At 37.6% G+C, this 210693-nt stretch overlaps 1 long non-coding RNA gene and 1 pseudogene across 1 annotated transcript; both read left to right on the top strand.

Moving 5' to 3' along the window:
* LOC106510042 lies at positions 7842-194532 on the top strand. The gene is made up of 7 exons (XR_002343242.1): positions 7842-8924; positions 21039-21150; positions 56819-56896; positions 176894-176976; positions 185356-185452; positions 188631-188983; positions 190673-194532. It is a non-coding gene; the product is annotated as an uncharacterized LOC106510042 (long non-coding RNA).
* On the top strand, positions 65902-68469 carry LOC100512345 (annotated as a pseudogene).

Here is a 210693-nt window from a genome sequence, read left to right as displayed (position 1 = left end):
AAATTCCTGAGCCGGGGATCGAACCCTCACCAGAGCATACACTGCAGGGACAACACCTGATTCTTAACTTGGTGCACTACAAGAGAACTCCCGAGTTTTAGGTACACGATCCAGTATTAGTTAAAGGCACTATGCAATTTAGATCTCAAGAACCTATCTATCTTACGTAATTGAAATAAAATGAATTCTCTCGTAACCATTACTTAGGTCAAGAAATAGAACTTTAGCAGCCTTCCCAGAAGCCCCTTCATTTTGTTGTTTTTTTGAATTTTATTTTTTATTGGAGTATAAATGACATAACATTGTATTAGTTTTATTTTATTTTATTTTATTATTTTAGGGTCACACCTATAGCACATGGAGGTTCCCACGCTAGGGGTCATATTGGAGCTGTAGCCACCAGCCAATGGCACAGCCACAGTAACGCCAGACATGAGCCACCTCTGTGACTTACACCCATAGCTCACGGCAATGCCGGATCCTTAACCCACTGAGCGAGGCCAGGGATGGAACCTGCCTCTTCATGGATACTAGTCGAGTTTGTTACCACTGAGCCACAGTGGAAATTCCACCATCATATTAGTTTAGGTGTACAACCTAAAGATTTAATATATGCAGCCTTTGTAAAATGACTACCACAGTAAGTTTAGTTAAATTCCATCACCTCGCATAGTTACACTTTTTTATTCTTGTGACGAGCGCTTTTAAGATCTACTCTCCTAGTAACTTTCAGATATATGATACATTATTATTACCTATAGCCACCATCCTGTACATTGCATCCCCAGGACTTACTTGTCTTATTTTCCCATCTTAATCATGGCTCTTCTCCTTCCGAAAGTACCCATTACCCACTACCCTGACTTTGCTTTTTCTATGATTTTATCACCCAAGAGTGCATGCCCACTTTTTAAAACTTTACATGACTTTTTACTGTTTTTAATCTACACGTTCTTTTCCCTTGGCTTTCTTTCCATTATAATAAATATCCCAAAGATCCTGGGGAAATGGACCTATAAAATTTTTTTGCAGATCACCATATTTATTGTCTGCATTTCCTGTAAATTGGCAACTGGATCCAGATGCTTAATCTGTTGTGAGTCCCTTGGCAAGATCATAGCCATAGCGTGTTCATTAGAAATCTTTATTTCTGAATGTTTTGCTCTCTCTACGTGATAGGGGAAAATGCAGCAAACCTCACTAGGAGTGTGTTATGTGAGTTCCACTGCATGTGAATTGCTGGTGACAGGTTGGGGGTGGATTTTGTGTATGTTTTGTGTATGTAAAGGAGGACTTTGATTCTGCATTATTCACCTGCATGCACAAGGCAGGTGTCATAGGCTGAATATTTGCGTTCCCTCAAAATTCGTATGTTGAACTCCCAGTGTGGTGGTAGGTATTTGGAGGTGGTGTTGGGGACGTGATTAGATTTCAATAGAGTCACCAGGATGGAACCCTCATGATGAAATTAGTGGCCTTATGGGAAGAGGAGGAGAAAGCACTCAGATCAAGGAACAGTCCTGTGAGCACAGTGAGAAGGTGAGGTGGGGGAGAACCTTTGTGACACTCACCCTGCCAGCACCCTCATCTTTGATTGCCAGCTTACAGACCATGGGAAAATAAATGCCAGTTGTTTAAGCCACTCAAAATATTGTGTTTTGTCATAGCAGCCCAAGGAAACTAAGACAGAGGTGGGAAGTCAGGTTGGAGATAAGTTACACACCTAAGGACGTTCAGTTTGGTGGGGCCACGTGTTTTGCTTTGTTTTGCTTTTCCCTGTTTCTTGCATCACCACATTTGCAGTCTGTAAAAATTGCTCACCCTTGCTTCCAGAGTCTCTAGGTAATGAGATTACCTTCCTCTCTGCCATGTTAGAGAAATATGTTACTTTAAAGAAGGGTGTTATCATTAAACAAACAGTAATAAAATTCTAAAGCATGGGTATTCATTTTCTGCACTTGCTTAGCCTCGGGCGGCCAAAATCTGTTTCTTGTAAGGCCTCCTCTGCTAACAGTCCTGTTCTCCACTTACTCACTCTTAGTGAGAATTGGCAAAATTGGCTTTAGTTACTTCTCTGGAAACTGCACATTTTCAGGAAGGGAAGTTGTTCATCAACCTTTGATACTTTTCTTCACACTAATTAAGATTTATTGCATTTGGTAGTGGTTTCTGCCAAAGATTTGTGAACTGGCAGTATTTATGAGTTACAGAACTGATAAACATTTTGTTTCTCATTTTTATTTTTTGGTTCTATCCAAAAGGAGGCCTTTATAAAGGATTCTCATAAGGCATCTGGCTATTTTTTTTCTTTCAAATAAAAGTGAGTGAGTAAAACATCAGTAAGACACGAGTATATGAACTATCAGACAGTTAACCCCTTATGCAGTAGTTCTCGAAGTGTGTTCCTCAGAACCCAGATCTACATCATGTTAATAGGAATTACAGGAGGCAGGGTTTTTCATGGGCAAATAAATGTTAATAACGCAAATGAAAGAAAATTATGGAGTTGCCATTGTAGCTCAGCAAGTTAAGAACCCGACCGGTATTCATGAGGATGTAGGTTCGATCCCTGAGTTAGCTCAGTGGGTTAAGGATCTGGTTTGCCACAAGCTGTGGGGTTGCAGATGTGGCTCCAATCCTGCATTGCTGTGGTTGTGGTATAGGCTGGCAGCTGCAGCTCCATTTCGACCCCTAGCCTGGGAAATTCTATACACTGCAGGTGAAGCCCGAATAGAAAAGAAAGAAAGAAAAGAAAATTAAACATGATTCTTTACTGTAGGACTTTTAGCACCTTTACTATGCAAAAAGGGCCTTGCGAGTATCTAAGACAGACATAGTATGCAGTGTTTCCCAGAACTTATTTGAATTCAGTACCTTTTTTTTTTTTCCTATAAAGTATCATGGAGGAAAAATAAATCTGTCGAACAGACTCTGTGAAACACTGTTCTAGCAGCCTCATTTCCTAATTGTAGGCGAAGAAGAAGAAAAGTCTTTTGTATGAAGCCTTGCAAGCTTAATCCTAAAACATCCTTCATTTCCCCTCCCTCTCTCTTCCTTTCTTCCCTCTGTTCATACAGCAAAAGCTTCAATGCCCATGATGTGCAATTTGTAACTGCTTACTTGACTCATGCTCATATATATAAAACTTTTAATATGCGGGAAATAATGTGTTTCTCTCTTACTTCCCAGGAATATTGTGAAAACCGGATGAAGCAACGCATATAAAGTGTTGTAAAAATCCCATTGCCAGACAATGAACCAGCACTATGGACCAGCATTTTTCAAATATGCTCTTGTAATACACTGACGTGTTGAGCTTCATTGTGAAATAGGTTGCCGGTTCTTACTATTTCCTAGGATATGATGTTATATAGTTTTTTCAGGGCAGTTCAGACTGTGTTTCAGGTTATACTTATCAGAACATTGTTGTCATTCACTTGATTTTTGACATGATTTCTTAAGTGGGAGAGAAAGGGGAAGAGCTCTGGCCAATCTCTTGGGCATCGCCCTGGGGATGGATTGTCTGTGTCATTGGTCTGTGGCTTGTGGGGAGAGCATGTAAAGATTGGAGAGCTTAAGTGGAAGACCCCGGGCCTGGGAAGAGTGAACGTTCATCATTTTAGTAAATGAAGAACAGTTTCCAAAGTGTATGATACAGTGGCTTGAAATTTTGCTGAGTCATGGATTTAATCACATGAGGCTGGATAATAGAGAATGAATCATACTTTGTGACTGAATGTAATAGGTCTTGACAGAAACATGATTTAAGAGATAGCTGGAAGCTTATGCAAATATTCTTTTGAATAACACAGGATGAAGGCAACTGCTTGGCTACCATGATTTCGCTGTGAGTGGAATATACATGTTTTAAGGGCAATGTTTATGTGCATAAAAGGATGTTAACTATGGCTTCACTTTGCCACCTTAGATTTTTCTTTTGGTGCTAAAGAATTTCATAGAGGAGAAGAGGCTATAAGCTGGCTGGAACTAATGGTCCAAGCAGATGAAATCAAAACTTCCTGCCAAATAGATATTGAGCACACAGACCCAGGGAAGAGAAGCCAACCTCAGCATTTAAATGCAAAGAGCATAGTGACTTTTCTACATGGTCACAATGCTGCAGATTTTATGATTATACACAGACTGGTTCTGCCTTTCTGGTAACCAAGGGTATCTAAATCAAGAACAAGTGCACTGTGCCTGCATCTTGGTACTTGAGTATATAAAATTGTGACATGGCACAACTTCTTTTGGGGAGATTTCTTCAGGGCATGCTCCCTTGCGGATAGCACCAGAAACACAAAGCCATATAGACTTTTTTTGTTCTCTACACTGAATTCCCCCTTATTTATCCTGGCTGGCTCATATTCTTTTGGATGCAGTAAAAATATAAAATAGATGACCAGGTCTTGTTATTCAAAATGCCTATTGGAAATCATGTTGCCAGCAAAACACATTTTATCTATGTCCACCAAGGGCTGCTGACTTTGTAGTGAAACTAGATATTTGGGGTGCCAAATATGCCAATAGATGCTTTAGAATTCAATGCATGTTGTCTGTTGAAACAACCCTCACCATGGTACTCAGCATCTCAGGAAAACTTACAGATCTTATTTATATATGGTATGTCTGATATCACTACTCTATTAATGGAAATGCAATGCTAATTATTGTTAATACATAATGTGCATGGGATTTTAAAGTTTACAGAATGTTTTTCTTAGACTTGCTCTCAATGTTTTTGTGGTAGAGAGTTTAGTTATACGCTTGGATGCAGGTATCCTAAAAGGCATTAGGCTTGGCTGAGGTTTTGTTGGAAGCTGAAAAGTGAGCCAAAGCTGGGCTGGGGACACTCCTCTTGCTCTTGGGGCTGGCTCAGTGGAGAGAAGTCAGATGGTGTTGATTCTATCTCATTGCTAATCCTGGAGGTGTGCATACCAAACTCTACAGACCTATGGGTAGGGCAGGACTGGTATGATTCCTGTTGTGGATGGAAGCTTGGAGCCCAGGTGACAAGTGCCTTTCCTAGAGAGCCAAGCTTTGGTTCAGACACACAAAGGAAAGGACTGGCAAGAATGACACATGATCCCGGAACTCAGCCACATGACCAAGAGTCCAGAAAAGCCTTCCAGTCCTGGAAGGAAACCAAGAAAATTAGGTAGAACAGGCCAGACTAGGAATGGGAAATCAGCACTTTAGGAGACAGTTGGGTCCTAGGCTTAGAAAGATCAATGACCAAGGCTAAGCCCTGGCAGATGCTTCCTGGCACCACTGTTTAACCCATAATCTCTACATCCAGAAGTCACGGTGGGGCTCCTTTAAGAAATTGTCCTGAAGACTAGACTTGGTCAAATTGAAGAGCAGAGGCTCTATAGGTGTACATTACACTCTTCCCAGGAGATTCAGTAGTTTGTTGTTGTTGTTGTTGTTTGTTTGTTTGTTTTGTTTTATTGGGCATAGCAGGCCAAGAAGCAGAGTTCCAGTGCTTACTATTATACACACACACAGACACACATATATTTATTTCCTGTGTATACACAAATAGTTTTCTCTCTTGGAAGTATTTAAAAAATTGATCAACCTTCAATTTACAAACACATCATTGGGATGCCTTATTCTGCTGACTCTCAAGCCACACATGGGACTCATAGGAGGATTCGCCTGAGGGCTTAGAACCATGGCATGTGGGGAGGGGCCAGTCAAGAAAAGTGGTTGGGTCCCTCCTCTCTCTCTTTGCTTTTATTTCTTTTTGTTACCCCTACTCTTGCCCCTTTGGACAAGCTCTTAGCAAAGGAAAGAAATAATGACATTTCCTCAACCACAACATTGGACAAGAAGAGAAAGGGGGATGGGAAGAAAACCAAGAGGAAAGGAGGTGTCCTTTGGCTGTTTAGGTTGAGTTTGCAACTTGATGATCTTGGTACTTGCAGACATATTAGTGTTTGGGCCTTATCCTGGAACATTATTACCAGAGTCTCTGGGTATAAGATGCAGATTTTTTTCAAAGTTCCTCAGGTGATTGTAATAGGCAACCAGGGTTAAGATATAGTGACTTCTATTACTAGATCCTTTGCAGATGCATGTAAAAATTATATCCAAGAACTTGAATAATAAAACTTTGGGGAAATCTTACACACACACACACACACACACACACACACACAGAGCCTCTTATTTGCTGTTAACTTAGCTATGACATTTAAATGAGGTCATGAAGCTTTCCTAAAGTGGGCTCTGTGGGGCACTAGTTTCACTCAATGTTTCCAGGCTGGTGTGATAGTGGGGAATGCCATGCTTTCATACTGTGGTTATGGTACTTCCTGTGTCTACCCACTGTGTCTACATTCCTATGTAGGAAAATGGGATGTATAGGAATTCTCCAAGCCCCAAATGTCTTCTTTTTTTCTTTCCTTCTCTTTCTCTTTTAAATGCAGTAAAATAAATTATTTCTATATATTTTTCTTACTGAGCATTTCGACCCCCTTCCCCTCCTTCATCCTCATCATCCTCTTCTTCATTCCAATCATATTATACGAAACATTTCCCAACTCATTTGGTTTTGAATGTTTTTTTTTTTCTCCCTTGGAATATTGTTCTACAAGTGTCCAGGGGCATCATACTTGGGAATGTAACACTATAGTTAGAGTCTGAGAAAGGGGATGACAAGATCCATTTGGAAGTGGTACTTGCTACCTGTGGTTGCCTCCTTAAAAGTTTGCCACCTTTCCATCTCAGAGGTGGTTCACAGTCTCAATTTAGCTCTTTTTTTTTTTTTTTTGTCTTTTTGCCTTTCCTAGGGACACTCCCATGGCATATGGAGGTTCCCAGGCTAGGGGTCGAATTGCAGCCTACGCCAGAGTCACAGCAACGTGGGATCCGAGCCTCGTCTGCAACCTACACCACAGCTCATGTCAATGCTGCATCCTTAACCCACTGAGCAAGGGCAGGGATTGAACCCATAACCTCATGGTTCCTAGTCGGATTCATTAACCACTGAGCCACGATGGGAACTCCGCTCTTACATTTTTTTAAAGGCATTTTTTTCTTCTTTTTTTTTTTCTTTTTAGGGCTGCCTCTGCAGCATATAGAAGTTCCCAGGCTAGGGGTTGAATCCAAGCTGCAGCTGCCTGTCTACACCACAGCCACAGTAACACCTGATGTGAGCCACATCTGTGATCTATACCACAGTTTGTGGAAATGCAGGATCCTTAACCCACTGAGCAAGGCCAAGGATTGAACCTGCATCCTCCTGGATACTAGTCAGGTTCTTAACCCACTGAGTCACAATGGGAACTCCATTAACTCTTACATTTTTAAATAGCTCCTAAGATTCTTCTCATATTGTTCATTTAATAGCTCAGTAGATTTCTCCAGAGGAAGGGGAGCCTGAGGTAATGTGACCTGGTGAGACAGATAATTCCTTTTTCCCCCTCTGGCTGTGTTTGCTATAGAAATGACCTGGGCTATATGAAGATGAATGTGTAAACAGATACACCTATGTAAATATAAACAGACTCAGAAGTGGGGGGCAAATATATTTTCCTTACATGAGAGTGTTTGATGATTTCTAAGAATGCTCAAATTTGTAAGGCTTTTTTTTTTTTTTTTTTTTTTTTTTTAAGGGCTGCAACCATGGCATTTGGAGGTTTCCAGGCTAGGGGTCCAATCCGAGCTACAGCTGCTGACCTACACCACAGCCACAGCAACACCAGATCTGAGCCACATCTGTGACCTACATCACAGCTCACGGTAATGCTGGATCCCTGACCCAATGAATGAGGCCAGGGATTGAACCTGCATCCTCATGGATCCTAGTCAGGTTCATGATTTGCTGAGCCACAATGGGAACTCCCAAGGCTAATCTTATAAATCTGAAAAAATAATTTTGTTTTTCTATATTTGAGACCATTTCTCTTTAACATTTTTTTTTTAGTTCGTAAAGTACAATAATTAAAATTCATTTCAATCAGGTACAAAGGAGGAGGAGGTTAATGAGGAGGAGGTTAATGTAACCTGTCCTCTTTATGGTGTCCCTTAGGACATTATTTGAAAAAATAGACATGGAGAATTTGGTGAAGACTGGAATGAGAGGGAGGAGGAAGTGTTCTTTATATTCTTGGAAGATTTTCTAGAAATCGCAACCACCATTTCACTTCTACCTCTACTTCTAGAACATCCTCAGGCCACCATGTTCAGTGGTATTTACATCAAAAACCAAGAAAACGTATTTTGATAAAGAACCCTGACAGTGGCAGGAATCTGATGCTCCCTATAATTTCAGCAGGAGAGAATTTTTAGCTCCACCACCCCATGACCCAGCAAGCGGTTAGGGTGTGCACTCCCCTCTCTAAAAGACACTGATAACCGGAATAATACTCCCTCCATATCAGTGAAAAGGAGAGAGGAGCTAAGAAAAAACTGAAAAACAAATCATCTTCTTTTATCAGAACTATGTAAGAATGAGGGAGAAATAAATCCATCTATCAGACTTTCAAATGATGTCTTTGTTAGCAAAGCAATTCTGTTTTGCTTTGGATGAATAGACAGAAAAAAACTGGGCAAAATAATAAAGTTGTAGAGACAGTGTTTTGGCTCTAACAGTGAAAATGTTACCAGTATCTTCCTTGTTGTTCTGCTGCATTTGTTGATATTTAAGCCCTTCGGAAATTTTAGTGCTGTTTGTGAAACCCAGAACCCCAGAATGTTTTCTCGGTGTCCATATTTCTTTCTAGGATTTTGTTCATTGGTGAACTTTATGCATTTTTAAAAGTTTGTAATTGGCTTTGCCTTTTCTGCTTGTTTTTTGCCAGATTGTTTTTATCTGTGATTTTGACAATCAACCCATGTCAGAGTTGAATAGAATCCTTCATCACCATCACCATCCTCCTCCCCTTCCTCCTCCTCCTCCTCATCCCCATACCCTGGTGGGTGTCATAGCTTAAAAATCAAAGAACTTTCATATATACAAGAAGTTATTTTATGTAGATATGACCTTTTTTCTTTTTGTTTGTTTGTTTAACATTATTAACATAAGAATTATATTTTATTTAACCACCAGAGGGAGTCCCCAAGTCTGTGGATTAGAAGAGGCATGAGAGTAAAATAGATAAGTAGGAAATTTTATGTTTCATGGTTGAAAATCAACAATTCAAACAGCTGTGTATTATGGCATATGAGCTCATATCTTGGCTCTTTTGTACACAAAGAGCCTAAAACCTTGTTCTAATAGAAATGTCACATCATTTTAGTTAACAATTATTAAATAATAGGTCACAGGTGGGATGGACTGGGAGTTTGGGGTTAGTAAATGCAAACTATTACATTTAGAATGGATAAGCAAGGAGGTCCTATTGTATAGCACAGAGAACTATATCCAAGCTATATATAGACTATGATGGAAGAGAAGGTAAGAAAAGTAATGTGTATACATGCATAACAGGGTCACTTTACTGTATGGCAGAAATTGGCACAAAATTGTAAATCAACTATAATAAAAAATTAAAAATAATAGGCTATGGGTTTTTTCCTAGGAGGAAATTTTAAGTATGCTTTTCCACAAATATTATGTGGGTATGAAATTGAAAAGAGAATTATCCACATGTTTCCTGCAGGTAGAGCAGGTCACGGCCAGGCTTGTTCTTTCCAGGAATGAAGAGTCCTGGATCTCCCAGAAACCCTTCCCTTTCAAATGTCAAGCAACTTATAAGCAAGGCTTCAAGTCACATTTCCCTGTCACTTGCCAGGTGTCTTGTAGTGGGACATTTCTTGGGAGGGGCATTTCCTGGGAGCACTCTGGCTTTTACCTATGGTCCCTGTAACTGACTTGAAAGTTTCTCACAGATTGCTCATATGGTAGCGCCATCAGCCCTATTTCATGGTCATGACAATTGTCGTGCACAAAAGTTCAGTAGATTTCCTAAGGCATTGGAGCAGACGAGGGAGAGACCTGGGATTGGATCCGGGACCCTTAGCTGCCTTGGTTGGTATATTGCCTTCCATTGCTTCACAAGGCTATGAGCTAGCCTGCTTCTTCCCATTACATTTAATTTGAATCAGGTATTTTAATTCCATTCCCAAGGTGAAGTCAATGGTATTTCACCATAACTAGAATGTTGTCTTAGTAAAAAACAAAGCAGAAACTCTTGAGTAGTGGTGAAATAAATTCATTCAGAGTCAGCATTGATACATTCTTCCTTCTTTTTTTTTTTTTCTGGTCTTTTTAGGGCTGCACTCACAGCATATGGAAGTTCCCAGGCTAGGGGTCAAATCAGAGCTGTAGCCACAGGCCTACACCACAGCCAACGCCAGATCTGAGCCACGTCTGAGCAACACCCCAGCTCACAGCAACGCTGGATCCTTAACCCACTGAGCAAGGCCAGGGATTGAACCTGCATCCTCATGGATACTAGTCAGATTTGTTTCCACTGAGCTACCAAGGGAACTCCAATTTTTGCTTCGCCACCTCCTTTAACCTCATATTCTCTCCAGACTGCTTATGAATGTATTCCATATATGTATATATACACATACATATATATACCTACACACACACACATATATACATACATACACATATATATGTTGTATCAACAAATTTTAATAAAGACACTGCCTGAATAGTAGCATTATGGACCAAAAAAGGCATTCTATTTGTTGGCATAACTGAATTTTAACTAGGTAATTTAAAAGCCATTTGTAAATGAGGTAAAATATTAAACACCTAAGGTTTCCCACGGAAGTCACAAGCTCTGTAACCCACAGTGATTATTTCCTGCATCAGCGTTTTCACAGCTGTGGTCACAGGTGCCCAGGAAATATGCCACAGTGGGGCCCTGCAATATTCTAGCTCCCTCAGAAGCATGGGACATTCTGAGTGCTGTGTCCCCCTCCCCTAATCCTCTCCTGGCCCTGCCACACCCTAAAAAGCTCCTGAAATTCTAAGGTTCTCAACAAGCACATTCTGTAACCTGAACTGAAAAACACAGAAGACTGCTGACTCCTCAGCTTACCACAGGGGGCAGACACCGACTGATAAAGTGGTTAAAGAAACAAATTCCCAAGGACAAGCAGGGAGCCACAAAAATGGAGAAAAATGAAAAGAATAAATTTAAAGACAAATACCATATGAGATCACTTGTATCTGGAATCTAATATATGGCACAAATGAACCTTTCTAAATAAAAGAAACAAACACATGGACATGGAGAACACACTTGTGGTTGCCAAGGGGAAGGGGAAGGGAATGGGATGGACTGGGAGCTTGGGATTAGTAGATGCAAACTATTGCATTTGGAGTGAGTAAGCAATGAGGTGCTTCTGTATAGCACAGGGAACTATATCTAGTCACTTGTGATGGAACATGATGGAGGATAATGTGAGAAAAAAAATATGCGTGTGTGTGTGTGTGTGTGTGTGACTGGGTCACTTTGCTGTACAGCAGAAAGTGACAGAACGTTGTAAATCAACTATAATAAAAACAAATGCATAAAATACATTTTCTGGTGCCACCTTTAACAGTGCGTCACATGAGATGGAATTTATTTTACTTTTTTCAAAATAAACAACTCTTTATTAGTGTGAAAGAAGTAGTATCTTCAGGTTAGAATTTTGGATGATTTAACATTTTTATGCAGGAAAATACTTCTGGATAGTGTATATCCTGGATACCCTTTGCATTTCAAATTTAATATTTGATGGATGGTGTTCACTCAGATGTTGTCATCCCCCAAATGAATAATACATTTTTCGAAAATATCCTTCCCAAGCAAGAGAGCCCATGGACATTCATTTTAATTTCCCTTGCCAGTCATTGATTCTCATCCTTTACCATACTTTTGAAAAACCTGAGCAGAAGTGCATAGAGCATTGTTATTCTCAATGAGATAAGCTATATGCAAACATCAAAACCCTCAAATCTGCAGAAAGCATTATGAAGCATCGCATTACTTGTTAATGCTCTGTAGAGACTTGTTTCTGCTCTCTTAACCTTGATTTTTAGCATGATGATGATGAGCATGGACACTGAAGCCTGACTGCTGGGATCTGAAATTCTACTTTATCACTCACTGAGTTTACTGGAACATGTTATCGTTTCTCTGTGCCTCAGTTCTCTCATCTGTAAAGTGGAGATAATAATAGTACTTATCTCACCATGTTGTTCTGCAAATTAAATGAGTTGATAATTGTTCATTATGGATATTTACTTACAAATAGAACAGTGCCTGATAGTGGTATTTATTTAAATAAAATAAAACATGCCTATATTTTTTTTCATAGCATCACTATGTGCTAGGCCAATATTTTCGTACTCATGATTGGGTCTCTCTTTCCCGGTCCATCCAGAATGCTTGTAGTAGAAGTTCATTTGACAGTGAGATGAACTTGAGAGCTGTCTGGTCTCAGTTTTTTCATCCATGAAACAATGATAATGATCTTGTCTTGGGGGGCCCTCTCAGATGAAGTGAGGTAGCACACATGAAAATCTTGGGAAAAATTATGGCTGAAATATGCACTCAATAAGGGGATGGACGGGGAGTTTGAGGTTAACTATTGCATTTAGAATGGATAGGTAAGGTGTCGTCCTGTATAGCACAAGGAACTGTATACAGTCTCTTGTGTTAGAACATGACAGAAGATAGTGTGAAAAATTTTATATATATATATATAATATATGTATATATTATATATTTATATATATATATATAATATATATATGCCTGAGTTACTTTGCGGTACAGCAGAAATTGAAGGAACATTGGAAATCAATTATACTTTAATAAAATTTAAAAAACCAAATTCACATTGATAAATAGAAATAACTATGTTCAAAGTCATAAAAAAGCTCAAAAAACCCACATAAAGATTCAAGAAGATAAAATACCACAGAAACAAAACCTTTGTTAAAAGGGTTAAGTTGTCTTGGTTTTTACTGATCAATTCAAAATAGAAATTTTCAATCCATACTTTGAAGAGAAATTATTCAGACAGGATTTTTTTTTCTTTTTTTTTTTAGGGCCACACCCATGGCATGCAATTTCCCAGGCTAGGGTCAAATCAGAGCTGTAGCTGCTGGCCTACACCAAAGCCAGAGCAAAGCAGGATCTTAGCCGTGTCTGTGACCTACACCACAGCTCATGGCAATGCTAGGTCCTTAACCCACTGAGCAAGGCCAGGGATCAAACCTGCATCCTCATGGATGCTAGTCAGATTCATTAACCGCTGAGGCATTACAGGAACTCCCAGAGAGAATTTCTGAAAAATTTCCTTCCTCTGGCTTTTTCTTGAGTTAAACAGAATAAAAATTGCCCATAAATTAATAATGAGTTTTTACTTGTTGGAATGCTTTGTAGAAATACTGTGGAATTTTACTTAGATGCATGTGAAACAAAAGGGAGGTACTTAATGTGTTTCTTTCTTCTTTGTGCTACTCAGTAGTGGAGGAAAAACCATTCATGGTTTCCTTCATGAAGATGATCAGAGAAATAAATGAAAAAAAAAAAGGCAAAGTATACTTGAATTATTTACATGGGAAAAGGAAGTAAATTATGTGGTGTGGAGTAAGCATCATCCTAAACTGAGAGAACTGAATTTCAGTATCAGGGAAAGCGCCCTAAAACCTCGTACCTTATGGCATGATCAGTCAGTCACTCTGCAAATATTTATTGCCTCTACAGAAGACCTTACTCACCTGTAGGCAATTTCAGATAAAGCCTTGAGAATTGCCTTAATTCTGGTGAAAAAGAAGTATGATGTTAGAAGTGGTGGCTTGCTAGGTGGTAGAACAGATTGAATTTAAGAATGTAGGTTCTCAGGGCTGTCTAGGCCCACTGAAATGTGGCAGAGTTTTTTGGAAACCTCTGAAGTGGGCAAATGGAAGGAAATAAGGCTCTGACAAAAAGTACAGTGGGCAAGAGTGACATGTGGACAATGGCCAAGAGTGGCATGGAGAATACTAGGCTGAGAATGACTGTGTAGGAAGAGTTTATTTCAAGGCAGTCCATCAAGCATCAGAGAGCCCTCACTCCATCATAGGGACTCCATCATTTAGGCAGACTGATAAGGACAAAGCAGCACAAATACCTGCTAGAAATGATGTGGCCTTACTAGGGCAGATCTCAGTTACTCAAACTGAGCTACAAGACAATAGCTTAAATTTAGAGATAAGGATGTATTATGTGGACAAGATTAGAAATGTCCATACTTAGGGAATGGGAATGTTTTAAAACCTAGGATGAGGCTGAACTTCCAGATGACAGCCTTACTGTGCAATGTAATTCACACTATTTTACCACTATCTTATGGTGAATACACTTAAGAGTTTCATAAGATGATTTTCCTTAATATCCTTCACAAAGGCACATGGTATAGGAAACCAAGTACAGTTCCTATACACTGTCAACATTCACTTCTGATTAAAAAAACAAACAAACAAAAATTCACCAAATAAGAGATTAATTAAAATAGAGATCACAAAGCAGGGCTCTTTGGTATGTATTCCATGGAGGTATATGATCTACTTTTATGCCAAGGAATTTTTGTTTTGTGTTGATGATATCAAGAGTTAAGGAGCTGGGCCATACACTCTCCTTATGTTAAGAAGCTGGGCCATATACTCTTCTTATGATGCACAATGGTTGGATTCAGAAATATGCACGAGTGGAGTTCCTATTGTGGCGCAGTGGTTAAGGAATCCAACTAGGAACCATGAGGACGCAAGTTCGATCCCTGGTGTCGCTCAGTGGGTTAAGGATCCATCATTGCCGTGAGCTGTGGTATAGGTTGCAGACGCGGCTCGGATCCTGTGTTGCTGTGGCTCTGGCGTAGGCCAGTGGCTGCAGCTCCGATTAGACCCCTAGCCTGGGAACTCCATATGCCGAGGGAACAGCCCCGGAAAAGGCAAAAAGACAAAAAAAAAAAAAAAAAAAAAAAAAAGAAATATGCATGAGTATGGAAAGAGGATAGGAAGTGAAATATTTTTATTACTTAAATCAGGAGTGGAATGATGCAGGCAAAGTAGACTTGTAGGATGACACCTGAATTGCTTTTCTCTTTTTCAGACATGTGGTTTGGGGCTCCACCAATAGATTTAGAAGGTGGCAGGATTTGTTGTGGTCATAGGCAGTTCAAACCAAGTGGAGAGTTGAAAGCATGAAGATTGGCTCCTGATGCAGATAGACCCCAGTGTTGCCATGCCCTCTCTCTGGTATGAGCAGCCAGTTAGCCATAGCCTGTTACTCAGAGACAACAGGGAAGAATTAGTAGAGAGGCAAAGGCACTGCTTGAATTATGCAGGGATCTGATAACCTCACTTTTTTTCTGAGGACAACTGGATCTATGACCTAAAATATGTTTTCAAAAGGTTAATATCATAACCCAGCAGGGCATAAGAATTAACCCTCCATTGCTAGATGCCTGGGAACAAAACAGAAAAATAGTATTTTTGAGAAATAATATTGCCACTGAAAAATCCCATACCAGGCAGATTATTGGTCATGTGATTTGGCAACAGAAATTTCTTTTCTCGTATGCAGACTTTCAGAAAATACACTGTCAACATTCACTTCTGATTAAAAAAACAAACAAACAAAAATTTACCAAATAAGAGATTAATTAAAATAGAGATCACAAAAATGAGGAAGTTGTGGTATAAAATGTCAGCCAGTAAGCCTTGAAACTATTTGAACATTGCTTTATTTGAGCAACAGCTTAAAAATTCATGCAAGTATTTTAAAAAATTTAAGGGAAGCTGCATATCATGCATTAATACCAAATGGGACCTAAGAATGCAGATGATCTTTTATTAAAAAGAGGTGGAATGGGGTTGATGGCAGGAGATGAGGAAGTAAAGCCTGCTAGGTTTCTCATCTTTCATAGAGGTCAATAGATGTTTTCTATCTATCTATCTATCTATCTATCTATCTATCTATCTATCTATCTCTATTTATCTATCTATCTTTCTTAGTACATTTTAAATGTGAATTTTAAGTAATCACTAGAAACATAAAAAGAGGGTGGCAAAAACAGAAACTAAGCAAAAACAGTATCTGTATAGAGAAAGACAAGTGAAAAAGAAACAAAGAAAGCATGAAATAAACAGAGCATGACATGCAGTGATGCTCATATGACTAAATATTTCATATACAACTACAAATAAAAAAAGATTAAATTCACTATTGAAACACAAAGATTAAAATTTGGCCACTCCAAAATATCTAAGTAGGCACCATATGCAAAAGATAACCAAACCAAAATAGCAGAAAAAAGTATACAATAAAAAGGTAGGCAAAGTCATTTTCAGCAAAGAAAATCTGTTTTTAGGAGTGAGACTGTGAATATTCACTGAGACATAATTCCCAAACAAAACAAATAAATGGAAGAAAGATAAACGCTACTATTTACACTGAAGACATAATAGAAACAAAATTGAAGCAGCAAATTACATGGTATTAACATATAAAGAGCAAAATCTACTGCAGGAAATAGGAAGTTAAGACAGTGCAATAGTTTTAGGACATGTCATGACCACTTTCAGTTTTTGACAAGGGATAAGACACAAAATAAGGACATAAAACACTTTAATTAGTAGACTTAATTACTTGACTGATAATTTAAATTTCTTCCTTTAAAAATATTTTATCATTGTAGTTCCCTCTGTGGTGCAGTGGGTGAAGAATCTGACTGCAGTGACTTGGTCCTCTGTGGAGGTCCTGGTTCAATCCCAGGCTTGGTGCAGTGGGTTAAAGGATCTGGTGTTGCTTCAGCTGCAGCATAGGTGCAGCTCAGATTCAATCCCTGGCCTGGGAAATTTCATATGCTGCAGGTGTAGCCACAGACAAACAAACAAAAATCTTCCTTTTCATTTTTGATGAAAATGGATTTATTAAATCCATGATACACTAGACCGCACAAGAAATCCCAGTAAATTCCCCAATTGGGTCATATTTTAGAATAACTTTTCATTATGAATCTCAAAATTAAACAGCAATTGTCACAATTATATGGAAATTAAAAATTATCCTTTAAGGAGCTCTTACATCAAAGATTAAGTTAAAATGAAAATTTTAGGACATGTATTTCTGGCAGTAACGCAGAATACATACTTTTATTTATTTATTTATTTTTATTTTTTATTTATTTATTTTTGTCTTTTTGCTGTTTCTTGGGCCACTCCCATGGCATATGGAGGTTTCCAGGCTAGGGGTCAAATCGGAGCTGTATCCTCTGGCCTACGCCAGAGCCACAAGCCGCGTCTGCAACCTACACCACAGCTCACGGCAACACTGGATCATTAACCCACTGAGCAAGGGCAGGGATCAAACCCTCAACCTCATGGTTCCTAGTTGGATTCGTTAACCACTGAGCCACAACGGGAACTCCTATTTATTTTTTTAATAGTTATTTCCCCAATACATTTTTTCCTACTGTACAGCATGGTGACCCAGTTATACATACATGTACACGTTCTATTTTCGCACATTATCATGCTCCATCATAAGTGACTAGAGATAGTTCCCAGGGCTACACAGCAGGATCTCATTGCTAATCCATTCCAAAGGCAATAGTTTGTATCTATTAACCCAAGCTCCCCAACCACCCCACTCTCTCCCCCTCCCCCATTGGCAGCCACAAGTCTATTCTGTGGAGAGGTTCATTTGTGCCTTATATTAGCAGAATACATAGTATAATTTTATTTATTTATTTATTTTTTTGGGTCTTTCTGCTGTTTCTTGAGCCACTCCCACCGCATATGGAGGTTCCCAGGCTAGGAGTCTAGTCAGAGCTGTAGCTGCCAGCTTACGCCAGAGCCACAGCAACGCGGGATCCGAGCCACGTCTGCGACGCACACCACAGCTCATGGCAATGCCAGATCCTTAACCCACTGAGCAAGGCCAGGGATCGAACCTGCAACCTCATGGTTCCTAGTCAGATTCGTTAACCACTGCACCAAGACGAGAACTCCAGCAGAATACATACTTGTGAAAGTATAGCTTCACTATAATGTACATTTCTATGTGGATGAAATATGACAAATCATTTTTAATGTGTTCACAATTAAACTATTAAGTTCTAGGGAAGGAATCCCTGGAGTTAAAAAAAAAAAAGAGTTAGAAAACTGGTTAGGAAATAAAACTGAAATGCATAACTTCCCTGAGGAAGAGTTCCAAAAATCAAGAAGTTCTCCCAGGAGACCAGGCCTTGGACCTAGACATAGGGAAGGAAGTTAGAAGTGAAAAACTTATGGTTTCCAAAGGAGACAGTCTGGGGGGTGGGGGATGGGCTGGAGGTTTGGGATTAAAATGCCATAAAATTGGGTTGTGATGATCACTGTACAACTATAAATGTAATAAAATTCATTGAGTAATAATTTTTTTTTAAAAAAGAAGCAAACCCCTGAATAAAGTTGACGATCAAAAGAGCTAAAATATTATTAATAAAAGGGTAGATGGAGGAATTCCTCTTGTGGCACAGTGGAAACAAATCTGACTCCAATTCATAACCATGAGGATGCAAGTTCAATCCCCTGGCCTTGCTCAGTGCATTGGGGATCCAGTGTTGCCGTGAGCTATAGTGTAGGTTGCAGACGCGGCTCAGATCCCATGTTGCCGTAGCTGTGGTGTGGGTTGGTAGCTGTAGCTCTGATTCAACCCCTAGCCTGGGAACTTTCATATGTGGTGGGTGTGGCCTTAAAAAGCCAAAAAAAAAAAAAGAAAAGAAAACAAAAGAAAAAAAAAGAGCAGACGGAAAAAAAAAAAAATAAAACAACAACAACAAAAAAACCCACCAAAGAACATTTGTTATGAACAACAGTAGAAGCAAAGCTTGTTTGTTTCTGAGATTAGTTTCAGTGGGTAAACAAGGAACAAAAGTGTCTCCTATGAGAATGTGTAACCACATTGGTTTGGAATTTAAATTTATACCATTCCTGTGCTTTGCGAACCTCAAGCTGAGAACTAAAGTTGATTCAAAGGCAAACAGAATATAACACACATAGCAAAAGACAAGTACAGTGAAACAGAAAAAAAGGACAAAATAAAGAGAGTGAACTAAGGTGCTGAACATTTGTCGTTAAGAAAAATGTGTTCTTTGAAGGAGGATGCCTTCTCATGTCAGGTGAAAATTCCATAGAAAAAGTCCACTGAGTATACATTCACAATTAAAATTAAACACAAGGAAATTAGGCATAATTACCTTTAATGAGAAATGAGTGCAGTGGATGAGAACAACTGCAACATAAAAAATATGAGAAAGAAGAACAAATAATAAAAAAAACAAATATATTTTAGAAAGAAACAAAAAATCCCAAAACTTGTAATGAAAAATATAGTCAAACATACTTGTCATAAAAAATTTAATCAATACAATGGGAATTTTAAGAGAATTGAAAAAATGAAGAAAAAGATTTATTTAAAGAGATAAAGCTTAAGATTTTCAATAATTGTATAAAGACTTGAATCTTTGTATTCAAGAAGCATAAATGAACCTTAAGCAGATAAAAAGAAGATGATATCAATACCCTAAGTCACCAGAGTTTCCTAAAATATCACCAAAGATAAAGGGAGCTCTGTGAATGAGAAAAACAACTAACTGGATGGAAGAAAATAAATGCAAATTGTATTACCAATAAGAGGTTAACATCCAGCATGTATAAACAGCTCATATAACTCAACATTGAAAAAAAACAACCTAATTAAAAAATGGGCAGAAGAATTGAATAGACATTTTTCCAAAGAGGAAATGTAGATGGCCAACAGACACATGAAAAGATGCTCAACATCACTAATCACCAGGGTGATGCAAATCAAAACCACAGTGAGATATAACCTCAAACAAGTCAGAATGGCTATCATCAAAAAACGCAGATAACAAACGTTAGTGAAGATTTGGAGAAAAGGGAACACTTGTATGCCGTTTGATGCAGCCACTGTGAAAACTGTAGGGAGGTTTCTCAAAAAATCTAAAACTAGAACCATTATATAACCCAGTAATTCCATTCCCAAGAATATATCAAAAAACCTCAAAAACACCGTTTTGATAAAGTACATGTACCCCAAAGCTCATAGAAGCATTATTTATAATTGCCAAGATATGGAAGTAATGTAACTTTCCATCCACAGATGAATGGATAAAGAAGATGTGGTATACATATACAATGGAATACTACTCAGCCATAAAAAGAATGAGACATTGTTATTTGCAGCAACATGGCTGGACCTAGAGATTATAATATTAGGTGAAGAAGTCAAAGAAAAATATTGTATGATATCACTTGCATGTGGAATCTAAAAAATTACAACAAACTAGTAAATATAATAAAAAAGAAGCAGACTCACATATATAGAAAACAAATCACTGGTGATCACTGGGGAGAGGAAAGAGTGGAAATGGTCATATATGGGTAGAGATTAAGATACAGAAGCTATTATGTATAACATAAGCTACAAATGCAAGGAATATAGCCAATATTTTATAGAAACTATAAATGAAGAATAACATTTAAAAATTGTGAATCAGTATATTTCATACCTGTGACATATACTATCGTACCATTACTATAATTCAATAAAAAATTTTAAAACCAGAGAGAAATGAACCTACATGTGTATAAAATTGACAGCAGATTTCATAACAATGGAAGCCAGAAGAGAGTAGATGGCTATTTTCTTTTCTTTTCCTTTCTCTCTCTCTCTTTTTTTTTTGGTCTTTTTAGAGCTGCACCATGGCATATGGAGTGTCCCAGACTACGGGTCAAATTGGAGCTGCAGCTGCCAGCCTATACCATAGCCACAGCAATAGCAGATCTGAGCCTCATCCGCAACCTAGGTAGCAGCTTGTGGCAACTCCAGATCCGTTAATCCACTGAGTGAAGTCACATCCTCATGGATATTAGTTGGGTTCTTAACCTGCTAAGCCATAATGGGAACTCCATTGGAAGATATTTTTAAAGTTGTGAGAAAAAATATTCTGAAATTTTTATTCTATTTAAGAATGAGAGTGAGAAAAAAAATAGAGCAAATCATTACTGAGTTTATCCTCAACAGATACTCACGAAAGGAACTTGGAAAGGATGTACTTCAGAAAGAAGGAATATTATCCCAGAAAAAGTGTGAGATGCAACATTAAATGTGTAAGAAAATTCACATGTTAAAAAAGGTGAGTAAATATAAACAAACATTGAATATATAAAACAATAATTTCTTTTTCTTTTTTCCTGTCTTTTCTAGTGCTACACCCGTGGCATATGGAGGTTCCCAAGCTAGGGGTCTAATCGGAGCTGTAGCTGCCAGCCTACTCCACAGCCACAGCAATGCCAAATCCAAGCGGCATCTGTGACCTACACCACAGCTCATGTCAATGCTGCATCCTTAACCCACTGAGGAAGGGCAGGGATTGAACCCACAACCTCATGGTTCCTAGTCAGATTCGTTAACCCCTGAGCCATGATGGGAACTCCTAAAACAATAATGTCTACACTGTGAAATAAACAAATAAGATATAGAAAATTCAACATAATGTTAGGATAAAAGATAGGATGAAACTGGTCAGAAAGTGTTTTAAATTCTCTTATTATTTGAAAAGAGAATAGATATATTAAGTTCAGTATTAAAATTTTCAGAAAAGCCATTGGAAAAATAGAAATAAGATGTATAAATTCTAAAAGAATAGAAGAGATACATAAAATAAGTGTTTAAAAATCAACCTTGAAGCATGAAAAAGAAAAAAAGGCCATAAAAGCAAGGCAAACAGCAAACACAAAATAAAATGGTAGAAATAGTTCCAAATATAGCAATAATCACATAAATGTAAACATAACTTCACCAGTGAAAATAGCTATTTTTAAAATCAGCTGTGTGCAATTGAGACCTAGCAACTTGATGATGCAGAAAAACAGCAAAAAGTTACCCAGAAGACATTAATCAAAAGAAACTGTTACTACTTTATTAACATCACCAAATTAAATTTTAAAACAACAACAAATTAGTAATAAAAAGGACCACTTAAGTACTCAGTTCATCAGGCTACCATGCCTTCACTGGCCATCTCCCTGTGTGCAACTGGCAGTTCGTTTGTCTTGCTTATTTTTTCTTGTTGATTAGTTTTTCTCTTATTATTGCAGAAATTCTTTTTTTATGTTCTAAATATTAATCATTTGTAGCTAAGTCATTGCATTGTATTGTGTTTGGAGAATGGAAGTGGCAGCTACTTCTAACTTTTATGACTTGGATGATGATCAAAACCACGTGGAGTGAGATGCAAGGAGGCACGTTCAGAAAGAAAATAGTTTCTCAGATCCTTAGACTTCCAAGACATGTGACTCTCAGCCAAATCACATTTGGAGAGCCAGAGAATTTCTCTAGTGAATCTAAATAGCATCTCTTGAAATTCCCTTGTGGCTCAGCAGATTAAGGATCATTGCTGTGGCTCTGGTTACAGTTGTGGTGAGGGTTTGATCCCTGCCCTGTGAACTTCTACATGCTGCAGGCATGGCAAAAATATGTATGTAAGTATCATCTTTTATTTCCAAAAGTTTGATGATAATCTCAGAAAAATCAGAAACAAAATTCAGTTGTATGCGCTACAAAAGGTAAATTCACAGCCTCATGAATTCTCTCATGTGAAAGTCGACTGGGGAGAAATAGACCCTGGACGTGGAATAAAATATTTGGGAAGACTTGGATCATGTTAAGAATGTCTACCATCTGAACCACTGAAGTTTCTTTGCTGGTGGAAGCGGCTTTCACTTCTGTGTTTGTGAAGATTAGCCTTCTCTAATAGAAGATTCTCTAATAACTTTTCCTGCTACAGTTATCTTATTAGGAATGCTCTTTTTTTTTCTGTCAGGATTCACCCCAACCACCTTGAAACTAGGGTTGAATCTCAGCATGCTCCAAGGATTATGCTCAAAGGTACCTGGGAGAAAATAGCTTGTACTCCAAAATGAATTGCAAAATGTTTACAAATGGATAATGTCAAGTTTATTGATATGGGTGCATCTACCAGAGAGTCTGAATGTAATGTGTTGGCTGTGGCAGGAGGAAGGGGCTCTAATGTTTTCCCCTGGTTGGTTGAGAAAAAATTTGGCTCAGTGGTCACTCAGTGAGGTTGAGATACCAGAACTTCCTTGGTATTACAGAGAGGAAAGAATCCAAGGGCTTAGGGAAATGAGCAAGTTGGAATGGATTTATGATGCGCAATAAAACCTTCCCAAATCGCTTTTTCTGAAGGACTAAGTCACTGAGAAGTTACATAGGTGAGAGGTACATCCATGTCCTTAAAATATGTGAATGCCTTTAATAGATCAGGTAGTGTTGGGCTCCTCATGAGAGTAATGAAACATTTAACTGACAGAGACCAAGTGGGCATATTAGTGCAACGCACATTTGAACTGCAGTTTTGATTCACAGAAATATTCAGTAGGGGATAATCAATTTAATGTCCCTAAAAATAAAGTAGATGTGCAAACTAACAAAACATTATTTGATGTGGAACAAGAAAAATTCCAGGTAGTGTGCCAGATTTGTAATTTGAGTCACCACAGAGAAAAGCATGTCTTCTCCCTTAATTCCAGCCTGAAAGTAGTTTACAGACCAAGAGCTTTTTTGGGGGGTGGGGGGGCTGGCTACACCTGCGACATATGGAAGTTCCTAGGCTAGGGGTCAAATCAGAGCTGCAGCTGCAGGCTTGGGCCACAGCCAAAGTAACGCTGGATCTGTAACCCACTGATGGAGGCCAGAGGTTGAACCCACATCCTCATGGATGCAATATCAGGTTCTTAACCCAATGAGCCACAATGGGAACTCCCAGACCAAAAGCTTATTGATTGAAGGAGAGTTTGTGTCCCTTGAAACACTATCATAGGAATCTACCATTTATCTTTCCTCCAGTTGTGTTAAAAGAAATTGGAGGCCAATTACTAGAGTAATTATGCACTGGAGAAAATGAAATATATAAACCCTTGGATATTGACACTAATCTTCAGAGACTCAGAGTACCAGTGTGAGCTTTATAATAATCAGGCAGTAATGAAGTTATGTTCCAAGTTTGAATCACCAAGTGCCCAATAGGTCCACAGACTTACCCTGTGATTTTTTTCTCCTGTTCCTAAATGCGTAATTCACCTCTGGCAAACACACTTGGCATCTAGCAGAATCCCTGCAGTGGTCCTCTAATCCAGGATGTTAGGGTTATTGTGGTAGGAAGGGTAAGTGGAAACCTCTAATTTTCCCTCCCTGCCAGGATGTTTAGCTGAAAGCAACATGGCATCCTTGCAGGGAACTGCAAAAGTGAGAGCCACCACCATCAAAGGCTTGAAAGATTCAGGGTGGTGTTGCTGTTCATATTCCCAATTATCTCTTCCTGTTGGCTTGTCCAGAGGTGATGAGTCTTTGATCCAGATTCCATGGTCTTTTTTTCCTGTTTGTTTGTTTTTTGGGCCACAGATGTGGCATATGGAAGTTCCCAGGCTAAGGGCAGATTGGGAGCGCTAAGTGCTGGCCTATGCCACAGCCACAGCAATGTGGGATCTGAGCCCTGTCTGCGACCTACACCACAGCTCATGGCAACGTTGGATCCTTAACCCACTGAGCAGGGCCAGGGATTGAACCCGAATCCCCATGGATACCAGTCGGGTTTGTTTCTGCTGAGCCATGATGAGACCTCCTGGATTCTATGCTCTTAACCATTTTCTATGAATGCTTATATGCTAATGATCTATTTGAAAAGACAATAAAAAATAGGACCAATCACAAACAAGTCATTCTGTCCTCTGAAAGATGCATATCTCTACCAAAAAGGGTGTTTCAAAATTGTTTGGGGCAATGACAACCATGGAGAATATTGTGAATCTGTTCAAAGTGATTATCTTGAGAACCAGCACTCAGTGGAGGCAGGAACAGGATTCAATTGGATTATAGGTCTTTGGTTTATTAAAACCATCTGTCTCATGTGCCAGTTATCTCTATATCTTCAACAGACCTTCTTCTATGATCAGTCCTCAAAATGCATTTTAAAACTGAAATGACAGTTATTCTTTGCACTTCTTCATCTTCTACTTTATCATCTACAGTATTTACTAGCATTGAACAAGATTTATTGATTTATTCTGACTTAGAGCTGTGATTACAGATGTCTTGCTGAAAAATGTCTTTGCTAGTCTCATCCAGATAATGAAGGAGAATCATCATAAAATACTCCCATCTGTTCTGTCATGCTATATGACTCATTGGGACTGTGGGAAATTGAGAGACAGAGAATTATCATGGACATTTGACCTGTACCTAACATTCAGACTGTTCAGTGACAAAATGAAAAAGTGTTGGTCCCAACCTGAGATTAGATTTAGTTATAAAAATTTTAACTTTTTTGATAAGCTTTCAATCACATATCCTAAAAGGCAGCACTGAGACATGCATTATGATTGTAGTTCTATATTATTTTTCTTTTGAAATATTTTAATGAGATATTACTTGTATTTTGGTGACTATTATTTCCTTTAATATACATTTTGTCCTAAATATTAAAAAATTCAATCATCTTTAATTCCATAATTTTTTGAAATCATAATGGAGACATAAACAATTTTAGTTCTATCAATTGATAATAAATATTATACTTACTAATGTACATATTTTTCCTTATGTATGGTATTGCAGTCATTTAAGTTTATTGAGATCAAATGTGTTATCAATATATTTTTATTCCATGTAATTTATGAAAAATAAATAGGAGGCTAATAGGTAATTATTCTATCCTTTCTGAAGGTGATTATCTGTGACTAAGAAGACCAGGGGATAAGCGTTCTATATCTGTTCTCTTCTTCTGGTCATTTTAATCTTAAAGCCAGTTTCACTGAAAAGTGAGAAGAGATGGGGTTAAATACAGCAACGAAAATAAATATGTTTTTTGTTTGGTACAGTGAGAGGATTACCAATGAGAGTGATGATTGTACATGTCTACTGATGAAAAATGGATGACTGGTGGGGAGTGAACACTGTGGCAGGAAACGGAAAGCAGACACATAATTCACAAACCAGACAGTGAGAGAGAAGCTTCAGAATAAAAATAAGTGTAGACATATGTACCAATGGCAGAGTGTTGTCACCCTTGCAGGAAGGGCAGTGGCATTGAGGCTCAGAACACATTTCATCTGCAGGTACTAAAGAGCAACCTAAAATGTGAACAAATGTTTGGTTATACAAAAGTGATGGAACTGTCTCCAGGAAGAATAATTGAGAGGCAGGTTAGAAAAGGGAAATAGTAGCCTCAGTTTCTCCTCATGCATCCTTAATAAAACTTGGACTTACTTTGGCCTTCCATATGAATGAGCTCTGAGGAGCTTATTAAGTCCATGTGCATTAGGCATTAGGCACAGAGGGAAACTGAGGACTGGAGGGGTTATGGAGCTTTCCAAGGTCCTGAAGTGGATGGTGGTAAAGCTGAGACTGATGCCAACACTTTCTAGATGTCACATTATAGACAAGTGCTTGGACTTTGGGTAATAATGTTCCCCATTCACGTGTGTGTGTGTGTGTGTGTGTGTGTGTGTGTGTGTGTGTGTGTGTGTGTGTGTGTGTGTGTTTTAGGGCCTCATCCAGGACATATGGAGGTTCCCAGCTAGGGGTTGAATCAGAGCTATAGCTGCTGACCTACACCACAGCCACTACAATGCAGGATCTGAGCTGCATCAGCGACCTACACCACAGCTGACAGCAACACCGGATTCAGACCCATTGAGCAAGGCCAGGGATTTGCCTCTGCTGCACCACATCTGGAATTCCCACATTCACTTTTTTTTTTTTTTGCCTTTTAGGGCTGCACCCATGTCATATGGAGGTTCCCAGCCTAGGGGTTGAATTGGAGCTGTAGCCTCTGGCTTATGCCACAGCAACAAAAGATGTGAACCCCGTCTGCCACCTACACCACAGCCCACAGCAATGCTGGATCCTTAACCCACTGCAGGGATTGAACCTGCATCCTCATGGATACTAGTCAGATTTGTTTCCACTGAGTCATGATGGGAACTCCCCACATTCACTTTTTAATAAAATTGGAAATGCTTCAATTTGGCCATGGGTTTTCTTTAATGATTTTTATTTTTTTCCATTACAGTTGGTTTACAGTGTTCTATCAATTTTCTACTGTACAGCAAAGTGACCCAGTCACACATACATATATACACATTCTTTTTCTCACTTTATCCTCCACCATGCTCCATCACAAGTTACCTGATATAGTTCCCAGTGCTACACAGAGATGGGTTTTAATAATTACTCTACTCTGATGATTCTTAATTCAGTTCAATTCAGAACATTTATCATATACCCAATATATGTAAGTGCTCTGTTAAGAAACACAAAGTTAAGCAGAAATTATCACAACACTGTAAATCAACTATACTTCAATAAAACCTTAAAAAATGAATAAAAAGAAACACAAAATTAAAAGAGGCATTGTTCTTGCATTGAAAAAGGGCTTATAAATTAAGAGGTTCTAATATATTACATCCAATATACCAATAGCTTGTTTCCATACCTGCCTGATAATGAAATTTACCAATGATACATTAAAAATGTAGATTCCTGTGTCTCTTCCTTGGAGATTCATATTCTTAGGTTTGGAGTGGAGGCTTTTTTAAATTTTTAAATTAATATTCCAGATGATTCTTATGATCAGACAGCTTGGGGAGAAATTATTGCCATATTTCACAAGTTTGTATATTAGAATCACCTAGTGAACTTCAAAAACTAAAAATTAGGAGTTTCCATTGTGACTCACTGGGTTAAGAACTCGACACAGCATCCTTGAGGATGTGGGTTGGATTCCTAGCCTCACTCAGTGGGTTAAGTATCTGGCATTGCCACAAGCTACGATGTAGGTCACAGAAATGGCTCAGATCTGGTGTTGCTGTGGTTATGGTATAGGCTGGCAGCTTCAGCTCCAGTTCAACCCATAGCCCAAGAACTTTCATATGCCACAGATGCACCAGTAAAAATTAAAAAAAAATACTAAAGTTCTCATTTCTCACCCCCCAAAACAGTACTTCGATAAATTGTTCCGGGGTATAGCAAAGGATTTGGATTTTTAAAGATCCCCTGGATGATTCTAAGGAACAAACAATTGTGGGAACTACTTCCTTATGCTCTTGGGAAGTGGTGCTCAAGGAAGATCTCATGAAGAAAAGGCTGACAATAAACTTTTTAAACTAATATCTATTGAAAACCTTCTACATGATAGGTTTTTTTCATATACTAGGTCTTTTCATTTTTAAAATAAAGCTATCAGGTTAAAATGATTATTAGCTAATAATAAAGTTCAAAATAAAGTTCAGAAAAATTTCTCAAGCTCATTGAGTCTAAAAGTGACCAAGCAGGTCTTTAAAACTAGATTTGTCTAAAACTAGATTTGCCTGAGCCTTTGTTACTTTGCCAGACTGACTTTCAGATGCAGCTTGAAGGAGGGAAAAGTTGGCAATGGGCAGAAATTGGGATGGAAAACATTTCAAGGGAGGCACCAATGTCTGCAGAAGAAAGAAGTGTAAGTCAGGAAATTTGTCTCCAGATATTGGAGGGTCTTGAATTCATTGACTGCTCGGCTAATCATCAGGACATTGATTGATTGATTGATTGACTCATTCATTCACTAGGTGACTGCCATTTTTGGAGGACATTTTAAGTGTTAAATTCTAAAATAAAAAAAACCCACTTTTAGATTGAATATTCACATTCACCTGGACTTTGGGGGGTAAACTTGTTTCAATTTTTATTTTGTTTCTGCTAACGTGTTACACCAACTTATAATGAACACATTGAGGACCATGACATCATTGCAGGCAGATTGCTGAAGAGTGCTAAAAATTCACTTTTGCTGGGGCTTTAAGAGACCAGAGAAGCAGGAGTAGGAACAAAAATTGTGGAATTCTTACACAAAAGGATATTGTACTGAAGTTAAAAGAAACCGAGCTACACATATCAATCTGGATCCATTTTAAAAACAACTGAGAAAAAAAACCCCACAGATAGCTTGAATATAGTACTGTTTTTTACATCTGAAAGCCTCTATACTAAAATTTTAAAAATATATGAAAATGGTAAAAAGCAAATTCAGAGTAGTGATACTGTAGCAGATTGTATTTTCCAGTAATGGCCACAGTAATATCCCCATCCAAAATGTTCTTATAATGTGATCTTGTCATCTCTTTCGCTTTGTGTTAGGTTTATGCTTATTCACCATGAACCTGGGTAGACTTGTTTGACTCTCTTAACCAACACAGTACAGTAGAAATGACTCTATATGACTTCCAAGACTAGATTGTAAAAGTGCCATGCATTCTGCATTGAGGATACTTGTTCTTGCAACTCATGCCATCACCTGCTGTAAAGAAGCCTACACAGTTACTTGGAGAAACCTAGATTATAATACAGAGCCCCTGCTGAGGTCTTGGCTGACAACCAGCATGTTCAGATGACTGAACATGCCTTCAAATGATTTCAACCACTCATAGTCAGCCACCCCAGGCTTTGAGTCTTCTCTGCTGGACTCCAGACATCACAAGCCATCCTCACTGAGCCCTTTCCCAATTTCTGATACACAGAATCCACAAACAATATAAAATTAAAAAAAATTCCAGAGGTATATGACTTAAAAATACATGGAAAAATGTTTGTTTTTTCTTAGGAAATAGAACCCAGAGGTTTCTAGACTCTGCAAATGGTATTAGCATATATCCTTAAGGAAAATATTTCTGGAGTTCCCACTATGGTGTAAAAGGATTGGAGGCATCTCTGCAGCACCCCGAAGCAGGTTCAACCCCCAGCTCGGCATTGCTACAACTGCAGTGTAGGTTGCAACTGAGGCTCAGATCTCTGGCCTGGGAACCCCATATGCTTTGGGGTGGCCAAAAAAAGAAAAAAAAACAGATAAAAGAAAATGCTTCCTATATGATACTACTTTCTATTGTTTCCTCTTTTTTTTCAATACAAGTTGAATTCTTCTGATAATCAAGGAGAAAATGTAGTTGGGGGTAGGTTGTCTAAATACAGCCAATCTCTCTTTTTACAGAAAGGGTTTGCCTATAGACAATGGAGAAAATAGAAAAAGTTTGGGAGGAAGAGGAAGGGGATTTTAGAAGCTCTGGATAGTGAAGCTTTTTGGGAGAAGAGTTTCCTGGATACAGAATTGCATTTTCTCTGTTAATTATGAAATTGCTGTTATTTTCATCATTTGTATGCATATGGACGATCACAAGATGTTTAACGTATCGGCATCAACAAACAAGCACTAAACTATATGATACAGCAAAGTGACTCTATAGAGTTATTTTTAGCCATTATCTCTTCCATGTGGAGGAAGGAAATATCAATGGGATGATTCTACTGTTATTGCATTTAGAGTTATATATATTATACAAATGTACAACTGACATATGTTGATGTCATTTATTAAGTTGTATAATAATGGTGCATACATCAAGAAACTCCGAACTTAGTGAGCAGAATATACTGCAATTCAATGGTTTTTTAAAATTGGAACAAGAATATGCAAACTGATGAATGGCTCAGGTTAAAGACACCAAATTAAAACTCAAATCTCTGTGGGAAGCTCCATTAAGATACGGGTAGAGATGCAATCTTGTAGGGAAATATTGGCTTATTTATTAAATATTCTTGACATGTTTCTGTTAAAATTTCATAAAAATATTATAAAACTACTTAGGATAATTTTTTCTTAACCTTTTTGATAGAGAAAAATAAGATAAGAAATGTAGAAACAATGATGGAAAGACTAATTTTATGTGATTTCATACTGTGTCTTTATGACAAAGACGTCATAGGAAAAACAATATTTTTAACTTAAAAAGCAAAGGTTTACTATTCCTGATATGCAGAAAGTTCCTAAAATTGAAGAACACCATCACTCTAGCCCATTATGTTCTAGCGATAGTTTTCTAGGCACAGAGACTACCATGAAGAGAAAAATAAACACGACTCTACCTCTCAGAGAGCTTATGAGTGTCCAGTTTGTAAACTTAACAATGATCAAAAAATTACAGGAATAAATACTTTCAAGTGGAGATAAGTACTCCACAAAGGAAAAATTATAGTCCTATGAAAGTTTTTAACTAGCTTCATCCAGAGTGAAGTAAACGTAAATGGAAGAAAAACTATTATTATGTACTGATTTTCTGAACATCAAATTGGCAATAATTACAAATAATAGCTAATAATTGTGAGGGGTTTGTATGTACCAAGGACAGTTCTAAACATTTTGAAATATTTCACATAACTCTCACGAAAATCTTGAGAAACACAAATTAGCACTATCACAGCATTTCACATCAGAAAGCTGAACCCCCGAGCTAGTAAATGGTGGAAATGAGCTTTGCACAGAGACATTCTAATTCCAGGGCACACATGCTTAGTTCAAAGTTAATAACAGCAAGCTCAGAAAGAATATTGGCTTGGCATGTTCTCATAATTATGGTAGATGTATGTGCTAATATTTTTAAAAGAAAAAAAATTACCAGTATTATTAAAATGAAAAACGTAAGCAAATATGTCAGTGTTTTGACCTAGCAAACCCACATTTAGAAATTTCTGCTAAAGCAGTATAAACATCTCTGCTGAGAATCAATTTACAAGGATGTTTAGGGTAGCATAAGTAGTAATAGCAAAATGCTAGAAATTATTCTAAATGCCCACTGACATGGGAACCACCGAAAAAAATAATAAAATATTCTTGTTTTAAGGAGATCCTGCTGAATAGCATTGAGAACTATGTCTAGATACTCATGTTGCAACAGAAGAAAGGGTGGGGGAGAAATGTAATTGTAATGTATACATATAAGGATAACCTGACCCCCTTGCTGTACAGTGGGAAAATAAAAAAAATATATTAAAAAAAGAAAAAAAATTCTTGTTTTGAAATATTGTGTAGTTAAAATTACTAATTACATCTACTTGTTTTATTTGATCTTGAAAGATGTTTTTGACCTTTAAGTTAAGAAGGGGCAACAAAATATGTAAATAGGCAATTTATAGGAAAAAAAACACAATAGACATAAAGATATATGGAAAGATACTCAAACTCACTAATAATCAGAAAAAAGCAACAAGTTAGGATTTTTCCCTCTAATATTAGCAACACTGTAAAGATTGATCATATCTGAAGGTGAATGTGAACAGAAGTAGATGTTATTGATTATGACATAAATTAATATCATCTTTAAAATTCTGTTTTGTGCCAGTAGGTATAAAAACTAATAGTGCAAAAATCTGCTAATAATAAATGCTCAAAAGGGTGTGGAGAAAAGAGAACGTCCCTATACTGTTGGCGCAGATGTAAATTGGTGTAGCCCGTGGGAAACAGTATGGAGTTGCCTTAAAAAACCAAAATAGAGCTACTATATGATCCAGCAATTCCACTCTGGGGCATACATCCAGAAAAGAAGAAAACTCTAACTTGAAATATGCACCTCAATGTTCACAGCAGCCCCATTTTACAATAGCCAAGACATGGAAGCAATCTAAATGTCCACTGACAGATGAATGGGTAAAGATTAAAGAAGTGATACACACACACACACACACACACAAGCACGCATGCAGTGAAATACTACTCAGCCCCAAGAAAGAATGAAATAATGCCATTCACAGCAATATGGACATAAGATTATCATACTAAGTGAAGTAAGTCAGACAGAAAAAGATAAATCTCATGTGATATTTATATGTGGAATCTAAAATATAATGCAAATGAACTTCTTTACAAAACAGAAACAGATTTACAGACATAGAAAACAAATTTATGGTTACCAAAGGGGAAGATGGGGGGATAAATTAGGCATTTGGGATTAGCAGGAACAAACAACTATATATAAAATAGAAAAACATCAAGTCCTACTGTATAGCACAGGACACTATACTCAATACCTTATAATAAGTTATAATTTAAAGAATATAAAAAAGAATATATATATATATATATACATGCACAACTGAAACACTTCGCTGTGCAACTGAAACCAACAGAACATTGTAAATTAACTATTCTTCAAAAAAATGCAATAGTGTATGTACCCTCTTATGCAGTAATTTCTCTTCTAGGTTTTTAACCTCCAAAATTATTCATCCATGCTTATACAGGCATGTATAGTACTGTTATTTGCAGCATAGTTTGTAATATTGAAAAAAAACAGAATAACTTAAAGGTCTATCAGCAGGGGAATGGGATAATAGATCATATTTTCATTTTAGGAAAATGACTCTTGCAGTTGTATAGAGGTAAGATTAAGTCTGATTGGAAAGATGAATGACAGGATAAGACCAAAGGTAGATATACCCATTAGGCAGTATTGCATTAATCCAGGTGAGAAATAAAGCAGAGGATATTGTGGAAAGGCACTGAGAACAGAAAGGGCAAAGAATTTTTTAAAGTAAAGTAAAAAGAAATTATAAGTTGATTTGAATAGAAGGCAATGAAGAAAGGGAAAGAAAATGATTCTGAACTACCTAATATAAAGAATCAAAGGTAAAATTTGTTATAATTTAGTAAATAGTCTGAAATTTGAGCATGGATATACAAAGATTTGTTAAGTGCTCTTAGAAATGAAACATAAAGGATAAATTAATCTATGTACTCTAGGTAATATGTAAAGCATACATTAAGCTATGCCTTAATATTTTATATTAAATATTGGTAAACCTAAGACTATGTATGAGGGAATATATATATGTATAACATTTCCATGTTGTACAAGGAAACATGAAGGGTTAACTTTTTACCATATTGTCTAGCGTAGCAGTTGTGTAGAGGGTGTTTGAGGATGAGGAAAGCTATGACTAAACAACTGTTCTGTCAAGGGCAGTCAGCATCTATGTTAGATGTTTTCTTATCTAAGAGAGAAGATTAATAAGGAGAAAATACAAGAAAAACTATTTTTGTAATGCTGGATATAGTTCATTTTTAGAATGGCACTAGTGAACTTAGCATGAAATGGATTTATTATTAAAAAAGCTAAAAATAGTTTGATCATTGTAAAGATGTACATTAGATTTGTAGGTTTTTTGTTTGTTTGTTTTTTGTTTTTTGTCTTTTTTAGGGCCACACCTGTGGCATATGGAGGTTCCTAGGCTAGGGATCTAATTGGAGCTGTATCTGCTGGCCTATGCCAGAGCCACAGCAAGGCCAGATCTGAGCCGCATCTGTGACCTACACCACAGCTCATGGCAACACGATCCTTAACCCACTGATCAAGGCCAGGGATTGAACCCTCAACCTCATGGTTCCTAGTCAGATTCGTTAACCACTGAGCCAGGAAGGGAACTCCATGTAGTTTGTTTTTAAATTAATTCAAAAATGAAATGCAACTTATTTCTTTAACATAAAAAGCACAGTGAACATAGTTATAATAAAAACTTCCTCAAAAAAGGCTATATTTATATGGCTGGCCAAAAAACACATGAAAAGATGTTCAACATCACAATTATTAGAGAAATACAAATCAAAACTCCTATGAGGCACCACCTTACACTGGCCAGAATGGCCATCATCAAAAAGCCTACAAACAAATGCGGGAGAAAGTGTGGAGAAAAGGGAACCCTTTTATACTGTTGGTGGGAATGTAAATTGGTGCAACCACTATGGAAAACAGTATAGAAATTCCTCAGAAAACTAAAAATAGAATTGCCATTTGATCCAGCAATCTCACGCCTGGGCGTCTATCCAGAGAAAACCATGACTCAAAAAGACATGTACTCCAATGTTCATTGCAGCACTATTTGCAATAGTCAAGACATGGAAACAACCTAAATGTCCATCAACAGAGAAGTGGATAAAGAAGATGTGGTACATATACATAATGGAATATTACTCAGCCTTATTAAAAGGAAAGAAATAAGGGCATTTGCAGCAACATGGATGGACCTAGAAATTATCATGCCAAGTGAACTAGTCAAACAGTGAGACACTGATGTCATATGATATCACTTATATGTGGAATCTAAAAAAAAATAATACAATGAACTTCTTTGCATAACAGATACTGACTCACAAACTTTGAAAAACTTATGGTTTTCAAAGAATACAGGAATGGGCTGGGGGTTTGGGATGGAAATGCTATAAAACTGCGTTGTGGGAGTTCCCATTGTGGCTCAGCAGTTAACAAAACTGACAAGCATCCATGAGGACACAGGTTCGAACCCTGGCCTTGCTCAGTGGGTTAAGGATCCGGCATTGCCATGAGCTATGGTGTAGGTCACAGATGCAGCTCAGATCTGACATTGCTGTGGCTGCGGGGGTAGGCCAGCAGCTATAGGTCTGATTTGATCCCTAGCCTGGGAACCTCCATATGCCCTGGGTGCTGCCCTAAAGAGACAAAAAAGACAAAATAAGATAAAATAAAATAAAATAAAATAAAAATAAAATAAAATAAAATAAAATAGGGTTGTGATGATCATTGTACAACTATAAATGTAATAAAATTCACTGAGTTTAAAAAGGCCATATTTGGACATTTCTTGGAGTCCTGTTAAGTTCAACTTACTGACCACCAAAACCTCATTTATCTCAGACTTGTAAAGACATAGCAGAAGGCCCCTTTCCAAGCTCAAATTTTACCTTGGATTTTAAGGGAGTTACCACAAAGCAAATTTCACAAAAATCTCTCAGGCCTGTTCCCGAAAGTCAAATGTAACAGACTCAGTAATTGAATCTTTATCCAGCATAGAGATGAGATGGCTTCTGATCTAGTATTACACTAGTAAAACATGTCACTGGTCAGTAAGAGCAGTTAAATTATATCAAGCGCATGACCTGAAAGAGAGCAAGCGTGTCTACATAAATCAGTTTTATGAAGCTGAAATCCTATCTGTGGCATTCATAGTCATTTAAAGTTATCATGAAAAGCTTCAATCTAGAAACATTGTGGAAAGATATTTCGATCTTAAAAGGGTTATAATGTATTTTGATACCAGGTAATGTAACAGGATGATTTCATGTTCTTCTAATGTTAAAAAGATGCTTCTTAAATCACTGGATTATTCAACTTTCACTGGGTAAAATGCAAAAGTTTTCAGATATAAGGGGGACAGTATTCCTAACGGTGCAGAAGAAAAAAACTAAACTTTGAAGCAAGTTGTACCATCAATTTGTAAGTGTGAACTGAAACCATCCTTTTTTCCATCTTTAAATGTACAATTGTGAAAATAATAACACAAAAGGAATCCATCAAGAATTTTCCCATTATCAGATTAATATGGTTGTATTAGACTGCTAGAAGTAAAATAGATGCAATGTTGTCCATTTTTCCATGGCAGAAAAATATATTCTTTTCAGATTGCTTCATATTCTTTAGAGAACTTTCTAATACAATGTCATAATTCATCCTCAAAACTTCACAGCCAATTTGTAGGTAGTTGAGGAACTACCAGCTCCTCTGAAGATGAACAAACTGGTGTCCTGAAAATTGAAGTGGTTTTCTTGAAATTATATAGAAATCAAAGTGACCTGACTCTTTCTGTAGGATGAATTTATGTAACATGCAGAAAGAGAGACTCTCTCTTAAAATGACTCATTTGTTTGCTAGAGCTGCCATAATAAAGTGATACAGTCTGGGTGGCTTGAACAATAGAAGCGAATTGTCTCACTGTTCTGAAGGCAAAAAGTCTAAAGTCAAAGTGTTGGTGAGGTTGGTTCCTCTGAGAGCTGTGAAGAAAAGATCTGTTTTAAACCTCTCCCCTTGGCTTGGAGATGCCTGTCTTCATGTTCACATGGTGATCTCCCTGTATCTTCACATTTTCTCTTTGTGCATATCTGGGTCCAAATTTCTCCTTTTAATTAAAAATCAGTCATATTGAATCAGGGCTTGCCCTATTGTCCTTATTCTAACTTTGTTACCTCTCTAAAGACACTATTTCCAAAGAAGATCACATTCTGAGGTATTGGGGGCTAGGACTTCAACATTCAAATTTTGGTGAGACTCAGTTCAACCCATAACAATGACCTTTAGCTTCATATCCAAGAATGTGATATGGTTTATCTCCTAGTTACTAGCAAGCTAAGTCCTGAAATTTATACCCTCTTTAGGTTAAGAATCCAGCGTTGTCTCTGAGGCAGGGTAAGTTTGATCCCTGGTCTGGTGCATTGCCACAGCTGTGGTATAGGTCACAGCTACAGCTCAGATTTAATCCCTGGCCAAAAAAGAAAAAAAAAAAAAATCCCAGAGCATAATTTCCTCCAAACTCCTTAAGAGACAAATATTTTCATATTCCTAATTTTACTCCTTGTTTTTTTTCCAATTTCCAGGGGATATTCGTCATTTTCAGTAACGTGGAGTTTGATAAATGAAGCAAAGTAGATTCTAATTACAAGTAATTGATCACTATTAAGAGGAACGGATTTTTTAAATATGTGAGAGGAGCTGTTATTAATTGAACAAGATATGTTAATAATGTTAATAGGCATTCCCGTGGCGGCTCAGTGGTTAACCAACCTGACTAGTATACATGAGGACACGGGTTCAATTCCTGGCCTCACTCAGTGGGTGGCATTGCCATGAGCTGTGGTGTAGGTCTCAGACACAGCTTGGATACCACATTTCTGTGGCTGTGGTGTAGGCCTGTGGCTACAGCTCTGATTAGACTGGGAACTTCCATATGCCACAGGTGAGGCCCTAAAAAAAAATTACTAATACATTTATCTTATTTTTGTGAGGAATGCTTTACTGAAGGCTATGCTGAAGCAGTTAGGGCATGCAGGGGATGAAAACAATAAAATGATCTCATTAATGAAGTCTTTTTTTAATTCTAAAATTTTGAATATTTGTATTAAACAAGGGTCTTCTTCCTGAAGGAAATGTGCATGTGGAGCTGTATGTAGAGAGGGGATTAGAGTCTGGATATGGTATAGAGAAGGATAGGTCAGGAGTTCCCAGCTGCAACACAACAGGATTGACATCAGCATCTCTGCAGCGCCAGGGTGCAATTGCCGCAATTCCTGCAGCTGCAGCATAGGTCACAACTGTGCCTCAGATCTGATCCCTTGCCTGGTAATGCCATATGCTGCAGAGTGGCCAAAAAAGACAAAAAAGACAAAAAAAAAAAAAAAAAAGACAAAAAAAAAATAAATAAAGAGAGAGGGAGGGAGAGAAAGAGATTGAGAGAAGGATATAGCAGATGGGATGGGGCATAATCAGCATTTCAGAAGAGCTATCTTCCTGTGGATATTCCTGACTTGCTCTAGGATACTTATTTTCAGTAGGATTTTTGTCAGGATTTTGTCAGGATTTTTCATCTTTAATGGGTTGTTCCTTTTTGAATTATAAAAAAAAATCACTGGGCATGAGTTAGGAGGCCTGAATTGCCTGTGACCATCTAAATGTACCAACAGGGCTTCATAGTCCTTGTCCGTAAAATACAAGGCCTAAACGATATATTTCATATTTCTACTGATTTTGGAAGGCACATGCTGAAAGTCAATTTCTTATCTGTGATGTCACACTGCACAACTCCAGGTGGCACTCCCCACGTAGAATACATGGCAGCCCAGAGCTGATGAGTCAATATTTTAATTAATTCTATCTTGTTCTCATTGCAATTAATTAGTATCATGGCCAGATTTTACTAAGCATACCGAGTTTAATTTACAGACTCATAAATCACTGACAAATTCCTTTGGCATTTCAATATAAGAGATACTAAGCTTGCTCAGTGGCTCTTTTGATATTACTTCTATTTCAAAACTGAATTAATCAGGAATCAAAAGTAAAAGAAAGCCTATGAAATGAGGAAGAAAATGTTATAGCAATAATCAATTTTTAGACTATAAAATATTTGCTCCTTATTTTTATTTATTTTTGGTGTTTTTCTGAAGGTGAACGATAAAGGGCATATCTAGAACTAAATGAAAAATTCTTCCTTCAGTCCTTCTCATGGGTGTGTGTGTGTGTGTGTGTGTGTGTGTGTGTGTGTATTCTTATTATTTGATCTTGTCTTAAATGCCATCATCCCTCGACCAATCTGCAGCAGGCACCAGTTACTTCTAATCTTATGACTCTAGTTTAATTCTCTCCACAGAATTTATCACAAGTCCAAGCTTTTTGGTTATTTATTTATTTATTTATTATCTGTAGCTCTACTAAAATAAGCTTCATGGTTATGGGGACATTGCCTATCTTATTCATCACTATATCCTTAATGTTTAGAATAGTTCCTGTACATAGTGGATAGGCAGTTGCTATTTGTTAAATAAATGCATGAGAAGAGTCTTCTGTCTGTCTCAAGAGAGAGGAAGTAGAGTGTAGTGAATATAGACAAGCTCACAAGGAACCAACAACCCAGTTTCAAATTCAAGCATCAGCTGCATAATTGCAGGGCCCAATACAAAATTAAAAGCAGGGCACCTTATTAAAAATTTATTAGCATTTTGAGATAGTGACAGCAGGGCTTTAAATCAAGTGTGGGCCCTATAGGGAGTCTTTCAATGCAACTACTCAGCATACACACTCATGGAGCTGACCCTGAGTAACCTTAGACAAGATGCTTAACCTATACCTTTTACTCATATCTATTCTATTCCCTTATTAGGTCATCGTGACAATTAAATGAACTAATGTATATAAGATTCTTAGAACACTGTACATAACGAGTGGCGTTAAGCATTAGCTTTTGTTATCATAAATATATATTATCACTCATATAATAGCAATGGTAACATTATTATTGTTATAATTACTCTTTCCTTCTCTATTCCTAGAGCCCTATGCTTCAATACGTTGTGTTGAATAAGAACATGGCAAGAAAGAAAATCCATGTTGTCAAATTGAGACCTATGTGTCTATAAGACATGGCATACAGAAGCATATATGCAAAGAGTTTTCTTCTTAAAAATGTTATTTATCTTTATTGAATTGTCAGTGGGTATCAATGTAATCTATGTCTTTAAATCAGGACATCATAAAAAAATGGAAAGCAGTCAGTTGAGGAGGATGAAATTCATAATTTTATAACATAATTTTACTTTATACAAATAATTTTACTTTTCAAACACATACATAAACATATTATTTAGAATGACACTAGGTAATATGTGATACACTTCTGGTATTAATTTCTAATCACTTCCTAGTAAAGGAATGATGATCTATGCTGTCAGATGAAATTAAAGGAAATAGCTATTTTTACCTGGTCTCTTCCAACCATTTCTCTTATTACCTGACCCTTCTCATGTCCCAAACCTATTCCTTAGAATAGGCATTTTCTTGAATAAGGAGCCTTCATTTTTTAAAATTATAAAATATAACAAATTCCATGATGACAACACATAGATTTGTCAAATTCAAAATTTTGTCATATTTGCTTTAGATTAAAAAAATACTAATTCAGTAAATTCAGCCATTCAATCATTTCTTTTTTGATCTTCAACTATATGACAGTTGCTATTCTTGTTACAAGAGATGTAATGAAACAGTGAAGCAATTCCGCACTCCCAGAAATTTATATTCTAATGGGGAGTGAATGCAGTTAACCAAAACATCACTACAACATATACATATTATATAAGAAACACATAGTATGTCAGGGGTTGAGAAGTGCCATGGAGAAGTTTATGCAGGGAAAAAGAAGAGAGTGATAGGGGAAGCTATTATGGATAAGGAGAATCAGGGAAATCCAGTCTGGTCTAGTGGCTTTGAAGAAGAATCCTAAGTGAGGTGAGAACACAATCCATGTGGAAGGAAAGGTGTTCTGGGGAGATGGGCAGGTCAGCCCCAGACCTGCAGAAGTGGAAATGTGCTTAGATGGTTGAGGAGCTTTAAGGAAGCCAGAGTAACTGGATTTCCCTCTGCATGTCATAGGAAGCTCATGGAGTCCTTTGAGCAGAGTCCTGATGTGATTGAACTAACATTTGGAGGAAAAAAAGTCTGATTGCTGTTTAAAGAACAGAATCCAAGGGGCAAGGGTGGAGGCAGGGAGATGAATAAGAAAACCATGATAGTGGTCCAGGCAAGAAATAGTGGTAAACTTAACTAGAGTGGTGGTGAAATTGGTAAGTAGTGATTCAATTCTATGTATACTTTATACATTTTGATATACGAATCATAAAAATTGTCTGATTGGATGTAAGATGTAAGAGATACAGAGGAATCAGGGATGTCTCCAAGGATTTTCCTCTAAGCACCTGTATAAATGGATTTGTCATTAAAGAATTATAGGAAATTCTGGGAAAGGATGATTTCTTTTTTCATTTAAAAATATTGGGTGATGGAGTTCCTGTTGTGGCTCAGCAAGTTAAGGACCTGACGTTGTCTCTGTGAGGATGCAGATTGGATCCCTGGCCTCACTCAGTGAGTTAAGGATCTAGCGTTGCTGCAAGCTGTGGTATAGGTCATAAATGAAGCTTGGATCTGGTATTGCTGTAGCTGCGGTGTAGGCCTACAGATGCAGCTCCAATTCTACCCTTAGCCTAGGAGCTTCCATGTGCTACAGGTGCAACTGTAGAAAGAAAAAAAACTGGGTTCATTAGGGGTTCTTAAAATCAAGTGGTTAATTTTTTAAGTGTTTACTTTCAAAAAATTGAATTTCAGAAGAATTCAAAAGTAGAGAATTTCAAAAAGTGGAAGTTTTCTGAATGGTCCAGAGGAAACCATTATCCTTAGTTCTGTGTTTGTTACCCTCATGCATCTGCTTTTATTATTAGGATGTGATTATTCATCAAAAAACAATGTACATCTTCCATAATTCTTAATTTTGTATAATGGATATCACACCAGATAGATAGTACGGCAATTTTTTTCTTTCCGTATTATATTGCATATGTTTATCCAGGTTATATATGTATCTATTTCATTGATTTAAACTATGATATTCTATGCCATTAATACAATCTCCTTATGATAGTTATTTAAACAATTTCCTTTATTATAAAAATGCGTTTAGACATTACTGCACAGTATTCTTGTTCACATGTGCTAGAATTTCTTCAGAAATTGTATCTAGCATATAATCTACTGAATTAAAAGATATAGACAGCTTCAGCTAGACATAACTGAATTGCCGTTTTCTGTGTCATGCCAATTTATTCTTCCATTAGCCTCAATGAGAGTTTATAATTTTCTATACCATCAATCATCAATGTGATTTTAATTTTGTCAGACATTCTTTTCTTTTGCTAGTCTAGCGAGTTGGAAATTATACTCATTGTGTTTCACTCTGCATTTCTCTGATTTCCACTGAGTTGGGCATTTATTTATATGTTCATGAATATTCTATTGTTCTTTTTCTGTAATTCCCTCTTCACAACCTTTGTTGATTTTTCCACTTGATTATTTATAGTTCTATTAATTTGTAAGAGCTCTTGCTCCCTCTCTCACTCTCTTTTTCTTTTCTTCAGGATGTTAATTCTTGATGTATTAGGTATATTGCAAATAATATCCCTGATTTGATTGCATCTCTTATTTGTTAAATAGATCAGAAAATAAAGCAAATTTATTTTCTTATACAGCCCAAATTCCATATTAGCTGTCTTAAGACTGGTTAGTTTGGAGACTTCAGCGGTCATCAAGGATAGAGGTTCTTTCCATCTGTTAGCTCCATCATGCATCAATGTCTCTCTTTTTCCTTTGGCATGTTCCCTTCCTTGTCATACTCAAACATGGAAAAAACTACTAGAAAAAAAATTGCTTGTGTAATGTTTTAAGAGCAAAGACCTTTTCTGAGGTTTACCCAGCATCTTTTCTGAGGTGTATCCATACGTCTTTTGTGAGGTGTAACCCAACATCTTCAGAAAAGTATCTTTTCTGAGGCATACCCAGCATATTTCCCATGTACCATTCATTGGTCCAGAGGCTACTCCTAAACCATTCATAAGCAAAGAGAATCTGCATTTTCCAAGCATTTGTCATTGAATTATTATTATACTAATAATTGTATGTTCTTTTTATAAGAAAACTTGTTGAATTTCCTTACCAGCTCAAATAGTGTAATAGTACATTTGCTTGTAATTTTTATGAATACTATCATATTTTAAGGGCAATTTTGTATCTTCCTTTTCATTTCAAGTAACAGCTTGCCAATGTTTTGGTAAGCATACCGTAACAATAATTGAACACTTTCTCAAAAATAGAAACCTGGATTATACTAAAAGCATTAAAAATTCCCTTGGTCTCCCAATAAGAGTAAGCAAATTTACATTTCTTGATAAACTTGTTCATTTATTTTCTTCCGGAAACAAGTATATCTTTTAAATCACTAACTCTGGGCTAAATGTTGGGGGCACATAATATAAAGCGATATGGAACTTACCCCCACCTTTCCAGTATCCAAATTCTATGTCAGAGATAAATATGTACATATAATATTTAGTGACAGAATTACATGGTAAAAGCTATATGAAAAGTGCCATGAAAAGAATGTTCAAAAACTCACCTAGATGTAAACTTTAAGGAGAAAGATGTGAAGCTGTGGATGAATCCATTATAGAAAGCACAAAATGAATCATAGCAGCAGAGTCAAATGCTGCTCGATTGGCCAGGTGTGGAAAAATGGGACTCATGTTCTTTAGTGGACACTGGTTTCCTTATTCCATTCAGGTTCTGAGGAAAACAAAACTACTGACTGTCTTTATTGTCTAATGGCTATTTCTCTGTCTTTTCCTGTTGTTTGGTTACTGTGCTTGCTCTGGAACATTCAAGTTTCCAAGTTGGTTGATGCTTCTGAGACAATGTCTACGACTGTAGGCTGAAAGAAAAGGAAATAGGAATTGGAATGTGGGGAAGGTGAGAAGACGAGATACTGTGTTGTTCTCCTCCTTCTTCTCTTTGGATCCCAGAACCTGGGAGTTTGTTACAGATTGCTTTTTATTAACCTTAAGACATCATGATTCAGTGGTAGAGCAGGTCTTGCTAAGTAACTGGCAAGAAGTGCCCTGGCTATTCTACCTTAGCTTAAAACATTAAATATAGTTTAAAATCCTTTTATTCTGGTAAATTAAAATCAGCACTGAATCCTGCTGAAGTATGTGGCAGCCACTGGTGATCCAGTCTCTTACAATATACACACTATTCACAGTGTGCCCCATTCACAATTGACCACAAAAGGGGAGATAAGATTCAGAATACATATTGTACTTAAAATCAAAACCCAGCAAGGGTGGTTTCTGAAGGTTTTTCTCATCCTGTGAATCCAAATCCATCTGGACTAAAAGATAAAGCTTTATATAGATCATGTAAATTGCACATGGAGACTACAATCTAGACTTGTCATTAAAAAGCTTTAAGCAAGTCGGAGATGTTTGGTGTCATCCAAAGGTTGTCACTACCCTGTGGCTTCCTTGAGAATTAAATTACAATCTGAGAACTTAAATAAGCTAGTGTTAAGTTAGTATCTTTGTTTTTCCTTAGTCTTGTCAAAAGGAAGATTAATGCGCAGGGTTTTTTTTTTTTTTTTCCTGCACTCAATGCAGCTTTTCTTATCGGAATGTGGCGTCTAAATGAAAACTTGCTAGTGTGTGATGGTCTTTTCACCTTTCCTCCCGTTTCCCTTTCTCTTAATTTTTTCCCAAGTAAGCAACCATTTACTCCTGTTTAACCCACCCTTCGTGCTCTCTCCAGTCCTGGGATGCTGAATATTATAATTTTGAGTCTCATTTCATAGGTGGGAAAAAAAAAAGAGTTCTGCAAAGGTAGAAGCTAAGAGAAAACACCTGTAGGGTCATTTTACAAATGGAATCACTGAAAAGTAGTGCTTTTTTCTGGGTAATAGCACAGAACCTTTAAATCATAGAAATTAGAGATAGGAAACTCAACAGGTCACCTTGTCCACCTCTACAGCAGCTTTATGCATTTCATGTGAAATGACATGAGCAATGAAGCATCTCCAACAGCCCTGAGGAGAATCTACTTTCTGGTAATATGTCTTCCTGTTCAGAAAAATATCGCTGAAAGCAGCCCACCTTTTCTTTTGCCTAATTTCACATTTTCCCTGCTCTAATATATCCTCTTAAAATGCAACCACACTTTCTTTTTCTCCCTCATCTTTAAAACATAAAACCTTACAATACCACAACGTTGTTATTCTCTTCCTTTGTAATTATTTGAGCCAAGCTATGCAAATTCGCCTCTTAAAATACCACCTTATGAAATAGTCCTTACTGCAAAAATCCATCTAAACCCACTGCTTTTCTAAGGGGTTATTCACTACACTCACATGTACCCTAATCCAGGAACTATGTTTCATATAATTTGTGTGCATGCATGTGTGTGTGTTTATAAAATTAAGGAGTTTTGCTCAATTCTTATAGAAAATGATAGTGCTCAAGCCAGTGACTGGACTTCACAATTCCACCAAGATTTAGAGACATTTGCTGTCAGCTCCTAAAGTCTGATTTATTTTTCTCCAAGATAGCATTAAGTTTAGTATCTAACAAATCTAAATACTTCCTGTAGTATCAGGCTGTCCAAATATATATCTGAATAAATATATTGTCATTTATAAATACCTTTTCTTATGGGGCAAAATCCAAGGATGGTATGTGACTGACTTTTGAATAAGTTATTCCATCTATACTTATTTAAAACTGCCAAGTACTATACTACCTTCTATAAGATAAAACTTCACATTATGCAGTTATAAAACTCCCATTTCTTCTGGTTTGGAAGTGGAGGGATAAAAATTGTGTTGAGGGTAGGCAAAAACTCAGCTGAAAAATTTTTTTTTCATTTTTGAGAGTTTTATTGATGTATAGTTGATTTATAATATTGTGAGAATTTCTGCTGCACAACAAAGTGATTTGCTTATACATATATACATATCCATTCTTTTTAAAAAAATATTCTTTTCCCATATAGATTATCACAGAATATTGAGTAGAGTTTGCAGTGCTATACAGCAAATTCCTGTTGGCCAATCCAAAAATGGCAAACCCCCAGTCCATTCCATACCCCTAGTTCATCCCTACCCACCTCTCAACCTATCTCCTTTGGTAACCATAAGTTTGTTTTCAAATTCTGTGAGCCTGTTTCTGTTCTGCAATAAGTTCATTTGTATCCTTTTTTTAGACTCCATGTATAAGCGATACCATATGATGTTTCTTTTTCACTGTCTAACTTCACTTAGTATGATAATCTCCAAGTCCATCCATGTTGCTGCAAATGGCCTTGCTTCATTCTTTTTTATGGCTGAGTAATATTCCATTGTGTTTATGTACCACATCTTCTTTATACAGCATATATATGGGGTCTTGTTTTGTAACCATTCAGCCAGTGTATTTCTTTTGGTTGAGACAGTACATTTACATTTAAAGTAATTATTGAGGAGTTCCTGTCGTGGCTCAGTGGTTAACGAATCTGGCTAGGAACCATGAGGTTGCGGGTTTGGTTCCTGCCCTTGCTCAGTGGGTTAACGATCTGGCGTTGCCGTGAGCTGTGGTGTAGTTTGCAGACGCAGCTTGGATCCCGCGTTGCTGTGGCTCTGGCGTAGGCCGGTGGCTACAGCTCCGATTCAACCCCTAGCCTGGGAATCTCCATATGCCGCGGGAGCGGCCCAAGAAATAGCAACAACAACAACAAAAGACAAAAGACAAAAAAAAAAAAATAAAAATAAAGTAATTATTGATATGCATGTTCTTATTGCCATAAAGAGTAAACCCAAAGAGGAACACCCAGAGGCATATCTTAATCAAACTGATCAAAAGTAAAGACAAAGAGAAAATACTGAAAACATCCAGGGAAAAGTAATAAGCAAAAAACAACAGAACCCTGACATTGTTATCAGTTGATTTTTCAGCAGAAACTCTATAGGCCAGCAGGGAGTGGCACAACATACTTAAAGTAATGGAAGGAAAACACCACAACCAAGAATCCTCTACCCAGCAAGGCTCTCATTCAGATTTAAAGGAGAAATCAAAAGCTTTATAGACAAGCAAAAGCTAAGAGAATTCAGCACCACCAAACCAGCTTTACAACAAATACCAAAGGAACTTCTCTAGGTGAAAAAAGAAAATACCACAACTAGAAATAAGAAAATTATGAATGAGAAGGCTCATCGGTAAGGAAATCATTCACACACAAATATGATCTTAAAACCAGCAATTGTGAGAAGAGGAGAGTACAAATGCAAGATCCTGGAAATGCATTTGCAATTAAGAGACCCTCAACTGAATCTTAAAAATCTGAGTTTCATTCCAAGACACTCTGCCATGGATGGTGGAGGGGCTTTTTTCATTATTTCTATTTCTTCCACATCACACCACCAGCACTACCACCAACCATGCTGACCTCAAATTGTGAAATGCTTACTGTTTAACATCCTGTCCTAAGCATGGACATGAAGGCTTTCCCATAATGCCTAAGGGCAAGGATACAAGATTCAAATAGACTGTGATGAAGGGTTTTGGGCAACCATAGTGACAAACATTCAGAGAATCTTGCATGAAGATTTTAACTTGAATTCTAGGAATTACAGGTCTCATTCCATGTTCATTTGGGGGGGGGCTAACTACAGTTAGATATTTTTTGTTTCATTAGGTGCCCCAAATGTAGGCATTATGATGCCTCAAACTTAAGACTCTCCTGAATGTAAGAATGATTCTGAGAAAGAAGTTTATTTATCCTTCCCTCTGGAGACTTGATTAAATGTAGGGTCTGGACTCTATTGCCCATACAAGACAGTTGAAAAATGACAATAAACTTTCATGACTTGTCTTGCAGGCAATCAGAATAATTTGGGGTCAATAAAACAGAGTAAAAATGAAACCCCTAATGAAATTGTCTCAGCTTACATTCCTATACAAGGAAAGAAGGGACAGAAAAGGGGGTTGCTGGTAAGGGAGAGATCAGAGAGAGATGGCTGGTGGGTCTGTCCAGGCAGAGGAGGGAAGGAGAATTATGTGTTGAGTGTTGCCATGCAGGCACATACGTGATGTCCATTATCTCATTTACTCATTGCTTAAATTATTTGCAGGTAGGTAAATGGAAAACAGGCCTGTTTGAATCCCTGGCTCATACTCTTCTATCCACACAATACTGCGCCATTTTTCAAAGACATGAGATTAATGAGACAATAATGTTGGTAAAGTGTTCCAATTTCCTTTGAGAAAAGGAGCCATAAAATTTTATTGTTATTGTTACTCTTATTGTTGAAGCTCAATGAATGCCTTAGGAGTGCCATTGATGTAACTAATATTACTCTCATTTATTTCATTTAGAGAAATAAAGTCTAAAAATAAGAACAAGCATATTTATTAGGTTTTAGATTGAGCCAGTTAGTTAACTGCAAATTTTTGCAGATCAGGCTCTTGAAGACTAAATCTATAAGCAAGGTCATAGATGGTCTCAGGGGCAAATATGAGAACTGTTATTACCCAATAGGTGCTCTTCCCAAATGCTTGGATCTCCCAAGAAATAAGAAAGAAGTGGATTAATGTGAAAGGCCTGAAATAGACTCCTCAGTCTAAAATTGTTCAAAGAAAAAATGTAGCTATAATTCCTCTACTTTCGTATGGAAATAACAATGGGCTCAATTCAGGTAATTTGCTTCTCCAAGAGGGTAGACATTTTTTGCCTTTTCCATGAAAGTTACTTGTGTTAATTATGAAAAACATGGTTATGTAAAGGACAGAAGGGCATTGTAAGGGGACTTGGAGTTATGCACATATTCAAGTACAAACAAGAACACTGGCATGATTTATTTTAGTTTTGCCATTTTTAAAAAAAATTTTATTTTTATTTTTTATTTTTTTATTACTCAAATGAATTTATCACATCTGTAGTTGTATAATGATCATAACAATCCATTTTCACAGGATTTCCATCCCACAGCCCAAGCATATCCCCCTCCCCCCAAACTGTCTCCTCTGGAGACCATGAGTTTTGCAAGGTCTGTGAGTCAGCATCTGTTCTGCAAAGAAGTTCAGACTGTCCTTTTTTCAGATTCCACATGTCAGTGAAAGCATTTGATGTTGGTGTCTCATTGTATGGCTGACTTCACTTAGCATGACTATTTCTAGGTCCATCCATGTTGCTAAAAATGCTGGTATTTTGTTCATTTTAATGGCTGAGTAATATTCCATTGTGTATATATGTACCACATCTTCTTGATCCACTCCTCTGTTGATGGACATTTAGGTTGTTTCCATGTCTTGGCTATGGTAAATAGTGTTTCAAGGAACATTGGAGTACATGTGTCTTTGCGAGTCATGGTTTTCTCTGGATAGATGCCCAGGAGTGGGATTGCTGGATCAAATGGTAGTTCTATGTTTAGTATTCTGAGGAATCTCTGCACTGTTTTCCACAGTGGTTGCACCAAAATACATTCCCACCAACAGTGTACTAGTGTTCCTTTTTCTCCACACCCTCTCCAGCACTTCTTTATTATTATTATTTTTTTTTCCTCCAGCACTTCTTGTTTATAGACTTTTTGATGATGACCATTCTGGCTGGTGTAAGGTGGTACCTCATAGTGGTTTTGATTTGCATTTCTCTAATAATGAGTGATGCTGAACATCTTTTCATGTGTTTCTTGGCCATCTGTATGTCTTCTTTGGAGAATTGTCTGTTTCTAAACAGGTGAATTCTATCAAACATTTAGAGAAGAGCTATCACCTCTCCTTCTGAAACTTTTTCAAAAAATTGCAGAAGAAGGGAAACTCCCAAACTCATTCTATGAGGCCACCATCACCCTGGTACCAAAACCAGACAAAGACTCCACAAAAAAAGAAAACTACAGGCCAATATCACTGATGAACATAGATGCAAAAATCCTCAACAAAATACTAGCAAACTGCATCCAACAATACATTAAAAGGATTGTATATCATGATCAAGTGGGATTTATCCCAGGGAGGCAAGGGTTCTTCAATATCCGCAAATCCATCAGTGTGATACACCACATTAACAAACTGAAGAAAAAAACCATATGATCCTCTCAATAGACACGGAAAAAGCCTTTGACAAAATCCAACACCCATTTCTGATCAAAACCATTCAGAAAGTGGGCATAACGGGAACCTACCTCAACATGATAAAGGCCATATACAACAAACCCACAGCGAACATCATTCTCAATGGTGAAAAGCTGAAAGAATTCCCACTGAGATCAGGAACAAGACAAGGATGTCTGCTCTCGCCACTACTCTTCAACATAGTTCTGGAAGTCCTAGCCACAGCAATCAGAGAAGTAAAAGAAATAAAAGGAATCCAAATTGGAAAGGAAGGAGTAAAACTATCACTGTTTGCAGATGACATGATACTATGCCTAGAGAATCCTAAAGACTCTACCAGAAAACTGTAAGAGCTCATCCACGAATTTGGCAAAGTCGCAGGATACAAAATCAATACACAGAAATCAACAGTGTTTCTATATACTAACAATGAAAATGCAGAAAAGGAAATTAGGGAAGCAATCCCGTTTACCATCGCATCCAAAAGAATAAAATACCTAGGAGTAAACCTACCTAAAGAAACAAAAGACCTACACTCTGAAAACTACAAGCCACTGATGAAAGAAATCAAAGATGACACAAATAGATGGAAAGATGTACCATGCTCGTGGATTGGAAGAGTTAATATTATCAAAATGACTATAATACGTACAGCAATCTACAGATTCAATGCAATCCCTATCAAATTACCAAGGACATTTTTCACAGAACTTGAACAAAATATTTTAAAGTTTGTTTGGATGCACAAAAACCCAGAATAGCCAAAGACATCCTGAAAAAGAAAAATGGAGCTGGAGGAATCAGGCTCCTGGACTTCAGACTATACTACAAAGCTACAGTCATAAAAACCATATGGTCCTGGCACAAAGACAGACATATAGATCAGTGGAACAGGATAGAAAACCCAGAATTAAACCCACGTGCCTATAGCCAACTCATCTACGCCAAAGGAGGCAAGAATATGCAATGGAGAAAGGACAGCTTGTTCAATAAGTGGTGCTGGGAAAACTGGACAGCCACATGGAAAAGAATGAAATTAGACCACTCCCTAACACCATACACAAAAATAAACTCAAAATGGATTAAAGACCTAGATATAAGACCAGACACTATCAAACTCCTAGAGGAAAACATAGGCCAAACACTCTCTGACATAAACGACAGCAACATCTTCTCAGATCCACCTATCAGAGTATTGACAATAAAAACAAAAATAAACAAATGGGACCTAATCAAACTTCAAAGTTTCTGCACAGCAAAGGAAACCCTAAACAAAACGAAAAGTCAACCCACAGAATGGGAGAAAATCTTTACAAGTGAATCGACTGACAAGGGATTAATCTCCAAAATTTATAAACAACTTCTGCAGCTCCATACCAAAAAAACAAACAACCCCATCCAAAAATGGGCAGAAGATCCTTGGGTTTATTTTACATGGTACTTGTGCTTCCTGGATTTGAGTGAGTGGTTCTTTCCCATGTTAGGGAAGTTTTTGGCTATTACCTCGTGGAATATTTTTTCTGTCCCCTCTCTCTCTCTTCTCCTTCTGGCACCCCTATAATATGGATGTTGGTGCATTTCACGTTGTCCCAGAGTTCTCTGAGACTCTCTTCATTTGTTTTCAATCTTTTTTCTCCTTTTTGTACTGCATCAGTGATTTCCTTTAATCTGTCCTCCACCTCACTTATTTGTTCTTCTGCCTCCTGCATTCTGCTGTTGGCTGCTTCTAGTGAATTTTTTTATTTCAGTTATTGTATTTTGCATCTCTTCTTGTTTAAGTTTTATATCTTGCATCTCTTTGCTCAGTGTTTCCTGTAAGTTATCCATTTTTGCCTCCAGTTTATTTCCAATGTCTTGCATCATCTTTAGCATCAATAGTCTAAAGCTTTGTCCTGGAGGCTGAGAATCTCCTCCTCACTTAGCTGATTTTCTGGGGCTTTTCCTTTCTCCCTCATCTGAGTTATAGTTCTCTGTCTTTTCATTTGTATAGATTTTTGGTGTGGTGACCTTTTTATAGATAATAGGGTTGTAGCCTCTCTTACTTCTGGTGTCTGCCCCCCTTGTGGCTGAAGTGGGTATGGGTCTTGCTGTAGGCTTGCTGATGGGAGGGGCTGATGCCTGCCCACTGGTAGGTGGAGCTGATTCTAAACCCTCTGGTGGGTGGGACTTAGTCTCTGGACGGGATTAGAGGCAGCTGTGTGCCTGAGGGGTCTTTAGGTAGCCTGTTTACTGAGGGGCAGGCTGTGATCCTGCTTGGATTGTTGTCTGCCCTGGGGCTTCTCAGAGCTGATTTACTGATGGGTGGGGCCAGATTTTCCCAAAATGTCCACCTCCAGAGAAAGGCACAGCTGCTGAATATTCCCAAGAGCTTTACTTTCAATGTTCTTCTCTCACAATGAGCCACATTCACCCCTGGTTTCCCAGGATGTCCTCCAAGAACTGCAGTCAGGTTTGACTCAGATTTCTATGGAGACTTTGCTTTGCCCTGGGACCCAGTGCATGTCAATGTCTGTGCACCATTTAAGAATGGGGTCTCTGTTTCCCCCAGTCCTGTGGAGCTCCTATGCACAAGCACCACTGGCCTTCAATGCCAGATGCTCCAGGGGCTCTTTCTCCCAGTGCCAGATTCCAACACGTGAGAGTTTGATGTGTAGCTCAGAACTCTCACTCCTGTAGGTTAGTCTCTGTGAACCAGTTAGTTTCCAGTCTGTGGGGCTTCCCACCTGGGAGGTATGGGGTTGTTTATATTGTGAAATTGCCCCTCCTACCTCTTGAAGTGGTCTCCTCTTTTTCTTCTGGAGTAGGATATCTTTTTTAAGATTTCTGGTCCCTTTGGGTGAAGAATGCTCAGCCTTTAGTTGTGAATTTTGTTGCTTTTAGGAGAGAAGTTGAGCTCCAGTTCTTCTATTCCACCATCTTAATCCCATCTCTAGTTTTGACATTTTAAAAAGTCTTTTTTTTTCTTTATTCTCCCCTAGGGCCAGACTTGTGGCATATGGAGGTATCCAAGGTAGGGATTGAATCAGAGCTACACCTGCTAGCCTACACCACAGCCAGAGCAATGCTAGATTTGAGCCAAGTCTGTGATCTACCCTTCAGCTTACAACAATGCCAGATCCTTAATCTACTGAGCAAGGCCAGGGATCAAACCCATGTCCTTGGGGATACTAATTGTGTTCGTTGCAGCTAAACCACAATGTGGACTCCTATAGAGTCTTTATATTGGCAAATATTTTGGTTTCCTCAATATCACCAGATTGAACTGTAATTTCAGAATGCAAGAATGAGAATTTAACCTGAGTTTTTGGTGTGGTTATTATGTGTTTAATTATCATTTGCCTAAGCTCATACTTTATTATATTCAGATTTTTTCAATATGCTCTACATTTTTTTAATTAGTAGAATTCTGGTCTTTGTTTAGTCTTATTCCTGACTGGACCTTAAGTAGAAAGAAATGTTCATATGATCATGCTCCTGTTTTATTTTATTTTATTCTATTTTTTATTATAGTTAATTTACAATGTCCTGTCAATTTCTATTGTATAGCAAAGTGACCCACTTATATATACATTCTTATTCTCACATTATCCTCTACCATGTTCCATCACAAGTGATTAGCTATAGTTCCCTATGCTACACAGCAGGATCTCATTGTTTATTCACTCCAAATGCAATAGTTTGCATCTACTATCCCCAAACTCCTAGTCCATCTGCCTCGCTCCTCCTCCCCCTTTGCAAACACAAGTCTGTATTCCATGTCCAAAAGTTTTTTTTCTTTTCTGCAGACAGGTTCATTTGTGCCATATATTAGATTCTGGATTAAGTGATATATATGGTGTTTGCCTTTCTCTTCCCGACTTACTCTACTTAGTATGAGAATCTCTTGTTGCATTCATGTTGCTTCAAATGGCATTTTTTTTTTTAATGGCTGAGTAGTATCCCATTGTGTATATATATGTACCACATCTTCTTAATGCATTCATCTGTTTATGGACATTTAAGTTGTTTCTATGTCTTGGTTATTGTGAATAGTTGCAATGAACATAGGGGTGTGGAATCTTTTTCAATGAAAGTTTTGTCTGGATATATGCCCAGGAGTGGGATTGCTGGATCATATGGTAGTCCTACATTTAGTTTTCTGAGGTACTTCCATACTGTTTTCCATAGTGGTTGTACCAGTTTACATTCCCACCAACAGTGTAGGAGGGTTCCCTTTTCTCCACACCGTCTCCAGTATTTGTTATTTGTAGACTTACTAATGATGGCCATTATGACTGGTGTGAAGTGGTAACTTATTGTAGTTTTGATTTGCCTTTCTCTAATAATTAGTGATGTTTAGCATTTTTTTTTTCATGTGCTTGTTGGCCATCTGTATATCTTCTTTGGAGAAATGTCTATTCAGGTCTTCCCCATTTTTCAATTGGGTTGTTTGTTTTTTTGCTGTTGAGTTGTATGAGTTGTTTATATATTTTGAAGATTAAGAACTTGTCCTTTGCATCATTTAAAACTCTTTTTCTCCCATTCCATAGGTTGTCTTTTTTTATGGTTTCCTTTGCTTTCCAAAATCTTGTTGGTTTGATTAGGTCTCAGTTTAATTTTGTTTTTATTTCTATTGCTTTGGGAGACTCACTTAAGAAAACATTTGTGTGGTTGATGTCAGAGAATGTCTTTCCTATGTTCTCGTCTAGGAATTTGATGGTGTCTTATCTTACATTTAAGTCTTTAAGACCTTATGAGTTTATTTTTGTGCATGTGTGAGCGTGTGTTCTAATTTCATTGATTTACATGAGGCTGTCCAGTTTTCCCAGCACCACTTGCTGAAGGGACTGTATTTTCCCATTTTATCTTCTTGCCTTCTTTGTTGAACATTAATTGACCATAGATGTCTGTGTTTGTTTCTGGGTTCTCTATTCTGTTCCATTGGTCTGTATGTCTGTTTTGGTTCCAGTACCATACTGTCTTGATAACTGCAGCTTTGTAATATTGCCTGAGGCCTGGGAGAGTTATGCCTCCTACTTAGTTTTTGTTCCTCAGGATTGTTTTGGCAATTCTGGGTCTTTTTTTGGTCCCTATAAATTTTTGGATTTTTTTTTTTTTTCAGTTATTTCTTGGGCCGCTCCCGCGGCATATGGAGGTTCCCAGGCTAGGGGTCAAATCGGAGCTGCAGCCACTGGCCTACACCAGAGCCACAGCAATGCGGGATCCGAGCCGCGTCTGCAACCTACACCACAGCTCACGGCAACGCTGGATCGTTAACCCACTGAGCAAGGGCAGGGACAGAACCCGCGACCTCATGGTTCCTAGTCGGATTCATTAACCACTGCCCCACGACGGGAACTCCTGGATTTTTTTTTTGTAGTTCTGTGAAAAATCTCATGGGTATTTTGATAGGGATTGCATTGAATCTGTAGATCACTTTGGGTAGTATGGCCATTTAAACAATATTAATTTTTCTAACCCAGGAGCATGGAATATCTTTCCATTTCTTTGAATCCTGTTTAGTGTCCCTGATTAATGGTATATAGTTGTCAGTATTTAAGTCTTTCACCTCCTTGGTCAGGTTTATTCCTAGGTAGTTAAATTTTGGGGTGCAGTTTTACAAGGTATTGTATTTTTATATTCCTTTTCTAATGTTTCATTGTTAATATACAGAAATGCAACTAACTTCTGAATGTTAATCTTGTATCCTGCTTCTCTGCTGAATTCATTGATCAGTTTGAGTAGTTTTTGTGTGGAGTCCTTAGGGTTTTCTATGTATAGTATCATGTCATCTGCACACAGTGACAATTTTACCTCTTCTCTTCCATTTTGGATGCCTTTTATTTCTTTTGTTTGTCTGATTGTTGTGGCTAGGACTTCCAATACTATGTTGAATAAAAGTGGTGAGAGTTGGCATCCTTGTTTAGTTCCAGATTTTCTCCTGTTCTAAAGGGAAGAAAACTGCGGCCTTGAGAAAGCAATTGCCTCAACCAATTAGCAGTGCTTGGAATTTAATCTAGGTTCCCTTTCATAGCAACATTCTTCCATTTCATTAACTGTAAATTTGTATAGACAAGCCTCTTAATTTATTTGACCTTGAATTTCTTATAATCTTTGTCCTAAAAGGAAATGAAAAAAGGAGAGAGGAAATTCTCTGCTGTCTGTTGCTAAGGATAGGGAAGGTGGAAGGCACCCAGTAGCCTTTGCTGTTTTTTCCTGTGTTCTCTGTGTGCTACTGCTGCAGGATAGTAAAATGAAGCCTCTGTGTTTCACTGATGCCAGTGAGTATTATGTAGCCATACATATTTCTGGGGATAAAACTCATTGATAGATGCAAAATCTTCAAGAGCAAATTATTCCGTTGTTGTAAGCCAGTAGGCATTTCCCTACCTTCCAGTTTCCTCTGTTTTCCTTCTCATTCTTGCTAGAGAAAGTATCCAGCACTGAGAATTGGGGAAAGAAGGGGTGTTATAGGAAGAGTCTAGGAGGAAGGGAAAAGAGAGCTAGTGAATGGCTTTAAGCATGTATGGACACCCATTTGGTATCTTGGGCTATACATAAATCCATTGTCTTCAACTCACAGCACATGCCTGTTATTTTTTGGTAATCTCACCTTCTCACTTGAAAGATAATATCCCCATATAGCCTCCTTTCTCCTATTTGCCTTTCCAGGAATCTTATTTGTTTTAACCAACTTACTTCCTGTAATTGAAAGAAAGGGAAAGGAAATCTTTTTGTTTTATAGTTGAGCAGCTTATATTTACTTTGCATAGGGTAACATCTTAATGATTCCAGCTAAAACTTGAATACAGTATCGAATAAAGATTAGGTGATAAGAAAATATCTGTTGGTTGGGTTGATTGGATTTGGTGATGAGTTTAATGGTCATTTTTTTGAATTATCTCCTACTGGTCAGGTTTTGTGGAAGGGGAGACAGTTCCTGTGATTCAAGAACTTACTGTATCTAATGGAAGTGATACATCTACCTGAACAGGTAAAGAGTAAAAACAGTGCTACCTGATAAATGTCATTAAAAGATAGGAACAAAGTTCAGTGTAATCATTAAAGGGAGAATGACAAATTCCCTAGGGCAGTTGGGAAAGGCCTACAGAAGTATGAGCACTTGAGTTGACTCTCTCAGAATCATGTGTGGAAAATCTATCAGGCTATTTAAAAACATGGACATTACAGGAACTTGGCATGTTTGCTGGTTATTACAAGTTCAGTATGGCAGTGGCACTGAGGGAAGTGACAGGGGATGGTATAGGAGGGGATCAGAATTTGAAAAATCTTGTGGGTCATAGTGGGGAGTTTGGGTTTTATCTCTGGGCAGATAAAATTTGGATTTATTTGTGGGCAGCAGATAACAAAGAAGCTTTCAACCTGAGAAGTAATATGATCAACTTTTTTTTTCCTTTTGAAAGAAGCCAATCTAGAGGTGATGTGCATAAAAGTCTTGACAAAGAAACTGCTTGGAGAGCTATGTCAATAATCCCAGTTAGATATGAACATTCTCATTGACAGTGGAGACAAGAGATAAAAACCTTTGCACACACAGACTTTGGGGACTGGTTAAGAAGCTGACACAGGACTGGGGTTCCTATGGTGGTTCAGGGATGGAGAAATTTCCCCCATCCCTTTGAGTTTTGGAGGCTGGTCTAATAATTAAATTGACACAAGACAGATTAACAGGAGAAAAAAAGAAACTATTTGTATGCACTGAAGTCTCAGAAATAGGAGTTCCTGTTGTGGCTCAGTGGGTTATGAACCTGACTAGAATCCATGAGAATGTGGGTTTGATCCCTGGCCTCGTTCAGTGGGTTAAGGTTCTGGTGTTGCTGTGTCTGCGGTGTAGGCTGGCAGCTGTAGCTCCAATTCAACCCCTAGCCTAGGAACTTCTATATGCTGTGGGTGCAGCCCTAAAAAGCAAAAAAAAAAAAAAAAAAAAAAAAAGAAAAAGAAAGTCTCAGAAATGGGATCCTTGAAGCAGGCTATTTATTTATCATTTTCAGACAAAGAAATAGTTATTTGTGAAGGTTTAATAAAGCAAAAGGGCTTGTGCTTGGGGTAGCAGAGAAATGAAGAATTAACAGTTTGTTTATATAGGTTTCTTAGCTTTGAATTCCCCAGTGTGGTGATAAGGATGCTTTCTCTCCTCCTTCACATTGAAGAATTATTTTCTGCTTTTAAGGGGGTAAAACAGGGTCAGAGTGGTATTGTTGTTATTGTTTTAATCATTTTACCCCACTGGCTATTTCTCAGGAAACCTTAACTCAAAGTAGTCCATATCCACTAAGGCATATTTGTGGGCAGGCTGCCCTGAGCACCAGTAGTAGTATGTCATTCATTTGAGAACTCAGATAGAGGTAAGGTTTTCATTTATTCAACACACCTTTCACTAATTTTCTTCCACGTACTGGGCATTGCTTAAGAACCTGGCCCAAGATGACTGAGAAATGATTCCAGCCATCAGGGATCTTGGGAGTTCCCATCATGGCTCAGCTGAAATGAAATTGATTAGCATGCATGAGGACGCAGGTTCGATCCCTGGCCTCACTCAGTGGGTTAAGTGTCCAGCATTGTTATGAACTGTGGTGTAGGTTGCAGACGTGGCTTGTATCCCAAGTTGCTGTGGCTCTTGGGTAGGCTGGCAGCCTGGGAACCTCCATAGGCCATGGGTGCATCCCTAAAAAAAGGGGGGGATCTCAGTGTTTGGGGTGGGGGAAATATAGGATTAAAAATTTAATTGTATTGTGGTAAATGCAACAATGATTGAGCTAACTTTTAAAGTGATGACTATGTACTAAACAACTGTCTTTGTCCCTGCAGGCTGCTATAACAGAGTAATAGACCAGGTAGCTCAAAGAACAGAATTTTATTTCATACAGTTCTGAAGGGTGGGTAGTCCAAGATCGAGGTCCTGGCAGATCCTATATTTGGTGAAGTTGTGCTTTTTGGTTTGCAGACAGCTATCTCCTTGTTGTATCCTCACAGGGTAGAGCAGAGAGAGAGAGAGAGTAAGCACCCTTAATGTCTTTTTAAAGGGATATTATAGTCAAACCCAAGTTCCTGTGTCAGATACACAGTGAGGCCAAACGAACCAAAATGTTGGAGTTTGGAGTGGTAAATATTTTATTGTAAGGACCAACCAAGGAAAATGGGTGGCTCATGCTCAAAAAATCTGAACTCCCTGATGGTTTTTGGGGAAGAGTTTTTAAAGGCAAAATTTGAGGGAAAGGATGCAGGGTGTGTGACTTGGTGGTGAGGTAATTAAACTGATAACACTTATGACTTGACCTAGCCGGCACCCAGAATAGGACTTGAACCCACATGTTAGGACTTGAACCTACTGTAAACCCACACTGGGACTTGAACCCATGGTTTTTAAATTAGACTTACTCACCTGGTGTCTGTACTTGCTGAGGTTCAGGTTCTCTGTTCTCTGTGAGAGACGAAGTGATAGATAAGAAAAAGATTTATTAAGACAGGACACTTGTGAGAGATGCAAGCAGGCAGGCAAGGAGGCTCTGCCCCGAGGATTAGGTGGGCTATAGTTTTACAATCCAAAGGAAGTGGGGAGGGGATAAAAACTGTCCTTTCTTTGAGTAGACATCAGGCTTACATCATTAGCTCCTCCTTTGTATCCAGTAAGTGAGTGTTTGATCCTATGAGATCAAACTAGAACTTTCATGGTGCATATTAAATCAGTAGAAGGGAGGTAACATATGCTAAAATACATTGAATCATCTCAGGTTTCTGTATAATGAGGGTCTCCTACTTTGGAACGTCGTCTTTCCCTTAAAATCCTGCCCTTGGTCCTAAGAGTTATTGCCATTCTGAACTTGAATGCAGGTCTCATTTTACCTTTCACTAAGTGACCTGAGGTATACCTCGTTAAGAAAGCCTGCCTCCTTCTGATGGCTTTCTTGAGTGATTATTAACTTACAGTGATCTCCCAAAGTTCCTTAGGTTTCCCCCTCTACCTATGGCCCCTATTGGGACTTCTACAACTACCCATGTAACTATCCTACTCCATCCCTATCAGTAACAGAGTGATGTCCCCAGAATCTCAAACATTTGATTTTAACCAGTCTGAGGTCTCGTGCTTGTGGTCAGTACGTAGTCACCATCCTCCATCTGGAGGAGAGATGGGGAAGAATCTTGTTTTCCGTAGAAGAACTCAGAGATGTGTATCAGATTATTATCTAAATCCCTTCAGGAGAAACTAGGAGTCTTATGACTCTCCTGTTCTGTTAACTGAGATATAGGCCTAGGAGACTTAAGTCTTTTTTTTTTTTTTTTTTTTTTTCTTTCCAACAAATAAGAAACAGAGGACATGGAGTGTCTTTTGCCCCTGGAGGCCCCTATAGCATCCTGATCATTTTCAGCACTAACCTACTTTACAACAGCTCCACTCTCATAACCTAATTATCTCCCAAAGGTTTAGGAATAAAAGGTTAGGTTCTCAACATATAAATTTGGGGGTGGGGCACAAACATTTAGTTAACAGGAACTCTTTTAAATATTTTTCATGAACAACCTCTTTATATCTTTATAACAATCTTTAAAAGGAAGTGCTGTTGTTATCCCCACTTTACATGTGAGAAGTGGAAGCAGAGAAAGATTGGGCAACTTGTGCATAATCATAGACCTGAGAGCTAGAGTCAATATTTAAGCCTAAGGAGTGCGGCCCCACAGAATCCGTGCTATTAAACATTAAATACACTTCCTCTCCAATGGAAGTGTGTCCATGATATTCTGTATGTAAAGAAAGCTGTGTTAAGAATTTTGTTCAGAGAGTTCCCATTGTGGTTCAGGGGGGTAAGAACCCAACTAGAATCCATGAGGATGAGGGTTTGATCCCTGGCGTCGCTCAGTGGATTAAGGATCCAGCATTTCCACAAGCTGTGGCGTAGGTCACAGATATGGCTTGGATTTTGCATTGCTGTGGCTGAGGTTTAGGCCAGCAGGTGCAGCTCCAATTCACTCCCCCATGCCAAAACTGTGGCTCTAAAAAGAAAAAAAATTTTGTTCTGGGTGTTAAGTTAGAGCTTTACAGTATCAAAGTTTATTTTCCCAGGAGACAATTGGAAATTTGGATTTAAGGACTGGAAAATAGATGAACTTAAAGACATAATTGAAATGAGCATATAGTAAAAGCCACTGGATTGTACTTCCAGGAGAGAGTATTTGGTCCAAATTTTGAAGTCCCTAGTCTGGGAGTACTTTGAATGGATAAAGTGCTTTTTTTCAGAAGAAAGAGCAGGAATGGCCACAGGATCACTAGGCAACAGAGAGAGTGGAATACAGATATCAGGATAAAGTTTCTAGAAAGAGGGAGTGAGAGTGAACAATGCCAAGTGCTACAGGGAAGTTAGGTAGGACTGAAAACAGGTGGTTGAATTTAGCCAATGGAAGGTTATTATTGATTTGGGCGAATGCAATCTTTATTGTCAGATAGTAACGATAGCCACCCTGTGAAAGGTTGAGAACAAAAGGTCACTGATAATTTCTGTTTGAAGGAGGTAATTTATAGAAGAATGCCATAGTCTGTTAATGCCAGATATCAGACAGAACTTGGGGAACTGTTGTTAAAAGGGAAGGAATAGAAGAGATCATGGCGCTACCATTCTTCCAAAGGAGCAAGTGAGACCAGGAATTGGGGGTGGTCAACCACAGTGCCTATTACTTCTACTTTGACTCCATCAGAGAGCCACTTAGCACTGACTCTATAACACGCTTTCATTCATTAACTCATCCATTCTCATTTAATCAATAGCCATCATTAAGTGCTTGCTAAGTGCTATGTGGGCAGACTGTGTGTATGTGCAGGTGTCAGTAAGTGTTCAGGGGGATGGAGGAGGAAGTGGGTGTTACAAGGGAAGGCTGACATGGGAAGTCTGCCAGGAATATAATGTTGACCACATTAAAAAGCCAGAGAGAGCAACAGCACATTGCCTGAACCATGTGTCACATCCAGTAGGACTAGAGTGTGTAAGAATTGGTGGGATTCAGCATTAGTTTGGCAGAAGATAGGAAAGCCTAAATCAAGACTTGTTAATAGGGGGCCAGCTTGATCAGACTTTATTTTTTGAAAATTGAAATCTTGGGAGCTCACATTGTGGTTCAACTGGTTTAGGACTTTACATAGTCTCTGTTAGGATGTGGGATCTATTCCTGGCCTCACTCAGTGGGTTAAGGAGTAAGGCATAGTTAGGTTGCAGATGCAGCTTAGATCCCGTGTTATGATGGCTGTGGCTCCAATTTGATTCCTAATATGAGAACTTCCATGTGCTGCAGGTGTGGCCATAAAAAGAAAAAAAAATTGAAACCTCTATATCCACATTACTGTATTTTAGGATAAGTGCTATCCATAACTAAAAGCCCATGTTACATGTTTTTCTGTGAAAATCCACATAACCTCATATTTATGAATGTGGGTGCATATTCCATATGAAAGTAATTTTATGAGCAAGTTTATTGTTCTCAGGTTAATATTTCAATGTTTTGTACACTTTATGCTTTCTTATTGGGAGCAACTATCCATTGTATGTGAAGATGACATGGTTTCCCAAGAAAAGCTGCTGATTGAGATGGAAGGAATAGCACATTTCTCCTTGGATTTTGAGCCAATTCAGATGATGTAACTACCTGTGAAACAAATGCGCTGCCATGTATTGGGGAAACAGTTTAAACTGCAGTGACCGCAGCTCTGTGAACCCTCTAGAGCAATCACTTTTCAGGAAGGAGGGTGGAAAAAATATGGGAAAAGTTGTCATAAAAAGGAAAAGCGGACTGAATGGAAGTCAGAGAAAGGCTAGGGATGGTGGAAGAGGGAGAGGGTGCCAAGAGGAAGTTCTGGATGAGGAAGTGCAGGATGAAACTGCTGTTTGCTCTGGTTGGCCCCAAGATAACCTATTTGGATAAACATGAAGTGCCTATTTGGTTTCTATTTTCCTAGTAAATGGTATGTGAAGGGTTAATTTGTTGTAGATTAAAACATGAGACACCAAACAGCATGTATTATTTTCTTTTCCTCTGATGCCCCTCACCCCTAAAGACAGAGAACTGGGCTGTTCATCACCCCTTGGAGAATTGGCACCAAACAACAGAAAACTAATACAGAATTTTCAGCTTTCAGTGTAAAATGTGTATGCATTTTTGTGACTGAGACACTAGAAGGACCCCCGAGAAACTGGAGAGGGGAAGCTGACATGTTCTTTAATGGGGTTCTTCTTAGAAGCCACATACCACAGCCCCCAGCCCCACTGGAAGAGTGGAAAGGTGTTTCAGGGTGTACCCCAAGCTTCATGAGAACCTCTCCCAGAGCATAGCATGTACCACTGTGATGTGGGAGACAGGTACCTGATTTCCAGGCTGATTGGTTTATGGATAGCTAAAAGGCAACATTGGGAGCCAAGATCAATTGCACCAGAGGTGGAATGATGCAAGGGGAAGATATCTTGGGATGACCCCACTCAAGAGTATTTCCTACCAGGAATGAGGGGAATGCTTCAGAAAGAATGGGAGTGGATTTTCAAGTGAAGATGAAGGTTCTTTACTTTGTAAGCTGCCCAGCAGGTAAAAGGAGGCATTTCCAACTCCATGATACTGTAATCAGAAGTTCCTATTAAGGAGTTCTTGCTGTAGCTGAGTGGGTTAAGGACCCGACTAGTATCCATGAGGATGTGGTTTTGATCCCCGGCCTCACTCAGTAGGTTAAGGATCCTGCAAGCATAGGTCACAGATGTGGCTTGGATCTGGCATTGTGGCTGTGGCGTAGGTGGGAAGCTGCAGTTCGGATCTGACTCCTGGCCTGGGAACTTCCATATGCTACAGGTGCGGCTGTAAAAAGGAAAAAAAAAATAAAGAAAAAAGAAGTTCCCATTAAGATATTTCTGAGAAATTTATAAATGCATCTTAAGAGAGGAAAAACCAGAAGACCAGATTAAAATCCTTAGGGCATCTTTGCTGATCCCTAACCTCTCTATTGAACTTGCATTTCCACATTCTGATGAGGCCAGAGACTAGAGCCCATAGGAGAGAAAAAATAAACCAGCATATTTCACTTAAGATAGATCCCATCTGAGAGGTAAAGATGTCTTTAATTTGCAGAAAGTTGAAAATGTTAATATCGAACTTTGCTGGTCATGTCATTAATAGCTAGCATTGACGGAATGGTAAGAGAAAATAGAATTGCTTTCTGTTAGTATCACTCTTTCACTTCATCCAGTAAGTGGCCATTCTCTTATCACTGGTCAGTAAGTATCTTACTTTACATCTATAAGATAAAGATACAAGGAAAAGATCCCTCAAATTATAAGAAAGGAGATTGGAGTTTGAGTGTGAGTTCTCTTTATTAGCTATGGTGCCTCTCTGAGCCTCATTTTCTCATATTTAAAACAAAATTATCCTTTCCCTGTCTGTTTCACAGTGTTTTTCTAATTTCTAGCTTTAGATTGTTTTATTTTTAATGTATTGAAATCTGCTAGAAAAAAATCCTGTCTGTGATACCATTTTAGATTGTAGGAGTCTTCAGTGTAATTATTATCTTATCCTTAACTCTCGCCTTCTATTTCCTGTATGTGCTCTTCATCCATGAATCCGCTATATTTGGTTTTGTGTGTGTGTGTGAAATTGGAGCATATTTCTTCTTCATGTCCTGTTTCTGCATTCTGCATGTATTATCTTTGATTTCTTTGAGTTTTGTTCCTAAATGTTAAAAACTATAGCAACTTAACTATTTTCCAGTACACACCACACCACACCACACACACACACACACACACACACACACACACACAATAATTAATCACGGATTAATCCCTAAACTGGCATTCATCTCTTCCTTCCCCTAACCCCCACCCTCACCTACTTCACACTCTCCTTCCTTTCTTCTCTCTGTCTCTTTCTCTCAGTTCCTCTCGGTAACTCCTTTAAGGGTCACCCCAACAGATAATGGAAGTGTTGTTTGGAAAGATTAACTTCCTTCCATCTCTTCCTTGCCTACTTCTTTTTATGAAATTGTCCTTTAAAGTGATTTCATCATCTATTTATCTATCTTCTCACCTTCCTATGCTACTTCTTTGTATCTTACCTAAATTATTACCACAGATGGTAATGGACATTTATATCTTCAGGTTTTCATAATCCAATCTGTACTGTGGTGATGCTTCTAAACTGCACTTCTAGTCCTGTCATCCTCTTGTTTGAAACCCTCATATTTTCCCACATTGTATTTAGGATCATTTTCAACTTCTTACTTAGCATGTATGACATTTGAGGATGTTTACAATATGACCACATTTTGCCAGTTTCGTCTCTTGTCAATCTCTATCCTCTGGTCAGATCCTTTTGTTCCTTTTCCCACAAGATGCCAAGCACCGTCACTTCTCTTGGCTGTTCTTCATGCTGTTCCTTCCACCCAGATCCCAGTTGTCCTTTCTTTTCTTATCCATTTGTTAAATTCTTCTTCTTCATATTCTTATCAAATATAAAATACCTAATGCCCTCCTCTGCGAAGCTTTTCATATAACGTCAAGAAAATTAATCACTTACATTTGTGTTTATATAAACCTTCCAAATCCCCCATTTCTCTTTTGTCAGTAACCTCTGTGTTTGCCTAGAGTTTATCTGGGCCTGTTGACTGAAAATTAGTTTGCTCATTCTTTTCAACCCTTATAGGCAAAAGAAATGCTCTGGGTTATTTATTAAAATAGCTGGTGTATTTTTAGGGTTTACTATGCACCAGGCACTGGTGTACTCATGTACAACTGAGTTACTTTGCTGTACATGTGAAATTAACACATTATAAATCAACAATACTTCAACTTTTTTTTGTCTTTTTAGGGCAGTCCCCATGGCATGTGGAGGTTCCCAGGCTAGGAGTCAAATCAGGGCTGTAGCCGCTGGCCTAGCCACAGCCTCAGCAAAGCCACATTTGAGCCATCTTCAACCTACACCACAGCTCATGGCAATGCAGTATCCTTAACTCACTGAGTGAGGCCAGGGATCCAACCAGAGTCCTCATGGATACTAGTCAGATTCATTTCTGCTGAGTCATAATGGGAACTCCCCATACGCTGATTAAAAAAAAAATGAAAGTTAAGTGCTGTAAGGATTTTCAATTGAATTTAATTAATGTCCATTGAAATTCAAAATTAGAAAAAGGAGTGGGATTTCAGATACCTCTGTATCACCAAGGGAAGGTGATTGTAACCCAGAGCACGCTGATCAGGGTCTGTGCATCAAGTCAGGGCTTGGCTTTATGATAAAAATAGGCACTGTCCTTTCCATTGCAATAAAAAATATTTAACTGCACTTTAGCCATATACAATGAATACATAAATAAATATATCTAATTATGTCTTCAAATATTTTACTCTTTTATATTCCTTTATACTAGTATTTCCAAGGGAATGGGTCAAATTATTGCTTAAATATGTTATCTTTAAAAGGAAGATGTTCTCTCACATTATCAGAGGTATCTAAATTTTCAGAGAAAGGAGGAGGGCACTCCAGGTGAAAGTACCACAGACGCCGTTATCCTCTGTTTCTTCACTGCACCAACCTTGACGTCTTGCCTACGTCCCACTTATTGCAGCCTAGAGGCAAATGCAGCACTAGAGTGTCAGTTGGTCTTGCCCAGAACCCTTCAGTTCTGCTCTGCAAGGATATGTAACTGATTGGTGTGTCTGTTTAATACAAGAAAATGGAAACTGAACAACCAGAGGAAACCTTTCCCAACACTGAAACCAATGGCAAATTTGGTAAACTCCTTGCTAAAGATACGGAAGAGGAACAAGCTTTTAAAAGATCTAAAAACACTGATGAGATGTTTGAATTATGTATCCTGCTTCAGAGCAAGACTGCTGGGGTAGTGTTTAGGATATGAGGCGAGAATATTAAGGCCCTCCTACAGGCTACAATGCCAGTGTTTCAGCCCCAGACAGCAGGCCACCGAGTGCATATTGAGTATCATTGCTGATATTGAAACAACTGGAGAAATTCTGAAGAAAATCATCCCTACCTTAGAAGAGGGCCTGCAGTTGCCATCACTCACTGCAACCAGCCAGCTTCTGCTTGAGTCTGATGCTATGGAATGCTAAAATTGCCGACTCTATAAAGGAAGTGACTTTGACTGTGAGTTGAGATTGTTGATTCATCAGAGTCCGGAAGGAGGAATCATTGGGGTCGAAGGTGATAAAATCAAAGAACTTCGAGAGAACACTGAGACAACAATCAAGCTTTTCCAGGAATGTTGACATTCCTGACAGAGTAGTTCTCATTGGAGCAAAACCTGATAGGGTTGTAGAGGGTATAAAGATCATCCTTAATCTCATGTCAGAGCCACCCATCAAAGGATGCGCTCAGCCTCACCATCCCCATTTGTATGATGAAACCTATGATTATGGTGGCTTTACAATGATGTTTGATGATCGCCATGGATGTCCCATGGGATTTCCCAAGCAGGAAAAAGACGGTTTTGACAAAACGCCTCCTGGTTGAGGAGGGCGTCTCATGCCTCCATCTAGAAGGGATTATAATAATTTGAGCCCTTGTCTAGGACTTCCTCCACCTCTTCCTGGAGAAGATGGCTGGGGTGGTAGCAGTGCTCAGAATATTCCTCTTCTACCACCACCACCACCACCTAGAGGAGGAGATCTAATGGCCTATGACAGAAGAAGACCTGGAGACTGCTGTGGTGTCATGGTTGGTTTAAGTGCTGATGAAACCTGGGATTCTTCAGTGGATACATGGAGCCCGCCAGAGTGGCAAATGGCTTATGAACCACAGGGTAGCTCTGGAGATGATTATTCCTATGCGGGGTGTCATGGCTCATATGGTGATCTTGGTGGACCTATTATTATTACACCAGTAAATATGCCCAAGGATTTGGCTGGATGTGTTATTGGCAAAGGTGGTCAGTGGATTAAACAAATCCTTCATGAATCAGGAATTTCAGTCAAAAATTGATGAGTCTTTAGAAGGGTCCAAAGCTTGGATCATTACCATTACAAGAACACAGGACCAGATACAGAATACACAATATTTGCTGCAGAACAGCATGAAGCAGTATTCTGGAAGTTTTTCTAAGGCTAGGGAAGAACTGAAGGAGTCCTACAGTTTTTTTGTTTGTTTGTTTGTTTTATATGCTTCTGTTTAAAAAGTCAGCATTCCTCTGCTTCATAGGTATTCTGCATTTGAAGTGTAGTGAAGTCTTTGCTGTTCACCAGATGTAATGTTTTAGTTCTTACAAACAGGGTTGGGGTATGTGGGAGGGTGTGCAAAAACTAATGTTGGAATTTTGGAACAGCAGCAGATGAGTGAATTTTAATTTTTGTTCATTGTTGGTGGTTTAACAAAATTGCCCCCAAGTAATTATTGTGAACATTTTGCTTTATAGTCACTGTAACATTTGGTGGTGGTAGGGCATGGAAAAATATAACAATAGTCCATATATCCCTGGCATCTATTCAGAGCAGTGTGCAGAATGTAATGCTTTTTCGTAAGAAAAGTTCTACAATTTTTAAAATAAACTAAGTAAACCTAAAAAAAAAAAAAAAAGCCAGCTGAATCCAACAACATATAAAAAAGATCATACACTATGACCAAGTGGGATTCATCCCAGGTTCACAAGGATAGTTCACCATATGCAAATCAATCAAATTACACCAAATTAAAAAAGGAAATACAGGAGTTCCCGTCGTGGCACAGTGGTTAACGAATCCGACTAGGAACCATGAGGTTGCCGGTTCGATCCCTGGCCTTGCTCAGTGGGTTAACGATCCGGCGTTGCCGTGAGCTGTGGTGTAGGTTGCAGACGCGGCTCGGATCCTGCGTTGCTGTGGCTCTGGCATAGGCCGGTGGCCACAGCTCCGATTCGACCCCTAGCCTGAGAACCTCCATATGCCGCGGGAGCGGCCCAAAGAAATAGCAAAAAGACAAAAAAAAAAAAAAAAAAAAAAAAAAAAAAAAAAAAAAAAAAAAAAAATAAATAAATAAATAAAAATAAAAAAGGAAATACACCAAATTAAAAAAAGGAAAGTCAAAAACTACATCTCAAATAGATGCAGAAAAAGCATCTGACAAAGTCTAACATCCATTCATGACAAAAACTCTTACCAAAGTGGGTATTAAAGGAATATACTTTAACATAATAAAAGCCATTTATGACAAACCCACAGCCAACATAATACTCAACAGAGAAAAGCTGAAAGCCTTCCTGCTAAATCTGGAACAAGACAAAATGCCCACTCTCACCACTTTAATTCAACATAGTATTGGAAGTCCTAGCCACAACAATCAGACAAACAAAAGAAATAAAAAGCATCCAAAATGGAAGAGAAGAGGTAAAATTGTCACTGTGTGCAGATGACATGATACTATACATAGAAAACCCTAAGGACTCCACACAAAAACTACTCAAACCGATCAATGAATTCAGCAGAGAAGCAGGATTTAATATTAATATTCAGAAGTTAGTTGCATTTCTGTATATTAACAATGAAACATTAGAAAAGGAATATAAAAATACAATACCTTGTAAAACTGCACCCCAAAATTTAAATACCTAGGAATAAACCTGACCAAGGAGGTGAAAGACTTAAATACTGAGAACTATATACCATTAATCAGGGACACTAAACAGGATTCAAAGAAATGGAAAGATATTCCATGTTCCTGGGTTGGAAAAATTAATATTGTTTAAATGGCCATACTACCCAAAGCAATCTATAGATTCAGTTCAATCCCTACCAAATTACCCATGACATTTTTCATAGAACTAGAACAAACAATTCAAAAATTTATAGGGACCAAAAAAAGACCCAGAATTGCCAAAACAATCCTGAGGAACAAAAACAGTGTGGTATTGGTACCAAAAGAGACATACAGACCAATGGAACAGAATAGAGAACCCAGAAACAAACCCAGACACCTATGGTCAATTAAAGTTCAACAAAGGAGGCAAGAAGATAAAATGGGGAAAATACAGTCCCTTCAGCAAGTGGTGCTGGGAAAACTGGACAGCTACATGTAAATCAATGAAATTGGAACACACCCTCACCCATGCACAAAAATAAACTCAAAATGGCTTAAAGACTTAAACGCAAGAGAAGACACCATCATACTCCTAGAAGAGAACATAGGAAAAACATTCTCTGACATCAGCCATACAAATGGTTCTTAGGTGAGTCTCCCAAGGCAACAGAAATAAAAGCAAAAATAAACCAATAGGATCTAATCAAACTGACAAGGTTTTGCACAGCAAAGGAAAGCATAAAAAAAGAAGAAAAAAAAAAAAAAAAGACAACCTACGGAATGGGAGAAAGTAGTTTCAAATGATGCAACTGACAAAGGTTTAATCTCCAAAATATACAAACAATTTATACATCTCAACAGCAAAAAAAAAAAAAAAAAAAAAAAATCAGTTTAAAAATTGGCAAAAGACGTGCATAGACATTTCTTCAAAGAAGATATACAGATGGCTAACAAGCATATGAAAAACGTTCAACATTACTAATTATTAGAGAAATACAAATCAAAACTACTATGAGGTACCACCTCACAACAGTCAGAATGGTCATTATTAACAAGTCAACAAATAAAAAATGCTGGAGATGGTGTGGAGAAAAGGGCACCCTTATACTGTTGGTGGAAATGTAAATTGATACAACCACTATGGAAAACAGCATGGAGGTGCCTCAGAAAACTAAATATAGAACTACCATATGACCCAGAAATCCTACTCTTGGGCATATATCCAGACAAAACTTTCATTGAAAAAGATACACACACCCCTATGTTCATCACAGCACTGTTCACAATAGCCAAGACAAGAAAACAACCTAAATGTCCATCAACATATGAACTGATTAAGAAAATGTGGTATACATACACAATGGGATACTACTTAGCCCTTAAAAAAGAACAAAATAATGCCATTTGCAGCAACATGGATGGAACTAAAAACTCATACTAAGTGAAATAAATCAGAAAGAGAAAGACAAATACCATATGAGATTATTTATATCTGGCATCTAATATACAGCACAAATGAAACTTTCCACGGAAAAGAAACTCATGGACTTGCTGAACAGACTCATGGTTGCCAAGAGGGAGGAGGAGGGGAAGGTAGTGGGATTGACTGGGAGTTTGGGGTTAATAGGTGCAAACTATTGCATTTGAAGTGGATAAGCCATGAGACCCTGCTCTATAGCACAAGGGACTATATCTAGTCACTTGTGATGGAACATGATGGAGGATAATGCAAGAAAAAGAATATATATATATATATATGATTGGGGGTCACTTTTCTGTACAGTAGAAATTTATGCAGCACTGTAAATCAACTATAATGGAAAAAATAAAAATCATATAAAAATAAAGTTTTCAGATTTGAATGCTATAAGAAAGAGATTTATTTTAAATTTATTTGAAAAAGCATGGAAATCCAATTGCTCATAAAGAAAGTGGATCCCAGTGAAAAGCATTATTAATCAAGAGATAAATAAAGCTGCTTAGATACAGAAAGTGCCAAAAAACTTTTTGAGACACGCCATGTTTATTATTCCCCTTTAAACTCATTTTTGCCTTCAACAGCACGATGGAGTAATTATGAACACAGCTCCAGACCCAGAGCTGCATTAGTTTACATCTCAGCTCAGTCATTCCATAGCTGTACTATCTCTGACAGGTTGCTCAACTTTCCTGGACCTTCGTTTACTCACTTGTGTGAAGGTTATTGTTGACCTCTTATGGTTACTGTGAGAATTCAATAAATTAAAATGCAAATCACTTACAGTAGTGTCTGTCATATGAAATCAGCTAATAAATTTGATTGTTGTTAGGAAAGCAGAGGGGAAATGAAGACAGAGAAAATACTGTGAATCTTACAGCAACCCAAAGTTCAGTGTTTGCTTTACCTCTTCAGATTTGTTTGTGCATTAATAAGTGAGATAATTTTCTAAGAAAGCCACCGTGAAAGGCAGTGGGCATGCAGAAAAGAATACGAAATAGATCTCATTCTCAAATGACAAGCTGTACAGATTCAACAATCTGTAATAGCATCACCACTCAAAGCGGTTTGGGATTATTTATAAAACCTCCATGAAATTCTATCTGCTGACACGAAAATAGCATTCTGTTAATTTTGATAGTATTCTAATCGCTTTCTTCCCCTATTTATGGCAGTCAGTGCAATGGAAAAAACATGCATTTACTGCCTGCTATCAGCATTGTTTCTTATTTAATTCACATCTCCAGACTGAAGGGGCAGTTAGCCAGGTCTCTGAGTAATGACTCTGAAAGTACCTATGAAATAGCCTTGTGCTAAAATCAGAAGTTCCATTACTTCAGAGCAAAAGATGGTTATCTCTGCAAACTTCCAGCAATACAGGTTGGAAAGCAGATCATATATTCTATGTAATGCCAGTGATCTTGCAGTTTAAACTTGGAAAGATCAATGTGTATCACACATTTTCATTTGGCCATTCTATAACTTACTCTTCTACATTTTGCCATCTTGGTAAAAAATACCATTATTATTGCCTCAATAGTCTTGAATCACTTTGGCCTTTTTGGTCATAGCTCTTGTCAAAAGGGTGGCTTTCTCTTACTCGATAACACAGAGGTAGAACTTGGCGCCTCAAGTCCAAGTCCGGGGGTTTCAGTGTTGTGGTGTGCTCTTCTGTTTTGGGCCAGATCTTGAGGACATTCTGTTTGAGCACGAACGAGCCAACAGGAACTGTGATCCTGGCCAGAGACATATTATTCACAGATCATACCAGCTACATTGTCCACATCATATTTAAGATACCGTAAGTTAGATCTGCTTTTACCGGAATGTCATTTTCTACTCTTGGCATCACCAGAATTATATTGTTTCAGTACTCTCTCTATGACATTGGGATTTTATACAGTATCATAATTGTGCATTCTGTGAATATTAAACTTGGTTATTTGTAGACTAAGGGCATAGGGAACACAGAAGCAAAATACACTAAGGACATCCTAAATTCTCCTCACCCCTCAAAATGATATAATCACACATGAGGACTCTATAAAAATTCATTCTGCAGAACAGGGAGAGGTCTTGCATTTCACATTTAGCTACCGCTGAGAATATGCTAAAAGCTTTTTCTGAGACAGACTGTCATTTCTACAAATGTCAGGCTTACAGACATGCCATGCTCCACAAACTCACTTTAATTTGGACAATAACTAAGAGCTTGTCACATGCTAAATCATTGGAACTATTTCCTACTTAATTCGCAGTAAAGAAAACAGAAAGCTCTCCTCAGGCCTCTTCTATTTTCCTTCCCATGTCCCACCATCAAAATACACTATTTTATATCACACACAAAAAAGTTTTGAGTATTTTGGATCTCCTATGACATATTATTTTGTGTCGTCTTATTCCCATTATTAGAGGCTTCTTCTGCCTTGTTATTTAATAGCAGCTTCTTATTAGAAACATAATTCTGTCTCTCTCCTGAGAAAGCCTAAAATTGCTGTGTTAATATTTATTTCACAAAGGAAAACAAGATATCAAAAAGAGACTATGCCAACATTATATGAAGACCACGTGAAGAATCTTCTAAATGAATCATCACTTTCCATGTAGATTTGATATTTTTCTTCTTATGATTTCCAGGGAACACTAGCTTAAAAATTAGAAAGCTCCTCTTCCTGGGGATGAAGATTAAATAAGGAGCAATACTAATCAAGGAGCAATAGTTATCCTGTGTTTGTATTTATGAGAATTTTAAGGCTTTATGCCCTTAATTAAACATTGCCACTGGGGGAAGAGATTCTCCTGAATTACCAGCAATTACACAAGAGTGGTTTTATTTATGACAAAGCAATAGGTGGCATATGTTTCAGGAATGTTGCCATGACATTACTTCTTAATCCCTCATTTGAGTCTCTTCAGTATCTTCAGCTATTACCAAGGGAGCATCTGCTAGCCCATTGCCTATAACCAAAGTCTGGCTCTTGGGAAAAGGTGAACTACCACAAATGGGAGATCCATCAGTGGCAGATGGCAGTTATAGACCTTTATAGGTATTTTAAGTAATCATCTGATGAAGGATGTTCATGGATATTCTATCTCAGTGGTATGACCTAAAGTGAGTAGGGCGAAGAGTTGGGATCAGGGACCACAACATTCCAGGGGCAGTGGTGGTGGCAGCAGCATCTTTGTTCAGTGACAGCAGTAGCAGCAATCCCCTGAAGTCCAGTGTCAGATTGCATTGTGACAGTAGGTGGTGGAGACAATGTCAGTGCCATTTCCATTAGACTGTTCTGAGGCCTGAATGTGATGGAATGTTATAATACAAATAGTAATAATGACTGAGAATTTTCTAAAATTAATGGCAGACACCAAACCAGGACGCTCAGAGAACACCAAGAGACTAATACAACAAGCAAAATCATCTGGGTATATTCTATTTACACTTCATAAAATTGTCACAAAGAAAAATCTTAAAAGAAACCAGAGGAAAAGAACATCTCCACATAGGAAAACAAAGGAAAGAATTAGAGTGGACTTATCTTCCTAAAGAACTTCTTTTAATATTTTCTGCAGGGGAGGCCTACTGAATATTTCCTCAGTTTGGTTTGGCTGTGAAATTGTCTTTCTCCTTCCCTATTGAGAGAATATGCTTGTCTTGAAAGACAAAAACTATAAAACCTTACAAAAGGAGGCATAAATAACTTTAATACCCCTATATTTATTAAGGAAATTGAAGTGAGAGTCAAAAATCTTCCAAACCCAAAACACTAGGTTCAGGAGGTTTCACAGGTGAATTTTATCAAATATTTTTTTAACCAGCTTTTTTTTTTCATTTTTATTTATTTGTTTTTCAATTAAAGTATAGTTGATTTTCAATGTTGTATCAATTTCTGCTGCACAGCATAGTGACCCAGTCATACAAATGTATGTATTTAATGTATGTATATGTATACTTATGCAAACTTAATTTAGCTTATTTTGCAATTACTATAGCTTTATAGTATGTCTGAAGTCAGTAATCACATGTTGAGTGGATGAGGGGTTCTGGTTAAACTGACTTAGCAGTGTTCTTGCTAGAACTGGATTTTATTTTGTAAGACTAACCTGACTCTGGTCATTTCTTGCATATATCTATACATTCTATTTTTCATACTATCTTCCTCTGTTATGACTATCCTAAGAGACTGGATATAGATACCAAATATTTAAAGAATAAATTATATCAAATGATACCATTCTGCACAATCTCTTCTAGAAAATAGAACCACAAGGAACATTTTCTAGGTTGGTCTATGAAGCCAGCCATTACATTTGATGAAGATTCTTTGCTTGACACCCAAGAGGAGCCTGAAGAGACATGACAACTAAATGTATTGTGCTATCTTGGGGAAAAAAATAGGATAGTAGGTAAAAAGTAAGAAAATATGAGGAAAGTATAAACTTTAGTTAATAATAGATTAACATTAAGTTATTAATTATGACAAATGTACCGTGCTAATGTTAAATATAAGCAATGGATGAAGCTAGGTCCAAAAATCTTTCTACACAATTTTAAAATCCAAAACTTCTAAAAAAAGTGCTTAAGATTTAAAATCATTTCATTTGGTGGCAAAACATTACCTGTTCACCATCTTCATTTATCCCACTTTAGTGTAAATATCTGTATATTTTGATCTAGAAATATTATTATCTCATTGCAGTGTCCTGCTCTAAATGGGTCTATAGGGATTATAGAATATATGATATATGTATCACATTGCCTTTCTAGAATCCAAAATATTTGGATTCCAGAACTTATTTTCCCCAAACATTTTGGTCAGTAATTATGAATCTTTAGGGTCTAGTCCACTGGGTTATGTGAGGCTTATATGAAATAATTCACATGACAGACTCAATCCAGTACCTGCCATGTAATAGGCTAACTATTACATGGCAGGTACTGGATTAATAATTATTAATATTATCTATTATCCAATAATAATTTATAATTGTTACAGTTGCATTTTCTAATACTCCATGAATTAAACAAATCTTTTTCTCTGTAGCCTGAAATCCTAGAGCTCAGGTCTCTGGAAAGTTTGGAGGGGATTTGGTATCCCCAAACAAGAAACATACTTTTCCAGTGAGGACCCCTTCCCTTCTCACACTTACTTATACCTTCATTATGTGGACATTACTGAGACATTGGCTGGCATGCATTTAATCTTTCCTGCTATTGATTGGATCTGTGTAATAGGGTGATCGATGGGCTGCACTGAGTTGAGCTGAAAGATGTCCTAACATTGTGGCTTAATTTCCAGCTCACAAATTGTGCTTTCTTCACAGATTTGAATGTGCTGTGACATGCCCTTCTCCTAAATCTGTGAGGTAAAAATGCATGTCATCTTGTTTTGGGTGATATAATTGTTTCCTAACAGCTTTTCTTTCCCACAAGAGTTATAAGAAAACAGAAAGTAGACTGAATCCATCTCTAGATCATCACCTTGTTTTAGGGGTGATCCAGGTGGCACCAGATTTGTTTTCATTTAGAGATAACCAAACACAGTGAGGACAAACACATTGTTGTCCTTTTTTGGAACCTGGCTCAGAGGCTTCCTTTGCTTCCTGTTTGTAAGCCCTTGTGGTCAAAGGGACTTGATATTAACCCAATATCCACAGTTATGTTCAGCTGCCAAGAGTGGCCTGACCAGGGGACATATTTTCCACATGTTTTTGACCGAACGTGGCAGTCCTGGTGTGTGATTCTTCCTGCTCTGAAAACAAAATTCCTTTATTATGACGCTCTTTTCTTTCTTCCTTTGTGTGGATTGCCTTTTCACTATTTTCTCTGGTCTTGCTATCTATCCCTTGTTAAGTCATGTTTTGACTTCAGGTCTTCCTCCATTTGGGAGTAAGCCTTGTGTGATAGAAATATTCTGCCACCAGCCAGACATTTTCTTTTGAGAGAGAAGGTCCTTAAGGGTGTTAAGTGTTGGTGTGGAACTTGTTTCTTAAGGGCTAGTGAATTAGAGAAGATCTAATTTGCTGTGTGAGAACCTGAGCCCTTTGGACCATTTTAAAGGAATTATAAAATTTCTGATTGTATTGTCCATCCATGTGAATTACCATGATATAGAGGTTCTTTGCCTGGAAGACCAATAGCATGGCCATATCTGCAATGGTGTTAGCTGTGTGTGGTCACAATGATTTTAGCAAGTTTTGTGTGGACACAGAAGAAGGAGCAACTACATGGATTGCTTTTAGTCCAAAGACTGTAACTCTCTCCTCACACTCCAGGCCTTTTAAGCTCCCCTCTTTTTGATAGTTGGGAGCCTGACATTTTTATTCAGTAGAACTTTTTTTCCCTAATTTATTTATTTATTTTTCCACTGTACTGCATGGGGGCCAAGATATATTCAGTAGAACTTTAAGCTAAGGCTTTGACCCCTGTTATAAGTTATTATTTAGTGTGAACGTGAGATCTGAAAGTAAGATTTAAAAGAGTAGAGGAAAATTTCCCATCAGGTTCAGCAGTAAAAAACTCAGCTAGTATCCACGAGGATGTGGGTTCAATCCCTGGCCTCACTCAGTGGGTTAAGGATCCAGTGTTGCTGTAAGCTGCAGTGTAGATCACAGGTGAGGATCAGATCTGGTGTTGCTGTGGTGTAGGCCAGCAGTTGCAGCTCTAATTCAACCTCTAGCCAGGGAACTTCCATATGTTGCAGGTGTGGCCCTAAAAAAAAAGAAAAAAAAAAGAGTAGAGGATAGAAGGAGTAAGAAGGCATGGGGGCCTGAGGTAAGTAGATGGCCTTGCTGGGAGGGAGGGATGGGGTGATGGAAGGATAGTTGGGCACATAAATACTTTACTGCTTATTTTAAAACAATATATGAGGCTACACTTCTCCTGAAATTACTTTTGTTATCTGGCAAAATTTACTTCTTCCCACTTTCAGTTTCAAAAAAGATATCCATAAGCTATCCCCGCCAGGTCTGTTTCTGGTCTGTTTCTGAAAGCACAGCTTATTTCCTTTAAAGGAGGAAGAAGAAAAAAAAAAAAAAAAAAAAAAAAAAGACCCATTACACTTGTAAGTGTTCTAAAGTCTTAAATGATGTATTCAAAACTGTACCAATAATTAAACTTGGGTCTAGCCTTTGAACTGTTAACTGTCAGCAGTTTGAGAACGTCTAGAGCTATTACAATGATTTGGTATGATTATTCATTATTTTCCCTCTCTTTCCCTTTGGCTACAAAGAGGATCTTAGCTCTTTCCCTGTCTCTGATCTTAGTCTTCTCTGCAAATAAGACTACATGAGAAAAACAAACAAACAAAAAAAACCCAAAAAGGATTTCTGTAAAAGAAAGAGATGTCATCTCTGCTATAATCACATAAATAGTAAAATAAAAATTTTGGTCAATTATCCAGGTAATTCATGCGCAGATGCACCTTAACCTTTGACATTACTAGGATAATGGCTGTGGTTCTTTTCATTTTCCAAGAATAGATAAATTCTTGTGCTTATTATAAAATGCGAACGCTCTTTTTTCAAGTTTAATATTTCCTGTCAGAAGAGTTTAGTTCTGTATATTAAAAAAAAATTCACCAAACCATATGATAAATTAAATTTGGTGATTTAAAAGCTGAAATGTTGCTGTGATGGACAGATTGCTTAACAGGAAGATAAAATTTGGCAATGTAAACGAGATAGGTCCCGTGAGCATCTTTTTGGAAGCAAAGCATCTGTTCAGTTGGTTTATTTTTCTTCTTGTTAGATCCACCAAAAAATAGCTTTTCTTTTTAAGTGAGAGTTCTTAAACCTTGATATCTCTGTCCATTTGCCCTAGGAACATTATTATTTTCGAAAGCTGAATGCTGTATAATGTCATTGCTAAATAGAACCACATACTGAATTTTGGAATTTCTATTAACTTTTGGAAAAGTTGCAGAATGGTCTATAAAAAGCAATTTTCAGTTTATTTAAAAAAATAGAATACCAAGCAAGATAAGACCCCTTTGCTGCCATCTGTTGTTCTCCCAAAGAAACGACTCACTGGTTAATACTTTCCTTTTAAACCAGATAACATGTCAAAATCATTATTTCCAATGTTCAGATGAGATTCCCTTCTTGATACCTTTTTCTACAGGGAATCTCTTCATCTCTAACAGTTGGGTAAACAGGTTTCCAAGTACTCACACATGACCATACAGAGATTTAAATTTTCCTCTTGACGCATGCAGTAGATATTTGAGAAGGTTGAATAGACAAAGACAAAGAAAGCCTCTGATTCCTAAATAAGCTCATCATATCCCCAAAGTGCTTGTAAGCTAATCTTTGCAAAGTAAAAGCTTTTCATTTAACCACAGCACTTTAGCCCTGGATGTAAAATTTAAATTCAAGATCACCCTCCACCCCACAATTGCTTTGTATTGGGCACATGGTTAAAAACTGGAACTATAGACATGAACGTAACAGAGTCCCAGACTTTGAACATTTCAGAATTTAAAAGAGGAGACAGATTATGTTGAGAGAAGGAAGCCCTTGTTCATGTCAATATGGGATGAGGAATCAAGAAATCAAGATAGAAGGTGATGATGGCAATCCTGCTATGATGTGACATCAGTGGAGATAAAAATGGAGAAAACTTAGTGAAAGAGGTAATGTAAAGATTGACACTTCGTGACAAAAAGGGTTTACAAGTTTGAAATAAAGGAGGTTGGAAGAGGGTGTTGACTGGCAGGAAATTCTTTTTTTTTTTAAGCTGTATTTCACTTAATACAGGAGATCACTACAACTACTTCCACTAACTGTAATGTTAGCCCCTCTCCCAAACAAACAGCAGCAATAACAAACAAATAAAAATCATAACAGTTGAGACACTCCAAAATAAGTACAACAAAGATATCTTAAAAAGTTCTTTCATTCCATCCATATTAGGTTATTTTTGTCCCCGGCTAAGATGGTATTAACTTTTATTTTAGAAGCAATTTTAACTTAATGAAAATTTTAATGCTGAGATGAGAAGCAGAAAATTAGAATGAGGAACAAGGCCAGGGAAATCATTTCTGGAGGCAGACATGCTGGGAGCTGTAAGAGTCATGACTGACAGTCCAACTTTCTAAATATTTTAGATTTCAGATTTTCAAAATTTCACCTGACTTCATTTTTAAAAAAAAAAAATTAAAACTTTTTTCGTGTGTCTTTTTTTTTTTTTTTAATCCAGGGCCGCACCCACAGCATATGGAGGCTCCCAGGCTAGGGGTCCAATCAGAGCTATAGCCGCCGGCCAGCACCAGAACCACAGCAACATGGGACCTAAGCCGCATCTGCGACCTACACCACAGCCCCAGGCAATGCCAGATCCTCAACCCACCGAGCGAGGCCAGGGATCAAACCTGCAACCCCATGGTTTCTAGTCAGGTTTGTTAACCACTGAGCCACGATGGGAACTGCGAACATTTTTTAATCTTTTAAAAATAAAGAACACTTCATGAATTTGCATGTAATCTTGTACAAGGGCTATGCTAATCTTCTCTGTATGATGCCAATGTTAGTATATGGGCTGCCCAAGCAAGTACTGGTTTTGTGTCTTTTTTTTTTTTTTTTTTTTTTTGTCTTTTTACCATTTCTTGGGCTGCCTCGCGGCATATGGAGATTCCCAGGCTAGGGGTCTAATCGGAGCTGTAGCCACCAGCCTACACCAGAGTCACAGCAACGCGGGATCCGAGCCGAGATAGCAACCTACACCACAGCCCACGGCAATGCCGGATCCTCAACCCACTGAGCAAGGCCAGGGACCGAACCTGCAACCTCATGGTTCCTAGTCAGATTCGTTAACCACTGAGCCATGACGGGAACTCCTGGTTTTGTGTCTTAATAACACCCTCTTTCTTTTCTCAGAATATTTACCATTCACTTTGTCCTTAGACTGATGCTTCAGCCAGAAGAGTCCAGGTTGTGTGTCTTAATGTGAGTTCACAAGGGGTCTCCTGAAAAGAGTGTTAAATATTCTCTTCCCAAGATGTTTCACTTGCTCTCTCTTCACGCTTCATGCAAAGATGAAACTGTTAGAAAATATTTAGTTTCCTACTTCCTTCCAACCTTACCCCAAATCCTTAGTTAAAACAGTTTATAATTTTTGGTATCATGCTGTTATGAGACTGCCTTTTGAAGTATGTCTTTCTATTTCAACAATTATTTTAAAATACATTTTACAAAGCCACAGTCAGTCTGCCATCATCAGTGTAGACTTAACTCTAGTGAAAGATGATTTGGAAAGTGTATTTCAGTCCTTTGTAATTTTATCTCTGAAAGTTGTAAATATTTCTATTTCTCCTTGCATTTCAGAAATGTTTCTATGATATGTCTTGATATATGTGTGCTATATATATTCCTTCATACTACCTTTGGCATGGTGAATTATTTTGACCTGAAGACTCTACAGTTCAGGTTTTTTTTTTTTTTTTTTTAGTTTGTTTAATAATCCATTTTCCATGTGTACGCCACTGCCCTTCTGGGCACTCTCAAAATATGCTTAATAGATCTCTTGGATCTGTTCTGTATATGTCATGCCATCTCACTCATAAGTTCTAGCTTTGTGGAACTTAACTTTTTGTTATGACATATTGCATTCTTTTAATCCTTGAGAACCCTAAATAGCCAATAGCATATATTATTCTTTCATTTTTTTTAATTTAATGTTTTAAGAAGCAGAAACCAGGAGTTCCCACTGAGGTGCAATTGGACCAGCAGGGTCTCTGCAGCATCAGGACAGGTTCGATCCCTGGCCCAGCACAGTGGGTTAATGGATCCAGCATTGCTGCAGTTGTGGCACAGACTGCAACTGTGGCTAAGATCTGGTCCTTGCTTGGCCCAGGAAATCCATACATCCTAGAGGAGCCAAAAAAAAGAAAAAAAATTAAAAATTAAAAAAGGCAGAATCCACATTCATTAGTTCTAGAAAGTCTTTTTTGGAGTTCCCTTCATGGCTCAGTGGTTAACAAACCTGACTAGGTGACTAGGGTCTATGAGGATTAGGGTTCAATTCCTGGCCTTACTCAGTGGGTTAAGAATCTGGCGTTGCCGTGAGCTGTGGCCTAGGCCAGCAGCTGTAGCTCTCAGATTCAATCCCTACAATGGGAACTTTGTCACCCTAAAAAGCAAAAAAAAAAAAAAAAAAAAAAAAAAAGTCTTTTTCAAGCTCTAATTCTATCTCCTGGAAGTCCAGTATTATTTTTGCCTAAAGAGTTTTTCATCTTTTCTCTTGGATCTGTTTCAATGGAACCAACCATTTTTTGGTTTTTTTTCCAAATTGATTTTCCTTCTTAAGTAAACATTTTATTGTTCTCCCTTAAATAAGTTCTATTTCTTGTCATTGTTTGTCCAAAGATGTCTTTCCCCTTAGTGTTACAGGTCAGGCTGTTGCTACTTTATAGGTCGGGAAAAAAGGGACTCTTTCTTTTCTTGTGACTGATTGTAAGGGATAAAACAGGTACCTGTCTGTTGACTGCTAGGAGGCATCTGTGTGAGCCTCTTAGGGTGTGCTTGCTGCAGTCATTTCCTTCCCAACCTCAAGGTCAAGGCTCTTCCACCCAATAGTATGGAATTCCTCCAGTTCACTGCTTTCCATGGGTTGGTGGTACTCAAAGACCCACAGGCAGCAAGAGGTTAGAAACATCTCTCTGAGGCCCTGAAAAATTCTGAGAGCATGTCACTGAGGAATTCTAGAGAGAGAAAATAAGCCAGTTAAAGAAATGTTTTGAGATGCAGATTCAATCTGGAAACAGATAACTTGCAGCGTTCAATTAGAATTTTTAACCATAAAAGTTGTCGATAGCTCCAAGTTATATAGGTTTATGAAACACATAAAAGTACCAATCTAATATGCTTTAAACAACTTAACCCTCAACTTGTACAAAAATTTGTTTCCTAATTTGCAGAATAAGTCTGAAAAATTCTTAAAAAGAAGGGTTAGGAATTGACCTTCAAAGTAATTGTGTAAGAATATTTATAATTTTAATGTTTTGCTAAGCATGGTTCAGGAGGTCTAGATTCAGGGTACAGCACATGTATTCACCATCTGTAGTCCTTAAGTCATTTAACCTCAACATAACTTGGCATTCCTCATCTAAAATATACAAATTATGAGCAAGATTTTAAGGACTAACTGAGCTTCCTCATGACCAACATAACATACTCTTGCAAAACAGCCTCAGAACTTTTTTTTGGGGGGGGAGTGGCTCGGCTAAATTAAAAATCACAAGATCTCATGGTCGTTTGAGGTTTTGCTCTGTGAATAGTGAAAACCTGGGATGCTAAATCTGTGACTACCATGGGTCCATGCTATGATGATGATCTCAGAATTTTGAGCTCGTGTGTGCATTAGCAATTGTGTGTACAAACATGCATAATACGGGAAGTGTGAAAATGTGATGGTAAGCACTGGTCCTTATTAAGAAAAATTACTGGATGGTCAATAATGAGCCGAGAAAACCCTACAGAATGAAAACTCAAATTTAGGAAAATCCAAATCCAGCTTGCTCCTTTAGAAAAACACTACTATATGGAGGATCCTAAAGAGGGACAGAAATTAAGATAAAGTTTAAAGAATCATAGACTGATACCTATAGTGCTAGAATGTTTTCCACCTGATATTTCTTTTTTTCTTCCCTGAAATTTCTCTTTCTATTAGCAGTGAACTATTCGCCTTCGAGTGATTTATTGGAACTACTTAGATTTCCTACTAGCTGTCACAGCTGAGTAGACTAATAGGCCTCTGGGAGGTTAACTATGTCTCATTACATTGATTGCTTTTGTATCCAATTAGAACACCCTGGTCTGGCAAAGATATTGGCAGAGATTGCAGCAGGTGACAACCATGCACCTAAAAGGAAGGTGTGTGTGTGTGTGTGTGTGTGTGTGTGTGTGTGTGTGTGTGTGAATGAATGGAGTACAAATATTGGACCTTTGCTGAGTATCATGCTATAAATTTAGAAAAGGGTATCCTTTAGCCATTACTGACCTTTACAAGCAAATATTTTCATTTTTCACAGAAAAAATGAGGATGATGCATTGCTCTATGCTCATCTTTGCCTTGCTGCTCTTCCACTGAGGGGGTTGAGACCTTCATTTGCTGGTCCTTGGCTTTTCCATTTTGTGGGTGAATAGCCGCTGCAACTGTTTGTTGTTCTAGCCACGTTGTATATTTTCTGCTCAGCAATACCATTGAGAAAGATGCCTTTCTGGGCTCTTCTAATGATATGCTGTGGCACACACAGAGGAGTCACAATCTGGCCTCTGACCTTTGCAGTTACCATGGGTATTTTTTTCTCATCTCTACAATGCAGTGTTTTGAAAAATAAAAAGGGACTGTTTGCTTTGGGAAAACCAACATTCTTTTTTTTTTTTTTTTTTTTTTTTTTTTTTTGCTATTTCTTGGGCCACTCCCGTGGCATATGGAGGTACCCAGGCTAGGGGTCTAATCGGAGCTGTAGCCACCGGCCTACGCCAGAGCCACAGCAACGCGGGATCCGAGCCGCGTCTGCAACCTACACCACAGCTCACGGCAACGCCGGATCGTTAACCCACTGAGCAAGGGCAGGGATGGAACCCGCAACCTCATGGTTCCTAGTCGGATTCGTTAACCACTGTGCCACGACGGGAACTCCAAAACCAACATTCTTAAAAAACATTTTCATTAACACCTTCCCATTATTATCCTCACCAGCACAAGTCAATCTTTTGCAACCCAACCATTTCTAATCAAGGAGCTTGGCATGTTCTGTCTACCCACCTCTCACATACACACCTTGCATACACTCATTCCTAAGGAATTAGATCTTTGTCTGTTGCCTGACAACTTAATTTCATTCTGAAAGAAGCCCAAGTAATTGGATCAGGATATATTTCAGTGGGGCTGCATTTATATTTCTAAATATAGCATGCTGGCTGACAATTTTTCTATAGATTATCTGCACAGCTATGCTGGAAACGAAGAGAGATTTGGTACTTAATAGAATATTCCCTTATTACTTCCTTATGTGTGACCATATCTCTAACTCCCTTTTTTACCTTGGGATTCATTCAATCCATGTACAAGTGATAAGCAATCATGTGTCAAGAGCCTTCTTTAAGTCCTTCTAACAAAACATGACATATGATAAATGTTTTTCGGTAAATGAGTAAATGTCATGTTGTATATTGATTCTAATCAGTCCCGATTTATACTGAAGTCAGTGCTGACAGCCTCTTGGTTTATAATTTCATTTATCTTTTCCTTTGACTGTCAGCACAGCCTCATGACAACCGGTTGAAAAGTGAAAGTTCTTTTTGTCTGTTAATTATTCTGTGTACATAGGACTAAAATACCAAAAGTATTTGTTTTGTCACAGTTAAATGACACAAATTTTAGCAAGAATAATGCCAGATCTGAGCCACATCTGTAACCTATGCCATAGCTCGTGGCAACGCCGGATCCTTAACCCGTTGAGTGAGGTCAGGGATTGAACTTGAATCCTCATGGAGACCATGTCAGGTTCTTAACCTGCTAGCCACAATGGGACCTCCAAAGATGATAATTTCTTAAAACTCGTGAAAACATGCCATCTTTCTTGCAGTAGAGTCAGCTTAGGATGTCTTGTATTGCAGTGGAAGACCTGACATTGCCGCTTAAACCCTGTTCTGTCATGAGGTCATGTGACTTTGCTGGTTTTTAAATAAGCTGTAGTATTTTTCACTTGTGCGACCAGTTTAAAGAAAATAGATTTCATCAGGGTTCTCTTATACGCATTAATCTGAGTCCATCTCTTATGATGAATAGCTTGAAATTAAAAGGATTTTGTGCCTAGGAAGAAAAAGGACCAGTTATGAAATATATATTAGAGTGAATGTGATCCAATGGACAGATGCTTGTGGAAGTCATGTCTACATCTCATTTTGAGTTTACTGGACAATATACTACCCACGGGCAGGTTGGGGCTGGGGAAGATCCCTCCTTCTCCTGGCTGGAGAGGCTGTACTTGAATTGAACTTGCCATGGGATTGGATTGGAGAAAAGACTCTACTTTCCATGGTTCTAAATTGGCCCACTCCTCTGGCACCAAATCCCAGACTGATTGGAGCTCAATTTTCTGTTCATCCACCATTTTCCATGTAAGAAGGAACAGTAACAAAGTGGATGAGATTCTTTGATGCATGTGCACATACCATGTATCTACCTATCCATGCCTGGATCAAAATCCCTCTCTGTGGGTTATTGCAAGGAATAGGAGGCTGAGGTCTTCATATGCAGACCCTTGGCTTATAAATTTTTCTAATAAAGCCCATCATTTTACCCAAATGGGATTCATTTTCCTTCTCACAATGAGTCATCTCAATATATTTCCTTACTCTCTTCCCCTCCATACCCCACCATTCTATATTTAATACCTGGACACATGAGGACATTTATGATACTGGATAAGAAAATTCCCAGGCTTTACAGGAGGATTTGAAATGGGAGATCGAAACTGATCCATCTGTGTTACTATAGGCTGTCAAGGACAGAGTTTTCCATTTTTTTTTTCCTGAATCACCCTTTTCCAAACTCTACTTTTCTTTCTTTCCATAGGGACAGGTGACAAAAAGGATTCTACATAATGGCAGAAAAATGTAACAGACCTATCTCCTCCTATACCTCCCATTAGGTTCAGCTATAAATCCTGGAAATTATGTGTAAAACAAACTAAAATTTATGAGATCTGGGGAGATAAAGGAAGACCAACTAGAAACCATAGTACCTGGGGAATAGTATGATGGTGAGTTTCCTGGTTTTTCTTTTTGTTGCATATATCCTGGACCGGGTGATGGAAAAGCTAGCAACCCATAAACACTAATGGGAACAAACAAGAATGAAAACTTACTCTCTCTAGCCAAAGGACCAGGAAAGGGGAAAGACAAGAAAATTCTGGAACATAGCTGTATTATTTCAACTGAACATCACAGAAAAATTTATGGTCCCACCCTAAGCAAAGGCTGAGCAGGGAACTTAGACTTCCACTCTTCCCTGTATGACAAGGAACTCCCCTTGCCATGTTGGTGCCAAAAAAGGCCAGGTGAGGAGCTGTACGTTCATCCCCACCAGACAGCACTGAGCTCCTCCATCCCTGCGTCGGTGGAGAAGTTGTGGGGAGTAGGGACATCCATTCCCACTTGGCAATAATGAGATGTTCCTCTCTCTCCTTGCTGGGATAGTGTCAGAGGAATCTTAGTGACTGATCAGGGTTTTCACCAATGTCTAATGATAATAAAACCATATGACACAATATTAGTGAAGGCCACATATGGAACAGTCACAAGGCACCCTACCTTGAAATTAACTGACCTAACCTTAGATTTTTGAGGGAGAAAACATCCCAGAATGCTAATGCATGCAGGAACTTAAGGTTGCTGACTACATCTCTAAAGTCACATAGGTGATATCTGGATTTTCATGAGACAACTGGAGCTGAAGTTTAACCACCAATCCCTTGCTACATTTAGGCTTCCTTCTTTTGCCTTCTTTTTAAAAGCCCTTTGCCTGTGCCAAGATGTTACACTGGTTTTTAAGGACACTAGTCCACCATCTTCTCATTTAGCTGGGTTTCTTGAGTAAGTGAAGCCTTCCTTGCTTCAACATCTTGTCACTTGATTTATTGGCCTTTTGTGCAGCAAGTAGCTGAATCTGGATTCCATAACAAATTTTGGCGAGCCAGCCAGGATATGATGCCTTGGCTCCTAACAAGTGAGGATCTCCAGGGCCTGCCTTGGCTCCTAACAAGTGAAGCAGTAGGTTACAGAGGTTTGCCTAAACAAACTTGCTTATGTTACCAGGGAGGGGTGCCTATGATGGTTTCAGGGCAGCCAGCTATTTGTGATGAGTCATCCCCACGGCTGGGGAATATCAGGACTATCCCTAGCAACTGCCAAAACTACTTTCTTTTTGAGGAGGCTCCCCTACCACAGTGTTGGCTGCTCAAAGTGCTACTGGTTGGAGCAAGGAATGGACATCTGGGTGGAGCCATGGGGCTCAGGGACTGGGTACTCCTGTGTGCATGCCAGGAACTCATTTTCACTAAAATCTGAGGTCAATTATTTGTACAAAGAGTGTGAGGGGTTGCAAGACATTCCTGTCTTCTTGAGCCTTTGGGGCTTGGGAGGGAAACCTGGCCACTAAATATTATTTTGTTGGTACCATTAGGCAGGTGAAATTGTTGTTGGACTGTTATCCAGGGCTGGGAGTACTCTTTCTGGTTTCTCTGTACATTTTTATGTCTTTATATGATATCTACTGTCAAAGCAACTAGATGGAGACACCCCACTCCCCACTACCTTGTGTCATAACTCAGAGATCATTGGGACAGGTCTATTTGCTGCTGTGGCAGCAACAAGTCTGGTATATCTCCATAGTGTGTGTTGAGTGGTACACAACAGAACTGGTTTGCTCTTCTTTGTTTTTTTTTAGGCTGAAGGTATGGCATATGGAAGTTTCTGCTCTAGGGGTTGAATTGGACCTGCAGCTGCCAGCCTAGGCCACAGTCATAGCAATGTGGGATCAGAGCTGTGTCTGCAACCTACACCACAGCTCACTGCAATGCCAGATCCTTTACCCACTGAGTGAGACTAAGGATCAAACCGCATCCTCATGGATACTAGTCAGGTTTATTACTGCTGAGCCACAATGGGAAATCCCAGAATTGATTTGCTCTTGATAGCTCGTCTTTTTCCTCCTTGCTTCTTACTATCAGAGGCTATAGAATCTAAGGACAAGAATAACGAGGTTGGTCAGTTATTGATAGTAGTAGAAAGTTTCTTATTACTTGAACTTAGGAAACTTGCAGCAGCACAAATTGAGACAGTTCCTGCTCCCCATGCCCCCACTTGATCTCACCCTTGAGTCGCTTGGTGTTGATTTCAGGTTATCAAAGTTTATCACTTAACTTAGGTGGAAACGTACAGCCTTTGTGTGCCCACCAACCATAAGAACTTGTCCTTGGGGAGTTGTTGGCAAGTCTGCAATAAATAATCTAAGGTGTAGAAATTCAGAAACAACAAAAGAAATGGGAGGATTGCTTTCAATTCCTCATAATGGCCTTTGAGATACAACCTAGGTAAATGTTCTGGTTTTAGCTATTCATCCATGATAATGAGGGAAAGATATATAGAAATCAAGCAAGGCTTGTGTACCTGGAAGGGCCCCACAGGGTTCTGTTCAGTTTCAGTATCAGTGGAGACCTAGAGAGGAAGCTGAACTTTACCTCTGTCCCACAGTAACAAGGTGTTCCACATCCCAGGTTACTGGAGGCCAAGTGGGGAAACTAGAGTCCAATACCATCTAGCAGAATGCTTGTTTCCCTTTCTTCACTGGTGTGATGTCAGGGAAGGTTTATGGAAACAGCAGACAAAATAAGATCCCGTCTTATAACCTAATACCCCAAATATCTAGGATTCTTGAAAATCAGTCATCGTACCAAGAGCCTGGAAAATATCAACCTGAAGGAGAATAGCTCATCAACAGATGCTGAAACCACGATAAAATAGGTGCTAGTATTATTTGTCAAGGATTTTACATCAGCCATCATGAAAGTGTTTTAGTAAGGAATATGAAAATGCTTGAAGCAAATGAAAAGATTAAAAGTCTCAGCAAAGAAATAGAAGACATAAAGAACCAAATGGTAATTTCAGAATTTAAAAATACAGTAGCCCCAAACAAAGCAAAACACTCACTCCTGGGCTCAATAACATAATGAAGATGACAAGAAAAATAATGAGTGATTATGAAAATAAAGCAATAGAAATTATCCAATTAAACAACAAGAGAGAATATAGACCGAAACAAAAAGTAAACAGAACCTCAGGGACCTATGAGACTATTTTAACATTTATGTCATTAAACTTCCACATGGAGAAGAGAATGAAAGTGGAATTAAAAAATACTTTAAAAAATAATGACTGAAAATCCCCCAAACTTGGCGAAAGTTATAACAGTTTCAAGAAGTGAACAAACCCAAATAGGATAAATCAAAATAAATTCATGCCAACACACATCACAATCAAATTTCTGAAAACTAAAGACAAAGAAATAATCTTGAAAACAGTGAGAAAAAAAATATCAACAGGGGAAATGTTATTTGGATTACAGTAAACTTTTCATCAGAAAAAATTATGATTAAATTTCTGTAACACTCTCAAAATGACAGAATTATAAAAATGAAGAAATTAGTAGTTTCCAGAGGCTAGGAAGGAGGGGGGTGACAATAAAGTGGCAAAATAAGGAATAATTTATGGTGATGGAATAGTTGTATATTTTGATTGTGGTGGTGTTTACACAAATCTTCACAAGTGATGAGATGACACTGATGTACATGCACATTATACCTGTGTCAATTCCCCGGTATGATCACCACTGGGGGAAAACTGGGTGAAGTGTATATGGGACTTCCTGTGCTATCTTTGCAACTTCTTGTGAATATGTAATTATTTTAAAATTAAAAGTCAAAAAATAAATTTAAAAAATGAAATAAAATGAGTAAAAAAGTTACCATGGTTTTCTAGTGGAAGATCTAGGATCATGAATTACATTTAGGGAATAATATGAGTAGTTAAAGGAGTTCCCTGGTAGCCGTGTGGATTCAGCCTTGTCATGCTATGGTTCAGGTTCAATTCCTGGCAGTGGGCATGTCCAAAAAATAAAAGTAGTTAAAATAAAAATAATACTATGTCTATTCACCTTATTTCTTTTCACTTACACTATGTGCTACTCCGAGTGATAATCATGAAAATACAGGAATAAATAAACTGAGTTCTGTTCCAGGTAATGGAAACTGGAGAAGGTGGTGCAAAGAAATAAATAAGTAACTGGAATGCCAGTGAGAATGCCAGGCTAACTACCAAATACTATGGCTATCTTAAAGTTTTTCTCATACAAACATCCAAGTCAGTTATAAAAATATCATATCCTCCCCTGTTAAAAGCACCTCTCAGTCTTTCTCTTTGCTAAGTTAACCTTTATATTCTTTTTAATGTGTTGGGAAGTGTGCTCAAGATCTCACACATATTGGCCCATTCATTTTTTTGTGCTTCTGTAAGGAAAGCATTATTACTGAGATATGGAAGATAAACTCTGAGGACTAAGGAGGCCTTAGCATCATGACTTTGAACCATGCAGTATGATTCCTGAATACATGCTCTTGATCCTTGTCCTTAATTTAGTGGTATGTATGTGCTAAGTTGGGGATAATAGTTTTTATCTTATCTGTTTGTGAGGGCACATAACTTTCAATCTATTCAGACACTTCATATTGTACATTTTATTGAAGTTCACAAGTATGCACTTATTATTGGTCTTCTTAAACTGAAGGGTAGTTCAGGTGCCATCTATTTATACTTCTTTTGTCAGCCCTATTAAAGGAGAATATGTATCAGTCAGCACATCTGTATAATTATTTTTTTATTACTCTTTTATTTCTGGACTTTTAATTTTTTTATTACAGTTTATTTACAATGTTCCTTCGATTTCTGTTGTACAGCAAAGTGACCCAATCATACATATATGCACATTCTTTTTTTTAATACTATCTTATCATGTTCTAACCCAGGAGATTAGACATAGTTGCCTGTGCTGTACAGTAGAACCCCACTGCTTATCCATTCCAAATATAACAATTTGCACCTACTAACCCTGAACTCCCATCCCTGCCACTCCATCCCCCTTCCCATTGGCAACCACAAGTCTGTTTTCTATGTCTGTGATCTACTTCTGCTTTGTAATGATCTTATTACAAATGATTTTATTTGTGCCATAGTTTAGATTCCACATATGAGTGATATCATATGGTATTTGTCTTTCTCTTTCTGACTTACTTCACTTAGTATGATAATCTCTACTTGCATCCATGTTGCCGAAAATGACATTATTTTGATATTTCTTATGGCTAAGTAGTATTCCACCACATATATGTACACATCCTCTTCATTCATTCATCTGTTGATGGTCATTTAGGTTGTTTCCATGTCTTCGCTATTAGAAATAGTGCTGCAATGAACATAGGGATGCACGTATCTTTTATTTATTTATTTATTTATTTATTTATTTATTTTTTATTTTTTATTATTTTTTTATTTTCCCACTGTACAGCAAGGGGGTCAGGTTATCCTTACATGTATACATTACAATTACATTTTTCCCCCACCCTTGCACGTATCTTTTTGAAGGAATGTTTTGTCCAGATATATACTCAGGAGTGGGATTGACCGATCATATGGTAATTTTATATTTAGTTTTCTGAGTACCTCCATACTGTTTTTCCATAGTGGTTGTACCAGTTTATATTCCCATCAACAGTTAAGGAGGGTTACCTTTTCTCCACAACCTCTCCAGCATTTGGTATTTGTTGACTTGTTAACAATGGCTATTCTGACCAGGGTGCAGGGGTACCTCAGAGTTTTGATTGTATTTCTCTAGTAATTAGTAATGTTGAGCATGTTTTTCACGTGTCTTTTAGGCATCTGTGTATCTTCTTTGGAGAATTGTCTATTTAGGTCTTCTGGCCATTTTTCAATTGGGTTGTTTGTTTGTTTTTGTTGTTGTTGAGTTGTATGAGTTTGTATATTTTGGAGATTAGGCCCTTGTATGTTCCATCCATTTGCAAAGATTTTCTCACATTCCATTTGTTGTCTTTTCATTTTTTTTAAATAGTTTCCTTTGCTGCGCAAAAGCTTTTGAGTTTAATTAGGTCCCTTTGGTTTATTTTTGTTTTCATTGACCTTATTCTAGGAGGTGGATCAAACAAGATTTTGCTGTGATTTATGTCAAAGAATGTTCTGCCTATGTTTTCCTCTAGAGGTTTTACAGTATCTGGCCTTATATTTAGGTCTTTAATCCATTTTGAGTTTATTTTTGTGTATTGTATTAGAGAGTGTTCTAATTTCATTCTTTTACATGTAGCTAGCCATTTTTCCCAGCACCACTTATTGAAGAAACCATCTTTCTTCCACTGTATGTTCTTGCCTCCTTTGTCAAAGATTAGTTGACCATAGGGGCTTGGGTTTATTTCTGGGCTCTCTACCCTGTTCCATTGATTTATATTCCTATTTTAGTGTCAGTACCATACCGTTATTGCTTTTCAGTGTCACTTTAAAGAGTAAAGCTTATTGGAAGGGAGAAACCTGGCAACTAAGTCCCCCCTCTCTCATGAATCACTGAGGACCATAATTTGACCACCTTGAATGTTTGTGTATATCTCCAGTTGCTATATTTGGCTTACATTTCTCACCTAAGAAAGAAAATTTAACTGATCCTATTCCATGTGTATAAATCTCAAACATAACTAAATCCCTCTCCCTACTCTTATTTGTATTCTTCCCCCTGAAGAGTCCTTACATAATTTGTAGGTTGTAAAACACCTTTGCCTCCTTGGGCTAAGGAAGAAGAATGACACTTGTTATTTCCCCCAGACTCATTATCTTCCTAAGGATACAGAGAGCTTCTAGTCTTGTTCCTTTATTACCCTACATTCCTTTTCTATTCTTGTTTCTCAAATTTTCTCTCTTGAGTGGAAAAGAAGAAAGGATTTTAAATGAGGGAGTCAGAGAGAGGAAGTAGAGTTGCATACAAACAGGAACAGAGATAAAAGGAATGGGCGGAGATAACAAAGGAAAGGGTGGAGACAAAGCAGGAAGGAGAGGAGAAAAAGAAGGAAGGGGAGTTCCCATTGTGGCACAGCCAGAAACCAATCTGACTAGTATGAAATTGTGGGTTTGATCCGTGGCCTCACTTGGTGGGTCAGGGATCCAGTGTTGCTGTGAGTGGGGGTGGAGCTCACAGATGCAGCTCAGATCCTACGTTGCTGTGGCTGTGGTATAGGCTGGCAGCTATAGCTCCGATGTGACTCCTGGCCTGGGAACTTCCATATGCCTGGAATGCAGTCCTAAAAAAAACAGAAACAAATAAACAAACAAAAAAAAAACCCAAAACAAACCCAAAACATATATGGACAGAGATAAAAAGAAGGGGAGGAGACAAAGAAGGAATGGAGGAGACAAAAAAGGAAGGGGAGGGGATAAAAAGGAAGGGGACAGGGAATGTACCTCCTTCAGGGACACAGAGCCATGGTGACACAGTAGAAACCTCCAGTAAGTTAAATATATTAAGGACCTTAATATCCATGAGGAGTTCACTTTCTAAAAAGGGAGAGGAGAGAGCAAGAGCTGCATGGAGAGCAGTGTGGTCAAGAAAAAAGGAGCAATGATTAATGCTGCTCTCTTTATGTGTTGGTCAGTGTCATCCATACTTAGAATGGTTATGTAACTAATCTTGTATTTCTAAAAAGTTCTATACATTTCTGAAAATGGGCAAGAGAAATTCCCACAGGTACATTTACAAGGTGGAATAGTAAGAAACAAAAAGGAGGAAAAAAATGGCAAGGAAAAGGAAAAGAAGGGGAAAAGCTAATCATTAGTTAAAATACCTGTCCTCTATTAAAATATTGATGAATCATACAAATAATTTTATTCTTCTCTTGAAAAATCAAAACCAGACTACACTGCCTCATGTAATGTATCAGGCTTAAGAATGCATTCTTTTCTGGGGATTTTATTAATTTTGGGGAAAGAAAAAAAATCTGTGTCACACCAAGCAAAAAATAGCCTGTTTTGTTTGCTTTTGAAGAGAATAATACATTGAAATTATTCACCCTAAAAATCAGTCACTAGGACAGTGGCCATTATAGTGAGTTAAAAAAAAGACAATTTCTTCTTGTTTGTAAACTAATCACAGTTACACACAATGGTTAAGAGTATGAGTCCTAGATATGCAGAGCTGAATCTACTACCTATGTGACCTATGGCCAGTTATTTTGCTTCCTTGTGCCCACACTTTTTCATCTGTAAACTGGGAGTAATGACAGAACCTATCTTTAGGGACTAATCTGAGGATTAAAGGACATAATCACTGTAACGGGCAGAATGCCTTGTATATTGTAAACCCTCAATACATGTTGACATAATTATTATTTTAAAGGAAATACAGAAAAATGTATTTTGGTCATCATAAATAAGGTCAACTTTAAAACACTCTTATTTAAATATAAAGTTATTTTTTTAAACCCCAAGAAATAATTGAAACTGTTCCAGAAAGACCTCAAAGATTCATTTCTAAATGTAAAAACCTCAGGTGCAACAGAGAGATTTAATGAAATCCTGATAAATCTCAATAGTGTACTTGGTTTTCCTCCATCACTGACCAAATAAAATGCTTCCTGAAATTTGCCAGATAGAAAATGAATCTAAGCTGAGGTTTATGCCAGACAAGCTTAGTTATCTTAGAAAGGATTTTATATAAAACAAATTCAATAATTAATGCATTCAAAAATGAATAAGGCAATTCGCCATATCTTTGACAGGGATTTGCTTAATTTCCTACAGCTGCAGCTTTTGGAAACTTGCTCTCTGAATAAAATACAGATTTGGCCAAACTTACTAAAGAGTGTATTATCAATAAAATTTTCAATTTTATTTGTATTTTTTCTATTATTATCATTTTAGGTTCAGTCTTAAAATTTTCTCATGCCTATTGGTACAGAGTCTACTGAATTGTAATAACAGCAGACAGGTCTTATTGCCTACATCAGTTAGGGTTCAGTCAGAACCATTAGGAGTTACATACTGAAAAATTAATTCCATAAATTATCTTAAAGAGGATATCTAGGCAATTCCAAAATCCGTAGGATGAGCCATCAAGAGAACAAGCTATTGTCATTCTAGGAGTTGGCAAAGGAAACCATTTAAAAAAAAAAAAAAAAAGGCAACCACAGAATGGGAGAAAATCTTTGCAAACAATGCGACTGACCAGGGCCTAATCTCCAAAATATACCAAAAACTCATACAACTCAACAATGACAACAACAAAAACAAATAACCCAATGAAAAAAATGGACAGAAGACCTAAATAGAAAGTTCTCCAAAGTAGTCTTATGGATGGCCAATAGGCACATGAAAAGATACTCAACATTACTAATTATTTGAGAAATGCAAATCAAAATTACAATGAGATACCACCTTACACTGGTTAGAATGGCCACATTAATAAGTTTATAAATGAAGAATGCTTGAGAGAGTGTGGAGAAAAGGGAATCCTCCTTCACTGTTGGTGGGAATGTAAATTGGTACAACCACTACGGAAAAATAGTATGGAGGGTCCTCAGAAACCGAAATATAGAACTACCATATGATCCAGCCATCCCACTCTTGGGCATCTATCTGGACAAAACTATAATTCTTTTTTTTTTTTTTTGCTATTTTTTGGGCTGCTCCCGTGGCATATGGAGTTTCCCAGGCTAGGGGTCGAATCGGAGCTGTAGCCACCGGCCTACGCCAGAGCCACAGCAACGCGGGATCCGAGCCATGTCTGCAACCTACACCACAGCTCATGGCAACGCTGGATCCTTAACCCACTGAGCAAGGGCAGGGGCTGAACCCGCAACCTCATGGTTCCTAGTCGGATTCGTTAACCACTGCGCCACGATGGGAACTCCCAAAACTATAATTCTAAAAGATACATGCACAACTGTGTTTGTTGTAGCACTATTCCCAATAGCCAAGACATGATAAACAACCTAAACATCCATCAACAGATGAATGGATTAAGAAGATGTGGTACATATACACAATAGAATACTGCTCAGCCATAAAAAAAAAGATCAAAATAATTCCATTTTCAGCAACATGGATGGAACTAGACTCTCATACTAAGTAAGTCAAAAAGAGAAAGACAAATACAGTATGATACCACATACCTAGAATCTAATATACTGCACTAATGAATCTATCTTCAAAACAGAAATAGACTCATAGACATGGAGAACAGACTCATGGTTGTCAAAGGGGAGGTAGAAGGAGTGGGATGGACTGGGAGTTTGGAGTAGGTAAGTGCAAACTATTACATTTAGAATGGATAAGCAATGAGGTCCTACTCTATAGCACAGGGAACTATATCCAGTCTCTTGGGATAGAATATGATGGAAGATAGTATGAAAATATGTATATATATATATATGACTGGGTCACTATGCTATATAGTAGAAATAGACACAATGCTGTAAATCAATTATATTTTTAATTAAAAAAAGGAGAGAGCAAGCTAGAACTCTTGGGCACAGGCTGACGCTATTGCTCACAGGCAGAATTTCTTCTCTCAGGGAAGCCTCTGCCCTGCTTTTAAGGACTTTCTACTGATTGGGTCAGTCCAGCTGGATTATCTAGGATAACCTTCCTAATTTAGAGACAATTGATTACAGACTTTAATTACCTCTATAAAATACCTTCACAATGACACCCAGGTTAGTATTTCAATGACCAAGACCTGACACACAGCCAAGTTGCACATCTAAAACACCATCACAGTTTGACATCTAGACACATCTCCTTGACTCATACTGAGAATTGAAAAAAAGCCAGTAACAAAGTCATGTTTCTACCTGAAATGATTTAACTATTTTGTTTTAAAATAAAAAGCTACTTATCTTTTTTTTTGAGAGAGTACAAATTCCTTTATGTTCACTCTTCTTCTTTGATATTTAATGACATTGCAATATAACATTAACTAAGATTAATACATCTTATGTTGGACAAAAAGAGAATAAAGGGGAGAAGAAAACAAAAATATCTGGCTAATATGTATGCAAATTATTCAAAATAAAACAAGGACAAAATACTTATAACTATTATGATTCTTGTTTCTGCAACTGGTCAAATACTTATAGCTAGTATTTATAACTACTTTCTTCCACTTCCCATTCCACATTCCCTCTGCCCTTAGCAGGCATCTCAGCTGGTCATGGTTCTTTGCCTGGTGGCATGAACCATATCTTCAGGCCTAAAGCGTTGGGTCATAAATAGTACTGTCTGAAATAGATTGTAGTTTTTCACTGACTTGAAATGCAGAGCATAGAAGATATACTAAGATATCTTAAGGGATCTACCTACTAAGATATACTCTAAGGGATCTCCTGAATTCAAGACATCCTTTTTCTTCACTCCATTGTATAGTTGCAACCCAATTCCTCCTTGATAATCAGGATCAGTAACCATAGCCATCAGACTATCCTCTATTTGCCTGTTGATTAAGAAGGATGAGGGGCCAGTTGTAGATGGGTAGCAGTCTCAACATTCAGTACAATGTCATCAATATTGTGCCTCCTGACTGAAATATTTCTCTCTTTGGACTAAGATCTCTAGACCACAAGAATCTACACTTAAGGAAACAGGAAACAAAAATTTTGTTGGTGGGTGATTAGTGATATAATAAGTGGGGTTACTCTCATTTCTGTCCTTTAATTCCTGGACCCATGAGTCTGGTTATGGGATAAATAACACCATATGTTGAACACTGACTCAGGGCACATATACCCTCTGGAGAACCTTGCTCCACCCCTGTAAGACATTGCAACCTCATTGGCACGTAACTGAGTCTTCAAAAGGATACTCAACCATTCTTTCAAGCCAGCCACTTCAATATGATGATGAACATGGTAAGTCTAGTGAATTCAATGAGCATGTGCTCGTTGCCACATTTGATTGTAAATTTCTTGACTAGAAGCAATGCTGTGTGTGGAACATCATAATGGTACTTAAAATATCCTTTAAGTTCACAGATAATAGTTTGAAAATCCATATCCAGAGTAAATGTCTATTCCAGTAAAAACAAAACTCCTTCTTTAATGAAAGCAATCCATTGTAATCAGCCTGTCATCAGGTAGCTCGTTGATCATCTCAGGGAATGATCCATAGTGAGGAGGCAATATTAGCCTCTACTGCAGGCAGAATGGACACTCAGCAGTGGATATAGCCATGTTGGCCCTGGTGAGTACAGATACATGTTGATGAGCCTGTGTATAACCTCCATCCCTGACAGAATAGCCACTTTGCTCATGAGGCCATCAGGCAGTGACAGGAATGGCTGGAGAAGAGGATAATGATACCCACACAGGAGTTCATCCTATATACTAGGTTTATTAAAATTGTCCTCTAATGATGTCATCCTTTTGTAAAGATTCACGTGGGACACAAACTTTCTCACCTACTTTGCCCATTCATGGGAGTCCATGTAAAGTCCATCTACATACCTCTTTCCCAGTCCTCCTCATTTCTGCTTTTTTCCAATTATGTTCCTTCCACAGCCCACGGGTCTCAGACCATTAAACTATAGTGACTCATACCTCTAATCATTTCCACTTCCAAGGAAATTGAACAACCAGGTGAACTGCTCTAAGTTGTGCTCACTGGGAGTATTTCCCTTCACCAGTATCTTTTAGGAATGAACCAGAAAAGAATTGCTACAGGTATGCACTTTATAGTATGCCTGCCTATTGTGTGGAACCATGTGTAATCCAGATTCAAGTTCTCTTCCTCAGTCAGTTGATGTTAGGAAATTCTTCATGAAGGAACAGGCGTATGCAGAGAGAAATAAGGTAATGCAATAGAAGCAGGGCCATAGGCAATTGGGTCACCATCTCATGCAACTGAGCCTGATCAGGCCCAATATTATATATCCCATTCTACTTGGTGATGGAATGCTACTGTGCATACCTAACTCTATGGTTTGGTGGCTCAGATAACACCCGGTTCGTAATGGGTAGCTCGCATTGCCTGGTAACTTGGCAGCCTATGGACAAGTGTTCAGCCTCACTAAGACCTAGTAGCAAGTCAAAATCTATTTCTCAAAAGTAGATCAGTTATCTGCAGAGGAGAGCAGAGCTTTGATCCAGCATCCTAGCAGGCTCTGTTAGTATTCACTTTAAGCAGTCTTCCAAAGACTCCAAATGGCATTCCTATCTGCCACTAACACTGTTAAGCATCATCAGAAATGCTAGATCATATGGTCTAAGTGACAAAGCAGCTTGCACAGCAGTCCACACTGGAGCAAATTTTTAAGTCATTTGGTAAATGGACCAGAGTAGCATACTCAAAAGAGGAATGTGTTGTTTCCAAAATTCAGAGAGGTATACCAGGCATTATGCTACTTTTTTGGTTATAGGAAGGCCAGATACAACAACTTGTTCTTTACCTTAAAAGGGTATTCTTGACATGCCTCTCATTATTGCATCACTAGAAACAGCCATGATGGAAAGCTTCTGAATTTTTGTGGGATATATTTCCTATCCTCTGAAATGCAAATATCTTGAGTAGTTGCTACTTTCTGCTCACAAGATCCAGTCAGCATAATATCATTAATATAAATTATGATATAGGGCTGAAGAATTGATACACCCCTAGGCAAGGCAGTGAAGGTGCGACTGATCTTTACTAACATGTATAGTGAAAAATTATTTTCCAGGTGAGTAACTGCATACCAAATACCAGGGGATGTGTTAATGTGCTCAAGCAATGAAACGACATATGGAATAGCAGCTGCAATTCTAGTCCCCACCTGATTAAGTTTATAATAATCCACTGTCATTCTCCAAGATCCATCTGTTTTGTGCAGGCCAAATAGGTGAGTTGAATGGGGATGTGGTGGGAAGTCACAGTGCCTGCATCTTTCACGTCTTCCAGGATTGTGGTACTGCCTTTGGTTTACTCCTTCCTGGGTAGAGGGAGTTATGATGACTTCCAGTTGTTCTTTCCTTCTGTAACGTCACTGACTCACAGGTTAGGGAACCAATGGGGATTCTGTCAATTTCTAAATATGACTATTTCAATTATTCTGGAATGGAGAATTCAATCAACCAATGATTACAGATTGGTTATGTGAAACAACTTGAGCAAAATCCCATCGATCATCTGACTTTCAATAATATCTATTATGGCTAGTAGAACACACTGACTTTTTTGGGGGTGTTCAGAAATTATTGTCAGTTTAGAGCTAGAGTTTAGGAATACCCTCAAAGTGTGATGATTTCCCCCTCCCCAGTATATGGTTACCTTGGTAAATGACCCCAGGTCCCTTTGGAGAAGGCTGGGAGAGAGATTAACAATATGAATTTTTGACAGTTAACGGGGTTCTTCCTTAAGGGAACATATCTTCACCTTCATCAAAAGGCTCTGTGACTATAAACTATATCAGTATAGAAATTGATTGAGGTGCCATGCCTCAATTACTTGATGTGGTGATTCAAGTTAGATTTCTGTTCATTAAATCTGAATAGCCCATCTATTTTTTTCCCCCTATGGAGACCATGATCTACTAGCTCATGTCATCCATATCTGTGAGTTGAACTATTCTGCTTACTGCTTAGAATCTGCTGTCTATTACAATAACCATAACCACTATTATCCCTATTTCTTGTAGGAATCCCAGTTCAACAGTAGCAATTTCCAATGTCATTTCTACTTACAAAGAGGAGCAAATATAGTGCTCTCAAGGATGTTGGTGCTCCCCTTGCAAATTTATTTCTCCTACTGGTTGTAAAAGGCTTCCTCTGGACTCTCCTAAATGGGTGACCAGGTTTTGCATGATAAATTCATTTTATTGTCTTGACCTCTCTAAGACTTTGGATACCTTCCTCTACGGTCCTGACATTTAACTGAATGTAGTGTAAGCCCCCTTTGTACCTATGGTTCAACAAAGGAACCAACCAAACAAGCTATTAGATTCCATTCTAGCCCATCAAGTTTAGTGATCACCTATCAATAAATTCACTCTGAACTATTTATTTTCTTTCCACCATGACCTACAATTTTAAGACCCATTTCCATACACATATTCCCAGATTTCTGTGTGTGCAAATTGGAAAAAGTCCTGCAGTTCTGGCTGTGGGTCACACTTTTGTGTTTTACTCTTTGGGATCTGCTGGGACTTGTCTATTTGTAGGTCTAGAAGCAGAGAGGGGATTTAGGTCTGGAAGCAGAAAGGGATGATGGAGCTAAATACTAAGAATCAGCAGTGCCTTGCAAGGCAAGTATGAGCTTCTTCAGATAAGACAGGGTTGACTTTCTTAGACAGGGGTAGGATTGCTGTTTCTACTAGCTAAGAAAACATGACAAAGTTCAAGGGCTCAGTGTCCTCAGTTTCACTGGAGTCTATCTATGTATCCTCATTCCAATATGCAGAATCATATTTCTTTCCAACCATTGCCCTTATTTTAACAGTAGACATACTGTGTGGTTGGAAATTCCAATTGTGTTGTAATTCAGTCATTTAAGTGTTGAGGCTCTGGGTTTAATGTCAAAAAAACTCAGCCCTGTAACTATGGAAGATAAAGCTTGCTTTTAGGTCTTATAAAGAGATTTTTCAAGTCATTAATGCAGAACTTGAGCTGGTGAGCTGGGGATTTGAAGCCCTGAGCTAATTCTTTTCTTTCCCTACTTTCTCCAGCATAGTTAGGAGAACTGGCCAATGTCTATAGTCCTTCGTTTGACTGAAGTGTTCTAAGGTGACACACACACACACACACACACACACGCACACGCACACGCACATGTATATTACTCATAACCTCACCCTCTATAGGTATTCGATTAGGAGTATCCAATGGTGATATTTCCCATATCTCTTTTGTATATCACACAATGAATTTTTCATGTTTTTATCACTGAAACTAGAGTCACTAGTGTCTTTAAATCTAGTCAGATGGCAAAACCAATTCCAGAAACCCCAGAAACAATTCAGAAAAATCATCTTTATGATTGTGTTCCTCTAGGAAAACTTCTAGTATCAAAATACGTTTCAATTTGGATTGTCAGATTAATCCAAAGACACAGAAACAGTAGGAGATATATATGAGATTTTTTTTTCCAGGGAATTGATTTACATGATCTTGGGGACTGACTAGTCTAAAGTCATTAGAGCAAGCCATCAGGAAGCATAGACTGGAACGTTTGAGTATGGATGGCCATTACTGGCCCAGCTTAAATTATCTTCTGCCTCAGAGAAGCTTCTGCCTTGCTCTTAAGGCCTTTCCATTGGTTAAAACAGGCCCAGACAAATTATTTATTAATAACCTCCCTTACTTAAAGTGAACTGATTATGGAATTTACTTATATCTACAAAATATCTTCATAACACCTAAATTAGTATTCAATTGAATAAGTTGGAACTATAGCTCAACTTTTTTTTTTTTTTTTTTTTGCTTTTTAGGGCCACAACCAGGGCATATGGAGTTTCCCAAGCCAGAGGTCAAATCAGAGCTGTAGCTGCTGGCCTATGCCACAACCACAGCAATGCAGGATCTGAGCCTAATCTGCCATCTACACCACAGCTCATGACAACACTGGTTCCTTAACCCACTGAGAAAAGCCTGGGATTGAACCTGTGTCCTCATGGATGCTAGTCAGATTCATTAACTGCTGAGCCACGGCAGGAACTCCAACAAGTCAACATCTTAAAAATTCCATCACATGTCACATCAAAAAGCTTCAACTTTACTGAAAAATGGGCTGTATGTGTCTCATAAGTCATCGTCTTCTCTTGTGCTATAAAAATTTCCCTTTAATTTCTTAATAGTGCAAACTATTTTGCATAAAACAAGCTACAAGGATATATTGTACAACACAGAGGGATATAACCAATATTCTACAATAACTATAAATGGAGTATAACCTTTAAAAATTGTGAATCACTATATTGTACACTTGTAACATGTACTATTGTACATCGAATATACTTAAATAAAAATTTCAAAAAATTGTCTTTAATTTCCTAAAGAAATGACCTTGAATCTCCACCTATTAATGCATTTAAATTAAAAGACCACTGTGCCATGGTCAAGTTGAATATTAATAGTAGAATTAATAGACCAACATTTTTATATCTGTTAGGTATGATGCTATATGTAAATTAAAATACTTTATGTATTATGTACCCTTTTAAATTGATTATCATAATTTGTCAAAATATTGAAAATGTTTAGAATATAATGTTATATGAAATAAAGCAGGATACAAAGTAGATTAAATACACTTATCTTTGTGTATGAGGTAGGTGCCTTAAGAAGAAGAATTTAAGATTTTCTGTCAGTATCTTCTGCGGGTAGATAGATTGCTCTGAATAACCCGAGGGCTGATTTTTGATGATTTTTGTTTAATTACTTGAACAATTTCTCTCCACGAAATTGTAAGCCATCCTGGCACCCGATGCTCCAGAGCAGGTTGAAACCGGACATTTTGTGGCCCGAAAAGATGGCAGTAGCGTTTGGTACAAGAGCAGTTTCTGTGGGAAGAAGTGAACCAATTTATGTTTAGACCTCTTTGGAGGAAAAAAATACCAACTTGATATTTCCTTCTGGAAAAACCTTTCTGATAGATTGAGGTGGTCTAGATCAGCTGCCCTGGAAAGAAAGGGAATTTCTGAAGAGAAATTCACCTTCAATGAAGGGAAGGGTGTGTCTGGGCTGGTGATTGAAACTTAACACGAGGACCGATGGGATTTTAGGCAGTGGCTGGTTCTGCCACAACATGAAAGAAACCCCAGTGAATGGAGCTCCCTGGAAGACCCAGGGAATATTTACTGGAGAAGCTGTAGTTTTAGACCCTCAGGGTTTGGCACTAGTGTACCTTTAAAAAATAATCTGAGGCTATGCTCCTGTGCCAAAAGCGCTTTCCTGTTACAGGTAATACTTAGCATTTTAACTGTGACAATTCTCACAAGTGCAACATAATATGAAGCACATATAACTATAGACACATAAGTAACCATGAGAATTTTGTGTTAAGTTAGCCCTCTAGGAAGTTTTGCCTTTGAAATTAGCTTTCAATGTCCACTCAGTTTCTCAGCAGAGTCATCCAAAGTTACAGAAGACTATAATGCCTGTAATAATTTTATTTCATAAAAACCAAATCTAAGCATAGAAAAAAGGAAAGGGCTGTAAGAATACCTACCAAATATTTAATTATATTTGTGTTAGAATAAGTATTTTTTTCCTTTTGTCCTAGTTTCTAATTTTTAAAAAATTTCCTTTATTATTTTAGTATTACATTTAATATTAGTTTTATAGTGAAGAAAAGGAATTTGAAATATATTTTTAACTTTAAATTATTATGTTATGTGCTTTATTTATTTGTATATGCTTAAATTTTCTATTAAATTATTCCATTTTGACACATATTTAGGTTCTTTGGAATTTTACTTTAGACTTTGCTTATAGCGTATAGTAAAATGCAATGTTAAGAATTTTCTGGAGAATTTGGTTAAAGTGACACCCATTTTTTTCTTCCCTAGGAAGTCTTAGTGTGCAGTACCCCTAACTTTACACATCTCTATACTTCTACAAGCAAGTGTTATGAATCATTGCATCCGCATTACTCTTTAGATATATCTTGTATCCTTGTTCATTCTGTTCTGTGTCTTGGAAGGCTGCTCCAGTTGGACTATATCAATGAACTTTTAGATCAACTTTATCTTATTACTTTTAGATCCTTTTGGCCAATGAGACGTTCTGGCAGGAGTTAGAAAGATAGAAAGCAAGTGATATTGGATAATTTTTTATTCCGGCTTTGATCATAGTTCATATAAGGCAATTTGTTTTAAATGGCACTCTCTTTGGGTTGTAATAACTCTTACTTTCCCTTGGACGTGGAGTTTATTGCTAGTAAATGAACTCAGCTTAATTATTGGGCTTAGAGTTCTGCACAATTCCTTGGTATATTCACTGCATCCTCATAATTCTGCACAAAAGATAATTCATGAAATGATGCCTAAAACCAAAGGAACCTTATGTTTTGTGATTTCTGGTGAATAAAATAATTGGTAGCAGATATAGCTCTAGGACACAGATGCTCAAAATAAGATTCTGGATTGCTATTGCTCACATATTTGATGTGTGTGTGGATAAACTTGCTGGGAGTGGGGAAAGTGATAACCTATGTCATGTGATACCATCATAAATATTCAGATTACTCCTGGTGGCAGTAGATGATAATGAGTATGGAAGTTAAGTCATTGAGAGATCAAATAACTGAGTAATTTAGTTTTTTAGAGAAACAGTAGTGATTATTAATATTATATTTATATTTAGCTTCTTATAAATACTCTGCAAAGCTTACACTAAAAAAAGAAGAGGAGATGAAGATTATAAAATTCTAACACTGAATATGAGTGGAAAATGATAAATCCTTGATGGCACCTTAGAACAATTCTCTCATCTCCTAAAGTGCCAGAGCAGATAAGCTGGGGACCAATATTGGGACTGGATTTTGAAAGTTGCAGTTGTAATGCCAATGAGATGGTCAATTCATTAGGTCTCAAGGGATGGGAGATGCACTGCTGGGAAAGAAATGGGATTCCAAGACACAAGATGAGAAGATTGTGGTGTGTATGACAAGACTGAGAACTGCATCTCCAAATTTCCCTAAATCCTTCTTGTTTGTCATCTCACAACTCTGCAACCTTAGTCAGCACAGGGAATTACCCACAGCTTGTTCTTGTCAAGTTGGTCAGTGTTTTCTGTGTCCATCTCAGATGGAACACATTTAATTACTTGATCCTTCCTTTATCTAAGAGTGAGTACATGAGAGCATACAGTAGACTGACCTCTTAACCTCCAAGAACTCCAAAGATGCACAGTCATACAGGTTTCTGTATGTATCTGCAGTAGGCAGAATTCTAAGATGACCTCCAAGGTTCCCACCTGTCCTAGTCTCCTTGGACTGTCATAACAAAATACCGTAGACTGAGTAGTATAAATAACACAAATTTATTGTTCACAGTTGTGGAGTCTGAAGAGTTCAAGATCAGTGTAATAGGTGATTTGGTTTCTGATGAGAGCTTAATTCCTGGCTTGTAGATGGTTACCTTCTTAACTATGTCCTTAATAGCCTTTCCTCCATGTAAGCGCATGGAGAGAGAGGGTAAACTCATTGATCTATCTTCTCATAAAGGCATTAATCCCATCATGAGGGTCCCACTCTTATGACCTCAGTGAACCCCGACAAACTTTTAAGGGACTCACTTCCAAACACTATCACATTGGGAGTGAGTGCTCAATATATGAATTTTGAAGGGGTTCATATAATCAGCCTATAACTCCCTGTGTATTGTAAACATTCTGTAAAATCTACCCCCCTGCCACCTTTCATGTGTGAGTGGAGCAAGTAGATATAATCTATCATTCTCATTATGTTATTAGCAAAAGGGATTTGTTAAATGTAATTAAAATACCCAATTGAATAAATAAAAAGGGAGATTAACTAAGTTGAGTCTGATATACTCAGGTAAACTCTTTAAAGTTTGAAAATGTAAAGAGTCAGGGAGATGCCCTTTCGACAGCTTTGAGGAAGAAAGCAAATCGCCCCTTTCTGAACTGCAATAGAGGGGAGTGGCTTTTAGGATCTTGGTTCCTCAGTCCTATAACTGCAAGTAACTGAATTTTGCCAACAATTGGAATGTGCTTAAAAGAAAACTCCAGTTCTATATGAGAGAGCCTGGCTGATGCCTTGATTTTAACCATGCAAGACTATGTCCAGAGAAGTCAGTTGATTCATGTTTAAACTTCTGATTAGGGAGCTCTGTCATGATAAATGTTTTGTGATACTAAATTTGTGATGATTGCCATGGAGCAATAGACAACTACTGCAGTACCTCTGACAAATTGCCCTAAATTTGTTAAAAATGTGATAGGGCTACCATTCAGTAATCTGCTCTGAGTTTCTATGACTTTTTCACTTTAATTTACTAAGGCTGAATATTCTTAGGCTGAATATTCTAAGGCTGAATTTCATATATATATATGAAATTATATATATATACTTTTGAAATTACATATATACTTGACGTTATATACATATGTATACTTTTAATTATAGTTTTTAGAATTTGAAAATTTCTTAGAGATGAACAAATGCAGCCTCCTTCACTTTATATAAGGAAAAAAGGAGATCAAATGGCTAACAAATCTGTCCAAAATGATACATCTAATCCATAACCATGATAGATAGGACTTAAAGCCAGGATATTAGTCATAAGTTTTATTCTATTTTAATGAAAATAAAGACAATTTTTTTTTAATTTCTGAATTTTATAAAAAATTAAGGGGTTAATAAGAATGTGGACAGTGTCTGTAGGGATGGGATGAGCTGCCCAGATCTCTTTGTAGGAGTAAAGGGCTTATCTCTTTAGCTCCTGAAATACTTACTTCCAGTGGACAGTGATTGGCTATTAGCTCTCTAGAAAATGTCTCAGCTGGAAAGAGTCACAATGTCATGTCCCATGTCATGTCCAATGTCATGTCCCCTTTCTGGGGCAGCTCACATGCAAAGCCTGGGCAAGGAAGGGATATGAATCCTGGCTTTCTTCAGTAAGTTGGGACAATGCTGAAGAGCCATATCAACTTCAGATCTCCCCGTAGGAGGAACTGTACCCTTCGTTGAACTGCACAAAGCCCAACTTCTCTCTCTGTCCAAATCCTTTCCATGTGCTGATACCAAGAACCTTCCCTAATAAACATTTCCACAGATGAATCTCTATTTTAGAGTCAGCTTTCCAGGGGGCCTAATCTGTGACAAGATGTGACTATAACTGCTCTCTGTAAGATTAGAGATGTGATAAATAAATGATAATGCATTTTATACCACTTTACTTTCAAGAAAAATATAGTGTATAAAATTAGATGTTATTAATTTATCCATAATATATTACTATAAATTATAGTGTAAGGGAATAAATATGTGGGTAAATACCATGTACACAAAGTGCAGATTATGATGGTAAGGAATAAAGAAAATTATTTGTTTGTATTAGTGCCTCAAGATAATGCTCCATTACTTTCCCATGCCAAAGTTATTTAAACCATGCTTACTGGGAAAACATTTAAAATCACTCATTCAAAAGATTAGTACTGAGAGCTTATTTGATGCCAGGCATTACCCTAGCCTACTGTCCTCATGAAATATATGTTCTAATATGGGATTAAAGTAGGAGAACCATAATCCTGCTACTTGTCTGGTTTACATTTGTTATTTTGGCATCCCATATAGTTTAGAATTTTTTCTTAGTTTTTCATATTTTAAGGAAATATTTTTACTAAGAGTTTCCATAAAATACACGGGGATGGTTTTGTTAGAATTCTACTTTTTACTTTCCTCATGATCTCAATTAGTAGTGTGTTAGACGTGAAGTGAACAGAATTTTCAAATTAACGTGTGACTAAATCTCAAAAATAGTTAGAAGGAACTATTTACCTTTCTCTCATCCTTTTCTTAGGCATTGTAACTAATTTTCCCCTTTCAATAAGAGTTTTCATCATGTTTTCTGATGAAAAAATCTAAGGTGGTATATCCAGACAATAAAATATTCATCAACAATTAAAAGGAGTAAAGCACAGATTCATCATAGATAAAACTTGAAGTCTGGGGAGTTACCATCGTGGCGCAGTGGTTAACAAATCTGACTAGGAACCATGAGGTTGAGGGTTTGAGCCTGGTGTAGCTCAGTGGGTTAAGGATCCAGCGTTGCCGTGAGCTGTGGTGTAGGTCCCAGACATGGCTCAGATCCCAAGTTGCTGTGGCTGTGGCATAGGCTGGCAGCTGAAACTCTGATTTGGACCCCTAGCCTGGGAACAACTGACATGAATGTTTTAGAGGCAGCCAACTTCTTATGGATCCTGGTGTTGGTAGGAGAAATACAGGGGGCTGTTTCTCCTTGGTCATTTAGTATGCTATCCAGTATACCATGACTGTGTGGAAATAACTGGACAAGGTCAGGGGGAAAAATGCAAAACTATAACTTAGCTGTGTATAACTGAGTAGGCCTACCATGGAATATACAGAGGTTGTCTTCAAAATACTTTAAAAATTTACTGTATTATTTAATTCAACAATTATTTACTCCTTCAGCCTCAGTAAGTTTTCTTTTTTCTTTTTTTTTTTTTTTAAGAAGTGCATGTTTAATTAAAATGTAAGAACTGTATTTCCATTTCTCAAGAAAGATGATAATGGTGGCGTTCCCACTGTGGTCCAATGGGTTAAGAATCTGACTGCAGTGGCTCAGGTCACTGCGGGGGTGTGGGTTCAATCCCTGGTCTGCTGCAGTGGGTTAAAGGATACAGAGTTGCTGCAGCTGTTTAGGTCACAGCTACCACTTGGATTCAGCCCCTGGCTAGGGAACTTCCATATGTTGTGGGTATGGCCATTAAAAAAAAAAGTTGATACTGAATGTATAAATTGTACAAAGTATTTGTTGCCATTTACTACCACTACTACTACATTTGTATCTGTAGTGATGTAATTGACTACATGACAACTAGATGATGCATATCAGCTGAAGTATCACTAGCATCTATTTCAAATATTAGCATTTTTTTTTTTCTTTTTTGGCAGGACCTGCAGCATGTAGAAGTTCTCAGGCTAGGGATCAAATCTACACCACAACAGCAACCTGAGCTGCAGTGACAATACCAGATGCTTAACCCAATGAGCCACAAGATAATTCCACAAATATTAGCAGTTATTTTTAAAAGAGTGTTCAAAGATGATGATTTAACAAATGCAACTTCAGAAGATAAGCTTACATATCTTTTTTGGTAGCTTATTTCGCTTAGGTTAAATGATTGCTCTTCTAAAATAATTTCACTAATTATTAAATTCAAGGATTCTTTTGCATGTATAAGACATGAAACAATAGCTATTTACATGTCAGTTCCATTAGCAGATGCACTAGCAATTACATAATGCCATTGTCATTGGATGATTCAAATAGTAAATCAGTTAACTCCAATAATGGGTTGGATTTTCACCTAAGTCATGGACTCAGAGAAAAATTTTGCAAAATTTATTTTTTGAACATCTATCCTTATTGTGAATAATATTGTAAATTAGATTAAAAGTTCAATATTGAAGATTTTTTTCTGTAATAGTATGAATACAAAATTTGGCAAAACAAAGTGTGCATGGCAAAAACAATGATATTATTAAGAAATTTTTGAGTAGAAATGTACTTGGAGTTGGTTGTGTCACACATATTATTAATAATTAATGTCCTGCCTATTAAAATAGAAACTATAGTTGTCAGAGTAATTAACCATGGCATTTTTTTCTGATGAGACTGATTTTCAAAACAAATATATTCTTTTTTTTTTTTTTTGTCTTTTTAGGGCCACACCCATGGCATATGGAGGTTCCCAGGCTAGGGGTTGAATCGGAGCTATAGCTGCAGGCCTATGCCAGACCTACAGCAAATATATTCTTAATCATGGAGGCTACATAGTTGATCTCTCCGTTGGCCATTGTAAATTAGATTTAGACCTGTTTGAGCATTTTAAGAATGACTATATAACTCAACCTAAAAGTATTTAACAATTATGATGCTAAAAACTTAAACTTGTGAAGTTTTACTGATTTGCAAGTCTTAAAATCAAAACCTGCAATGAAATTTGATCCCTCTAGAAGTAAAATAAGAAATGAACCAATTAAACAATGGTTTGATTATGTTTAATCAAAAAATATTTAATTTTGATATTCTATTATTGGACATCAGAATAGTTCAACTTGGAGTTCCTGTTGTGGCTCAGTGGAAATGAATTTGACTAGTATCCATGAGGATGCAGGTTTTATTCCTGGCCTCACTCAGTGGGTTAAGGATCCACCATTGCTGTGAGCTATGGTGTAGGTAGCAGATGCTGCTTGGGTCTGGCATTGTTATGGTTGTGGCATATGCTGGCAGCTACAGCTCCAATTTGACCCCTAGCCTGGGAACCTCCGTATGCCCTAAAAAAAAAAAAAAAAAAAAAAAGGAAAAAGGAAAAAAAAGGGGATATTTCAACTTGTAGGATGTATCTTTTTTTTTAATGAAGTATCTCAACAAAATTCCCTTTTTTTTTTTTTGGCCATACCCATGACATATGGAAGTTCTTGGGCCAGGGATAGCACCTGGGCTGCAGCTGTGACCTATGTTCCAGCTTTGGCAATGCCAGATCCTTAACCCACTGTGCCACAATAGGAACGCCAATGAAATTCCTATTTTTAATCAGATAAATTTACATACATAAAATTAAGAATGAATTTTACATAATCTGAATAATTATAAACTGAGACACATTCTGTGATGACTTTTGTCTAATAAAAGCATCTGTTGAAGAAAAGTACTCTAAATAAAAGTAAAAAGATAGGACTTTTAAAACATTTGGACTAAAATATTAAACATTTCAACGTCAAAGGAAGCATTTAAATTGAGAATATGCAAACATTTCTTAAGACTGCCAGGCTTTTTGGTAAGGGGAGAGTATTTTCTCAACAAAAAATACCATGTTTTATAGAGTCAGGTCAGTTAAAAACTTCGACAATTTCAAATTTGTTAACATAAAATACAGTTTTGAAGACTGCAGGCAACTTTATGAAAAAAACTGAAAACAACACAACTATATTTCAAAAATACATTCTCCACAAGTAAAACAACATGACGTAGCGTGACATATACAACTAAGAAGCTGTTTGGAATACATGAACATATAACAAGAATAATCATTCTACATTTGAGTGTTAAGATAATTAATACAGTTTTTTTTGCTTTAATGAATATAAATATGTTGTTTTTTAATTTATTTTTAATTTTTATTTATTTATTTTTTTTAGGGGCACACCCTGGCAGCACATGGAGGTTTCCAGGCTAGAGGTAGAATCGGAGCTGTAGCTGCTGGCCTACACCACAGCCACAGCAATGTGGGATCTGAGCTGTGTCTGCAACCTACACCACGGCTCACAGCAATGCTGGATCCTTAACCATTTGAGCAAGGCCAGGGATCAAACCCATGTTCTCATGAATACTAGTTGGGTTAGTTAACCACTGAGCCATGATGGAAACTCCTGCTACTTTTTTAAAGAAATATTTTGCTTTTGCTTTTAAAATACTTTTATAGGATTTGTATCCATTTGTCAGCTAGTAAGTACTTAATTTTGAAATACATAGAGTTGTAGTTATTTTTAACCCTATTTTTATTTCAATAGTGTTCTGGTTTAGACAATAAATTATAAGGACCTCCTACTATATACACATCAGAAGGCAATTATTAGAGTGTGATGCTAGGGTGGAAGGAATACAGAATTCTTTAGCAACAGAGAAAGAAAGGTGTCTAACCCATTCTCTGGTGGGGAAGGGATCATGGAGTGTTTTCTAGAAGAAATGACTCCTCTAAGTCCTGAAGTTGAGAAGGAATTACCCAAGTTAGGAGACTAGGAAGAAAATTTCAGGACGCGTGAACACTGTAAAACTGGCACAGAGATGAAAATCAAGGCTGCCCATGAGATAAGCTGAGTCTTTAGAGTTACATAAAGGAATGTGGAGTTAAACCAAAGGTCAGGAGGAAATCAATTCAGTGCTTTAAACAGAATAGTATCTTGAGGAAGCTTTTCTGAGCAGCATGTAGAAGATTGCCTCTAAAATACATAAGTTCCCTCTCATTCTTCTATTGATGGATTTTCTCACCCTGACCTTGTGTTCTTTCTTTTCAGGTATCACTTCCCTGGGTTCAGAAGTCCCACAGTAAAACCATCTGAAATTAGGGATCAAGGCTCTATTAATATTCATGTCTTTTCCTCATGCGGGCTATAGAAATATGAACTAATTACTGCATCTGTACAGATGTAGTCAGAAACTGTGAGGCTGAACTAAACTAAACAGCCTAAATGATAAGCCCATAATTGGCAAGGTGGCAGGAGTATTTTGAGACACATGCAGGCTGAATGTTTTCATAGGCTCTAAGTTGTTAGTTCCGGGAAGAGAGCATTGTTCACTAACAAAGGCTGACATGGTATGCGGTATACAACAAGCACTCAATAAATATTTGTTAGGTGAACAAAACCAAGAATCTTGAACATGTTTCAGGCCTATCACTAGCAAAGACATTTTAGAGTGCCATTGTTTTATTTACGTATTTTTTGTTCTTGTTGTCTTTTTTATTATTTGTCTTGGTGGATGATGAAAATAATACTTCCCTTAGTTGAGAGGCTTAGGAAAAAGGCTTCATGAATATGTATGTAGGATGCTTTTAGTCACTCATCATTGACAGATGTATGGAGCAGTGGTAAACACCATGATTTTCAGCGACAATGGAATAATTATTGTCTTGTACTCATGGAATAGTCCTTGATCACCACAGTTTCTGGTTCTCAGTCATTGTTTGGCATCACGTGAGTCCCAGTGGCCTGACAAATCAATTTTGCTAACTTAACTAAGCTACCACTTATATCAACTCAAGAATCTTGGATAGGAGTTCCCTTTGGGGCTCAGCAGTTAACAAACCCGACTAGGATCCATGAGGATGTGGGTTTGATCCCTGGCCTTGCTCAGTGGTTGAGGATCCAGTATTGCTTTGCGCTGTGGTGTAGGTTGCAGACACAGCTCAGATCCTGCATTACTGTGGCTGTGGCATAGGCTGGCAGCTGTAGCTCTAATTGGACCCCTAGCCTGGGAAATTCCGTTTGCCACAATTGTGGCCCTAAAAAAAAAAAAAAAAAAAGAATCTTGGATAAATTCATGTAGGTCTGATTATTCTTAATTCAACTATAAAAAGATCCATTTATACAAGTGAAAATGAACCAAGTTCTGTCTAGTCAAGTGACAAACTTGAGTTAGGGAAATATGCTGTTCAAAGTAAAAGGTATCAGAAAACAAAATTGCTGAGCACGGTTGTGGTTGTGTTAGCAGAAAATAGACTAGCAATGAAAATCAGCCTTACAAAATTTTATATGTGACAGAGAAGTATTAGATTATATTCTCAAACACTTCTCTAAATCAAAAAGAGTCTTGCCGTTCCTACTGTGGCACAGTGGGTTGGGAAACTGACCTAGTATCTGTGAGGATGCAGATTTGATCCCTGGCTTCTTGCTCAGTGGGTTAAGCTGTGGTGCAGGCTGTAGCTGCAGCTCCAATTTCCCCCTAGCCCAGAAACTTCGATATGCTGCAGGCCATAAAAAAAAAAAAAAAAGAATCTCAGTACTTTGAGTAAGACCACTCAACAGCAGATACTAAAAAATGTGTTCACCAGCTGAAGTGGAAAGATAATGATCAGTAGCAGTCAGGTGGGATCCCAGAAACCTGTGTGTGTTTCTTGGGAGACCTCCCACCTCCCTCCTGCACCAGCCACAACCTCATCCTTCTCATCTGATTTGGGACCATTTATGCTCAGCTTGCAAGGCCTTTTATTCTTGTTCTTATCTCTCTCTATACAAGATGTTTGCATCTTCCATGTCAGTCCTCATTCCCTGGACTTCAATGCCCAAACTGTTTAAAAGAGGGGTTCATAAATATATATGTAAAACAGGAGTTCCCACGGTGGCTCAGTGGTAACAAAACCAACAAGTATCCATGAGGTTGCAGGTTTGATCCAAGGCCTCACTCAGGGGGTTAGGGATCTGGTGTTGCCATGAGCTGTGTGTAGGTCACAGACTCAGCTCCAGTGATCCCAAGTTGCTGTGGCTGTGGTGTAGGCTGGTAACTGTAGCTCTGATTCGACCCCTAGCCTGGGAACTTCCATATGCCACATGTGCAGCCCTAAAAAAGAAAAGCAAAAACCAAATATATATATAAGTATGTATGTATGTGTGTGTGTGTGTGTGTGTGTGTGTGTCTGTGTCTGTGTGCAAAACATACATTGTCTGAAGACTTGCACAATGCTCCCTGGCAATCAAGTTTCTTCCTTTTGTCCTTAACCCTCCTATGAATGTTTCCTTCACCTTCTAAGATGATCACAAATGGATGATGTTGCAGTAAACCATAAATTTATGATGGACTAGAGAGTTCTGACCCTGAGAAGGTAGGTCTGGGCTGACTAAGCAGATTTAACAATCGTTGAGACAAAAGAGGAAGTGACGGAACTTCGTTGTAGTGAGATGGTCTGTTTTCCTTCATTCTATCTTCCCAGGGCTGCTATTTAAGGTCTGTGGTTTTTGAAACCTAGTTTACCCTAGCTATTTTGAGGCCAAAAAGAAATTCAGAGTGGAAATATATTACTTTGATGCAATGATTAAGAGGTTAGAAAAGTGATGGCCTTCTCTAGTTGGTACCTCTATTTCCTTTTTTTTTTTTTCTTTGTTTATCCTACCCTCAAATAGGCAAGGAGTTAATAAGGCTCAATTTGTTTGGTCCATGTGAATGAGTTAGAAAAGTTTGCTTCAAATTAATCTAAGACAATGTTCCACAGGTACATTTATTCACTATATTCCATGCAGAATTCACTGTTAGTCCTTCCAAAACTTTACAGCTTGCTACCCTCTCCCTCTTTCCATATTCTCCCTCATGGCTATTGACACCAAAGTTCTGTTTGGTGAGCAAATCCAGAAGTTTAAGGGTAATATTTAAGCTTGCCCTCCACGTTAACCATCTCCTCCTACAAACTCCACTCCATACACCACATTTGAATGACTGTCATTTTAGTTTCCTAAATTTGTCCCCAAACGCTTCTTTTGTCCATCAACATTGCTTCAATTTCAAGATCTCCTTGGTCTTCTCCCCCACCCCCAAAAAACTATTGTAATATTGCTCTAATTAGTTTCTCAGCTTAGTCTTGCTTTTAGCTAACCCATCCTCCAATGACTGTCAAAATAATATTTTAAGTCACATATATATCATCATTATGTTATTCCTTAGACTCCTTCAGTGAATCCCTATATTAAAGGAGGAAAAAAAAACAAACTTCTTGGAATGACATATAAATCCAAATTTATGTGAAGATTTACTTTTAAGAGTTTGAGTAAAAAACAAAACTCAAGCAGAACAGCTCAATTATGAATAATAAGCTTTTCCACTTAAAAATTCCAGCCCTTATTTCTTCCTTCAGATTTATATTTTACTGTATTTCCCTTAAAACTTGCACTCTATACTAGCCTACACTAGAATCCTCATGCATGGGAACTTTTATGTTTCCATACATTTATATCTGCTATTTCTTCTCCAGAGTGTGCCTTTCCTTCCACTTCCTGTGATGACATCAAATTATTCTTTAGGTTCAGATAAAATGTCAGCTCTATCATAACGTCTTCCTTAGTATCTTTAAGAAAAGTTTATCCCTATCTTCCTGAACCACAAGAATAATGGATTTGACTTTATTAGCTCACTTTACTCTTTTATTTGAATTTTATATTTCATGGCTATTGCCAATGCAGAAAAGTGAAGTTGTTGCTCTCTTTTTTATTGAAGTATAGTTGATTTGCAATGCCGTGCCAATTTCTACTGTACAGCAAAGTGACCCACGTATACATATATATATATATATATACACACATACACAAAAAAGTGACCCAGATACATATATATAGTACATATATATTGTGTATGTGTACAAATATATATGTGTACATATATATTTGTGTGTATATATATATATATACACACACACACACACATACATACATTCTTTAATATTCCATCATGGTTTACCCCAAGAGACTGGCTATAGTTCCCTGTGCTATACAATAAGACCTAATTGCTTATCCATTCTAAAGTTAATATTTAGTAGATTGCATATACTAATCCCAAACTCCCTGTCCATCCCACTCCCTCCCCTCTCCCCCTTGGCAACCACAGGTCTGTTCTCTGTGTCTGTGAGTCTGTTTCTGTTAAATAAGTTCATTTGTACCATATTCTAGATTCCATGTGATATCATGTGGTATTTGTCTTTCTCTTTCTGACTTCATCTAGTATGATCATCTCTAGTTGCTTCCATGCTGCTGCAAATGACATTATTTTGTTCTTTTTTATGGCTCTTTATTGTTATGTCCTCAAAACCTAACATGGTGCCTGACTTATAGGTGCTCCATATATGTTTGTTGATTGAGCAAATGATTGAATGGATCAATGAATGAATGAAGTCCAATAAAATGGCAATAAATATTATGTACATCAAGCATCTGATAATAGGGATTCAGCATTGTATTTGAAGACCAAGGACTATATTGTCTGTTTCTATAAAAAACAACAACAAAAAAAGGACAAAGTAGCACAATAATTCCAGGAACTGAGATTATAATTACTAGAAACAAAGAACTGTTTAGAGATAAACTTTGGGCAAGACAGATTGAAACAAAGGAGGAAAGTGAATTTCTTTGTAGTTACACTAAGACCAGAATGAAGAGCTGTGTTTAAAGATGTGACTTTGGTTTTAATAATTATTTGTGTATAATTAGAACATGAGACGTTGTAATCAATATGTGATTTTTCTCTTCTTCATCTTGGTTCTTTTTTTTCAAACAAAAAACAAAAAGCTTCTAATTGTTAGCAGCCACTGGGAAACATATTTGTGAAACTGAATAAATCTTATTGAGATGGTAAGACTACTGTGCATATTTTAAAAAAATTATTTATGTATTTATTTATTTATTTTATGACCACATCTGAAGCATATGGAAGTTCCCAGGCCAGGGGCCTGAGCTGCAGCTGCAACTGCAACCTATCTGAATCTGAGCTGCAGCTGCAACTATGCTGCAGCTTACAGCAATGCCAGATCCTTAACCCAAACTATGCTGCAGCTTACAGCAATGCCAGATCCTTAACCCACTGAGAGAGGCCAGGGATCAAACCCATATCGTCATGGAGACAATGTTGGGTTGGTCCTTAACCCACTGAGCCACAATAGGAACTTGGCACATTTTTTTAATCTTTTGGCTTATTAACATGGGTGTAAGGTGAACACATATTTATATGTGTGATTATACATGTATGTGGATGTACACATATATAACTTTATTCAATAAAAAGTGTGATTGCAAGTATTTTAGTCACGTTGCATTAACGTATGGTTATGGATCTGAATTTTAAAATTTGGAAATTGAACTATAAACTCCATATCCCATATAATATTATTGATACAATAAACATAATCAATATTTAAACTTGATAAATGAGTAGATAAGAAGGGTGAATAAATTCCTTCTTTGATTGAATCCATTACTTTATAGAAAGGAAAATCTGCTTTTAATCAAATAGTTAAGTACTAAATTATAATCTGATAGTTTAAAACTAATGTTTTATAAAATAATTCAGTGTTTTAAGACAGAGGATGCTGCTTGTAAACACCTCTACTTCTTGATCCAATCATGTGATTATTTCAATTTTTAAATTCTTACTTTACTATTTTTAGATGTGACGTATGATAAAGGTAATACATATGTTGAGTGTGAAGCATCGTCATAACATGGATACCTCTGAACCTACAACACAGCATTGGAACCTCAATACAATAAAAAATTTTGTTTAAGTATATTTTTTTAATCTTTAGGAAGCATAAAACTTTTCTGGGTTATACATTACATTACTCCATTTCCTCACACTTTAAATGTAGGTGTGGCTATGTCATTAATTTTGCCCGGTGAAATGTGAACGAACAGAAATGAAGAAAGAATCAATGCATGATTCCTCTTGTTTCCTTCTTCCTTGCTATGGTGCTCAGAGCATAATCTGTTTGTTGAGATGGATCCTCTGTCATTCCAGGTTTATGAGTGACCACCATGAGTGGATGCCCCTGGCTGACTCATTTCATACATGAAAACCAATAAGTTCTTGTTTAAGAAATTTGGGGGTATTTTTGTTAACCACATTTTAACCTAGCCCATCCTCATTAATAATACATGGACACAACTGAGATTTTTTTTCATCTGCATTACACCGGAAAGCCTCCATCCACGTTGTTGAAAGTTCTGCAGAAGTACTATTTTAATAGTCTTCTATTGATATGGCATTATTTTCAAAAAGTCCCCTAATTGTGGTATACTTAGATGTTTTTATGTTTTGATATTTTGTTAGTCTGCATGCAACAAACCTTCTTAAACTTATATCTGTGCATCTCCATTTCTTTAAGATAAAGGGACAGAAGTGGACTAGTCAAACTTACAAGCCTGTTAAACCTTTGACAGAGTTTGCTATTTTTTTTCCAGAAAATAATGATAAACTTATCATGTAACCATGGGTACAGAAGCATGCTAATTTCAATGTACCCTTACCAACACTAGAAATTATAGAAATAATCTTTGACAATTTAAGAAATGAAAATGTTATCTTGGTATTATAATGTGAACGTTTGAGTTACTAAAGAGAGCTTTTCCATTTACTTGGTGATTCTATTTTTATAAATTTGATCATTCACACACATTTAACCTATTTTTATTTTAGACTTATAAGACTTTTATATATTAATCATATTAAATATTTTGTCACAAATTTGAAAGATATGTTTCACACCCACATTTGCTTTTAAATAGGTTTATATTATTATTATTATTATTATTATTAATTTGCATTTTAGGGCTGCATGTGCGGCATATGGAAGCTCTCAGACTAGGGATCAAATCGGAGTTGCAGCTGCCAGCCTATACCACAGCAACACGGATCTGAGATGCATCTGCAGCCTATATCACAGCTCACAGAAACGCTGAGTCTTTAACCCACTGAGCGAGGCCAGGGATCAAACTCGCATCCTCATGGATACTAGCCAGGTTCATTACCACTGAGCCAAAATGGGAACTCCCTATAATATTATTTTTAATTAACAGAAATTTCAGTTTTAGGTGAACAGATTCAACAGTCTTATACTTTGTGACTTTTATTATTTTTTGCATGCTTAGAAATTTTCCCTCATCTTGAGATACAAAAATCCTGTCGCATTTCTTCCTATTGTCTTGAGGTTTCTCTATCCATTGAAGAGATAAATTTTATCATGTCTTTGAATTTTAAACACCCCCCAAGGTAAATAAACTCTGAAGAAACTGGGAAAAAAAGGAGCTATTTGGAAAGTGGGCTAATAAAAAAACCCTTAAATATTTTCCACAAATACCTTACTCACGGTTAAAACTTTAAAACTACGAGGTCTCTGTTTATGTCTGTCTTTGTGTCTATATGTGTCTATATATGTATTTTGTAGATGTGTGGCATTTTCTACCTCTAAATGTTATAGCTAGAATTAATTTGTAAAATATGGCTTAAAATAAGAAAGCACTTATATAAATTAAAGATTATGTATTCTAAAACTCTCAGAAATATAGAAACTCAAATGCTTTTTAATTCATGTGATCTGGGAAAATATTTGATATTAAAACTAAATTGTTGATTTAATTAAAAATAAACATTTTTTGAGTTATTGACATTGGATATAAGGCAGACATACAACTTTTTTTCAGTCTAGCTTTATTTAAAGTCAACTCATTATCTACATTACAATTTGTCAGTAAAAAATACCTTATGATGATAACTGATTTTGTTTAATGTCTAATAAAGGTTTGTAGGTAATCTAAACATGATCAATGAGAATAGGTGATTTGAATGGGTATAAATGGGATAGGAGTTCTTGGATGAATTTTTTTTCAATGATTGCTTTATGGTAGATCTATTTAAAAGTTTCCCAAACCTTTAGTAACTTCCACCCTTAGAATTTTGCTAAATTATATTGTGATGGGAACTCATTGAATTTCTGGATCATTTTCAAGTAGGATTAAATACTGAAACATTAATTGCTAGGTAATTCTAAGTTTACTTACTTTTGACCACTTTTTTTTTTTTTTTTTTTTTTTTTTGTCTTTTTAGGGCTGTACCCACGGCATATGGAAGTTCCTAGGCTAGGGGTTGAATCAGAGCTGTAGCTGCTGGCCTAGGGAACAGCCACAACAACTCAGGATCCGAGCCGCATCTGCGAGCTACACCACAGCTCACAGCAACCCTTGATCCTTAACCCACTGAGCAAGGCCAGGGATCGAACCCACGTCCTCATGGATACTAGTCCGGTTTGTTAACCACTGAGCCATGACGGGAACTCCTGCTTATTAGAGAGAGACTAAAGATGTTTGGTTCTTTTTAGTAAACATGGCTTGTGCAATATTTAAAAATTGTGCTTTGAGGAAATGCATGTTTCTAGAAATTGTGAAGTGTCTTTTGAGATTTGCCAGTCTAAAGAACATTCATATAACAATTTGTGGTTACCTGCTTCCTGGTTCTCTTTGGAAGATAAAAACTGCAGATGGTTGAAGGGAGAGCTGAAGGAAAAGCTGAGGGCAGAGTAGGCCAGGGGAATGTGACAGAACATTTGGAATGATAAGTGTGGACTGATTCTATGTAGGCTACATGCATTGCTGTTGATAGGGTGCAAATGGGGCAGCAGGTGCCCCTTTTGGAGGGTGGGCAATGGTAGGACTCCAGTGGGAGCTTTGTCCTGCTGTGAAATGATCTAATGTTTGAAAGCCATTATGAATTATATCATAGTAAATTGAGCAACAAAAGATTTTGTGTGCCCAGCTGAAAAGGCCAATAGAAGAATACCACCCTTTTTGCCACACACAGACACAGTGATAATTGCCCAAAGCCAGGCAGTAATTACTCTTTGAGAGGCTCATTACTTCATTGCCTTGTCTTTTCAGATGTCCAGACAGGCAACCATCTTTGTTTAAAAGAATTTCCCCCATTTCTTATAAATATATGCAGGTTTGGCAATTCTGGTGGTGGCTTCAGATACGTATAGTTCTGCCATCGGTTTAGAAGTTGTTGTCCCATCTTTCTTTTTCTTTTTTGCTTTTTAGGGTCACACCTGTGGCATATGGAAGTTCCCAGTCTAGGGGCAGAATGGGAGCTACAGCTGCCAGCCTACAATATAGCTCTCACAGCAACATGGGATTCAAGCCTCATCTGTGACCTACACCACAGCTCATGGCAACGCCAAATCCCCAACCCACTGAGTGAGGCCAGGGAGCAAAACCACATCCTCGTGGATACTAGTCGGAATAGCTTCCGTTGAGCCACAATGGGAACTCCCTGTTGTCTCATCTTTCAAACCTTCATTCTGCCTACTAAACTTAGAGCAACTCTCTTTATCATAATGTGGGGATCCTGTCACTCCTGCCTGTTTTATCATCTCCAGTCTAGCAGAGTGACATTAGGATAAACCTACAGACATGTGTGAATCTCATACCATAATTTCCCAAACTCTCACCCTTTAACTGTATTATGTGGAGGAACTTATATTTATTGAATGTAGTGCATAGGCAATTACGCTATCCTCTAAGATGTAAATCTGTAAGGATTCTATAACCATTGCCTTGCATCATTTCTTTTCTAAGTTTTTGAAATTGAGAAAATAGCATTTGAACTAATAAAGTTAAAATTATCCCAGGAAAAAAGAAAAGGGTTTTTTTTTAGTATAAACATGATTTAAAAAATTAAGATGTTTTTGTTTTCACAAAACTACTGGAAACTATGATGAGAGAAAATGACTATCTAGGAAAAGTAGGATATGTGTTTTTGTGAAAAGAAGGTATGAAGAATTTAGATCTGTTTTTGGTAAGGGGAAAAAGTAATGTTGTCCTAAATTAAAATGATTGTTACAGAAAAGGAAAGGAAACGAGCTAGAATAAACCTGAAATGGATATAAAGAATTCTGGAAAGCTTATGGAAAAGGAATCTTGGGAAAGCAATTTTATGTTTGATTAAGCTGGATATGATTGAATTAATTTTTATAAGGGTTTTAAAATTGAGCTTTAATAGTAATAATGTACTTAGGCAAAACTAGAATTTAATTTTTTTTCATGTATTAAAAGAATACAAAGTTCACTTGAATAATGGGTGTGCTCTTGATAAGAGAATGTGAAAGGTTTTTTTCCTTACCTTTTAAGTAATCTGCATGAAAGGAAAGATTTTATGTTTTACCAATTGTGCTTCTCACTGTCCACACAGGTCTTGGATTTCATAAGGAAACCTAGTCCTTTTAGTATTAAAAGAGCTAAGTTTTGCTCAGAATTATGCAGTTATCTATGTTTGTCTATGAGATCTTTAATTGCTATTTTGTATTTAAATATTAATAATTAAGTATTATTTCACAGTGACCTAATGATCTTATTTGACCAAGTGTCTTGAAACCTTTTGATATTTTTGACAAAATTTCCAAAAATAGAGCCCCGAAACATCTTCAAAGGTTTGTTGGCTTCTTTGCTATAATCTCAATAAGAATCTACTCTCCTTGGAGTTACTGCTGTGGCTCAGCAGGTTAAGAACCCGACAGAGTCCCTGAGGATGCAGGTTGGATCCCTGGCCTCGCTCAGTGGTTAAGCATCTGGCATTGCCACAAACTGCGGCAGCATAGGTTGCAGATGCGGCTCAGATCCCATGTTACAGTAGCTGTGGCTTAGGCAGAAGCTATAGCTTTGATTTAACCCCTTGCCTGGGAACTTCCATATGCCACAGGTGCAGGAAAAAAAAAGGAAAAAAAAAAAAAAAGAAGTTGTTCTCTGGGAATTAGGACAAAATTGTAAACAAAGGCCATGTTGCCAAGGCTTTGACTTCAATGTCATATTTGAGAAAAATATGCATAGATTCAGTCATGATCAAACAGCTTTAAGGAACTAAGATCTACTTAAGGAATCGATAGAGCCCCTTGAAAAAAACAGTCTTGTAACTTACTAACAGGCAAGCATCCTTATCAAGTGACTAAGGTTCCTTCCTGGCAGATGCAGAACCCTCAGGATATTTTGGGAACCTTGAAAAAAGTGGAATTTACCAAACTCTATAGACATTGCAGGCGAAGTCTGAGGATAAATTCTCAGCTTAGCTGTATAGCCTCAAGAGGATTTTTAAAAGTCTAATCTAAGATTTCTTATGAAAAATTGTAACAAAGCAGATCAAAAGATTCTATTTGGTCAATTGCTGTTCTTACTGTACTTATCTAAATAATCATCCAAGTTTATTGAAACTACACTTAATTTGCAAACAAATTAATCTTACTAGGGTTATCTTCAATAGAAATGACCTTGTTAGGAGTTCTCACTGTGGCTCAAGGGTAGCAAAACCTACCAGTATCCAGAGAATGCAGGTTCAATCCCTGGCCTTGTTCAGTGGGTTAAGGATCTGGTATTGCTGTGAGCTGTGGTATAGGCTACAGATGCGGCTTGCTCTGGCTGTGGTGTAGACCAGCAGCTGCAGCTCTGGTTTGATGAAGGTGTACCCCCCAAAAAAAAGTCCTTGATAAAAATAGTGATCATAGTGAAAAAAATTATATTTTGATATTATACCTTTCGGTTTTGAATTCTGCTGCTATTAACTATCTTTGGGGTTTTGTTTTCCACCTACAAACTAGGCTAGTTCCTTAAATATTTGGCTACAACTCTCCAAACTAACGTTTCTAATTTTTCATCCATTCTTCTGACTTCATTAAGAACTAAAACTATCCCCATCCCCCGTTTTTTTCTTTTTTTTTTTATGGCTGCACTTGTGGCATATGGAAGTTCCCAGGCCATGGGTCAAATCAGAGCTACAGCTGTGGCCCATGCTTCAGCTTACAGCTGTGCCAGATCCTTAACCCACTGAGCATCAAACCCACATCCTCACAGAGACAACATCAGGTCCTTAACCTGCTGGGACACAATGGAAACTCCCCAAACTTCCCTTTTTCTAAAGCCAGGCCAACTAAATTTGTATACTTGATGTAAACTTCCAAGAAATCACTTCAACAGCTCATATGAAACAATCATTGTGCCTGTTGCTCTGTGAACCACTCAGAGATTACTGGAGACATTCAAACCACAAACCAGGAAAATCTATCAAATTGCCACTGCCTGCCCCTCACTCTATCTAAGGAATGTGTATATATATTTGTCTTTTTCTTTTTAGGGCCTCACCCGTCGCATATGGAGGTTCCCAGGCTAGGGGTCTAATTGGAACTGTAGCTGCTGGCCTATGCCACAGCCACAGCAATGCCAGATCTGAGCCTCATCTGCGACCTACACCACAGCTCACAGTAGTGTCTGATCCTTGACCCGCTGTGTGAGGCCAGGGATCTAACCCACAACCTCATGGTTCCTAGTTGTATTTGTTTCTGCTGCGCCACGATGGGAACTCTGTATCTAAGGAACATTTTGAATCTGATACTAGAAATCTTCTTGACTGACCTCCTTCAGAACTTAGAACTCAAAACTCAGAAACCTATTTATAATTTGCTTTGATCATTAACCATCTGTTTTTGTTTGTTTGTTTCCAAGAAATGCCTTTTGCGTTACCCAATTTCTCACAAGAAATAGACCTAACCTTGGGGGCTCATTTACATCATCACCTCCTCAAATGAGGCATGAATGTTAAACTGAACTGGCCTATTTCTAAGACTAAGATGAATTTCATTAAATTATGGGGCAATCTACCAGCTCAGATTTTAATATATGAAACATCTAGGCAAATTTCAGAGGGGAAACTGATGGAGCTCAGGGCATGCTACCCTAAAATATGCCACGTTGGCAGGTTGATTATTTGGAATTAGAGTTTTTAAACAATTGGTTCAAGAAGAACACTCTGCCCCTCCCTTGTTTCCCTGAAAGCAAGGAACAAAACTCCCATGAGAAGGTATCCATCCTCCCTATGCTGGAAAGATGGAAGGCATCCATCCTTATCACTGGTGATGGGGCACTGGGGGCAGAGGAAGCTGTAAAAAAAACAAATTCTTTTTACTTCTTCATTAATTTGCTACTCGAAGTTCAAGCCTTTGTTTGGTTGAATATTCACAATTGATTCTTTGCCTAAAAAAGGTTATAAACAGCCTGTTTCAGTCACTTTTTAGGTCCTATACCTATGAGACCTCTCTATGTACAAAATTACATCTGTTTGATTTTCTCCTATTAATCTATCTTATGTCAGTGTGAATATTAGACCAACAGGAAGAACCTAGAAGAGTAGGGGGGAACTTTCCCCTCCCCTCAACTAGGCAGAAAATGGCTAGCTGTAGGCAATAGAATAATTGAAGCAATATCAAATTCCAAAAGAAGATGAAGATGGAATGAAAACATACAACAGAGTTAGACCTAGCAGAAAAGGAAAACATGTCTCCCAAATAATGGTGTGAAAGAAGAAAGAGAGAATGAAGGTAAAGAAATGGTAAGAAGAATTGAAGAAATACATTTGACAACCTCTAACAATGATCACTGGGGTTAATATGAGTAAACGATAGTATATTTCAAGATCATCCTCCAATCTAGGTTCCCTGGTTTTATGTTAAAGAGAGGCAATAATAAAAGTCCAAGTGATAAACAAAAGCTAAGTTTAATTAGCATCTACCTAAGACCTTGGGATCACGAAATGTCCCTTTTGGGTTTGGCAGAGACCCAACAGATTTTAGCACAAGATTTACACTTGTCTAAAGTGGCAAGGGGACAAACACATGGGAAATGAATTTTTTTCATATGAAAACATTCAATTTCAATCTTTTAAAAATATGTGTATCAGAAACAATAGAAACAAAATAATACCGCTACTAACATGTTTTTGGCCTGGATTTAAACCATAAGCAACCAATTTGCAGCCATGCTTTGGGGGAGGAAGGTAACTATGGCTCAGCCTGGGAGACATAGCAACAGCATTCACAGCTTTGGCTTCACGGACCTGTAGCTTTATATGGAACTCTCTCCCTACCATCCCCCTGTCCCTTGTTCTCACCAACCAAAGATTGCACAAGCAGGAGACAGCATGATGGATTTAGTGAAAGTTTGCTTTTGTATTCTCAGGGCCAGGCTACATGTGGAGAAGAGTGAGTCTCGTCAGAAGATGGCAGTAGGTCAAAACAAGGATTCCTCCAGGGCAGCATCCAAGGACCAAAGAGAAAACAATATCAGACTATCCATATTAAACAGTTAGGGAGAGCCGAATAATATTTATGCAGCAGTGGTTGGAAATTGTGGGAAGCAGATAGGGGAACAGTACAGAGCTTGGGATAGGAGGTGCTCTACAAGGAATTCTGAGCATTGCTAGAACCTACCTAAGGCACTTTAGAGGACACCTATTCACTTTGTACATCTTTATGGTGGAGCTATTAGAGGAAAACAATCTCAGCATCTCAGATCAAGATCACCCCTGTCTTTGAGCAGGCTCCAGAGGTTGATAACTGTGTATCTGCTGACCACTTATCAGAAAGGAAGGGAAATGCTGTGGAACAGGTGGCAGTAGGGTGTAACCTCTTGAGGGATTCCCAGATGCAGTTAAGAAGAAATTTGAGAAGGCTGTAGACTCCATAAAGGAGTGGGAACAGATGGAGAAGAGTGCTATTATATTTCCTGTTTAACTCCAAGAAACTGTACTCTAGAGAAGTATGGTCACATTTCAACAAGGATTATAAAATGCAAGTTTAGAAGGTGGCCTTGAATGAATGATTTGTTACAGTAGGAGGAAATTGTGAAGTAGGTAGAATTTCATGAATGGGGAAAGTTGAACTAATCCTTCCCAAAAAGCAAGTATAGTATGAGTAGCAGGTCTCACTTATGAAAATTGATCTTGTTGGCTAATTCACAGATTGGAAAATGAGAGATATCTTTTTTTTTCTTTACATTATATTAGGGAAGGAGGTAGCTTATATCACTGAACTAATAGTTTTCATTGAGCAATCTGGTAAAGTTATTTAATTTGAAATTTCTAAGTTATAGAATAAATATTGACATTGAAATATTAATTATATTGGTCAAATCCTTCTATTTGGCCAAACAACCATAGGACATGCCCCCTGACTATTTTGGCTTTCAATACAGACAGGTGATTAAATGTATTGGCTTTGGAATCAGCCAGATTTGGTTAGCATAACTCTGGAAGTTATTAGCTGTATGACTTTGAGCTAGTGGGTTATTTAACCTCTTGGAACTTTAATTTCATTTTTGGCCAAAGGATGGTAATAATACCTATAAGAGTGACTGCTGACATATCATTATTATTACTATTTTGTTTTTTAGGGCTGCACCTGTGGCATATGCAGATTCCCAGGCTAGGGGTCTAATTGGAGCTATAGCCACCTGCCTACGCCACAGCCACGGCAATGCCAGATCCAAGCCTCATCTGCGACTTGGCAGAGCTCATGACAACACGGGATCCTTAACCCACTGAGCCAGGCCAGGGATCGAATCCACAACCTCATGGTTCCTATCCAGATTCGTTTCCTCTGCGCCACGATGGGAATGCCATTGCTGACATAATATTAAATGAGATGATGTAAACCTACAGTGATTGTAGCTATTCAATTGTTAATGCATATTAATATTGTTATTGCCATTTGCTGTTTTCCCCAAATGTTTAACATGTATGATGCTTAAAGTCAAATATAAAGAATATCAAGGCCTACACCATTTTTGTGACATTGGTTAATTGATCACATGCTCACTGTATATTTTGAGTTATTCTGTGAGGACACAGACAAAAAACATAATTTTTAAAGCAAATTATATACTAGAAGTGGAACATTCTAATTATATATTAGAAAGTGAACATTGCCAAGAAGATGCCTAAAGATGGGCAAGGGTAATAGCGAATGCTGGGGGAAGTGAGGGTGAGAATGTACAGAGTAACATCAACATGATGATGCGTGACAAAAGATCAAGGGAAAAGAAGGAGGTGCAGCTGCAAAAAGACACCTTGGAGGAGATGATTGCACTAATTCCATCAGGAGAAAATAGAGGCTCTGATTAGGAATTAGGGAGATGGCAGTGGAGATGGTAAGAGGCAGTTGGATTCTGGATATACTCTGATGATCATTTTTATATAAATGGCTTATAAGGCCAAGAGACTAAGATCACCAAGAGAAAGAGATTAGACAAAGACAATTCAAGGACAGAGCCCTGGGCTTTTCTGTGTTAAGAAGGGGAGCAGCCACAAAGGAATAGGAAGACACTGTTAGGGAAGAGAAAGGTACAAGTAGATGGTGAGCTTGAACCAAAGTGAAGAAAGTTTTTCTGGGGGGAAAGAAAGTGATTTATTATGTCGCATGCTTTGGAAAAATAAGGTATGAAGGGATTAGAAATCAACCATTGAATTTAACATCATGAGAGAATAGGTGGATTGACAAAAGTAGTTTTAGGGGTAGGAAGCAACTGGAGAGAGTACAAACAAAGAAAATTCTTTGAAGGAGAACAGAGACATGGGCCATGGCAGCTTGGGATTTAAAGAAGGAAGAAGTTATATATTTAAAAGGCAAGAAGAGTGGAAATGAACGGATGGAAATGATTCAGTATAGGAGATAAAATTAGAACAATATAGGAAGAGCTCCCATTGTGGCTCAGCAGGCTAAGAATCCCACTAGTTTCCATAAGGATGCAGGTTCAATCCCTGGCCTTGCTCAGTGGGTTAAGGATCTGGTTTTGCCATGAGCTGAGGTGTAGGTCACAGGTGTGGCTCAGATCCCATATTGCTGTGGCTGTGGGGTAGGCCAGCAGCTACAGCTCCAAATGGACCCCTAGCCTAGGAAATTCCATACGCCTCAGGTGTGGCCCTAAAAAAAGAGAAAGAGGGGAAAAAAAAAAAGAACAATATAGGAGAAAAGGCAGAGAATTTCTAGAGCCACATTTTTCAGAGACAGGAGGGTTGGGTTCTAGTCCTGGTGTAAAGAGATATTAACCTTAGGAGTACTGACCATTGATTTATGATAAGAAGGAGGGAAAAGTATATGGATACAGTCACTCATAAACTGATGGAGAAACTCCTTATTGGTTTGGAGAATCTTCATTTTATGAGTATTCGCCTAATGTTCTTTTAAAAAATGAGCTTTCGTGGTATTTTAAAAATGAAATGTGATTTATGCAAAAGATGAATTTTAGATATAATGAAATTAGCTACCTTAGCTAAGGTGTCTTAATACCAAATATCATGAAATTTTATTTTATTTATTTGTTTATTTATTTATTTTTTTGTCTTTTTGCTATTTCTTTGGGCCGCTCCTGCGGCATATGGAGGTTCCCAGGCTAGGGGTCTAATCAGAGCTGTAGCCGCCAGCCTACGCCAGAGCCACAGCCAGAGCCACAGCAACACGGGATCCGAGCCGCGTCTGCAACCTACACCACAGCTCACGGCAACGCCGGATCGTCAACCCACTGAGCAAGGGCAGGGACCGAACCGCAACCTCATGGTTCCTAGTCGGATTCGTTAACCACTGAGCCATGACGGGAACTCCCAAATATCATGAAATTTTAGAGGGCAACATTAGAGTGTTGTCTTCCCTTAAGAAAGGAAAAAAATCAATGGGACTAACATTATTAGTAATATTTTCTTTCATGGGTAGTTGTGTAGATCAGAGCTTAGCAAACTATAGCCTGCTAGTCAAATCAGCCTGCTGTCCCTTTATTTAAATACGTGTTTAGGGGAGCACAGCCATGCCCATTCATTTACCGTTGCCCATGGATGCTTTCATCCTGCAAAGACAAAATCGACTGTGACAGAGATATTACTGCCTGCAAAGCAAAGAATATTAAGTATTGGTTATTTACGAAACAAGTTTTCTGATGCCTAATTAAAAACTACTGACTCAGAATTCCCTGGTGGCTCCGTGGATTAAGGACCCAGTGTTGTCACTGCTGTGGATCCTGTTACAGCTGTGGTGCAGGTTTGATTCCCAGCCCAGGAACTTCCACGTTCTGCAGGTGTGGCCAAAGAAACCAAAAACAAAACCCTAAAAAACAATGAAACCTCCTCTATTGACTCAATTGAGGCTGACCCCCTGAAATTTTAGATGGAAATAGTAATTTGATACACAAATATAATTTTTAACTAAAAGTAACTTTTTAAATTTTTAGCCTCCTTTTTTTTTTTTTTTTTTCTTTTTAGCCATACCAGTGGCATGTGGAAGTTCCCTGGGCCAGGGATTGAACCCATGCCACTGCAGTGACCCAAGCCACAGCAGTGACACCAGGTCTTCAAATTGCTGAGCCACAGAGGAACTCCCTAGTATTTCTTAAAGCAAAACATTATAGTAATGTCATGAATATCTTTTGTTGTTTCAAACAATTACACTTCTCAAATTTTCCACTTAATGATTGTACCTTTTTGTTATTTTGTTACATGTGGTAACAGTGGTGATGATAGAGTAGGCTGTGTATGTGTGCACCCGAGGGAATGTGTGTTTACTTTAAAATTATTTTTGTTTTGCTTTGTTTGTTTTGGTGATTTGGCACTGAGATGCCATAGCTGGAATGAAAAATGCTGGGTGTAAAATTAAAATGTTATCCAGATGGTATTGTAGCAAGGAAAATTACACATTATCCTTTCTTTAGTTTTCTTCTCTTAAAAAAATTAATAGACCTTATTTTTTGGAGAAGTTTTAGGTTCACAGAAAAGTTGAAAAAAAAATGCAGTGTTCTCATATAACTACTGCCCCTACACATGCCCAACTCACTCCACTAACAACATTTCTCCACCAGAATGGTACATTTATTACACTAGTTATACTACACTAGCTACTAGTGGTACACTAGTTAATATGGATAACTCTATATTGACACATAATTTTCACCCAAAGTCCATGGTTTACAGGAGGATACACTCTTGATGTCGTACATTCTATGAGATGTTTTGTTTTGTTTTGTTTTAGGGCTGCACCCAAGGCATATGGAGGTTCCCAGGCCAGGGGTCCAATCGGAGCTGTAGCTGCCGGCCTATGCCAGAGCCACAGCATCTCGGGATTCGAGCCACGTCTGCAACCTACACCATGGCTCACGGAAAAGCTGGATCCTTAACCCACTGAGTGAGACCAGGGATCAAACCTGCATCCTCATGGATGCTAGTCTGGTCCGCTAACCTCGGAGCCATGATGGGAACTCCTACGTTCTATGACTTTTACCTAATGTATAATGACATGTCTCCACCAGTGTAGTATTATAAAGAAAAGTTCACTAAAAATTCTCTGTGATCTGCCTAATTATTCTTTGTAATCCTTGTATTCTGGCCAACACAGTTCTTTTTACAATATCCATAAGGCACCTTGGTTGCCTCCAAGTTTTGGCAATAATAAATAAAGCAGCTATAAACATTCATGTGAAGGTTTCTGTGTGGACATCCGTTCTCAACTTCTTTGAATAAATATCAACAGAATCTTTTGCCTCTCCATATAAACTTTAGACTCAACTTGATATCCACAACATAACCTGAATTTTGATTGGGATTATGTCAAATTTGTAGATCAAGTTGAGGAGAATTGACATGATAATTTTGAGTCTTTCTACCCATGAACATGGAATATCTTTCCATTTAATTAGCTGTTTGATTTTTTTTCAGCAGAGTTGTCTTCATGTATATCTTGTACATACTTTGTTATATTTATCCCTAAGTATTTCATTTTTGATGCCAATAGAGTTGGTAATATGTTTAACCTCAAATTCTACTTATTCATTACCATAATATAAAACATCATTGACTTTTTAATGTTAAACTTATATCCTGGAATCTTGTTATGATTACTTACTGGTTCCAGAATTTTTTTTCTTCCCAATATGCATGATTTTTACTTAATTTTCTTATCTCATTGCATTAGCTAAAACTTTCAGCAGTGATAAGAGAGGACATTTTTGCCTTGTTCCTAATCTGGGTGGGATAGCTTTGAGTCTAATATTATCTGTGGGGTTTTTGTACATGTTAATTATCAAATTAAGGAAGTTTCTTTCTATCCCTAGCTTGTTGAAAATTTGTTTAAACAGGGGTTAGATTTTTTCCAAATGCTTTTTCTGCATCTATTCATATAATCAAGTGTTTTTTTTTTTTTTTTTTTTGGTCTGTAATCTTTTTTTATCCTTTTACTGACTCTGTAATCTGTAGTGGCTTGCCCTCATTCATTTCCGGTATTAATCATTTGAGTTACTCTTGCTTATTTTCTTAAGCTGGCTAGAGCCTTAGTGATTTTATTGACCTTTTTGTAGAACTAGCTTCTGGCTTCATTGACAGTCTCCATTCATTCTCGTTTGCAGTTTCATTGATTTTGTCCCATTTCTTATTTTTTCTTTTTTCCTTCCTCCCTGCCTTCCTGACTTCCTTCCTTCTTTTTTAGTTTCCAAAGTTGAAAGCTTTAGATTACTGACTTTAGATCTTTCTTCCTTTCTTTCTTTCTTTTTCTTTCTTTCTTTCTTTCTTTCTTTCTTTCTTTCTTTCTTTCTTTCTTTCTTTCTTTCTTTCTTTCTTTCTTTCTCTTTCTTTCTTCCTTTCTCCCTCCCTTCCTTCCCTCCCTCCTTCTTTCTTCCTTCCTTCCTTCCCTTCCTCCCTCTCCTTCCTTCCTCCCTCCCTTCTTTCTTCCTTTCTTTCTTTCTTTCTTTCTTTCTTTCTTTCTTTCTTTCTTTCTTTCTTTCTTTCTTTCTTTCTTTCTTTCTTTCCCTCTTTCCCTCTTTCTCTCTCTCTCTCTCTCTCTCTCTCTCTCTCTTTCTTCACCTGAGACTTATGGAAGTTCCCAGGCTAGGGCTTGAATTGGAGCTGCAGCTGAGGCCTATGGACACACTGAATCTGAGCCACATCTGTGACCCACGCTGCAGCTTTTAGAAATGATGGATCTTTAAGCCACTGAGCAAGGCCAGGGATCAAACCTACATTCTCACAGAGTTAATGTCAGGGTCCTAACCCATTTAGCCACAGTGGGAACTCCCTCTTTCTGTTTTTGATATATCCAAATAATACCATAAATTTTCCTCTTAAGCACTGCTTTTATGGATACCATTAACTTTTATGTTTTATTTTTATTTTCATATTGTTTAGACTATTTTTAAATTTGCTTGAGAGTTCTATTTTGACCCACATGTTATTTAGAAATGTAATAATTAATCTCCAAGTGTTTTGAGATTTGCCAACTGCCATCCTGTTATTGAGTTCTTATTTAATGTCACAGTGGTCTGAGAGTGAGAGTAGATATTATATGATTTCTATTCTTTTAAATTTGTTAAAATATGTTTTAGTCTATCTTGGTGAATATTTCATGTGAGTTTGGGAAGAATATTATTTTGCTGCTGTTGGATGTCTAAAGATATCAATTATATTAATTGCTGTCATTGAGTTGAACTGTGCCCTTACTGATTTTCTTTCCTTTTCTTTTCTTTTTTTTTTTTTTTTGTCTTTTCTAGGGCCGCATCCACGGCGTATGGAGCTTCCCAAGCTAGGGGTCTAATTGGAGCTGTAGCCACTGGCCTATGCCAGAGCCATGGCAACATGGGATCCAAGCCACGTCTGCAACCTGCACCATAGCAACGCCGGATCCTTAACCCACTGAGCAAGGCCAGGGATCGAACCTGCAACCTCATGGTTCCTAGTCAGATTCATTAAGCACTGAGCCATGACGGGAACTCCTTTACTGATTTTCTGCTTGCAGGATTTGTCCATTTCTGATACAGAGTTTTTACTTTAAAAAAATTCTATTTTTTTTCATTTGAGGAAAGTATGATATGCTCATTTTTCTGATATTCAGCTAATGTTTATTGGACACATTACATTCTAGAAAGAAGGGATAAATTCATGAGAAAAAATAGAAAAGAGTTCCTTGCCTTTGATGAGGTATATATGATCAAATATGCATACAACATTAAACGTAGAATTAGAATACACATCTTTCTACATGCAGAGAATCCAGGGTCCTTTGGATTACAAGCTTTCATAGACAAGCTGATTTTCTGAAAATCAGGTAAATAATACTAATTCTGAAATATATGGGATGTTGGCTAGATAGGACATTTTCTCAATGAATCCTTTTCTAGATACTGGATCTTTCTAAGAGGAAATATATATATATATATATATATATATATATATATATTTTTTTTTTTTTGTCTTTTTGCTATTTCTTGGGCCGCTCCCGCGGCATATGGAGGTTCCCAGGCTAGGGGTCCAATTGGAGCTGTAGCACCGGCCTACGCCACAGCCACAGCAACACGGGATCCGAGCCGCGTCTGCAACCTACACCACAGCTCACGGCAACACCGGATCCTTAACCCACTGAGCAAGGGCAGGGACTGAACCCGCAACCTCATGGTTCCTAGTCGGATTCGTTAACCACTGTGCCACGACGGGAACTCCAGGAAATATATTTTTTCTAAGGCGTCACTCTCCTCCCTCTCAGACTCACTCTGTTTATGGTCATTTCAGCATGGAAGTTTCTGGAATGTCAGTTCAATAAATTTTTATGCAGCACAAAACACATTGTAACACGGAAGTCTCCCTTCATCTCCCTACCCCCACATTATCAAGAGTAATGTGACTTGCTAGATGGGGCAAAAAGAACCTGTTCTTTCTTCATCTCATATATGTGAATTTTTTGGATTGAAAAAGTTACTCTCCTCCACAGTTAAGTGCTGGACTGCCAAGTAGGAAGAAAATGAATGAGTTCTTTACACACTCTCTAAGATAAGTACAACAGAGCCAGCCTGGAAAGTCAGTCACCATTTTCAAGGAGATGCCAGCTCTTCCTTCTTTTTTCATCCCCTTCTTTGGTATTATAAGATCTGACTGTGGAGACTGTTCACTGCCTGATTAGCAGTACTAGCTTTTCAATCCTAAGTAAAAGTATATTTTGGCTCTAAAGTTACTCTTGTATATATCTTTGAAGACCCTAATCATTCCATCCTAGAGGGAAAGGGGACCCAGGGATCTGAGGCTAAGTAGACAAAATTTGTTTTAACAAGTTAGCCTAATTGGATTCCAGAAAATGAAGTCCACACATTAATGAGATTTAGGTCTAAGAGAAGAATTTTGAGAAAGGTAATCTTCGATGAATCATCAGCCATGGCAACAGCTATGGAAAGTGGAATTCCTCAGTCCTAGAACCAACATATTTGTTTGGGAAAAAACAAACAAAAGTGAAGGATTGGGGATAAACAAGCGAGTAAAGTACAAGTTTTAAAGATATTTTCCATATACCAGTCATGTCGACAGTATGAATTTTAATGTTGTGGTTTTATATTATTTTACTTATTTGGACAAACTAAAAATCATTTAGTGTCCTGGTGTGTTGCATAATTAACCTTTCAGTGCACCAAAGATCTAAAAATAATGTCAGGCATATACGGATGTGTGGAAGGATAGACTAAGAAATGTCCATATTGTCTTCCAGGATCCATCCTAAAGAGAGATTGGATGGAACTCAGTTTCCCTCACAAGCTATTTAAGAAAGTTATTCATACTTTTTTCTCAAATACATTTTGAATTAGTTTATTGCTCCTGACAGTGCTAACTTTTTATGGCCACAGCTGCAACGAATAAAAGTTCCCAGGCTAGAGGCAGAATTGAAGCTGCAGCTGAAGAACTACACCACAGCCATAGCAACACTGGGCTCAAGCCACATCTAGGACCTACATTGCAGCTTGTGGCAAGGATAGAACCTGCATCCTGATGGACAGTGTGTCGGGTTCTTAACCCACAGAACTACAGTGAGAATTCCTGACAATGCTACCTTTTAAAGATAAAAAGTATCTCCAATTTTGTTATCGAAGCAGAATGTATTTTTACTGTTCCAAATCTTTGTCATTCAGTTCTCAAAGCTAAATCTTATTTAAATATTTAAGAGTTTGGTAGAGCAGTCTGTGTTCCCTTTACAAGACATTCAGAGTGTTATATATTTAGATGGTTTCCCCTTCCTATTAAACTGAGTTTCAAGGCTTTCAATGGCAGAGGGAAACTGGAACACTCCTATAAATACTGAGTAAAATGTAAAATAATTGCTCTTTGGAGGGAGTCAGTTTAGCATTATCTGTTAATATTTAGCATATTTATCTTACATGAATAGTCAGACATGTTTGCCAGGAGACATAAATATTCACAAAAACATGCCCATTCCAACATTTCGGTAGGAATATAGATAAATGGCTGTGGAAAGAGTTCAAATATCTGGTTAGGTAAAAACAAGGCAAGTTATATAAGAAGAGCACAAATATATGTTTCTAAGAACATGTAAAACAAAGGAAATATAGTTATATATTTATATTTATAATTTATGAAATTATTGGGGTGTTGATGCTGGCAGTCAGGGAGACATTTTAAATATTAAAGTCTTATTTTTATTTTTTTCAATATGCATGTATTATTTTTAATGTAAGCTACTGCATTTCCTTAAATTTAAGACGCTGGTACACCTTGATCCTTCTAGAGAATATCAAGAGAACGTTTTTAATAATCACTGTCAGGACTGCCACTGCCCAACTGCACTTAGCATGCTCCATTGTGTGGTGCACCCCAAGTTACTTTAATTAAAAATAATTTGTTGGAGTTTCCCTCGTGGGTCAGCAGAAATGAGCCCAACTAGTATCCATGAGGATGCAAGTTCCATCCCAGGCCTTGCTCAGTGGGTTAAAGATCTGGCGTTGTCAAAACCTGAGGTACAGGTCACAGACACAGCTAGGTTCAGGAGCAGTTGTGGTTGTGGTGTAGCCTAGCAGCTGTAGTAGCTCTGATTCAACCTGTAGCCTGGGAACTTCCATATGCCTCACCTGTGGCCCTAAAAATAAAATAAAATAATAAATAAATAAATGATTGTTAAGGAGTTCCTGTTGTGGTGCATTGTATTAGGGGCATCTCTGCCTTGCCACGACGCATGTTCAATTCCCCAGCTTGGCATAGTGGGTTAAAGGATCCGGCATTGCTACAGCTGCAGCTTACGTCAAAACTGTGTCCTGCGTGTGATCCCTGGGCTGGGAACTTGATATACCATGGGGCAGCCAAAAAAGGAAAAAATAAATAAATAAAAAATAAATTGTTAAAGCATTTACATAAATTGTCAAGAACATAAAGACATTTTAAATTAAAACCATGCCAAGAAATTTTCAAAACAAATATGAATCACAAATAATTATGAAAAATACCCAACCTCATTTAAAATTAAAATCAGTGGGAGATTTTACTTTTGACCCATAAAATTGATAGCTGAAAAAGATATGTTAAATATTACACTGTCTTAATGCTTATGTAAATTGTCACTCCTTTCTGGACAACCATTTGATGAGATTGTAAACACCATTAACTGAGTGTATGCAGGAAAAACTAAAGAGGAACACAAAATTTATGTACAAGAATATTGGCCGCATTTTCATTTAAAAGAAATAATCAAATTTTAATATATTCATAATAGAATTAATAGTGAGCTGAAGAAAAAGCTTGTCTTCAAGAAGAATTTAATGGCTTAGGGAAATATTCATGATAAAATACTAAATGAAAATCAGGGGAGTTCCTATTATGGCTCAGAGGATTAAGAACCTGATTTAGTCTTTGTGAGGGTGCAAGTTTGATCCCTGGCTTCACTCAGTGGGGTTAAGGATCCGGCATTGCCATAAGCTGCAATGTAGTTCACAGATGCAGCTCGGATCCCACTTGCTGTGGCTCTGATATAGGCAGTAGCTACAGCCCTGATTTGACCCCTAGCCTGGGAACTTCCATACGCTGTAAGTGCAGCTATAAAAAGAAAAGAAAATCAGAAGACAAAGTGGAATCTACACTGCAATTTCAAGTTTGAAAAAAAAATCAAATGTAAGCATTATGTGTACATATACATATATACATGTATATATATCCTGTCAATGAAATATAAATGGTATATTCTGTGTTTTTATAATTGAGAGATAACTGACATATAACATTATATTATTTTCAGGTATACAACATAATTATTCAATATTTGTATATATTGAGCTATGAGCAGCACAGTAAGTCTAATTAGTATCCGTCACCACACATAGCTACAAATTATTTTTTCTTTTTTTTTTTTTTTTTTTTGTCTTTTTGTCTCTTTGTTGTTGTTGTTGTTGCTATTTCTTGGGCCACTGCCGCGGCATATGGAGGTTCCCAGGCTAGGGGTCCAATTGGAGCTGTAGCCACCGGCCTACGCCAGAGCCACAGCAACGCGGGATCCGAGCCACGTCTGCAACCTACACCACAGCTCACAGCAACGCCGGATCGTCAACCCACTGAGCAAGGGCAGGGACCGAACCCGCAACCTCATGGTTCCTAGTCGAATTCGTTAACCACTGCGCCACGACGGGAACTCCTATTTTTTCTTTTGACAGGAACTTTTAAAATACTCTTAGTAACTTTTAAAAATGCAATGAGAAATTAGTAACTATAGTCACCCAGCTGTATATTACATCTCCACATGTTATTTATGTATTTATTTATTTAGGGCCGCACCTGCAGCATATGGAGGTGTCCAGTCTAGGGGTCGAATCAGAGCTGTAGGCTCTGGCCTGTTCCACAGCCACAGCAATGCCAGATCTGTGCCATGTCTGTGCCCTACACCACAGCTCGCTCCGGATCCTTAACCCATTGAGCGAGGCCAGGGATCCAACCTGAATCCTCCTGGATGCTAGTCAGATACTTTTCCACCCAGCCACGATGGGAACTCCCCCATGTGTTATTTATTTTATAATTGCAATGTAAAAGAGTAAAAAGAAAAGAAACCAATTATTTCTGAGTAGTGGAAGTGGATTTTTTTTCTTTGTAATTATCCGTATATTGTAAATGAATAGCAAAGGAAACCATTTATAAAATGAAGAGTCAACATGCTGAATGTGAGAAAATATTTTCAAATTATGTATCTGATAGGGGGTTAATATTTAACATCTATAAGGAAATCATACAACTAAATAGCAAAAAAAAAAAAAAAACAAAAACCACAACCAAATAATTTGATTAAAAAATGGGCAGAACACCTGAATAGACATTTTTCCAAAAAAGATATTGAAATGGCCAAAGGTATAAGAAAAGGTGCTCAATATCACTAACCCTCCGGGAAATAGAAATTGAAACCACAATGAGATATTACTCACACCTGTTAGAATGGCTATTATCAAAAAGGCAAGAAATAACAAGTGTTGATGAGAATGTGAAGAAAAGAAACATTTGTGCACTGTTGGTGGGAAAGTCAATTGCTACATCCATTCCAGAATGGAGGTTCCCTGAAAAATTAAAAATAGAACTACCAGGTAATCCAGCAATTCCACTTCTGAGTATTTATCTGAAGAAAATGAAAACACTAATTAAAAAAGATATATGCCCCCTCACATTCAGTGCGACATTATTTGCAATAGTCAAGGCATAGAAACAACATAAGTATCCACCAATGGATAAATAGACAAATGGTGTATGACTGGTATATTATTCGGTCATAATAGCGGAATATATTCAACCACATAAAATGAAGTCTTGTGACAACACGGATAAAACTTGAGAGTATTATGTTAAGTGAAATAAGCCAGAAAAAAAAAAGAGCAGTACTGTATGATATATGGGATCTTAAATGAAAACCCCAAAAAAAAAAAAAGATAAAAATGAACTCATGGACATAGAGGACAGATGGGTGGTTGCCTGAGGCAGGGGCTGAGGAGATGGGCAAAATAAGGAAAGAGGGTAAAAAGGTACACATCTTTAGTTATAAAATTAGTAAGACGTGGATGTAATGTAAAGCATGGTGACTGTATTAATAACGGTCATACTTAAAAATTGCAAAGAGTAAATCTTAAAAGTTCTCATCACAAGAAAAAACAAGTTTTGTAGTTGGGTGTGATGATGGATGTTTAACTAGACTTATTGTGGTGATCATTTCAGAATATATACATTATGTTGTATACCTGAAACTAATGTAATGTTATATGCCAATCATACCTCCATAAGAATAATTATTGATTTATCTTAAATTTTAACAGTTTGTTAAGTCAACATTAATTTCTTATGTACAGGTAAGTACCCTGTAGCTGTCTTTATTTCAGTGATTACATTAGTCATATAATGCTCTGTAGCTTTTCTGCTGGATTATATACATCCTTTCTTTCTTTTTTTTCTTTTTGGTCTTTTTGTCTTTTTGCCATTTCTTGGGCCGCTCCCATAGCATATGGAGGTTCCCAGGCTAGGGGTCGAATTGGAGCTGTAACCGCCAGCCTACACCAGAGCTACAGCAACGCAGGATCTGAGCCGCATCTGCAACCTACACCACAACTCATGGCAGCGCCAGATCCTTAACCCACTGAGCAAGGCCAGGGATCAAACCCTCAACCTCATGTTTCCTAGTCGGATTCATTAACCACTGAGCCACAACAGGAACTCCCATCCTACCTTTCTTAAATGGATTTTTTTTTTTTAGGATGGGTTAAATTTATTGGACTATGTTGTTTATCATTATTACAGCAATATATGGCCAAACTGTGTCATAGTGTTGTCAGTCTCATATTGCCTAGTTCTCAAAAACAGACAGACAAACATAAAACAATTCTTAACATATGTTGGCATTCTATTATATTTTTATTGAAATTGTTTTCCTGGAGTCAGTACAGATTTGAGACAGGCTGGAACCTGGAACCTGGGACCTGGGACACTTTACTGCAATATTTGCAGCTGGACAAACATCTCCTTGAGCAACAGAATACAAAGAAACTATAACTAAAAACCACTGTATGCATATCCAGTTGGGGCAAATTATAAATAATAAGATACCAAAAGGGCACAAAGCAACTGCCACTTCTGAGATGCTGAGAGCAAAAGCAGGGTACTGAGCACCATCCTTGAACATAGAATAACCAAGGGGGAGGGCAGAGCACTTAAGCCATCTCTCAGCCTAACCCATGGATCCTTCCTCACCCTTACACCCTTTAAGTGACCAGCCCACCGCCCCCCCCTTTGGGAGCAAGCAAGGTCATTTATTACTTGTTTGAACTTCCTAGTGCTGCAGCATGAATCCCAATAAAGCCTTGCCTGAATTTCTTGTCTGGCCTCTTATCAATTTCTGTTGATTGAAGAGTCCAAGAACCCAAGTCAGTATCATACTGACAGCCAACTCCCAATTTCTCCATGGTCATTTGATTTTAATTCAGCAGAATAAAAGTAGTTTTAGATGTAACAGTAAGATACAAACAAAATGTACTCATCTTACCCATGTCTAGATCCAGAGATCCAAGTGAAATTATAGCACTTGAGTTGGCATGAGTTTTCATTTCATCTAATGCAACCTCTTCTTCTGCAGATGGGAAAAAGAAACTCCCAAAAGGTCAGACCAGAATGAATGCTTATTAACCCCCATTCCACACTCAGCCACCATGTGGTTTGACCCCATGTCCCTAGTCTGACCAGTAAGAAGGTTCAGGCTTCTCCAATACATGTGAGGCTTATGCATATGACACTGAGAGCTCAGGCAATTTTCTGGGCTGCTAAGAGTTATCATGTGTTCAACATTTAGATATAAATATACAAGGAAGAGCCCCACTCATGATCCCACCTAAGATCTGCAAAGCCAACTTTAAAAAATCCAACCTGGGGCAGTCTCTGGGAGGGCAGGTACTTCCTGACCACAGCAAACACCAAACCAAACAAACAGGAGACGTCGAAGTGATTCCACTCATTGTGAACACAGCTCCCAGAAATGAGTAAACAATCCTAAGTGGAAAACAAATGAGAAACTCTCACTTTAAAACCTGTGACAATGAAAAAATACAATTAAAAAAATAACATTCTTCACATGCACACACACACACACACAAAGTGAAAGGAAGAAATCCGTTACTATATTTCAGAGTGAATTATTATTTTTTCCTTTGTAAATGTCTGTTAATGTACATACTAAGCCTATAGCCTATACGTAATTCATAAATACCTCTTTTATAATCTATTATTGTTTTCATGACTTCTATGGATCCCGCTGTTGGATGTTTTCTTGGCTTCTAAAAATTTCTGTTGCTTTGCCCAGTTCTGAGCATTTATTCTCTCCCTTGCGCTGCACTGTGTACTTGCATTCACAGCCATACTTTCTCTTGTTGTATGAGGGCTTCCTAGTCTCAGGAAATGTAGGGTTCAGTGTCAGTAAGCGGAATGGCTACTGGTTGTCCTTATTTTCTACTCCTTTGAACCTCCCTTTCTTTATGAGTTTTACTGATGTGGTGTTTTGAACACTAAGCCACAATGACCTCTCCTGTATCTTTGTGCTATTTTTGTCTGATGGGCTCCAGGGTCTATTCTCCTTCCATCCCAATATCAGTGTACCTTTTGTATCCTAACAGAACTGAAAGTTTGGTATCCTAGTGCACTGAAAAGGAATCTTTATCTTGATACATGATTTAAAGCAGAGAAAATTCACTGTAAGGAAAAAATGAAATTAAGGTAGCTATCTCTTTGTAAATAATGCTCTCCTTTCTTTACCTTCTCTTCTCATGATTTTTTTTAGCCCTTATCATAACAGTATATCAAGAATTAAAGCCAGGAGTTCCTGCCAGTGCAGTGGGTTAAGAATCCAACTGCAGAAGCTTAGGTAACTGTGGAGGTGTGGGTTCTATCCCTGACTTGGTGCAATGGGATCAGGCATTGCCAGAGCTGCTGGCAGCTGTGGCTTGGATTCAGTCCCTGGCCTGGGAACTTCCAAATGCCACTGGTGGTGAACATAAAATTAAAAAAAAAAAAAAAGGAATTAAAGCGAGTAAAAGCAGGCTAAATTTGGAAAACCATTTCTGAGATATTTACTATCTTTTCTGATTATTAAAGTTATCTGTGTATGAAATTCATTAAATAAGGTTAATTAAAAAGAGAAAAGTGTACTCTATTATTCTGCTTCCTAGAGATAACTATAGTTGCTATTTTCATGTTGAAAGGATGAAAATGGCGCCTAACCCTCCAAGACCCCAAGAAGGTAGTAAAGAACCCTAACTCCAGCTTCCTAAAAAGCCCTAGATGCCCCCGAATTCCAGACCCTGCTCCCTGCCAGTAAATAGGTAGAAGGTCACACTTCTTGCTGTTCCAGGGCCTGCTCTCTGTATGAAACTAGGTGAAAGGACGTAAAATAGGCCCTTGAGTGCGTAATCCTGGCCTAAGTAAGATAACAGGAAATGAGTTGACTAATCACTTATCTGGATTCTGTAAAACTGCTTGCGCCATAGAAGAAATGATTACACATTGAAAGCCCTAGTGACCTATCTCAACTGCAATCTGTCACTCCGCCCAGGAGCCCGCGCAAATGCGGACCTCCGAACTGTAGAAAAATGATTGGTCCACGGAGCGCGGGCTCTCGATGTTTTAAATTGATTGGTTTGCGAAGCGGGGGCTTTGTTCTGAACCCCATAAAATCTGTCCCGGTTCCGCACTCGGGGCCCGCAGTCCTCTACCCCTGCGTGGTGTACGACTGTGGGCCCCAGCGCGCTTGGAATAAAAATCCTCTTGCTGTTTGCATCAAGACCGCTTCTCGTGAGTGATTTGGGGTGTCGCCTCTTCCGAGTCCGGATGAGGGGGATTTTCCTTCTACTGGCCTTTTCAATGTCTTTTCAGACTTTTTACATGAATGTGTGTAGGCTTACATGTGTGTATGAAATTTTGAAACTGAGAAGGACCCTGTCAGTCATTCAAAAGCCTTTCTGTGTTCCTTGTTTCTTATTTGTAAGAAAAAGGCTTCCAGCCTCCTAAACCTTCCCTGAGTTCCAAAGTGCAGGTTCAGTTACTAATTAAAGAGTGAAGGAGTGAAGAAACAAAGGAAAGGCAGTCAAGAAACCATAGTGCAGAGGCGGGGCAGAATTTGGGTTCCTCCTCGAGGGATATGCAAAATCTGATAGAGATCTTTTAGCTCTTCTGCAGGAACAAAGGCCTGCATCCAGGTGAGGATGGGACCTTCAGGCTGAGCATAAGCAAGAGAACCCCAGACTGGTTGGAAGCAGAAGGCTGATGATTGAGATTCCTGAAAGGGTACCATTTTCCCTCACCACCAACCAAACAGAAGAGGGTTATACACCCTGCAAACCTTCCCCCAAATTTTACCTATAAAAACTCTTCTCTCAAAACTGTCAAGGAGTTAGGGTTTTTAGAACATGAGTTGCCTGTTCTCCTTGCTTGGCCCTTGCAGTAAGCCTTTCTCTGCTCCAAACTCCAATGATTAAGTTTTTTTTTTTGTTGTTTTTTGTTTGTTTTTGCTTACTGTGTGTCAGGCACAGGTACTTGTGTTTAACAAAAATTTGTTTTACAAACTTAAGACTATGGTGCCAATACTTCTTTAAAATGGTTGTCTAATTCTCTTCTGTAGGTATGAGATATGACTGATAAATGTGTAACCTCATAGGGTTAGCCTTTTTTACCATAGGGCTTTGTTCATGGTGGAACATTTTAGAACTAAAAATCCTGTTTTTCCTTGACATTTTAAAATATACCTAGTGGGTGATATCTCTTTCAATTGATTTTTCAAATCAATATTAACCAATATATTATGTAGGATCCTCAATCTCCTCTTTTTTTTTTTCTTCCCCCAGAAGGAAGCAAAAGAGAATTTATATAGAGTATCTACTGTGAGTCAGGTGTGCTCTAGGGACCTTGTATGCAAATTCTATTTAATTCTCATGGCATTTAAGTCTTTGTGTGGGTATTTCTATCACATATGAGGAATCAAACTCTGCAAAGTGATCACTTTGATACAAAATAGCTAAGCTGATTCAAAATTCAAGTCAGCTTGACTCTGGAGCCCAAGTTACTTCTCCCACCATCTTGCCTCCATACATTGTATCAATACTATATAAGTAAGTGAACCATGATGATGTAGACCTCAACATGACCTGAAGAGTTACACCAGGCTATCAGATACATTCAGTATGATCCTACCTATTTTCATGAATCCTCAAGCAGTGAAGGAGGCAACCTGTTCAAATATTTATAGACTCTCTCTTGTTAGGTTTAAAATAGTTTATAGGAGTTCCCCATGGTGGCACAGTGGAAACAAATCCGACTACAAACCACAAGGTTGCAGGTTTGATCCCTGGCTTCGCTCAGCAGGTCAAGGATCCCTCGTTGCTGTGGCTGTGGTGTAGGCCTGAAGCTACAGCTCCAATTGGACCCCTAGGCTGGGAACCTCCATATGTCTCATGTGCGGCCCTTAAAAAAAAAAAAAGGCAAAAAAATAGTTTATAAAACTTTCCTCAAAATCTTTCTATAATTTTCTTTTTCCTCCATACTCCTTTCCCTCGTGCTCCAGTATGTCCTTAAAGAGCAAATACCTAAGAGAAAACTTTATCATCTCAGCCACCAATGACACCCACAGCCCACAGCAGAATATTTCTAAAATTATCCAGAATCACATGTGCCATTTATTAAATAAGCAAAAAGAAACATCATCCCTAAAGGATTTGCTAACAGAGTTTCACAATGCGGGATTCTGAAAAGTTGCCTGATTAAAAATAAGCAAATATTCCAAGTTAAATTAAAAAAAATGTCAAATTAGAAAATATGTTTTAATCAGTTGAAAACACTTTTTAATAGAAAATTAAAAATATGTCTTTATTTCCTAATCCTTGCTGGTGGAATTTGGAAAACTAAAGAAACTAGCTATTAAGCACATAGTAAATATGTTTTTAAAAATGAGTTTGTAATCATTGATATTTAGAATGGAAGTATGGAATACTCCAATTATGGCATTTACTAGGATAATTAAATTATTCGCCAAAGATCACATGTATTGTGTTATAAATGTGGTTAAATTTGATGGTATAATATTTTATACTTAACACAACTAAAAATAATTTAGTTGAAAAGAACACAAAATATTGTTACTCACATTTTTATGTTGCCTAAAATTTTACTGCGATGTGTCAAACATAGAGAAAAATACACTTTAACTGAAATTTTAGAATTGGAGAACTGATTGAAATAAAAAGGTATTTATTTGGGGTTTGTTAGGACTGCAACCCAGGAGACACAGATTTAAGAAACACTTGAATTGCATTCCACTGGACTATAAAATGGGGGTGGCTTATAAGGCAAAAAAACCACAAGGTTTCATTTAGTTACATGAGTTGTTTATCAAGAATTATAATTGGATCTGGCCAGAAGAAGGGTGCTCGTTAACTAAGGATTGGTCAGCGTCTGAAATGGTTGCATAGTTACAAGGGGAGACCTTGAGACCATAAGGCTGCAGCTGGCAGAATTTGTTCTGAATACAGCTAATGGTGTACTTGGTTCTGGTACAGTTCAAAGAAAGTTCAAGTTCTCAGTGGTGCAGAGACATTTCAGAGATCAGAATCTCAATGACCACCCAACTCCATTTTGCATTCCTGAAGTGTGATTACTACATTATAATTTTAATTTGTCATCAGTACAAATCACAACTACATGGCTCAAATAATTTTCCTAAACATGCACATAAAGTCAGCACCCCTGAAGACATGTATGTTACCCTACCCACTGACCACTATTCTGACTCTAATGGCATTACCTAGTTTTGTATTTGAATAATATGGACAAGAATATGCTTAAGTTCTATTTATCCATCACCTCAGATTTGTCAAATATTAATATTTTGCCTTATTAATTAAAATATTTTAAAATAGTTTATCTTTTCAATTTTTATATAATAACTCCCTTTTGCTTTCTAGCTGTATGAGTTTTGATAAATACATAGAACCTTATCCATAGTGAATATACAGAACATTTCTTTCAGCCCCACAAAAATCTCCTTATGCTGCTCTCTCTTTGTAGAAAACCTTTTCAGCCTTAATCGCTGACAACGACTTATCTATTCTGCTTCCTTAGAAATTTGCCTTTTCTAAAATGTTAAATTAATGAAACTGCACAGTACACACCCATTTTAATCAGGATTTTTCCACCTAGCATAATGGATACATGGTGCATCACGTATCACTAATTCATTTTTATACAAATGACACATACAACCCAATAGCAAAAACACAACAAAACAAAACAAAAACCTCACAATCCATTCAAAAAATGAGTGGAGGATCAAAATAGGCGTTTCTCCAAATAAGATATACAGATGGCTAATAGGCATATGAAAATATACCCAACATCCCTAATTATCATAGAAATGCAAATTAAAACTACAATGAGTTATCACCTCACACCTGTCGGGATGACTATCATTAAAAAAATCTACAAACAATAAATGCTACAGAGGGTGTGGAGAAAAGGGAATCTTCCTACAGTGCCGGTAGGAATGTGAATTGGTGCAGCCACTACGGAAAGTAGTATGGAGGTTCTGTAAAAAACTGAAAATAGAGTTCCCATATGATTCAGCAATCCCACTTCTGGGCATATATCTGGAGAAAACTGTAATTTGAAAAGATGTATGCATCCCAATGTTTATAGCATCACTATTTACAATAGCCAAGACATGGAAGCAACCTAAATGTCCATTGACAGAGGAATGGATAAAAAAGCGGTATATATATGTATCTGTATACATAAATATACCATTCAGCCATAAAAAGAATGAAATAATGCCATTTGCAACAACATGGATAGACCTAGAGGTGATCATACTAAGCAAAGTAAGTCAGAGGAAGACAAGTATCATATAATATCACTTTTATGTGGAATCTAAAAGGTGGACTTATTTATGAAACAGACTCACTGACATAGAAAACGAACTTATGGTTACCAAAGGGGGAAGGAATGTAAGGAATAAATTAGAAGTTTGGAATTAGCAGATGCAAACTACTATATATTAAATTAATTGACAAGAAAGTTCCTATGGTATAGTACAGGGAATTATATTCAATATCAGTATCTTGTAGTAATTTATAATAAAAAATATATACATGCATGTATAACAGAACCACTTTGCTATACATACAGAATCTAACATATACATACAGAATCTAACATAACATTGTAAATCAACTGTACATCAATAAAAAATTTTAATAGTTCATTTTTATTGATGAATATTATTTTACTCAATTAGGATTGAAGGAAAATCTTTGATCTGAATTCTGTACTGGGCTAAACTATTACCTAAGAAAGAAGCAAGAAGAAAAATAGTTTAAGGCAAATGAATGCTGAAGCTGTTTACCATTCACAGACCTTTGCCAAAAGAATTCCTACTAAGTATGATTCAGGAAGAAGGAAATTAAATCCCATGATATAAATGATGAGGGGAAAATGTTAAATGTATTCAATGATCCTTGACTGAATAAAAGACAAAAGCAATGATGATTTACTTAGAAAAGTTTAATTATAGGTTTGATAAGTGTTCTACAATTATTTTAATTATTTGAGCAGTAGAAAAAGATCAAGTTTAGATTTTTCAAGGATGTAAAGTTTTAAAACTAACTGCTAAAAGAATGGATACAGAACCAATAGAATCCCCCAAAAAAATGAAAAAGAAAGAAGGAAAGAAAAAAATAGAAACAAAGAGAAAGAAAGAAAGAAAAAGAAAGAAAGAAAGAAAGAAAGAAAGGGAACTGGATTAAACTAATGGAACAAAGATATGCAAAGTAAAATCTATAAAATGCTTAATAGAAAACACTAAATGTTAAAAAATAAGTCTAAATATATTCATAATGAAGTTAAATAAATATATATCTAGAGAGAGACCCTTTTAAAGAAAACCTAACTGTAGGTTCCACACAAGTGTTGGATTACAATGCTCTATACTGACTCTGGATAAATACTGGGTAGTCTTGATGAATAAAACCAGTTTATTGAGCAGTAGGGTTATGTCAACTAAAAAATATCACACAACTTAAAAGTTGAGTTATGTTTTATTCAGGGGACAAAACTGAGAACTTAAGCCTGGGAAGCAGCATCTCAAATTACCCTGAGGTAGGTGAGGGGGAGAGCTAGGACATATTGGAGTTTTGCAATAGGTAGGTATTCAGAACAAAATATTACTATTATTAAACACAGGATTACTATTAATAAAAGAAAACCAGATAATTCAAGGAATTCAGCACTTTTCTATGTATGGGAATACACCAGATCTGGGCTCACTGAAATTATTCCTTTGATATGTGCCCCAGTATCCTGTGCTTTTCACATCCTGAAGGCTCACCATCAGGAGTGGTTGCAGTCTGATGGCTGCTGGATGGTAGATATTCTTTGTTTTCTTCCTGAGTTCCCTCAGGGCTCATTGGTTTGGAGGTGGGAGGTGGCTGCAGTGGCTGATGACTGTGACATCCTTTATTTACTGATATGGCAGGCAATATTTTATTTTTATTTCCAATCTACTTTTATTGGCTGCTGTAGCAAAACTCCAGGCAAGAAGTATGTTCTGAAATGACAAGAGACATGTAAAACTCCTCCAAAAACTCCCTCATTGTTCAGTGGAGTGCTCACATGAATTTTCATCTAGTAAAATGCTTCTCTCATTCTTGAGGTACCCTCTTTTCTATGTCATTGTCTTAAATAACTCCCCCCTCACTCAGCTTTGAGGGTTTACATTAGACATATCTCTTGAGGCGTTCCCACTGTGGCTCAGCAGGTAACGTACCTGACTAGCATCCATGAGGATGTGGGTTCAATCCCTGGCTTCGCTCAATGGGTTAAGGATCCCGCGTTGCTGTGAGCTGTGGTGTAGGTTGCAGATGCGGCTGGGATCCCACATTGCTGTGGCTGTAGTGTAGGCTGGTGGCTACAGCTCCTGTTGGACCCCTAGCCCTGGGAACCTCCATATGCCATGGGTTCGGACCTAAAAAGACAAAAAGAAAAAAAAAAAAAAAAAAAAAAAAAAAGAAAAGATATGTCTCTTGGCTTTACGCCTATTGCCCGTATTTTCACTGATTTCATTGTTCACGGTGCACATTATGTCCACCATGCAAGATGCTGGGTAATTTAGATGTGAAGATGAGTGAGCCATGGTCTTTCCCATCAAGCAGCTTGTCCTGTAGCCAGTCTCCTGGAAAAATGGGTTTGTGCATTACATCTATGTGTACATAATTCACAAAGACCACAGCACCTTTGAAATATGTTTAGTTTGCTTCACGTCTGGATCGTTTCACTTTTCTCAATTTAAATCGCCAAGTTAAGTTCATAAGAAATGAAAAGCCTCTGTTGCCAAAACTCTGTCGTCTATTCTGGTGCTGAATAGAAATGCGGAGACAAAGAGTTTTGGGTGTATTTGCTTTGCCAGGCAAAGGAGGGTGAGAGCAGATTAACGCTTTAAAGACTTTGGGAGAGATTAGGAAGGTGGTTTTATGGTTTGGGGAGTGGAAAATAGGGCCTCAGATAAAGATCAGGGTAGAGGCAAATTTGCGTTGTTTTTTGAAGCTAGTGTTTAGTGGCCCCAGGACTAGTTCTCCTGGTCTTTCGCTCAGGAGTGAGGAATACTTCATCAAGTAGTTAACAGCTTCCATTTGTTAGGGGTTTTAGTTCTGTAGAAAGGCTCAAAGATACTGTTATGTATGTTCCTTGAAGAGGACCCTGCCCCAAGGCTGCACTATTGTCTCTTGACTGCTCCTCCCTGGTCTCTATATCCCCTCCCTTCCCTGATTAGCAACCTTTTTTTTTTTTTTTTTTTAAAGGGCCGCACCCACAGCATATGGAAGTTCCCAGGCTGGGGGGGAAGGGGTCAAATCAAATCGAAGCTGCAACTGCCTGCCTACACCACAGCCACAGAAACTTGAGATCCAAGTCACATTTGTGACCTATACCGAAGCTCATGGCAAGCGAGATCCTTAACCCACTGATCGAGGCCAGGGATCGAACACTCAACCTCATGGTTACTAGTCAGGTTTGTTGCCACTGAACCACAATGGGAACTCCAATTAGCTACTGTTTGAACTTGCCCTTTGAAACTTTGGGAAGGTCAAGGAGCCTAAAGCTTATTCCCTGATAATAAGAAGTGGGGGACACAGAAAGCCTTGTGTGCCAGGAGCCCCACAGGCCCCTGCTTAATTACAGCTCTAAGCTATTGAATAGGAAGGTGGATTATTATGCTAATTGTTTTCTAACCCCATAATACACTAGATTTTATTTCTTAAGTCAGACTGGGTAATACTATGGTAACAAACTTCAAAACTGCAATTTTTTTAAACAAAAAGTTTATTTCTTGTGCAGGAAAATACTGGTTATTGTCATCAATACTCAAGAGATACTACTCTCCTCAGAGTTCCTGTCATGGTGCAGCAGAAACGAATCCGACTAGGAATGATGAGGTTGAGAGTTTGATCCCTGGCCTCACTCAGTGGGTTAAGGGTCTGCCGTTGCTGTGAGCTGTGGTGTAGTCACAGATGCAGCTTGGATCTGGTGTTGCTGTGGTATAGGCTGGTGGCTAAGTTCTGATTGGACCCCTAGCCTGGGAACCTCCATATGTTGAGGGCACGGTGCTGAAAAGACCAAAAAAAAAAAAAAAAAAAAAAAAAAGAAAGATACTATCCCCCTTGTGGTTATTCAGCAATCTAGATGCTGTCATCTTGTACCATCTCCACAATGACTGAGGAAGGGGAGGAATGGAGTTTAAGAGTTACTGTGTCAGACAGGAATGCATTATTTGAGCATTGTGGAATATGTAAGGGAATGAGTCCTTACATACTGATGGGAAGATATGTGAGGAGCTGGAGAAGGAAATGTCTGAGAAGTAGACTCGGAAAATGAGAGGAAAAAAAAAAAACACAAATAATCCTACTTAGGCATTGACATGTGTGGACAAGTTGGAGCTTGCAACAGAAGACAGCAAGGCAGGGGTATCTATCTGCCAGAGTAGGGCTATGAAGATTTGCTGGTGGAGAGGCAGCAGGCTCCTGTACCTGAAGGTGTGCCTGTACCTGATGATGGACCTGGCTTTTCTAACACCCTTCACAGTTAGGAGGAAGTGATGGACATGGAGGGTGAAGAGCTAAGGACAAGCTAAGGACTAGCCCTTCTTCACCAATCTTTCGCCACCCAATCACAAAGACTCAGTTCCAGCTTCTACATCTTTGTATGAATTTCTCTTTGGGCCAACTCTAACTCCAAATCATATAGGATGGGAGTTCTTGAAAACATTGCTGCAGCTTAGTTAGATGTATGTAGTCAACACAAACCATTACCCCCACCTCCCAGTTCTTACCTGATGTGGCCTGAAATCGACACACATCTTGTCAGAGCCCATTGGATAGAAACAGTTCTATGCCCTCACCTAACTGCAAAGGTCTGGGAAATGTGGGAAAGCGTATGGATATTCATTCATCCACCATTCACTGTTTCTACCACACACACTATGACAGAAAGACGCAAGTATAGATGTCAGTGTACAATAATTTGCATAAGTCATCAACTTGATCTTCAACAAGACATTTTATTTGGGTCTGTGCTTTGGTCTTATTAAATTATGTACATTAATATTAGAGTCACTGTAGCCGGGATTTTATCTGTAAGTCTGAAAATTCTAGTTGTCGCTCAGTTCTTCTCAGGGCAAGCCTCTGTGTAGAGAAATCTTTCGCTTCCGCCATTCTCTCCCTCTTTCTTTTTTTTCCCCTTATGTCTTAAGTATATTAAAGCAGTTTCCAGCACTGAGCTTTTCCAATTTCAATGTTCAGCAGCCCTTGGAGTATAGTTTCAACTATATTTTCTTTGGTGGGAGGAGAGCAGACAAGAGAAATAATAAAATGGAAGATTAAAGAAACCTTACAAATTAGAAAACTAATAGAGCGTTTCTATATGTAATCTTGTGGCAAATTTGATGTTACTTGGAGTGGAACTATGAACATTTAAGGAAGGTATATTTTCACTGTATCTTAGAAATGCGAAAGTTAGCCATGTTGTATTGATGGTATGAGTCATCCTGGACATTATGAAGACTAATATATTTATCAATGTATGATTGCTCTATTTATGACTGTTATGCAATAGCAATAACAGGCAGTCAACACAAAGTGATTGCAGTTACTCACTTTCCAGAGGAAAGGAAGAAAGAATTAAAGTTCTTTTTTTATTAAAAAAAGGAAATAAAAAAGATTTGCTATCATCAGGCAAAGAAAACTTTTATAAATCTGTTGAGCTGGCCGAAACTTACGTAATAACAAATTAGTACAAGACATTATCCAGTTGAAATTAAAATTAAACATAATTACAACACAACATGAATGCTTCTCCTGAGAATTACTCTTTTGATATATAAAAAAATTAAAGATAGAACAACATCATTGGAGAATGCTGAATTTTTAAAATCCACTCAGATCTAAATGGGTAGATTAACATTAGTCAGCTGAACTTCAAGTCTTTTTGTAGGAGATCTGGACTCAAGTCAGAAGGGTTTGAACTCAGTCCTAACTCTGACCAGCTGTATGTTCTAGGTTAAGTCCCTTAACTTCTATGAAGCTTGGTTTTCTCACTAACAAAATTAGCCATTTTGATAATATATCTTCTAAAGCAGTATGTCCAATGAAGTATGTATAACATGAGCAGCATATATAATTTTAATTTTTTTAGTCACTGTATTTAGAAAAGTAAAAAGTAAAAAGTAAAAAGAAGCAAATGAAATAAATTAATAATATATTTTATTTAACCCTTTGTATCCAAAATAACATCATTTCAACATCTAGTTAATACATAGAATTAGTAATGATATATTTTACATTCTTTTTCTTTACAATCTGGTGTGTGTATTACACTTGCAGTGCAACCGATTTTGGAAACTAAATTTCATTGGAAATTGTTGTTTAAGGAAGGTATATTTAGATAAGGAAATTGTTTAAAGAAGGTGTATATAGATGAAAAAGTAGATTCATATGCTCAAGTTGTTCCAAACGTATTTAAAATTTTGTACTAACTGAATCAACTGCCAGTATTTTTTTGTGTGTCTTTTTTTTTTTTTTTTTTTCTTTTTTTAGGGCCCATCCTGTGGCATATGGAAGTTCTCAGGCCAGGGGTCTAATCGGAGCTACAGCTGCCACCCTGTGCCAGAGCCACATAAAGGCGGAGTACAAGCTGAGTCTGGGACCTATACCACAAGGGAACACTGGATCCTCAACCCACTGAGCAGGGCCAGGGATAGAGCCTGTATCCTCATGCATATTAGTTGGGTTCATTATCACTGAGCCACAATGGGAACTCCCACAACTGTCAGTTTTACGATTTCAATTCAATTTGATTCAAAGTTAAATTAAAAATCTAGTTCCATTTGTGGTTGCCAAGGGGGAGAAGTAGGGGAGAGGGATGGATGGGGAGTTTGGGGTTAGTAGATGCAAACTATCACATTTAGAATGGATAAGCAATGACGTCCTACCGTATAGCACAGGGAACTATATCTAATCTCTTGGGATACAACATGATAGAAGACGGTATGACAAAAAGAATGTGTATATATGTATGACTGGATCACTTTGCTGTGCAGCATAAATTGACAAAACATTGTAAATCAACTATACTTTAATAAAAATAAAAAATTCAGTTCATGGGTTACGTTTGCCACATTTCAAAAGCTTAGTATCTTCATGGAGCGTCTGACTACTCTATTGGATGGTGGAGTTCTAAAATCTCTGCTGTCTCTACTTTTACCTCTGTGAAGCTCTCAAGGACTACGTGCTTTCCAAAAAAGGAAGATCAACTGGATTCTCTCCGTAATTTCAGGAATGTACTGATTATCAAAGGAGTATAATCAGTACTTACACTCCACCAAAATGTCTTGTGTATAAGGTTCACAAATTCTCTTGCTTTTCTTTCCTGCTGATGGAAACATTTTCATTTTGGTGGATTTAGTGAAAATGATTAGACAACAATAATGGGAGAAAAAAGAATGTATACATGTGTGTGTATCTGGGTCACCATGCTGTACAGTAGGAAAAAATTTGTATTGGGGAAATAACAGTAAAAGGAAAAGAAAGAAAAAACAAAAAAACAAACAGAAAAAGGCTTTCCATTCTATTTTTGGGAGATACTTTAAGGACTGATTACTTCTCTTACTACTTTACTGTGGCATTTATCAAATAAGACATGTACAGATATATTCATGGCAGTGTTGCATGAAATAAGAAAGGAGAAACATAAATGTCTACCAGTCAGAGAAAGGATATGTAAAATGCAGTGTCTACCTACAGTGGGTTATCATACATAAGTCAAAAGCAATCAATTCAATTTCTGTAAATAAATTAGGATCAAATGATATGTGAACAAACATGAAATCATATTAAAGGCTTAGGAGGATACCATTTTAAAATGCATATGCCAAACAATACTGTATGTTATTAAAAGACACACACACACACACACACATATTTATATAGACAATAGTTTGGAAAGATACACTTTTGATGAAGGAAAATGGGTGCTTACAGGAACGGGAGCTAGATTGGACTGGGGATTGGGGACACAAATAACATGACTACAAAATGAAAAGTATGAGACTGTGCTACATTATAAGAAAGAGGATAATATCAGTATCTTTTAAATTCTGTGTCTTTGTCATCTCCATATAAAATTTAAAATATCTGAAGTGCTCAGTTAGCTGGGTTGATAGAGCATAAGACTCTTAAAATATATGATAAAAACCCTATAATGAAATTATTGTACATTCACAATCCCTCAGAAGTTTATCCTCTAGATAGGAAGAGAGACATATACACAAACAATTATGATTCTGTGTATTAACTGAAAGCTATGGAGTTCCCATCATGGCTCAGAGGAAATGAATCTGACTAGTATCCATGAGGATGCAGGTTCAATCCAGGGCCTCGCTCAGTGGGTTAAGGATCTGGTGTTGCCCTGAGCAGATGAAGCTCGGATCCCACATTGCTGTGGCTGTGGTGTAGGCTGTCAGCTGTAACTCCGATTTGACACCTGCCCCCTCCTTTGCTTCAGCCTCAAGGTCAATCACTGCATTAGTCCAGTTCTTGGTTCCTGAATACCTTAACTATTGATTTACCCTCCTAATTTATTTCCCCCTTCCAGTGACCACCACCCTTTTTTCATTTTTAAAAGTGCTGCTAGAGTGATAAATGTGAAAAGCATATAGTACCATGTCATTCCTCTGCTTAAATCTTCTCAGTAGTTTTCCTTCAGAACAAAATTCAAACTCTGTAGAAAAAAATTAAGTCCTCTATATTTCATTTTCAAAGGACCCTCCATCCTGTCCTCCATCGTGATTGTACAAATTTACATTCCCACCTACCATATGATCCAGCAATCCCACTCCTGGGCATCTATCCAGAGAAAACCATGATTTGAAAAGATACATGCACTCCAACGTTCATTTCAGCACCTTTTACAATAGTCAAGACATGGAAGCAAACTAAATGTCCATTGACAGAGGAATGGCTAAAGAAAATATGGTACATATCCACAGAGGAATATTACTCAGCCATAAAAAAGAATGAATGCCATTTGCAGCAACATGGATGGACCTGATTATTATACTGAGTGAAGTTAAGTCAGACAGAGGAAAACAAATATCATATGATGTCATTTATATGTAAAATATAATACAAATGATACCAAAGAACATATTTTTAAAATAGAAAAAAACTCATAGATTTTAAAACCAATCTTGTGGTTACCATTGGTTAGATTGTTGGGGAGAGAGGAAGTGGGATGTTGGAAATAACATATACACACTACTCTATATAAAATAGGTAAGTAACAAGGACCTACTGTACAATGCATGTAAATCTACTCAATAGTTTGCAATAACCTATATAGGAAAAAAGAATGGCTACATTTCTATGTATGATTGATTCATTTTGCTGTACATCTAAAACTAATGTAACACTGTAAATCAGATATATTCCAATAAAATTTAAAAAATAAAGTCACCTCAACATATAAACTTTCTTCTACCTTTATTTTCTCTTCTGAGAATGGTTATTTCTATACTTTCTGTCTCATATGTCAGCTTTTGCTCTTGAAGGTATATTTGAGTAACACCTCCTCCAGGAAGCCTTCCCTACCCTGACCTGGCAGGACAGGTAGTAGGTCCTTTTCCTCTGTGCTCTCCGTCTCTTGCACAATCCCTTTTACCATGCTGTGTTTTAATTGTTTTACTTATTGCCCATCTTCTTCATTGTCTAATTCCTGTGTTTTTCATTGTCATTTTCAGAAATTAGCACAGTACCTGAGTAAGAGCTCAGTAAATGTGTCTTTAACGGTGAAATTAATTTAGTGTACTATAATCTAGATATAAACTGAGTTTTCTTTCTTTCAGATCCATCATCCTTACTACCTCTCCTTCCAACATATGTTTGGCTTCAGAAAGAGAAGGGAGTTGTATCTCACCACAAAAGACTCTTAGTTTCTCCTTCTCTCCTCTTCTCGATCTTATTAGGATTGTGGCGGTGGTTTGCCAGGGAGGGGCAGAAAAGAGAAATTGGGGTTCTAGTTGGTGATGTCAGTGCCAGTCATGCTGTCTGTTGGGAATTCCTAATGGAAGAGCCATACCCAGTTATTTTTGTAATATGGAATGATTAATGTATCATTTTCTTCAACTGTGTGCAGTGGGGTAAAGCCCACTGTATATACTATTATGCTGCATCCTATATCCGACGATAGCCATTGTCTGTTCTCAAGTGGGAGTTCACTCACTTTGCTTGACGTATCAGTCCCAGGCATTGTGGTTTCTAAATCTGTTCTCCAAGACCGAGGTCTACCCAAGAATATCCTTGCCTCCTAATCTCAGCAAGATCTTTTGATGCACTACAAACTATAAACCAAGTGGAAATTTAACATTGTTGATACACCCAAATAAAATATTATAGGACATTAAAGAGTAGAGGCAAAACTAGTTATATACTAGGAAAAGATAATAAACACAGGCAGAGGCTACATTTTTCATTTCTCCCACTAGTTATTTCTACCACTAGGTATGCTGGTTTATTTATGACTCCCTTCATTAAAATACTCATTCATTTCCCTTTAGCTTTAGGCTACGATCTTGATTGATTAAGCTTCTTTGTACTGTGAGGGGATCCAGCTTTTCATTCCTGAGGAATCTATGTGCTTAGTGCTTCTTCCTGAATAAATTTACAACACTCTTTGGTAAAACTTATTCAGTAATCAAAACAGTATGCTGGGGACACAAGATTCCCTCTTATGCTTTCCTGATCCATCCTTGAAGGTCAGGTTTAACTGCCTCAACCTGGACAATTTATGCCAGTTCTCTTAATAATACATTGGACATAGCAAGTTGGTATATCGGGTTTCAATTCAGTGTGACCAAAACAGAATCAGATATCTTGTAGGAATGGTTCTTCCCTTGGATTCTTAAATCTCTATAATAAAAGAATCAAGCCCAGCATAATAAAGGCCATATATACAAGCCTACTGCTAACGTACTTATTAGGGAAATACTGAAGCTTTTGTCTAAGATCAGGAAAAAGACAAGGGTGCCCACTTTCACCACTTCTATTCAATATGTACTGGAAGTCCTACCAAAAGCAATCAGGCAAGAAAAATAAGTAAATAAAAGGCATTCAAATTGGAAAGCAGTGAAATTATTTTTGTTCATAGGTGTCAAATCTTATAATAGAAAATCCTAAAGATTCCACACACACCAAAAACGTTAGAATTCTTAAACAAACTCAGTAAAGTTTTAGAACACAAAATGAGCAAGAAAAAATAATCAGTTGTGGTTCTACACACTGAGTGAACAATCAGGAAATGAATTACGAGGACAATTCCATTTACAATAACATAAGAAAGAATAAAATTCTTAGGAATAAATTTAACCAAGGAGATAAAAAATTTGTACACTGAGAACTATAAAATACTGTACAGTGAGAATATAAAATATTGCTGAAAGAAATTAAGACAATAATAAATGGACTTTTTGTGTATTCCTGGTGGGACTATAAACTGGTATGGTTGCTATGGAAAACAGTGTAGTGGTTCCTCAAAAATTTAAAGATAGAATTGCCAAATAATGCAGCAATTCCACTTCTGAGTATATAGCCAAATAACTGAAACCAGAGACAAAAAGAGATATTTGTATACCTGTGTTCACCATGTTCACAGCAGCATGAACCCAAAGCTAGAAGCAACCTAGGTGTCCATTGACAGATCAATGAATAAACAAAATGTAGCATACACACACTATGAAATATTATTCAGTCTTAAAAAGGAAGGAAATTGACCTGTGGTACAATGTGGATGAACCTTGAAGATCTGAGCAAATCCTGCATGATTCTATTTCTACGAGGTACCTAGAATAGTCAAATTGATAAAAACAGAATGTAGAATGGTAGTTGCCAGGGGCTTTGGAGAGGAGAAAATAGAGAGTTATTGTTGAATATGCATGGAGTTTCAGTTTGGGAAAATAAAAAAGCACTGGAGATGGATGGCGATAACAGTTACACAGTGGAAATACATTAATGCCACTGAACTGTACACTTAAAATTGGTTAAAATGCTGAATTTTATGTTATATATATTTTACCACAATAAAAAATGAAACAAAAAGTGACTTCTGGAGAATTCGGTCTTAGACGTATGAAATCATTAAACATCATTAAGTGTAATTATCAACATATGATAGATTCTAACAGTTGATATCATATCCTGCAAAAGAACACCAAGTTTTGAAGAATTTTGACTTTCAGTATCCGGAAGCTGGGTCTTCAATCATTATTTTCGTTGTTATCTAAATTAGTACTTTCAGATAACAGGAGGGGGAGGGGAATAAAATAGGATCAGGGAATCCCACTGACATCTTCCTATCACTTTACTTCTTTCAGTGTGAAATGTGTGGATGATAACCTCAAACATCATGTTAAGATATGGCAGTTCTGCTGCAGAATCACAAATGGAGAATGATAATTAAAATTAGATGGGTTAAGGCGTTTATTCTGGGAAGGGCAAATTGCTGCCCAGGCCTCATCTAAAGATGCTTGATTTAATCTGCTTTACACCAGCAGCTGGCACATCCGCTGAAGGCAGATATCACTTTGGGTGGAATTGTTGGCTGCTGTTAACAAATTCAATTCCCAGCAGAGGAAGCAGCCGTACCAAACTCGAGAATGGTTTCATCTGCAGATAGCTTATCTCTAAGCTCAGTGGAACATGTGTTGAAAACCCCTGAAAAAGATAGAAGACCCTCTAGAATAGGATTCATCAGTATTTTAAGCACAGCTCTGCCATTAAAAGCTACTGGGACCATCAGGAAATCACTAGCTCTCTCTGAGTTGAATTTCCTCATCTGCAAATACAGGTTGTTATTGTCCATCCCTATCATTTCTAAAAGCCCATGACCTACTGCTGATCCACTCTCATATGTTAGGAATCTCTAAGTGGTTCATGGAATAACAGCAATGAGTCAGTGAGGAGGATCCATAGTTTGTTGTGGGAACAGGAAAAAATTCAACCAAAACATTTTGCATCTCTTTAAGAGAAAGACACACTTGGTATGGATCATTTAACTTAAAAATCAATGAAGGCTAGTGATGACTGTTTTGCTATAGGAGCTAGAATACATGTATAAAAGCAGGTTTTATTTATGTTATGCTCTGTACTCGATTTTCTTATCACACATAAACAACATTCTTTCTTCCTTTTTGGTGCAATGATTGAACAGACCTCATAAAGAAGCATAAGGATTTATTCTTCCCTTCTGACCAAGTGGGCTCAAGGCTGGTAACCCATCTCTCTCCATCGAAGGCTCTCTTTGACTGATCCTTTTCCATGAAAGACTTCCCATTTCCTTTCTTCTTCAGGGTCTCCTGTCCATTCCAGCTCTGCCTTTCACTCCAAGCTCTGTATTCAGTTCTTCCTTTGGTACCTGCCCATATTTGTGGTCAAATCCCACCTACACCCACATCCAAAAAGCACTTTCAGGAAAACCAGACTGGCTTACAGTTCTCTCTACACCCACGTGCCACAGAGAGAAGGCAGGAAAGCTCTTTATGTACTTTGTTTAGTGGGAATTTCTTCTCCTTTTGGGGATGGTTATAGAACAAGAGAATTTCTCTTTGTTCATCCTCTTTGTTTGGGGAGGGTATAATTTCCGCAACATCATTGATGTCCATATCAATAACAGAGATGATAGCACAATGAAAACTTTTTTTTTCTTTCTGTCCATATGATTTCAAATAATAGTGAATGACATCATTAGTATCATATCTAACAAAATTTGCAATCATAGACCTGGTTTTAAGGTCATTGGCTTTGCTGTTTATTAATTCCAAGCCCTTGGGGAAGTATTTTAACCTTTGTTAGCTTTGATCTCTTTGTCTTTTATTAACTTATCATGACTAGGAAAGAAAATCTATTAAAAGTTTCTGGCATGGTATCTGGACCTGGATAAGCACCCAAGATATCTTAGTTCTTACTATTCTATAGGTAATTGAAATTGCCTTCCTTTGAGTTTGTATCTCACAGTTTTTTTTCCTGAAATTTTTTTAATTAATAGGCTGCTTCAAACCCTGGTATTTATTATAGCTGGTGCATAGGTGGGTAAATTGTTCTTTGCAAAAAACTAGAATCCCTCTTACCATCACAGTCATTGTTATTTTGTACAGTTAGTATGCAGAATTTCTGACAGATGACCATAATGAGTTCTGGACTGCTTTGGGGGGTCATTAGCTTTTTTTTATTTATAAGAAATGGCTTGATTCTATTATCTCCTTTTTAAAAATCCTTTGCAAATTATATCTAGAAGCTGAATTTCATTAAATCAGTGTTTCCATCCATGGATCAAACAAAACAAATATATTTCAGGTTCACACCCTGGGAAAGTCTGATTTAATGGCCTCGGGTTGGGTTTGGTAATACATAATTTGAAAATACTCCAGAAGCTATTATGATGCACATTTCTGATTAATAAAAGCTGAATTAAATCAGTGCAGGAGAGCATGGGCTATTACAAAGCTCAGCAGGTTTCGCAGTATTATTCTTGATTTTTTGGATTCTTGTTCACAGTTTCATAAAGATGAGAATAGAATTTTAATTGAGGTTATATTTCCATGGGAACACGAAACCCAGTGTTTCTTCGTGTTCCTGGCTATATCTGTAAGAAGGTATCCCATTGTTCACTCCAAACTGCTGCAATGCAGTGAACACTAACTTAAACAAATTTTCTGCTTTCCATTGCCCATCATAGAACACAACTTGCTGTTCATAATTGTAGATAATGACATATCTGTGCAAGATTTGCCATATCCTTGGATCATCCTCACAGACAAAGAATTTTAGAGCTGAGGTCCATCACTCTGATTTTACAAATAAAGTAACTGAAACCTAAGGTGAATGATTTTACCTAAAGTCTCACAGCTGGGTGAAGTTTTTTTAAAATCTATTTTTGGTATACTACATGTAATTGGCTCCTATTTTTCCTGAAGGGTGGACAAACAACTACATGACGGGAACTCCCAGATCATTTTAAACCAATTCCCAGCCTTTTTAATTTTCTTTGCTGCAAGCTAGGGAATATGAACCTATGCTTCCAACCTCTGAAAAGGTACCTGTGGTTTCAACATCTCAAAAGGAATTCTTCCCTCCTCTGCATCATGACCAGGCTTGGAGATATGCAAATTTCTTTGCTAAAGATTGAGGTTGGTGATAGATGACTTTATTTCTGGCTCGTCTTTATTCTGATGTGTTCTATCATTTTGGTGATATCTCCAATTAGACTTCCAATCTTGGACTAGCCCTAGGTTTTGTTTTCCATCTTATTATCTCATCAATCCTTAAACAAGTCAACCACAATTCACAGGGATACACTGCATGCCACAGGGCTAAAGACTGCTTCTGCACTATGTCTCCATGAGCCCTAATTTCTAGTCAGCCTATGCATACATTTACATTTAAAAAAACTGTAGCCATCATTTGTACTTGTTTTCGATGGAAAAGAAGGTCTTTGGAAAATTGAATTCAATAATTAATATATAAAAATAAGGTACCTGATATTTTCACTGAAATAAGTAGAAAAAGTACTTCAAAAAAATACTTCTTTGATAGGACTGCACCCATGGCATATGGAAGTTTCCAGGCTGGGAACTGAACCTGAGCCACAGCTGCGACCTATGTAATAGCTGTTAGCTGTGTGAACGCTGATCCTTTAACCTACTGTGCCAAACCCACACCTCTGTGGAGACCTGAACTGTTGCAGTCAGATTCTTAACCCATTGCATCATGGCAGAAACTTTTTCTTTTTTTTTTTTTTTTTTGCTTTTTGGGCCATGTACCTGTGGCATACATAAGTTCCCAGGCTAGGGGTTAAATCGAAGCTATATCTGCCAGTCTACACCACAGCCATAGATAGCAACAACAGTTCCAAGCTGCGTCTGTGACCTACACCATAGCTCATGGCAACACCAGATGTTTAATCCACTGAGTGAGGCCAGGGATCAAACCACATCCTTGCAAATACTAGTCAGGTTCTTAACTGCTGAGCCACAACAGGAATTCCAGGAACTCCCATTGACTGGTTTTTCTCATCAAGATTGTTTCATGTCCCAAATATGTCATATATTGAAACAAAATACAATGTTGTGAAATGAGTATATAAGAAAAGGCCTTGCCTGATTGATTTAGAATAGATAGATAATAGACTTTTGAGATCTAGAAGGGGACTTAGAGAAAGTCCAACCCCCACTCTTTCAGTATACAGGAGAATAAACTGAGGACCAAAGAAGTTAAACAGATGGTCCCATGTTATAGAACTTTAAGACAGACCTGATACCTGAGTCCAGGTTTTCCACTTCTAAATTTGTTACTTGAGAGAATTACTCTATAGTCCTACCATCATGAACTGCAAATTTCTGGGTGGCCTAGATGTTTGCTAAGAAAATTTTCTGCTAATACCATCTCTGAAACTTTGAGATATACACAAATTCCAGTTACCATGTGGAGGAGAAGGCATACTTTTTAACTTTTAAAAGTTCGCTTTACCATCACAAAGCAGATAGTAGGTAGTAGTCATGTATTTAACCAAATACAACTTTTGTTCTGTTTTCAAATATGATTGTATTTTCCCCACATTCACAAGGAAAGTTATGAATCAGAATATGAAAGGAATCAATAGGGTGAGTCTTCTGGAGAGTCAACAGGCGGAGATTTTGGAACTAGATTATTTATTCATCACAAGTCTATTAACTAAAAGGCAGATCTGGAGGCAATATGATGACTAAGTTCATGGTGATTTATGAGGAAAAACTTGATATTCTCCTCTTCTGTAGATCTGATGCCAGGAGAAGGCTCTGGAGATGGAAGAGTTGAGAAGCAGTTCAAAGCTTCCAGAAATCAGAGTGTGTTAATGCACTCATTTATTTGGGACAGGCAGTGGATCTACTTCCATTTGGTCTCTATTTTTTTCTTCAGTAATAATGAATTTCTAAGGGGTATTGACACAGACAAGAGGCATCTAGTGTAGAAAACCTATGCTAGTCAAGCAAGGCCTTCAAGGTCCTGTTTTTGATTGGGAATGAGCTAGCCTAGCCTACACTTTTGTGGATCCAGCAGAGTAGCCAGCAAGGATAGGACTGATTTCTCTGCAAGGATTTTAGTGACTGGTTCATGGAACCATTGATGTTTTAAGAGCTTGAACATGCCGTGTCACATTTAGCGTCAACTCAATTTTTTACTGATTACCTCTATGTACTCTACTGAGTGTTTTGTGTGCTCTGTCTCATTTAATTCTAAAATTTGGCACTGTCTCAACTTAAAAATAAGGAGAACAGAAATGATACATTTTCTCAAGTTCACAGAGCCAATAAAGGGAAGACATGGGATTTGAATAGCGGATTTTTGTTGTTGTTGTTCCAAATTGTGTCTCTAATCTTATGCCAAGCGATCTCTGAAAAACAGGATGTTAATAAGACCAATTATTGAGTTTTGTGACAAAAGTCTCATCTTTTCAAAAATTTTAGAAACAAAGTCTTATCACTACTATAGATGATAGACAAGTTTACATGACAATGCTGACTACCTTGATTGAATGGTTAGAAGGAAAGTAAGGGAATATTTGTGGAACGAATGAACCAATATTATATCATTCTTTGATATACCTGATAATGTTATTTCTCCCTCCTCTTTTCTAGCCAAAATAATATACAATTCATATTTCACATCAATGTGGAGTTTTCCTCAACAGTCCTTTGTCACCCAAGCTTGGATAATTTTGTGTGGGAGAAAGAATGGGGAATTCTTAAATCAAGACATGGACATAAAGTGGAGTTAATCTATGGAAAATGATATATGTGACCTGAGCAGTAACAGATTTTGCATTTCCTTGCTCTGAATTAGAAATTTTAGGAGTTCCCGTTGTGGCTCAGTGGAAACGTATCTGACTAGCATCCATGGGGACACAGATTCGATCCCTGGCCTTGCTCAGTGAGTGAAGGTTACGGCATTGCCGTGAACTGTGGTGTAAGTTGCAGATGTAGCTCAGATCTGGAGTTGCTGTGGCTGTGGCACAGGCCAGCGGCTATAGCTCCGATTGGATCCCCAGCCTGGGAACTTCCATATGCCTCAGGTGCAGCCCTAAAAAGGTAATAAAATAAAATAAAATAAAAAATAAAAAACTTTTAGTCTGTAACTGCCTGGCATTTTTAGCTTTCATGCTTCCATCCTCTTCACTATAAACCTAAGCTTCTTAAGAGCAGATATTAGATCTTATAAGTCCTAGTATTTATTTTGTAATTCTTTACATGCATAAATTGTGGCATTTGTATGGATGAAAATATGTATTAGTTGTCATGTTATTTACAAATGAGAGTTTGCTATATACTACATATAAGTTAATTTTTTGAGATAGAATTCTGACCAGATAATTAAGAAAAGAAATCAAGGCTAAAGTATATCAGTGTGTAAAGGAATAAACCATGAAGCTGAAACAAATAACCTAGTACAAGTAAGTCTATCTTGAATTAATGTCATCTTACGATCATGGAAGATCAAAAATAAATTTTCAAAATGAGAGACTTATGTTTTGATGTGAGAAAATATGAGGGTCAGAGCTGAATCGCATTAACCCAAATGTGTAAAACGTATTGACACTGCCCAGCTGATGGTATTCAGAATGTTAAACTAAGGCATTAAAAAAAAAATGTTGCTTTTCCAAGGCTATTGACCATAATGATTGCAAAACCAAAGGTTTTTTGCTGAAAGTCTGTACAGAACTAAACCTGAGAACTCACTCCTTTTCCCAAATGAGGTTTTTGACAAATGGAAAGTAAGTTGAAAGTAGAGATAAGGAAGAAAAAACAAGTGTAGAAAATTTTCTTTGTTTTTGTCTTGGTTTTTAACTGGTAGGGGTCAAGGAGCCTGAGAACAAAATCACTGACTCTTTCATGTTTTCTCCATTTTATCACAAATGTTAATTTAATATATGAGGTTTTAATGTGCATGATTTTTTTCGATTTGTTCCTTATCTTGTGTTTCCTTCAGCAATGTCTTCTGAAAGTGAAAATATTTAAAGGAAATAGGAGTTTAAAAAAGTATATTTTATGTAATTCATTAAAAGTATTCTTTTGATTCTACAGATTGGGTGCAAAAAGAGAGAAAAACACTGGAACCTTAAGGGATATTAATTCAAGAGCAGACAGTAGCTGATTTATCTTATCTCCTAAGTGATGTGGTTATTTCTACATGAAATCAAGTAACCTTTTGAAAAAGGGAGGAAAATCAGTCAACCACTTTTTTCTTTATAAAAGTGATAAATAAAACATTTCATGTATTTTTGTTTCCTGAAAGATTTATTTTTAGTTGAGTTGTGTGATCAGTTAGTCAGTGTAGCAAAAGTTTAATTTCTTATTCATGTATTTTGCTTCTTTGAAATTACAAATTTCTTATCTTATGGAAGCTTTTCCATGGATGACAGAAGGTTCAATCTGTGACAAATCTGTGGTAGAGCAATGAAAAAAAAATGCTTGCTAAGAAAGTGCTTGCACTTGAGAGTTTAAAAATATCTACAAATTGTATATTCCAAAATTTATTAAGCTGTCAGCAACTCCATGGATACATCTCATTTATCTGTTTGTTTATATCTTTAGGGCATACCTCAGTACTTGGCACATAGTAAGTGCTTAATCTATCCTTGTTGAGAGTAGAAACTTTTTCAAAATATTCAATTTCATTTTATGAATAATAGGCCCTAAGGAAATAACTTCTAGAATATTGTTTTTTTGAGACAGTTTATCAGTTGAAGACATAAGTAGGATTTTGGTTTGGAAGATTACTCTCCCACGGATGCTAATTAACATAGCAATTATATATAACTAAATCCAACATCTTCCTCTGAGGAAACTGATAGGAAAATTAATATTAGTCTTAAATAAAATATTTCTGTCATTTAAATAAAATAATCTTTGCTAGATGAAGGTAGAAGGGAAATGGAGATGGGAAGAGTATGAGATATTTTTTAAATCAAGATTATCTATACTGAAGTAATTTTTTCTAGTGCTTTTAAAGTTGTGAATAAGGAGTTCCAAGTGAAATATATTAAGAAATAAATATATACACTAGAATTTGCTTTCATTACCTTAAAAATAAATTAGTTTGTATACACTAAGAGTTGACAATAAAATGATAAACTGCTAAAAGGTTTTGTGTTCAAGCTAAATTTGGGAACTTGGACTAATAAAAATGTTTAAACTTATTTGTACAGCTACAAATTGCTCATACATGCTTATTTTCTCTCCTAAAATAATTTTATAATTTCTCCCCTGAAACTGCTATCTGTGTTAGTTGTTAAAATTGTTTTGTTTTTTTAGGCAAAAATTAAGTAATTGATACTCAGCTTAAGTAAGAAAAATGTTCCAGTGGATTTAACCTGGTTAAATATATTATTTTCTACATTTCTGTTCATCTTTGAATTCTTAGGGCTTGATTACTTAAATTGTATTTTCAAGTTTTAAGGGGTGAATAAGCTTCTCTTAAAAGGTATATTTTCAAGTTTTAAAACCTTAAAGGAGGCAAAATAAGACTTAGCATTCTAACTGTCATGAGAACTGCCTTTCTGGATATCTAACCCATACCACCAAACCCCTGGAAAAAGCATATCACCTCAGAAAATCATTAAATCACAAAAGAAGACAGTAAGAGAAGGAAAAAGAAACAAAGGAATTACAACTCAAGCAGAAAACAATTTTTTAAATGACAATACTAAGTCCACACCAATCGTTAATAGCTTGAAATGTAATCAGACCAGATTATGCAATTAAAAGACGTAGAGTGTCTTTTAAAATAAAATAAAAATAAAATTAAAAAAAAAACAGGACCAAACTATATGCTTTCTATGAGAGACTCACTTTTGGTTTAAATATACACATAAGCTAAAAGTGAAGGAATAGAAAAATATATTCCATGCAAACAGAAACCAAAAGAAAGCAAGAATAGCTATACTTACATCTGACAAAATGTACTTTAAGCCAACTGATAACAAGAGACAAAGATCATTATATTATGATAAAGTGCTCAATTCATCAAAAGGATATAACATTTGTAAATATCCATGCACTCAACCTAGGAGCACCTCAATATATGAAGCAAATATTAACAGATTTGAGATCTGAAAGGAGAAATAGCAGGGAATTTTAATACCCACTTTCAACATGGATAAGTCATCTAGATGGAAGTCATTAAGAAAACATTGGATTTAAACTCTATGTTAGACCAGATGTCCCTAAAAGACATATACAGAATATTCCATCCAATAACACTCTTCTTAGATGTAAATGGAAGATTCTCTAGAATAGATCATATGTTATATCAAAAAAGCAAATCTTCATAATTTTAGAAAATATTGAAACCATATCAAGTATTTTTTTCTGACCAAAGTGATGTGAAACTAGAACTCAGTTACAAGGAGAAAACTGGAAAATTCACAAATATATGGAAATTAAACAATATGCAGCTGAATAATCAATGGGTCAAAGAAGAAATCAAAATAGAAATACAAAAATATTGTCTTGAGCTGAATGAAAATGGAAATACTCATTCCAAAATTTATCGGATGCAGCAAAATCACCCGATGAGGAAATTTCGTAGTGATAAATACCCACATTAAGAAAAAAGAAAGCTCTCAAATAAACAACCTACCTTTATATATGAAGGAAGTAGGAAAAGAAGGACAACCTATGCCCAAAGAACCAGAGACTGAAAAAAAATGAAAGAAAAATAACAGATCCGTGAAACTAAGAGCTGTGTCTATTTACCAAGAAAGGACTCTAATAAGTAAAATTAGAAATAAAAGTAGAGACATCACAAGTGATTGCACAAGAGTTCCTGTCATGGTTCAGCAGTAATGAGCCCAACTAGTATCCATGAGAACACAGGTTCAATCTCTGGCCTCACTCAGTGGGTTAAGAATCCAGCATTGCCATAAGATGTCATGTAGTTTGCAAACATGGCTTGGATCTGGCATTGCTGTAGCTGTGGTGTAGGCTGGCAGCTGGAGCTTTGATTCAAGCCCTAGCCTGGGAACTTCCATGTGCTGCAGGTGTGGCCCTAAAAAAGAGAGAGAAAAAAAAAAGTGATTCCATAAAAGTACAAAGGATCATAAGGGACTACGATGAACAACTGTATGCCAACAAATTGCATAGTCTAGAAGAAATGGATAAATTTCTAGAAACATATCTTCCAGCACCATTGAATCATGAAGAAATAAAAATTCTAAATAGAATGATTATTGGTAAAGATATTGAATCGGTAATCAAAGACCTCCTAACAAACAAAAGTCCAGGACTAGATGGCTTTACTGAGGGATTCTATCTAACATTTAAAAAAGAACTATTACTAATCATACTCAAACTCCCAGGAAAAACAGAAGAGGAGGGAACACTTCCAAACATATTTTAGAATATCCTTATTTAAAAACAGAACAAAACATTGACAACATAATTCAAATAATTATAGAGTCTCTGAATTAACCACATTAGAAAGAGTAGCATTTATTTCATCTTCTAGTAAGTCGGTTATCTCATTGCCTTTTTCTACTTAAAACTGAAAAAAAAAGAAACAAATTGTACAACACATTAATTATATTTTATATTTTATTGTCTTTTATCCCTCTTTCCTGTGTCTATATGTATGTATATTATATAAATAAATATGTATACATGTCATAATATATGTATTTACTACATATACTAAATTATATATATAATTTGTAAGTATTTTATTGAGATATGATTTGGCATACAAAAATCTGTGCATATTTAATATATACAACTTGGTGAGTTTAGATATAAGCATATATCCATGGGAGTTCCTGTTGTGATGCAGCAGAAATGAATCTGACTAGGAATAATGAGGTTGCGGGTTCGATCCCTGTCCCTGCTCAGTGGGTTAAGGATCTGCATTGCTGGGAGCTGTGATGTAGGTCGCAGACACAGCTCAAATCTGGCGTTGCTGTGGCTGTGGCATAGGCCAGCAGCTATAGCTCCAATTGGACCCCTAGCCTGGGAACCTGCACATGCTGCGGATGCAGCCCTAAAAAGACAAAAAAAAAAAAAAGCATATATCCACGAAATCCTTACCATAATGTATGTCATAAATATATTCATCACCCCCAAAACTTCTTTCATATTTATTATTATTATTATTATCTTTTTTGATTAAAAACATTTAATGTAAGATCTACCTTTGCAGTAAAATTTTAGGTATACAGTGCAGTATTGTTAACCATAAGCATTACGCTATACAGTAGATCTCTAAGACTGTTCATCTGGTATAACTGAAACTTTGTACTGTTAACTAACTGCCCATTTACCCCTTCCCCTGGCCTCTGGCAACCACCATTGTACTCTCTGTTTCTGTGAATTTGACTCTTTTCGATTTCTCACGTAAGTGGTATTGTGTGGCCAACCTACTGCAATCACATGAGGTTGTATTTATTTATTTATTTATTTATTTAAAGTTAACATCTGAATTCCCTTTCTAGATATTATGATGCATTTGATTCAGGAACAAGGTAGACATCAAGTCCTCAGGTGGTCCTAACATGTAGATAAAATTAAAATGCCTTTTTAGAAAAATACTCAGATGCATTTCTTGGCCAAAGATATTATGAATTTGAAATCCAAATGAGTTGCTTGACACTGGTTTTCATATGTTTACACCTGCCCAAGGCAAGGTAATTATGAGTATGAGTAGTCCTTGCCAATTCTTATACTTTTTCCTATAACATAAAATACATGAAGACATTACCCTTGTGCATTAAACAAGGAGAATGTGAGCACATATAAAAATGAGGACAAAGGCCAAAATGTGGACTTGAATAAAAATAGAATTGATTTAATGTTTCAGTTGCACTGAGGAACTCTTCCTCTGGCATGTTTAAAATTACTCAATAAGTGACATAGTATAGTTGTCTCTAATAATCTTTAATAAAGTAGAAATGTTCACTTATGACTGATTCAGTTAGTGTTTGTTCTCATGGATTCTTACCCATTATTTCAAGATATACCAAAATATGCCAAGATAAACTATTCATATATATATTTTCATTAGGAACTCTTTTAGAGTGTAGAAGCAATAGTCAAAGAGATCTCATCATGATTCATCAGTGTGAGAGATTTCTAATTATTTAAAATGTGTGCAATGAAAATATCTGAGCCAAAAGAGAGAATAATAAAATCCTCCTTATCTGATTATAAAATTCGTATTGAAATCCAAAGGACTTAAAATAGCCTAAATAATTCTGAAAAATAACAGATTTGGCAGTCTAACACTAATTTATTTTAAGACTTACTATAAATCTACTAATATAGTCGAGTAATACTAACATACGGATAGATAAGGGATCTACCGAATAGAATTGAAAGTTCAGAAACTGACACATATATAGTTATATATATAACATGCAGTTGATTTTTGACAAAGTTTCAAAGGGAATTTAATGGAGAAAGGATTATCTTTCAACATGTGGTGTGGGATAAATTGGTTATCCATGTGCAGAAATATTAAAGAATTTTATTTATAATTTTTTCCCAGAAGAATTCTGCTAAAAATGGGCCATAAATCTAAATGTAAAATCTAAAAACTTAACATTTCTAAAACAAAACATAAGAGAAAACCTTTATGACTTTGGGTTAGGCAGAGATTTCTTAGTTCTGATATCAAAAATATGAATCAGAAAAGAAAAAATAATAAATGACACTTCATAATTAAGAACTTCTGTTTTTCAAGATTGTTAAGAGAATGAAAGACAAGACATAAACTGGAAGAACAGATTTGCAAATTCATGTCTAAGAAAAGACTTGTATAGTATATTAAACACTCTTCAAAACTCAGACAGCAGAAAACAAAATACGTAAAAGATTTAAATAGACACTTCTTCAGAGAAGATATGCAAATATCAAATAAACTTATGAAAAAAATGCTCAACATCATTAGTTTTAGGGAAATGAAAAATAAAACCACAATGAAATAGCACTATGTACTTATTTAAAAAGTTTAAAATTAAAAAGACTGGGAGAGTTCCCACTGTGGCTCAGAGGATTAAGGACAGAATGTTGTCTCTGTGAGGATGTGGGTTTGATCCCAGGCCTCACTCAGTGAGTTAAGGATCCAGCACCACTGCAAGCTGCCATGTGTGTCACAGGTGGGGCTTGGATCCAGTGTTGGTGAGCTTGTGGTGAAGGCTACAGCTGCATCTCTGATTCAACCCCTGGCCTCGGAACCTCCATATGCTGCAGGTGCTGTTGTAAAAAGAAAAAATAAAAGACTGGGAGGCTCCCAGTTCCCCTGTAGCACAGGGGGTTAAGGATCCAGTGTTGCTGCAGCTGTGGTGCAGGCTGCAACTGTGGCATGGGTTTGATCCCTGGCTGGGGAACTTCCCACATGCTGCAATTGTGGCCAAAAATTAAATTAAATTATTAAATTAAATTAAATTAAAAGACTGACTATATGGAGTGCATGCTAGGAGGTGGAGCAACCAGAACTCATACCCTGCTGATGTAAATGTAAATTGATACAGCTACTTTAAAAAACACTTTGGTAGCTTCATAATGTTAATTATGCCCTTATACCATAAGACTCAGCCATTTCACTCCTAAGTATTTATACAAGTGAAATGAAATTCTGTGCTCTTACAAAAATCACTACACAAATATTTGCAGTGGCTTGATTCATAATTGCTCCAACTGGAATCTCCCCTAAAGTCCTTTAGTTGGAAAATGGATAAACAAATCTGGCACATACATACAGAGGAATAACATGACTACTCATTAATGTATGCACTATTGATATACATGAGAAAATGGATGATTTTTAAATGCCTAATACTAAGCTAAGGAATCCAGAATTGAAAGGCTGCATACTGTGTTTCATTCTTATGATGTTCTTAAAAAGGGAAAAAATAGATCAGTGGTTTAAAGGGACTGGGGCAGCTTACAAAGCATTATAAGGTAATTTTTTGGAGGGAAGGAACTGGTCTACGTTTCGATTGATTGTGGTGGTGGTTATATGATGGTGTGTATATCAAAACCAGCAGAATTATGTGTTACTAAAAAGGGTCAGTTTTACTGCATGTAAATTATACTTTAATTTCTTTAAGGGTGAAAATAAAGATCAAACAAAAAAGTCTGCATATCATGGCCAGTTTCTTCCCTGATGAGTGTAATTCTGAACAGACATGAAAATTACCCCTGCTGAGCCTGCTCTTGTTGGATTCCAACCAGCGTTCAGTAACAGCTCTGCCCTGTGTTGACTCATTTGTATGTACTTGAGTATCTAATTCCTCCATCTCCGCCTGAGACACTTTGAGAATAAACTGAAGGGTGGGTGATACTTAACCTAGAAGTCCAAAGGCCAGAGCAAGAACAAAATGTTCCATCACTGTGGGTGGGGGTGATTCAAGTCAGGCCCAAGGAAGAACTTCCCCGCAGGACAGTACTAGGAGACACTAAAATAGTTGCAGAGGAAACTGTAAGCACTTTCTCAGAACTCAAATGAAAGACCACAGGCATCTGCCTCTCCCGAATTCTCTCATAATCCCACACTTATGAGCACATGGCTCAGGCAGGGCCCCAGGCACACTGAAACAAAAGCAAGGTGAATTTCTGTCCTCCATAAAAAGGGAGGAAATTAGGGTCCACAGTTGTGAAAAGAAATCCACATGCAGATGGCTCAAATGATTGCCGTGGAAGTACCAGTCTGTCATAGCCATGCTTCGCAGAGCTTCATGTCTCCCAGCAGAATAAAATGTAGTGAGTACTTTTAAATAAGTGTGCATTCAGGAAGAAAAGATGTAGCATAACCCCAAACATTAGTGACTCAGGCCTGAGGGATAAGAAGTGTGCTAAGAGTCAGGCTGCCAAACCAATTAGACTGGAAACATGTATTTAGTTCTTTTCAGAAGACCCTCTATTGCTTTGAACTGTCTTTCTAATTAGGGGATTAATACAATCTAGCTGACAGCTACATTACCCTGTCACTTTTCTACAAATTATATCTATAAAAATTCACAGACTTACAAACCCCAGATTTTGAGATTAAAATGCTCTGTGATTTGCTATGTTTCATGCAAAGTTAACTGATTTAATGCATTCTCTTAGAAACTTTTTAACGTCCTGTGCCAATTACACTTTACATAAATATCAGTCCTTTGGTTAAGTCAATTAGTGTAGGGTTATAAAGCAAACAAGAGTCCTAAACTTCTGTTTATGGGCATGGTTTTCTGTGTTTATGACTATAATTCTCAAAGCATAAGCTTGTAGAGTCATCACTTCAGAATCTGGAAATGTTCTGGCACCTGCTGTAAAGAATGCAGTATTTGTGTTTAAGCAAAGGTGTGCACTGAATTCTAACAGATACAAAGCAACCCAGACAATCTAGTCTCATTCAACACACACTTCGTGGCCGCCAGTGGGGACACCATTGCTATTCTCATCTTGGCTTCCTCCTGCAGGCACTCAGGCTTATGCTGATACCTTGGAGGCACAGAGTGATTTATTGATCAGTGTTAATATCCTAAATCTGTAGTTAACAAATAGCCGTAGAACTCCGGGTTCATGGAAGGTCAAGGCAGGCAAGGTGGGGAAAGGGGAAGGGGGATTGTCATATGCTGGGCACGAATCTAAGAAGGTACTTTGTCTCATTTGCATTAATTATTACAATAAACCATAGACATGGCTATAATATCATAATAGACGTAATATTGTAATAGACATAATACCGTCATGTCATATGTGAGCAATCTGATTTAGCTGCAGTGTCTATGGTGTTATTTAAAGAACATCTATAACAACCAGTTAAACTCTTCTCCCCAGTGCCCTTCCAACCCTAATCCATCCTTCCGGCTACTCCCCTAAAGTTCCTGGAGTCTCCATTGAGCAAGGCAATGTTAGCTGTGTGGCCACACAATACATACACATTAGCATGACCTAGGATGCTTGTAAAAAATCCACTTGTTTTTGCAAATTGCTGGGATTCATGATTTGGGAATGGGAAATCGGGATTCCCATAATCATAAATTATTCTGTATTTTTCATAACATCCTATTTATGTGTTTTTAAACAATAATGAGAGACCGTAATAATACAGAATGAATTATTTTCCTGTGATATAGTTATCTGAAAAATTTCAGTGGTTTTCCATGAAAAAGATATAAAATAAATGCATGGCTACTTATTGTTATTAACCAACATACTGGGTTAAGATTATATATTTCAATAACACCCAAAAATATTCTGTACTTGATATAGGCTTTGAAGATAGAAAATATTAAAATATGGAAACATTGATTCAAAATAAATATCCTATAGATGTCATTAAAAATGGAAAGATAGTACCAAGCAGTATTTGCCCTGTCTGATAGTCTTCAATTTTGTTTCTTGAAAGATATTCTGGATGGAGAAAATTTCTTTGATTTTGGTTGAATTGCTAAGAAGTCATCCAAAAACTTCTTCAATTCAGGAAAAAAGGTACATATGCCTTATATAAGTTATTTTCCTTTTTTAAACAGGAAAATGCTTTGTCTGCTTGCCCTGATTTCATTTGTTTGTTTCTGGCTGAAATCTACATCACTTCCATTAATCTATATCCACACATAAATATTCAAAAACTAGAAAATGCCAGGGAATATTATTGAGTAGTATTCAAATGACAAAACATCTGGATCTTCTAGTAAGATTAGTAATACTCTGAGTCGCATAACAGAAAGGGCTAATTTTGCTTCCAAAACTTAGTTTTTGAGATACCACTTATAGAATTTATACAAAGTATCTCATGCATAAACACATTAATATTTATTTTAATTGCAAGAATGACTCACTTTTAGCAGCAGATGGAGCCACTCAAAATATGGCAACAGCTCTAAGCTAGACCAGCTGATGAGATCCTGGACATTGAGCTGGTTCTCTTCTACCTCCTCCTGTCCTTGTTCCCAGAATGGTTGACCTTGACTTTCATTTCTAAATATTTGTATTTCCTACTGTTCCTTGACTTGAGTCAGTGGACTACTTTGAATCAGGATAAATTCTATGTCATTGTTAACCTTTAAACCTACAGGAGAATTAAAATAACTTTTTCTGTGTTCTTTGGTTTTTTAAATGAGTTTTTTCTGTATTAGGAAAAATATACACATTTCCTGAGAAACATTAAGAAGAAATTCCCATATGGAAACATCATGCCTCACATTCAAGATTTCAATGGACCGAGTTTGAAGGAATACCTGATAGTCTGCATTTTTAACAAACACCACAGGTGATTCTTAGGATCACCAAAATTTAAGAATTACTGGATTACCTTTTATAGGTGTTTTTCATTAAAATACAACTATCTCTGTGGGGGTAGTACAATAAATTATTATTAATTTCTATAACCTTAGAAAGAATATACAGTTGATCCTTGTACAATATGGTGGTTAAAGAGCCCAGCACCCCCCTCTACCACCCCCACAGTTGAAAATCTGTGTACGACTTTATATTCAGCCCTTTATATCCAAGGTTCTAAGTCCAAGAATTCACTATGGATTCACCCCATCATGGATGCAACCATTGGTAGATTACGTAGCCCTGCAGTCCCTATTTATTGAAAAAACAATCTGTGTGTTAAGTGGATTTATGCTGTTCAAACTTGTGTTGTTCATGGGTCAACCATATTACATAATAGCTCTAGTTTAGGGCAGAAATATGAAGGATTTTGAAGGAACCGGATTTTTAAAGGAGGTCTTTGGAGTACCCTGATGGCCTAATGGATTAAAGATCCAACATCATCACCACTGTGGCCTGAGTCACTGCTATGGCATGGGTTTGATTCCTGGCCTGGCAACTTCAACATGTCACAGGTGCAGCCAACCAAAAAAAAAAAAAAAAACAAAATAAAAAATTAAATCAAAATAAAGGAGGTCTTGGAGAATAAAAATTCATTATGAGACAAAGTCTAAGTGAGCATTTCTTTGGGGCACTCTGACCACCTATGGAGAGAACAAAGCACAATCTAAAAGAAGGAAGAAGTAGGACTTTGCCTGTGGCTCACATAACTACTCGGCATTGTCTCTGCAGTGTCTCTGGTTTGATCCCTGGCCCAGGAACTTTCATATGCTGTATGTGCAGCCACATATTTAAAAAAAAATAGGTAAGAAGTAGAGAGGAAATTTATATAAAGGAGAAGGAAATAGTAAATTGTAGAAGATCAGCTTAAGCTACCTCACCATTTGCTTAGGCTTTATCCACTAAAACTGAGAGGTTGGAGAGGGACGTTAACAGACTGGGACTGTAATTGTTTGCCGGCATGTGGGGGCAGCAGGGGGCTGCCCATAGGAAAGCTTTAGTAGTTTGGATAAGCAGATGCCTGCTCCATAGGGAAGAACACCAAGATGTGGTCATGACCCTGCAAATTAGGATTCAGAGTTAGGGAATTCCATTGAACAGGTGGCTCCTTAAAGGAAAGCAAAGTAAGCTTTTTTAGTGAAACAGTAGCTGAGAATCTGGAAAAAATTATTGGATTATCCACATTCAGTCAGAATAGCAAGATGGTTTGGATCCCAAAGCTCCTTTAGAAGGTGTTTCAAATCCTCTTTTTTTTTTTTTTTTTTTTTTTTTTTTTTTTTGCTGCAAATGTTCCCAAGAGTATCAAGAGATTACTTATTCTGAGAAAAAGCTAAACATGATAAAATAGATTCTCTTCTGAAAGAGCCCGAAATTTAGACTTGATGTTCAAAGTGTGGCCCATGGACCAGCAGCATCAGCATCATCTGGGAGCTTGCGACACAAGCAGAATCTTGGGGACCATCCCAGATCTGCTGAATCACAACCTGCATTTCAACAAGACACCCAAATGATCATATGCTCATTCAATTTTGGGAAACACTAGAATAGGGCAGGAGTTCTCAACTGTAGGAAGCTTCAAAATCACATGAAAGGCAAATTAAAATACAGACTGCTGGGCCCCATTTCTAGAGTTTCTGATCCAGTTAGTCTATGTGGGGCCCGAGAATGTGCATTTCTAACAGGCTTTCTAGAAATGGATGCTGAGCTGCTAGTCCAGGTGCCAAATTGTAGGAACAAGTAGTCTAAGTGATGTAAACACTGTTATAGCCCTCTTGTTTCCATATTTCTTCATCTTGTTCTTTTATTTTCATTTTTAATTAAAAAAACTCTAGGAGTTCCCATCATGGCTCAGTGGTTAAAGAACCCCACTAGCTTCCATGAGGACTCGGGTTTGATCCCTGGCCTTGTTCAGTGGGTTAAGGATCCAGCATTGTCGTGAGCTGTGGTGTAGGTCACAGATGAGGCTCAGATCTCACGTTGCTGTGGCTCTGATGTAGGGCAGAAACTACAGCTCTAATTCGACCCCTAGCCTGGGAACATCCATATTCCATGGGTGTGGCCTTAAAAAGAGAAAAGACCTAAATAAATAAAAAACTCTATGTTTCTGTTGCCTGGTTCTTGTATTTTATTTAATTTCATGCCAATCGTAACTGGCTTTTGGTAATGTTTCTGTCAGTTCATAACTGATTTTTAGTTATACGTTAGGATGAACCTCAGGATAGCGGCCTTATCCACAGACTCTTACAAAGAGATCACATTTGTCCTTGGTGATTCTTTTTTTTCCTTTTCTTTTCTTTTTACAGCCACACTTGCGGCATATAGAAATTCCTGGGCCAGGGGTCAAATTGGAGCTGCAGCTGCAGCCTACACCACAACCATGGCAACACTAGATCCCAGCTGCATCTGAGAATTACACTTACAGCAAGGCTCAGTCCTTAACCTACTAAGCCACTCCAAGGATCAAAACATCCTCACAGAGACAATATCAGGTCCTTAACTTGCTGAGACACAGTGGGAACTCCCTGTCCTACGTGATTCTTTAACCTCAGAGTTCTATTCCAATTCCATATGGCTGACATAACTGTAACTGAGTAGACTGGGCAGGTCTTGAGGCTCATGGACAGATAGGCCATGAAGTGAAAAGGAGCAAATGGAAGCATATTGTAATAAAATCTCTATCCAAATAATGAAAATGGTGATTAATTTGACTTATTAAATTATTTCACTTGGAAATTTAAATTGGCTATAAAAGGAGAGGATTTTTTAGTTTTCAGAAAGATAAATTAGGAGTTCCTGTCATGGCTCAGTGGTTAACTAGGAACCATGATGTTGCAGGTTTGATCCCTAGCCTTGCTCAATGGGTTAAAGATCTGGCATTGCCGTGAGCTGTGGAGTAGGTCGCTGACACGGCTCGGATCCCATGTTACTGTGGCTCTGGCATAGGCTGGCGGCTACAGCTCTGATTAGACCCGTAGCCTGGGAATCTCCATAGGCCATGGGAGTGGCCCAAGAAATGGCAAAAAAGAAAAAAAAAAAAGATAAATTAAAAGGCATACACTGCAGACGTAGTCAAGCAGACAAAAAGGCATAAGGGGCTGTAGGACAGATGAATTTATGAGGAAAGGGATAAAGATTGGGCTTTGAAGACTTGGTTCATCTTTACAAATGTCAAACCCTGAGATGTAGAGATGACTATCAGTAATAATTATTTTAAAATCTATATAAATATGACCTCTATTCACTATTAAGGACTTGAATTTGAGAATTGTTCTGTCTGCCCTGATTTTACTGCTGTGCATGTTTTGACAAATCTCACTGTGGTAGGGATAGATTCTTAAAGTGATAGAATCATCCTGAATGTAACTGGGGCTTTGGTGAAGAGAACATTCTAGTGGTTATTTGTGCTCTTGATCAAATATTTAGAGATCTTTGCTTTCTGGGCAGTAGGTTGAACTGCACCTCCTGACTCTCCCTTAGTTGAGTGATATATCATTCAGAGTCCTGGAAGAAAAAAAATGGCACAGGATAACAGAATAAGTGAGAAGTTTTAAATAATTTTTTTTTCTAGGTTGAGATGGGATTAATAGAAACCAGTAAGTGACAATACAGAACCCTAGGACTAGCATCAGGAGAAGACTGTTATCTTTAAGCCTGAAGGGGGGAGTGGTTTTGTCATGGAACTCAGGTTCAGCTGCTTGTCACTTAAGAATCCAATACTGAGAGAAAAGTGTTGGGTAAAAGGAAAGGTAGCTTTATTAAAGAAGCTGGTAATCCTGAGGAGAAAGTGGACTCATGTCCAAAGCCAACTCCCCCCATCCCCCACTGAGCTTTTAAAGGGGAGTTTCAGGGACGCACAGTCAGAGGGAGAGGGCTACATGCAGAGCAGCATGGTCAGTTCCAACAGTCATCTTGAAATTGGTCATGAGATGGTCTGATCAGTGCTATCTTGATTGTTTTAAGTAGAGTTTATTTTCAGATCCATATTTGTTTGTTCCCATTTTCTTGATGCTAGTTCTTTAATTATTTAAGATGGGGGAATCTTAATTTCTGGCCACAGTCTTGTCATCATGTAGTTAACATATTCACTTTGGTGGGTGGGAAGGGTTTCACTGTCTGTAAAACAGCTCAAAGGATATGGCTTCAGAATATTACTTATAACACTTGAAGAGGAAAGAAAAGTCCTTGACTTAGTTTAATAGCTAAGCTATTATTATTTTGACTTGTTCACTGTTCTCCTTTGCTTCTGTTTTCTCACTTATCTGATTAATTTCATTATTTTTTATTTTTTTATTTCTAGCTTTGTGTGTGTGTGTGCTGCACCCATGGCATACAGAAATTCTCAGGCTAGGGGTTGAATTGGAGCTACAGCTGTCACAGCCACAGCAAGGTGGGATCCGAGCCTCATCTGCAACCTATACCACAGCTCATGGCAATGATGGATCCTTAACCCACTGAGTAGGGCCAGGGATAAAACCCACATCCTCGTGGATACTAGTCAGGTTTGTAACCCACTGAACCACAACAGGAACTCCTAAATTTATTTATTTATTTATTTAATTTTTAATTTTTTATTTATTTATTTTTTTGTCTTTTGCCATTTGTTGGGCCACTCCCGTGGCATAAGGAGGTTCCCAGGCTAGGGGTCCAATTGGAGCTGTAGCCACCGGCCTACGCCAGAGCCACAGCAATGCGGGATCCGAGCCGCGTCTGCGACCTACACCACAGCTCACGGCAACGCCGGATCGTTAACCCACTGAGCAAGGGCAGGGACGGAACCCGGAACCTCATGGTTCCTAGTCGGATTCGTTAACCACTGAGCCACGACGGGAACTCCCTAAATTTATTTTTGACAAAAGCTCTTCTACAGACAAGAGACAGAGGACCTTGGGAGATCTGTCCTAGGAAAGCAGGGAGGGTCCTGCTCTGTTATAGTTTTAGTTTTTTTGGAACTTGCAGAGAGGACTTCCTGGGTGGAAATGAGGCTTTCAGTAGAAGACCACAGTCTGCACAGCTGACCTTGAATGGAGGGACTTAGGGAACAAAGAATTCAATGCATTCCCATCTTCCAGTCACTTACTGTTGTTTCCCTAATTGGAAGGATAAGAAGGCAACTCTTCGGGCACAGAGCACTGTACAGATGTGTGCAGAATCTGAGTAGAGAAGTAAATTAATATACCTAACACAGGTGTAATAGAGGAGCTGGTTCTCCACAATGACTTATGAGCAAAAGTGATACATATCTCTTCCTTGATAGAGCAATTAATTGTTGGTACAAGACCCTTCAGAGACCAGAGATGGTCTAGAATGTTGCTCCCCTGTCAGTTCAGGTTGTAAAGTAATGAAAAGCAGCACAGAGCTTCTAGTTAACACTTGATGGGCATTTGCTATGAATGAGAAATGAATCGTTGTCTGAAGCCACTAAAATCATGGGATTGTCTGTTATGAGGACATAACCTATATTACTAATACAGAAGTTGTTACCTATATTTGGCATATTATTATAACCAAATAGCCAAACCATCTGTTATTAGTTTAGGAAACATGTAGTGTAAAGTTAGGGAACTGGTATTTGAAACTTGCAGGATGATAATCCATATTATTTGGTGAAAAAATATGTAGAAAAACTGTAATCCACATTCACATGACAGGCAGCCAATGTGCCAAATGAAGTTGTAACTCTAGAGAAAGAAGTTGTGAAACAGAAAAGTGGAAGCATGTGTGGGGTTACTATTGATAGTTGACAGGAAATATGGAGGGGTGGGACGGAAAGGAAAGAGAGGAGACTAAAAAAGGATTAGCCAACTTGCAAGTGGGAATTAATGAGAATAGTTTAGACTTTAGACCCAGAGCCTTATTAGAAACAGCTGATTCTCAGTCAAAATTGGTGAAAAGTAAAACAGACAACTTTTGACAAATAAAAACCAATTCGTATTTATTCTCATGGCAAGTCTCAAATTTAAGGTAAGACTATTACCTCAATTATAAAATCTCTGAATAGACTAAAGAATCTCAAGGCAAAGTTCTAATAAGGCAATAGCATTTGGGAAGCCTATGCATTTGAACAAAACGGCTGAGAGAAAAGAGACTAAGTATATGACTCATCAACCAAAATCAGAAAGGATCAAATGCCTTTTAAGAAAGGCAGGGGGATAATGATAGAGGATGGGATGTGATAAAATAACAAAGACAGATAATACATCTAAAAAAGTGTGACTAGAAGAGAATTGCACATTGGAGCTGGCTTAAATAGATAAAAAGTCTACAAAGTTTTAAAGAGCATTGTATTGCCAAATAAACGATAAGTTTGACTGAAAATTCTGTAACTCTTGGGAGAGTGATTTTAGTTATTCTTTTGTCCTCCCACTGAATATTGGGTGTGAGATTTGCAGGTTTTTCCATTGGTCTTCAGATTGAGAGGATCTAGACATACACTCAGTGTAGAAATTAATGCATATAACCCTCTAGCAAAGAGGATAATAAACAACATCCTGAGACACTGGGCTTGAAGCTTGATGCCAAGGCTGGATGGGGTCTTGGATTTGATTCCTTGTAGAAGAAGATAAATAGCTCTTTTTTTAAAGTTGCACTGAAGTATAGTTGATTTACAAGGTTGTGTTCATTGCTGTACAGCAAAGTGATTCAGTCATACATATAATACAAGTGATATATGTTTGCTTTCACTTTCTGACTAAATTCACTTAGTATGATAGGTCCATCCATGTTACTACAAATGGCATTATTTCAATCCTTTTTTTTTTTTGGTCTTTTTGCCTTTTCTTGAGCCGCTCCCGTGCATATGGAGGTTCCCAGGCCAGGGGTCTAATCGGAGCTGTAGCCATCGGCCTACACCAGAGCCACAGCAATGTGAGATCCGAGCCTCGCCTTCGACCCACACCACAGCTCACGGCAACGCCAGATCCTCAACCCATTGAGCAAGGCCAGGGATCGAACCCGCAACCTCATGGTTCCTAGTCAGATTTGTTAACCACTGTGCCGCAATGGGAACTCCTATTTCATTCTTTTTTATGGATGAGTAAGACAGAGCTCTTTTTTGAAGGAGGGAAATTTATCCTGACTGATATAAAAATAGGTACTGATTCTTGTGGAGAAGTAAGATTGGAGTAGAATATCCTTTGTGGAAAAAAAGATTGCTTTTCATTACCAGATATTTAAGTTGAAGAAGGAATTTACAGATTATGACTCTTTACAGATTATGTAAATTTTTTTTCAGGTTATGACTCAATAGAATTTTAAGCTAAAATTGGCTGTTTCCTTTCCCTAGGTGAGTCAGGTGGAGGAGGTTATATAATTTTGTCAATAAAATTGACTCTATTAAATGCTTACAGATGAAAATGGCTATCTTTTGCTTCGATATTGTGAATAAATAGATCACTAGATGAAATGTAGTTGATGTGGATCTAGAATTTCATTTAAAGATATTTCAAGATACAGTACAATCGATGTGGCTATTTGGGTGGACATCAACCCTGCATGAATATGACTAGGACTGTTTGCTGATTTCTTTTTTAGGTTCTCTATTCAAGAGATGTTCTTCTACATAGAGAAATAAATAAAAGGATGTCTCAAGGTTAAAGCATTCATCCTCTTCAGCTGGAGTATTGATGAAGTAAATTTCTATCCATATACGTGCTCTCTGAAAGCTTTACTGTTGCTTCATCTCTATTCATGAGAACTTTAAGGGAAATATTCTGGAAAAAAAATTCCTTTCTTTATGTTGGCTTCTTTAAGCCTCAAGGACTTGTTGAAATGCAGGACAGAATGAATAGCATTTCAAATACATCATCTGCAGGTGGGGTGGGGAGGAAAAAGGGTATTATTCCACCATGTATTGACATAGGAGGAAATGAAGCTTGCAAAAAACATATCTGCTATGCAACAAAGACAGAAAAGAAAAAAGAGCATCTCCATTTTTCCCAACTTTACCATTGTAATTCTTCCATGAATGCTGTTATACTGAGATTCATGTAGAAATGGCATAATTGGCCAATATGTTCGAGGTTTAGGTGGCATAATTTTATAGAAATTATTGTGGTTAGTGCTGTGGAATAATTTAGTTGTTGCTTTTCTTCTTTCAGTGTGTTTTCTCTCATAACAGACTCTCTAAACTCTATTCAACCAGGGGAAATGAATATAACTAGCAGTTTAGAAATTAAATTTGTAGGCAATGGACATTGATTTACCTAAACACTCATTTCTTTTAATGTTTCCTGGGATATCAATTAAAGATAATAAAAGTTTTAGTGTTGTTTGATAGATACTTGAAGGTTTAGGAGAATAAATATGGTTAAATATTGCAAATAATTACTTGGGAACATTATTTGTGAAGGATTATTATTTTAAATTTCTAAAAGATAACGTAGCAAAAGCACTTTTTGTCTAAAAATCATGTCTCAACATTAGATACTTATGATTTCATAGTTTCACTAAATTAAACAATACTAATTAAAATGAAATAGATCTAAAAAGTTAAATATATCTATATATACTTAACTGGAAGATTATCTATAATATAATCTTAAGTAAAAATTTAAAAGCAAAGTTCAAATTGATATACTGTGATCCCATATTTGTAAAATTAATATATATACTTCTCTTTATAACTATATATGATACATGTTCTTATGTACAGGGATCAAATACAGGTTATTCAGGTGTTTGCACAAAGATCCTTAACCTTTTTTGTATTTTTCTCCCTAAGACTATTTTTATTCTGAAAGTATGTGTTACCTTTGTAATTTAAAAAAATAGTGATGACAATATAAACAACTACAAAACAGAGAGAATAAGTGGAAAGGTGAACTATGCCCTACTATTTGTGTTTGATAAGGTGTGCCTGCTTTTTTTTGTTCTCACTAGATATAATTAAAATCATTACCTATAGGAATTTCCTCTGTGGCACAGTGGGTTAAGAATATGACTGCAGTGGCATAGGTCTTAGCTGTGCCTCAGATTCAATCCCCGGCCCAGAAACTTCTATATGCCATGGGTGTGGCCATTAAAAAAAATTACCTATAATGTAGACTCCGGTAAAATTTTATAAATTACAGTTTTTAATTAATTTTTATTATTAAAAATAAATTTAGTAAATCTCCATGCATGATTTTTTTTTACATTTTAAATCATTTAATATTTGAAATAAGTTTAAACATGCTCAGTTATACAGAGAATATATTACCTTTGCCCCCTTAAGCTTTGCTGAATTTTTGAAATTTAGCTTACATTCTCTGTAAACCAGGAGCAATTTTCATTTTTGCCCTTTAGAAGAGCAATTTGTGTTATGGATATTTTGGAAAGTGGCTCAGCTCTTTAAATAATAATAATGGATTTTCCTCAGCAATTTTGCTTTTTGGAATTTAATCATGCTCTCAAGCACACTTAATTTGTGGATTAGAGCTTTTTGAACAACATAATCTCCAACACAATTAGAGTGTTGTAGAAATTATTTGCAAGGCAAAGAGCAAGGAGGTTAGCACAAATGTTCCAGGCAGTATCAGTGAAGCAGATGTGCAGGATATGTGACCAATAGCCAACAGACTGTTTACAAACTTGTTCGTCTTTGTATTCATTTATTTCAAAAATTCTTGTTGAATACCTGCTATGTTTCATGTACTGACTATGCCAAATCTTGGCTTTATATGAAAGAGTCAATGCAGCAGACATGTTCCTGCCTCATGGAACTTTCAAGAACAAATCAAATAGTGTAGAAGCTTTTTCACCGGACCCTTATTTAACTGACCCTCTTAATTCTGTGGTGCTCTCCATTGCTCTATAACGTCTACTGGCTGAGGCAGCAGCCATGCTGAACGCTGACAAGGAATAGGCTACTCACTAATATGCTCACTTCTTTTTGTTCTCACCCATTTAACTCTGTCCTTATTAACATCAGTTGAGTTTATTCTTAAACGTGATTATGCCAGTTGTACTCGTTGTTTTAATTATGTAATTCAATCAACAATAGCTTGAACAAAGAGCATATGAATGCAAATAGAAAACCATCTCTCTGATCTACTTTCTGCTACCCTCTCACCCAAGCCTCTCCCAACATATTTCCACAGTTCAGGGTTCAGACATTTTGTTTGTCCTTGATGTATTTATTTTACAAGCCATTGTCTCTGCCCAGGGCAACATCTCTGCTAATAGCAGTGTTTCTTTCATGGCTCCAGCTTCTGCTAGAGAAGCCATTGATTCTGACTTCTACTCTGTGTCCCTGGTCTCTAGGCTAAACCACATCCTCTAGCCCAGGAGTGACAATTCTTCCTGCTGTGGCTTATTTCTGGGTTAATGACCCTATAGGTCCTTACATCACCCATGTATCTAGTTTTCTGTATTAAAATCTGTTTATATACTTACAAGGGTTCCTGTTTTCCTATTTAGACCCTGACAAACACAGAGATTAACCACACATGCTAGTGAAGTAATGCTTGTTCTTTGACTTCATCCTTTGCTGACTACGATTTCTTTCTCCTTAGTGGGTTATAATCCACTAAATTGATAATCAGTGGCAACAGGTGTGGGGCAGTAAGTATATTGGTAGTCCAAAATGAGGATTACACTCAGTTTAGAGATTCCACATTAATAGGACTACAACCCAGGAGGAGAGTCATGGATCCTTAGGTTAGTGATCTCAGCAGTCAGTACTGATCTGCTGAATCATCAAGCAAATTTGTTCCTGGTACTGTGGAAACTGAAGAGAAGTGATGCTATGTTGATGGATGTTATCTAGGTGTCTTGCTTATTGTGAGATCTCGATAAGATACTTAATGTATTTTCTTTGTCTTTAATAGGTATTTCCAAAGGAAGTAGCTGTTCTTTTTAGACTTCGAAAGATGCTTTGGAAATGACTAGTGGGAGAAGAGAAGAAACAAATGTGATGGAGTCGTGTATATTGTGCAAGATTAGAACTGTACTAAAGATGAACATGCTTAATCTGCTGGGAGTAGGGAAAGGGATGCTAATAGCATGCAGTTGAGGACCTTTGACTTCAGGTATCACAAATACAATGGGCCCTTGAACACAGCCAAGACTAGGGGTGCCAAGCAAGTGGAACATCTGTGTGTACAGCTTCACAGTCAGTCCTCCTTATCCAAAGTTTCACGTATGCAGATTCAACCAACCATGGACCATAGTACTGTAGTATGTATGTATTTTTTAATTTTTATTTTCTATAGTAAATATTTATTGGAAAAAATAAAAACATTCTATAAGTGAATCCACACAGTTCAAACCCATGATGTTCAAGGGTCGACTTTCCTCTATCATGACCAACAAGAGAGGAAACAACTGGGCTGTATTTCTTTTTCCTTTTTTTTTTTTTTGTCTTTTTTTTTAGGGCCACACCCACCACATATGGAGGTTCCAGGCTAGGGGCCTAATCGGTGCTGTTGCTGCCTGCCTACGTCACAGCCACAGCAATGCCAGATCCGAGACATGTCTGCGACCTACACCACAGCTCATGGCAACACCAGATCCTTAACCCACTGAGCAAGGCCAGGGATCGAACCCGCAACCTCATAGTTCCTAGTCGGATTTGTTTCTACTGCACCACCACCACAGGAACTCCTTCTTTTTCCTTTTTTCTTTAGTATTTGATTGGTATTAACAATACCAGTCACGTGGCTCTGAATATCAGAGGCAAGTGGAGGTGCTAAAAACTACTGTAATGCTACTTTACCCAAATCTCTTTTATCATGTTCTCACCACTAAAAAATGATAAATAGATTTAATTTAACATTATGAAAAAGGAGCTTCAGCTTAAAATCTTTTCCATTTTGAAGTTATATTTGACCATTAAATGCACACAAATAGAAAGAAGAAAAATCATTCCCAGCACCATACTTAAACACAGCCTTTGTTAATAATTTAACAAAGTTTATCTATAAATAGCTCTAATCTTTTAAACATGTAACACAGAGGTCCTTGAGTTTGTATTCATAAATGAAATTGCAACTTTTTTTCTTTAAACTTTTCATTGAAATATATACAAGAAAAATGAAACTAAATGTCCAGATCAATGATTTTTCACAAATTGAACACCATCATCATCAACAACTATATCGGAGTTCCCGACATGGCTCAGTGGTTAACGAACCTGACTAGTATCCAAGAGGATGCCGGTACAATCCCTGACCTTGCTCGGTGGTTTAAGGATATGGTGTTGCCGTGAGCTATGGTATAGGTCACAGACATGGCTCAGATCCTGTGTTGCTGTGACTGTGGCAGAGGCTGGTGGCTGCAGCTCCAAATTGGACCCCTAGCCTGGGAACCTCCATATGCTCCAGGTGTGTCCCTAAAAAGACAAAAAACAAAAACAAAAACAACCTTATAAAAAAGCTGGACACTAAGAGAACCCCAGAAGTCCCTTTTATTTGTAGTACCTGCACCACCTTTCCCTGAAAGGAGAAACACTATTGAGATTTTTTATAGCCTAGATTGTTTTTATCTATTATACCGTATGTCCCTGGAATCACACAGTATGTATTTTTTTGTTTGATTGCTTTCACTCAGCATTGTTTGTCTTGTTAATTAATATTTTTGCAAATAATTGTAGATTGTTCAGTCTCATTGCTGCATTCAGTTGTGTGAACAAACGATAATTATCTATTCTATTGTTCATGTGGATTTGGATATTTGCATATTTGGGCTATTTCACATAATGCTTTTATGAAAATTTTGGTACAAATCTTTTAGTGAATATATGCACACATTTGGATACTGCCAAATATTTTCCCGAAGTAGTATACCAATTTACAACTTTATCAGCAGCATATGAGAGTTTTGGATTTAACATCTTGTCAATATTTGTTTCTTCTGTTTTGTTTCCTTTTAGCCATTCCAGTGGCTGTGTATTGGTATCGCATTGTGGTGACTTCTTTGATGACTAACAGAGGAAAACCTACCACTTTTTCATAATTTATATTGTCCATTTGAATATCGTTTTGTGTATAATCAAAACTTTTGCACATTTTTCTGTTATCTTTTCTTTATTATTGATTCATAATGCTCCTTATATATTTTAGAAATTATTTTTTAGATTGATATCTAATCCTATTGTGAAGTTTGCCTTTTTATTCTCCTAATGATGTTGTTTGATGGACATACATTTTAGTTTTAATATAGTCCAATTTGTCAATATTTTAATAGTGACTTTGTGTCCCATCTTTGTCTACTTCAAGGTCAGAAAGGTGTCCAGCTTACTTTTACACTAAATACTTTAGATATTTTCTTTTTACTTATATATTTAAAATCCATCTTGAATTGAGTTTTGTGTATGGTGGGATATTTTGTGTCCTGTGTGACGCAGGACTCAGCAAACTCTGTGTGAAAATCCAGCTGTCCTTTTGAAAAGTAAAAGCATTAGTGGACTAAGCTGCTGTCTACTTTGCCTGAACTTTGTTCCAAGGGTGTAATTAGCATTAGTTATCTGCCTTCTCTCTCATCCATTCTGTGTCTCCCTCCTTTACCAGCACTTCATTTGTATAGGTTACCTTCATCATTTAGAGTTCTGGGTCTGCTTATCTTGCTTTGGTCAGGTCACAGGTAACACAATGGTCCCTTCCTTTCCTACTATCAATGGACATCAGAACATCAAGAGGAGCCCAGCATGCCTTAGAGTTCCAGTTAAGGTCCTCCCTACTACTGCTTTTTTTTTTTTTTTGGCAGACTTTCAGCTCTTATTTGAAAATTGGAGCTAATTACTCCCACTAGTTCAGTAGCTCCTTTCTTTGCTTGACAAGCTAACATGACCAAGTGGTAGTCATAGCTTTAAGTTAGCAGAGCACTTACTTATTCATAATGGGATCATCAGCCACTTTTTCCACCTCCCACCTACTTCCGGTGTTTCAGAACATCTATTCTCACAAAGGCTAAAGCTGCAAGAATAGAAAGCACAAATTTTCCAACTGAATTCCTGAGAGTGATGGTGAAAAAGAAACCTGCATATTTTAGATATTGGCTATACAGTACCATAAAGAGACCATTGTCATAACACACATACCACATTCTGGAGGGCAGCTCTGTTAACTTGTAGGATATTGTCCTTATACCATAGCTAAACCTCTAAGAGTCTATTACAATGTTCTATTGGGCTGCTATGTAATAGTTATGAGGTGGGCAGAATCAGTGGGTCCTCTGATCAGTACCCATGATTGCCCTTCTTTAGCTATAAAATGGGATCCTAAGTATGATACATTCATATTATTTGGGCATCACATGGTGATCCATCAGACACATCAGGCCCTCTGGAAAACCCTGGGACAGTGGTACTAGCAGAAATAAACCCATATCTAGGATCTCTCTCTCTTCATCCTTTTGGCTCCATTACTAGTTTCCATCTCAAGATATGGTGTATCCAAGAAGAGAGGTGGATGACTTTCACTGAAGGAGACACTTTGTACTTGGTTGCTCATTGTCTCTTCACCAGTAGGTGGTAACTGGTAGGCACTGATGTGAGGCAGAAAAATCTGCACATTTTTACCCACTCTTATGTCTTCATTAACACACATTTTCCCCAGTTATTCATGTCTCTGATCTTCCAACCTTGTTCTTTTGACCCCTTACCAATGAAGACCATCAGTAGGGGGTAAATTTTTATGTAAAGAACCAGATAGTAGATAGGCTTTGCAGGCTGTAATGGTTTCTCCTGCAACTACTTAAATTCTACTACTGTTGCCCAAGAACAGTTAGAGGCAAATGAGTGTGGCCATGTTCCAATAAAACTTTATGTATAAAAATAGATATCAGACTGGATTTGCCTCATAGGCTATAGTTTGCAAATCCCAGAACTCCACCATTTGGTACTGCCCAAGAATCCACATATGTTCCTACCTCAGGGTCCCTTTCTCTTCATGTAAAAAAGAGAACCTAGTACACTGCTCAAAACTCTTGTGTACTTGGAGGATTGCCTCTTGCTAGGGATAATCTTTGAGTGGGAATATAGCATGCATTACATTTTCGGCTTACACCTACACATATGTCTGCCCCATCTGTGAATTATACCCAAAATTGCAGTGCCACATCTGTTGGCTGTAGAAAAATACCCTGAAAGACCATATAGATGAAGCTGATGGAAAAAGTATCAAATGCAAGATATTGGTGACTATGGGGTCTAAGCCACAGATTTGTATAATTTATTTGAGCCATTTGGACCATGTTGGGCCTTATTAAAAATATACCATTACAATGATGTTAGTTGCTACTTTGCTCACCTGGCATTATACTTGGGTAGACCTAACAATATGATCTATTAAGAGGAAGCTCTGGTCATATACTCTCTTGATTCCCATGGTCTGTTAGTTAGTCTTTATTTGATTCTAGTTACACTATTGGATTTGATTTTCACATGACAAGTAATTTTCTGCTCTTGCTCCAAAAACCTAGAGTCTTAGCTTTGACTCTTTTGTTGAGACTTCTCGGACATGTCACCAGTTGTTTTTATCTACCATGGATATTTTCAGTAGTGTTGAACCTGAAGGTAATCTTGCCCATGAATCAGGGCTACTTGTACCATATCCTGGATTTGCAACAGCATCCTTTCTTGCTCTGGATCCCATTCAAACTTGGCATTCCTCAGAGTCACCTAATAAATAGGACTGGGCAATGTGTCAAAATAGTTTGTATTATCTCATGAATTCAAGGATGCCAATTAGAAACTGTTCCTCCTTGCTAGTGGCAGATAGTACAGTATGTAAGGTGTAACATATTTAATCTTAGAAAGAAATTCCTAGATATTCCTGACCACTAGACTTCTAAAAGTGGCTCTGGATTCCTTATAGGATTTATATCTCACTCCCTGCACCTGATATATCACCAGTATATCAGAGTGTTTGCCACTTCTTCATCACCAGGTGTAACTAGCACAACATCATGAATATAGAAGAAGAACATGATATTTTATGAATTTCAAGACGAAGATCCCTTCAGACGATATTATAATAGAAAGCACAGGTTTTCTTTTCTTTTTTTTTTTTTCTTTTTCATTTTCTTTTTTTGGCTACACCTGTGGCATATGGCAGGCAATTCCTGGGCTAAGGGTCACATTGGAGCCACAGTAACACCAGATCCAAGCCACATCTGTAAAACCATATCCTTAATCCACTGAGAGAGGCCAGGGATTGAACCCACATCCTCATGAACACTATATTGGGCTCTTAACCCACTGAGCCGTAACGGGAGCTCCTTTTATTTTAATAATAGAAATTGAAAAGAACACAAATGTGAGATTAACTGTCATATGTTGAGTATAAAAGACTGTTGATCTATTAAAGTAAAGATTATACATCAGTAGTGCCAGTAGGGGCTACCTTCAGTCCAAGTTTTCTTTTAACATTTTTCCCACCCAGTTGTTATTATATAATGATGTCATGTGTTTTTATAAAATTATTTTTTAATGTAACCACATTAGTAAACTTTTTTTTTTTTTTATAAACCTACTGGAGACTTGGAGAACAGATTTACGGTTGCCAGGGTGAGGGGGATGGAGTGGGATGGGCTGGGAATCTGGGGTTAGTAGATGCAAACTATTACATTTGGATAAGCAATGAGATCCTGCAGTATAGCACTGGGAACTATATCTAGTCACTTATGATAGAGCATGATGGAGGATAATGTGAGAAAAAGAATGTATATATGTATGTGTGACTGGGTCACTTTGCTGTACAGCAGAAAATTAACAGAATACTACAAACCAGCTATAATGGAAAAAATAAAAATCATTTTAAAAAATAAACCTATTGGATATTTAGTTAAGTCATTTGTAATTTTCATTATTCCATTTTATCTTTCTCATCTTTTGCAGATAATAATACCTTGTCTCTCCCTTTCATGTGTGTGTATGGGGGGGCGTCCTTTGTCATGTCTGTGTTTGTATGCAGTTTTATGTCTTATTGTTTTTGCAAAGTGAGCAAAACATTGGTGAATAATGGTAATAATAGGTGCTCTTGTATCATTCTACATTTTAAAGGAGGTAGTGTTTCACCAGTAAGTGCAATATTGGCTTTTGATTTGAAATAGATGCTTTATTTTATATTGATATAAAATAATTATATGGATAATTTTGAGGAAGTTTAATAGAAAATATTGAATTTGAGAATCTAATTCACTTTACAGAGATTATTTTTATTTCTTAATTTTCTTATAGCAAAGGTGTATTATAGGAAAAGATTTCACAATATTTAATCAATTTCCCCTTTTGAGGTAAATTATGTATGCAAATGATATATTATTCTTTCAAAACTGCTATTAAACTATGTTCATTAATATTATATTTAGAAATTTGTTAAATATACTTGAACTTTTTGGGTTTTGGCACAGCTTTTTATTTGACTTAAAATGTTCTCAAAACATTTATATAGCATGTATATAATCTATATTTCGAAAGTTTAAAAAAATTTGTAATAAAACTCTTGGGATTTAGAATGTTGAGAATTTATCAAGGGTATATCTTACATACATTACTAATTCCAATACATTAAATGCTCTTTTCAAGAAAATTACACTTTTAAGCCTTAAAATACATTTGTATGTCTTAGAATTTTTAAAAAATTCTTGAAACTTGTTGAAGATAGAAAAAAATCAGAGAATGTAATAGTCAGTATAATTGTTTTGTTGTTGTTTGTTTGTACTTTAATTTCTTCCTTGATAATATTTTCCAGAGAGCTTTTAGTTTTGCTGCTTTCTCAAAGAACCATCTCTTCAATTTATTAATTTGATTAATTTTCCTTGCATTCCTGTGTTCCTTTATTTTTTTATGATTTTCATATGATGTTTGAGTTATTCCTTTTATAAACGCTAGATTTTATTGCTTCTCTCTGTTCAAGTACTGAACATACTTGGAGTAGTGTCCTTTGTCTTCATATCCTATGTGTTTTTTCAAAGGAGGAGAAAGGAAAGCAGAAGAGAAAATCTTCCATCTTTCCACCTGCTAATAAGCAAGATGTTGTCTCTTGTCTAGGATATATGTTTTGGGCTTTCCTCTTTTGGAAATGTCACAGGATATTTCAGTTCCATTTCATCTGTTTAGGTAGCTTGGAGAGCAATGACTGACACCCACTGGGCAGCATGCTTTCCCCCCCAGAGAGATATTTGTGGTTTTTTGGCATGCTCACCAGCTGTGGTCTAAAAGGGCCAATGGGCTGAATGACTGAGGTTGGTGTTCAGGAGCTCTTCAAATGGCTACTTGAAGCAAAAAGGCTGTGCTCTAGTGATGTTAAATATAGGACATATGGGTTTCTATACATTGTATGTGTTAATCTAGCCAAGGGAACTATGTATGAATACATGGCCCTCATCCTGCCTGGTGCCAAGAAAGAATGAGTTAGAGGGAAAAACCCATAGGGCTAAGTTAGAAATATATGCTCATCCCTCTGCTATGCTCTCCATGATTACTTTTGTGGAAAATAGCCAAGGAAATACAAAAGTCGTAACAAATATTTCCCAATCTGAACTCTTCTACCTTCCTCTTAAGTTCTGACCATTGGAGAGAAAAATGTTTATTAGTTTTGTAGAAATTAAATACTTCCTTTTGCAGAAGGCAAGTGACAGGAGGCATAAGATGTAAACTTTTTTTTTTTTTTTGTCTTATTTTGTGATGTCTTGGGCCACTCCCAAGGCGTATGGAGGTTCCCAGGCTAGGGGTTGAATTGGAGCTGTAGCCACCGGCCTACGCCCACAGCCTCAGCAACGCAGGATCTGAGTCACGTCTGCAATCTACACCACAGCTCATGGCAACGCCGAATCGTTAACCCACTGAGCAAGGCCAGGGATCGAAACTGCAACCTCATGGTTCCTAGTCGGATTTGTTAACCACTGCGCCACGACAGGAAATCCTTTTTTTTTTTTTTTTTTTTGTATATAGCATTCAACAGAACTAGGGGAGACCCTATGAATAACTCAACTCTCAATTCCTTAAAACTGGATTCTATGACCTCTTAGCAATTTACAAATTACTTTTCATGATGAGGAAATGAATAATAATTAAGTGATAAACCTGAGAGTCAGAACTAGGCTTTACTTTAACGCTATCACTCATCAGCTTAGAAAATTTATCTAAGCTTCCATTTTTCTGAGTAATAAAATGAAGAAGATAACTGTTATTGTGATGATAACATGAGATTTTATATAAACTTTGTTAAATCATGCATTCAACATTATTTGTATCTTTTAATTAATTAAAGTGTTTGGCCACACCCACTGCATGTGGAAATTCCAGATCCGGAACCCAAATAGTTGCAGAAATAATGCCATGTAGTTATGCTGTAAGCCACAGGGGAAGTCCAACATTTATTTGTTAATAAGTATCAAGAGTTTAGCTCACTGCTGGAGATACCCCAAATCATACTTGCATTAAATTCACAATCTAGCACAGTCTTTGCATAAATTAAGCCCATATTAGTCAAGACTCCTTCAGTTGCAAGTGATAGGCATTCACCTTTAACCAAGTGATGTAAAAATTGGGGAAATTATTAAATCACCATGAAGAGAGAAGCAAGAGTATCTAGTTTATGACCCCAGAAGCTCAAGTTGCCTTTCCAACAGAGGAGGGGCTGTACTCAAATTCAGCTTCTCACTAGGTGCAATTCTGTTTTCCCAAATCCAAATTTCCTACAAAGTTCCTAGATGCTAGCAGCTGGCCTTCCCAGACCCTAGAAAGCTTGCACGTGGGCTCTGAGCACCAGATACCTGAGGCTGTCGTATTTATTCTCTAGACAAAACAATTCCCATGCTTGCAGGTCAGCATTCCTCTCCCAGGGTAGAGATCTTCAGTGTTTAGCAAAACCACAGCCTTTATACACATTTCCAGGTGATAAGAGAACAAGGGATCATGTGCCTCCTCTTGTAAAATATGTGCAAGTTTTTCCTAGTGAAATATCCTCTCCTAAGTCACTTGAAGTTGTACTAGTATGCTTTGTCCAGTTATCACATCACTAGAACCCAGCCACAGAAAGGGCAGGGGTTCATTCAGTCTCTTGTGAGGTACAAGGACTTTATCTTTTCTCACTGCTATATTATTTTCTTATTATCACTTCACTCTGTCTCTTGGTTTCATCTTCTAAGGTTCTTGTGGCCTACCTGAGCCTGAAATCATGGCTGTAAGCAGCACAGATCTTATATTGCTAGAGCTTTATACCAAAGCATGAAGGGAGAATTCTTTCCGATGATTCTCCTTATAATGAAAAAATGTGAAAAGGTACTCAAGCTAAAGCTATGTTCTGCACCCATACCTGGATAAGCTACTCTGTTAAAGGAGCAATCACTGGAGACACTCAGGGTCATGTGCTATCAATTGTACCTTAATATTCATTCAACAAATACAAGTGCCTACCATGAGCCAGGGACTGCTCTAGGACTTGGAGATATAAATGCGAATAATTAATGTTTGTTGTCCTCAAGTAACCCACTGTCTAGCTAGGAAAGACATGGTGCAATTTCTTGAATATTAACACTTTACCAGGCATGAAGGTTAGCATGCATTATCACCAAACTTCAAAAAATTTGGTGGAGGAGTTCTTACCATGACTCAGTGGTAATGAACCTGACTAGGATCCATGAGGATGTGGGTTCAATCCCTGTTCTCGCTCAGTGGTTCAAGGATCTGGCATTGCCATGAGCTGCGGTGAAGGTTACAGACGTGGCTCAGATCTGGCATTGCTGTGGCTGTGGCGTAGGCTGGCAGCTACAGCTCTGATTTAACCCCTAGCCTGGGAACTTCCAAATGCCATAGGTGCAGCCCTAAAAAGACGACAACAACAACAGAAATTGGTGGAATAGTTTTATTGTCACATTTTGATAGACAATAAGGAATAAAGGAACAGTTTATTCCAATAAAGGAATAAACTGAATCTTCAAGTGAATCCATCATTAGAAGCTACTCATTAAATGCAGTACTATGTGCTAGGTATGGTTCTTAGTTGTAGGGCTCAGAGGTGAGCAGAGTGATTAAATAACTTACTTTTGTTGTTATGTTTAGCTCATGTTTCACATAAAGCCCCTTCTCACATTCTGGGTTTTGCATCATTCAGAATTGACTTTTTTTTTTTTTTTTTTTTTTTTTTTTTTGCTTTTTAGGGCCACACCCAAGGGATATGGAGGTTCTCAAGCTAGGGGTCGAATCAGAGCTTCAGCTGCCAGCCTACACCACAGCCACAGCAATGCAAGATCTGAGCCATGTCTGTGACCTATACCACAGCTCACAGGAACGCCAGATCCTTAACCCATTGAGTGAGGCCAGGGATTGAACCCATAACCTCATGGTTCCTAGTAGGATTCATTTCTGTTGTGTGATGACGGGAACTCCAGAAATGACATAATAAACCGTTCTATCCCACATTAAAATGCAGTCTCTGTGGAAATATTAAAGTAGCAGAGCCAGAGCCATGATTTGAACCCCCACTTGTTTGGTTCCACCACACTGTGGGTTTTTGATCACAATCTGCCTTATGGAAGGGGTCTGAGAAGAGTCATTCATAGGATGTCCATGACTGATAACTTGCTGATAACATCTTTTTGGAATGTACCTTTAAGTCAATGGAAAGAATCACGAAAAGAGTTATTTCAACTGAAGAACGGGCTAAGTTTTTTCTTTTTTTTCATGATTAATATCTGTTCAAAGCAGTCACTCTTATTACAATATATGATCTCTTTTGTTTTAACTAATTCAAGGTCAGTTTGAGGCTGAGCTAAGAATTCAGTTCCCTGGGATCCCACCTCCATATCACGGCCACCCCCACAGCTTTGTACACAGGGCCATTTGGTCTTGCTCCTAGGTGTTTAAATAGGTAACTGCTGCAAGAGATCTAAGTGAAACAGTAGGGAGGTTTCCGTCCTCCTTTATCCAGGAAAAAGAAGTAGCAAGATGAAAGACTTAATTAGAAGATTACAAAGAGATTTTTTTTTTTTTTTGCCATTTCTTGGGCCGCTCCTGCGGCATATGGAGGTTCCCAGGCTAGGGGTCAAATCGAAGCTGCAGTCACCAGCCAACATCGCCACAGCAATGCTGAATCCCAGCCGCGTCTGCAACCTACACCACAGCTCACGGCAACGCCAGATCCTTAACCCACTGAGCAAGGCCAGGGATTGAACCCGCAACCTCATGGTTCCTAGTCGGATTCGTTAACCACTGCACCATGACGGGAACTCCCTACAAAGAGATTTTTTTTAAAAGCAGGTTTTACCAGAGGATAGGACACTGGGATAAGAATAAAGAAGCCGTACAGCTATGGCCCCGGCAAAGAAACATCCATTAATCTCAGGTTCAACAAAAAGATACCTTTTTAGAGGATGTGATTAGAAGCAGTGGGAACATGTTGTATGTATTTGTCTAATTGTCTGGTAACAACTTCAAGGACCCAAGCTGTCTAAAGCACTTTTGGGAACAAAGGGGGTGTATAAACAAATGAATTAAATATGGCACAAAGATGAAATGAGAGCTCATTGGCAGGTTTAGTGAAAACATTTAGGTACCTTTTTCTTCCCATGTTCTCTTAAACGTAAAAACAGCACAGAATTGCACATGTTAATATGTCATGCTGTGTACTCTTGTATTGACACTGAGTCTTCTGATACCTTCTGAAAACAAAAATCCCAGAACTCTGCTGTTCCCATGGCAACTGCATTTTAAGAAGGCGAAGTTTCCAGTTTGATAGAGCTGAAAGGCTATTAACATCAGGTCTCAATGATAGAAAACCTGAGTGTCAGGAGGAGTTAATACAAGCCAGGAAGCGTAGCTTGAGCCCGCCCAGCATTCCTTTTACTGCTGGAACAAGGTTGAAAAAAAGCCAATGATATAAATTATTAAAATGGTAATTATTATTCTGTAATCCAATATCGTGTCATATTAACACTGAAAATCTGTAGACTGAAATTCTAATCTAATACCAACCTTGAGGAAACATTAGAATCAGAACCAAAATCCTCTGCCAAAGGAATTTCATTGCATCAGACCTCATAGTGGTTTTATAAAAAGCATAATATATGTGATTAATGCCACCTTCTCCATTGTGCTTCAAGACCCACAAAAACTTTTGATTAAAGCTTGAATATGGAAAGAAAAGCGACCAAAATATTCTCTAAAAGAGAAATTATTTACTGTTATAAGAAAAAAAATTCCAGTTGAGCACAGTGTGTTAGTTGGCTAGGACTTCTAGAACAAAGCACCACTAACTGGGTGGCTTAAAAAACAGAAATCTGTTGTATCAGAGTTTGGGAAGTTCAAGAACAAGGTGTTAGCAGGGTTGGTTTCTCCTGACGGCTGAAATGGAGAATCTGTTTCAAGTCTCTCCTATAGTTTCCAGTGGTGCCCTGCTGGCAATCTTTGATGTTCCCTGGCTTATAGACATATCACCCTAGTCTCTACCTTATGTTCACTTGGCATTCTGTGTGTGTGTTTATGTGTGTGTGTGCCCAAATTTCTCCCTTTTACAAGGACACAAGTCATTTGGGATCAGGGGCCCATGCTACTCCATTAAAACCTCCTCTTAATGAATTACAGATACAATGACATTATTTTCAAAGAAGGTCACATTCTAAAGTGCTGGAGGCTCAAACTTCAACATATACATCTGTCGAGCAAATAATGTGTGTTGCCTATCACCTAGAGTAGAAATCCAAACACTTCTGCCCCCTGCATCTTGGTATCAGAGTGACCAAGGAAAATACAACACAATCAAACACTGGCTAGAACAAAGCTTTGCTCATCACAGAGAAGAGGCAGAGCAAGATCAGCTTCAGTAGTGGGTATCAAACCCCTGGGGGGCCAGTAGGTCCCTCCCAGCAGCTGGCATAGAGAAACCATGTGCTGTTACCAAAGGGCCCCATCACATCCCTGCAGGGGACAGAAGCATTACTGTGGTTGGCCAGGTGCCACATGACACCCATACCTGAGCAGCTAAAAGAAGTACACAACTGAGTCTGAAAGAGGGAAAGACCGTTCTCCACAAGGTGCTTAACTCTGCACAGGCTGTGTGTGCTCTTGTTCTCTTGGTAAGGATGGGTCTGGCCCATGGCCCATTCTATGTGGCTGAGAAGGGAGGGTGGGATCTAAAGATTGCACATGAGGAATTCTTGCTGTGGCTCAACAGGTTAAGAAGCCAACATAGTCTCCATGAGAATGTGGGTTTGATCTCTGGCCTCGCTCATTGGGTTAAGGATCCAATGTAGGTCACAAATGCATCTCAGATCTGGTGTTGCTACGGCTGTGGCATAGGCCTGCAGCTGCAGCTGCAGCTTCAAATCAACTCCTAGGCCAGGAACTTCCATATGCCATAGGTGCAGCTGTAAAATAAACAAATGAACAAACAAAAAACCTGCACCTGAGACTGTCTTTCCTAACAGAGTTCATCACAGAGCACACAAACTATATTTTACCCCAGAGCTATGTACAACTCATGTATTATCTCATTTAACCCTCATAATTAAAACTGTGTTCAGAAATTTAAGTGACATAAATTCTCCTAAAACTTTGCTGTGCTAATGAGTCAGCTGAATATCTTGTTCCAATGAAGAGCCCATTCAGCAGGAGTAGGTTTGTGTCCGGGAGAGTCTGTATTTCCAAATATTCCAAGATCAATCTCATGACTATTTTTTACTACACTTCCAGCAGCAAAGACCAAAGCAGCGGCAATTAAGGACCCTAATTCTGAAACTCATACCATTTCTACTAGAACATTCCAAGTCTTAAGAGAAAAAGAAAGAAGAGAGAAAACAGGAAAAATGGGAAAGGAAGAAGAAGAGATGAAAATGAATAGGGATAGGACATGGGACTTTTGTAAGCATGCTTCTGTCTAGAGTAATTTAAAAAATGTAATTAAATCCATCATTCAAAAAAAAATAGGAATGTCTACATCTTGTTTCAAACTATTTTACATTCTACTTCTACTACACTGTTTAATCTTTGTAATATTTGGGTGATCTGTAGTATGGGGAACTACACGGTACTCAGGAATGTGACTAGATTCTAGAATGTGGTAACCCAGACATTATCTTTTCTATAATTTGCAACAGAAGTCAGCAAACATCTTAAAGAGCCATATAATAAATATTTTTGGGTTTCCAGGCTTAAAGGCCCAATCAAGTCTCTTACGCAGGTACTTCTGTAACTATTTAAAATATAACTGTTTAAAAATGTAAACTCTTCTTGGCTCACAGACTGTTTAGGGAACAAAAAGGACAAAAACACAAGCTGGTTGTTTACAGACCCCTGGTTTGTAATATATCAGTTCATCATGCAAAACCTAATGGAACTTTCTGAGCTAAACTGGCCTATTACAATGGTCAGCACCACATTATAAGGGAATATATAATGGCCCCCAAACTGAACTTCACATCAGAGTTAATACAGTGCCTTACCTATAGTGACTATTAAATAAATGTTAGTTAATACATTTTCTTATCATTATATCAAAAAACTCAGCTTGGATACTGAATTGAAATAGGTATAACTTTAAGATATATATTTTTCAGATATCCAGTAAAAAGAAAAAGCAAAGATGCCACATAGACAGAATGAAAGGCTTTCTTCATAACTAAACTGCCCAAACTGGTTCATAATAATTCTCTGCAGCCCTGTCTCTATAAGACATTATTATGGATTACACATTTGTGTGGCTGCAAAATTCATATGTTGATGCCTTGATACCCAAAGGGATGGTATTAGGATGTGGGACCTTTGGGGAGTAATTAGAATAAAATCTTGGAGTTCCCGTTGTAGCTCAGTGACTAACGAACCTGACTAGGACCCATGAGGACACGGGTTTGATCCCTGGCCTTGCTCAGTGGGTTAAGGATCTGGCGTTGCCCTGAGTTGTGGTGTAGGCCGAAGATGTGGCTTGGATCTGGTGTTGCTGTGGCTGTGGCGTAGTGCAGCAGCTATAGCTCCGATTCAACCCCTAGCCTGGGAACCTCCATATGCTGTGGATGCAGCCCTAAAAAAGACAAAAGACAATAATAATAATAATATTGATGGGATTAGTACACTTACAAAAGAGTTCTCTCCCTCTCTCTCTCTTTCTCTGCTCTTTGCCATGTGAGGATACAAGGAGAAGACAGCGGTTGCAAATAGAAAGGACATCCTAACCAGACACTGTACATCTCATACACTGGCACCTTGATCTTGGACTTCCAGCCTCCAGAACTTTGAGGAAATAGATGTTTTTTTGTTTAAGCCACCTGTCTACGGTGATTTGTTATAGTGGCCTGAGCTGACTCAGACCATCTCTCACTGCTTCTCATCAAATCACTGCCATCCACAGCCATGGTGTAGCAAAGCCAGTGTGTGGTATTTAAAATGTATAGGTCGGAAAATGTTTTCCTGTAGGTGAATAACTACTAAGAGAACTGAGAAGAGTTGAAGGTCACATTTCAAAAGCACTCCAAAGCCCCAGAAAACAGCTGCTAGCTCCCCCTTTGATAACTCTGTGCATGAAGGAAACATAAAAACCTGGAGTAGTAGAGATTTCAGTATCTATTCCTCTTTGGAATATTTGCTGCATAAAGGGTATGTATGCACCCTTTATGTATGTACACAGTCAGTCAGCCTTGCAGATACAGGTGAATAGCTGGATCCAGTAACAGGCATCTGTTTTTCCATGCTGCCTGGTGCCAGCCCAGACACAGCACACTCCTCCCACCCACCACTGCAGCTGGACTCTTTCTCATGGCTCCATGGGAGACTGTCCTTAGAGAAGGAGGTAAAGAAGCAGCATTATTCCAGAGCTTTATACACAAGGGACTATCAGTGTATCTTTCTTTATGATGAAAAAGATCATCAACAGCATCTATACTTCATGGCAATGCTTCCCAAAGTGGGTGTGAAGGAACACACTCCCATTACTTTTCTTTTAATGTTTCTGAAACTTATTTGGCTGCAATTTTTTTCCATCAAGAGTTATCAAGATCCTACAAAAATTCCATAAGAAACAATGCATAATCGAAAAGCATAGCTCACAATTTCCAAGATTTTCCTGTGTTTCTTTAGATAATCAGATAGCATGGCCTTATAAAGCTGAATGGCTGCAGGATTTTACTTAGGGCAGTTGAAAATCTAAGGACAAGAACTTAGATGCTTTCCTGATAAAATCAGGAGCAAGGAAAGGATGCACTTGTCTTGTCTTGTCTTGTCTTGTCTTGTCTTATCTTTTTTTAGTGCTGCACCCATGGAAAATGAAGGTTCCCAGGCTAGGGGTCGAATTAGAGCTGTAGCTGCTGGCCTACACCACAGCCACAGCAATTCGGGATCCAAGCAGCCTCTGCAACCTATATGACAGCTCATGTCAATGATGGATCCTTAACCCACTGAGCGAGGCCGGGGATTGAACCGTGTCTTCGTGTATGCTAGTTGGAATCGCTTCTGGGATGGGAGCTCCCCAGAAGGTTCACTCTCAATCATCCTGTTCAATATAGTACTGGAAGCCATAGCTAATGGAATTTTTTTCCTCACATACCAGGATTAAATAAATTGGAATTCGATATTAAAAACATAATACCATTTATGACAGCAGCAAAAAAAGAGAAATGCTTAGGTGTAAATCTAACAAAATATGTATAACATCTATATGTGGAAAATTACAAAACTTATAAAAGAAATCAAGATTTAAATAAATTGGGATATATTCCATGCGCATGAATAAGAAGACTCAATATTATCAAGACATTAGTTCTTTTCAAGTTGATCTATATATTCAACGTAATCCCATCCAAAATCCCAGGTTATTTTTCTGATATTGACAAATTGATTCTATGTGAAAAGGCAAAAGACCCAAAGTAACCAATGTAATATTGAAAGAGAAGAACAAAGTCAGGATACCGACACTATCTGATTTCAGGACTAACTGCAAAGCAATATAATCAAGACAATGTGGTATTGGTACAAGAATAGACATCTAGATCAATGGAACAGAATAGAGAGCTCAGGAACAGATACAAATATAGTCAAGCTAGCTTTAACCAAGGAGCAAAAGCAATCTCATGGAAAGGAAAGATAGTCTTTTAAACAAATGATCCTGAAACAATTGGACACACACATGCAAAAATAAATAAATGTAGATATAGACCTCATACCTTTAACAAAAATTAACTCAAAATGGATCATGCACCCAAATGTATAATGAAAAGCTATAAGACTCTTAGAAGATAACATAGGCAAAAAAATAGGTGACCTTGCTTTGGCAGTGACTTTTTACATTCAACACCAAAACATGACCCATGAAAGAAAAAACTAGGAATCTGAACTATATTAAAATTAAAAATCCCTGCTCTGCAAAAGGCACTGTTAAGAGAATGAAAAACAAGTCATAGATGTGGAGAAAATATTTGCAAAACAGGTATTTAGTGAAGGACTGGTATCCAAATACACAAAGAACTCTTAAATTTCAACAATAAGAAAATAACCCAATTAAAAACGGAAAAATGATATGAGCCAACATCTCACCAGAGATATGCAGATGGCAATTAAGCATATGAAAAGGTGCTCAACATCTTATATTCTTAGGGAATTGCAAATTAAAACAAAGAAGATATGTATATCTATTAGAATGGACAAAAATCTAAAATACCAACACCAAATGCTGGTGAGAATGTGGAGCAACAGGAACTTCATTCATTGCTAGGGAGAATGCAAAGGCAGTTTGGTGGTTTCTTACAAAACTGAACTTACTCTTACCATATGATACATCAATCACATGGTTTAGTATTTACCCAAAGGATGTGAAGCTTTGTGGCCACACAAAATCTGCACATGATGTTTATAGCAACTTTATTTGTCATTACCAAAACATGGGAGCAACCAAGATATCTTTTGCTAGATGATTGGATAAACAAATTGTGGTACATCCAGACCACAGGATGTTACTCAGAACTAAAAAGAAATAAGCTATAGAGCTACGAAAAAGCATGAAAGAGACTTAAATTCATTTTACTACATGAAAGAAGCCAATATGAAAAAGCTATGTACTCTACGATTTCAATTATATGTCATTCTGGAAATGGAAAAAATATGGAGACAGTAAAGACCTCAGGGGTTTGTGGTTAGGGGCAGGGAGGATGGTAGGATGAATAAAGGAAACACAGGGCAATGAAATTACTCTATTGATACCACAGTGGTGGATACATGTTCTTACAAAATTGCAAAGCCCATAGAGCATAAAACACAAAGATTAAGCTCTCCTGTAAACTGTGAGCTTTAGTTAACAGTAACATATAAATATTGGCTCATGAATTGTAATGAATATACCACACCAATACAAGATGTTAATAGGGAAAACTAGAGAGCGGGAGAAGAGTGAGCAGTCATGTGAGAACTCTTGTACTTTTTGCTCAATTTTTCCTTAAGTCTAAAACCACTCAAAAAAAAAAAAAAAAAAGTCTAAGGGCAAAAAAACAGTGACCAAGAAAGCCCCCTGGCCCCCCTGAACTTTGCAGATAAAGAAACCAACTTTTCCCACAGCATTAAATAATTCTCTCTAATATTTAAAAAAATCATAAACACACACTAATTTTAAGTATAAAGCTGTCTTGCTTCAAGGAAAAGAGCTTACTGTTCATATGCTTAAAATACGCTTAACCCTGAAGAAAAAACACTCTAGTAAAATCAACCAAAAGAAAATAATACTCAGGATAAAATAGGTCCAAGAGAAAAGATGAAAAGGAAAAAAAATTAATTTTCAATATGAAACTGCTCCTGGTACCTTAATTTCTGCTTTAAGGAAGAAAAAATGCTAAAGCTGCAGCAATCACATTTTTGAAATAGCATTCTGATCTGAACTTCAGTACTCATATGATTGATACTTTCTAACTTTGCACACATATTAATACCAAAGACCTCAAGTCTATTCTTAGGGATGGCTGATTTAATGTGGGTAGAAAGTTTCATCTTTAAAACAACGTATTGCTCATCAAATGGTTATAATGACACCAAATTTTCCTAAGAGAGGTATTGCATTGATTCACAAATCTGTATTACACTTCCTGGTAGAAAAATAATTCCAAAGATAACTGAAATGCAACACTCCAAAAACATCCACCCAACGGCTCAATCAGTCTCACTCCTTTCAGGATTTCTGTTTTCCCCACAGCGTCAGCCACCATGTTTTAGGAAACTTAAGAGAAAGAAGACACTCAATGGAGAGAGAAGTAAAGGAAGAATATAGAACTACTTAATACTTGATCAGAACAACCTGTTACCCTGAAAGACATCATTTCATATACTCTATTGGATGCTTATTCATTAAGTGATCTGACCCTGGCCTCTATTTTGCATAAAATAGGCAATTGGTGGGCTGAAAATAGAATACACAAAGTATATTCTTTTTTTTTTTTTGGTCTTTTTGCTATTTCTTGGGCCGCTCCCGCAGCGTATGGAGGTTCCCAGGCTAGGGGTCTAATCAGAGCTGTAGCCACCGGCCTACCGCCAGAGCCACAGCAACACGGGATCCGAGCCTCGTCTGCAACCTACACCACAGCTCACGGCAACGCCGGATCGTCAACCCACTGAGCAAGGGCAGGGACCGAACCCGCAACCTCATGGTTCCTAGTCGGATTCGTTAATCACTGCGCCACGATGGGAACTCCCCACAAAGTCTATTAACAGCTCTCTTCATTTGAACAATATCAGCTTTTTACCTTTCCAGTGCAAATGCTAGCAATGTTGCAGACACTTATATTGAATAATTAATGTTTTCATGCTCCGATTTTGAATTTTCTAATGTTAGAAAAATTAATTCCTCTCTGTAGATATCACTAACTGATTCATTCTGAACATGTTTATGAGTTGAAAAAAATCATTGTGCTGAGTTCTTAATGTTTTATCTTAATATCACACCCTGAATTCCACACTCAGATGGACCTCAGGTGCTTTGAGAGTAATGATTTTGTAAATCTCATTCGAATTCTTCACAATTCCTCTGGGTAGTGAGGTCTGTCCTACTGCTGGCTCACTCCTGCAGGTAAGGATGGAGATGGAGAAAGAGGAGAAAAGTGGAAGTGGGGTAGTCTGGCTAGTGATGGTGACACCACCCAAGCCTGTGTACGATTCCATCCTGTACTCTATGCACCTCCGTTTGTTTCGCTTCATTAACTGGTTGATTGTTGAATGGTCAAACCATACATTTCTCTTTTCCTTTCGTCACTCTTCATTGTGCCCAGCATAGCATTTTATAAATACTGACTAATTAGGTGGAGTCAAATTTGGCAGAAGGAGCATAGCAGGGAACTACTTTTGATTTTAGAAAGTGTATCAGTTTAAAATGTGCATTCTGGGAGTATCTGTCATGGCACAGCAGATACATATCTAACTAGTACCCATGAGGATGAGGGTTTGATCCCTGGCCTTGCTTAGTGGGTTGGGATGTGGCGTTGCCATGAACTGTGGTGTAGGTCGCAGATGTGGCTTGGCTCCCACGTTGCTGTGGCTGTGGCTATGGCATAGGCCAGTGGCTATATCTCTGATTTGACCCCTAGCTGGGGAACTCCCGTATGCCACAGGTGTGGTCCTAAAAAATGCAAATAAATAAATAAATAAATAAACCACCTCACACCAGTCAGAATGGCCATCATTAATAAATCCACAGATAACAAGTGCTGGAGGGGCTGTGGAGAAAAGGGAACCCTCCTGCACTGCTGGTGGGAATGTAAACTGGTACAGCCACTATGGAGAACAGTTTGGAGATACCTTAGAAATCTATACATAGAACTTCCATATGACCCCGCAATCCCACTCTTGGGCATATATATCCGGACAAAACTCTCCTTAAAAGAGACACATGCACCTGCATGTTCATTGCAGCATTATTCACAATAGCCAGGACGTGGAAACAACCCAAATGTCCATCAACAGATGACTGGATTCGGAAGAAGTGGTATATATACACAATGGAATACTACTCAGCCATAAAAAAGAATGACATAATGCCATTTGCAGCAACATGGATGGAGCTAGAGACTCTCATCCTGAGTGAAATGAGCCAGAAAGACAAAGACAAATACCATATGATATCACTTATAACTGGAATCTAATATCCAGCACAAATGAACATCTCCTCAGAAAAGAAAATTATGGACTTGGAGAAAAGACTTGTGGCTGCCTGATGGGAGGGGGAGGGAGTGGGAGGGATCAGGAGCTTGGGGTTATCAGACACAATTTAGAATAGATTTACAAGGAGATCCTGCTGAGTAGCATTGAGAACTTTGTCTAGATACTCATGTTGCAACAGAAAAAAGGGTGGGGAAAAAAATGTAATTGTAATGTATACATGTAAGGATAACTTGATCCCCTTGCTGTACAGTGGGAAAATAAAATAAAATGTGCATCCTGAGTGAACTTGGTGTATTCCACTTTTCTCACTGCTTTGCATTTGGCATGCATTTTGGGTAGAGAAGGGATTACACACATACCAATTAAATAATAATCTTTATGGTCAGATGCTTCTAGGAACAAGTCGCATAACTGGCTTTTCATGATGTTATGAATAATTGCTCAGTAACTATTTTTACAAAGAAAAACGATGAGTCATTTCAAAGATTCTTAATTGACTTTTATCAGATGAGTAGGGTTCTAGCTTCCAGAGCCCCAAACCTGGCTTCCTGGAGCCCCAGTGGCTTTACTTGTGGCTCATGAAAGCTGCCTGACTGGAGCAGGGTCTGATGGGATTTCCTAAAGAACCTTCATCTTTAATGGCTGCAGGACCGCCATAGCTTGCTGCTCCACCTTGATAGGCTGTGCCTATCCAGGAGGGACTTCATGGACTGGTCAGCTGCTCAGTAGGCAGTACAGGGGATGTCAGTGCCTGCAGAGATGGCGGCCTGTGGAGCTGTGGGAGAAGCATCACCAGGTGCGGCCATTCAAGGGAGGGTGGGTGGGGCAGG

Source organism: Sus scrofa, chromosome 4 (genome assembly GCF_000003025.6).
Source record: "Sus scrofa isolate TJ Tabasco breed Duroc chromosome 4, Sscrofa11.1, whole genome shotgun sequence".
Taxonomy (NCBI): Eukaryota; Metazoa; Chordata; class Mammalia; order Artiodactyla; family Suidae; genus Sus; species Sus scrofa.
This window is presented reverse-complemented; position numbering and strand designations above follow the sequence as displayed.